Source organism: Adiantum capillus-veneris, chromosome 1, assembly GCF_014529385.1.
Source record: "Adiantum capillus-veneris isolate H3 chromosome 1, ASM1452938v2, whole genome shotgun sequence".
Taxonomy (NCBI): Eukaryota; Viridiplantae; Streptophyta; class Polypodiopsida; order Polypodiales; family Pteridaceae; genus Adiantum; species Adiantum capillus-veneris.
The window spans coordinates 104,546,989-104,835,346 of record NC_140931.1 but is presented as its reverse complement, the minus strand read 5'-3'; the positions used below and the strand labels follow the sequence as shown (position 1 = coordinate 104,835,346).

At 43.5% G+C, this 288,358-nt stretch overlaps 2 protein-coding genes across 10 annotated transcripts; both read left to right on the top strand.

The window, feature by feature from the left end:
• The first annotated feature begins 72,822 nt into the window (after positions 1–72,822).
• On the top strand, positions 72,823–207,536 carry LOC147465304 (Vacuolar protein sorting-associated protein 26). Of its 9 annotated transcripts, none has more exons than XM_086519329.1 (13): positions 72,827–73,441; positions 73,532–73,600; positions 73,676–73,768; positions 73,846–73,910; positions 122,225–122,279; positions 122,542–122,631; positions 123,200–123,284; positions 123,412–123,507; positions 125,402–125,586; positions 126,139–126,227; positions 126,311–126,410; positions 186,726–186,803; positions 206,950–207,536. In XM_086519329.1, the coding sequence occupies exons 2-12, from the start codon at positions 73,550–73,552 to the stop codon at positions 186,762–186,764; spliced, it is 948 nt and encodes a 315-aa protein (XP_086375455.1). In that variant the 5' UTR covers positions 72,827–73,441; positions 73,532–73,549; the 3' UTR covers positions 186,765–186,803; positions 206,950–207,536. The 9 variants fall into 9 exon arrangements, with proteins under 9 accessions (XP_086375440.1, XP_086375463.1, XP_086375462.1 ...); XM_086519322.1 differs by lacking the exon at positions 206,950–207,536 and adding an exon at positions 203,754–204,060; XM_086519333.1 differs by lacking the exon at positions 206,950–207,536 and adding an exon at positions 203,707–204,060.
• LOC147465305 (uncharacterized) lies at positions 200,739–201,674 on the top strand. The gene has a single exon (XM_086486628.1). It carries the CDS (start codon positions 200,739–200,741, stop codon positions 201,672–201,674), a length of 936 nt encoding a protein of 311 aa, XP_086342754.1.
• Positions 207,537–288,358: the final 80,822 nt, after the last annotated feature.

Sequence of the window (288,358 nt, the reverse complement as noted above, 5' to 3'; positions counted from 1 at the left end):
ATAAGTTAAAGATTCACAATATGCTGAAATGTTTTAGACTTTTAACATGTATTGTTTAATTTGGATGAAGTTCTTATAAAATACTTGTTTACTCTGCATTTTACACATGTAAACATTGCATTTTAAAGTGAAAATTGTTTCCAATGTTTATCAATATATTTGTGCACATTTCTTAAAGTTTTCAAGTCATGGTTATGGTTTGTCTGAACTAGTGTGAGAGTGTTAGTGTAGTGTGCAGCCATGAATGTGTATTTGATAAGCTGTTTTTATTGTCGAGTGCTAAAATGATGCCACATCAAAAGAAAATTATTATTCGTGCCATTCGAAAGAATGTATTTTGGCAATATCATCATGCAGATGGTCGCATACAACAGATTAGTGAAAGCTACGTTTTCATCAAAGACCTCACTAGCACTATATGGGGGAACACATAGCGTAGGCTGCAAGGTGAAGGCCAATATGAGTTTCTGATTCCAGTAGGGATTGAAGAATTTGACCCCCACCACAAGGTTAGGACAGTGTTGGGCAATATGAAAGTCTGTTGTAGAGACTTAAAGGAAGATATCCCTCTTGCCTGCAATATGAAAAAATTAGAGCATTGGGACAAATTATGGGAGGAACAAAAGGTCAAGATGAAGCGTGTGAAAGCTCAGGACCAAGCCTCCTTACCCAAGAGATTGAAGATGGCCCAAGATGCGCAAGCAGCTGTGGGTGGCCGATCAGATGCCAACAGCACTGGCACAATCATGTGCATGGTTTTGAATGCTAATTGGCATTCCCCACGAGGCCTTGGTAGAAGGTACAAGGGTTGGAATAGGCTCTTCTGGTGTGTGCACATTGTACACCATCAAAGGCATCTCTTTCTTTCCAGACCACATTACATATGTGGAAAAATGCTACAAGGGAGGGAGTGAGGCAAAACTTGACAGCTTCCAGATAGAGCAAGGAATGCAAACGCTTCACCCCTCCATTGTAAGATGCATTGGATTTACCACCGAAGCTCCCTGGATCACAATAGTTCCATACTATAATGGGAGCACCTTGGGGGACATGGCGTGTCGCTTGCCATTCGCCCATGGAGCGTTCAGACGCCACATGCACATGCTACAACATGGTTGGAGGTCATTGCCACCAACAAATTAGCACTTACAAGAGATAGAGACAGAGATGATCAAAGAAATGAATGAGCAGATGCCATAAATATGTCACGCCTTAATTGATGGCGTTATGGTTGCTCACTTGGCTGGTATAATGCACAACGACCTACACCTGTTCAACATAATGTTGGACTTTACTCGTGCAAATAAGCCCGTGTTGGCATCATTGATTGAGTATTGATGCTAAGAATGCCAGCTAAGCACGTGTTCATTAATTATCTGCATCCAAGCGAACAGTCGGACCTTGCAGTTTTGGTGGCACAGAAAGCAAGGGAAGCAGAGATTTGCAAAGCGACCGTGGATTGCTCCTAAACTATACAATCCACGGTGTGAAAATGCATACAACAAATCATGCGATATTTATGCATTAGGTTATCTATTCAACATGCTGATAGATTTTTGGAGTGCAGCCAAGAAAGTTTATTTTCCAGAAGAAGTATTTTATCACCCCGACCAAGATGTTATGAGGGCCATTCAGATTAAAGTAGATTGTTGGATGAAGTTAAGAGAGCGGGAAAATAGAAGAAATGCATTCGATGTTTTGATATTTTGTTAAAGAACTTTTAAAGACAAACCCTAATCCTATCCAACGATCGCTTGTTGAACTTGCGCCATATTTTTACCCGACCTAAATATTTTTGTGATATACATTTGTCTTGTCCGGGGTATTTCATTTGTATTGATGTGTATTATCTGATTTGGGGTAGTTCACCTCATTGAGTCATGTATCGTATTTCAATCGGATCAATTGTCTTATACTTTAATGGGACCAATTATCTTTAGTCATTTCAAATTTGTTGTGTTATCCGGGGTATTTCAAATTTGCCGTGTGTGTTGTGATTTTGTTTAGTTGCATCAGTAGTGGACAAGACAGATCTACTTATTATATCTGTGAGACTGCTGAATCATGAGAATATATTTTTGTCAATGATATTGAATATTTGGCAGCTCTAAGATAAAATGGTCAATGAAGGACAAGTTTGTGGCACCCAATCAGTGCCTGATGATCAACAACAAGCGGCTGTTAATGCACTTCAGTGCATGAAGTCTCTAGCGCACGGTATGCCAGCACAACAAGCAACGTGCACTATTCGACGACTTTCAAAATGGGCAAATCCAAACCATATGCAATGGAAAGAGATCAATAAATAAGTGACCAAGGACATGATCAAAACAATATGGCCATGTGAGGAGGCGGAGATAAATAAAGGAAGGTGGAAGGTATCAAAGTGCCTCCACGAAGCGATCAAAGAAACGCTAAGAGAATCTACTTGAAGTTTATGGTCATCCACTACATAATGCAAATTGTGCGTTATATTTTGCAAAAATATTATATGTTCATTTTGTGCCACATCGACCAATAGAATTTTCATCGAAGGAAACAACTGTTTCCACCCATGATATTAGGGAAAGTTGTGTCACTTTCATCCGAGATGAGCTGGCATTGATAGTTGAAGGTGTCGACCTACTGTTAAAGAGAGAGGAAGATATTTACACGACACAGCTGACAGAGAAAGGTGCAAAAATAACAAGGCTTTCTATAGCCACCCAAACACCCCAACCCTCACAGGTTCGAATAAAGAAAAATATTCACCGCTTAAGCCAAGACGTTCAGAATCTGACATAGCGAGTGAATCCTCCACCTGTACAAGAGACACATATTAATCAAAGAGCATTTAAAGACAGACCCTAATCCTGTCCAGCGATTGCTTGTTGAACTTGCATCGTCTTTTTACACGGCTTGAACAATTTTGTACCCTACATTTGTCTTTTTGTCTGGGTATTTTATTTGTATTGAAGTCTATTATCTGGGTTTGGGATGGTTCACCTCATTGAGTCATTTGAAGTATATTTGAATCTATATGTCTCTAGTCAATTATCTTGTAGTTCAATTTGATCAATTGACTTGTGGTTCAATTGGATCAATTATCTTTAGTCATTTTTCTTGTGGTTCAATTGGTTCAATCAGTTGTGATTTTGTTTTTTGCATCAATTGTGATTTGATTGAACCAATATAGGACATGTTGTGTAGTAGACAAGGCTGTTGAATCGTGGTATCATTGAGACTGTTGAATCGTGAAAATATATTTTTGTCAAAGATATTGAATATTTGTCTATTTGTCCATTGTAGCTCTAAGATAAAATGGCCAATGAAGAACAAGTTTGTGGCACCCAATCAGTGCGCCTGATGATCAACAACAAGCGGTTGTTAATGCATTTTAGCACATGAAGTCTCTAGCGCACAGTATGTCGGCACAACAAGCGATGCGCACTGCTCGACAACTTTCAAAATGGGCAAATCCAAACCACATGCAATGGAAAGAGATCAATAAAGAAGTGACCAAGGACATGATCAAAACAATATGGCCATGTGAGGACGTGGAGTTAAAGAAAGGAAGGTGGAAGGTATCAAAGTGCCTCCACGAAGCGATCAAAGAAAACAATGAGAGGATCTACTTGGAAGTTTATGGCCATCCACTGCACAATGTAGATTGTGCATTATATTTTGCAAAAATGTTGTATGTTCATTTTGTGCAAAAGCAACGAGTAGACTTTTCGTCGAAGGAGACGACTGTTGCCACCCATGATCAGGGAAAGTTGTGTCACTTTCACCCGAGATGAGTTGGCATTGATAGTTGAAGGCATTGAACTACAATTAAAGAGAGAGGAATATATTTACACGACATAGCTGGCAAAGAAAGATGAAAAAATAACAAAGCTTTTTATAGCCACCCAAACACCCCAACCCTCACAGATCCAGATGAAGAAAAGTATTCACCACTTAAGCCAAGATGTTCAGAATCTACTGATACAACGAGTGAATCCTCCGCCTGTAGAAGGGACACACATTAGTCACCTTGTCCTGCATCCAGATTTGGTCCCCTTGTCTACTTCAGATGCATCTTCATCTTCCCAATGCCCAATTTGCTACAAGAACTTTGATGGATGGAGTGGATACTATACATTGACATGTGGTCATTATTATCACTTTGTCTGTCTTATTCGTTTGATGCAAAATAGTAACCGATGCACCATCTGTTCACAAGATATTCCACAAGAAATATATGTTATGTTTGGCATGACAAATGAGTATAAATTCAAGCAAGCCTGCCAAGATATCCCTAGCACATTAAAAATCTATTTGGTGACCAAGATGTTGGTTCTAAGCATAACAATTAAGATCAACAAAGTATGTATAATTGCAAATATGAAGCATTGTATATGATCAAAACACATTGAATACAAGCTCTTTCATAATGGTTTTTGACACAATCTTCATTCTACTCTCAAGATATATTGAAGTTGTTATCTGGTTCTAAGTCTTAAGTGTGTCTCCTTGTAATTCAACTTCCACATCTATTACTAGATTCTCTTCTATTTCGTCTATAGTGCATTGAGATACACCGACATTGAACTCTTCTTCATCTTCGTTTTGACAATCATACAACCAGGTTGGCATTTCCTCCTCGTAGCCAACACTTTTGATGTGTTGCAATATCTTTTTGTTGCAAAACATATACACTAATTTTTCCCCTATGTCTGCTAATAGTCTATTGTGAATAGTGTTATGAACATACTTGTACATACTCCAGTTTCACTCTGAACTTGAGTTTGTTGCACATTGTGTGAGTACTTTCATTGCAAGGGGACGTAAGGTCGAGTAATGCTCTCCACCATTCATCATCCACCACTTCCATGCAGGTTGCTCTTTTGCCATTGACTGTACAAAATCATTTGCAAAAGGACCTTCTTTTAATCTAAATGCACTCATTTCTTTTATACAATCAATTTGGTCGTGAACGTTGGAGTAGAACGTGTTGACCACGTGATTCACTGACCACCTTTGTATTGGACATCAGATCTAAATTTTAATACTCCAGATTGAACATGTTAGCCACATTATGGAGTGGACTATGAGCACTCTTCCATCTTGCATGAAAATACTTGGCCAAAATTCTTCGTTGTTTGCCAGAGAATGGTAGTCGCCACTCCTTCTCTACTAGAGACTCTTTCAGCTCCTCGAGATTTTCAAGACTCTGTTGGACTGACCACCATGTCATCCACACTTTACCCATATTTGGCACCTTTTGATCAAGGTTGCGAATTGCGAACAATAACGGGCATCATTACATGGTATGCATCCATTACACTGTTCCACCAAGCAACCTTGTTTATGCTGCACGTAGACATGTAATTTTCTCTTTTACTTTTTCTTTCTGCTCAAGCTGCCATTCATCAAAGGCCGTGCAATTGAAAGTGTTAATCACAACGCACTTATTGCAGAGAAGTGATTCCAATGTATAAAAATGCGTGCAAAATCGAGTTTCAGCAGGAAGTTTCAACATCACTGACATGCGCATTCTGTACAAATCGAGCACTCTTTGTCGTTTCAAGATAAATTTCACAACTTGGGACGCTGTGTCAATTAGTTTGGTGAACCATATGGTTTCTTCACTAGTGTACCAATCCTTCATCACCAAGTTTAAGCTATGCATATTACAACCATTGGTAGAAATGTGTGGAAATCACTTCTTTATTAATTTGCTAGAGTTTTTATAGTTCTTTGCGTTGTGCATGACTATTTGAACGACATGTTAAGGTCCGATTTCTTTAATTACATTAATCAAGACCTCAAAAATATATTTGCCACTTTTAATTGCACCTGTACTGTCAATCACCTTTATGAACATTTCTCCCCTTGGACAAACTAGCATTTTATTGATCAGTGGTCTTCTTTGAACATTTGATCAATCATCACTCACAATTGGTCATCCTGAAAGCGAAATATTTCCAAGTATTATCTTACCGACACGCTCTTTGACTTTGATGTAATATTTGTCCAAGAGAACATTTTGTATTGTGTGATAAGAGGGAGCTGAAAATCATGGGTCAAACTCATCGATTTTGTTCCAAGCGTCCTTCCAATGATTACTACCTACCATGACCAGAGCCCCAACCAGAGCACTTCTAGTGACGAATATTGATTTGGCGAGTGTAGTTTGTGCTTCTTCTAGAGACTGCATCCGAAAGCTTTGATAAAATGATTTTTGACGCATTTGACCAAGTCCACTTTCACTGTGACGCTTAAAAGAAACACTGCTTGACATTTCCTCTCCCTGTGCAGGCTGTTCTCCAAGGCTAGTTGGTGTCACCACATGATCAACAAAGTTAATATTTGGCTCTTACTGCTCTTGACTTGCATCCATAATAGAGCTATATATATGCTGTCTCTTGCCACCTTTTTTGGTGAGCTCTTCGCTCAAATGCTTTGCAATTGCAGGTGCCTAAGGATGTTCATATTTCTTACAACTCTTTTTAATGCTACCTTGAAAATGGTCCCTAATAAGTGGTGCACCGCCTGATTTTGTTGTGAAGCAAAATTAACATTGCCACTCCATATATCGGCCGCATATGTTGTGAGCATAATCTCACTCTTTTCCAGGAGCTTTTTTATTCTTTGGATTCTTTGTACCACTTGTGCCAACATTTTGCTCCATTGCTTTAAAATTAAAACTAAAGACAAAAAAACTAGATGTTCAGTTTTTAAAACATTTTTCTTCTTTTCAATATATATTAAATTTTCCATTCACTAGGAAAGTAATCAAATCTGTACGATATGAGATTTGCAATAGCAAGAGGGGGCAAGTAGGGAGGCATGGGCATGACTTGGGCAACAAGGGACCTCCAAAACTCTCCAAAACTCTATATAAAGAGCAATTCCCACTCTTTTTGCACACAATAAAAGACACAATTGAAGACAGGGAGACTGTTGTTGTGGCTACTCATTGGTGAAGCTTCTATAAGGCCTTGAGAGATATAAAACTCCTAGGCACAATCCGGTAATGAAAATTTGTTGAATCAATTTAATTCTACATCTATATTCTCTCTCTTTTTAAGAATTCTCAACATACGACTACCCTTTCTTATTCTTATCTATCTAAAGCTTGCTAGAAGACAGTGAAATTTATACCTATTATAATTCTACTCTATGACTCCACAAGATGCTTGCAAGACGGTATAAAGTCAAAGCAAGTGTTGTGTTGTGCAATCATGGTTGTGTTGCTCGTTACACATTCAATCAGGGATTTCATTGGCGTGATCACGATCGTGTGATTACGTTAATAACTCTAGTAATTACACAAGAAAAACACGTGATCATGTTAATTGTTAACGTGACTTTGATGATGACCTGCAAAAACCCATAGAGCCGGTTAGCCCACCGAGTAAAAGAATATTCCTTGTAGGGCCTGTTGGGTTTTTTCTCCCCAACGGACTTGTCGAGAAAAAGTCAATGCCCGACGGGCCCGTCGAGAAAATAAAAAAACCCGACGGGCGTAATTATATAAAGTAATCAGCATGCTTACTGTGGTGCTTTGACTAGGACAATCCCTGGGGAGTGTATCCGAGTGCCGGGTATTGTCATCTCCTTGTGAATTCACCTAAGGTTACAGAGTCACCTGTCCTTTTTTTTTTGGGCTGAACGTGATTCTTAATTCGGTAACCACTTCTAAAAATATTTAATTCCTTTATCAAACATAAAGGTACAAAACCAAAACAATTGAAAATTTGGAGACTCATGCTCATTGCGGGCTATAATTGGTTTTAGAAGATGAGCATATGCAAATGACAAGTCGATAGTCAAGGGTTGGATGTCTTGTACTAGTGTACTGGACATATTTAGATCCTTGAAGTCTTGCATTTTTCACCACCATAGATTTGAGTTGATATACATTGTCACTGCACAATATAAGAGCTATAATCCTTAATTGGGTGAAAATAAATTTTATATATTGAATTGGTTGCATAAGGGGGCTACAACCCTTGATTGGGAACAAGTAGTCCTCAAGTGTGTGATTATATTGAAGATTTCTTTGCGTTATTTCATGCATTGGTTTACACAGAGAGTGCATTATGTATTATGAAAGATTATTAGTGTATGACTTGACCAATCATAAATTTTATTACTTTCGTGTGTTTTTTGCAAGCAACTGACATCGTTCAGTTTAGAAGTTGATTATCCTTTGTAGCATTTGAAATTAGATGTTTCTAATTGTTTGCAAAAGAGGACGTATAAATAATCATCATAATAATAATTGCATTGAGAAATTCATAGGATTGTTGTATTTATTATGCCATGCAAAGAGTGCATTGCAATGTGTATGTTTGCTCACAACATAGGTGACCGATATGTGGATTGACTAGCGTGCATTGCAAATGGTGGAGGTGTCACAAGCTCCCCACTTCCCTTTAGAGGTGTATATCCATACGACTTTTAGGTGATACACCTCATGTAGACTCCATGATTATAGTCAACCATTCCATAAGAGATGGGTCCATGGCTATGGGTCCTCTATGGGCATCCATGGACATACATATACATGCACATTCATGCCCATGCACATGCATACAAATACATACCTTATACTATGAATTAATTTATTAATATTAGGATAAGATTTAATTGGCTAAAGTAAGCTTAACCCATCATAATTCAATTTTGAAAGTTGCTATTAAAAGACGAGCTTGAGGATGACAAGCTAAGGTGTCAAATGCACACACTTGCTATATTCGGAGCAGACATCTATTTTTATGAAAATTCAAGACGTGGTAGATTTAGACAAGACGATCGCGTCTAAATGGGTGTAAACACCTCATTTTATTTTTGGATGAAAGTGACAAAAAAGTATTTTTGAAAAACTTACATCAAGATATTCATCATTAGCTCATCAGAGGTGGAAAACTACCAAAATTAGATACTTTCTATTCGTGACCAAAATGGTCTAATATTTTTTTTATTTACATGAAAATTCCCTTTCCAAGGGTTCCAGAGACCTTACATAAAGCTCTCAACAACTTCAAGTGTCTCATTGTTGTACACAATGCATGGATTCTCTTTATGATTGGTTTTCACAAGCACATCTTTTGTTTTGGATTCATTCACACTTAGCCCACTATGCAAGCAAAAGTTCTCAAGGACAACCATAAGCTTTTGTACGTCCTCTAAAGAGTGTGCTACAAGCACTACATCACGCATACAACAAAAGCATGCTTACCGCATTGCAAATAGTGACCTCTCCAATGCCTTCTTCTTGCATAAAGTCAAGTACCATTGGATCTAATTGATCGATACATAGATCAAAGAGAGTCGGTGACAACGGACATCCTTGTTTAACCCCAATAGTGCTTGCAAAATGTTTTGAAAATCCTCTTCCCATTCGCAATTGACACATCAAATCTCATACATTCGAGAATTTGCAAGCATTACTTGGAACTTGGAGTCCTTCCATCCTTCTCCATAAATTTTTACATGGAATCATATCAAAGGATTTCTTAAAGTTTACAAAGCAGCAATACAATTGCTTGCTTATCAACCGACTTTCCTCCACAAGAACACGAAGAGCGACGAGATGATCAAAGGCTTTTTAAGTACACAAAGAAAGAATACAATCGTTTGCCTTTTAACCTTCATGAGAACACGAAGAGTGATGAGATGATCAATGGTTCTATGGCATCGATGAAAACCCACTTGTCCTTTTGCGCATTCTCTTAAACCCAATCACTCAATTTTATCTCCATTATGCACCCAAACAACTTTGCCATAAGAGACCCAATCATTATAGTCCGGTAGTTATTTACATTCTTCACATCTCCTCCTTTATGAAAAGACTTGACCTCATGAGTACTCCAATTACAAGGCATACCACCACTCATTTGTAAAATTTCCCATCTATTTAATCAATTGCGACTTGATACCTTGAAGATCTCCCGCTTTGCAAGTGGCCAACTTTTTGAGCCCACCACACACATCCTCAATAGAAAAAAAAGAGGGCATACATGGGAGTGAACCATAAAGTGGAATTTTTCCAGCATTTGGTTGCTCATATAGTTGCCTACAATGTGTGCACATATCCACAAGACTATCCTGGGCAAGGGGCTATGAGCCCACATCACATGGCAAGGGGGCTTAAGGCATCTAGAAGCTATATAAGTAATGGTTTTGTCAATAACGGTGGATGTTATGTTCCCTATTCTTACAAGACATGCATTAGATAAACTTCTTTAGGTAGGTCTTTGAAAGAAGAATCAGTTGCCAAAACATTTTTTAGTTAGAAAAGAGCTCTTGTCACAAATGTTAGTGCTCATTTTAACAGATAAATTTTCAATTTAACAATTGGACATGGAGACAATCTCTTGAAGATAATATGCCAAATATTTTTTCATTGCTATTATAAATAATCCTACATGGGCTAAGTCTCTTCAATCATGCAATCTATACACTAGGTTGAGTGGTTGATACTTTGTTTGGCTAAGGTTGGTTGTGGCATGGGCTTAGAAGTGTTTAAAAGAGCATTTTAGACATTTATTTTTAAAAGAGAGCTTAGTTTTTGTACATGTCTCATCGACTCTCTCTCTCTCTCTCTCTCTCTCTCTCTCTCTCTCTTCCTGCTCATGGTCACCTCCATCTCCAGCTTCTCCTCATTGAGCTCCTCCCCATCTCCCTCTATATGTCTACCATGGTATCAGAGGAAGGTGTTGATTAGAAAAATACTATATAGATATTTGATTTCAAGGATGATTAAGTTCAATTTTGCACCATTATAGAGATATATAAATTTTTTCTTTCCTCTTCTCTTAGTGTCAAAAGTACTCGATTCAACTACGTCATGATTGCTAGTGTCTAGAAAGTTTCATGAAACTTTAGTTGGATCAAAGAAGATGGAGTTATATTATACATCAAAGTACTACTTTGTGATGTTGGAGTATTCTTTTTCGATGTGAAGATTGCTTCTTTATTTTCTACAAAATTGAAGATGATAATGAGGATGAGTTTTAGGACAATGCATCTTTTGGATAACTTCATACTCTATGGTGATGATTTTTTGGCTACAATATATAGAAACTATTTTGTCTAATTATTTGGGATGTGTTCTAGTCTTCCAAAAAATTGTAGATTATGAGATTTTTTAAAAATAAAACCATGGTAATCTTGAGCTATGAGTTGGTATCTAGCAATTTTTATGCTAAATAAAGTTGTAAGGGTTCTAGATATTGCACTCACATGCTTATTCAATGCTAATACCGCCCAATTTGTCTTGGGTTAGTGATGTTGTGTTCTTCATCTGTTACATTTTTGTGATTTATTTGCGACGGAATAATAACTCAAAAATTGGATGAATGTTGGGGTTCATGCCAACTAGCCGGGTGGCCCGTTACTAACCCATCATTACAAACTCACTTATTCTTTATTGGAATATAGAATAAGGAGTGAGAGAGGATAATTCACTCTCTGTGCTTCACCCACTCCATGCTTTCTATCCTCACAAAACATTGTACTCACACATTCACGCACACACACTCTTCAAGTGGTATCAAAGCCAAATTTTGTGGTGCTACTCCTCTCCTGACATTTCCCTCTCTCGATGAGCTTCACATCAGCAACAAATCAAAGCTCAAAGCTTCCATGGCTATGGAGGCATTGTGAGCTTGACACATAGAGCTCATGCATTAAAAGGGGATGAACTCCACAAGCCACAAGGGGAGAGAGATTGAGCTTTCTGTGAGCTCAAAGAGAGAGAAGTAGGGCACTCAGTTCAGGGTAGATTGATAGCAAGTCACCGCTTTGCTCATAACTCAAGCTAGAAACCTTGGATTTGAAACTTTCTTTTTATCAAAATAAAGCTCTCTTTGAGCTCCATAACTTTGTAGAAGAGCTTGTTAGCTAATTTGGAATGCAGGTATGTCCAAAATAATTAATACAGAGGCTATTTTCTTACAATAGAGTGTGTATTCACGTTACGTAAGAGAGAGAAAGAGATAAATTCATCTCGAATTCAACATTGAAGGACTTGAGGACACAAACAAAGGAACAGTGAGAGATATATAGATAGAAAAAGTGGATCGAACTCTCTTCGGAATGTGGTCTCAAACTCTTTCAGCATCAACAACTTCAACATAGTGAGAGTGTAGCTCTCTAGTGGCAACTACACATACAAAGAATGAACATAGCTCTCTAGCCTCATTACATGCCAGAGACAAAGACGGGGATACATATATACATGCATATAGGTTGTGTTTCAGTGGAGCATGGCTATCTCTTAGCTTGAGAGAGATTTGATTATGCCATATGCATTTTGGGCATGATTGTATACATTTGTGGTTTACTTTTGGGATTGGGATTTCCATGTCTCTAGATTTGTAGTTCTCTTACACTCATAGGGTCTACAATAGATTGATACAAGTTTTTGCATAATCTCAGTTCCAGTGCAAGTTCCATGCGTATGGTTTCCTTTGCATGTGATAGCACCGGTTGTTGATCTCTCTTGAGATTGTTATCCTTGCATGGATCTGTTTAGCTTGCATATTTGTTGGTACTTGTTTATGCGTATATCTATCATTTTGTAGAAATTTCATGACTCATGTATGTTGTGTTGTGGATACTATCTATGTACGCCATTGTGGAGCCTATTATGGCTTGATTTGGAGGTTACTCGACCATTTTTGAGACTCGATGCAAAAGAGCCCTTTCTAAGACTATGGCTAGTCATTGAGTCTGCTAAACCTTTGGAGGGCCTTGCATGAAGCTTTATTGATTTGGGGAGCTCTTAGATGTATGAGACATATTTGGTGGTACATATTGCTTGAGATCCTGGGATACTAGTTGGCCACCATAGGACATGTATAGAGGTGTGTAGGTGCTGAGATTTTTCTCCCCATACAAAGGAGAATCTGTTGAAATTTTTGCAAAATCCACTAGCCAAGGTTGTTCCTAACATGCCATAACAGTTAGATGGCTTGATATTCACTGCTGATTTCATTCCAAATTTTTATTGGGTCTTGATAACCGTTATGCACAAAATCGGATCATTTGCTCAAATGTCAGTTTCCATCTTACTCCCCATAGGAAGTGGTTCACTAGTTAGGCTTCTACGCATGGTTCGGTCAAGCTTGGCGGCTAGTATCAACTTGATATTTGTGGCATTGGAGATGTGAAGTTATGTATGCATAACGGCATTGAGTTTGTGCTTCAAGGTGCTATACATGTGCCAAAGTTGATTAAGAGCTTAGTGTCAGCCGATTAGCTAGATGATTTGGGCTATAATACAGTTTTGGCAATGGTTCCTGGATGATTAACAAGGAAAATTTGGTTATTTTGAAAGAACAAAAGTCACGCTCATTGTACTCTTTGTATGTATCTTTTGTAAAAGAGAATCCCATTTATGTTGCCAATCTTCCCTCTACTAAGTTGTGGCATAGGTGGCTTGGTCATATGAGTAAGAAAGGAATGAAATAACATCAATGCTTGGGCTACGTGCGTGTCTTAAACTATTCTAATTCTAGCTTGTGTGAGCATTGCATTTATGGAAAACAGAATAGGATCACCTCTTCAACATTGAATAGAGATTTAGGGAATCTTCTAAACTTAGTACATAATGATCTATGTGGATCTATGCGGCAGAAATCTCTAGGGAGCATTATATTCCCTAACATTTATAGATGACTCTTACTAGGAAAGTGAGGGTCTACCTCTTGAAGAAGAAAGACAAAGTCTTTGCTACATTTCAAAACTTCATGGCAATGGTAGAGAACTAGTCAAGCAAGAAGTTGAGAGCTTTGTGCATTGACGACGGGGAGAGTACATCTCCACTAAGCTCAAAAATATTTGTAGCAAAAGAGGCATTAAATGACAGTCACTATGTCGTATACACCTACTTAGAATGACATTGACGAGCATATGAATAAGACATGTTTTCTATGGTGAACTTACCTTTGGCATTTTGGGGAGAGATTGCTATGGCAACATACATCATCAATCCATTTCCTAGTGTACCATTAAACTATAAGATTTCGCAAGTGATGTGGACCGGAAAGAAACCAAACTATGAAAAATTACATGTATTTGGGTGTGAGGCATTCTCCCATTCCCTAAAGATCTATGAAAGAAGCAAACCACACAAACACATCTTCATTGGATATGGTGCAGATGGAGAGATGGGCTATCAACTCTGACACCCGAAATCTAGAAAAGTCATTCGTAGCTCACAAGTTATCTTCGATGAGTTGTAGATGCACAAACAGCCTGTCAAAGAGGTTGAGTATCGCAAGGTTGGATTCGAGGACGTAACCTCAAGTGAGATCAAACAAATAGCTTAGTCTACAATGTGTCTCCTATCACTAATAGTGTTCTAGAGAGAGCAGAGTCCACTTGTTAAAAAGTGAGTGAGTGAGTGAGAGAGAGAGAGATTGACGATCGCCTTTGTAGGTACATCGAGAGGAGAGAGGGAGTCGTATGTGGGAGCGTGCTCAGTGTTGCAGTGTGCACGGTAGTAGCAGAGTACCTGACCACATGACCTGTGTGTGTTGTGTGTGTATGTGTGTGCTGTGTGGTAGCATGCCTTTTTTCGTATTGCACAGTAGTCATAAGGTAACTTACCACACAATGCAAGTGTGCGTAAGATACTCTACGGAAGAATGCTTACCACGGGGGCATCACCTCAAGAGTGTCCTTGTGGTAAGAATTTGCTCACTGTCTGGGTACTATGTCGGTAACACAACGATTCTAGTATCCTTATGGCGAGTCAACTTTCTTCCCCTTTCCAAAAAAACATATGGGCATCAATTGGTAACGCAGCTATATGATGCTCGTATGCAAGCCATTATTGCTCTTTAGATTCGGGCGGCACTCGATTGATAACGCGGCTAATTGAGTGTCATTTGTTAGAAGCATCTATTTTTGCATAAATATGGCATTCAGGTTATTCACCCATACAAATGCCATATAATTTGTATGTGCATGTGCAGTTCATTTTTTAAAGTAATAAGTATATGAAATCCTTGGTCGGTGGGACTGGAGTTTTCATATACAAATGTTTGAATTGTTCGATATTGTTGTTTTTAAGTGTTCTTATGAAAATATATACTAGCTAATCATATTCAAAAGAATGATTCATTCATCAATCATCGTTGCTATTTTAAATGCTACATTTACAGAAGTAAAATTCACACTATGTTATATCTCTATGTAAAAAAGTATATGCACACAATTTGCATGTAAATATTCCTTTTTATCCTTTTAAAGAGCAAGAAGTTCTTTGCAATTTATGATTGGGTTGTATACTTTCAATGTTTTAAAATGAGCTAAAATAAAATTGGCAACATGTGCATCATGATGCATGTATCTTCTGGGAGGCATTTTCTTTGAAGTGAATCGTGATAACGCGCAAAACATAAACTCATGTCTTATGTTCTATCGGGATATTTTGAATTTTATTAGGAGTTACTTATTTTATTGCATTTTACACGAGTAAACATAGCATTTTAATGTCAAAATGATTATCAACCTGAATAAATATCATCTTGCACAAATTTTTGAAGTCTTTAAGTCTGGGTATGGTTTGTTTGAACTGGTGTGAGAGTGCAACGTGCAAAATATAAGTAATACTCACAACATGCTGAAATGTTTAGGTTTTTAACCTGTAAAGTTTGATCTGGATGAAGTTCTTAAAAGCTACTTGTTTGCTCTGCATTTTACACGAGTAAACATTGCATTTTAAAGTGAAAATTATTTCCAATGTGTATCAATATAATCGTGCACATTTTTTAAAGTCTTCAAGTCATGGTTTGTCTGAACTAGTGTGAGAGTGTTAGTGCAGTGTGCATCCATGAAATTGTATTTGATATGTTGTTTTTTTATTTTTCAGTGCAAAAATGATGCGCCAGATCAAAAGAAAATTATTATGCGTGCCATTCAAAAATAACGTGTTTTGGAAATATCATCATGTGCACATGGTCACATACAACATATTACTGAAAGTGATGTCTTCATTAAAGACCCCACTAGTGCTATATTGGAAAACACAAAGCGTAGGCTGCGAAGTAAAGGCCAATATGAGTTGTTGATTCCAACAGTGATTCGAGAAATTGACCCCCACCACAAGGTTAGGATAGTGTTGGGCAATATGAAAGTCTGTTACAAAGACTTAAAGGAAGATATCTCTCCCACATGCGATATGGAAAAATTAGAGCTCTCGGATAAATTATGGGAGGAACAGAAGGTCAAGATGAAGCGGGTAAAAGATCAAGACCAAGCTTCCTTACCCAAGAGACCGAAGATGGCCTAAGATGCACAAGCGGCTGTGGGTGGCTGATCAAATGCCAGCGGCACCGGCACAATCATGCGCATGACATTGAATGCCAGGTGCGCTCATCTGACAGCATTCCCCATGAGGTCCTCGTGGAAGGTACAAGGGTTGGAGCAGGCTCTTTTGATGTGTGCACATTTTACACCATTAAAGGCATCTCTTTCTTTCCAGAGCACATTACATATGTGGAAAAATGCTGCAAGGGAGGGAGTGAGGCAAAATTTAATAGCTTCCAGATAGAGCAAGGAATGCAAACACTTCACCCCTCCATTGTAAGATGCATTGGCTTTTACCACCGAGGCTCCTTGGATCACAATATTTCCATACTACAATGGGGGCACCTTGGGGGACATAACACTTACCAGAGATAGAGACTACACAGATCAAAGCAGTGATTGAGAAGATGCCAACAATTTTACACGCTTTAATTGATGGCATTGCGAATGTTCACTCAGCTGGTGTAATGCACAATGACCTGCATCCTTTCAATATAATGTTGGAGTTAACCCCGTGTCAGTATCATTAATTGGGGCATGATTCTTAGAATGCCATAAGCTTAGGTTCTTGTCACATTTTTTGGGATGCTATGTCAGTATGTGTATCCTCTCCAAAAATTGAGTCAAAGAGTTCAAGGGTTTGAGTGAAATGAAGACATTCAACAAACTTTTGATGGTATCAAGGAGGTAATGTGTGCTTTACCAACAGTGAGTCCTCCCGGCTTGCGGTTGATTTTCTATGTATATATTAGTGTGGGGTCAGTAGCTTTTGGGTCGGTTCTCTTACAAAAGCAAGGAAGGAACTTCAAGCCAACTTATTTTGAGAGCAAGATGAAGAATTTAAGCACGTTCTCTTACATGGCCGGTGGTCGGAAGTCAATGGCCGGTGGCCGGTGGCCGAATTCAAAAGCGGACTTGTCGGGAAACTTTAGCTCATTTGCCTACTAGAGCCCTACGGGAGGGGAGGGGCGGGGGGGGGGGGGGGGGGGGGGGGGGGGGGGAGAGAGAGAGAGAGAGACCTACAACGAGCAATCTTTTGAGCTTCTGTACGCATGACACGATGATCACCATGGCAAACGGATCTAGCGGTGAGTCTTTTACTCTATCAAGAACACGTCTATGTATGCAAAACACTAACGCACCCACCACGTGGAGAAATCGAGGCCTAGATATTGCAACTAGAAACATGGTCACTACCACCACACGGGGCCATACAAATAGGCATGCATAGTATCAAAATGATCAGTAGGAGGTAAGGAACCCACAGGTACCATCCAATCAAGCACAACTACTAGGTGTTAGTTACCGCAGTTGCTACCACCTAGGTCCAAATCAAGCACAAGTTGAACCTACAGGTGCATCTCAACAAGGACAGTCCATGGATTCCATCCCGAGCCAAAATGGACCACCAAATCCCTTCCAAACAGGTGAAAGTACAACAATCAGTAAAAATGATTTCTTCTATCAATCTACAGGTTCATATAATAGGTGCATGGTGCCAAAATAATCATCAAACCATAAGGAAGCCACCCATGAAATTTTCTTTAACAATAGGTTCAGGTGTCAGTGACCGTGGTTGCTACCACCACCCCAAACTGATAGAGGAAAAGTTCCCAATAGGATCCGCTAGCAAATACAAGTCCCCAAGTATAAACCAAATACATTTTGACTACCAGATCCTTAGACAAAGACAAATTTTGGACAGATCAATCAAAAAAGAAAAAAATAGGATATAAAGTGGTAAAGACAAGTGCAAACTCAATATTTTGACAGAAAAAGATCCAACACCCTTAGTGGCACCTGGTGTAACAAAAAATCAGGCAAAAAGATGGACAAAATTCAAGATAAGGAAAATTGTGCATTTTTTGTGTTTTTTTTTAACCAAATTGATCAACTAAATCCTAAGCGCATGGACATGAATTTCTCCATACAAAGCTCAAAAAAGACCCAAGGAATATGCGGGGAGGATTTCAAAAAACCCAATGATACCATATCCATGCCATATGCCTTTTAGACAAGAAAAATTAGGTAAGGAGACCAAGACCCAACTCACAAAGATGGTGCATAGCATAAAATGGATCTACACATCAAGAGGAACCAACAGGTACCAATTTCATGGAGTTTGGTCACAGGTGTCAACTACCACTGTTGCTGCCACATGAGGATTTAAAATAGTGTGATGGCCAACACCTAGGGAGTCCCAAAATGCTATGAACCCAAGAAATGAACACCTCAACCCCACAAAAACCAAGTGCGAAGCACCTACAAGACAAACATTTTGACAACTAGCAAGATACAACTTTATATGATAGGAGGAGGGCACCAACAGGTACACAAAGGCATGAGGAAGCTGCCCAAGAAAATTTGATCCAAAATGACACATCTGGAAGTGGCTTGATTGCTGCCACATTGGTCAAAACTAGGAAAATTTGATACCCATAGCTCCAACAAGATCAAGTCACCCTTGTGATGTATAAATAACTCAAGAGGGCATTGTTTCACTAAGAAACAAAAATTGGCAAATCCTAGGCCCAAAGGTCAAAAATTTCCATAACTTGGACGAGACCAGGGAGAATTAAAGAATTTGGATACCTAAAGCTTATCAACTCTTATATAGAACTATAACAGCAAGAAACATGGAAAATTCCTCAGGAATTCAACTCAAGATAAAATGTGCGTTTTGCGCATTTTTCACCAAAGGACTTCCTAGCAGATAGCCATGATGGTCAAATTCAGGGTGTAGCCTTTAGAAAGCTCATGAAAAATCCAAGGAAGCTACAAGAGGAAGTTGAGGATGATAAAAAGACCATAAGTTGAACAAATAGTGCAAAAGACTCACTAGCAAGAGAAATTCCTAAACATGGAGCAAAACACTTAGCCAACTAGGGAATGCAAGGCATTTTTGCAAAATTACATAGCCAGAGGAACCATATGGTACACCCTTGCCCGGTTTGGACACATATGCTAGCTACCATGGTTGGTTCTAGGAGACCTTTTTTGAAAAATATATCAAGTGGTTAGTCCAGATAACCAGACAAAAGGAAGCTATATATGGATTCACACAACAGGTCAGGTGAAATATGGCAGTGTCAGTGACCAAGGATGCTACCATACTGATAGAATTTGAGATTGAAAAAGATAATCAAAGTTTGCTCAGCTAAAGGACTCCATTGACACAATGGATGCACAAATAAGACCTTATAACACACATATACTGACATAACTAACTAGGGGAAAAACTAACCATAACTAGACTTGTCATAACTAAAAATCTTGCACTAAACCATGAGATTTTTCTTTTGATAGATAAGTTTCAAGAACTCCAAATATGATAATGCACCGACACATTTAGGGAAGATAAAGATAGCTACCAAGTTGAGCTAGATAGTATCATTGGATCAAGGGCATACTTTGGCAATGAGTCCATCCAACAGCAACACGGCCTGAGGGTGTTCAATTGTGTTTGGAAGGACGAGTAGAAAAGAAGATGGGAGGCACCTCAAATCCCCAAGGATTTCAACACAATTGCATACACACCCCAAAATGAAGACATGGCTATCTCTAGGATACGGGTCAAGGACTTGCTTGGAGAGCCCATAGTCCAAGCCAACTACAGGCGAGCCCATGATCACAACTTTACAAATTTAAGGTAGATGAATACAAAGCTATGACAACACTAACAAATGTAGCAGGAGAAAAAATATCAGAAGAGATAACCCGAGATACACTGGCAGAAATCACCAAGTTACCAAGGGGGGAGCCGGTAAAACCACAAGGTTATGTGGATGAAGATATCAACACAATGAATCTCCCTACCTTTAGCAATGTCAAGGAAAGAAGGACCCAACATCTCATGATGGTCCTACACTAGCACTTGCACTTTGATAAACAAATCAGGTATACAAGACCTGGAACAAATCTAGTTTCTACATTACACAAGCTAGCACCCTAGCACTAACCGTGCAAATTGGATTGGCTAAATAGGGACTTGATCGTCTAGTAGCAGTAGATAAAAGAAGCAGTGGGCCAAAACAGTCATGCATTCCACATCTAGGAGGTTCTGAAATCTTAACCAAGATAGTTGCATGCCTTGTTTGCGAGAGGGATTCATGAAAAGATACTCCAGAGTCAAATGAATGGGTGGAAAGGATGAGGCAACCAAAATCCAATAAAGGGGCCAAGTTTTCTACATCAACAAGGCCAACAAAAGCAAAAAGGACAACGCAACCATAGTATGTTAGAGATGAAGGGGCCACTAGCACCGAGTCCTTTGGATTAGAGATTGATGAGAGAAGAAATTGAACTCCAACAAATAAACCCAACCACTCAAGAAAGTAAGCCAGCATATGTCTATACTCAGAGAATAGAACAAAGGGAAAGAAAATCACTAAGGAAGAGCTGGAGAGACTACAACGGACTGAGGAAGAACAAAAGCAAAGACAAAGGGAGGCTACCCAAGAGAAAAGGAAAATGGAATGAATTAGGAAATAAGAACAAGCCTAGAGCTTTTCAAAAATTTTGAGAGAAAAGATCAGAGAGCAAATGGTTCAAACATCAAAGAGGCCAAGTGAAGGCAAAGCGAAGCAAGAGGAAGCCAAAAGATCCAAAATCCAAGAGAAACAAGAATAGGGTGCTATTGTTAAGGAATTCAGAACCAAAATAAGATTGGACCACCATCAAGCAACCACTGTGAGTGCGCGGATGCGGTGCGTGTGCGGAGAGTGAGAAGGAGAGGGAGGGAGACAGAGAGCAGGGCACAGGTTGTGGGGTGGAGCTCCCAAATCTCACTGTGTGAGCACCATGTGAGAGTGTGAGTGAGAGCTCCTTATACTTTGTATGTATAAAGAATAAGGAGATAAATGTGGGCAGCCGGACACTGGCTGACGGACACGAGTAAAGCACGATACGCGGATGCGGTGCGTGTGCAGAGAGTGAGAAGGAGAGAGAGGGAGACAGAGAGCAGGACACAGGATGTGGGGTGGAGCTCCCAAATCTCACTGTGTGAGAACCATGTGAGAGTGTGAGTGAGAGCTCCTTATACTTTGTATGTATAAAGAATAAGGAGATAAATGTGGGCAGTCGGACACTAGCTGACGGACATGAGTAAAGCACGGTGAGGCACACCGCCTTTACCTAACATTCTCCCACTAAAGGCTGTGTGCTGATAAGTGGCGAGAAGACTAGCCTACAACTAGTATATACAAGAGGTGAGAGAAGACGGCTCTCAACCTATGCCCACTGGCTCACTCTGTAACCGCTCTAGTGTAGATGCAACATGCATACCACTATGGCTAGAGCTACGATGACACTCCTGATGCAGCTATCGAGTGACGACCTGCATGGCTCCACAATGCACAATGCCAGTGTCAGTCATCACACGACTGACAACTCCCACTGCAAATGCACCAACCGCATAGGCAAGATCAGGTCTCGAGACCAAAAGGTCAGACATGAGAGACCCGAAAGCCGACGAAACATGCACTATGTGTGCCAACCTATGCCTGTCAACAACCTCAGTGCCATACGCATCCTCATCAGGAACCACCTGACTATGCATCACCATGTCAGCATCCTCTGGCAAAGGCATATCTGCTGAGAATGACTGCAAAACCAAAAAATTAGCACCACTGCAATCACACACAGCTCTCTGAAGGACATGTTTCCCTCAAACGTATCAGATGCATCATAGAACAATGCATCGGTCTCTGGCTCAATCGATGTCATCTCAACTGATGACTGGCAAAGCTGTGCATTCCCAGAGATACCACTCTCTGTGTGAACGTCACCACAAGACAAATGCACAACCTGCTGTGTCTCACAAGAGCGTGCCTGCTCTGATTGCCTAACCTCAGTAGGCACACACACAACTGTCTCACTGCTCTGCTGACACAAAGGCAAGGCAGCATGCAACCCACTAGCAAAGGAAACCCGTCTCTGCTGTCTACATGGCTGCAACAATGTCACAGAGATAGTGCCATCTCTCACGTGACTAACATGCATCGGATATGTGCTATCAACACTAGCACCTTTAGCTAAAACAAGTTGTCCACAATGCAAACTAAAACCGTGCTCATCTAGCACAACATGGCACCCACTGTCTCTCAACTGACTCACGGAGACCAAACTCCGAGTCAAACTCGGCACATGGCGAACATGCCTCAGCACTAGCATTGCTCCACTCGGCAATGACATCCGAACATCTCCTGCTCCAACAATGCCATGGACTGAACCATCAGTCAAGCGCACATGTCCAAGCAAACCGCTAGCATACGAGCAAAAGTACTCGCGTCTCGGCGAGACGTGAAATGAAGCATCAGTATCTAGCATCCACTGCGAAGGTTATGTGCCATCGCATGACATGAGAACCTCAGGAGTAAACATGGAAGCAAGAACGACCTCACCATCATGTGTAGCCTCATACACAACATCTGCCTCCGATGTAGTCAAAGTTGAAGCATCCAGTCTGTACTGACGTTTGCGCTGTCGCATCCTGCGAAAACAACGCCTCTGAATGTGTCCTGTGTGTCCACAATGACAACAAGTGTGCAATCTCCGTCTCTGAGACCTGCATGTCGCTCTAGGCGCATCTCTGGACTGTGAGGTGCCATATCTCTAACACAACAACTGCCATAAATCTCTAGTTGTATGTGCATGCATAACTATGCAATAGACTGACTCTACTAGGCTCAACATAATCGTTGACCGCGCTAGTGCATCCAAGTCCTCCCACGCACTGTCAGACATAGACTCTGGCCTCGCATCCTTGCCCTGCAGTGGCAATGCCTGGCCCAAACAAGTCAATGCATCAAGCATATGCGAGCTCCACCAAGCAAAATTTGACCCATCAAATCTCGTAACAAAGAGCTCAAACTCTGACGTGCGTACTGCCATGTCTGGCAACCTGTACAACCAAAGAGCAGTAAAACCAATCCAAAAAACTATCGGCAACCACACAATTGAGACAGAACCAAAAAAGCAAGTGCGGAATAGCTCGATGCACAAAATACACACAAGGTCTCCCACTAGAACCACAATCTGTCGGCAAAAGAGATGGATGCGGAATACACGTCGCAATCCAAACTGCCAAACACTATGGCAAACAATGCTCGAGATAACAAAACTCTCCCACCCGAGAGAAAACCACTGTCTCAAGCAAAGAAGGTGACCAAGAGGTCAAGCGCACTAGCCTCTACAATAGGCATACATATCTGGCAAAATTTTGGCAAAGTCTCCTCTGTAACTGGACTAAAAAACTCAACAGTAAATCTCAATGGAGACAACAACAAATGCGCAAATGGCCAATTCGGGAATGTACTCGTCCAGAATCACCTCACAAAGTCATACACAGAGCCAAACCGCTCTAGCCGGAGTATCACTCAACGGCGCTACAAATGACATACATATGTGAGTGAAAAACTACTGCCAGAATGTGTCAATGAATGACCAATGTGCCAGATAACCATAGCATACACAAATCCTCACTTCTACGAGAGTGGGTACAAGAACACCAAACTGTGTCCAAACTGACGAAACCTGTCAATGTGAGAGCAAAGCTCGATCACAAACTATGGCGAGAATCTAGGAAAAATTCGACAGAGTTTCCCCTGAAAACTGAGCAAAAACTCAAGTAAAATCTCTACCATAAACATAACACTACTCAATGTCAATGAGTAGAAATGACAAAATGGCTCCACATTTTCACATACAATGGCAATCCGCACTCAACGTACATCAACAGAGTGACCGCGCATAAGCAAGCGCCAAAAGAGTTGCAATCCGGAAACTTGATCAATGCGAAAACAATGCTCTCAAGAGAGCTCACCGGCACTTGAAAGTGCTCGCCAAAATGTATATATAATGGGCATCAACTATGCACCATAACCATATGCGAACCCATTCACAAAGACCATGAATCCAAGCACAAAATCACTGCCAAAGTATACTGTGAAAACCAGTGAAAGAAGCTCAACTTGTGTGCTCCAAAAAACTGCGTCTCTCAAGAGACCGCTTCGGTGGTGTGTAAACGCCTCCATACTTCGTTGCCCAAATCTACCAAAAACCCCTCAAACCACAAGCACTGCACAAGCTGAAATTGCATCTTCAGTTCAGAATTTATGCACCTAACTTCGAGCATCTCCCGTGCTTCCAAAAGTGCATCAAACTCGCACACAATGCGACAACAGAAAATCTGGAATTTCTGTATACAGTCAGTCTGAGCTGAATATCAACTAAACGGTGAGGAATTTGCAAAAAGTTTCTTCTGCAAAGTTGTAAACCACGTCGCAACGGATGGGCTCCACAAATAGAAATCTCAGATCTGCATTCTACAAGGAGAAAAACGAATCTGAAAACAGTGTTGTTGTGCACACTGTTTTAGGGCAGCACCTTCACTTACACACAGTCTTCCACACTCCTTTCGGAGCTTCCACAAGAGCATACATCACTCTCAACTGAGCTCACAAGCTCCCATTTCATTCTCACAAAGCTTCCAAGCTTTCTTAATCTCTCCACCACCGAGAGCGAGCGACCTATCGCCTCGAAGCTCTCAAAGTCGTCGTGCTCTCCGCGGTCACCATAGCTCAGATACTAATTGTGAGTGCACGGATGTGGTGCGTGTGCGGAGAGTGAGAAGGAGAGAGAGGGAGACAGAGAGCAGGACACAGGATGTGGGGTGGAGCTCCCACATCTCACTATGTGAGCACCATGTGAGAGTGTGAGTGAGAGCTCCTTATACTTTGTATGTTTAAAGAATAAGGAGATAAATGTGGGCGGTCGGACACTGGCTGACGGACACGAGTAAAGCACAGTGAGGCACACCGCCTTTACCTAACAACCACCACTATAGAGGTGGGTCCTTTTGATGACTCTTGAGCATAAAATGCAATTTTTCAATGAAAATATAGAGTTTTACTACAAGAAAAGCACAATGTTGCAAAGAAATTTAACTTGTGAGTTCAATGAAGCAAACAACTCTTCAAACAAACACTTCACAAGAAAATTATGAGCTTTAGAAAGAAGAAGCACAGTACACAGTTCTTTGCAAGTCAATTGTAAGCTTATTATTCAAAAAATCTCCTTTAGGTTTTACAAAAAGAGGCTTTCATACCTTAGCCAAATGTTTAGGGTTCAAAAATGAGAAAAATAGTGTAGGATTTTCTTGATACAATTTGGAAGCATGTAGCCCCACTCTGTATAGCACATAATCGTTACAAAATAGTCCCAAAATTAAAAGAATTACAATGGATTAGGCTGTGGATGTCCAAAATTATCAAAAAAGTCAGAAATTACATCATAGACTAAGTGTATAGGCTCCCCATGTTAGCTACGTTGCTAAGATCCCCCCCCCTCTTAGACTAGGTCGTCCTCAACATAGCTTCAAGGGATTGGGTGGTGTTCCAGCTTGCAAGCTTGTCTTTTACTTCTTGAGGGCTTTGAGAGAATCATAGTACTTTATCCATAACTTCTTGTCATCTTTGGCGAGGAACTGTAAATCAGTAGAAGTGTTAAGATCCATTTTTGTGTAGCCAATAAACCTGGCACAAAGGTTTTTCACCACGAGACTGAAGATCTTGGATCTGAAAGTGAAGAAACCCATGAAGAATGCTTCATGGGTATGTAGTAAGATGGCAAGAACATAACTCTAGCATAACTAGAGGAAGGTTTGGATGCATGTAAGTAGCATCTTGAGAATCTTGGTGAACATGATTCATGCAAGATCAGGTATCCTCTTGAAGATCCCTGTAGATTTTGAGAGAGTTTTGATCATGTAGTTCTGGAGCTTTGCCTTTAGTTGAGTGGCTAAGATGTGGACGGTTGTGAAGTTCCCACCGCATCCGATTTCTCTTTCTCGTTTGTATCTTGTTATGTCTTCTTTCTTTATTACTCTCCTTGCTCTTCAGTAGCAGATGTATCTTCTATAGGCATGTCTTCCTTTTCATCTATATGAGCTCCCTCTTGAGATGCAGGCTCTGGTTGACTTCATCCCTCTTTGGATCCTCTAGCTCATCCATGTGTACATCTTCATCTAACTTTGTTTCACTTGTGCCTATAGTTGTTGGCATTTGATCTTCTTTAGATTCCTCTATGGTTTCCACCAAAACAATCTCTTCAAGCTAAGTTTCTTTAGCAGGAGATGCAGTAGATATTTGTGCCTTAGCTTGTGATGGCATTAAATCTTTTGGTTATGTTGTGGGCAAGTCAGAGGTTCCAACTTCCACTTGATCTTTTGCCATCTCCTCCTCCTTATATATCTTCTTGAGCTCTACAAGGGGATATTTTCCATAGAAAAGGTTCTTAGTTTGGATCTTGGTGCAAGGGTTCTATTTCTAGAACTCCTTGAAACCCCTTGTAGCCTTGTTCCCTCTCAAAAGCTTCTTTTTCTTGTTCTAGCTCAATCGCTCTTTGAGATGGTTCCTCTATAATCATTGGTGTCCGCCGGTAAGCTCACTTTGATGTTCTTTCTCCCACTTTCTCTTTAACCTTGTCTCTGTTTCTCTTATCTTCCTCTAGCTCTGGATCTTCTTCACTCTCTTCAGATTCTTTGTTTTATGGGTCCTCCGTACGCCTTTCATCACTCTCTTCCTCACTCTCTACTGGAGTGGTTTGGGGTTTTCTTCTCTTTGATCTTCTAAGTATCAAAGGTGGATCCTCTTCATCCTCTTCCTCCTCTCTCTCTCTTCATTCTTCAAGCCGACTTACAACCACAAATTTTTCTCTAGAGCTGGTGGAAAATTGTTTACCATTCCCACCACATGATAGGATATCCTAGTGAGAACTTCTGGGGCTCCAAGGTATTTGATGATTTTGGTCTTCTTTGTGCTCTTGAGTGTATTCATCACATATGATGCGTGGTCAATGGGAATTAATAGCCTGGTCTTCAATGCAACTGTAAATGTAGATGCCATGACATGGCTCGGGCATGTATAGTAGGGTGGCTACTTTGTAAAAAAACGGAAGTGTTGGTGGAATAGCGGTGCTCCTTTGCCGATTTTTGGATCACGTCTTGGAATGTGGTGACAACGGTATTCTTGGTGAATACTCCCGTCCTCTTCTTCTCTTTTGAACACATCGACTAGCTTTTTGTGGGTAGCTTAAGTGCTTCTACCACTACCTCTTTAGAGATATTCACTTTGGTAGGCTGTCTAGTAGCATCTGTAATTTGGGTTGTGCCATACTCCTTGATTGAGTTGAGAAGCTCATAAGCTCTTTTCAAATCAACTTTGCATGGCTCCATCTAGTAAAACTCTTTGAGTTCAAGATTTCTATGTGCCTCTTGGGCTTGAGCCACATTATGGATTTCTTTGGGGAGAATTTGGATCTCTGCTACTTGGTTGTCTACTGTACAAAATCTTGCTTGGAAGATTGCGACATGGTTCTTCTCTAATAGATCCCCAAAAAAATTCTTCTTATCTTTGTGGATGGACTCCTTCTCTAGTTAGAACTCTAGAAGATCTAGGAGTCTTTGCTTCTGAGTCTTCTTCTTGTGGGTGGAGGGCTGGTTCTGCATTGATTTTGGTGCAATCACACCATGTCTATGCATTAGGTGCATTTAAAGAAGAAAATTGCCTTTTAAGCTATAATTGAGACTTTGCAATCCACATTCACAATTAAAGCCAACTAATTACTACATTGACCCATAGACATAAAGTATGAACATTAGAAAGTGCTTTTGACAAAACATTGCATCTAAGATATTAAGCGCACTTATTATCTAGGAGTGCATTTATACCCTCTAATAAAGTCCAAAGCCAAAATTGGGCACCACCTATTGGCATCAAATCTAGCTTTTGGCTATGCTCATGGGTTATAGGAAATGGAAATAGATAGGATTTAAAGTTTGGGTGGATTTGGATGCATGGATGCCAGGTTGGGATCACTTTTTGGTTGGAAGGCTCTAAAAATCACTAAGTGTTGGTGCAAAAACTTTTTGTTGTCCAAATTGAGCCAAATTTGGTGTGTAGGCTTAATGTGATAACATGATAGATTGATGGTATGAAGAATTTTACATTTTGGGGTCATTTGGTCACATGAGATATTAAGAGCGCTTATTATTTACTCTAACAAATTTCAGCTTTTTTTGCATTTTTTGTGCTTTGCGCAGGTTGTAGAAGGTGTTTCCAAGCTCTGAATGTGATTTTTCATATTTTGAATTTGCAAGTGGTTTTCCCTTAGGCCATATTTTGGGATTTGGAAGCTTTAGTGTGTTTTTTGTGTTGTGAACAAGAAATGAGTGATTTTTTACTTGTAAGGGGGTTCAGGGGTTTGATGCATCATAAGGATGGTGTGCATGAAGAGAAAAAGTGAAAAGGGGACAGTTTGGGATCAGGAGGTAATAGTCACACTTATTATCTAAGAATGAAAATTTTTAGATTTTCCGACTTACAATGATATACACTTGTCCTTTAAGCCTAAGGTGTAACTTTTAGCCCTTATTGGAATTGATTTTGGTCTCTTGAAGTTTGTTCAGCCCTCGGTCCTTTGACTTTGGTGGTGTTGCTCTCGACACTTGAAATAGGTCATTTCCCCCCCAAATTTGAATGGAATGATGCTCCATATGTCTTGAGGAGTGGCCCTACCAAATTTGATCCTGTTTGGAGTAGTTTTGAGGCCTTAGCTAAAAAATGATGCTTTGTGGCAATCCAAACCGATTTCTTATTTTCGGGGCCTCAATCGAGCTTTCCTTTTGATTGCACCTAGGTACATTGGTTATAATACCTATGGAAAGCTCTCTGTGAAGTCATGATGCAATTTCAACTTCGGGCCAAATTTAAACTTATTATCTATAGACCCCCTTAGCCCTGAGTCAAATGATCATATGACTCATTGGGAATGCTCTACCAATGGTTAATATGCCCTCCTTCAGGTTTGGTATGATTTCGTCCACAAATCTAAGAGTTATGGTCAATTTTGCCTATGTTCTTTACCAGGGTGGTTCTACTAACCTAGGGTTTTTTTGAGCTACCTTGACCCAAAAAAAACATAGAGGCTGATAGAAGTGGGTGAAAGCGCGCAAAAAACTAGCTCTCAGAGCTCTCTCCAAGAAGGTCAAAATAGAAATGAGACTAGTTTTGGCCTACTTGGGCTATACGTACCTAGGCTTCCCGACTCATTCTCTCTCAAACTCCTTGGTTAGTCCTACTAAATTGTGTAGTACACTTTCCTTTCAAACAATTTATCGTTTGGATTTTGATTGCTCCTTTTTTGAGAAATTCACCAAATCAAGCATTGCCAACCCAATTTAGGCTTTTTGTCGTCGTCATCAAAATTGAACAAGATTTGACATGTTCGTCTGTCTTCTCTTCGTGATCATCAAGGTATGTTTATTATTTACTTTCTATTTTTGAACTTTTTTTATTAGATTAAAAAAAGTACTAAAGTAATCCAAAAAATGAAAAACCAATTTAAAAATTATCTAAACACATAGAAACACCTGACTTGGCCATATTTTTGTGGATTTTTCCATTTTGATCACTTTTTTGGTTGATAAACAAGAAAAAAGAGTTAAAAATATAATATTTTTGACTTTTTTAATTATATTTACACTATTCGTACACACACCAAGGGGTAATCATATTACATAGTCTCCATTCTCTTTACTTATAAGGGAATTTTACTTTTGAATTACAAAATTCCACATATTAACATACAAGCACTTCAAAACACTGTCCTTTTCTCAATCTATTTTGAATATATGGGTCCACATTGAGAATGCCTCTCCCCCTCCTTGCCTGAGTGCTACAGGACCACAGAGTCTATCCCAGGTTGTGCAATGCGCATGGGTACTCAAGTCATGTCTATGCATAGACGAGGTTGGATCTATCATGCTAGTGAGGTCAATGCAATTAAAACACAATGCGGTGCAAGAGGTTGGTTTGAGTTGTGAGCACAAGGGTTGTAGATGACAAAGCATCTTGTTCATTGATGCCTTTGATGCTTGTACTTGATAGTTCCTTGCATACAACAATCAATGGTCCTCGAGTCATGTAGCACTATAGTCGGTGGTTTGCAGGTAATGGATGAAGCTTTGGCACCCATTTGTACACCACTTTGCTTATTTTTTCCATGGGTTGCCATTTGGACATCGTCTTCGATGTGGGCTTGGCTTCAAGCTGCTACTTGGATTTCCATATCCATTTAGTTGGTGGTAACTTTGGTGTTCTTTGTTATGGTTGATGGTGAGGTGCTGGTTGTGAACTTTTTTAGCACTCATCAGTTTCTTAGGCACCCAAATCTGCTTAGAGTTTTTGGGAAGATGGGCTTTGGGTAGACAAAATTGCCTCGTTTCTTGCATGCTGGTATTATGAGGATGGAATCACTGTGGAGTAGTGGTCATTGGAGCTGAGTGGATCCTGTTTTCTAGTAGCTTTGGAGTTTTAAGAGCGTCCTTCCACTCTTCACGGCTATGAGAAAATGGTACTCATAATTGTCCACCTTTGAGTGTTAATTCAAGAACCTTATCCTCCCAATCTTGGACAACTTTATACGTTCTCATCCATGGAACTCCTAGCACAATATCCTTGTCCATATGATCATTAGGAATGCAGATAAATGTGTGTGGGCACATTAGGAAAAGTTTGGACTCAAATTTGGGCCTTGTAAGAAATGCCATGTCAGCATAGAGAGAGATAATAGAAAATTCATTTTAACCCTTTTTCATACCTGTTTTCTTAAATTTGGATATCTTATTCATGCAAGGTACATTTATTAAAAAACCCAAAAGTATTCAAATCATGATAACACTTCACTATGCGCGATGGCTACTGAATTCAATGTCGAATGTCTCAATCTTCTACATTTTTGAAAACTAAGCTCTATTTCCTCGCCTCCTTCTTTCCCCCATTCCCTCCTGCGTTCTCTCTCGCGTGTGCAATATTCAAAGTGCCATTCTCAATCGCCGCCACCTCCCTTCTGCACACAATTTTGATTAGTCATGTCTCAGTTAACACTTGTAGCTTCTCCACGAAGAACTTCTACGAGGAATAGGAGACATGTATATCACATGCACATAAACCCTTTGCAAGAAAAACAAACCGTAGACACTTTCTGAAGCTTCGAAGGAGAACTTAAGATCACACGGCATGAAAAATGTGGACCTTTGGATGGACGTCAAAATGTATCCAAAGCATCCCATCACAAAATCCACTCTACCTTTTGAAGATATTACATCCTTAATGAATTATGTCGGAGATGGCCACCATGGCTTGTATGGCTACACTAAGCAATCGGCTACAAGAAAGGACGTTCTGCAACAAGAGAGAGATATTGTAACATTTAATGGCCTAAAAACTTGTGTGTAGTGGAAATTAGCATGAACATAGTGGGCATTTCATTAGAATAGATTCCTAATGAGAATTACAAGAGTGCTTGGGTGGAGAGAGCAACAAAAAGCATAACACCTAGTTAGATAGCATCAACAATACTTTCAAAAGAGAGAGAAATTAAGCTATTGACAACAGTTGAGGACCGGATTTGCATGGAGCCGGTCCCCCCTCCAAAAGGCTTTGTATTATGGTTTCTCCCATCAAGAGAGACATTGTACAATACAATTCTTTGTGTTCCTTCAAGACTAGCTAGTGCAATGAAGATGAAAGCTTCATGCACTAAGAAAAACACTTAGTAAACACAACTTTAATTATCCCCGTTCTCAGACCCAAGACCTCACACACCTTCGAAGATGGTGAGAGCTAGCAGGGTATGAGAGTAGATTGAGAGGAAGAAGGAGTATCTTACGAGAAAGATGTACATCTCCTCACATAATCACTCATATTAGCATAGCTTTAGCTTAGTAATTAGCTTGAGAGAGGATATGAGCATGCATTGAAGCTTGGCTCTTGGTTGGATTTGCATCCACAAGCCAAGAGTGTGTCGATGTAGGCTTCTATCTCACAAGCTTGGAGTAGGTGATGAGCTCTCCATTAAAGCTTGGGAAGAGATAGTCTTCTCTTTCTTCACACATGAGATTGTGTGTGTGTGTGTGTGTGATAATGCCTTGCAAAAATCATCCCCCTCTCTCTCTTGGGCGAGCCCTCTTGCTATTTGCTCTTGCAGGCTCCCCATTGGACCTCCCCAAGTCAAGCCAATGGCTATTAAGCAGCATAAGTGATAGCCTTCTGACATGTGTCCCCCTTTCCCCTTTTGTGAGAGCTCAATCAATTAAACTTAATTGATTTAAATGAATTAAATCCCCATTGGACCTTTCCCCATTCTGACCAATAGGAATTAAGTAGCCCATTGGGCTGCTCAATTCCTATTGGACCCCTTCACGGGCTGTCCAATTATCATCCAGGAGACTTAATTTTCATTGGTTCTTTTTATTAAGTGTTTTAAAATTAATTAGGCTAAATTTACTCTAGCCTAATTCTCATTGTTCCACTTCAAGGGTCATCCAATAGGAATTGGGTACACCTTGTGGACATCTGGCCTAGGGAGCTGACATGTGTCCCTCATTCCCTTTGTGTAATGGGAGCTTGTGTGTGTGTGTGTGTGTGTGTGTGGCCTTCTCTCTCATCCCCTACTTGCTAGGCTCACCCCCTCCTATGTAGGGATATTCAAAGACTTTTTTGGTCACACACAAAGCATCCAATTCCCTTAAGGTTGACCTTTAGACACAACCTTTGAATTTTGGAACCTTAGCATTTTGGAAGTCTTAATGGGCTGAACCTTAGGGTCTTTTTAGCCCATTTTTGCACATGGTTCTTCTGCAGATGGCCCCCCCCCCCCTTTGGATCCCTATTTTCCCTCCTTTGGATCCCTACTGTGGCCGGTCTGCTAGCTTAACCAATATTCTAGCTTTTTTTCCCCTGGCACTTCCCCATATTAAATGATCAGTTTAACATGAGAAAATCATTTAGGAGAATTAGATATTGATTATTATCACATTACCTCTCTCTTGAAATCATAGTCGTCCTTGACTATGGTGTAGAGAAGATAAAGCATATTCATGAGTCCTTTTCTTAGCGGGTAGAGGATCCCTATGTTACCCTATGACATCATTCCACAATGGATGACTAGTCCATCTGGCGCTTGAGAGCATGAGGCTGCCGCAAGCATGTCTGCACATTAGTCCTATCAGTCTTCCATAGTAGAGTTACAAGCTCTACTTGGTGTTTGGGAGACGTCGTCTCCGCAAACTTGATCTAAGCATGCATACTACTTCATTTTTGTGAACAATAAAGAAAAACAGAGTCTTATAAGACAAAAAAAATTTGTTCATTTTTAACATTTTGTACATTTGCTTACTCTTGGGAAGCATTGTAAGCATTGACAAGGTTTAGGTTATCCTTTAATTGTATGCCTTGCATCCATCTAGCATCTTCAAAAGGATAATTCTTAAACTTAATAAGATATCGTCGGATAGTCTTACCGCCTATTAATACCTTGTCTTCATGTCGGAGAATGGACTCGGGCTGCAGCACCTTCTCTTGGTCCTCGATCTCCGGTGGGTCTTCAATAGTTTGTTCTTGAGGTGGATCTCTTTTGTAAGGCTTTAATAGGCTCACATGGAAAGCATTGTGTATGATCCAATGATTGGATAGGCCATCTCATTGATTGGCCTAAGAATCTGGAAGGGACCATAGTACCTTTTTGCTAGTTTAGCATAGTACTTTTGGTGGCCCGTAGGATTCTTGCCCGTCGTGTGCCTTAATCGAGCCTTAGGAAACTTTAACAAGACCCAATCGTTTTCTTTAAAGTCTTGGGCTCTTCTGTGCTTGTCAGCAGCAGCCTTTTGCCTTTGCTCTGAGATAGAGATAGCATCCTTAATCTTTTGAAAAGATTCTTGTAGGTCTCGGCTATACTCATCTGCAGCGAAGATCTTCCCATGTACCTTAAGTAGCAAGGGACTTTTTGATCTTCCCTCAATTACCTCGAAAGGTGCTTTTCCCGTGGAAGTATGTACAGTGTTATTGTAAGCATACTCCACTAAGGGTAAGTACTTCTCCCAATGGGATCTTTGATCTACTTCCATTACATAGGCTTTTAGTAGATCGAGAATTGTTAGGTTAGCTATTTCACTTTGGCCATCCGTTTGTGGATGATAGGCCGAAGATAAGTTTAGCCTTGTTCCTAAATTCTCAAAGAGACCCGTCCAGAAATTACTGGTCATTCTAGGATCTCTATCCGACATTATAAACATTGGCAAGCCATGGTACTTGAAAATTTGTGAAATGAAGAGGGTTGCCATTTGATGGGCTTTGATAGTCTTTTTGATAGGTATAAAATGAGCTTGTTTACTGAACCTGTCTACTATCGTCCATATTCTCGTATTCCCATGGATAGACTTAGGCAATCCAAAGATAAAATCCATGGATATGCTCTCCCATGGTGAATTAGGAATTGGCAAGGGTTGAAGCAATCCAAGTTGCTTCCCTCTATCAAATTTTGGCCTTTGGCAAACCACACATTTAGAAACATACTCTTGTATGTTCACTTTCATGGTAGGCCAATAGAAATATGTTTCAATTCCCTTTAAGGTAGACTGAATCCCTCTATGCCCCGCATACGGTGGAGCATGAGATTCATACATTACTTTCTCACGTAATGAGTTAGTAACGCATAGTCTATTTCCATAGAGAAGATAACCATCTTGTAAAGTAAATGGTTCTTCTTTCTTCCCTAATGCAAGGGCTGAAATCACATCTCGTACTCATCTATCATTGAAGATAGATCATTGTGAGTTGCTATGGAAACCGCATTCACTCTCGTCCGTCTTGAGAGTGCATCAGCTACTTGATTATGCTTGCCAGCAATGTGAGCAATATGAAAATGAAATTGCGAAAGGAAATTCGCCCACCTCATTTGTTTGTCAGAGAGCTTGGTCTGCGTCATGAAGTACTTAAGACTTTGGTGATCCGTTCGCAGAATGAAAGGAGTCCCCAATAAATAGTGCTCCCATGAGTCTAAGGCATGTAGAACTACAAGGAGTTCCTTTTCATATATGCCTAGAGCTTGCTCAACAGGGTCGAGCCTTCGACTCTCATAGCCTATGGCGTACCCTTCTTCGAGTAAAACAGCTCCAAGGCAATCACCACAAGCATCACATTGGACCTCAAATGGTTTTGAGAGATCCGGTAGTGTAAGTACAGGTTGAGAGATAAGCTTTTCAAAAGCATTGTTCTCCTTAGCAGACCATGTATACCTAACGCTTTTCTTTGTTAGGTCATGTGATGGTCCCGCCATTCGTGAGAACTTTTCTATGAAGCGTCTATAGTATGCACACATACCTATAAAGCTTCTTAGTTCATGAAGATTCCTTGGTTTAGGCCATCCTTTTATTACCTCTAACTTTGATGGATCCATTTGGATGCCATCTTGAGAGATAATATGACCTAAATACTGAATCTCTTGCAAGAAAAATTCACTTTTCTTTCGATTAACATAAAGTTTATTCTCTCTCAAAACTTTAAATATTACCTGGACGTGTTGCTTGTGTTCGTCTAATGAATTAGAGTAGATGATAATATCATCAAAGAACACTCGAGTGAAGGTTCAATGAGGCCTGAACAGCTTCTCCATCAAGCGATTGAATGTGGCTGGTGCATTGGTCAAGCCAAAAAGCATGACAATGTATTCGTAATGACCAAATGTGGTGCGAAATACGGTCTTTACAATGTCTTGATTAACTATCCTTATTTGATGATAGCCACTTTTTAGGTCAATCCTACTGAAGTAGGTCGATCCTTGTAGCTTATCAAAAAGGTCTTCTACCCGTGCAACGGGAAACCTATTCTTGATAGTGATCCTATTTAGTGCTCTATAGTCGACACACATACGATATGTGTCGTCTTTCTTTTGCACTAGTAGCACAGGTGAGCAAAATGGAGATGAGCTAGGCCTAACCATGCCCTTCTCAACTAACTCATGCACTTACCGCATAATCTCCTCTTTTTGAGCTTAAGAAACTCTATAAAGAGGTTTCTTAGGCGGTGAACTCCCTGGAAGAAGTTCAATTGCATGGTCATCATTACCTCGTTTAGGAGGTAGCTCACAAGGGATGTCGTCAATAAAAACATCTTGAAACCCCTTGAGAAAATTGGATAACTCTAATTCCTTTTGGTTGCTTTTATTTTCTTCTGTTAAAGCATTAGGTTCAGTTTGAGAATCTTTAACAAAAATCATGTACACGGAAATAGAGCTCTTTATTGACTTGTTGAAAGCTGCTGTATGTACAATGGGGATAGTGTTACCCATTTCCTTAGCATCTATATACCGGTTATCCTTGCGATAACGCTCAAGCTCTTCAGGAGAGATTTTGTTCTTACCTTTGTAAAATCCCTTCTCTTTAGCTTTGTTGGAGTTGCCCTTAGGAGATGGACATTGTCCTTCCCCTTAGGCTCATTGGAACCCTTGTTTTCCGGGGGCTTATTATTTCTTTTAGCCCCCGTTTGGAAATTTATTCGTGAGGCCACCATAGTATGGTGTATTACCGCCGATATGGTACGTGGCCTTTGGGAGTTGACATACTCCACCATTTCTTCGGTTAAGCCCGCACAAAATTGTTGCTTTTGCTCTCCAAAATCCAACTTTTTAAAGACAGTGGCTTTGAGTTGTAGGTCCCAAAACTTTTCTACATATTTGTGGATGGATTCATTGGGACAGAGCTTTACGCTTCGCCATTCGGTGAGTACTTTATCTTTGGCATCGGTGGCCAAAAACTACTTCATAATGGAAGCTCTTAAAGCTTTCCATGTTCGTGGAGCTTCACCGTTGGCTCGTAGGCTAGACCACTATTGCCTGGCGGACTTTTGAAAGTGCATAGCTACATGGCATAGCTTAGAGGACTGCGTGAAGCCCTCATCTCCAAACGCCGTATCAAATTGCTGGATAAAGGCCAAGACTTTGTCCGTAGCACCAAAGGTGCCGTCATAGGTAAGAAAAGAGATGCTCTTCCCTCCCTCTTTGCAATTCTTCAGCTTGGATGACCTCTTCCATGCGGCATAGGATTTCCTATGGCCTCTTCTTTTTTATGGTTCAAAGGTTGCACCATCACTTTCTTCAAAAGGTGAAGAATTTGAAGAAGGTGGAGAAGAGGGTGACCTCTTTCTCGCCTTTTTCTTGTCTTGATCTTCGTCGTCTTTACCATCACTTTCATAAGAGGAAAAGGATGAAGAATATGGAGAAGAGGGTGTCCTCTTTCTCGCCTTTTTCTTCTCGTTCTTTTTATGATCCCTCTTTGAATTATAGCGTGGAGAAGAGTGTGATGGTCTTCTCCGCTTTGGTGGTGATGGAAAGCGTTTAGCCCGCCGTCTTCGTGGAGCCATCTCCGCGGAGGTGGCGGGAGACTCACTTCTTTCTCGTTCCTTCCGTGGAGTCTCTTGAGTTCTCCTTTGGGAAGGAGATGCATCATCAAGAACTAAATTCTTGAGCCCTTCGTATGGATTCTCTTCTTCTTCCCGAATCGGAGAGAGACCTCTTTTGGGAGTCTCACAAGGAGGCTTCCTAGGTTTTCAGTTGACATGGTGATGAGCTTGGAGAATCCTGTGAACACGGAGCTGCCGTTGCACTTCACTTTGGAGAGATGGATTGCCCATGGCTTGTTGAATCCTAGAAACAAGATAGTTAACAAGCATTGAAGCATCATTAGTAGCTTGCTCATGAGGAAAATCAAAGTTATTGTCAGCCATTCTAACAACTTTTAGGTGTAAACTTTTTAGGTGTACTTTGGCACTTCAAGCCCTAGTTGCTACTCCTCTTTACCCCTTTAGAAAAAGCACTCAAGCTATTGTACCCGCGGCTCGAATACCATTAATTGCAAGGAATAGAAGAGAGGGTCTTTCGACACCAAAACACCACCGGATCATGTCAAGCTTCTAATAGCTCAATAGTGGTTAAGCCATAGGCAAGCCCCGTAGGACTCCACTATTAACACCATAGCTCTCGACGGTGATGCCCAGTTAATTGCACAAAGACAGGCGCACTACAAGGCTGAAAAATCCCTATTCTACTTACTCACAGTCAATTAATAATACCAACCATTTATAGCTAGGTTGAGGACCTCCCTTCTTGAGTAAGAAAAGAGAAACCTTGAGCTCTGATACCAATGTAACATTTAATGGCCTAAAAACTTGTGTGTAGCGGAAATTAGCATGAACATAGTGGGCATTTCATTAGAATAGATTCCTAATGAGAATTACAAGAGTGCTTGGGTGGAGAGAGCAACAAAAAGCATAACACCTAGTTAGATAGCATCAACAATACTTTCAAAAGAGAGAGAAATTAAGCTATTGACAACAGTTGAGGACCGGATTTGCATGGAGCCGGTCCCCCCTCCAAAAGGCTTTGTATTATGGTTTCTCCCATCAAGAGAGACATTGTACAATACAATTCTTTGTGTTCCTTCAAGACTAGCTAGTGCAATGAAGATGAAAGCTTCATGCACTAAGCAAAACACTTAGTAAACACAACTTTAATTATCCCCGTTCTCAGACCCAAGACCTCACACACCTTCGAAGATGGTGAGAGCTAGAAGGGTATGAGAGTAGATTGAGAGGAAGAAGGAGTATCTTACGAGAAAGATGTACATCTCTTCACATAATCACTCATATTAGCATAGCTTTAGCTTAGTAATTAGCTTGAGAGAGGATATGAGCATGCATTGAAGCTTGGCTCTTGGTTGGATTTGCATCCACAAGCCAAGAGTGTGTCGATGTAGGCTTCTATCTCACAAGCTTGGAGTAGGTGATGAGCTCTCCATTAAAGCTTGGGAAGAGATAGTCTTCTCTTTCTTCACACATGAGATTGTGTGTGTGTGTGTGTGTGATAATGCCTTGCAAAAATCATCCCCCTCTCTCTCTTGGGCGAGCCCTCTTGCTATTTGCTCTTGCAGGCTCCCCATTGGACCTCCCCAAGTCAAGCCAATGGCTATTAAGCAGCATAAGTGATAGCCTTCTGACATGTGTCCCCCTTTCCCCTTTTGTGAGAGCTCAATCAATTAAACTTAATTGATTTAAATGAATTAAATCCCCATTGGACCTTTCCCCATTCTGACCAATAGGAATTAAGTAGCCCATTGGGCTGCTCAATTCCTATTGGACCCCTTCACGGGCTGTCCAATTATCATCCAGGAGACTTAATTTTCATTGGTTCTTTTTATTAAGTGTTTTAAAATTAATTAGGCTAAATTTACTCTAGCCTAATTCTCATTGTTCCACTTCAAGGGTCATCCAATAGGAATTGGGTACACCTTGTGGACATCTGGCCTAGGGAGCTGACATGTGTCCCTCATTCCCTTTGTGTAATGGGAGCTTGTGTGTGTGTGTGTGTGTGTGTGTGGCCTTCTCTCTCATCCCCTACTTGCTAGGCTCACCCCCTCCTATGTAGGGATATTCAAAGACTTTTTTGGTCACACACAAAGCATCCTATTCCCTTAAGGTTGACCTTTGGACACAACCTTTGAATTTTGGAACCTTAGCATTTTGGAAGTCTTAATGGGCTGAACCTTAGGGTCTTTTTAGCCCATTGTTGCACATGGTTCTTCTGCAGATGGCCCCCCCCTTTGGATCCCTACTGTGGCCGGTCTGCTAGCTTAACCAATATTCTAGCTTTTTTTCCCCTGGCACTTCCCCATATTAAATGATCAGTTTAACATGAGAAAATCATTTAGGAGAATTAGATATTGACTATTATGACAGATATTGTATACAGCGAGAATTTTCGCTTACACTAGAAAGTCGTTCAATGTGCTCAACAGGTTGAAGGTAGCAAGGAGATCATTAAGGAACTTACACAACAACTCAAAGAAAAAAAAACAGCGCTAGGTCTTCCCCAAAGAGAAAGAAAACTAAGAGACATCCAGGACTTGAAAATTGGCTCGGGAGGAATTAAGAAAAGGGTGCAAGGCATCAATTGAGTGCATCTATCCTTCTTAGGTTTATATTCATAAACACTCACATCTCTTATTGCTAACTGTTAAGTATGGAGCCTGATTTACCCCTTGTAATTTTTTGTGTTAAAAAAGTACATTTGTAAGGCCCCCATTATGAGGAAAAGCCAAATGTAAGGCCCCCATTATGAAAAGAAGCCATCGTGTGTGAAGAAAAATCACTCGCCAAAAATAAAAATCACTCGCCGAAAACCAAAATTTTCATGCCCACCGGAATATCCCTTTTTGCCGGAATATTATGGCTAGATGGCGGTCGGAAAGTGGTCAAAAAACAATCGATAGGTTGGCCAGTAGTCAATGGCCAATTTGCCAGTGGTCGGAAGTCAATGGCCGGTGGCCAGTGGCCGAATTCAAAAGCAGACTTGTCTTTTCAAGGGCGGCCACACATGGGCAGATTGGAAGGTCCGATTTGGACTTATCTACACAAGGGCGGCTACACATGGCTACTTCTGATGAGAGAGGGCAGACCTTTTGGCCTATAAAAGGAGGCCATTTCTACACACATTTCACAGTGTGAAGTTGATGCAACAAGGTGTGTGTGAGGTGGTGAGAGTGAAGTAAGACGGGAGCTCCAAAAGGGTATATTCCCTTTGTAACCTACTTCTTGTTTTGAAGTACTAAATCCATTGAGTGGCTACTTACCCGCGGACGTAGCCCACATTGGGTGAACCATGTATATCGTGTGTACTCTCTCTCTCTCTCTCTCTCTCTTTCTCTCTCTCTCTCTCTCTCTCTCTACTCTATAATCTTGTGTGTGTAAATTATCTCTCTCCATTAAGTAATCTACTCAATTATCTACTTAGCTACGTCATATTTCCTAACAACTCGTATCAGAGCAAGGTTTACTCGTAGCTAAATTATCTCAAGGAAAGGATTCCTTGAACTGAGTGGGAGTAATGGTGGAGGAAGGGAAGCTCAAGATCAAGAAGTTCAATGGCAAAAGCTACCAACATTGGAAGATGCAGATTGAAGGCTATCTCTACCAGAAGAACCTCTATTTGCCACTAGGCGGTCTTGCAAAGAAGCTCACAATGATGGCAGACGAAGCATGGATTGTCCTTGAACGAAAAGCACTGGGAACAATCAGGCTAAGCTTGGCATCAACGGTGGCCTTCAACGTTTTGGAGATGAAGACCACGGAGGACTTGATGAAGTCACTTGACAACTTCTACAAGAAACCATCGGCATCCAATAATGTATTTCTCATAAAGCGCTTGTTCAATCTGAAGATGGCAAAGAATGGTTCAGTTGTAGAACACCTAAATGACTTAACACCAACATAAGTCAGCTTCGATCGATGAAAATACATTTTGATGATGAGATGCGAGCTCTCCTTATACTATCGTCTCTATCGGATAGTTGGGACAGCCTTGTGATGGTTGTAAGTGATTATATTTCTGGCACAAATACTCTTAAGTTTGATGATGTTGTGGGTGTTCTGCTAAGTGAGGAAATGCGAAGGAGAAGCACAGGAGAATCATCAAGTGCCGCACTGTCAATGGAAACAAGAGGAAGGCCTAAAGAGAGGTTCAAAAACCAAAAGGGTCGTGATCGCTCAAGAGGTAGCAAGTCACGCACAAAGTCAGTTCTTGAATGTTGGAACTGCGGCAAGAAGGGCCACGTCAAGAAGGATTGTTGGTCCAAGAAGAAGAAGGAGTCGAAGTCTCAAGACAAAAAGTCAACATCAGAGGCCAATGTGGCAAGTAAAGTAGATCAAGATGCTCTAATTCTCTCATTAGACAATGTGTCTAATTCCTGGATAGTAGTTTTCGGGGCTTCATTCCATGCGACACCACACAAGCAGCATTTCCAAGATTACACCAAAGGTAATTTTGGGTATGTATACTTGGGAGATGATGAAGCTTGTGAAATTGTTGGCAAAGGTACAATTTGTGTCAAACTGCTACTAACGGAAATGAATGGAAGCTTAAAGAAGTTAGGCATGTTCCTTCTCTTTGCAAAAATATGATCTCTACAGGACAATTGGACGATGAAGATCACAACATTGCATTCGGAAGCAAACGGTGGAAAATCTCAAAGGGATCTTTGGTGGTTGACAAGAAAGAAAAGGTTGGTACACTTTACTTGTGTACTGTTAGCACGCAACCTTCAACTTGTGCAACAACTACAGAAGTCGAGAGTGCGGTGTGGCACTACCGGCTTGGGCATATGAGTGCCAAAGGAATGCAAATCCTTCAAGCAAGGAAGCTTCTACCAGGTTTGAAAGAAGTGGAGTCCTGTGAAGATTGTGTTTATGGTAAACAAAAGAGGGTAAAATTTCAATAATCAGGAAAAAAAAAACCTTGAGTTGGTTCATTCTGATGTTTGGGGTCGTGCAAGTATACCATCACTTGGTGGCTCATTGTATTATGTAACACTCATAGACGATGTGACTAGGAAAACATGGGTTTATGTAATGAAGAATAAATCCGATGTGTTTTCCATATTTCAAAGGTGGAAAGCCTTTGTGGAGAATGAAACAGGTACTAAGGTTAAATGCCTCAGATCCGACAATGGAGGCAAATATTGCAGCCAAGCTTTTGAAAGCTTTTGTGCTAGCAATGGCATTCAAAGGCAAAGAACAACCCCAAGGACAGCTCAACAAAATGGCATTTCCAAAAGGATGAACAGAATAATCATGGAGCAAGCACGAAGCATGCGGCTACATGTAGGCCTACCGCTTGAGCTTTGGGCGGAAGATGTAAGTAGGTCTGTGTACTTAATCAACCGATCACCCTCAACGGCATTGGATGGGGGAGTTCTAGAAGAGGCATGGATAGGTAAACCGGTGAATTATGCATCTCTCAAAGTGTTTGGGTGTGAGGCTTTCATGCACATAGATAGAAGCCTAAGATCAAAGCTAGATGCAAAGTCCAAAAAGTGTTTCTTCATTGGCTATAGAGAAGGTGACTTTGGATATCGCCTATGGAATCCTAAAGATGGTAAAATCTTTAGGAATAGGGAAGTAATTTTTAATGAACAAAATATGTACAAAGATTACTTGGAAATAAAAAAAGAAATAGGTGATGAGTACATGGAGCTTGAGGACAGTGAAGACTCAAGGACAGAAAACGGTGACAATATGCAACAACGTCAACCAAATGAGGAGCCCCAACCTATTCCCCAAAGATTACAAGAGCAAGTAGACCACCAGAAAGGTTCGTTCCATCCTTCAACCATCTCTTGATCTCAGATTCTGGAGAGCCAGAATCATACGAAGAAGCTATGCATCACGAATCCAAAGAAAAATGGATGAAGAGCATGCAAGTGGAGATGGACTCACTACATCGCAACCAAACATGGGAGTTGGTTGAGTTGCCTAAAGGTAAGCGGGAACTTCAAAACAAATGGGTGTACAAGCTGAAGGAAGAAGAAGGTGGGAAGAAAAGGTACAAGTCTAAGCTTGTGGTAAAGGGGTTTTCTCAAAAGAAAGGTATTGACGTCAATAAAATATTTTCTCATGTTGTAAAAATGAACTCAATTAGGCTTGTCTTAAGCCTTGTGGCTGCTCATGATCTAAATCTTGAGAAAATGGATGTAAATACGGCATTCCCTCATGGTGACTTAAAGGAGGAAATTTGCATGCTTCAACCAAAGGGATATGAAGTAAAAGGTAAGGAGAAAATGGTTTGCAGATTAAAGAAGAGCTTGTATGGTTTAAAGCAAGCATCAAGACAATGGTACTTGAAGTTCGATCGATGGATATTGGATCATGGATTCACAAGATGCAACTCGGATCACTGTGTCTACACAAAAAAAACATTGGGAGATGGGAAGTTCATCATCCTAATGTTGTATGTTGATGACATGTTGATTGCAAGTGCTAACATGAAGGACATCAAAGACCTAAAAGAGGATCTATCTAGATCTTTTTCAATGAAAGATTTAGGTGTTGCAAAGGGGATACTTGGTATGAAGATATCAAGGGACAAGACGAAGAAGACAATAAAGCTATCTCAAGAGGATTACATCAAGAAGGTACTAGAAAGGTTTGAAATGCAAAATGTAAAAACGGTTTCTACACCTTTGGCTGGTCACTTTAAACTAACCAAGGATATGTGTCCAAAGACACAAGAGGAGATAGCCTATATGTCTAAAGTTCCATATGCTACAGCAGTAGGTTCTCTTATGTATGCTATGGTCTGGACAAAGCAGACATTGCATATGTAGTGGGAGTTGTAAGTAGATTCATAGACAACCCAGGTAAAGAGAATTGGCAAGCTATGAAGTGGATACTTAGGTATCTAAAAGTGACAACAACAAATGCTTTGTATTTTCAAGGAACTGATATTTTTCTTCAAGGATATGCTGATGCGGATATGGCAGGTGACAAAGATACTCAAAGGAGCACTACTGGCTATGTCTTCACATTTGGAGGTACAGCAGTAAGTTGGGCTTCAAAGATGCAGAAAGTGGTTTCACTTTCTACCACTAAAGCAGAGTATGTAGCAATGACGGAGGCAAGCAAAGAAATTCTGTGGCTTTACAGATTTTTAGAAGAGCTTGGATTCAAACTAGACAATTGTGTCTTGTACAGTGATAGCCAAAGCGCTATCCATCTTGCAAAGAACTCTGCCTTTCATTCAAGGACAAAGCACATTGAGGTGAGATATCACTTCGTATGCATTCTTTTGGAAGAGGGACAGCTAAAGCTAGGAAAGGTGCATACAAGTGAAAATCCTACAGACATGTTTACAAAGGTCTTCAACAAGGAGAAGTTGAGCTTTTGATCATCTTCAATCGGCATTCAAGGATAAGAAGCTAGGATGGAAAGTAGTCACAGGTTTGGTTTGGAGATCAGTCTCCAAGTGGAAGAGTGTTAAGTATAAAGCATGATTTTCCCCATGTAATATTTTGAGTTAAAAAGGCACATTTGTAAGGCCCCCATTATGAGGAGAAGCCATCGTGCGTGAAGAAAAATCACTCACCAAAAATAAAAATCACTCGTTGGAAACCAAAATTTTCACGCCCAGTCTTGAGTTCGTCGAAATATTTCTTTTTGTCGAAATATTATGGCTGGAAGGCGGGCGAAAAGTGGTTGAAAAATGATTGGTCGGTTGGTCGGTTGGCCGGTGTGGCCGATAGTCAATGGCTGGTGGCCGGTGGTCGAAAGTCAATGGCCGGTGGTCGGTGGTCGAATTCAAAAGCAGACTTGTCTTTCAAGGGCGGCCACACATGGACTGTTAACCCTCATGTCACACATTCCTATCACCTAAGACGGACATCGTATTATTTATTTGGTAGAGTCAGGTAGTGGGCTTGTCGATCCAATAGGAAAAGGGTAAGAGTGATTGCCGATGAGAGGTGCACTCTAACTGGAACATTCAAAGGATTAGTTGGCTAAGCATAAGCGCCCAACTGTGAATGGGGCGAGCTCATATAAACGTCAACTAAACCTAAAATTCACTCATTCTCTCATTTGTGCAATTGAAGAGTGCTCTTGCTCCATCTTCATCTCCTTGTGTGTGTGTGTGTGTGTATGCGTGAGAGAGAGAGAGTGTGCGATCGAGCATTACGACGACGGCACGGTTCGCCTTGTCTAACAAAGACGGAAATCTATATCAGGAAGGGGGGCATGTTAACCCTCACGCACATTCCTATCACCTACAACGGGTGTTGTATTACTTATTTGGTAGAGTCAGGTACCGGGCTTGTCGGTCCAATAGGAAAAGGGTAAGAGTGATCGCCGATGAGAGGCACACTCTAACTAGAACATTCAAGGGATTAGTTGGCTAAGCATGGGTGCTCAAGTGTGAATGGGGCGAGCTCATATAGAAGTCGCAATGCTCTCTCTCTCTCTCTCTCTCTCTCTCTCTCTCTCTCTCTCTCTCTCTCTCTCTCTCTCTCTCTCTCGCTCGCTCGCTCACATACACACACACATACACACACACAAGGAGAAGAAGAAGAAGAAGATGGAGATGGAGCAAGAGCACTCTTCAATTGCACAAATGAGAGAATGAGTGAATTTTAGGTTTAGTTGACTTTTATATGAGCTCGTCCCATTCACTTGGGCGCCCATCCTTAGCCTCCTTAGCCAACTAATCCCTTGAATGTTCCAGTTAGAGTGCACCTCTCATCGACGATCACTCTTACCCTTTTCCTATTGGACCGACAAGCCCGGTACCTAACTCTACCAAATAAATAATACAACGTCCGTGGTAGGTGATAGAAATGTGTGTGAGGGTTATCATGCCCCCCTTCCTGATGTAGATTCCGTCCTCAAAAGGTATTGAGTTGAAGCTCGTTCGTTGAGGTGAAAGAGCATTTGAGATGAATGTCCTTAGCCTTCTTCAGTTTCACTGCAAAATCAAACAACTTTGGCACAGTAATTGCATTCTCATATATACAATTAAAATCATATGCAGTTTTAGGTAGAAAAATTGATTGGTAGCTGAATTCTAAACCATTTGTGAGCAATAAACATTAAACTGCAATATAATCAAACGCATAAACAATTGGAAAGGTAAAAAACTAAACAAGTTCGGGGTCGCTAATTCAACGGTTGAAAGGCACTAAAGATCGACTATTAATACCATAGGTAAGCTTCTTAATTTTCTCTGATCAATTAAGTTATTTAATCGTGAGAGACAAGTATTTCATGTTCGAGGGTTGACTAGAGGCTATACCTAGAAGACCTTGTAGTTAAGCTACAATAAAAGGAATTTCTCATGAAATCATCGCCTGACTGGTTACCTTTTCTTTGACCCCCCAAAGTCTTTTCACAGTGATTCAATTTTGATGTGTGTGTTTATTTTGTATGCCTTGGGTTTTTTGCTTTTCAAGGAAAAGCGCCCACACTGGGAACCTCTAGGGCTCTAGTACCATAGGCGATACATGTGAGTGGAGTACCAAATCAAGCTGAGGTTTCTCTTCCAGCTTAAGATTTTACATTGTGGCACTTTGAATTTTTGTTTGTTCATTTTCGGCCTTTTAATTTTGTAACTTTGGGGGGTCATATAACAGTGTTATCCTCCCTAAGATCATCACACTAGTAAACTCCCTTTATAATACTTAAGCTAAAGGTCAATAGGGACTAAGCCCACTAGAAATCCCTAGTACATTTCACACAATGCTGCCTAAATCGGATTAAGAACCTAAGTAACCATTGTTTATTAGGACGGCATTCCCCATGGTATTAAGAGAAGATCTCTAACACCTAGCTTGGTCAAACTAGCTTAGTCCGGAGTGCTTGATTTTTAAACCTAGACAAGTGATTATGACAAAAAATTACATTGAATTTAATGTTTAATACTAAGCAAATGCGTTGAATATTATGCTACCAATCACAATTAAAGCAGACAAACACGGATGCAAAAAGATAAGGGGCAATGCTAAATGGACAAGAAACACCTGTTTGTGTTGATGACCGCACTTGATCTGAAGTGTGAACGAGAGAAAGATCCCATGAAGGTCCAAATCCTAACAACAGCAACACATTCTTGTACACACTAAGAAACACAAAGAATACCTCTAGGAGGCACATCAGTGGAAAAAGGTACCAACACTTATTGAACACAATTAAAAAACATAAGGAACCATAACCTAATTATTTGCACTCCCCCTAGAGAGTCAAGGGAATAGGATATTGTAGAGATTGGGGAGAAACCCTAAGGCTAAACCCCTATCCTCATCATCGAGAAAAACAAAGTCATCATCCATGAGACCATATGTGCCATCCGTGTAGTCATGTAAATCTTCTTCTTCATCATAGGTACCCATGTTTACTAAGAAGGTCACTAGACGCCTATAGTCATCTTGGTCAAAAGGATAGGCTTGTGCAATGGGAGATACACTCTCTACTAAGTATGGATCAGTCGTGGTCAACAGACATATCAGCCATTCCAACTCCTTGAAATTTCTCTCACATGCTAGCGTACCTACCAAATCCCATTCACAGGCAAGCACCGAAAAGACCATGTGCAACATTTGTGAAAAGTAATGAGGGTACCTCTCACCCAAGGCAAGAGTGGATGACTCTACCATACTAGCGATATCTGTACACACAAATAGATGATGGTTAGAGTGCAAATATTACAAGGGTCGTGTTCTTGTACATAATGTGTTTTTATGATTTTGTGTTATGGCTCTTGCTCTTTTACTTTCTTATCTTGTTTTTGTGAGTCTAAGGCTATATATATACATTCCCTAAGATTGGGAGATTGAGAGGTCAAGGAGGAAGGTTGAGAGGGAAGCAAGTGAATGATGGATGTCAGTAAACACTCCCCCCTTCCTTGGGTAGATCATACCTTTTGGAATGATGTTGTCACCTTTTGAAACCAATTGTTCCAAGTTGTTATGGGTGAAGGCTTTAACCAATAGTTTTCGACCACCCTATGCATTTCATCTAGTTGCAAGGTTGGTAAGGTACTCTCCCATGATTTTATTTGCAACATTGTTGTAGGTGGTGAACTTACAATGGGAGGTGCAAACTCTTTCTTGCTTGTATGGATATGTACAATGGTAGGTGGAGGTTGTGTCAAAGCTTCTAAATCTGTATAGGAACTACATGAAGAGCAAGAAGCTTCATTTATTTCTCTATTCTTGAGCTAGGTGGAACAAATCGTTCTTTCTTTGGTACCCAAACTAGCTCTGGAGTGGATGTGTAGCATTCCGTGATTTTTTCCTTTCCGCGATCTTCAATTCGTTTTGGACCCACAGGATTGAGCTCACATGGGCCCGGTGACAAATAAGAGCACAATTTACGTTTTGGCACCCAGACTTGATCATTTCCTTCATAGTAGCCTTGGGCTTCCAATAGTTTTTTAGGAATCCAACGCAACGTTTCTTTACATTTCTTGGGGTGAATGGGACGTCTCTTACCAGGCTCCTGTCTTTTAGCACTAGCTATGGTTGCTAAAGAAGATTTAGGGATCCACTTGTATATTTTCTTTGCTACATTGGGATGGGTCTTGTGTGTCTCAAGCTTTATTTCAACTACATCAGTTGAAGCTCTAGAGAGTTGGGCTATGGGGACATATGGTTCAACCTCTTGGACATGCAATGTTTTGGGTTTTATTTCCTTAAGAGGCAATATCTCAGGGACTATGGCTTGAGTGGCAGGGCTAAGAGTTGGTTTCTGTGCTGTGACACCCCCTGTCCCCCGATCAATAGTGCATTTGGTGGCTATCATCCACGTGCGTCCTAGGTTTATATTATCCTCCATAGTTCCAACAGGCATGGCCAAAAAGTGTTGAGCTATAGCCCCATTGTCATAACTGACAGAAGTGTGCCAGATTCCAAAAATCGAAGTTTTTTCTTGTTGACACCCTTGACTTGGATAATACTCTCAGATAGAGGTGGCTTCGCTAACTGACACCACACCCCATATGATAGCAAATCATATTTAGCACCCGTGTCCAATAAGTCGTTATATAGCACTTTTCCATAGGTGTTGTTTAGCTCAATAGGGTATCGTAGAGGTGTGTCAGAGTCCAACCAATCCTCGTCAATTTCAACATGGAATGCATGTGTGACTGCAAGGTTAGCCTCTCGTTTTCGTCTTATGCGTTGTTGTCGCTCCTTAGCCTCAGCTTGAGCTTGTATCTTCTTCAATTCTGTTTGTGCCTTGGCTGCCTTTTTTGTATGGATGGCATGTAGCTCCTCTTGGCTTAAAGGATCATAGTATCTTTTAAATTTTCTCCCATTGAGGAATCCAATGGTTTCAACTGCATCAAGAGTCTCCACACGAATGGTTCCTTGTGGGGTGATCTCACATACTCTATATGGTCCTTTTCTCGCATATTTCAACTTTTTCTTTTCGTTACGCACTCCATACATAAGGACTTTATCACCAACATTGATATCTTTGTTCTTTAGATGACGGTCAAACCATTTCTTCCTCCTATCTTTCTCCACAAATTCATTTTGCATAGCTAATTGCCTCTCTTCATCTAGCCTTTCAAGGATATATAATTGCTGAACTAAGGGGTTACCATCCCAGCCTTCTTGAGAAGCTACTCGAAGACTAGGAATGACAAACTCCCATGACATAACCACTTCTTGGCCATACACCATCTTAAATGGTGTGCAGTTAATGGCAACTTTGTACGCAATATGATAAGCCCATAGAGCTGATGTAAGCTTTAAATCCCAATCTGTGCGATGAGCTTTGTTTTGGTTAAGATAGAGATTAAGGTCTTCTCGGTGCTCCCAGCTTGGCCATTTGCTTGTGGATAATAAGGTGTGGACTTATGGTGAGCTATCATAAAGTTGGTAGTGAGTTCTTTTATTATTCCATTTATAAAATGAGTACCATTATCACTCACAATCTCAAAGGAACGACCAAATCTTGTAATAATGTTCTCAAAGAGAAACTTGGCAGTTGATTTCGCATCAGCCTTACATGTCGCCCTAGCTTCTGCCCACTTTGTCACATAGTCAATGGCAACGATAATATATCAAGATTGAGTGCTACGAGCTGCCTGACTAATTGGGCCTACAAAGTCCAAACTCCATTTTTCAAATGGTTGAGTCACTTTAACAGGATTTAAGGGCATCCTATCCTTTCGTTGTGTGATCTTGTAACGTTGGCATTCATCACATCCTTTTGCAAAAAGTGATGTATCCTTGAATAAGGTAGGCCACCAATAGCCTGATTGCAACACCTTTCTAGATGTTAGTTCCCCTGAGAAATGTCCTCTGGCTATACCCATGTGGGCTTCTTGCAGTATGTATAAATACTCATCCTCACGGGCACAACGTCTAAGAATATCATCCTTCCCTAGCCTGTAGAGAGTTCCTGCAATGAGAGTGTAAGGTTCACATTCTTCTAACAGTTTTTGAGCTATGTCTTTACGAAGCTCTTTGGGTGGAAAACCATTAACCAAAAGTTCACAATCTTCTCACTCCATTCAGGTATGGTTTTTACTAGGAATAGAGAAGTATTGGGCAACTCATCATCGACTCCAGTCGGGGCTTCACCATTGGGTATGCGAGACAAATGATCCGCTATGACATGTCTTTTACCAGGTCTCACCACAACGGTAAAATTAAACTCAATGAGAATTAACAACCATCGTGTAATTCTTCCCGTGGAACAAGGTTTATTTACTAGATACAACAAGGCTTGATGATCAACATAGAACACAAACTTGTTGGCCAGAAGGTAGTAGCAAAATTTCTTCACTGCATAAATCATACATAAACCTTCTTGCTCTGTAGTGGTGTATTTTCTCTCGACATCATTCAACTGACGACTTGCAAAGCTAATGGGGTAGTCCAATTTATGTTCTCCTGGTTGATCTAGAACACACCCAATAGCAAAGTTCGATGTATCAATATGCACATGAAAAATTACATTCCAATCGGGCACTCGTAGAATAGGAGTGCTAGTCGAGGTCTTTTTCAATGACTCATAAGCAATGTCACACTCCGCAATCCATTGGAACTCAATAAGAAGCTTGTACAAAGGACGAGCTATCTTGGCAAAGTTTAAAATAAACCGTCGATAATAACCAACATGGCCCATGAACCTTTGAACTCCTTTATAGTTTGTAGGTGGTGGAAATTCAGCAATGGCTTTAATTTTGCTCTCATTTGTGGAAATCCCATTTTTGGACACTTTATGCCCTAAAATGACTCCATGTTTAACCCAGAATTGGCATTTGAAAGGGTTTAAGGAGATGCGATACAATCTACATTTCTCAAACACTTTTCGTAAGCATGATAGATGTTCTTTCCAAGAGGAATAAACACAAAGGTCATCTAAAAAAGCTTCACAAAAGTCCCTCAAATATTCTATAAAAGCAGTGTTTATTAATCTTTGAAAGGTAGCAGGGGCATTGGTTAAGCCAAAAGCCATAACACGAAATTCGAACACTCCAAATTCGGTTATAAAGGTTGTTTTAACTTGGTCCTCTAGCGCAATTGTGATTTGATTGTAGCCAGAGTACCCATCTAAAAAGCTATAAGTATCCTTCCCTGCAACTCTTTCAAGAACATGTTCTGAATATGGCAAGGGGTAATGGTCCCTCCTAATGGCGGCATTGACCTTCTTGAGATCCACGCACACTCTGAGTTTCCCATTCTTTTTTGGCACAATCACTATTGGAGAAACCCATTCTGAGTGCTCAATAGGGTATATGAATCTGCATTCCACAAGCTTTTCAATCTCTTCTTGAACGATTTTTGCATATTTAGGATTCATTGGGTAGGGTCGTTGCTGAACTGGTTTAGCCATGCTATTCATGGGGATTGTGTGTTGCAACACGGAAGGTGGAACACCTTTCATATCATGATATGTCCATCCAAATATATCCTTGAATTCCTTGAGAAGTTCTTTAAGTACACACTCTTCAGTCCCTGTCAGATCTTGGGCAATGAAAACAGGTTTGGACTCTTCTCCTGGGTCTGCTAACTCTATTTCCTTAACTATCGTTGGACCGTCATAGACTCCATTGCTCCCATCGATAGGTTTTCTTTGAGCCTTTGTATACACAACCTTACGTTCCTCTGTGGTATAGGATTTGAAATGTTCAGGTGCAGGGTGTAAGTTTGTGGGGTCCTGTTGTTCTGTGTATTGTGATTTCACTTCCAATCCCTTTTGTTGTTGAGCTAACTCTTGATTTTGTCGTCTCCTTATGGTACGGCTCAACTTTGGCTTCTCTGTAGCCTCTAGTTGTGCAATGTCAATGGGTTGTGGACTACACCACATAACGCTTTGAAGGTATTCACCCCAGTTATCTACCAACTTCCGATGAGCATCACATGCCCCTATATAATTAAGCCATTATGCGGTAAATTTCTTTTCATTTATTATAGCACGCACATTTGCTCAATATCTTCGCCTCTTATATCTCTTACTCTTCTTGTCTAATTTTCGATTACAACAGATCTCTAGTGAAGAGTCACTAGATGAATCGCTTCTTGTGTCTTCTACTCCCTTGGGTAGATTGCCATCTAGGTTACCACTGGGCCCTGAATGGTTTTGTCCCCACATTCGTACTAAGATTTAACTCAGATTCTTCGTCCTCATAGTCAATTTCAATTGATGATTCTGACCCCAAATCGTGTAGGCTATAGTCTTGTGAGGCGCTACTGGTTCCAATGCCAGTCAAACCTTCATCTTGTAGGTTATCAAAAGCTATATGCATTGCTTCTAGCATATTTAAGGGTACGAGTAGTGGCATTTCATCCCCCTCACGTGTCACCCAGGTCATCCCCCTATTTCCCCAAGTGTCTATGGTTGCTGCTAGGTGGACCCAATCCACATTGTCCGACTCGGTCATCCCAGGTAGTACATCCATATAAGGAGAATCTTCCCCAGCATCAGTGTCCGCTTTACACGTGTAACAATACTGCAATGGGGCCGAGTGAACTGTGGTGTCAGATCTATGATCAATTATAAACATGTTTCCTAGAGGATGTGCTCGACCAGTCACAAGATCCACTCGAATGACAGAATCTTGAAACTGCAAGTAGACATGGTTTTTAGACCAGTCATGCACCATTTTTGCTTCCCTCATGAAAGGACGTCCTAAGATCGTCTCCGATGCCATAGTGTGTTTGGAGAAATCCATAACAATGAAGGTAATCCTTATTTTATGTCCAAAGACCTTGATCTTGAGATCTTCTAGCATCCCAATAGGTTTAACGATAGACCCATGGCCATCTTCACTACAATGGTTGTGGTCGCAAGGTGAGGTCTTCCCATAGTTTCCCATCAATTTTTAGTCACAATGCTAACCTTAGCGCCACCATCAAGGATTTCCTTCACAGTTAATCCCTTAGTAGTGATTGGTATGGTCGCACTGGATTCATCACCTTCAAAGTATTGTCCCAACTTGTTAACAGGTATTTCTATAACAAGGTTCTCATCTTAGTTGGGTTCTGGATCTAAGTGTTCCTCCTCTATTGGCATCTCCCCAGCTTCATCCATCTGAGAAAATTGTGGTAGCCCACACTTCAGTTCTCCATTGAGGAAGGATAGAAGAGCTGAAAGTAGCTCAAGGTCTTTATATAGTTTGGACATGATGGTGGTTCCAAATTATGAAGACATGAAATCCATCAATTTGGCAATGTTTAGTGGCACCTTTTGGACTTCAGTCCCTTGACGTGGGGAAGATGGGATCTTCATTTCTTCGATAGGATCAGGTAGTCCCTCTGTAAACATTCTTTCCATCAAGAAGTGAGTACGCCCACTTTCCCATGACTTAAGTCACTTTCTTCTTGGATGACACTAGGTATGGCTAAGGGTCTATGGACTTGGTGAGGTTGTTGTTGCGTAGGGAACACTGTGTCTGGAATCTGGATCCGCCTAGGTGCTGGTTCTAGATCCCTTTGGGTATCTTCTACCAAACTCCTTAATTGCTTAACTCGCTCGATCTCCTGTGTAGGGTTTGGATAAGTCCCTATCTTCTTCTTGGATCCCTGCCATTGTGGCTCATGAAGATCTTCCTCGTTGGTTTCCATCTTAGTGGTTGTTTTGGTCTCACCTGAATTATAATCTTCTTCAGCGTCGTTCATATATACGGGTCGTCACCAGTCCCTATGTTGGTCTTTGAACTGGGGTCTAACTTCGATGCTTTTTGCGATCTCTTCCTTCGTGTTTTCTTCTTTTTCTGAGAGATTGGGCAATTGATGTCGTGTCTCTTTCCTCAAGAATATAATTTTGTCTTTGGAGCATCGATCGTGTGAGTACGTTTACTGGTACCACAGGTGTACTTTGTGATGGCTCCTCAGTAACTTCAATCAAGTTTAATGGCGTGATCTTCGGTGCATTTGGATTATTTGGACATTGGGCAATCAAATGATCTATGCCACATCGATTACACATGAGTATTGGCATTGTATACGTGCTCACTTGATTGGTTTGCATTAATGTGGCATTCTTTTGTAGCCTAATAGGACACTCGGCTACACGATGTGGACCTCCACACTCATAGCATTGAAGAGGTGGTCTCTTAGCAGTGTAATTGATATTTTGGCCACTTGCCGCAAGAGCAGCTACTTGATAGACAGGTTTGACTTGTCCCCAATAGTCCTCCATGTAGTATTGTGGACTTTCTTCAAGCACATCCATCCCATAGGCAATATTAGGATCTATATCTTCCTCACAGCCTTCCAAACAAGCAATAGATGACTCACAACCCACTTGATTCACAGAAGTGATTCTCGGATATAGTGGTTGCGGTCCTAGCACTGGAGGTGGTAAGGGTGTTGTTTGAACAACATTTTGGGGCCTAGGGACCATGTGTTGTGTTGTTTGTTCAAGAGGTGGGGCCGGCATCAATGCAGGCACTCGAGGTGTGTCTGTCGCTAAGGTTGGTCTATTGGCCATCGCGCACTTAAATACTATGCAATCCTTAGCTTGATGACCATACCTTCCACAGGCATTGCAATTCCCATTGAATTTTACTCTAAAAGTAGGGCATTCACTAGTACTATGCAGTCCATAGCATACTAAGCACCATTGTTGCTCCCTTCTTGGATACATATGATTGTTTTGCAAAGCATGATTGTCTCTAAGACTCTCTTGAATAGCCTTGGTGAGATCTAATAAAGTCATCTTAGATATCTTTGGCTCCTTAGCAATAGGCTTTAGGGTCATTGGTTGATGCCCTGATGCTTGCAAGTTAATAGATTTAGGCTCAACAGACATTCTTTCTCCTTGAATCATTAAATTATCCTCCAATTGGATCGCATTGGTGGTGGCTGCTTTCCAAGTGGTGATACCTCTAATGACTAGGCCGTTGTAGATATCCTCATGTCATAATCCCCTAATGAATCTATCAAGCAATTGATTATTATTGAAGCGCTCATTTGGATTACAACGAGAATTCAATGCTTCAAGCGACTAATAAAGTCTCTCACCGACTCTCCTTCCTCTCGTTGGGCTTTCTGGAGCTGAGAGGCTACACCCCAAAGCACTCCCTCTCGTATGTTTTCTTTCAAGAACAGTCTCCTAAGAGTAGGGTAAATAGTTTTTTCTTCTGCCCTTAGGGTTCTATACCAATCTCCAGCCTTCCCACTTAAGGTTAGGCTTAAAGCATTACTCTTATGCAGGTCATTGTGTTCTCCTAGAGAATCGCATATTTGTTCAAACACTTCGATATGCTTTCTCACATCCCCGTCTCCACTAAATTTTTGTGTGAGCTTGGCTATTTGTATTGCCTTACTTCTAGGCTCTCTATCAGGCGTGTTATGCATATTCTCAGCAATAGATCGACCATTAGCTTGAGCAAATGTTGCCAAGTCACCTAAGTGAGCAGGAGCTGTGAGTGGAGGTGCTCCACAGACTACATGTGGAGTAGGTATTGGCATTGGGCTTGGCACATAGGAACCCCTTGGGTTCCACATTTGGTACGGTGTTGTGCCATGTGGCGGTCCAAAGTTCATATGGGTGGCCCTAGGCATAGCAGACGTCGGATGTGACATGCTAATGCTAGCCAGTATGGTCCCATGGAAATAAGAACTTGGGTGTTGTGGTTGTGGAGCATAGGTAGTTGAAACAATGGGAGGGGTAGGGACTACATGAGTGCGATGACCCATAGGTGCATACGATTAGTACACACTTGTAGGTATTGTTGCAGGCATTGAGCAACCATGTAGCGGTGCTTTACTAACAAATGAGGTCCATGGCATGTTTCTTGGCATGCCCATCATTGGAGTAGGCATGGTAGCCGTGGTGTCATCAAGAGAAAGATGAGCTAGACTTAGCTATCACTTGTGGGCTTAGATTGCACTAAGACCCCTGGCGAAACAACATATGGAGGATCCATCGGACTTACCGAGGGAGTCTCCATTTGCGATAAGGTCGGTTGTTTAGCCTTCCATGTATCCAACAATCTCATGAGACTCATTGAAGGCATGTGGATCCCCTTGTTCTGTCTCTCTAACTCAATCACCCTATGGATGACCTCACAAACTCTTTGTTGTTGATCCTCCACACTAGTAGCACCCATTGTGGATTGTAGGACATCTAACCAACCCACATGATAGGTGTGACCTGTGTATAGGTCGGTCAGTATTTCCGTTTGTAGTTTGTATTCCTAGTTCTCATTTAAGAACGCTCCATCTAGAATTGAGGTGCTAGGGGTGTCCTTTGAGCTAGCTACAATGTTGCTTTCTAGGGGTTGGCCCTTAGCAGTTACTAAGTCAGGAGCACTCAATTGCTCTCCTAGCAAAGATATTGACATAGGAGCTTTCGATTTTAACTCTTTTCGTTGCTCCACCTTCCGTAAGCTCTCGATTTCCTTTTCCCTTGCTGCAAGAATATACCGCTCAACCTCTTGCACTTCGGCAAGGCTTCTACCATCAGGTAATATAACCTCGGAGGGGAACAGCTCTAAAGAGTCAGGAGGTGCAGTGAATGAAGTATTCACGTGCACATTCTCTAAGGGCATAGGGTCTACGTTGGTCATGAATGGAGAATTTACTTCCCCACCCCCCTCATTTACATCATTAGCTCCATGTTCGGAGCGAGTGGCTCTACTAAAGGTTTCCTTCAAGCGGCTAAGCACGCTCGGCCCGGACCGCGGGCCCATGGCATGCATGTCTTGGCTTGAGCTATCGGGATTAGGCATTGGGAAACCCTCCATGACGTCGTAGTCAGAGGAAGAGTCACTAGCCGCTATGTTCGGGTCTTGGTTTGTACCACCTTGGGTCCCCACCGAGGGCCCGGAACCTAAGGTAGGTGGATAATGAGAACTCACGTAAGTCGAAATTCTCTCTAGTTGCTCCGTCTCTAGCACACGACCAAAGTGCAGATGCATGCGCCTTTGGCACCCTACAAGCATCGATGAATAACCTCGAAGGTTAACCGCTTGCTTTGAGGCGTGCGTTTTCACTTGTTTTTATTTTTTTAATGTTTTTTAATAATCGGTTTTTTTAATTAAAGTGTGTGATAGCTTGAAACGAGCATATCACTGAGAGGGTCGCGGTGTGCGTTACAGCACAACGTTCGGTCACTTGAAGCTCCGTTGGTCCTCAAAAAACCGATTTTTAGCTACGTGTGAGGCTAAAATACAAAATTTTAAAGGGCGACTGAGGCCTGAGCCTGAGCGTGAGCTTGGGCTTGGGTCTGGGAGATATTCCCGATCCTGATCCCGATCCCGATCCTACCTTTATTTTTTTTTTTTTTTGGGATAAGGTCGCCGCGGCCTACGTGCGAGCACACACACACTCTACCTACCTACTTACAACTAATACACCTACTGTTATACACTAACACACTTCATTAGCTCTCACAAAATCTACTTCCTACTTAACACTAGAATGGTAACCTAACAGGACATAAAAGTGTCCTTTCAGGGTTTTGGGAAAAAATTCCAAAACCATAGTAGATCCACTCATTTTGAAAAATCCTTTCATGAGCTTATAGTTCAATAACTACTACATATGGAAAAAATTGAGAAACTTGTAATTTTTCTCATCCCTTGGTCACTACAAGCCTCCAAAGTTTATGGACCAGTGTATTTTGCCCAAAACAGCAATTTCTTACGGTTGATTGCATATAAATAAGAGTGGGGATTTCTGTAGGACATGAGATAAAATGCCCCGTTAACTTCAATGGGTTGGTGACCAAAACATATGGTTGCTTTTACCTCACTAATTTTTTTTTGGGCAAAAAAAATAGGTACAAAAAAGTTGCATTTTTGCCATTCTACGGACCTATCATCAAAGTTTCTATAGTCACGCTCAATACAGATACTATATGCATGTTTTCTTAGTGCCCTTTGGGACTTTGGATTCAAAAGGAGCCATGGAGCATGTCAAAAGGATAATAGGTCTCTTACAATTGGAACCTTGGGGGCAATGATAAAGTGCTAAATACAGCAAACATGAAAAAACTGGGTTTAGCATTATGACCTCTAGAAACCCATAGAAACTACTCAACATCTAGCCATGTTTGTAGTATATGATTAGATATGGTTACTACCTACAAAATACACACAATTGGCCTAAGAAACTAGCAATATTGAGAAAGTTATACTTGCTACTCTAAAATGTATCGTATTCTTCAGCAATCAAAAAACTCAACCATCATCATATACTATGCTATATAGCATATTAGGTCCCCCAAAACTCAAGGAAGATTAGCTTTATGTTATACATTACACTTACACAATCAAAATTGAATTTGGATATCAAGAAAGCCACCAAAAAAATAAAAGTGCTAATTTTGGCCAAAAAAACAGGACTATGCAATTCTTGTAAATTGGTCATAACTTTCAATTTTAACACTTAGCTCTCCCTACAAGAATCAAAACATGTTGAGAACTATGAAGGCCTAACCTCTAGCCATCTAAACCTCACAAACATGATGTTTAGAGTGGTATAGTTGCCAAAAATTGAAAAAAAGCCAAAAACAGGACCCGTTTTTTCACACAGTTTAGGTTCAAAAATGTTGTGCAAGAGTAAGGTTAATGGTGAGATCGATACTCCAAAAAAAATGCTAAGTTTTTTTCAGCTCATAAGGCAACTTTGTGGATATATAGCACCTAGAAATTCATTTTCATACTCTTCAAATAATTCAAGCAAAATGGTCACTTAATAGGACACAAAAGTGTCCAAGGACATAAAAGTGTCCTGTTACCATTCTAGTGTTAATGTACATTACATTACACACAACTAACAACCTTAATACTAACACCTTACACAGAGAAAACACAGTAACCTTTCAAAACTTCATTAACAAAAAAAAAACACATTAGTAACACAAAATCCTTCTTCTCAACACACACACCTTCCTTCCCTACCCTTCCTACAGTTGAAATTGCACCACAAAAGAAGCACAGAGTGCCATTCAAGCTTAGTGTATGGCATTCCCTGGCAACGGCACCAAAAATGTGTGTGCATGTCGCACGTGTCAATGCAAGGAACTTGCCGATACACTGTGTGCGAGCCACAAATGGCTCCAAGCACACAACAAGCCTAAACTAGTAAGCTCAAATATGGCGATGGTATGTCACTCACCGCTCTACGCTTGCTGTCGCGGAGGATTCCTCGCCGTGAAGGAGAGGGAGACGCCGCTACATCGCGCTCAACCACCTCGCCGTCGTCGTGCCACTACAATGCTCTCTCTCTCTCTCTCTCTCTCTCTCTCTCTCTCTCTCTCTCTCATGCATACACACACACAAGGAGATGAAGAAGAAGAAGATGGAGATGGAGATGGAGCAAGCACTCTTCAATTGTACAAATGAGAGAATGAGTGAATTTTAGGTTTAGTTGACTTTTATATGATCTTGCCCCATTCACACTTGGGCGCCCATGCTTAACCAACTAATCCCTTGAATGTTCCAGTTAGAGTGCGCCTCTCATCGGCGATCACTCTTACCCTTTTCCTATTGGACCAACAAGCCCGGTACGTGACTCTACCAAATAAATAATACAACATCCATCGTAGGTGATAGGAATGTGTGTGAGGGTTAACATAGCTACACATGTGATGTAGGCTCAATCTTCATCAATGGGCACCTCTATGTCTTTATCTTATCCGCTACTAGATTTACATGCTCTTTTTCTTGTTGCTTTGCTAGATTTTGAGTGCAATAATTTTTTATATGGCTAGGCTTTTTGGAAAATGCACATTTCATTACAATAGACTTCTTTTTTAACTCGTTCTTGGAGAAGAAAGCCTTGTCCAAATCCAAAGATGTGCTTGTGTTTTCTGCCAATCATCAGTCCTCATCAATGAGATGATATATCATGTCCTCATAGGCCATATCTTGACTAACTCATAGAACAACAAGAATCTTTGAGTACTTTGGGATGTCGTCAATGCTAGAGGACAGACAACAATGTTAGCATCTTCATCTACCGTGGCTTTAAAAGCAGCTAGTTGTTCAAGTACGGACTCCATGGTGCTAAGATACTCACTTAAAGTTTCATTCTCTTTCATCTTTAAGTTGCAAAACTTTTGTTTGAGGAATGCTTTAGAATTATTGATTTTGTTCCCAAACATGTTCTCCTACTTATCATACACTTCACTGAAAGTTTCATTCTCCTTCTTCTTTAAGTTGAAGAAATTTTCTTTGAGGAATGCTTTAGAGTTATTGATTTTGTTCCCAAACAAGTTCTCCAACTTATCATACACTTCACTTGTCAAAGTCAATGTGAAGGATAAGATTGTTACCAAGAGGTAGGCCAATGATGATCATGGCTTTGTCATTTTTGTTCTCCCACAAGAGAATCTCCTTACTATCTAATGTGGGCATTTTCTCCTTCCCATTTGTGACATTCGAAATCCTTTCGTGCATGAGTAGTAGCCGAAGTTTTGTTTTCCATGTGGAAAATTTTGCGCAAGATAGTTTTTCAGCAAGTGTGTTAACCCTCACAGACACCCTATCACCTTCGACGGACGCCATATCATTTATTTGAGTCATGGACCGGACTTGTTGGTCCAATAGGTGTGTAGGAGATTGCCAATGAGAGGCGCACCACTTATTCCATTTTTACATGATTTTTACATGACCAGCCACTGTGGACGCCCATGTGTGAATGAGTCAGACTCTTATAAAAGTTCCATTTTGACCTAAAATACTCATTCTTTGAGGTGCATGCTAAGAAGTTTTCTTGCTCTACCTCTATCTTCTTCTCCTTTGTGTGCTCACAAGTGTGTGTGTGTGTGTGTGTGTGTGCTTGAGAGAGATACAATAAGGCACTATTGAGGTGCATGCTAAGAAGTGCTCTTGCTCTACCTCTATCTTCTTCTCCTTTGTGTGCTCACAAGTGTGTGTGTGTGTGTGTGTGTGTGTGCGCGCGCGCGCTTGAGAGAGATGCAATAAGGCACTATTTCATCCTCATTCACATCCAAATGGAGGATAATATCTAGATGTTCTTACTATGCAAAGACTAGATCTAAGATAAGAGTGACACGCAGTAGGCTCCATGATCTAACAGGTACAAAGCTCCAAGCGAGCAACAACGAGGGTGATGATGGAGAGGCTATGGCAACAATGCCTTGAGTGGGAGGTGAGGCTTTGTAGCATTGTGATGTATGGGCTATCCTTGAATGATGAGGGGTATGCAAGTGGCAAGAGGGTGGCCAATCCAGCTGATGGGTATGGTGCTTTGTGGCCAAAAAAGGGGGTGATCACGCTTTCATGCAAAAATTAACAAGGCTAAATAGATTATCCATCAAATAATGCATATTTTTCCACCTCTATATGTTCTACCTCTATCCGTCTTTTCATTTCCTAACCTCACCCTTCACTTACGCACTTAATATATTTTGAAAGACTTTTTATTTTTTTGGGGAGACCTAGTTGCTTCTTCTAAATAATTCTCTCCCATGTATTCAGCGGGTTTAAAGTTTGGTGATATTTCTTCCATCTTCTCCAATCTAGATGCTTCCTCTTGTAGTGGCTCAAGTTCCATGGTGGTGGAAATGGTCAATACTTTTGTCAAGGCTATGCTGGAAGTTATCTTGGGAAAGGTCTTGCCAAAATATGGCAGTGTCTAATTCCCTTTGTGCAAATGTTTTTTTATGTTATAGCTATCGAAGCATGCAGTATGGTGGTAGAGCTCAATGATAACTTGATGAAATAGAGTCACTAGAGACCTTGAATTGCGAGCAGAGGCTCGAATGGTTGGAAAGAAGAAAAACAACCACCACCCTACAAATGAAAGTTGTCGCAGCCGAAGTGTAGAGCTTGGTGCTATAGAAGAAAAGGTTAGGGTAGAATAGACAGCTCTATAAAGTGTGTGTGTGTGTGTGTGTGTGTGTGTGTGTGAGAGAGAGAGAGAGAGAGAGAGAGAGAGAGTACTCCAAGCTTTGCATAGGGAAAATAATGTGAACAAAAATACAAAAGTGCTTCAATATTAAGAAGTCTCAAATTACAAGACTTTTTAAGTTTAGAATATGAACCTTTGATGTAAGAATATCTAGCTTTTCTTATTATGCCAAGACTAGATCTAAGAGAAGAGTCACACACACACACTAGACTCCATAATCTAACACCTTCCTTTGGAGTTATGGTACGTGACAAGTAAAATTGTAGACTTTGTACCCTAGTAGCTCAGAGGCTAATGTTTGAGCATGGTTGAGAGGCTAACATCTATCCATGGTTTATAGGTTGATTCAGTCACACCCACGGGTTAGATCTCAACATAACTCAGAGGGCTACTTGGCCATCTCATAGGCCTGAAGATTACACCAACATCCTAGAGCTTGACTAGGCTTGGTATAGAAATAATAAATGATCACTCCTTTTGGCTCCAAACTAGGTAAATGAGCCTTTTATGGAACAAGAACAAGCAACACACATTCACACTAGTTTACTTACTATAATCATCTTAGGGTACAACCTAGGCAAGAGTACCCAAACCCACTAGAAATCCTAGATTTCATATATCTCTTCATGAAGAGATAGTCTAGATACACATGTGATGTAGGCTCGATCTTCATCAATAGGCACCTCTACGTCTTTGTCTTCATCCGCTACCAGATTTACAAGCTCTTTTTCTTATTGCTTTGCTACATTTTGAGTGCAACAATTTTTTATATGGCTAGGCTTTTTGAAAAATGTACATTTCATTACAATAGACTTCTTTTTGAACTTGTTCTTGGAGAAGAAAGCCTTGTCCAAACCCAAGGATGTGCTTGTATTTTTTGCCAATTGTTAGTCCTCATCAATGAGATAATGTATCATGTCCTCATAGGCCATATCTTTACTAACTCATAGAACAACAATAATCTTTGAGTACTTTGGGATGCCCTCAATGCTAGAGAGCAAAACAATAATCTGAGCAACTTCATCTACCTTGGCTTTAAGACCAGCTAGTTGTTGAAGTAGACTCCATGGTGCTAAGATACTCATTTAAAGTTTCATTCTCCTTTCATCTTTAAGTTGAAGAACTTTTGTTTGAGGAATGCTTCAGAGTTATTGATTTTGTTCCCAAACAAGTTCTCTAACTTATCATACACTTCACTTAAAGTTTCATTCTCCTTCATCTTTAAGTACACTAGCTTACTTATTATAATCATCTTAGGGTACAACCTAGGCAAGAGTACCCAAACCCACTAGAAAGCCTAGATTTCATATGAAGAGATAGTCTAGCTACACATGCAATGTAGGCTTGATCTTCATCAATAGGCACCTCATGTCTTTGTCTTCATCCGCTACTAGATTTACATGCTCTTTTTCTTGTTGCTTTGCTACATTTTGAGCGCAACAATTTTTTATATGGCTAGGCTTTTTGCAAAATGCACATTTCATTACAATAGACTTCTTTTTTAACTTGTTCTTGGAGAAGAAAGCCTTGTCCTAATCCAAGTATGTGCTTATATTTTTTGCCAATCGTCAGTCCTCATCAATGAAATAATCTATCATGTCCTCATAGACCATCTCTTGACTAACTCATACAACAACAAGAATCTTTGAGTACTTTGGGATGTCCTCAATGTTAGAGAGCAGAACAACAATCTGAGCATCTTCATCTACCTTGGCTTTAAGAGTAGCTAGTTGTTGAAGTACAGACTCCATGGTGCTAAGATACTCACTTAAAGTGTCATTCTCCTTCATCTTTAAGTTGAAGAACTCTTGTTTGAGGAATGCTTCACAGTTATTGATTTTGTTCCCAAACAAGTTCTCCAACTTATCATACACTTCAATTGTCAAAGTCAATGTGAAGGATAAGATTGTTACCAAGAGCTAGGCCAAGGATGACCATGGCTTTGTCATTTTTGTTCTCCCACAAGATAATCTCCTTGCTATCTGCATGAGCAGTAGCCGAAGTTTTGTTTTCCATGTGGAAAATTTTGTGCCAGATAGTTTTTCAGCAAGTGGCAAAAATTTAGAGGCTTCCATGGGAAGGTCTTAATGACTATTAGCCATCAGTGTAGAATCCCCTACATAGAAAAAGATAAAGAACTACAAGGCTATTTTTACACCATGAATGTTAGTTGAAAAATCATGCCATGACTTCCACAAGGTCTGATGAGAAGTAGCAACCATCCATGAGCATCATGGAGTGTATTTTGACATTGGATAAACCCAAGAGGAGCCCCCCTTTAGGAGAGAATTCCATCCATGCTTCTTTGATTTGCATGAAGATGCGTGGATGATGAACAATGTCCAAGATATGGTTCTCATTGAGAGTAAAAAAAACCTTAGCTTGCAAATGTTGTATTTCCTAAACCGTAATTCAAATGAAGAAAGTATAAAAACCAAACTTGTAGTCCTTAACCTGATCTACGGCTTTTCTATCAAAGGTCAATCCAAATCCATCACCAACTTGAGATAGAGATGTTGCAATGAACCAGTGTCAAAAAAGTTTGCAACTACATGATTAGGGTTCTGCTAGTATGGCCTTGATACCATATGTAGAAATAAGGGCTAGGGTAGGAGTAGAAGTTAAATCTCTATAGCTCTAGAAAGTGATAGAGAGAGAGAGAGAGAGAGAGAGTTAAAAATATTAAAAAGACTCAAATTACAAGAATTTATAAGTTTAAAGAGATGAAAATTTTGCAATACGACATTATTTCATCCTCATTCACATCCAAATGGTGGAAGGCACACAGGACGCATGTTGCAGGCCAAAATTTTTAGTTGTAAAAAAATTGTCCACCAATAGGAAGACGACAAAAGTTCAATATGAGCCAATGCGCCAATGCACATCGAACTCAAAATTGGACGGCGAGTACACTGTCGCACCCTGCTTTAACCGTTCCACCACCTGGTTGATTGTATCCCAGTATTGGAGTAGATTTGCTTTATTTAAGGGGCGCACCAGTTCCATCACCCGGCCCTGGTTTTCTATCGGCCCCTTTACCCCATGTCTCTCAATTAAAAGGCACGTAACCATCTGATGTTGCTTCCTCCATCCTATTTTGAAACTCGTGAGGATCAAGACCATGCCGTCATTATTGGACACGACTATCAGGCCCGTAATTGTGTCATTTGCAGGATGCCTTTGGAATCCCATGTCGTGTCTCTCTTTCTTGCTCTTGCACAATGCACATCCATGAGCTTGATGCCCCGACATCCTCCACCTCTCTTTCGTGGGTTTCTTTCTCACTAGATGTTTTTGATGAAGACGTTTTTGCTCTATCTTCTTCTGAGACTAATTCTTGGTCAATCCTACATCAAAGAACTGCAAATCTACAATGTAAATGCAATATGCCGGCTAGTATAGATCACAACATGGTGAGCTCTCTTATTATTTATTATACGTCCCTGGATGATCTCCGTCTCTCTCTCTCTCTCTCTCTCTCTCTCTCTCTCTCTCTCTCTCTCTCTCTCTCTCTCTCTCTCTCTCTCTCTCTCTCTCTCTCTCTCTAGCAACCCTTTTGCTACCCTTCCGTCCTCACCAACAATGTCAGACTCCTCATTCGACAGATCTCTATCGTCCCCGACAACTACAACATCACCCCCCCCTTCTCTCTCTCACACAGAGAGAGAGAGAGAGAGAGAGAGAGAGAGAGAGAGAGAGAGAGAGAGAGAGAGAGAGAGAGAGAGAGAGAGAGAGAGAGAGAGAGAGAGAGAGAGAGAGAGAGAGAGAGAGAGAGAAGGGGGGGGTGATGTTGTAGTTGTCGGGGACGATAGAGATCTGTCGAATGAGGAGTCTGACATTGTTGGTGAGGACGGAGGGGTAGCAAAAGGGTTGCCCTCCTCTTAGGTCGTAGACAGTGTTCGGGAAAAATCATTTCTCCAAACATACAAAATTCCCTTTCTTGAATTTTCCAACAGGAAATCTAGAAAATTAGGTTTACTTTTTGGGTTTTTACACTAATTTTCTCTATTTTGAGGCGGAATTTCTCCTTTTTCCCTTGCCTTCAACCGGCATTTTTTAAATTGAAAACGGCACGATATTAAGCTAGACACATTTTCCCCGAACACTGGTCATAGAGAAAGAGATAGAGGTGGAGGAGGCACATAGGAAGAGGGGCTTTGTCACTAAGATGGTCACAGTAGATGATGGGGATAGATAAACGACGTGCATGCTAACATCACTAGTCTGCAGCTTCTTGGAGATGTTGCAGTGCCTACTTTATTTGCAGGTCATATAGCTCTTCCTTAGTCTCTTCGGCAAAGGGGAAGAGGAGAGAGTGGGGCAAGGGCAAGCAGGTGTCGTCGTCAGGCAGGGAAAAGAGAAAGCTTATCACTATATTGATCCCAATTATTGGAGTTTTTGATATTTTTAAAATACACATTTAAAAATGTTATAGTTATAGACACTCGAGTTTAATCACATTGTTAAGTTTTATTACAAGAGAGTGAGAGAGAGAAGAAGAAGAGAATTTCTACATCATGGGAAACTAGACCTTAAAGATCTATCCAACGAGAGAGAGAGAGAGAGAGAGAGAGAGAGAGAGAGAGAGAGAGAGAGAGAGAGAGAGAGGGGTGGGGTGGGGTGGGAGACAATGGAAAAAAAAAAAGCTCGCTCTGTATCAATCCCGGAAGCTTATGAAGGGAGCTATGAAATGTAAGCAAAAAGCTCACTTCAAAGCTCGCTCCATATCAATCCCCATATCAGTACTTTGAGTGCACGTTTGGAGATCTAGATGTGCAATCCTATTCTCACTTGTTTTTGTGTATATAACATTTGGGTGTGGGATTGCCTATGAGGGAGTTATAAGTGTCGTAAGATGTGCATTTGCAGAGTTTCATGAGAGAAGGTGAGGGCTCTCTAAAAAGCAAAGTGGACCGCTCTCTGGTAAAATCTAGCTATAAAAAAAGAATGGGAAGGCCATGCATGAGCTTTGGGTTGTGCTTGGAGTTTTATGAGAGTTTGTTTTTTCTTGGTTGAGAAAATGGTGCTTGGTTATTGTGTGCTTGTAATAATAAAGTCTTGGGATCTAGAATTTGCTTCATAGGGTGTTTTGGGCCCATAAGGTGCTTGTAATTCCCAAAATAAAGCTTTGATTGAGGAAAATTGGCCAAAATTATTAGGAAGAGGTTGAGGTCAAGGAGAGCCTCTTTATTTTCCATGAGATTATGGATGCAAATAAATTTTATTCACAAGTTGATAATTCAATGAAAGACGTGCAAACATTGTTTTTTGTATACAACAATTTTTTTTCAAGCAATGGTCTAAAAAGTAGGACACAAAGAAGCAAGGACATCCTCAAAGATTCCAAAAATGTTCCATTTAAAATAAGTTTTACCTTTTCTTCTTCTTTTTATTATTCATAGGTCATTATTCGTCTTGGTTTCCATCAAAAGGTCATCAACCCTCTTGATGGGCATGGCAAACAATTTTTGGAAGATTTCATTAGGCTTTCTTGGTCAGATAAGGTAAGCACTGGTTAGAGTCAGAGACTAAAAACCACATGTACAAGTATGTGCATGTGTGCAGTTGCATGTGGCCACCATTTTCGGGCGCCATACTTACTGAGCTAGGCCCATTGAGTATGGGCCCACCACCTCATCAATATGATGAGTATGTAAGTAAAGCTTAATGTGTTATCTCTAATAACAACCTTAATGAGTGTTGCTTAGTTTCTCCCGAAACTTATACAAGAACAAACAATGGTTCTGTGAACATTGTACTCCAATAGGAGTTTTAAGGCCACATTGTACTCTAATAAAAGTTTTGAAGCTTTGTGGACTAGTATTTGAAAATCTTTCCATGATCATTGTACTCCAGTAGGCTATCCGTTCAAATTACCTAAAGAAAACATTAAGTTAAGACAAAATCTTCGGCGAGAGCCCATGCTTACTGGAAGGGCATCTCTGATATTGATACAATGTGTGATAGGTAAATTGATAGGAGAGCGTGTTTGATCTTTAAAAAGTTTGGAAAAATAGTGTAGCATTGTGCAGATGTCATGAAGACGTGTACATTGATCCACAACAACATATTGTACGTGCACAAAATTTGGACCTCGATGTGAGCAAAACATTGACATGGGAATTGTGTTTAGCAAAATCAACTATTAGGCGAGGCCAAGGGAAAAAAAGTTTCATTTCCTCCGACATGGTAGGGTCAGCCCGAAGTAGCAGCTGATTAATCTTTACAAAAAATTGGGCCACGGGTTCTAATTGTTGTTGTTTTAAAGCATTCAGCTGTTGTAAAGCCACCTCAGTAATGTTATGGTGAGCAAAATTCTAAATCGATAAAAAGTTAAGCATACCCCAGTCACCTTTTATGTCCTCCGATTGTTGCATGAACCAAGTCGCAGCGATGCCTTCCAAGAGTGTGCACGCCTCCATAGCTTTGTGATAATCGAAAAAGCGGTGCTAACCGACCACATTGTCAAAGTGGTCTAGCCATGTGAGGACATTCTCAGTGGGTAAACCTGCAAAAGGCTTGGGCCTAATCTTGGAATCATGCCTCCGAGTATGTTGTGCATCAACGAATAGGTAATTTCAACACGAATTGATTAGTATGGCTGACATGGATCATCATGTTGGATATGGCTTGCAACATTTATTCCATTTGTATGTTGTTGGTAGCGAACTCAGGATGCATAGATGCATCCTCATAGTGAGGAGAGCTAGGTGCTTGGCATATAGAGAGTGGATGACTCATCGTCTAGCAAGAATCAAATGCCCTCAGAAGAGCTATATCAGAGAGAAAGAGATAATTGCGCCAACAACAACCACGAGAGTGTTAAACGTAGAGAACTAGAGAATAACATTGCCTAGGTGCCCATCATCTCAACCAATGTGAAATACACAGAGATGGTGAAACCAAGATCTCTACTATGGACTGAATGTCCTACTTCCGATGAGGGTGCTTTCTTATATAACCTCTTTCTCCTGCCCCAAGGGCTAAATCAAGATACCCAAGCCACGACCACTACACCTTCTACCTGCCCTCAGTTATCGCACTCTACAATACCTATGCAGGACCCTCATGTAGAAGAAGAAAGTTGAAAATTATAAGGAAGCTAGAAAAAGAAAGTTTCCTTTCATTGATTGTATTGGCGCATAATCATTGCATTGGCGAGGTTTACCTTGTAATTTATGTAAACATTGTGTGTTCCAACTAGTTTGCCTTGATTGCTTTACTATACATATGGTAAGGAGTCAAGAAGTGATAGTGGTGTGGATTTTACCTCACTATGCTTGTGATGATGGCTTCATAGAATTGCATCTTTCCTCGAAGCTTTCGGCAAAAGCTCGCATCACAAATGGGATTTTGCATTAAAAGATGTATAGAGGTGAAAATTTGCACATTACAATTTTTTTAAAATGGATAGAGATGCATTTTGTGCATTGCGATGCTTGTGCCTATCAAAAAAATAAAAAACCATACGTATGGTGTGGAGTTGGCACCGTTCTCCAGATTTATAATATCGTAGGCAACGTGCCCTTCCTCCGTCACATTTATCCCCTTCAGTGTTGAAGGGGAGGCTTATGCTTTTCCTCTAGTGTCGGAGGGACTTTCTTATTGTAAAAATAATATAGTTGTACTTGAGGAAGAACACATTACCGATGTTTTATAAAGACATGTATCATTCCATGTTGCCATGCCGCAATGTATCGTCCATGTGTCCCTTTGTTGAGCATCACAAAAATTCTTCAATCCTTGTCACCTTCATCTACAATCTTTTCAATAGAAATGATGTAAATTCATTGCTTTGATGTGTGCATGATGGAATCTAAGTACTTTTGAGATCACATAGAGAAAACCAAAATACGGAATATAAGTGTACCTTTGGTATTGGTCGTCCAACATCAAAGAACAATCTTGGATGGATTAGCTCCTAGACCTTCCTTATATTGTTCCATCACCTTGCCACTAGTATGTGTTTTTCCATCATTACCCTTCTGCAAATTCTGCCAATATGTCGACTGTTGCATTCACTTTTGCTATCATGCCTACCATTACCTGCACTACTTTTGATGTTCTTGGTCTTAGGGTAAGTTGAATCTACCGTATTGTCGATCCGTAGTCTCTCTCTCTCTCTCACACACACACACACACACACACACACACACACACACACACACACACACACACACACACTTGCACTCTTTGGGGAAATCCTTGAAGTTTACAAAGAGGTGCACTCCAGTTAGAGCGCAGGGAGTACCCAAACTCTCTCTCTCTCTCTCTCTCTCTCTCTCTCTCTCTCTCTCTCAACTTCCTATCAGTGATGCCTCCTACTTTGGTCCTTGCGTTCATCATATATCATCATCAATGCCTATTACAACTGCACTCCAATTAGAGCGCAAGGAGTAGCCAAACGCTCTCTCTCTCTCTCTCTCTCTCTCTCTCTCTCTCAACTTTCCATCAACGATGCCTCCTACTCCGATCCTTGCGTTCATCATATATCATCATCAATGCCAGCAACTATTTATCTACCATCACCACTTCTTCTCCTTGCTTTAATTATAATGCCCATGAGTTACAATGCGATCAAACAGCTCGCCACCTTCACAAAGCTCCTCACCATGGTGAACTGCATTCTCATCTTTAAACACATTCTTAAGGCCAATGAGATGGGGATGAGGAGGCAAGGGATACATGATAATAACTTCTCTCCTCACATCTTCACCATCCACACGAGTCTTCATTTTTCCCTTAGAGATAGACTTAAAGGCGAGCATTTCTTGTGTCTCTCTATCAAGACAAAGATACATAATGCCAAAATCACCATGATAGTACATACTTTTTTGCAATCCTTTCTCCCTCTTTGACAAAAATGCCCCCGATAGATTTTTCATCACACTTTCTTGAGAAGGTGCAAGAACATTGAACCCATTTTTGCATAAGGATTCAGTCTTTCATCCTTCTTTGAAGTAGTGCTGATGAACCACAGTAGTTGCCCATGCCGATGTATTTCCATTAAAGGATCCCTAGAAGATCCCAGCCTTCAATATTGAGGTTGAAAGGTCAACTTGTGTGTTGAACGATATTTGAAGCAACATGCTGAGAGGGTTTTATTTCTTTTTAGCACCAATAATGCTTGGACTCTCTAATACCCCAAATCTCTGCTACAACCAATAGAAGAAAGGAATCATACGTCTTAGTCTATTGACAATACCACTTCAATCCTCTCTCGAAGCTGTGAATTACACCAACAACAAGGTTCCATTACTATAATATCCCAAAAACTGAGAGCTCGGTTGTGATATGATATCAAATGAACAACTCTTCCTCAAATTAAGTGACAACTCCTGCAAAGTGAAATTTGCGAACATCTTAACTTTGCCAGCTTATAAGGATACATCTACTCTTGCCACACGAATGTCAGGCTCCCCCGATTCTGCGAGATATAAGGGGTATGAGCCTCCCGAGAACGGCCACGGGAGGGGACCCCCCACCTAAACACTGTAGCCTCACTCCACGCACTCGCGCACCGTGGGGGCTCCACGCAAGGTTCCCCGGGGCACGCTACGACCCTCCGTCGGTGCGGCGGAGCCTGAGGCTACGTGGGGCTAGGGACCCGGAACGCAAGACCCGCGAAGACCCGCGAAACGCAAACGGCCGTCGACCCATGGAACGCAACCACGCCCGAGCCGGTCCCGTCCGAGCCGGGCCCCCGTGAAGGCAACTTGACCCGAGCCGGTCCCGTCCGAGCCGGGCCTTCCTGAGCCGGTGCCGTCCGCGCCAGGACCCCTTGAAGCAACACCTCGACCCGAGCCGGGCCGTCCTGAGCCGGTGCCGTCCGCGCCAGGACCCTTTGAAAAAACACCCCGACCCGAGCCGGTCCCGTCCGAGCCGGGCCCCAAAGGTCCCCTCCCCGACGCGCCCAGATTCTGGGGCGTCACAGAGAAATGAGGAGCATATGGGGATGTTTGTGTACGCTCTCAAAAATCTATGCGAACACACAACTGTTCGATGATCGATTGAGAATTTATAGAACCCAACAGGCGCTTAAGCCCCATCCTAGCTAGTGTGTTCATAAGCAGCACCAACAATTTGCTCCACCTCCCTTGATCGTCAGATGCACAATGCTACTCTCCATTGCAGCCATCTAGCCCATGGTGCACTTCTCAGCTTGCTGCTCATGGGGAAAAACGAGGCCATTGCACCTGGAGCAGAGAGAAACACAGAGATAGAGGGGAGATCATATGTGCGATCCCAAACGTTGACAGAGAGGGAGACTATGTGTGATCGTCTGCACCCGCTGATGCGAGGCCTTGCAATTGTATCCTGCCTTGCAATTGGACGTATGGTGTGCTTCCTTGCCCCGTAGACAGAGAGCGATCCCATGTGAAGGAAACAGAAGGGTGCATGGAAAGTGAGAAGAATTCAGCGAGAGCGAAGATCGAAGAGGTGGCCCTGCGTAGACGCTAACAATTAGTGATGGATCTAATTTTAGCGTAGCTTTTTTTAGCTCAGTGCTCCATCTTTTTAGCTCAGCCAATGACATGCTACCAAGTGGTGTAGCCCTCCTTGCGGTGTTCCCAAAATCTCTATTACACAATCAAGGTAACAACGTTCCAAAAGCATACATCTTCAATTTAAATACATCCCAAAAGCATACATCTTAGTTCCTTTCATGGTTCAATTTAAATTTAGGAGAGAGAGCGATGCACCATGGCGTTGGAGCTCAAGCTTCGCAGGGCTGATCGTGTATACAAACCTGCTGTGGGTGTTCTCTCCCTCTCGAGCGAGCGCGCACACACAGAGTGAGTATTAACAGGATGCATTCATCTGGTGCAGGATGTTATTGATGGATGCATTATCATAACCACAACGTCACCCATTTCTTATCAAGGAATCAAGATTGTGCTCACAGGCACAGCCACATTGCAGGTATGACAGTGCTTTGTGTTTCTTTGCTGCAAACTGTTGGGCTTAATATCTAAATGTTCTGTCTTTTCTTGGAGTAGCCCAGCCTAAGATCAGTCGGTGTTTTGGAATCTCTCTACACTTCCATCAAGCCAATTCAGCTACTGTAAGTCGTTGTATGCTTCTATATTTTTGTGTTTACATCACTTGCAAAATGCTCATGCCTCCGTTGCATATTCAATGAAATTGCATGCTACTTGCCCTGAGGGGTTTGTTATTGTTTCTGCGGTCAAGTTGTATGTGAAAGGTGTTAACAAAACAGCAGCTCCATGAAAAAGGTCCACAGCAAGCATCTAACCATTTCTCATTTGAGAGATCTCTTTCTCTGGCTACACATAATTCTCTCTCTACTATGTTCGGAGAAGAAACCATCACTCACTAATGCAAAGGAACGATCATTGATGCAAGAAACCACATAAATGCAAAGAAACATTCTGTTTGAGATTGTGTAAGCGCTTTCACTTGTCTATTCTTTTCCCCTGTGCTTGACATTGGTATCAGCTATTGGGCCTATGCACTAATCACTAATCCATTTTTTCCTCCTTGTGTGTGGTGTTAGCGTATCACCTATGGACACTAATCTCACTATTGGAGTTGTTAGACCTGCCAATTGTGGTAGGACCGTGCACCTTATATTGTATACCAAAGGTTGCAGCTGGCAGAGGTTAGTGCAGTGGAGTGAAGGTTGGAACATCGCGACACAGCGGGGAGCTCTTGCATGGTTATATGCGAGGGAGCAATCATCACATTATTTCTTTGACATGACTGAGTGAGTCTCTCCCACATCCTCAAGAGATCAATCTGTATGGAGGAGGCATTACACCATCACGGATCTCTAGACATTGTTGGCGGCACATTGGGCACCTATCATATCTTCTTAGTAGTTGGAAGTCACCAATCCAAGCCAATGGTTCTGATATGGGGCAACACAGCGAGAGTTCAGACAAGCATCGTGAGCCTATAGTCATAGCCACATCCAGAGAGAAGGATTCATCCGGAGCTTTCATCATTGAAAGATTCAGTAGAAGTCCCAAGAGAAGCCTCGATCTTTGAGGACTAATTTGGCGAATTGTAGAGGCATATCCTGAGAAGGCCATTTGTGGAAGATCGTCTTGAGGCATGCATTAGAGTACGGCATGAATGCCTCACCTTAAGCAGGAAGGGATGTCATGCACACATGAAAAATATGCCACATGGATATCTACAACTACGTCTTCCCAAGTATTGTCTATACAACCAAGGGGTTTCTGTACGATTATTTTGTGAGCATATTTGCAAGGTTTGCATGTTGGACGAGTCCATTATGATAGGTTTTGTCGGTTGGGAACCCTTTGTGCATAAATGGTTTGTATAGGGTGTTAATGCACTTTGGTGTGGATAAGACAAAGTCATGTCCTAAGTCTTGTGCTAGTCAAGCAAGCCATGTGTAACTTTTGTATCAATTTTGCATTTACAACATGCAGCGAGCTTCTATGGAGAATAGTTACGTCGTGACCATTCATCGTCCAAGCAAAACCGAAGAAGGTCATGCTTATCAAACACTTTAGTGCTAAACTTGCAAATATGAAAAGAATGGTTAATTCAAATATGAATAAAATTAGACATGAATTGAAGGATGACCTTGTGGTTTCATTGCACTTTTGTTCGAGTGATCTTTAAATTGGTTGTCGCATCTAGAAATATTTTGAAACAAATGTCTTTCTTCATCGTATCAACAATGGCTCCATTTCACTTATGGCTTTCCTCTTCTTCTGTGCACCACGTGGGTGGTGTTGAGAGAAGGTCTTGATTGGAATGTGGCCTTCTTTTACTAAAATCAGGCCTCTCTTTTGAAAAGTCCTCTTCAAATTGGTGGTTGGAAACTAATTATCATAATTATTTCCATTTCTCAAATGTAACATTCGGGCCTTTGCCATTGCATCGTTAACATTGATTAAGGCTTTATCTTTGAGAGAGAAAGTTTAGTCTACATGGAAAAATTGTCATTGTCAAAAATTTTAGAGAGAGAAACAATATTTTCTAGAGAGAGAAAATTATACCAAGAGAAAGCAATTTATAGGGAGAAAACTTCATTCCTCTAGAGAGAGAAAATTAGCACCCTCTCAGAAAGAAGGGAGAACGTTTAGCGAGAAGAGTGCGGCTAGGAAGATTCTTGCTATGACTCAGAGATTGACATGGATTATCTGTCACAAGGCGGGCACCACGTGCCAATAGAAAAGAACAGATTGAACAGACTTTTAGCACTTCAATAACAACTGAACTGAGAGAGAGAGACGACATGCGACACAGAGTGGCGGAATTCCACCCAGAGAGTATTGGCCCCAAACCTTGGCGCCCCTTTCGGTATTTCTTTATATTGCATCAACACAGTACAAGCCCGAACTCCAGACTCTGCACCTTCTCCAGGAAGCATGCTAGAGAATGAGCCCTAGCCTCATATTTAAAGGCCCTTGGCTTGAAAAGTAGTTACAGTAAAAAGCTTTTAAAACTCAAAAGCTTCTGGTCCAAAAAGCAATGCCAAAAGCTGCCAGCGTAAATCATGGAAATTCGTACAGCTTGCCACGTCATCAGCCAACGTAAAATGCGAAAATCTTCCTTGCTGCCCTTAGGGTTAGGGTTTAGGGTTTCTGCAGTTTTAGGGTTTTTAGCAGCAAAATTAGGGTTTTAGCAGTTAGGGTTTCTGGCAGAAATTAGGGTTAGGGTTTCTGCTACTTATACTTTGTGACACTTCTTCTGTTACTTGTTCTTCTTAGGGTTTAGGCCCCTCGGCCGGTAGCTCCGTTCTTCAGTAGTAGGTCGACATGTAGCAGTTTGTTACATCCTCCCTTCTTGAAAGAGAGTAATTGTCCTCGATTACAGCATATTTGCAAAACAACTCAAGTTAGCTCAAAAATTTCCGAGGGACATTCCGAGGGACAATTAGTTTGCTCTTTTTATTAAGGAGTTAGCTTCTCCTTTCTGCTCTTTTGATCAAGGAGTTAGCTTCTCCTCTCGGCTGTTTTGATCAAGGAGTTAGCTTCTCCTTTTTGCTCTTTTGATTGGAACTCTTGATATTCCGACGTAGTAAAATTAGCCATCACACCTAGACCGTACTGATCAACTCAAGTTAGCTCAAAAATTTCCGAGGGACATTCCGAGGGACAATTAGTTTGCTCTTTTTATTAAGGAGTTAGCTTCTCCTTTCTGCTCTTTTGATCAAGGAGTTAGCTTCTCCTCTCGGCTGTTTTGATCAAGGAGTTAGCTTCTCCTTTCTGCTCTTTTGATTGGAACTCTTGATATTCCGACGTAGTAAAATTAGCCATCACACCTAGACCGTACTGATCTTCCACGGGTGTCTTGATGCACTAAAATTACATACCTAGGCAATCTCATCCAATTAGGAATATTCAGTAATTGGCACATCACAATGCAACACAAATGCTTACATATGCATGTTACAAGACACAACAAACAGTGCCGCTGAGCACTCCCTCGAGACAAACGGTTTGCGGTATGAAGCTACTCAACGACTACCTCGTCACTCCCCCTGCAAATAACCTAAAAAGGTCCGGGCCATGAACTCAGAGGACTGTACAACCAAACGCTCCCCAGACCGCAGTCTGCGTTGCTGGGAGGTTCATGCATAGAACCAAACGCTCCCCAGGCATCGGCCTGCATCGTTCGGAGGTTTTCTAGCATACAACGGAACGCTCCCCAGGCATTGGCCTGCGTCGTTCCGAGGTTTTCAAACATACAACGAAATGCTCCCCAGGCATCGGCCTGCGTCGTTCCAAGGTTTTCAAACATACAACGAAACGCTCCCCAGGCATCGGCATGCGTCGTTCCGAGGTTCAAACAATACCAAAACAGTATTTCTCACTTCTCCACCCGGGAGTAAAATCACCAATCATTGAAACCAGTATCAAACCAGAGTCAAACAATTCAAATCGGCACCAAAACAGGTTCAAAACAGATACCATCCATTTCAAACAAATTCCAAATAGGATCACCAAACAAGATCAAACAGAACTCAAACTTAAAAAGCAATCTCGACATCAATCGAGCTCGAAAAGTCGACTGACTTTCCATCTTGAAACCTGCACCAAAAATTAGGGTTAGTTTCCCCCCCCCCCCTAATGTCATAGTCGAGCACAGCATGGTCCATTAGCTCTTGGACAAACAGTGTTCTTTGGCGGCGATGGTAGTCCCAAGATAGCAATCGCACCGGACCTCCAAGGTCATTTGCTCATGAAGAGACATCTACTGAGAGATGTCGAAAAATTTCAAGTTATAATCTGCTAGGGTTTCCATGGCAAGCATTTCAGGATACCCCACTTTGCCAGAAGTTGCACTCCGAAGGAAGATGTCAGAAACCATATAACTTCGGGCAAAAAATAAAATAAAATCTTGAAAGCTTGCCAAGTACTTGGAGTATGCCGCTTGGTAGCTGTAGACATCAACATCTGCATGGCACTGCTTGTGAGAAAAACAGTGACTTGAAACAAATCTGGATCCTTCTCTTGCAAGTGATCTTAATTGGCTTATGCCCTGTAAGACATGAGCAGTGAAGACGGCGGGAGCGCGCCCGATGCGCGATGAAGTATGGGTGGGAGTGGCTAATAAGTCTAGGTTGGCTAATAAGTGCGGGTTAGAGGGCGAATGGGTTGGAGGGCGAAGATACCTCACATAATAATTCCAATAGCTCTGTCTGCTCTTTTGTAGGACCGGTATGCTTTCAGAAAAGCACACGCCTGATGCTCTGATACCACTGTCACAAGGCGGGCACCACATGCCAATAGAAAAGAACAGACTGAACAGACTTTTAGCTCTTCAATAACAACCGGAACTGAGAGAGAGAGAGAGAGAGAGAGAGAGAGAGAGAGAGAGAGAGAGAGAGAGAGAGAGAGAGAGAGAGAGAGAGAGAGAGAGAGAGAGAGAGTGGCGGAATTCCACCCTAGAGAGTATTGGCCCCAAACCTTGGCGCCCCTTTCAATATTTCTTTATATTGGATCAACGCAGTACAAGCCGGAACTCTAGACTCTGCACCTTCTCCAGGAAGCATGCCAGAGAATGAGCCCTAGCCTCATATTTAAAGGCCCTTGGCCTGAAAAGCAGTTACAGTAAAAAGCTTTTAAAACTCAAAAGCTTCTGGTCCAAAAAGCAATGCCAAAAGGTGCCAACGTAAATCACGGAAATCCGTACAGCTTGCCACGTCATCAGCCAGCGCAAAACGTGGAAATCTTCCTTGCTGCCCTTAGGGTTAGGGTTTGGGTTTCTGGCAGCAGAATTAGGGTTTGCAGGTTTCAAGGTTAGGGTTTCCAAAATTAGGGGTTTCAGCAGTTAGGTTTTTTGGCAAAAATTAGGGTTAGGGTTTTTCCTCTTGGGCAACCACGTCATCACTTTGTGACACTTCTTCTGTTACTTGTTCTTCTTAGGGTTTAGGCCCCTCAACCGGTAGCTCCGTTCTTCAGTAGGTCGACACGTCAGCAATTTGTTACATTATCTTTCTAGGGATAGTTATTATATGGGCCACCTCATGCAGTAATATGGCACAATGGCTAAAAAGCAAATAAGTGAGCAAAATGGGCTAAAATCATAGAAATAGGGGGACGGCACCTTAGGACCGCGGACGGCCAGGAATAGTGTTAAAGACTTGGGCACCCCAAGTCGGGAATCTGACACGACACACGAGAGAATCACTTAGAATACTTCACAACTTTAAAATTTGAGTCGACATGGCACGGCGTAGTTCTGTGCTCAGAGGTATTGGCCCCCAAATCTGACGCCCCTTTCGGTATTTATTTTTATATTAATGCTTGAGCAAGGTACAACACCCGCAGGTCTTCTGCTCTCAAACTCTGCGTCCAGATGCTCTGCAGAGTGAGGCCCCAAGTGCTCTATTTATTCTTACAAGTGATGACCCAAAAGCAGAGCCCCAAAAGCACTTAGTTCAAAAGCAATTTATCCCAAAAAGCATCTGCTTTCAAAAGCCAGCGCTTGGTCCTCAAGAAAAGCAGCCAGCGTAATTTTCGCAAATCCACTCTGCTGTCCACCTGGCATGTCGATGCAAAATGTGGCGGTCTGTGTAGTTGCCACGTCAGCATGGCAGTGCCATTCACAGTACAATTTTTGCCACGTCATTTGTCCTAGGCAGCCCTGCCACGTCATCAATTTGTGACAAATAGCACGGGACGGACGGAGCCGAGCCTTTTCTGGCGCATCACAAGGTTGGTTGTTCGCAACGGCAGCCGCTGAGGAATAGTAGGGGGATGGCCAAAGGACACATTGTATAAAGCTTTTCTAAAAGTTCAAACGGGCAAAAAACGGCTAGTTTTTTGGGAGCTTTGGGGCCCTTTTACACAAGGTTTAGGGGCTCTTTTGGAGGCCTTCAAAAGAAGGCCTCCTTAGTGCAGTATGCACATCACAATACTCAAGCCTTAAGCTCAAGCTTTATTCTTTAGGCTTTTAGCTCAAGCCTCAAGCCTCGATTGCTCCCTCCCCTCTCGCAACTTGCAAGCTCTCAAGAGTCAAGCTCCCTCTAATATCTCAAGCGTTAAGCTCCCAAGGCTTGATCTCTCTAATATCTATCTACTCTCTATCTAGTATCTAGATTCTACTTTCTCAAACATCAAGATTCAAGGGTTCAAAGTTCAAGCTCTCAAGGCTTGAGCCTTGATCTCTCTATCTACTCTCTCGAGTCTCTATCTACTCTCTATCCATCTACTCACATCAATGGCGTCCTCTCAACCTGGCATCTCACGAAGATGCCCCGCCGTGCAAACATGGACATGGTGGGATGAGGTGAATTCGAGGCCGGCGTGTTGCCGTTGATCCCTTCACCACGATGAGACCGAGAGAGCAATTGGTGCCAACGGAGGTGGAGGGTGGCTCCAATTTTGAGGAACATTTGAGCTCTCAAGCTAATCATCATGTTCCTTTCGTATCGGGTGTTTCCGTTGTCAATTGCCCCCATCGCCAATCCACTCTCAAAGAATTTGAATCCAAGATTGAAGGAAGAGGTGGATAGGACGTTGGCTCGCTTCTTCTATCACGACTACTTTGCCTTTCATGCGGCTCGGTGAACAAAATTTATAGTTCTATGCACCATTGCAAGGCCTTGGATTCTCTATTTGTAAGTTATAATAGGTCTTTATATTTCAAGGCTATGGTTACAAACATTGGGTAGTATGGGCCCTCTTATGTGCCCCCATCATCGGAGACACTCTGCACGACTTTGCTTAATAGGGAGAAACGGACTGTAGAGCAAACCCCGTAGACAATGAAAGAAAATTGGGAGATTCTCCCTCATGTCGACGGATGAAGCGACACCTACAAGAGGTTCTTCATGAAGTGGTGGCCTATTCTCGAGGGGATATGTACATCATAGACTCTCACGATGCATCTGGCAGTGGAAAGGCCACCGACGTGCTTGTAGCCGAATGGGCAACGGCCATTGAGATCATTGGGCCCGAGAATCTGGTGGGAATCTTATGGATGGAGAGGCATCAAATAGGGCGTTTGAGGCTATCATCGAGCGCATGTACCAGCAACTCACCTTCTCATTTTGCATGGCGCGTTGCCTCAACAACCTTCTCAAGGATATAGGGGCATTGTCATGGGTTGCATTGAGGAGGCCAACCATTTGGTCACCTTTGTCCTCAACCACCAAAAGGTGAGGCATGAGTTCTCAAAGCAGAGAGCTCTCTCTCAACTAGCTGACATGAGAGAGGTGTGCTAGAGATTACAGCAGCAAGGGAGAAGGGAAGACTGCCTTCTATAGAGATGGTCGGGTGGTGATTGTAGGGCGACGCTCTACATGACGGTGTGAGACCTTTGGGACCATACTGAAGATGGCAGCCTGGAATTGTAATGGATCTTATAGGTTGGATGTGGGCGCCTTTGAGAATAGCTTTTGGGACAGGGACATTATATTCTTCTTAGAGACTCATCTGGCCCCTGGACAGATGATGCCACATGCGACAGAATATAGATGGGAGACGGCTTGCCGGATTGATACACAGTTTGAGCATGGGAGCAGAGGATCGGGGGGAGTAGCAATATTATTCAAAGAGGAGCTACAGCCACTCCTACACATTGTACGAAGAGATGATCATGCTAGATACTTGTGGGTGAGGTTGAGGGCTGACACATACCGATTTTTATACATTGCCATATGCTACTTTCCCCCTAGTACATCAGTCTATGCTGGGCCTAGAGGTCAGTCACCTTTCTCAATCCTAGACAATGGCATATGGGAGTTTTCCAAGGATGGTGACATCATCCTCCTAGGGGACTTCAATGCCCGGACGAGCAATGCTCCAAGGATGGTGACATCATCCTCCTAGGGGACTTCAATGCCCGGACAGTCTTCTATGACACTTCAGAGGAGATGCTTAAAGAATTGGATGTAAGAGATTTGGGGCTTGATAGACATTCACAAGATAGAGAGCAGAAAATATGGGAGACATCTCACGAAGATGGCGACTACACATGGTATGGTGATACTTAATGGCCTACAACGTTTTCCTAGAACGGCTGGTTTCACATGCTTTCCACACAGGCATGGGGCTAGCATAGTGGACTATGTCATGGCACATCCGAGCTTCATTCCCTACATTCATGATTTCACAATAGGACCAAGACCAATGGGTGTAGCAATGGATCATGCTCTCTTGACACTTTCCGTCTCCTTTCAGTACAATACAACCCAGGTGTTAGGAGGGAGGACACATACCCGCTATACATTTACACCAGAGATTGATTGTGTTTATACAAAGGAGATCTATAGTCGTCTATGTACAACAGCCAGGCCATGACTCTCAGTGGAGGAGATCACCACTTTACTGACTGAGACATTGCATGATGCAGCAGCAGAGGCATACCCACACACTCAGCCTAATCAGAGACGCCGTTCTGGGACCATGCCTCACAACAGTTGATATGACAAGGAGTGTAGAGAGACGAGAGCACAGCTTCATAGAGATCTTCTCCTAGGGGTCATCGATCACAGACAATCTCGGATAGCCTTCAAGCGCCTTGTGCAACGGAAGAAGCGCGCATTCCTAGCTCAAATGGAACGAGACTTATACCAGTTGTTCTTGAGTAGAGACTCAGGAGAGGCATGTCGTTTCTTTCATGAGCACTCCCCTCCCCTAGTGATTACTTCTCCCGATGTGTGGGGTCAGTATGCAACATCCTTATATACGGTCCTTGGACAAACACCCCTTCTAGATCCTCCTGAGCCATGCCCATCTACGAGTACCTTCTTTACCACTGAGATGGTAAAGATGACCATTGACAGGATGAGGACCAAGAGGGCATATGATCATGATGGTCTAGTAACAGAGCACTTTATACATGCTAGAGATATGTTGGTAGAGGTTCTTGCAGCTCTATTCAATCGTGTCATGTGTGAGGGTCTACTTGAGACTGTCTACTATTGTGCCTATCTTCAAGGTAGGTGATCCTACGGAGCCTGGAAACTACCGTACTATTATGATTGGACACACATTGGCACGGTTATATGCATCTATCCTTGAGTAGCAGTTGATCAGATGGGCAGAGAGTGAAGGCATATGAGCAGCTGGATAGGTTGGTTTTAGGAGAGGCTTCTCCACTCTTGACCATATTCTGACACTCAGAGCCATCATTGAGGAGGGTAGGGCACATGGGAGACGGATTTATTGTAGCTTTGTGGATTTCCGCAAAGCATTTGACATGGTGCCCAGGGCCAGATTGATGCGTAGACTACAGGAGATGGGAGTGCCTATTGAGTTGATTTGGGGGATCATGGCTCTATACCGATCAATGGTGGGACATGTACTGACTCCAGAGGGGATATCTAATTTAGTTCACTCCACTATTGGATTGAAACTTCAAACAAGGGTGTCTCCTACTCTATTTGGTATGTATATAGATGAGGTTTCTGATTACATTGACAAAGAGGGTGACAGAGGTGCCCAATTGGCAGGGACATGATTCCATTGTTGTTATATGCTGATGATATTGTGTTGATCTTTGACTCACCGGAGGGTATGCAACGACACTTGTATGCATTACTAGCTATGTGGAGGATACTGGATTGTGTGTAAACCTTGGTAAAACCAAGGTGATGGTGTTCAACACCACCCCGCAGTGGATCAAGAGATCAACACCTACATTCACTTATGGTCAGGAGACTGTGGAGTACACAGATGCATACAAAGTTTTCTTTGAAGAGAGCAACAGAGACTAGACTGACCAGAGCGTATGTGGGCTTGGGAGGATTGGAGAGGATGTGTTCGCAGTTTCAATTCCAAGAACCCCGAACGAAGCTGTGGCTCTTTGATACCTTGGTAGCTTCAGCTATGCTCTATGGGGTTCAGGTTTGGGGACCTTACTGGTGGAGAGGTATGGAGAGGCCTTGGTATCTATGATCTCTCTGCTGATTAGGGCCAAGGCCTCCATGCCACACGAGATCATTAGCACGGAGTTAGCGGCCCCCCTAGAGGCGCTTACTAGATCAGTCTCCTTTATGCACAACTTATGGGATACTACCAGAGAAAGATATGCCAGATTGGCTCTTGAGTGCTCCAGACAATTAGCTTTACAGGGAAAACACATCATGCTGGTATGCACATATGTCATCATGGTTCCAGATACATGGCTTTATCATGGACAACTTGCCTCCCTTCCAGTACTCCCTTGATGCACCATCGTTGTCTCTTACACAGGTGGAGATTACTGCAAGGACCTAACCCAGTTGGACACCAAGAGGACATGGATAGAGCCGATACAGGATTTGGGCACAAAGATGGCTTTCTATAGAGAGCATCTTCTTCAACTCACAGGGGATGGGTTTGTGATTCGTCCTAGCTATATGGATACACATCTATCTCATTGGTTACGGTGTGCCATTGGTCAGATATGGACATCTTCACACCAGCTTGAGATTGAGATTGGTAGATTTAGAGGGATACCAGCAGCTAGCAGGATCTGCCGGCTATGCCATACAGAGCCAGAGATGGAGACACATTATATATGTCAGTGCACAATGTATTACGAGATACGGGTGCACTTCCACTGTCTGTTTAGAGAAGGTTTTGGACCCTTCTCAAGAGTCATGAGCTATCAGGACCAGAGATGTATTGGCCTGTATCTACTTGAATTACACAGACACAGAGATAGTTTATTGAGGAGATCTGGGGAGAGACAATCCCAGAGACAGATTATTGATTTCTTCACACCAAACACTGGACAGATAGAGGAGTAGCCACCACTGCAAAGCTCAGCTCATACTCACACCCGCGGTACTCTCATTGACCGCGCATTGGAACTAGGGAGATAGAGACGCCCACGATTGAGGAGAGGAGCTTCTCAACATTGACGGAGACTACAACAAAGGATTCGAGCCATCCTATCTCGACATCCAGAGTACAGATGAGTATGGATCCATCACCCATTGTATCTTCTCTTGTATTTGGTACCCATTGTATCAGGGATCACACATACCCCACACAGTTCGAGCTAATAGCACTTCTATAGTTTCATTTTAATATTTCTTTTTTTGTACTCAGACATGGTACCAGATTCACAAGTTTGTAACGGATTGGTCTCATAGGTCATTTTGGCCTTTTGAAGACGTCAATATATCATTTCATTTCTCCCTCTTGAATTTCAGAAACCCGCTTTGCCTACAATTTTCTCATGCTTGGCCGCTTGTCCACTTGTGGTGGAGCACTGAGAGGGTTATTTCTCAGTGATGAGTATAGCCACATGCCAGAGTCTTCATCAGCGGTTGGCAAAGAGTATAGAGCCCGAACCGGCGGTACGGAGTGGTGGGAGAAGGTAAAGACGCTTGATGCTGTGGTGAGTCCATTGTCCACCTACTTTGGGTCATTGATGGCATGCAACCATGCATAGGCAAAGTCTATGAAGCCATGGATTGGATGATCGAGAAGCTCGACGATCTTGTGGCACGTGAAGAAATCAAGTTCTTGTGTGTTTCTAGGTGGAATGCGTACTACTCTCCCCTACATGCTACGGCTTTCCTAGTCGACCTTGAATTTCAAGGCAAAAAGAAAGAGAGTGATAAAGAGGTCAAGACTGGGCTCAACCTTGTCTTGAACCTCCTTTGTCCTGACAAAGATCATCAGTGTGCGGTTAGGGATCAACTCTCTCTCTATCAGCAAAAGAAGGGCACCTAAGGTTCTACTGATGCACAATTGGATCGCACGAAGATTGGGGCGCCACTATGGTGCGAGGATTATGGATCAGATGGGCTTGAGTTGCAACGGTTTGCCTGTCACAAGACGGGAACCACGTGCCAATAGAAAAGAACAGGCTGAACAGACTTTTAGCACTTCAATAACAACTGAATTGAAAGAGAGAGAGAAAGCACGACACGGGACACGGAGTGGCGGAATTCCACCCCAAAGAGTATTGGCCCCAAACCTTGGCGCCCTTTCGGTATTTCTTTATATTGCATCAACACAGTACAAGCTGGTACTCCAGACTCTGCACCTTCTCTAGGAAGCATGCCAGAGAATGAGCCCATGGCCTCGTATTTAAAGGCCCTAGTCCCCAAAAGCAGTTTTACATGAAAGCCTTCAAACTCAAAAGCATCTGGTCCAAAAGCAATGCCCAAAAGCTGCCAGCATAATTTACAGAAATCCGTACAGCCTGCCATGTCAGCATGTCAGCGCAAAACGCGGAAATCCGTACGGCCTGCCACGTCAGCACTGTCAGCGTAATTTTCGGAGCGTCCGTACTAGCTGCGCGTGTGTATGCGGGTGGGTTCTGCTTTATTTTAATTCCTTTATGTCACTTGGGCCCCATCGGACGGGGTCCCCATAAGTTGGTAGGACTTCTTCTTCTGTTACTTGTTCTTCTTTGGGTTTAGGCCCCTCGGCCAGGATCTGCAAGTTGGCTCCATTCTTGAGGGCTTTGATACGTGAGCAATTTGTGACATTGCCGTTCGTGTTCTTTGCTAGGCAATGAGCTCCAATTGCTTGGAGCGGAGTTACCTAGAACGTGGAATGGGAACGGCAATGGATCCCGCGGAATGGGGGAACGGTTGAGGGGGCCAGAACGAGAGGCGTAAAAAACACCTAAATAATGTGTTCTTGTGCGCGCGCGAGTTAGAGAGAGAGAGAGAGAGAGAGAGAGAGAGAGAGAGAGAGAGAGAGAGAGAGAGAGAGAGAGAGAGAGAGAGAGAGAGAGAGAGAGAGTCAGTCTTTTGTCAATGGCAAATGTGTAGACTTGAGAGCTTGAAAGAGCTTGAGAGCTTGATAGCCTATGTGAAGATAAGGGGTGGGGGACAGAGGTATTTTAATAATTGGAGGGTCACTCAAAAAATGATTGTTGTCCATCTATGGATAGCTGTTCTGCCGTTCCGGCCGTTCTAGTTGTGTTCCGTTTTGGTACCAACTGCATCTTCGGAACGGCAAAACATTTCGAAATATTCCCTTCACTCACCAATGCATGAAACTTTGTTTGGTGTTTCAGGGGCCATTATGGGACGTTCTCGGTAACACTTGCTTGGAACAACTTTGGAGTGTGTATATCCACATTGCCTCTAGGAAGAGGAACCGTCTTGGGGTCCAACATTGATTTAGTGTTTGTGAGCGCTAACTTATGCATGCTTTGCAAGGAACAAACAAAGAAGGCAGGTCCCTTCATTGAGTGGGAGATGATGCAGGATGAGGCCACTTTGACCAATGAGCATTCAGAGGTAGAGGCAGCGGTAGAGGCAGAGGCAGAGGTGGCTCTCGATCTCAGCCTTGATGACTTTGAATTTCAAGATTTGGAGATTCATGTTCTGCCTTCTCATGAGGAAAGCACTTTCGGGGTTCGATGTGCCATTGTGGGCTCACCAGCCTCCTTAGTTAGGCTTTAGCCTTTTTTTGCCTCTTTATCACTTGCCATTTTGAGCCCTTGAGGCATGTACTTATCTACTTGCATTTACCATAACGCCATCGATGTTTTATTGGCGTATTTTGCTATCACGAGTCATGTTTTCAGTAGGAACAAACAAAGAAGGCAGGTCCCTTCATTGAGTGGGAGATGATGCAGGATGAGGCCACTTTGACCAATGAGCATTCAGAGGCAAAGGCAGAGGCGGCTCTCGATCTTAGCCTTGATGAGTTCGACTTTCAAGATGTGGAGATTCACATTGTGCCTTCTCATGAGGCAAGCACTTCCGTGGTTCAATGTGCCATTGTGGGCTCACCCCCCTCCTTAGTTAGGATTTAGCCTTTTTTTACCTCTTTATCACTTTCTTTGGGCCGCGCCGAAAACGAAAAAATCATATGTAGCTCCTTCAATGCTTCAACTTTGTTTATGGACGTAGGTCCACCTTCCTCAAGAATCTCCACGGCTGAAAATTCCTGAAACCACTTCCAACACAAAAACATGAACATACCTATTTCATGTAAAGTGACTCTTGTCTTTCTCAAAGACTGTGCATGCAATGTAGATGAACAAATAGACGGAGTGCCAAACGGTTCACCACACACACGCAAACAATGAGATCGAATCTTTCTCTTCTGATCTAAATCAATCAATTGTGGCAATTCACAATGGAAATGCCCATGATTGGTGCTCAATTTTCTTGTGCTCTTTCTACAACTGTGTTGTGCCAAGGAAGAGGCATGGATGTGACTTCCTGCATACTTTTTAGCTTTTCATGAGAAATCCACATACGTCTGTGCTCATACATGAGTGAAACGTGCTCAACGTACAATATGCCATGCCTAGGAAAAGGGATCACATAAAGACGCTGACTAAAATACAGGAAACGATCACGAATGAAACACTCGTACAATGCGTGCTGAGTAATCATTCGAACACATAGTACTTCCTGTGAGGGTTAATTGGACCTAGGCTCGAGAGCCAAGATCGGTGCTCCGTGATTGATTGTCTCTGCAATGAGGTTAGCTGCACTAGAGAAAGTATCAACTAACACATCATCCTTGTGAACACTCACATCATCTTCATGCAAATCATCATGCTTGTAAGAAATCACATCTTGATCATCCTGCAAATCATCATGCTTGTCATTTGTCATCCAAATCATCATGCTTATCCTTGTCATTCAAATCATCATCATGCTCATTATTATCAGGCAATTCATCATGCAAATCGTGTGTGTCATGCTTGGGAGAAGAAGAGACTGAGAGAGTCTCCTTTTCCCGATTTTGTGCAAATTGCGCCTGCACAATAGAAAAGAGTCGCAAGAACTCTTTCATGTGTTGGTCGCTCTGTTCTTGTCTTGCTTTGTTCTCACGATCAAATTCTGCTTCTCTTTTGTTGTTCTCGCGATTCAATTTGGCTTAACTTTCTTTGGCACGCTTTCTTCGTAGTTGTAGCGCGGATAATGTGTCGTGCTCTCTACAGTGTGGGTGTCCCCCAGTGCAATGTGCGTGACAATCTCACTCAACAAACAGAAACTCTCTCAAAAGAATGAAATACAAGAAACAATGGATAATAACAGAGACACAGCAGTAGACCAGAACATGTGGACTCGACTAACTCAAAGGACCATGTACAGACGCTGGAGTGGCAGCACACTCAGCTCGAGCCCAAGACTCACAGGTACAAAATAGGGTGTCGAGGCTCAGATGTGCATGGATGGTGTAGCAGTGCTCTGTGTAAGACTCTCTAGACGACTACGTGCAAGATAAGATGGAACTGTCCCAAAACGACTACTGATATGTACAACCATAGGAGCCACCAACGGCCCATAAATGTCCAGCCAGCTAAGTCTATCTCCAAACTGAGTGGTGGTGGTGACCTGGCCACGACGTCCACTAGACCACCGTAGGTACCCTGCCACGTGTCACTCCCAGCCAAAGGGTCCGTCCAGTGTGAACCAGACCAACTGTAGCTAACTGTCCAACTGCCTGTCCTGTGAAGTGACACTGTAGCAGGCTACAGGTTGCCCGCCACAAGACTGGTCACCGTCTCGGTGAGCCAAAACTGAATGAAACTGCAAAAGTAACTATATGTACCATGAAAGATGAGGTAAGAGCACATTCCTGTCACCCAAGGGAAAGGGTCGTCCCCACTGCTGCTCCAGAAGCTTCCGGATCGGGAGGAGCCATCAGATCAATAGTGTAACCATGCGGTTGCTGTCCTGTGCTTTGCATACCTTGATTTCCTGTGGTTGTAGCAGCCATCTGCTGCACAGCGGATGGGAGTACCTGCCCTGAAGTGAACTCTGGACGCCTAGTAACGCAACCATGGCGGTGTGCACCAGTAACACCGTCACAGCAAGGAACACTCTGGCTCTGCATGTGTGGCATCTGGATCTGAGACTCTTGCTGAGTGAAGTACTGGACCTGGGGCTGTGGGTAGTGTCCCATGAACTGCTGAGAGGGCTGAGAGGGACCTGCTGGGTAGTGTCCCATGAACTGCTGAGAGGGCTGAGAGGGACCTGCTGGGTAGTGTCCCATGAACTGCTGAGAGGGCTGAGAGGGACCTGCTGGCGCTGCAAAGGTGGCTGGACTCTGGACCTGTATCCCTGGCCTTGTCCATCCATATCCCACAGTAGCCTGGGTAGGCCTGTTATCATACATAAGCATTTCTTGAAATCCTTGCACCTGTGCTTTGAGGTCATCAATAATTCTCGACTTTATCTTCAATGCCTGCTGTAGTGCAAAAATCGTTGCATCTCGATCTGCGATGGCACTCTCGGCAACTCGCAGGGATCCCTCCATAGCTGCGTATGTGGCGGAGTGATGCTGGTGGGTTGCAGCTAGCTGCTCCACGCCTAGCTCGATGGTGGCAATAGCAGTTCTGGAGTCCTGAAGCAACTTCTCTGAAAGATGAAACAGAGAAGTGGAGTCGGTCCTACCTGAAGATCCCTCAGATGGATGTGATGCTGGAGGGCGCACATGTGGCATTGCCGGCGAGCTAAAAGTAGGTGCAGATGGTGGCACAACCGGCGAGCTAGAAGTAGGGACACTCGGTGTAGAAGGTGCTTCAGAGATTGTTGTTGTAGGTGCAGCGAGTGATATGTTGACCGGTGTATGAGTGAAGATGGGAGAAGAAGGAAGAGGATCCTGTATGGGTGAAGTGACCATCTTGTCCTGAGGAGCGGCAGTAGACACTGGTGTTGGCACAACAGAACCAGGTGTAGCAGTAGACGTATGACGTTGAAGATGTATCCTAGTCTGCTGTCTCTCAGAAACTGGCAAGGAGAGTAGAGACTTCACTGTATCCTTCATCACTTTCGCCTTGATCTTCTTTTTCTTGGTGACTGTGGGGTCTACTTGCATGCTCACGGGTTTCCTTTTCCCTTTCGAGGTTCCCTGTTCCTCATCCACTTCATTTATGTTGATAGGTATGTTTATGATCCATGCCAAGAGAGGCGCTGCAAAACATCTAAAAGTTAATTGCACAGACTGCACTTGGGCCCGAAATCTTTTAGCCCTAGACTGCAGAGAGCTGAAGAGAATTTGGTGGAATCCACATGGGATAGTGTGGATTAAACAGTATAGCCCGTCGCAGTGGGAGAATGTAGTGAGAATATCTGTTTGTACCTTGTCTTCTTTGGCATCCCGAGCCAGAAAGTAATACCTGAAGATTGCGAGAAGCTGTCTGTTTCGCTCATAATTTGGGTGATCCGAGCTCAATAGCTCTTTACATGCTTGAATTGTCGTGTCCTTGGACAACAAAGAGAAAGTGCGAGTAGTAGACTTCACAGCTGGAAAGTTGGTCATACCCATGGCATGGCCAAGCCTTGTAGCTGTTAGCTTGTGGCCCCGGACCTTTGGAAAGTTTTTCAGCAGTTGATGTATCAGTTCTGCTGGAATAGTATCAGGTAAATTTGCATCAGCCAATTCTGTGAGACCCAGAGTCCGTAGCTGAGCAGTCGAAAGCACCTCACTGAGAGATGGTCGAGGTTGCTGCATATGAAAATGTAATGAAAATGCTGTGCGATTTTTTGAAGAAGCAGGCCTCTTGATTTCATGAGTGATAATTTACGGCTTTTCTTTTTTCTGAGCCACCTTTGATTGTTCCTCTGGATCACTGGAAGCACCTGACTCTGAATTTACATCTGAATCCTCAGATGCTGCTGAGTCTGCTTTGTAGCTTTCATCACTTGGGTCACTGGAGGTAAAGTCATCTATGTCATGGCTGCTGCTGCTTGCAGATACTTCATCTGCTTCGCTCTCTGATTGTTCAACCCGAGCTTTTCTCCTCTTCATCTCTACCTTTTTCTTGCTACTTCCTTCTTGCTACCCCTGCCATGGTGAGGTCTGATGACAAACAGAGCCGCTGAGTAGCCAATGGAAAAGTAGTAGGATGCAGACAAGTTAGATTTCTTCTGCAAATCGTTAGGCTGGGCGAGTAATTTAAGGTAGGGTAAATTCGAACCAGGCGAAAGTGGGCGCTTAGGGCGAGAGGGTGCTGGGAGAGGGTAGGGGTGAGGGGAGGATAGGGGCGAGAGGGGGTGTGGGAGAGGGTAGGGGCGAGAGGGGAGGATAGGGGCGAGAGGGGAGGAGAGGAGAGGGTAGGGGGCGAGAGGTGAGGATAAGGACGAGAGGGGGGGATAGGGGCGAGAGGGGGTGTGGGAGAGGGTAGGGGGCGAGAGGTTTGGATAGGGGTGAGAGGGGAGGATAGGAGAGGGTAGGGGGCGAGAGGTGAGGATAGGCGAGAGGGGGGATAAGGGGGATAGGGGCGAGAGGGGGTGTAGGAGAGGGTAGGGGGCGAGTTTTAGGATAGGGGCGAGAGGGGGTGGGTAGGGGCGAGAGGGGGTGTGGGAGAGGATAGGGGCGAGAGGGGAGGGTAGGGGGCGAGGGTATAGGGTAGGGGCGAGAGGGGAAGCTGGGAGAGGGTAGGGGCTAGAGGGGTTTAAGTAAGGGTAGGAGGCAGTAGGGTAGGTAGGGGCGAGGGGTTGGGAGACTAGGGTTTATTAAGGCCTAATGAGAGTGAGCACAACAGTAGCAAAGTGCTAGCAGATACAAAGATAGGATAATTTTGAGCAGGTACGAAGAGAGGACTCAGATAAAGAAGGGTATTAAGGCTTGCAATGATTATTAGTAGCCAGCTTTGGAGCACCAAAGAGTACTTTCCCCCTTTCTTTCTTTCTGCAGCAAAGCTGAAAGTTTATTTGCACCAAAGGTTTTTTGCTGGTATTGGAATCAAAAAGTTCTTTGACATAAACTCTGCCATATTCTTTATATAGACAGCCTCAATTGTCGTCTAAGCAGAATCCCCAAGCAGATACCACTTTTCAAACTGAACAAAAAACACTCTGACTAGAAGCTTGACTGATAGCAGTTTGGAAGGACCTTAATACTTAACTGCAAATAACACTTAGGATAGAAACAATTAGAGGAGTGACTGAACTGTTGAAGTTCCGATAATACCCAATTACCAGGAGGACTTAGTGGAGAAAAGATATCTTAGAGGAAAGGTGGAAACTTACAAACATAGCAAAAACTGAGACAGTAACAGAACATCTATTCTGGTGGAAAGCTCGAGGGGAGGAGAGAGATGGGCCATAGAACCTATAGATGGCGGAAAGTTGCATACCCTTTACTCAGAGGAGTAATAGCACTTGATTCTGGAGCCATTTACTAGTGGCAAAGGGACGCCTTCCAAAGTGACTAACTGGACAGCCCCCTGTGGCAAAACCTTCTGTACTCTAAAGGGCCCTTGCTAAGCTGGAACCAGCTTCTTTGCTTTTTTCAAATATTTTGCCTGATAGAGTAGCACCAATGTGCCTTGCGTTATTTTTGGTTTTCTGAGGTGGCGATCATGCCACGCTTTGCGACGAAGTTGTTCCGCTTGCAGAGCACGAGAAGCTAAAAGGTGGCTTTCATCCAATAAGGTGAGACGGGAGATAGAGGCAGATTCCATGCCCCAACTTGCACGCAGACTGCCCACCCTAGGGGAACCGGAGTTGAACTCAAATGGAGCTATGGCTTCCAAACCGATAGTGAGTTGAAAAGGCGTTTGATTTGTTGTTGCTTTGAAAGATGTGCGGTATGCCCAAAGAGTGCCGTGCACAGCCTGAGCCCACGATGCTGGATGGAGATGACATGCTTTTCTTAGTAGAGCGATCAGAACCTTGTTGGTGCTCTCGGCCTGTCCATTGGCTCTAGGGTAATAAGAGCACGACTTGCGATGAAAAATCTTGTAATTGGCCAGCAAATTTGAGATGGAGCTATGGCTTCCAAACCGAAAGCGAGTTGAAAAGGCGTTTGATTTGTTGTTGCTTTGAAAGATGTGCGGTATGCCCAAAGAGTGCCGTGCACAGCCTGAGCCCACGATGCTGGATGGAGATGACATGCTTTCCTTAGTAGAGCGATCAAAACCTTGTTGGTGCTCTCGGCCTGTCCATTGGCTCTAGGGTAATAAGAGCACGACTTGCGATGAAAAATCTTGTAATTGGCCAGCAAATTTGAGATCATGTCATTGACAAAATGACTGCCTCTATCACTGGTGATCTCTAAGGGACATCCAAATCTGCATAAAATATTTTCATATAAAAATTTGGCCACTGTATTGCCGGTGCAATCTACTGTCGCTAGTACCTCTGCCCACTTTGTTGCATAGTCTGTAGCCACTAGCAGATATTTGCGATTACCTGGTTGAGCCGGGGGATATATTGGTCCCACAAAGTCCAAACCCCATCTCTCAAAAGGTAGCCACGCCATCGAGACCTGCAAAGGACGGTTGGATTGCTTACTCGGCTTCGGCCCACATCTCTGGCACACATCACAAACCTTAGAATATGCTATTGCATCCTTAAAAATGTAGGGCCACCACAGACCACTCTGTAGTATCTTCTGAGCAGTGATGTGACCAGGGTAATGGCCACCAGTGGGACCATTGTGGGCATCCTCCAGAATATGCTCCACCTCATGAGGCGAGACACAACGCTTCAGAACACCATCTGGTCCCGCTTTGTAGAGCTGGCCCCCGATCAGAGTGAAAGGCCTGGACTTCAACAACAATCTCCTCTTTTGCAGTGGGGATGCCCTCTCTGGGTACAGCCCAATAGATAGAAAATGTAGGACCTCGCCGTACCATTCCGGTGTTGTATCTATTTTAAAAAGACTGCTATTTGGAAAGTCATCCGCAATCCCGGTAGCTTCTTCGCCTGTGTAAATGCGAGAGAGGTGGTCAGCCATTACATGATGCTTACCAGGACGGAGTACCACTTCAAAATCAAACTCCTGGAATAGGAGGAGCCATCGCCATACTCGACCTGCAACCTGTGGCTTATTAAGCAGATAGCGCAAGGCATGGTGATCAGTGATAACTGTGAAGTGGACCCCTAGCAAATAGTGACGAAATTTGTGTAGAGCATACACTATAGCCAATCCTTCCCTCTCTGTGGTGCTATAGTTTCGCTCTGCTTTGGTGAGCAGGCGACTTGCATAATGTACAGGGCGATCCAAGTTGAACTCTTTGCTAGGTTGAGTCAGCACAGCACCCACAGCCAGCAGACTGGCATTTGTATGCACATGAAAAGGTAGGGCCCAATCCGGGGCAACTAGAATAGGCGCTTCAGTGAGACGTTTTTTAAGGTATGCAAATGCTTCGGCCTCAGGTGTTGACCACCGGAAGGGAATAGCAGCACTGGTGAGCCGGGTCAATGGTTGAGCCACCTGTGCATACATACGTATAAACCTGCGATGATAGCCGGTGTGGCCCACAAAGCTCTGAACACCTTTGGGATTTATGGGAGGAGGTAACTTCAAGATGGCCACTATCTTCTCTGGGTCCGGTGCCAAACCTTGAGCAGACACCACATGGCCCAACAGTGTGCCCTCTGTGACCAAAAAATGACATTTGTTCGGATTGAGCTTCAAACGTGCCTCTCTGCACCTGAGGAAGACTGCAGAGAGCTGAGCAAGATGCTCCTTTAGATTTTCTACTAGGGTCGAACATTGAGCACCCGAGAAGGTGGAAAAGTCATCCATGAATATGCGAAGGTGATCAGTAAGCAGAGGACAAAAGATGAGATATACTATGCGATTGAAAGAAGGCGGTGCATTTTTAAGCCCAAAAGACATTCTAGTGTAGATGAAAATACCCCAGGGAGTCACAAAAGCTGTTTTGATTTGGTCGTCAGGATGTATTCCTAATTGATTGTAGCCGCTGAACCCGTCCATAAAACTATACCGTACATGGCCAGCGACATCTTCGAGGACTCTCTTAGTAAAAGGTGTCGGAAATCCATCCGGGATTGTGACCTTATTCAGAGCCCGATAGTCGACACAAACTCGAATTTTGTTGGACTGCTTCTTTGGGGCAATAACCATAGGAGACAACCATTCTGAGTGCTCTACTGGTACAATAATACCTGCTTCTTGCATTTTTTCCAACTTGATTTTGACTGCTTCTGCATACTTGGGATTCAGTTTGTAAGCACGTCCTCTGACCGGCTTAGCCCCCTCAACCAGAGGAATTGTGTGGACTCCTAGCTCTGCTGGGATTCCTTCTAAATCGTGGTAAGACCAGGCAAACACATCTTTGAAAGAGCGCACGAAGGAGATTACCAGGTCGAGTAGAGCGGGGTGATCCCATAACCAAGTGGCTAATAAGATGGGCCGATGGCTGTCAGGGCCTCCTAGGTTGACCTCTCTGACTGGGTCAGGCGGTGCAGTGGTCGAGGCTGCGTCAGGTGGAGAAGATTGTGCCGCCTCTGTTAGCCTTTGGACATTATGAGCTGGCGTCTGATCAATGTTGAAATCAGCATACTCTTCCTGCAACCAACCTGATGGAAGCTCTGCAAATGGTAAATCCTCATATACCTCAAAGTGCTCCGGCATGGGTGGAGAGTCAGATGGAGTAGAGGCTAAGGAGGGAGCTGGGGTGTTGGCCAACTCTTGCAAGGGAGACTTTTTTCCCCTTCTATGGTGGGTTATAGGCTCACCCAGGCCGACGGTTTCCATCAAGGGACCCTCTGAAGGATGGGCACCAGAGACCGGTCCACTTGGTTCTGACTCACTTGAGACTGGTCCACTTGGTTCTGGCTCACTTGGCTGACTGGGATTCTTGGTCTCAGGTGTAGCTTCAGATGTAGGATCAGGGGGATAGGGTGAATCTGTTGGCAAAGGTTGAAGAGAGACTACATAGCATTGCATCGAAGAGGTGGCTTCTAACCACTGCAGTAAGTCTTCATCGGACCCATCGGGAGGGACCGGCTGGTCCAAGTCAGGGTTGGACTCTACTGACAAAGAGCTATGCTGAACGACCGGATCCATACCTCCTTCGAGACGAATTTGTTGCATTGGAGAGCCAGGAGTATGTATCCACATGGCGTCGGTTCCCCAGTCGTGAAGTGCTTTCGTATGTCGCAGCCATGGCCTACCAATCAGCAAGGGATAACCTCCCTCTACCAGGGGAAGATTAACTACCACAAAATCCAAGTTAAAAGTGAAATCTTGTACCTTCAGAGGCACCTTGTCGACTATGCCCACTGGGTAGACTGTTCTCTGATCAGCCAATGTAACAGTGAAAGGAGCAGGTCGGGTAGGCTTTAGACCTAAGGCCATCATAGTGAATTCGGGCATCAAATTGATTCCAGATCCTCCATCAACGATGACGCCGGATAGCTGGTGCCCAAGAATAGATACAGTGAGGCGAGGACTTTTATAATCGGTGAGGGGAGCAGATGGATAGGAAATCAAATAGGACTCTGAGGGCTGTACAGGGAGGTGCCCGCCACTAGGCCCAGCCCCCGGGTACAGAGACTGAATGACTAACAGGGTGTCACTTCTAAGTGTTCCATCAAGCTTTAGCATGTCGTATAGTGACACCTGCTGAAAAGTATTTTTCAAGATGGCTTCTGCTGTGGGCTTGGCGCCTTCGAACTGGGCTCCTTTTGTGACCTTAATCTGTTCCAAGTCAGCCACTGCTTCTAAGAAGGCTCCATCAATGTCAGATAACAAGGAAGTTGGTTTGCTCTGAGCAATTGGGAAGGACTTGTCCTTTGGGTCAGGTAGACCAGAGTGAGGAAGTGGAGACTGGCGAGGTGGACCTGTGGGTAGACTGAGACCACATGCTGCTCTTTGTGCCCGAGTAAGGACACCAGCAGGCTCCTCCACTTGCAGAGGCTTAACCACATGAGTAGCAGGTGAAGGTTGAGGCACGGTGTTCACAGTAATCAAATTTATCTTCGGAAAGGTGAATTCGGGCTGGTTCTGAGTCGAGCCTGAAGACGTGGATGCCCTTTGCTTGGGACAATCTTTACTGTAGTGATCCTTCGAATCAGGGCAATGACGACAAGGAGGGGACCCCTCGGGTAAAGGACACTTGCTCTGATAATGCCCATATTCTCCGCATCTGTAGTAGAGTATGGGCCGATTGGAAGGACGAAACGGGGGACGAGGTGGTTGCTGCATGGAATTTGAGGCTGAGGTGTAGAAACTTTGGGGAACTGAGGGAGTACTGGCATGATAAAAACTGTGGGGTGCAAAGTTGTTGTGCATACCTTGCTGCATAGGGGGTGTTGTCAGCAGAGGAGGCAACTGGTTTTGATGGCCGTAGGGTGAGACCATGTTGGATGCAGGTGCTAGCCCTTGTTGGAGAGAAGGACTAAGATTTTGTTGTATTTGACGCAATCCCTTGAGGTAGTAACAATCCTTATCCTCATGTCCAGCTTTTTCACAGAAGTGGCAGTAAAACCGAAGGGGGCATTCCTGTGGTGGGTGCCCTGGAGAGCGGCATGAGCTACACCAAACCATAGCCTTAGTCTCTTGCTGACACTTGAGCTCTTCTAACTCGCGCTTAATCTGTTCCAATGCCTCATTATGTGTAGGCTTCTCTTGTCTAAGAGAGAAGGACCTCTCCTCTTGAAGAGCTCGTTGTAGCTTTAGGGCTTCTAGTTCCCTACGTAAAGAAGTTAAACGATCAGTAGGACTACCTTCCGAGAACACAGAGGGAGTATCTATTTGAGGAGAGTTGTTGAAGAGCTTCCTAGCTCCCTCTATTCTAGTAGCAGCTGCGATGAACTCGTCGAGAGTGGTGTCGGGTCGGAGACTCTCTCGGAGTTTTTGCTGAGAAGTTTTGGGAAGCGCCTTCTCCACCCACTTTTTATTCACCGGGTTGTTGGGGAAGCTTGGCCACCAGCGACTTAGTTTTCGTCATAAGCTCCGCAAAAGTCTCCTCAGGTTTGAGCACCATGTTGGCCAACTCATCCAACACCTTCTCCTGGTAGTCACCTGGCCTGAAAGCTGCACAGAACTGCTGTCTTAAGGCTGCCCAAGTTGCAAAATGGTTCTCTGCAAATTGGCTGTACCATTTATCTGCTAGGCCATCCAGGGTGGATGGAAATAGTACCAAGTAAGCATCTTCTCTGTTCAGCCCACGTCCCCTACAGAGAGATACAAATCTCCTTGCATGGTCGTCAGCATCTTCTGAAGACAGCCCTTTGAATGTAGGGAACTTGATGTTCACCTTGGCCAAAGTAGCTAGTGGCTCCATGATTCCTTGCTGAGTCTGTTGCACAATAGCTTGTTGTAGAAGAATAGGAGAGAGCTTTTCTGGAGAAGGTGATCGCGAAGATGGGGAACCTGATGAAGGAATGGGTGATGTGATATGTGGAGGTATAGGTGATGAGGTTGAAGGATTTCTACAAGGTGTCAAAGGTCGTCTTCTGTGATAGTACTTCAGAGGGCTCAGTAGTGGGCTTTGACGCTCAACTGACCTCCTTGTATGTGTCATGCAGTGACCTCCAATCCAACCAAGCTTTGGGCAAGAGAACCTTGAACTGGCTGAAGACTGGTCTAGACTCTACTAGACCAGACGAGTGACTAGACTAGCTGGACCAGGGACGAGGGTCGAGGGGTCTAGACTAGAGACGAAGCAAGTTGGACCAGGGCGAGAGGGAACCAGGCCAACAAGGCGAGAGACTAGACCAGCTAGATTAAGCTATCAAGGGTGAAACTGGACCAGACCAACAGGCTGCACAGGCGAAGCGACCAACAGGCTGCACAGGCGAAGCGAAGAAACCAGCTACTCAACAGAGTGAGACTTCAGTTGAGGTCCCACCGTGATCGCCAAAATGAGAGCACCTGTAGCGCGGATAATGTGTCGTGCTCTCTACAGTGTGGGTGTCCCCCAGTGCAATGTGCGTGACAATCTCACTCAACAAACAGAAACTCTCTCAACAGAATGAAATACAAGAAACAATGGATAATAACAGAGACACAGCAGTAGACCAGAACATGTGGACTCGACTAACTCAAAGGACCATGTACAGACTCTGGAGTGGTAGCACACTCAGCTCCAGCCCAAGACTCACAGGTACAAAATAGGGTGTCGAGGCTCAGATGTGCATGGATGGTGTAGCAGTGCTCTGTGTAAGACTCTCTAGACGACTACGTGCAAGATAAGATGGAACTGTCCCAAAACGACTACTGATATGTACAACCATAGGAGCCACCAACGGCCCATAAATGTCCAGCCAGCTAAGTCTTATCTCCAAACTGAGTGGTGGTGGTGACCTGGCCACGACGCCCACTAGACCACCGTAGGTACCCTGCCACGTGTCACTCCCAGCCAAAGGGTCCGTCCAGTGTGAACGAGACCAACTATAGCTAACTGTCCAACTGCCTGTCCTGTGAAGTGACACCGTAGCAGGCTACAGTAGTCACGATCTATGGCTGCCATTGTTTCTTCGTAGGCCTTTCTTTCTGCTTCTCTTTCTTCGCGTTCTAACTTTCTTTCCATAAACAACTGCGTCAACTCCTCCATACGAGTTAGTGCAATCCTTGGCATAGATGGGGAAGGGGGAGGGTCGGAAAAACCTCTTGGTGGGGAAAATTCTTCTTCGCCTCTCTCATGCTCATCACCTTCATGCGAAGTATCCATTCCACTACGAGTGATGACCATCCACTAAAGTCGTGGGTTCTTGTGGTCTTGGGTTCTTAAGTTCACGAGGAACTTGGGTTCTTGGGAGTCTTGGTTCTTGGGGTTCTTGAGTTCTTGAGTTCTTGAGGTTCTTGCGGGTCTTCTTTTGCTTGCAATTTGTGTTTGAGAAGGATCTTCTCTTCACCCGAGTTTTGATCTTTTCCGCGAGCGCACCCCTTGGCGGCCTTGCCCTCACACCAAGGTTTCTTTTTCCTACCTCATGTCGATTGGCCGGCCGCTAAGTGCACGGTCCGCTCTCAATGAGTGAAAAGAGGCACAAGGGGAGGCTGGACAAGCCCTTCTTTCTTGGGATTCCTGTCACTCTTCAAAAACACGATTAGGAATCGACACGCCCAAGCGAACTTGGGTTCGTGCGACCGCAACAAGCAAAAAAAATTCTGTGGTTCTTTCCTTGAGTGATACAGAACACTACCAAAGCTCTGAAACCAATGTTATGTGCAGCGGAATGAATGTTTGAACTTTGCTCAAGATGAGTGCTCCGAATTGTGCTCAAGGTTCCTTTTACTTACGGAAGGGAGAGCCTTCCGTTCCTTTAGTGAGAGAGTGCAATGGACACAAACAAAGTGAATGGACACTATGAATGAAGTGCATGAGACTGAGAGATAGAGAAGAGAATACGACACCAGAGACGTAAAACCCTCCTCCGAAGGCCCCACTCTATGGCGAGAGCGGTCTACTTATGATTGCTCAAATCTCTACAATGCTTGGACTTGCCGACAATGAGGGCGACGACGAGACGGGCTGAAATCTGAAAATGCTAATGGCTGAAATCTGCAAATCTTTATTTGCTGAATTCTGACTCTGTGTTGATGACTATGTCGATGACGACGATGCGACGACGACGCGCTGAAAACGCAGATGCTGAAATCTGCGTTTTCCGGGCTGAAACTGCAAACTTCCCGGGATCTGATCATGCAAGGAGGATCTGCTGCGGGAAGGTGAGATCTATGAGGTTCTGTACTTGTTCTGCAATGTCTAAGGGCTGAAAACTGAAAACACTGGGGTTTCTTGATGTTCCATCGCAGTGAATCTTCAAAACGCTGGGATATGATGTAGATGCAAAAACGCTAGGGCTGAAATGGTCTTTTGTTGTTGCCGGTTGTTCTGCAGTGCAAAACGCTAGGCTAATCTGCTGTGTCGTGATGACGTTGGGGCTGATCTGTTGTGCACAAAACGCCAAGGCTGATCTGATGCAAAAACGCTAGGTTCTTAGATGGCTGAAAACGCTAGGGCTATTGCGGGTGTTTGTCTTGCCGAGAAATTGCCTGTTGAGCAAGGTGCTCCTGCTGCCTCTTCTCCCAGAAAGTGCTAGCTCTGCTTTGCTTATATACAAACTTAGCAAAATTGCCCTACCTACTTTCCAACAAAAGTCACATAAAAATAATAAGTGAAAAATGTCAAAAATAGGGAAAATAGGCTAAATGCACTGGAAAATTCCCCTGAAGGATTCTGATGGGAATGCTTATGATCATGCTGTGTGCAACCAAAGGATATGCATCTACACTAAGTTTCTGGACATGCACGGTCTGCGAACAGACTCACAAAAGTGCTAGATCACTTCCTATTCTAGAGTGACTTGACTGAACTGAACCTTGATCATGCTGTAGCTTGTCCATGGACACATAGGGTTGGATGTGTCACCTGACCCTGACCCTGACCCTGACCCTGACCCTGACCCTGACCCTGACCCTGACCCTGACCCTGACCCTGACCCTGACCCTGACCCTGACCCTGACCCTGACCCTGACCCTGACCCTGACCCCGACCCCGACCCCGACCCCGACCCCGACCCCGACCCCGACCCCGACCCCGACCCGGACCCTGACCCTGACCCTGACCCTGACCCCGACCCCGACCCCGACCCCGACCCCGAACCCGAACCTGACCTCGGCCCCGTTCCATGTACCATGTGTCTATGCATATGGAGGATCATTGTGACCATACAAACATGATATGCAACCTAGAACACTATCATGAGGTGATGTCATATCTCCAATGTGTCCTCTTCAACGCCAGATGAGTGGTCCAACATCGCATCACTAAAGAAGATGATTTAGTCTAGGTTGAGGGAGAAGCTTGGTGAAAGAAGTTTGCAAATTGTCAATGGTGAGACAATACTCCATGCTGATATGACCATCTTCTATGTAGCCCGAACAAAGTGGTAATGAGCATCAATGTGCCTAGTCTGCCCACGAGCAATAGCTATCAGAGTGATAACACTCAAAGAATCTGAATAAAGAGCGGTGGGAGATAAAGGTGCAATGGCAAGATGATCCATAATCTACCGAAATCATAAAGCTTTACTGGTAGTGTCAAGATGAGTCCAATAGTCAGTTTCAATGGAAGAAGAGGTAGTGGTGCTTTGATTTGGACATATCCATTACATGAGAGAATCACCAAAGACAAACCAATAATCAGTAGTGGATTTCCGTGTGTCAACATAACGAGCCTAATGGAGAATCATTGTAACCTGTACCTCAGTGGACTTTGGCTTCTTACCTTCGACTTCTGTGTGTTGTCTCAACATCCGGTGCTGAGAGGGGGTGTTAGAGTTACACCACCGTTGCTTCGCCATTTTGTACGGCTAGTGACCCATCGCACGTCATGTAGATTGCATGGGCGGACACTTTTAGCGCGTGTCCGGCCGGTCATTTTCTGAGCCTGGCTGGGTGGGTGCACACATTTTTAGCCATTTTTGGGCTTTTATGTTTTTTGCACCAGTTACACATTTTTTGTCCTACCTCAACCTAAGATTCTATAAATAAAATGCTTAGGGTCTTGTAGTCATTCAAATTGTGTATTGAGAGCATCATTTGTAGAGCACTTGTGTTCTCTCTCTCTCTCTCTCTCTCTCTCTCTCCAGCGTTTTTGGCGTGCGTGGCTCACTCTTTCCGTTGCTCACTCTCACAAGTATTGGCCCCAAACTTGGGTGCCCCTTTCGGTAGTTCTTTATATTGCATCAACACAGTACATGCCGGTACTCCAGACTCTGCACCTTCTCTAGGAAGCATGCCAAAGAATGAGCCCATGGCCTCATATTTAAAGGCCCTAGGCCCCAAAAGCAGTTTTACATGAAAAGCCATCAAACTCAAAAGCATCTGGTCTAAAAGCAATGCCCAAAATCTGCCAGTGTAAATCACGAAAATCAGTACAATTGCCACGTCAGTAGTCAGCGCAAAACGTGGAAATCCATACAGTCTGCCACATCATCATGTCAGCATAAAATCAAGGTTTTTCGCACAACTGCCACGTCATCAGATTCTACGCTGTGTGTGTGAGGGTCCACCTTTATTTTAATTCCTTTATGTCACTGTCACAAAACGGGAGCGTACACGAGCACTTAGAAATCTGAAAAATAAAATACTTGCAAATGTGAGAGAAGGGAGAAGATCGACATAGTATTGGGGACCAGAGGATGGGCTGGTCCCCCCCCCCCCCCCCCCGTCAAGAGTATTCTTTATTCAGGGAGAATTCGTATACAAGCACGAGAACCCAAGGAAACCCCTCCGTTCTGTAATCTTAGACCCGAAGGTCGTTCTTTCCCGTAAAGGGCTTGGGCACAAGGTCGTTCTTTCCCGTAAGGGACTTAGGCGCGAAGCTGTACTTTCTCCTAAGGGACTTAGGTGTGAAGCCGTACTTCCCGTGAGGGACTTTCCCGTAAGAAGGGAGATTCTTGCAAAACAAACCACACAAAGCAACAACTCGCAATGCGTATCAACAAATTATACCGTCGCTCCTTGCTCAGAAAGGCGACCTCCGTACTCAATCGTCACACGTGCACTTGCGGATTCCCTTCGCCAGCACTTGCTCTAGAATCACCAGCGCTTCAGTCTTCTGCTGCTCCTTGCCTTCTTCCCAAAAACTAAACGCTAGCTGCCTTTTTATAGGCCTGTGCACCCGGTGGAAATAGGGCAGAAAAGCAGAAGCTCTGGCGCTTCTAGAGAGAGGAGAGAGAGAGAGCTCGCTGTTTCTGGCGCTTCCAGAGAGAGGAGAGAGAGAGCTCGCTGTTTTTCAGCCCATCCGTACAGCTTGCGTGGGTTTTTTACGTAAGCTTTTGGGGATGCTTTATTTTATTAATAAAAGGGACTGGTCACTTAAAAGTGGCCGGCCACTTTATAAAATAAAGTGTGAACTTGTTTAAACTTTAAAAACTCACTCAGTTAGTTAAAACAATGCTACATGAACACATTCCAGGCGTCCCCGGGTGCAGAACATGGCACAGATGCAATGCAGACATAGCTTCCTCGCGGGAAAGCATCTGCCCTCCCGCGAAAGTTCCTGCTTTTCGTAAAAAGCTTCTATGAACCCATCTTTATTCTCGATCTTGCGTTCTTACGCGTATTTTCTTACTCAGTTCGGATTTCCTCCTCAGCCTACAGAATGCCCCCTTTCTGATGCACCTGTCACCCATCATGTGACGCATTAGGGGCATTCGTAACCCGGCCCTTTCCACCGAACTTACGGAAACTCCTTCGCGATGTTTACCGTCACCCATCAAATGACACATCAGAGTTGTCCGTTCTTGATGGCATTTCCTGTAGCTACAATCTTTTAACAGTTCTTAGTGTACACAATAAAATATCCTAGAAAAAGAAATTAATCATTAAAAATAAGAAAATAGTCCAATTAGCAACATCCCTCTGGCTTCTAAATAGTTGACCTCAACTGTAGTGCTTGAACATATACCTCCAGTATCTCGGGATAAGCTGCTAATTCCTCCTGCGTCATCCACTGAGCATGGAGATTCGAATAGTTCTTCAACTTAACCAAATACTTCTGTGTTATTTTTCCGGACTTGAGGGGCCGCTCCTGATGACTTACTATCTGCTCCACTTGGAGTATTTCTTCTGTTTCCTCAACCTCAGGAGGTTCCTCAGCACTAGGTTGACTCGGAGGCGGTCCCACATACGGCCGGAGTAAAGTGACATGGAAAGCATTATGGATTCTCCAATTAGGCGGTAGCTCTAATCGGAAGGTGACATGATTCACTTGCTCAGTGATCTTAAACGGCCCATAATAACGGGTAGAAAGTTTTACCACCTTCCCCTTATGAGACGCTTGTTTCTTAAGTCTTGCCTTCTCAAACTTAAGTAAGACTAACTGTTCGACTCTTAAGTCTAGATTCCTCCTGTGCTTGTCTGCAGCTTTCTTATGCTTTTCCTGAGAGCGTAGAATAGCTCTCCTAACTTGCCCGTAGGCTGTGTCCAAGTCCCGGACAAATTCATCTGCTGCAAAGATCTTATCCTTAGTTAAAAGGATCGGTGGAAGCAAAGGCTTACCATAGAGAATCTCAAAAGGTGCTTTCCTCGTCGATGAGTGTATGGTATTGTTATACGCATTGTCACCAACGTGTGACTACTATCTATCCTTTTTGTTGATTTCTTTCTTATTATCTATTTACTTTCACTTTTTGGAAACACCCCTCGGGAAATCTAACTGCCCTGCATTGCATAGCTAGTGTGGAACTGTCCAGAGGGAGTCGAGGCCTGAGGGCAAGAGAGCACTAAGGTTGGACAAGGACTATGGTTAGCCAAGTGGGGTCATTGACTAGCCAAAGTGGAATCCTTTGCTACAGAGGCTACATTTCAGTTCTGGATGTGGCCGCAGTGTACAAAGAGGGTCGGATGACCTAGAAAGATACAATGGCAGCATCTCCTAAAATTTAGGGAACTGCTATTTTGGGACCTGAAAATGTCTTCGCGTCATTACGTGCAGTTTGACATGGGGATCATTTTGTTACTCTGTGGCCAAGTCAACAGAGGCTGCAGGTGAGATATTTTTAGACCCGAGGGTCTAAAGCGGGAAAATGCACAAATGAGTGACACTTGGCACTATGAGGCCAGTTTACTACTTATAGAGAAGGCAAAAACGTGATTTATAGCTGGGAGGCTCATTTTTGCAAGTGTCTGTCACAGGTTAAGAGCTATGGAGTGCTTGCTTTCCCTCTTATGCACAGTGCGGTGCCAGGAGTGATGCCCTGCACGCTACGCACTGCCCTCTCTCTCCCCTTTGGCAGTATGTTATGCCCCTCTAGTGGGCTCTTCATTTGACCAATGTACAGTTGTCTGGGTTAATGCGCGATTGCCGAGGCAAGAGCCTCTTGTACAGGTACTGGATTAGCTAGCGGCTAATCCCCCCGCAGGTACAGGTGAATTCGGAGAGGTTTCAAGCCAAAAATCTCGTCCGATTCAAAGGGCAAGTAGCCCTACAGGTGCGGGAGCTCGAGGACTTGCTACGGATGCGATTGGCATGCGAAACGGAGCCCGAAACAGTGAATTACAGCCTGCTGTGTATTTTTGCAGGTTTAGGGTTTTGGCCCTAAACGGACCCTATACCCCCAGGAGGTTCGGGGACGCAAGGGGACCGTTGTACAGGTGATCTGGCGCATTTTCAGGGCTGAAAACAGAGAATTCAGCGTGCTGCAGATTCTTGCCAGGTTTTGCAAAGTGCCCGTATGCGTCGGGAAAGTCAGCCAATGCGTGGGAATACTGACTGTGAAGGGTTCTAGTACAGTTATGCTGCCGAAATCGGGCTGGAACAGTGGAAATTCAGCCGAGTTTGTGTGGGGCAGCTTGTAGGGATCCACAACGTTTATTCCCTCTTTTGAACAATAAAGAAATACCGAAAGGGGCGCCTAAGTTAGGGGCCAATCTGGTTTCGGTCTACTCATACAGGTGCAATCTAGCAGCCTGTATCCCTCTCCCCTTTATTGTGTCTTGAAAGTACAGGTAAAATAGACGACTAATAATGGGTGAAAGCTAAATCAAGGTTTAAAGTAAAGTCTACCGCCCTTTTCGGATTGAAGAGGCCGGTTACACGCATACTCGACAAGAGGCAAATATTTCTCCCAGTTAGATTGCCGGTCTGACACATAAGATTTTAACATATCCAATACTGTGGAATTGGCTATCTCACTTTGCCCGTCCGTTTGAGAATGGTAGGCAGATGAAAAATTCAACTTCGTACCAAGATTATCCACCAAGGCACGCCAAAAATTTCCTGTCATGCGAGGATCTCGATCACTCACAATAGACTTAGGCATTCCATGATGCTTAAAGATCTGTGCTAGAAAAACCCTAGCCATATGATCTGCTTTGATCGTTTTCTTGACTGGTATAAAGTGTGCTTGCTTGCTAAACCTGTCCACAATGGTCTAGATCGCGTCATTTCCAGTCTGAGTTCTAGGGAGGTCCATGATGAAGTCCATGGCAATACTTTCCCAAGGTTCATTAGGCACAGGCAATGGTTGTAGGAACCCAGGCGTCTTATGCTGATCATACTTCACTTTTTGGCAAACCAAGCATTCCCTGACATACTTATCAATGTATGCTTTAAGGCTACGCCAAAAGAAATATCTTTCCATTGCTAAGGTCGTAGGGAGAATACCCCGATGACCCGCACAAGGCGAAGCATGTGCTTCATCCATGATCTTCTTTCTTAATGGTTCCGCCACACATATGGCCTAATGGTGGTAGAGATAACCATCCCCAATGGAATAGGAAAACTCATTCTCTCCACGATGTAGCTTTCCCCAAACGGTGGAGAAGTCTGGATCATTCGGATACAAATCCGGTAGTGCTTCTAATTCTTGGTGATACACCGAAGTGATAGCGTTCACCCTTGGCCGCCTAGACAATGCGTCCGCGACCACATTCTTACTCCCAGCCGTGTGAAGGATCTGGAAGTGAAACATAGACAAAAAGTTTGCCCATCTCATCGGCTTCTCAGATAGTTTCCTTTACATAAGAAAATACCGCAAACTCTGGTGATCAGTCTTGATCACAAAATCCGCTCCTAGAAGATAGTGCTTCCAGTTGGACAAGGCGTGAATCACACCGGTGAGTTCCTTTTCGTAGATTGATGCATGCAACTCTGCATCCTTGAGCCGTTTGCTTTCGTAGGCCATTGCATGGCCTTCTTGGTTTAACACTACTCCGATGCAATCGCCTGAAGCATCGCAGTGAACCTTGAATGGTTTCCTTAAGTCAGGCACTATCAAAATAGGTCCATGGCTTAGCAAGTACTTGAGCCGATCAAAAGCTCCTTGTTGTCTCGATCCCCATCTGAAAGGAATCTTCTTTTTTGTCAAGTCATGAAGTGGTCCTGCTACATGGGCAAATCCTCGGACACACCTTCGATAATACGAACATAATCCTAGGAAGCTACGTGCATCATGTACGGTAGTGGGAATAGGACAATCTTCTACCACTCGGATCTTGGCAGGATCCATACTCACTTGATTGTGAGAGACTATATGGCCGAGATAGTGTATCTCTGAGAGAAAGAACTCGCTCTTCTTTGCATTCACATGCAACTCATGCTTTCGCAATTCTTGAAACACTAGGTCCAAGTGCTTCCGATGTTCCTCTTCTGACTTAGAGAAGATGAGTATGTCGTCAAAGAATAGTCCCATAAAAGCTCGATACGGGCTGAAAATGCGGTCCATCATGCGATTGAACGTCGCAGGAGCATTGGTCAAGCCGAATGGCATTACCAGAAATTCATATAGTCCAAAGGTTGTGCGGAAAGCAGTCTTATGGACATGCTTAGGGGTGATCCATATCTGATGATACCCACTATTTAAGTCTATGCGACTAAAGACACTTGCACCCTGCAACTTATCAAGTATATCATCAATCCGAGGGATCGGAAAGCGATTCTTGACCGTGATCTTGTTTAAAGACCTATAGTCTATGCACATTCGAAACGTGCCATCTTTCTTCTGCACGAGTAGAACTGGAGAGCAGTAGGGTGAAGCACTTGGCCGTACTAACCCTTTCTCTAGAAGCTCGTTGACTTGCTTCAAAATTTCCTCTTGCTGAGCAAGACTCACCCGATAAGGGGGTTGATTGGGAGGCGAGCTACCCGGTATGAGATCTATGCGGTGATCTTCCGTGCGTACCGGAGGTAGTTCATCAGGGAGTGTTTCCGTGAAACAATCTTTGTACTTTTCAATAAATTGAAAACGCTTAATTTCCAGACTAGAGAGTGAATCCCCACTAGTTTTATCCTTCTGACGTGCAAAAATCAAGTAAGCAGAAACACACTTCTTCATTTCTTTCTTAATGGAGATATGGCTTACAATTGGGAACTGCCAATCTCCTACATCAGCATGAATTTTTATTTTCTTACTCCCATGATCAAAAGTGAGGGTCTTTTGCACATAATCGGGGATAGGTGTCATGTGGAAGTGCCATGACATACCCAAGATGATATCACATCCCTCGATGGGTACCATCAAAAATGATTCGCGATCATTGTACTCGCCAATCCGAAGATTGAGCTGTCCTTGCACGGGAGTTGCATTGGTTGTCAACCCCTCGACTGCCGATCCGGATGTAACCGATGTGCCAAGCTGAGCCGTGGTGAGGCACAAACGTTCCGCAATATTCAGGGAGATGAAGTTATCCGTGGATCCTGGATCATAAAGAATCAGTACTCGCTGGTTGTTCAGAGACCCCCAGCCCTTCAGAAGCTGACGCTTCCCTTTCTCTGTTTCTGTGTTTCCTTGAACATCTGGAATAGAGTTCGAGCTTGGTGGAACGGGTTCCTTCCTTGCTTTATCTTGCCTCGTAGAGGCTTGTTCTTGCCGTTGCTGCTTTAGAGGGCAGTCCGGCTTCATATGTCTTTTCTCTCCACAGTAGAAGCATCTGCCTTCCTCTCTGAAGGTTTGAAGTTGAGTAGGAGAGAGATACTTAGTTCGCTTGCCATTGCCCTCTGACTTCTTAGAATGATCATGGTCCCTAGATGGAGGACGTTTTCTTCCTTGGCCCCCTTGGTCATGGTAGACCCATCTTTGTGTCGCACGGTAAGTGCTATGCTCCATTTTTCTGGGCGTCCCAGTTGAGTGGAAATCCTGAGCACTGATTGCTGACTCCATCATCCTCTGAAGAGTGTCATGCGGATACACTTTCATACTCTTTCGTAGCTGCGGTTGGAGACCTGCTTGAACTTTAGTTTCTTTTCCTCGTCGGCAATCTTCATGAAGGGAGTGACCTTCAGAAGAACCGACCAATACTTGTCCACATAGGTCGTTACTCTCTCATGTTCCTTCTGGGCGAGCCAGTCCCATTCCTTCCGTATATCCTGCTCGAAGTCAAGCGGAAGAAACTGTTCATAAAATTCAGATTTGAATCTCTCTTAAGTTCTGGCCTGAGAACCTTCTAGAATCTTGGCTAACCACCAATTACTGGCCGTTTCCTTGAGGTGCATCCCCACATGGCGCATTTTGGATCTTTCTGTGAAGTGCCCATTGGTAAAGGCGACTTCAAACTGTCTGATGAAGGACAGTGCTTTGGATATATCTCTCCGTCCGTTGTAGGTTTCGAACTTGATGTCCTTGTTGCCCGATTTGAAGACTCTCATGCGATGTTGAGACTTGCGACCATGCTTCTTGAATTGAGGCTTATCTTTAGGTTGATGTAGGGTAGTAGTAGTAGCGGCTTCCTTCTTCTGGCGAGAAGATTGAGAAGTAGAAGTATAATCGGGGGAGTAAGATGGAGATGAAATAGAGATGTCCTTGCTCTCGTCTAGCAAAGAGAGCGCTTTTTCCTGGCCTTTCCTTGGAGTAGGCTGTTCATTCCGATCCGAAGATCCTTTGTGCACCTCGGCACGTTCTTCTTCTATTTCTTTCTGTGGTCTCACGCCAACATTGTGGTTTGGATGCCCGGCTGCATCGGTTCCATTCGTTCTCTTCATTCCGCCCAAAAGCTTTTGGACATCTGGCAATAGTAATATTTGTTGCAAATCCGCAAGCTAAGCTGGCACTTGTTGAAGCTCCTCTTCAACGCTTCTCCCTTGGCTCGACATGGTTCTTCCCGTGCTTCCCGGAATCGTCCTTCTTTGCAGAGAAAGAGAGGAGTCCGAGCTCTGATACCACTGTCACAAGACGGGAGCGTACACGAGCACTTAGAAATCTGAAAAATAAAATACTTTGCAAATGTGAGAGCAGGGAGAAGATCGACACAGTATTGGGGACCAGAGGATGGCCTGGTCCCCCCCCCCCCCCCGTCAATAGTATTCTTTATTCAGGGAGAATTCGTATACAAGCACGAGAACCCGAGGAAACACCTTTTTGTTCTGTAATCTTAGACCCGAAGGTCGTTCTTTCCCGTAAAGGACTTGGGCACAAGGCCGTTCTTTCCCGTAAGGGACTTAGGCGCGAAGCCGTACTTTCCCGTAAGGGACTTAGGTGTGAAGCCGTACTTCCCGTGAGGGACTTTCCCGTAAGAAGGGAGATTCCCGCAAAACAAACCACACAAAGCAACAACTCGCAATGCGTATCAACAAATTATACCTGTCGCTCCTTGCTCAGAAAGGCGACCTCCGTACTGAGTCGTCACACGTGCACTTGCAGATTCCCGTCGCCAGCACTTGCTCCAGAATCCCCAGCGCTTCAGTCTTCTGCTGCTCCTTGCCTTCTTCCCAAAAACTGAACGCTGGTTGCCTTTTTATAGGCCCGTGCACCCGGCGGAAATAGGGCACAAAAGCAGAAGCTCTCGCGCTTCTAGAGAGAGGAGAGAGAGAGAGCTCGCTGTTTCTGGCACTTCCAGAGAGAGGAGAGAGAGAGCTCGCTGTTTTTCAGCCCATCCGTACAGCTTGCGTGGGTTTTTAACGTAAGCTTTTGGGGATGCTTTATTTTATTAATAAAAGGGACTGGTCACTTAAAAGTGGCCGGCCACTTTATAAAATAAAGTGTGAACTTGTTTAAACTTTAAAAACTCACTCAGTTAGTTAAAACAATGCTACATGAACACATTCCAGGCGTCCCCGGGTGCAGAACATGGCACAGATGCAATGCAGACATAGCTTCCTCGCGGGAAAGCATCTGCCCTCCCGCGAAAGTTCCTGCTTTTTGTAAAAAGCTTCTTTGAACCCATCTTTATTCTCGTGCTTGCGTTCTTACGCGTATTTTCTTACTCAGTTCGGATTTCCTCCTCAGCCTACGGAATGCCCCCTTTCTGATGCACCCGTCACCCATCATGTGACGCATCAGGGGCATTCGTAACCCGGCCCTTTCCACCGAACTTATGGAAACTCCTTCGCGATGTTTACCGTCACCCATCAAATGACACATCAGAGTTGTCCGTTCTTGATGGCATTTCCTGTAGCTACAATCTATTAACAGTTCTTAGTGTACACAATAAAATATCCTAGAGAAAGAAATTAATCATTAAAAATAAGACAATAGTCCAATTAGCAACAGTCACTTGGGCCCCATCGGACGCAGTCCGATAAGTTGGCAGGACTTCTTCTTTTGCTGTTGCTTGTTCTTCTTAGGGTTTAGGCCCCTTAGCCGGTAGCTCCGTTCTTCAGTGACTTGACACATCAGCAGTTTGTGACAGCCGTAGCAAAACCGCTCCATCTGCTTTAGAAAAGGGATCCTCCGAAAAGAAGCAACCGGAGAAAAGGTATTCCAAACTTGTTGGCAATATGTCACCCAAGTATCGTTTCTCATCGTCCTGAAATGGTTCCAAGCCGTGGTGACGTCCTCTTCCTACTACTCTATCGTCTTTTGAACCTTAACCACTTCTTTGGTGCTTTCTTGTGCAAAAGCAGGGTTGACCACCATGTCTGTGCATTACCTTTAAGAAAAGACGCCACCTTTCATGCCTTGGAGGCTTCGGAGGAATGACCCCCAAAGAAACTGATGTCAAACTGTTTTATGCAAGCAAGAGCTCCATGGGAATCCCTAAAGCTTGAAAAAGTGTCAAATTTTATTGCGTGTTCCCCATTCTTGTATTCTTCAGTCTTGTTTTTCTTCTTCTCAAAGTTTTCGTCTGGGTTGCTCTCCACAGGTGATTCTGCTTCTTACCATAAATGGTACCAAAAGGGTGGATATCATTGTTTGAACTGTCGGAAGAGGACTAGATCTCCCCCTTTGAACTACTAGATTGCTTTCTATTCTTTCTAGACTTTTTCTTAGATGTACTTTTCTTGGTCTTTCTCTACTTATTTAGCTTTTCCTCATCCTCATTGGAACTAGAGGAAGAGGAACTATCGGATTCCTTAGAAGACGAAGAAGAATTGTGATCCTGCTTGAAACAAACACGTTTCTTGGGTCTTCTAGCCACCTCGAAAGTCGATATCCAGCCTAGATAACCCTCTGATTTTGTCAGGTGCAATCGAATTGAAATGGTGAAGATCTAAGTTTTACACTTCCACAAATCCTTTTCTTTCTTTCCTTGTGTTAGTCATTTCTTTTAGCTTGAATGATGGTTCCGGTAGAGATGTGTAGAGGGAGAGAGAAAGAGAGAGAAGAGGAGAACGTCACCTGATGGGGTCCCAACCAACCCTCTCGAGGGCCTGTTGTTGTGGTATTTGTCACAAAGTGATGACGTGGCGGACAGCAGAAACCCTAATTTCTGCCAGAAACCCTAAAATTCCTGCAAACCCTAATTTTTGCCAAAAACCCTAAATTCCGGAAATCGCGGAGGCGGATTATTAATTTTTTTTTTTTTTTTTTTTTTTTTGGAAAATGATGAGCGACGCGAATTTTGCTTTTGCTTTTTTTTTTTTATAAAAAAAAAAGAGAAAAGACTCTCTAAGAGAGAGAGAGAACTGATGCTTTTGATTTTAAAAGCTTTTGGGGCTCTGCTTTTGGGCATCCCTTGTAACCTTTAAATTAGTGGTGAGGGCCTCACTTCTCAGGGCATCTGGACGCAGAGTCTGAGAGTGAAACCCTAACCGCTCTCTTGTACTTTGATGATTGATTAATACAAAAAGAAATACCGAAAGGGGCGCCAGTCTTTGGGGCCAATATCTCTAGGCACGGAACTCCGCCGGGCCAGTGCAAATCTATTGTGATCTGTGAATTGTTTTGAAGTGGTTATTTGGTGCTGTCGCGGTTGATTCTTGACTTGGAGTGTCCAAGTTTGTTACAGTGGTATCAGAGCACGGCCGATTTCTCTTCTACGGGAAATCCGATCCCCGAATTTTTTTTTTCCGCGGCACCTATGGCTTCAGGCAATGATCAGTCGACTCCCTCTGCATCTGGAGATGCGGGCTGGGATCACAACGAAGATTCAGACAGAGAGTATGGCCCGCCTCGGCCTACTCAGGCGGAGCAAAGAGAGATGGAGCGTCGTCAATTGATTGGTGATGCAACAAAGATGATGCTCAATTTTGCCAAGGACCCGAAGATGGCAAAATATATGAATCAGACCTCTTTGGAAGAGGTACAGACAGAGTGGCAGAGAACCACAACACCACTCCCGAAACCCGCTCTCAAGAAACCTTCTGCCTCCAAGAAATATACGGAGAAGGAACTGGAGAACGTGGTTGATGCACGGATTGCTCAGCTTTTTGACGCGCAAACGAAAGCCAAAAAGCACGGCAAAAAGCAGAAGAAAGGCACTGACTTCCCGGGATATTTGGGTCGTCAGTCGACATTCGATAAAGCAAAGAAACTGAAGAAGCGCGTCAAGTTTGCAGGCCTACCCAGTTCTTCTTCTTCTTCTGACAGTTCTTCTAGCTCCTCGGATTCAAGCGAAGAAGACAGACAAGGTAAAAAGCGAAGCAAGAAGCAACGCTTTGGAAAGGGCAAGCAAAAGGCAAAGAAGGCTAAATCTCGCCCAGTGAGTGACACTTCTACAGAGGACTCGTCTACGGACAGTTCAGACTCTGACAACGGAAACTTTTATGCGAACAAGAGGAATTTTTACAAAGCCAACCAGTATGACTTTCTCGAAGATAAAAGCAAGAAAGTTCGAGAGTTTAAGGAAGGTGGCCAAGCACTTAAGTTTGATACTTTTTCGGGATACTCCGATGCTTCGAAGGCTTTGTCTTTTATACAGCAGTTTGACATCGCTTTCGCGGGAGGACGCTATTCAGAGCACTCCAAGATTCGAAGAGCTGCCTCTTATTTTAAGGGGAATGCTCGCACTTGGTAATCTACGCTTCTATTAAGCAAGACTGTGCCGGTTACATGGCTGAAATTCAAGAGGCTTTTTATTTCTTCTTGGTTGACTCAAGAGTTTGAGCGAGATATACGAGCTGCTTGGAACCATCTCCGGATGACCAAGAGCGATACAGTGAATTCTTACTGTGAAAGATTCTGGAACTCTTTTCTACCTGCCTCTTCATTCAAGAAGATCTCGTTCAGAGAACAAATTGAGCGGTTTACATTGGGTCTACCTACAGAGATCCGAGACCACTGCTTGGAACAGAAGTCACCTTCTATTCAGGAGTTGATGAGTCATGCGAAGCGGGGCTTTGCAATTCACTCTGGCAGTCTGACCTACCCCACAGATGAGGTCATGACACAACGAACCGGACAGACTTCTGGGAATGAAAGTAGAAAACGAAAGAGCAACCCAGAGAAAAAGGATGCACGACCCAGACTTACTCATCAGGAGCGGACTCGCTACATCAGGGAGGGGAAGTGCTTTGGATGCGGGGAAACTGGACATATCTCCGCGAAGTGCCCTAAAAAGGCACAGAAAGAACAGAATGACAAGGACGACGAAAGGCCTGAGAGTTCGAGAGCAGCTGAGGACCGTGTACGAAAAGGCAAGATGAAAACAGGACTGGTTCCAGATTGTGTGGGTACTGATCCCGACACCATGGATGAGAGTACAGAACTTTGCCGAGCTTGGGGCAAAGTGAAAGATCAAGAGGCCCTGATTTTCTTTGATGGAGGAGCCAAGGCCAACTTCATTTCACCGGAATTGGCGGCGCGGCTCGAGATTACTCCCGATCGGATGGGACCATTTGCAGAGGCAGTTCTAGCGGCACCCGGCAGGGACATAGCCATTACACCTGTCATTGGCAAACTTCGGTTGCATTGTCAGGGGTATTTGGGGCATGAGGACTTCTTCATAATGCCTTTGGAGGGTTGTGATGTTCTCTTAGGGATTCCCTGGTACCACAAGAACAATGCCGTGGTCGATTATCGGGCGAGAAAAGCGACTTTGACTACAGAAAAGGGCAGAACAATTGTACTTGATATTAAACTAAAGGGCGAGTCTGTCCCTATTGTATCGGCTTCGGCTATTTCAAAATTAATGAAATCCAGTCTGTTTGTTTACTCGATCTTTATGAAAGAGTTGAGTGGTGATGATAGGACAAATATGTCTAAACTTGATAAAGAACGCCAAGATTTTCTACACTCTCACGCCGATTGCTTCTCAGAAGGCCTGCCAGGAGAGTTACCACCTGCTCGTCCTGAAGATCATACCATTGATCTGATACCTGGTAGTACACCACCGAACCGGCCACCCTACCGTGTGAGCCGAGCACAGAATGAAGAGATTATGAACCAAGTGAAAGACCTCTTGGAAAAGGGTCTTGTCCAGCCTAGTACTTCACCGTATTGCTCTCCAGTATTGTTGGTTTTGAAGAAAGACGGATCTTGGAGAATGTGCATCGATTATAGAGCTCTCAACAAAATCACCATCAAGAACAGATTTCCAATTCCTAGGATCGATGATATACTCGACAGGTTACAGGGATCCTCATGCTTTAGCAGGATTGACTTGAAGAGTGGATATCATCAGATCAGAATAGCACCGGGAGACGTCTACAAGACAGCTTTTCGGACGACTTTTGGGTTATTTGAGTTTTTGGTGATGCCTTTTGGCTTAACCAATGCTCCTGCGACATTTAACCGGATGATGGATAGGATTTTTCGAGAGTACAGGCTATTTGTTGGCACTTTCTTTGACGACATCATTGTTTTCTCCAAGAATGAGGCAGAACACAGAGATCATTTGCTTCAAGTCTTTCAGGCATTACGAGATCACAAGTTAGTGATCAATGCAAAGAAAAGTGAATTTTTCCTACCAGAGATACACTTTTTGGGGCACATTGTGTCAGCAGCAGGAGTGCAAATGGATCCGGCCAAGATAGAGACTATCCGTGATTGGCCCGACTTGAAGAATGTCCATGAAGTTAGAAGCTTCTTGGGACTATGTTCGTACTACAGGCGGTTCATACGAAAGTTTGCAGAGGTTGCTTCCCCTTTGCATATCTTGACACAGAAAGGAGTACCTTTTTCGTGGGGACCCACAGAGGTGACTGCCTTTCAGACATTGAAAGAGAAATTGACTACGGGACCTATTTTGACTTTGCCGGACTTGCAGAAGTCATTCGAAGTATATTGTGATGCTTGTGGTCGTAGTCTGGGTGCGGTCTTGATGCAAGAAGGCCATGTCATAGCTTACGAGAGCCGTTTGTTCTCTAGGCCGGAGATGACAGCACAGATCTATGAGAAAGAGCTTTTGGCGGTTATCCATGCTCTTACTCAGTGGCGGCATTACCTACTCGGAGCGGATTTTACTGTCTTTACAGACCATCAGAGTTTGCGCTACTTCTTGTCACAGAAGCAGCTTTCGGAAAAACAGATGCGGTGGGCGAACATCTTGTCACAGTTCCACTTCCAGATTGTCCATGTGCAGGGACAGAAGAATGTGGTGGCAGATGCTTTGTCTCGGAAACCGTTGGTTCTGGCTATTTCCGCGATACATCATAGGAGCTTCGAGGATATGGTCGATCAGTATGCCACAGATACAGATTTTGCAGATATTTTCACACGGATACGGGATGGGGAGACAGTAGCTGGATACTCCCTTCGGGAAGGCTACTTGATGAAAAAGACTATGTTGTGCGTTACACAGCCGTTGAGGGAAAAGGTTATGACTGATTGCCACTGTCCACCTTTTACGGGTCACCGCGGCATTGCTACCACCATGAAAGGGGTAGAGAGATATTTCTTTTGGCGGAGACTGAAGAAGGATGTGGAAGAGTTTGTGCGCAGTTGCTTGGTATGCCAGAAGGTCAAGTTTGACAGGCATAAGGCACAGGGATTGTTACAGCCTTTACCCATACCCACCCGCCCCTGGGAAAATATTGAAATGGATTTCATTTTTTTTTGATCTCCAGAGAATACAGAATGATCACGATGATTTTCCGATTACATGGCACGCCTGAGACGATTGTCTCCGACAGAGACCCCAGATTTATGAGTTTGTTTTGGAAGGCAATTTGGGAGAACATTGGCACGCGGTTGCAGTTCTCATCATCGTTCCACTTGCAGACTGACGGGCAATCTGAGATTGCCAATTCAGTGATTCTAGATTTATTGAAGTCTTATATCTCAGATCAGAAGACTCAATGGGAAAGATATTTACCTCTGGTGGAATTTGCCTACAATAACACGATACACTCGTCGACGGGTAAGGCGCCATTTGAGATTGTTGAAGGTGCTGCGAAGGTTCCACCCTTCCTGAGCACGAAAGATAAGATCTTTGAAGCGGATAAATATACGCGAGATCTGGATACGGCTTTTGCCAAGGTTCGCGAGACTTTGCAGAAGTCTCAAGAACGACAGAAAAAGGCAGCGGATCGCCGTCGTCGCGACATGAAATTGAAGGAGGATGATTGGGTGCTCTTACGTTTTGAGAAGGCACGCCTACGAAAGAACAAGGGAAAGGAGAGGCTTTTTCCAAAGCTTAGTATGCGATACTACGGACCTTTCCAGATTACTGACAAGATAAATGATGTCTCCTTCCGATTGGACCAGCCAGATACTTGGAGGATTCATAATGCATTGCATGTGAGTCTCTTGAACCCTGTTAAGGGTGATGTGCCTGATGATGGGGAGCCTGATGAGCAACCCGAAGTGGAAGAAAACGAGGAGATCCTTGTTCCTGAACAGATTTTGGCACATAATGATACGAAGAAAGGTAAAGTCCGAAGGCGGTTCTTGGTTAAGTTCAAGAACTTTCCTGCATTTGATGCGAAGTGGATGGAGGAGGAGGACCTAGCAGATACTCCTCGGATTGTGAAACTTTACCTCGATGTTTTGGTTTAGCATAGTCTAGTCCAAACGGAACCCAGAAACTCAGCTTGGCCGAAGATCTGGTGCAGTGGGATGCACAAGAGGGGAGTCGCTCCACTCCTTTGTCAACAGATGCCTCGATTTTGATACTAAAGTCACTGAGCTCTTTGAGCTTCAGGGATACTGAGAGCTGACAGTATTCTGCTGGATGACTTTATGAAATGGAATTCCTGATTATGATACTGATTTGTTCTTGACTTCTTGTGAGTGCAGGAACTGATAGCCGAAATGACTGCAGCATTTTGGTCTGATTGATCTCGAATAGACATGGTTGCAATAGGGGTTAGTCAATCGGACATCGATGAGGTCCCGATTGGACCTAGATGTGATTGCTAGCTACATTGCCGATAAATCATGGTCTAAGATCCGAATGAATGTTGAATGTCATGTGATGTCCTGTGATGTCTGGTGATGTCCTTTGATGTCGTGTGATGTGACTGTCGATTTTGTACATGTGCTAGATGTGTGTTCCTAGTACGTAGGTACTAACAGTCAGTGTCTGCTAAGACGGTTTATGGCTTTTGTCGGTTTTGCAGGCGTAATCGCGGTCGATTACAATGCTTTCAAGAGGGGGGTATGTCACAAAGTGATGACGTGGCGGACAGCAGAAACCCTAATTTCTGCCAGAAACCCTAAAATTCCTGCAAACCCTAATTTTTGCCAAAAACCCTAAATTCCGGAAATCGCGGAGGCGGATTATTAAAAAAAAAAAATAATTTTTTTTTTTTTTTTTTTTGGAAAATGATGAGCGACGCGAATTTTGCTTTTGCTTTTTTAAAAAAAAAAAAGAAAAGAGAAAAGACTCTCTAAGAGAGAGAGAGAACTGATGCTTTTGATTTTAAAAGCTTTTGGGGCTCTGCTTTTGGGCATCCCTTGTAACCTTTAAATTAGTGGTGAGGGCCTCACTTCTCAGGGCATCTGGACGCAGAGTCTGAGAGTGAAACCCTAACCGCTCTCTTGTACTTTGATGATTGATTAATACAAAAAGAAATACCGAAAGGGGCGCCAGTCTTTGGGGCCAATATCTCTAGGCACGGAACTCCGCCGGGCCAGTGCAAATCTATTGTGATCTGTGAATTGTTTTGAAGTGGTTATTTGGTGCTGTCGCGGTTGATTCTTGACTTGGAGTGTCCAAGTTTGTTACATATTTGCTTTAGATTGCATAAATGGAAAGTACACACAATGCAATACCTCAAGTGTAGACTCTACTGACTCAAATGATGAGTGTCGCCGTGGTAACTCCTCAAGAAGATGCACCTCTAGGGCTGATTTGATGCATCCTTAAATCCTTCTCGATGTGGGATTGCGGGTGGCCACCAAGGGGCTTATTTGCACTCCCGATGTGAGAGGAATGAAGGGCTGAAAACGCAGATCACGACGATGCCGATGATGGACAAAATGGAGCACTCGATGTCGGTGGAGGAATGGTGGAGGGGAGGCTCCATGGGCTGCCAGAGTACCAGATTGCAGTGGGAAACACGCGTAGACTGATCCGAGGTGCTTTCTGGTAAGGGTGAGGGTGGGTCGCACATCTCCCACCTGGGGATCCGATTGACGCGGGGAATGGCTCGTTGGATTCCTCACAATTTTGTGGATGCAAAATTGGGGGAGAAACTACGCTTGCAGATGCGGGACAGTAACCATGAGTATCGCTTGAAGATGGCTTGTGGCGAGGATACATATGTATGGAATTAAATGCTTCTTGACGTGATGCTCGAGCTAGCTAATTACAAAGAGAACCCGGATTTCCACATCATATGCTTGAACAAAGTGGATGCTATTTTAGGAATTCCATGGTTTATGATAAACAAGACACGTTGTATATAGACTATGTACATCACTCTCTTGTTTTTGTTAAACAAGACATGCCTCATGTATCTGTTTCACTTTGTAATCAGATTTCTGTAAATAATGGTTTTGCAATACCAATTGTTACTACTTTGGAAATGTTTAAGAACACAAAGTCTTCTGATGTGGACTTTTATCTGTGTATACCATTTGCTTGGTTTGATTCATTTGTGCTTGGTACTTCTATCACTAAATTTTGTAAAAATGTTTTGTTGAACTTCGGAAATCCGATGAATTCACCCTTATCCAAGAAATCATGACCGATTTCAAGGATGTTTCTCTTGATGATCTACTTGCTGGCTTGCTGCCTTCGAGAGGAGTAGATCAGGCCATTGAGTCGGTGGTTGGTAGTCAACCTTTTTCGAAGCATGCTTTGGTTCATGTGAGATTCCTTGCCCATAAATCTACGGTTTCATGATGCCGAGTGTCAAAATTAGTTTGTCAAGGAAGCTCGATTTTTTTCTCAGAAAAAGATGCAGATATTCCAAACTTTGCACATGGGAATGATATTTTTGGGACTTTGAAAAAGATTTCAAAATTCATAGGCTTTCAAAGCGTTTTAAAGAGCTTCTCTGTTCCACTTAATATTTGTGTTTTAATTAACCTTGCCGAATGAAAGATGTGTGGTTTCCAGCAGTGAATGCACAATGCACATCACACTCTTTTATTAAATCAGCACAAAAGGAAAGGTGAACAAAATATATGTGTTTCCTCTACGTAAGTACAACTTTTGTTTTGGTCAACATGTTAGCGAACATGACTTGTATGAAATTGTAGTCTCATGCCTTTAAGAGAAGGAAAGGAAATTTTTTTGTCAAATCGTTTTCTTGATTCTCTTTTAATTCTGCTGACTCATGATTTTATGGACAATGATGCAGAAATAAGTCTGTTCAAGTTGACTCAACTGGAAAATTCAACCCTGGTAGCAATGAGGTTGGAAGCTCTTCGACCCTTTAATTCGTTTTTTGTATTTGAATTGCAAAACTTATCGGAGTTGATGGAATGGTTGAGATTATATCTAAAAGGCAAAAGTCTTAAATGCTATGTACTAATGCCTAACTTTTGTTTGAACGGAGAGAACATTTTATCATGCTCCTTTATGTAATTTACGAGGAAAAAGCATTTGATGAAGCTTTTCATTTGATTTATTAAGGAAAAAATTCTTTTTTTAACTCTTCTTTCTTATGCTTGCCAGATTCCTTTCCATCTAACATTAGATGGATCAAAGGGAGGTTTTGGTGGAAGCCTGCCTGATACTTACCATGGTGCTTATGTAAATATTCAGGTACGTTTTAGAAGCAATTATCTGGATAAAGCAGCAGATATAGGTATGCTAAGGCTTTTTGTCTGTGGTATTGTTGCTTATATAGTTAGCTCAGCTGTTTTGATACAATTTGTGACTTGGTGACAGTCCAAGATGTCACTTCTGGTATTTGTATTTTTACCTGGGTACAGTCCCATACACATCTATGGAAATTAACCACAGGGCATGGCTTTTGGAATTGAGCCAATTAGTTGTCATTCTCAGTCCGTTAGGTAGGAGTGTTCCTTTTTAATCATGCAATAGTCACAATCTGAACTCCAGGTAACATCATGTCAAGGTTGAATTTCGGGTCTCTAAAATAATTTCAAGATCAGAGGGATAGCAGCAGGAATGAATTCTGGCTGTTGCTGAAATTTTGATTGTTTAAGTAAAGTGTGCTATCCTGCAAGTCGGTCATTTCTCAAAACATCTAAGGTACCGGATTGTTTAAAGATAAATATCCAGTGCAGTGCAGCATACATGCATTCATGTCCATGTGCTTGAATAAACATGAGTGATCTTTTTCTCCTTCTTGTGTTTTATTTTGCAGTACGTGTTGAGTGCAGAAGTTTCTAGAGGCTATATGCTGAAAAATTTATCTGGATCGGTTGAAATCATTCTAGAGAGCAGCAGAGGTATGCATCTTACTCTTTAATTGCATTGAGACCAGAGGGGAGTGCAAAGCTAGATGAAGTTTTATATTTTCCGCTTTTCAACAAGCATGCAATCTGAGAACGCTTGAATTAACCTGCTGCGCTGCAGGGAAGATTCCACGCCTTCCTGGTCCATCTCTATTTGTTTACTTCTATATCACACAAGACACCCAAAAGCATTCACTGTTACCCTCTATTCGTTCAGGTATGCCTTATTTTTGTTCTGTGAGGCAGTCTTGATTAAGGTAGCAGACACTGGTGTCTTTAACATACAAAATCTGATCTGACACCAAAGCATTTTTGGCCAAAAACATTCTCTCTTACTGTGTATTTGTTCAAGACTGCCTTGTTTTTAACATGTAAGGAAGTCTTGATTGAGGTGGCAGACACGGGAGCTCTATACAAGTTATACCACCCTGGTTCTCTCTACTATACTACGGGATTTGCATCAGTGGTGCAAATCTTGCTCACGTTGTCAAAATACGGGCAAGAGGGTATTGCTTTGAATTGAATCATGTATTTGAGAGATGGGGAGTATATGAAATTAGGCTTCTAAGTATGACTGGTAAAATAAAGAACTGTATTTCATCGCTGTTGATTCGTCAAAATGGTGGATTCACAAGTAGCTCCACAAATTACTAGTAGAGATGTGGTAGATTGTTTATAAGGAGATACACTGCAAATCTGGTGTGCAATTAAGATTGTTGTCAGATAGAGGGCCATGGTCCCATGTTGATTATCTTTGTGAAATGTTGAACATACAAGCCCCATACTATGGTTTGAATAAGAGACCAAGAGAGCTTGTGAAGATACAACGATGACTCAAAGTCATGGAGAAATGTGGGATTTAGACCTTCCATGGTTCGAATGTGAGATTCAGAGAGCCAAAGATGACCCAAAGTTATGGGAAAGCATAAGATTTGGAGGTTCCTTGTGCCGTCGAAGTGACATCAGTTAAAACAAGCCATGAAACAAGCCTTGGGAACTGCTCTTTCGACTTGGTGGATAGTAAGGAAGGCTTGTTGCCCATTTCTGCAAAAATCCTACCATAGAAATTGATGAATTGGGTGAAGGTAGTCAGGATGCATTCAAGAGAGGTTCTTGTGTATGTAATGCCTTCAATTGGATAGCTGATTGCTCTTACTCATTATGATGAGGAAAAACGGGAGGGCATTATAGAACACCTTTCGAAAGAAAGTTGAAGGGAAATGAGAGGGCTCTTTTTGGGTAATGGACATGTTTAAGAAAGCGACTCACCACCTTATTGATTTGGATCACCACATAAATGTCAAGTGAAAGGCTTTGGGCCAAAGGAATGTTTTACCCATTGGACGACGGTTGTAAAAGATGACATGCTTTTGATGGAAGATCCACGTGTATGTAGATAGTCAACTTCCTTGTGGCAAAGTTCTCATCTTACTTGGTAAGTTCGACACATGCGGTTAGAAGATGTGTTGTAAGGGTGTGCTATTCTGTAAAACCCACTTTCAGAAGTCATAGCAAGGGATAATCACATGCCTTTTGAGCTGGAATCACAGTTCTTCCTCGCTTTTGGATTTCTCCATAGCTATGCAGCGTTTATTCCCTTCCTCAAAAAGACACTTTAAGGTGAAAACTTTACAGAAAATAGCACATTAAGTATCTAGGTCAAAATGAGTCTTAAATGCTACACCACTTGTGGTGGGATGATCATTAAGTTGGCGGGTGCTTGCTCGTTGCACATATCACATATGAGTACTTTTAAAGAACAAAGGGTCTTCTTGAGGTGAAGCTGTGCAGTGCCACCTTGTTCCTTGTTTTTTTGGGTGTATTAAGCTCGCATTAGGGAGGGAATTAAGGGTTTCAAGTGAATTTTGTGTGGGCTTGTTTATGAGAGTGCTAAGGTCAGCATGTGCTTCAATTGCAAACCTTTCAACTCTACAGTCACTTTGCTCGCTTGTGGTTCCCAAAAGGTGAGGCTTCAATTGAGAACGAGAAGACTATTTTTGGAGTTGGTTGTGTAAAAAGGAATGAAATCTAAGTAGTAGTGAACTTTTCAAATGGCAAGGAGTCTTGATGGGTTTTCTTGTTCAATGATCCATTGTTCTTGTAAATGGTAGGTGGGTTTCGTGTGACGGGGAGGGTTATGACACACTGTTGCTTGACAGAGCCAGTTGTAGGGGAGCTTACCGTGGAACATGCAGCTGTCTCAATCCGCTCCATTGATTTGACATTACTTCGCACTGAGTCAATCACTTTGAATGATCGGATGGTCTCTGAAACGACAGAGGTTCAAGCAACTCAAGTTGGTTGCTTCTTTAGCTACTTTTGACTTTCATAGAATGCATTTTTTGTTATAAAAGTGTAACTTTTTTTGCATCACCAATAACTGTCAATGTTTTTCAGTTCTCTTACAAAGCTTTGCATCAAATTTTCATGATTTTTCTGGGTAGATACAGAGAGTTTGACTGGTTAGTTTTCCTATATATAGCTGCATACTTTCCAGACTGTAATGCACAGAACTTTAGAAATGTGCAATGCTGGAATGTCAAAAAATGTGATTGTGACTTGTCAGGGTTGAGTCATTATTTTCATGTTTTAAGAGAATTGGATAATCATTGCTTGCAAGCCATAAACTGAAACATCGTGTAGTTTAGGCTTCCAACCATCCATTTAGAGAGAATTTAGAATTAACCTTAATACCACTAGTTGAAAAATTTCAATGCCCAAACGTGCTGGAGAGTGTTTATCTGGCACTTAGCAAAGATGGTTCAAGTAGAGAATTTGCATCCACATTGTATGTGAAAGAGTAGTATTTCTTCAGCACATGGAATTAGTGTTTTGGGGTTGCAAACAGGTGGCAGATGGAGATGTTTGTCGGGGACTTTCTCTTCCCATTTATTTGATTCTCCCTCGACTCCTCACTTGCCCAACACTTTCTTTTGGGTATGATTCTTTTGTTATTGAATAAGGAAGCACTTCAAAAATCGGGGGCACTATGCTCAAATAAAGTATGTTATTGTTTGCAGATCCTTTTCTCTGGAGTTTGGGTTAGCGATTACCATAACTTTTGAAGCAGAAATTTCCAAGTTTCATGCTCAATCTGACTCAACTACGCCCAAAGAATGGGTAATAAATAATCTTTCCATTCTTCTTGTAATGTGGCTTATTTTATTGTGTTTGAACTTTGTTGGAGACACATTGAGATAGACATATACATGAATGGGAAAGTTAAATTTATGTGCTCATTGATTGATTCTGATATCTAGTCTTATTTGCACCTTGATGAGACATCGGTAAAAAAAAAGGGGTAAAGAAGATGAATAGCCAAAGATATTACCACTATAGAAAAGAAGAATGGAATCTATGGCAGGTTGAAGACTAGCAGAGCCATGGATATATTCACACATAAACAAACCAACAAGCAAGTGAGTGAGCGAATGAGTGAACAAATAAATCATTAGTGAATACATGTCGATTAAATAATTTATTAACGTCTTGTAGATGCCAAAGAGAACTGGACAAAACCATGCACGAAGTATCAACGTCATCCTGATGTCATAATGTCTAACTAACAAAAGATGGTATACAAGGCATGAAAGTTGTGTGGTTGAGGTACATGAGGGCTACATGGAGCTCTACTCCCTGTCGGGCTCAATGCATATCTATATGTTTGGGATAGTACATTGGCATGAAAAATGAAAGCCTAGTCAGCTCCATCTTGTGGTGGTGGGAGGGTGTCGTATGGTGTACATGGGGAGTCCTTGTAAGAATGGGCATGACCTCCGTTGGATCAGTGGTCCTCTTGTGCCATCTCTCCTAGATGTCTCTCATGTCTGGCTCTAATAACATGGATAGCCCAACTGTGTCAGTGTGGTGGTTTGTAACCAGGTCCTCTCCAACGTCGACGTGCTTTGATCTCCATTGCTCTAGCAAGTGTGACTCTTTGCTTTGCTATAGCAGCCAGATGGATGTCATCTGTGTAGAGCGGAAAAACTCCGTAACCCTAGTTTGTCTTATATGATCTCTCCCACTTCTTGTCTGGAATAATGCTCTTAGTGCTGGTACATCTCATGCAGAAAGCGACCCAAGCATTGTTGGTTTGGAGTCATTCGCATCGGCTAAAGAGAGAACTGTGTTTCGCCAAACAACGAAGGATAACGGCCTTAGATGTTAGTGTAACGGGAACAACTGCTGACAATGTGTGCCTCAGACTTGATCTTTAATATGCATAGCTTGCACTTCCTAGCCTCCCACGAAATGTCCGCTGCTCTACCTGCCTCAATCTCAAGAGAATGGGATGAGACTCTGAGCTGACCAGCAACTACTTTCAAGCTGTGTGGTAGGAATGAATCCATGTATGGAAGGTGCTAAATAAAGTTATCATGCTAGCATGAGAAAATGCTCTCTGTAACAGGCCATCTTGGTAGACTTTGCCAATGCCACCCAAGTCTGCTTGTTGTCTCTCTGACTGAGCTCCTGTCTCAGTACCTTGTTTTTCTCATTGCGTGAGATGGAGATACGTGGTGTACTCAATTCATACTAGGTAGGTGATACTCTGTCCACGGTGTAGCCATAGTGAAGCATCCATCTTGTCACTGAAGCATACCATACCCTCTTGGTCACCCGACTCTGCTAGCTGTTTTGAGGCCTCATAAGCAAGCCTTGGGAGTTTTGCTGATCCCATCTCCTTGACCTGATGAAGAAAGGATATGGTCTGGGATAGAGCCTCCATTGCCATGGTGATTCTCTCAATACGTCGTGTGGCACTGATTGTTTTCTGTGAATCATACGTGATAGCGGCACAATCTTGAGTCTCTCTAATTTGGTCCATGATAGGGTGGATAAACCTTGTGTCCAAATTGATGTTGCATACATTAGTGCGGGCTCACCAATGTGAGGAAACAAAGTGTCTCAAAAGGACACAAGAATCAGAATGACTGGCACATTGACAGAACAACAGAACGAGGTGATACTCGTTCCAGAATAGCTTTTTGAATTAGCATTATTTGGCTTTATGGATTTATGAAACAAGATGTTTTGGAAGATGATTTTGAATTTTGAATAAAACTGATGTTTTCTGAAAGAATCTGGAAAAAAGAGCAGGATTAAGAATGAGATGGAGCAGTGACAGCTCTTAAATGAGCCTGATAACGAATCATGAATCATGACCGATTTGATGGAATGAATGACTAGACCACTCAACTCAGAATGAACTTAGTGATAATTTCGGATCCTCGGAAATGATTCTTGCACACGACAGTGCTTGAGGCGACAGATTCTCGCACATGACAGTGCTTGAGGTGAAAGATTTCTTGCACACGACAGTGCTTGAGGCGAATGACTATTTGCACACGACAATGCTTGAGTCGGATTAAAAAAAAAATAAAAAATTTCTCTTTAGACATGATCGCAATATGGGATTAGTTAACCCGACATCAACGAAGTCTGGAATGGATCTAGATGTGGATACTAGATACGTTGCTGGCAATCATGGTCTGCGGTTTGGAATGATTTTTGAATGTGATTTGTCATGTGATGTCCTATGATGTCATGTGCAGTAATGTGATTGTCATTTTTGTACATGTGCTAGATGTGTCGTGTCTAGTGCCTCGGTACTAACAGTCAGTGTCTACTAAGACAGTTTATAGCCTCTGTCTGTTTTGTAGGCATAATCGAGGGTGATTACAGTTCTTTCAAGAGGGGGGTATGTCACAAATTGGTGACGTGGTAGGTCCATGGACAAACACACACACACACACACACACACACACACACACACACACACACACATGTTGACGTGGCAGTCCAGTACATGTAGTTGCTGACGTGGCAGTACGGATCCCCGAAAATCGCGCTGACATGCTGACGTGGCAGTCCGTACGGTGCTGACGTGGCAAGGCCGGAAATTGCGCTGGCAGCTGTACGGATTTCCGCAAATCACGCTGATGCTTTTTGGGAAGATTTTAGGATTAGTTTGCTTTTGGGCTCATTGCTTCATTTTAAAAGCTTTGAAAGTTTGAATGCTTTTGAGTTTTAAGTGCTTTTGGGGCTCTGCTTTTGGCATCCCTTGTAAGAATAAAAGAGCCCTCAGGGCCTCACTCTTTAGAGCATCTGGACGCAGAGTCTGAGAGCAGAGGACTTTGCGGGAGTTGTACTTTGCTCAAAGATTAATATAAAAGAAATACCGAAACGGGCGCCAGTCTTTGGGGCCAATCTCTCTGGGCATGGAACCACGCCGGGCCGTGTCCACCAATTTGAACCGTGAATTTAAAGTTGTGAAATATTTTAAGTGATTCTCTCTCGTGTCGCGACAGAATTTAGACTTGGAGTACCCAAGTTTGTTACACCACGTGTCATGGACTACAAGTATCATCGCCTAGGCGAGAGTCCACTGAGTGTGAACCCAAGGCCAATGGTAACTGCTCTCTGTCCCGTTGACTTCTACAGGTTGCCTGCCACAAGAGCACTGACTGTCCCAAAGAGTGGTGTTATAGCTAACTGCTAAGTTCTATAAGTAAAGGTAGTGATATGTATGTTGGGAAGGAGCGAAAAACAGTCGAACTACTGATGCTCCGAAGATGGTGGATGTATTATTGTGCCAGGTAGGGCTCAATGGATTACTATGCAGGTTCAGGGTTGCCTCATGGGCTTCCTGAACATATATGCACCCAATGTAGCAAGTGCACGAGCAAAGTTTTGGTCTCATATTGTAGAGTCTCTACCGCATGTAGAGCTGTAGTGCGTTGGGAGAGACTTCAACATGCTGGAGGACCCCTCAGACAGGATTGGAGGCAGCCATGCTACTCTACACGGGGCTGAGTTTGCAGCTTGGGAGCGTCTATGTATGACGACTTTGTGGGTTTTTGATGTTTGGCAGCATTCAGGCTTTGTGAGGCCCCTATACGGTTTTTTTTTTCTCTCTCTCTCTCTCTCTCTCTCTCTCTCTCTCTCTCTCTCTCTCGCTTTGACCGCAGAGTAGGAGAAGTGAATCTTACTCGGATAGATTGCTTCTGTCACAAACTGGTGACGTGGCTGGTGGCTGCCCAGTACACACATCCTCTGGCAAGGACTCCCGGCTGGCATAACCGCGGATGCTGAGTGTTGACGTGGCAGGCACTGTACGGACAGGCCAGAAAACGCGAAAATGCTGATACATGGCATCCCGTGAATTGCGGCGCTTTTTGCGGCAGATTTTACGGCAGTCCTGGCGCAGCTTTTGACTTTGCTTTTGTTTACGCAATTGCTTGGGAGAGAGAGCTGTACCTTTTTTTTGAAAAGACTCTGCTTTATTCTCTCTAGAGAGAGCTAGTGAGAGAGGAACAGCTTTTGATTTTGAAGCTTTTGGGCTTTGCTTTTTTTTTTTCCGAGAAAAAGATCCTTCTATTAGTTAATGAAAACTGCCCGTAGGGCTACAACCACCTCTGGAAGAGAGGGCTACAACAAACATGATGGGGAGACTCTCCCAATGAAAGAACAACATATCTACAATGAGGCTAAATCAAGAGATGGGAGGAGGGAAGAGCCACATAGGTGGTCGGTAGTGCCATCTGAGCACACCCTGGACAATGGTGTAGAAAGGCCCAGGGCGCCAGAGTCGAAGGAAAGCCTCGCGGCGCTCCCGCATGCGGTCGGAGCTGCCCTGTAGTCCCTCAAGCTGTCCTCTGAGAGTATGGATCAGCTCTAGCCAAAAGTCACAAACAGTCTCTGCTGGTGGCACAAAGCGAGCCTCAAAAATGCGGAAACAGCGGGCCCGCCAGATGAACCAAAGTGTCAGGCCATTGATGAGCTCCCAACACTCCTCTCTCTCATTGCACCACTCCTATGGAGTAAGCTCTGTAGCAGGCTGGAGTGTAGGTCGCCCCCCCTTTATCACTATCATCCTGCTGGTGGAAGATAGCTCAAACTGAAGTGCCGGGCCCGTGAGAGTGGACCAAGCCGCTGCCCCCCAAGTGTACTGTCTAGCCGTGGAGAGAGGCATCAGCCGAAGAACTCGTAGCCACACCTGCTGGGCCGAGGGACAGTCCCAAAGACAATGACGCTGACTCTCCACCAACTGGTCACAGGCTGCACATGCGGCCGAGAGACCACTATGCACAAGCCAGCTCCCTACTGCTGTAGCTCTGTGTGCAACCAGCCGCTGAAACAAAGTGACGCGCCTCGGCTATCTGGAGTCCCACAGCCTCTGCCAAAAGGCTGCCAAGAACTCGACTGTGAGGCCCTCCTCCTGCCAATGACGTGCTGCAGCGGGGCGGGCCTCTCTGTGTGCTGCAAGTATATGACGTCCAAGCCGAACAGTGTACTGAAAGAAGGGGACTCCTGGGTGGTCTGCAGAAGAGAAGGGGTCCCTCCATAGCCACTCACCAGGATCGCACTGTACTCGTGCCAGTGGACAACACTCCCAAGCCCATAGCCTCCAGTGACTAGTCTCAAGAGCTGTTGGGTCAGGGTCTATGATGCAAGTCCTCCCACAGATGCCCACAACTCGCATCCTCTGGAAACGACACTCTGCTACCTGCGGGGCCTCTACTGCAACTCGTCGTAATCGTCCCCCACCCTGAAGCTCAAAGAACAAGGCTGGGACAGTCTCTGAGCAGGCCCTGACTGAAACGGGAACCTCCAGTCGTGTGAAGACTCCCATCCACCGGGGTGCTACTAGCTCGAGAGGCGTGAGCCACTCAGCTGGAACTGACTCTGAGATGTCCTGACACATGCTTTGCACCCCTCTCATGCCCTGTAGGCTGGAAACCTTGCACCTCCTTTGACAAACCTGTGAACTCTAGCTAGTCACCTAGAGAGCGCGCTGGACCTGCTGCCATGGGACCCCAGGAAACATGAGGCCGACTACCAACCAAGTGGCCTCTCGGAGTGCTAACCATGGGGTTCCATACGAGGGGCTGCCGTAGGCGCTCCTCCGTGCACGTCGGCTGTCTCTGCTCCAGGCCACGCCGTAAAAGCTCCCAAGATCGAAGCAAACTCACAGCGAAGCGGTCCTCCAGTCTCCTGCTCAAACCAACTCGGCGCATCTCTGTAAAGATCCATCTGGTCGAAGGTTGCCAAGGTCCTCCTGACTGAGGCACCCTGGCACGAAGCCTCTGCAGGAAGAACTCCTTCCAGGGCTCCTCACCTGGAAGAAGTCCTCTGACTATGAACTTCCCAAGAAGGGCTTTGCTCTGCTGTGCTGGATCAATGATCCTAAGCCCTCCTTGAGAACAAGGAAGCGTGATGACCGACCAAGCCACCTTGGCTCGGGCTATCTGAGTGTCTTGTCCTAACCAAAGGAAGTTCCTGATCAGCCTCTCTAGCTGGCTGATACAAGAACTCGAGAAGATCCAGCAGGAAGGGATGTACAACATAGTCGCCAACAGCACCTGGTTGGCAACTACTATACCAGCCAGCGAAAGTCGTGCTGAGCTCCAATGTAACAGCTTTCTCCTGATGGACAGGAGAAGAGGAGCAATCTGGTACTCGGGAGACAAGTCCAAACCAACGTGACAACCCAAGTACCGAACTGCAGTCCCTGGGGGAATCCACCTGAAACCCTCTCCTGGCATCCAATCTGGCACAGGAGCACTACCAACCGAGAAAGCCACTGTCTTTCTCCAGTTGATCAGTGCGCCTGATGCACAACAGAAGGTCTCCAAAGCCAGCTCACATCTGTGAAGATTGGCCTCCTGGCGATCTAAGTACAAGGCTCAGTCATCGGCAAACTCAGCCCGAATAGGGAGTGCGAAGCCCCGAAGACCAACCTGCTGTGACACCAAAAATCTGCTCATCGCCTCCGCATAGAACAAAAAGAGAAAGGGGGCAAAGGACAACCCTGTCTGAGTGAGCGTGTGAGCATGAAGCGCTCACCTCTCCCTCCTGCCAAAAGCACCAGACTGTGCGCCTGTTTGTACAAAGCTGACACCCCTCTGATCCAAGCATCTGAGAAGCCCATCCTGCGTAGAGTGCCCTCTAGAAAGTCCCAGTCAACTTTGTCGTATGCCTTCTCAAAATCGAGAAGAAGAATCACAAGGTCCTCACCAGAGAGCCGTGCCAGGGCAGAAGCCTCCCAGAAAGTAAAGATGTTGTCAAGGATACTGCGTTCCTTGACAAAACCTGTTTGAGTCCCATGTATAAGGCTCTCTAAAAGTGTCTCAATCCTCAAACTCAGAGCCTTGGCAAGAATTTTGTAGGCTGAGTTGAGGATGGTGATGGGACGCCACTGTCGAATCTCATCCAAGGAGCCAACCTCCTTGGGAATGAGGTAGATCAGGCCCTCACTCATGCTATCCGCGATCACTCCTGTGTGCAGAATGTACTGAAAAGCACTACAAAGATCTGGGCCAAGCAGGTCCCAGTACTCCAAGAAAAAGCTGGGAGTCAACCCATCCTCACCTGGACAGCTACCACGAGGGAGGGCCCTAAGAGCCGTGTGCAGCTCCTCAAGCTGAAGTGGCATCTCTAGCCTATGGCGCATCTCCTCTGTCACAAGACATGGCATCTGTGCCCAAACCTGCTCCCTGCATGCATCCTGCCGCTCTGATTGAGGCTCAGTCGACAACAACTCACGGTAAAATTCAGTAGCAACTGCATGCATGTCCTCCTGCTCACAAGCAACTGATCCATCGAGCATCCTCAACTGAATGACCTTGGCATGCAAGTGCCGAGGTCCCACTGTCTCAAAAAAAGCACCAGTCACTCTGTCACCCACCTTAGTCCAGTGAGATGCCTGTCGGTGAAAGGCAAACTCATGACGCCTCTCTTTCGTGCTAGCAAGCTCCTGTCGAGCCTGCTGTAACTGCTCCTCCAACCATGGACTGTCTGGATGCTGCTCCTGCATCCTTTGTAGTGAAGCAATGCCTCGTCTGAGACGTTGCTCTGCCTCTCTCGTTGCAGCCCGACGAGCCAGAGACTCCTGAAGAAAAAAGTGGCTAAGCTGAGCTAGGCCTGAGGCCACTATGTCTGCAGGTGAAACCTGGCTGTCCATGCCCTCTGTCCAGAGAGCCTCTACCCTCTCTCTGAGTGCTTAATCCAACAAGACCCTCTTTGGGATGCGAAGCATCGTGCTCCCACTCCTCTGCCTGTCTGCCACACTGTGAGGATCACTGCATGGTCCGAGAAGGATGTCCCTGCCAGGATGCCCACTGTTCTCCTCAAGTCACTGAAGTGGTCACTAGTGGAGAAGCGATCTATCCGCGATAGATTCACTCCTCCCACTCTGTGGTCCGATCTAGAGAAAGCAAGATTGTCTGGGGGCCTTACAAAACCAGAGTGCTTCCATGTATCCGAGACCCTCAAAGTCATACACAGCCTCTCCCAAGTTGCCAACTCGACTCCATGTACAGTAGCATGGCTGCCACCAATCCTGTCAGAAGGGTCCTCCAACATGTTGAAGTCCCCTTCTATACACCAATGATCGGACTGCGGCAAAGACTCAACAATCTGTGACCAAAACTCTACACGAGCACTCGCCACATTGGGCGCATAGATGTTTAGGAAGCCCATAAGGCCACCCTGAACCTGCATAGTGATCCACTGAGCCCTGCCTGGCACAATAATCCCTCTGCCCACAATGGCTTGCTGCTGCAATGAGTCCGCAATAGTCATACATATCCCACCCTGGATGCCTCCAGGTCCAAAAGCGGCTGACCAAAAAGTATCATATCGTCCACACAAAATCTGACCACATCGCCGAATGCGGCTCTCACACAGATGGTGCTCTTGAAGCATAAGGAGATAAATCTCTCCTCCCACAAGGCAACGCTGAAGCTCCTGACGCAATCGGCCCCGCTGTCGCTGAAACTGGGGCCCACCTAGTCCCTGCACGTTCCATGAGACGATGCTCATGGGGAGCGAGAGAGAACAGATGGTGCCGCAGCAGCAAGACGGGCTATCTTCGAGGCTGGCTTGGATGGGGAGTAATCCGCATCTGAGCGTCCTCTAGATAGGCGTGACTGCAGTGAGTGCCTAGCCCAAGCCCAAGCAGAGCGAGCCGTGCGTAAAGCAACCTCCTCTGTCCAGGAGTCCTCATGAATGTATACATAGCAAGGCAAACATCGCGTATTAGCAAAGAAGTACACCACAATGTGCCTACATCCTGCTGAGTCTGGGGGTGTCACCGCAAACTTGGCCAATGGCCAGAAAGTCTGCAGCAAATCTGTAACTCCAAGTTCTCCTATGTGGTGAGAGAACTCTAGGACCTGTGTATGCAACCATCCCATCGCAAAGTCGAGGGACCACTCTGTCTCGGCCCTAGCACAGAGGGGGAAGGAGAAACCAACTGCTGAGTCCAAGGCCTCTGTCCCCCTAGCGGCAAGGAACAAAACATGGACCCTGAAGCAGGCTGCCTCTGTTGCTAATTGGACTATTTTCTAATTTTTAATGATTAATTTCTTTCTCTAGAATATTTTATTGTGTACACTAAGAAATGTTAAAAGATTGTAGGTACAGAAAGCGCCATCAAGAACGGACAACTCTGATATGTCATTTGATGGGTGACGGTAAACATCGCGAAGGAGTTTCCGTAAGTTCGGTGGAAAGGGCCGGGTTACGAGTGCCCCTGATGCGTCACATGATGGGTGATGGGTGCATCAGAAAGGGGGCATTCCGTAGGCTGAGGAGGAAATTCGAACTGAGTAAGAAAATATGCGTAAGAACGCAAGCACAAGAATAAAGATGGGTTCAAAGAAGCTTTTTACGAAAAGCAGGAACTTTCGCGGGAGGGTAGATGCTTTCCCGCGAGGAGTCTGTGTTTGCATTGCATCTGTGCCCGTGTTTTGCACCCGGGGACGCCTGGAATGTGTTCGTGTAGCATTGTTTTCACTAACTGAGTGAGTTTTTAAAGTTTAAACAAGTTCACACTTTATTTTATCAAGTGGCCGGTCACTTTTAAGTGACCAGCCCTCTTATAATAAAAAAAGCAATGCTCTAAAAATCCTACGTTAAAACTCTACAAAAAATAGCCTACGCAAGGTTGGCTGAATTCAGCGATCTCTCTCTCTCCTCTCGCTAGGGGCGCCAGGCTTTTGCTTTTCGGCTCCTATTCCCGCTGGGTGCAAGGGCCTATAAAAGCGCAATTAGCGTTCCATTTTTACACACGCCAGGAGCAGCAGGAGGAGTTAGCGCTGAGAATTTGGAGCAGTCATTGCGAAGGAAATTCAGCAAGTGTTCGTGTGACGACTGAGTACGGAGGTCGTTTTTCCGAGCAAGGAGCTTCAGGTATAATTTGTTGATACGCATTGCGAGCTATTGCTTTGTGTGGTTGTTTTTGTAGCAATCCTCCCTCTTGGGAAGTCCCTCACGGGAAATACGACCTTTGCGTCTAAGTCCCTCTCGGGAAGTACGGCTTCGCGCCTAAGTCCCTTACGGGAAGGTACGGCCTCGTGCCTAAGTCCTTCACGGGAAAAGAACGACCTTCGGGTCTCAGATTACCGAACGGAGGGGTTTCCTCGGATTCTTGTGCTTGTATATGAACTGTCCCTAAATAAAGAATACTCTTGACGGGGGGGGGGACCAGGCCATCTTCTGGTCCCTAATACTGTGTCGATCTTCTCCCTTCTCTCACATTTGCAAAGTATTTTATTTTTCAGATTTCTAAGTGCTCATGTACGCTCCCGTTTTGTGACAATTGTATCAAAGCTCGGACTCCTCTCTTTCTCTGCAAAGAAGGACGATTCCGGGAAGAACGGGAAGAACCATGTCGAGCCAAGGGAGAAGCGTTGAAGGGGAGCTTGAATAAGTGCGAGCTCAGCTTGGGGATTTGCAACAAATTGTACTATTGCCAGATGTCCAAAAGCTTTTGGGCGGAATGAAGAGAACGAATGGAACCGATGCAGCCGGGCATCCAGACCACACTGTTGGCGTGAGACCACGGGAAGAAAGAGAAGAAGAACGTGCCGAGGTGCACTAAGGATCTTCGGATCGGAATGAACGGCCTACTCCAAGGAAAGGCCAGGAAAAAGTGCTCTCTTTGCTAGACGAGAGCAAGGACATCTCTATTTCATCTCCATCTTACTCCCCGGATTATACTTCTACTTCTCAATCTTCTCGCCAGAAGAAGGAAGCCGCTACTACTACTACCCTACATGAACCTAAAGATAAGCCTCGATTCAAGAAGCATGGTGGCAAGTCTCAACATCGCATGAGAGTCTTCAAATCGGGTGACAAGGACATCAAGTTCGAAACCTACAACGGACGGAGAGATATATCCAAAGCACTGTCCTTCATCAGACAGTTTGAAGTTGCCTTTACCAATGGGCACTTCACAAAAAGATCCAAATTGCGCCATGTGATTGGTGGTTAGCCAAGATTCTAGAAGGTTCTCAGGCCATAACTTGGGAGAGATTCAAATCTGAATTTTAGGAACAGTTTCTTCCACCCGACTTCGAGCAGGACATACGGAAGGAATGGGACTGGCTCGCCCAGAAGGAACATGAGAGAGTCGCGACCTATGTGGACAAGTATTGGTCGGTTCTTTTGAAGGTCACTTCCTTCATGAAGATTGCCGACGAGGAAAAGAAACGAAAGTTCCAAGCGGGTCTCCAACCGCAGCTTCGAAAGAGTATGAAAGTGTATCCGCATGACACTCTTCAGAGGATGATAGAGTCAGCAATCATTGTTGAGGATTTGCACTCAACTCGGACGCCCAGAAAAATGGAGCATAGCACTTACCGTGCGAGACAAAGAGGGGTCTACGATGACCAAGGGGGCCAAGGAAGAAAACGTCCTCCGTCTAGGGACCATGATCATTCTAAGAAGCCATAGGGCAATGGCAAGCGAACTAAGTATCTCTCTCCTACTCAACTCCAAACCTTCAGAGAGGAAGGAAGATGCTTCTACTGTGGAGAGAAAGGACATATGAAGCCGGACTGCCTCTAAAGCAGCAACGGCAAGAACAAGCCTCTACGAGGCAAGATAAAGCAAGGAAGGAACCCGTTCCACCAAGCTCGAACTCTATTCCAGATGTTCAAGGAAACACAGAAACGGAGAAAGGGAAGCGTCAGCTTCTGAAGGGCTGGGGGTCTCTGAACAACCAGCAAGTACTGATTCTTTATGATCCGGGATCCACGGATAACTTCATCTCCCTGGATATTGCGGAACGTTTGTGCCTCACCACGGCACAGCTTGGCACATCGGTTACATCCGGATCGGCAGTCGAGGGGTTGACAACCAATGCAACTCCCGTGCAAGGACAGCTCAATCTTCGGATTGGCGAGTACAATGACCGCGAATCATTTTTGATGACACCCTTCGAGGGATGTGATATCATCTTGGGTATGTCATGGCACTTCCACATGACACCTATCCCCGATTATGTGCAAAAGACCCTCACTTTTGATCATGGGGGTAAAAAAATAAAAATTCATGCTGATGTAGGAGATTGGCAGTTCGCAATTGTAAGCCATATCTCTATTAAGAAAGAAATGAAGAAGTGTGTTTCTGCTTACTTGATTTTTGCACGTCAGAAGGATAAAACTAGTGGGGATTCACTCTCTAGTCTGGAAATTAAGCGTTTTCAATTTATTGAAAAGTACAAAGATTGTTTCACGGAAACACTCCCTGATGAACTACCTCCGGTACGCACGGAAGATCACCGCATAGATCTCATACCGGGTAGCTCGCCTCCCAATCAACCCCCTTATCGGGTGAGTCTTGCTCAGCAAGAGGAAATTTTGAAGCAAGTCAACGAGCTTCTAGAGAAAGGGTTAGTACGGCCAAGTGCTTCACCCTACTGCTCTCCAGTTCTACTCGTGCAGAAGAAAGATGGCAGGTTTCGAATGCGCATAGACTATAGGTCTTTAAACAAGATCACGGTCAAGAATCGCTTTCCGATCCCTCGGATTGATGATATACTTGATAAGTTGCAGGGTGCAAGTGTCTTTAGTCGCATAGACTTAAAGAGTGAGTATAATCAGATACGGATCGCCCATGAGGATGTCCATAAGACTGCTTTCCGCACAACCTTTGGACTATATGAATTTTTGGTAATGCCTTTCGGCTTGACCAATGCTCCTGCGACAATCAATCGCATGATGGACGCATTTTCAGCCCGTATCGTGCTTTTACGGGAGTATTCTTTGACGACATACTCATCTTCTCTGAGTCAGAAGATGAAGATCGGAAGCACTTGGACCTAGTGTTTCAAGAATTGCGAAAGCATGAGTTGCATGTGAATGCAAAGAAGAGCGAGTTCTTTCTCTCAGAGATACACTATCTCGGACATATAGTCTCTCACAATCAAGTGAGTATGGATCCTGCCAAGATCCGAGTGGTAGAAGATTGTCCTATTCCCACTACGGTACATGATGTACGTAGCTTCCTGGGATTATGTTCGTATTATCGAAGGTGTGTCCGAGGATTTGCCCATGTAGCAGGACCACTTCATGACTTGACAAAGAAGAAGATTCCTTTCAGATGGGGATCGAGACAACAAGGAGCTTTTGATCGGCTCAAGTACTTGCTAAGCCATGGACCTATTTTGATAGTGCCTTACTTAAGGACACCATTTGAGGTTCACTGCGATGCGTCAGGCGATTGCATCGGAGCAGTGTTAAACCAAGAAGGCCATGCAGTGGCCTACGAAAGCAGACGGCTCAAGGATGCAGAGTTGCATGCATCAATCTACGAAAAGGAACTCACCGGTGTGATTCACGCCTTGTCCAACTGGAAGCACTATCTTCTAGGAGCGGATTTTGTGATCAAGACTGATCACCAGAGTTTGCGGTATTTTCTTACGTAAAGGAAACTATCTGAGAAGCCGATGAGATGGGCAAACTTTTTGTCTATGTTTCACTTCCAGATCCTTCACACGGCTGGGAGTAAGAATGTGGTCACGGACGCATTGTCTAGGCGGCCAAGGGTGAACGCTATCACTTCGGTGTATCACCAAGAATTAGAAGCACTACCGGATTTGTATCCGAATGATCCAGACTTCTCCACCGTTTGGGGAAAGCTACATCGTGGAGAGAATGAGTTTCCCTATTCCATTCGGGATGGTTATCTCTACCACCATTAGGCCATATGTGTGGCGGAACCACTAAGAAAGAAGATCATGGATGAAGCACATGCTTCGCCTTATGCGGGTCATCGGGGTATTCTCCCTACGACCTTAGCAATGGAAAGATATTTCTTTTGGCGTAGCCTTAAAGCATACATTGATAAGTATGTCAGGGAATGCTTGGTTTGCCAAAAAGTGAAGTATGATCGGCATAAGACGCCTGGGTTCCCACAACCATTGCCTGTGCCTAATGAACCTTGGGAAAGTATTGCCATGGACTTCATCATGGACCTCCCTAGAACTCAGACTGGAAATGACGCGATCTGGACCATTGTGGACAGGTTTAGCAAGCAAGCACACTTTATACCAGTCAAGAAAACAATCAAAGCAGATCATATGGCTAGGGTTTTTCTGGCACAGATCTTTAAGCATCATGGAATGCCTAAGTCTATTGTGAGTGATCGAGATCCTCGCATGACAGGAAATTTTTGGCGTGCCTTGATGGATAATCTCGGTACGAAGTTGAATTTTTCATTTGCCTACCATCCTCAAACGGACGGACAAAGTGAGATAGCCAATTCCACAGTATTGGATATGTTAAAAGCTTATGTGTCAGACCGGCAATCTGACTGGGAGAAATATTTGCCTCTTGTCGAGTATGCGTATAACAATACCATACACTCATCGACGAGGAAAGCACCTTTTGAGATTCTCTATGGTAAGCCTTTGCTTCCACCGATCCTTTTAACTAAGGATAAGATCTTTGCAGCAGATGAATTTGTCCGGGACTTGGACATAGCCTACGGGCAAGTTAGGAGAGCTATTCTACGCTCTCAGGAAAAGCATAAGAAAGCTGCAGACAAGCACAGGAGGAATCTAGACTTAACAATTGGACAGTTAGTCTTACTCAAGTTTGAGAAGGCAAGACTTAAGAAACAAGCGTCTCATAAGGGGAAGGTGGTAAAACTTTCTACCCGTTATTATGGGCCGTTTAAGATCACTGAGGAAGTGAATGATGTCACCTTCCGATTAGAGCTACCGCCTAATTGGAGGATCCATAATGCTTTCCATGTCAGCTTACTCTGGCCGTATGTGGGACCGCCTTTGAGTCAGCCTAGTGCTGAGGAACCTCCTGAGGTTGAGGAAACAGAAGAAATACTCCAACCGGAACAAATAGTAAGTCATCAAGAGCGGCCCCTCAAGTCCGAAAAAATAACACGGAAGTATTTGGTTAAGTTAAAGAACTATTCGAATCTAGATGCTCAGTGGATGACGCAGGAGGAATTAGCAGCTTATCCCGAGATACTCGAGGTATATGTTCAAGCACTACAGTTGAGGTCAACTGTTTAGAAGCCAGAGGGATGTTGCTAATTGGACTATTTTCTAATTTTTAATGATTAATTTCTTTTTCTAGGATATTTTATTGTGTACACTAAGAACTGTTAAAAGATTGTAGCTACAGGAAGCACCATCAAGAACGGACAACTCTGATGTGTCATTTGATGGGTGATGGTAAACATCGCGAAGGAGTTTTCGTAAGTTCGGTGGAAAGGGCCGGGTTACGAGTGCCCGTGATGCGTTACATGATGGGTGACGGGTGCATCAGAAAGGGGGCATTCCATAGGCTGAGGAGGAAATCCGAACTGAGTAAGAAAATACGTGTAAGAACGGAAGCACAAGAATAAATATGGGTTCAAAGAAGCTTTTTACGAAAAGCAGGAACTTTCGCGGGAGGGCAGATGCTTTCCCGCGAGGAGTCTGTGTCTGCATTGCATCTGTGCCCGTGTTTTGCACCCGTGGACGTCTGGAATGTGTTCGTGTAGCATTGTTTTCACTAACTGAGTGAGTTTTTAAAGTTTAAACAAGTTCACAGTTTATTTTATAAAGTGGCCCGTCACTTTTAAGTCACCAGCCCTCTTATAATAAAAAAAGCAATGCTCTAAAAATCCTACGTTAAAACTCTACAAAAAAAAGCCTACGCAAGGCCGGCTGAATTCAGCGATCTCTCTCTCTCCTCTTGCTAGGGGCGCCAGTCTTTTACTTTTCGGCTCCTATTCCCGCCGGGTGCAAGGGCCTATAAAAGGGCAGTTAGCGTTCCAGTTTTACACACGCCAGGAGCAGCAGGAGGGGTTAGCGCTAAGAATTTGGAGCAGTCATTGCGAAGGAAATTCAGCAAGTGTTCGTGTGACAACTGAGTACGGAGGTCGCTTTTCCGAGCAAGGAGCTACATGTATAAGTTGTTGATACGCATTGCGAGCTATTGCTTTGTGTGGTTGTTTTTGCAGGAATCCTCCCTCACGGGAAGTCCCTCACGGGAAGTACGACCTTTGCGTCTTAGTCCCTCTCGGGAAGTACGGCTTCACGCCTAAGTCCCTTACGGGAAGGTACGGCCTCGTGCCTAAGTCCCTCAGGAAAAAAGAACGACCTTCGGGTCGAAGATTATCGAACGGAGGGGTTTCCTCGGATTCTTGTGCTTGTATATGAACTCTCCCTGAATAAAGAATATTCTTGCTGGGGGGGGACCAGCCTATCTTCTGGTCCCCAATATTGTGTCGATCTTCTCCCTTCTCTCACATTTGCAAAGTATTTTATTTTTCAGATTTCTAAGTGCTCGTGTACGCTCCCGTTTTGTGACAGCCTCATGGTCTGCTGCGGAATCGCCGAGAAAACGAGTGAACCCGTAGTCGAAGAAGTCCCAGCGGCGTCGGATGTCAATGCTCGTCAGACCACGAGGGATAGCTGCAAGGGAAGATGTCTGAATCTGCAAAGGGGGCCGCAAGAAGGGCCGACCCTCTCTCGCTAGGCGACTCGTGGCAAAGGCGCTGCCAAGATATCTCCTAGCCGCCGGAGAGGGACCTGTCTCCTGAATCGACTGTGAAACTGGAGCAGGAGGGGGGGGGGGGGGGGGAGAAGGAGCTGGGGGGAGCAAAGGAGAAGAGGGGCGGGATGGGGCGACAAAGGTAGAGGGGCGAGGTGGAGAGGCGACGGGACTAGAAGGCGGGAGGGAGAATGAGGAAGAGGGGGGGAACTCTACGGGGGGAGCGGCTGTTGAGGGTGAAGTGGAGGTGGAGGCTGGCGTAGGGATCTCCTCCTGCTCAAGAGGACCATAGCGGTTCCTCGTGGGGACCCAGTGCTGCTGAGTAGGCACCTGAGGGCCACTCTGAGTGCTAGGCTGACGTTGTGGCCCCTGGCGTCGTCGGCCACGGGCCTGCTGCCACCCCTCCTCCGTTGGAGCCCCAGTGTCGGAGGGTGGCTCTTCATGTGTGCGCTATGCCGTTGGCTGTGGCTGCGGGCCACCCTGGCAGGCTGGGGCTGAGACTGTGGTGCAGGTTGCGGCCTCCTCCGTGGAGAGGCCTTTGCTAGATGGCCCATCTATCTGCAAATGAAGCACTGGTTCGGGAGGCCTGAGTACTTACTCCACACTCTGTCTAAACCAACCCCCACTCACCCGAGGCAGAAGGATAACCTTCGGGAGTTAGTGGGTATCTCTGACCAAAACTCGAACTGAGGGGATGCCTGCCGCCTTGGCAGCTACTGATGCTGCCGTACGAGGTGTCTCTATGACAGTCCCAATGGCGGAGCTGATCTTAGAAAGAAGTGGTAAGTACTCCCTCCGTAAACCTGGAAAGCAGACTGAGATGGGGATGTCTGCCTCCTCTACTAGAACATCCGAAGCCGGGTCAAAACCATGTCGCCACTGTCGAAAGTGTGCGCGTGATGCTCGGATGGCTAGTGGACTCATAGCTATGACCTTGGATGCCATCTCGGAGGTCTCAAACTCGATCTGATAGTAACCCCGTCTGAGAATCTGGACATCCAAGATCTTCCCCACCTCTGCAAGAAGGCGGGCCTGGAGAAGGTCTCGCAGCTCTCCTCTGCTAGGTCGGGTGCTGACAATCTTGCAGATAACCGAAGTCGCGTGCAATTGCTCTACCTCTGCGGCAAGGCTCGCTTGCTCTGTGGGCGAGAGAGCAAGTCGAATGGTGGGCTCAGTGGGGTCGGGCGAGGGGGCTCTGGCGAGTCCCTCTATGGCGAAGCTGGAGCCTCCATCTGTCTATTGCTGTGTCGTAAGAAGATGTCGACGGGAGGATGCTGCAATCCGGCGCAGAAAGCACCGCCCCAAGAGTTGAAACAAAGCTGAAACGGCCGAATTGCAGGGCTGTCGGGGTGGAACCCAGGCGAGTGAGCAGACGGGCCTAGGGGGGCAGCGGGCTGGGGCAAGTGGGAGCGCTGGCGGCAGCAGGAGGGGGTGACTGGGGTGGCAGCGGTAGGCAGGCAGCGGGCGGGCGGGCAGGCGGGCAGGGGGCGGCAGAGGCGGGCAGGCAGCGCGGGGGCAAGCAGCACTATCAAGCAGGTAGCGCGGCAGTAAGGGCAGCGGGCAGCGCTTGGGGGGGGGGGGGGGGGGGGGGGGGGGGGGGGGGGGGGGGGGGGGGGGGGGGGGAGCGATGGCGTTCGAAGTAGCAGCAGCGAGCCGTTATCTTTCAACCCCCTGAATCCTCCCGCCTTCAGGGCTCTGCTTTTGGCATCCCTTGTAACTTTAAATAAGTGGGCAGGCCTCCCACTTCTCAAAGCATTTGGACGCAGAGTCTGAGAGTGAGCCTCCCACTCGCTTGTACTTTTGCAACAGATTAATACAAAAAGAAATATCGAAAGGGGCGCCAGTCTATGGGGCCAATATCTCTAGGCACGGAACTCCGCCGGGGGCCAGTGTCAAATCAATTGTGAACTGTGAACTGTTTTGAAGTGTATTCTTGTGGTGTCGCGGTAGATTCTTGACTTGGAGTGTCCAAGTTTGTTACAATGGTATCAGAGCACAACCGATTTCTGTTTATGGGGAAATCCGATCCTTTTTACGTGGCACTTATGGCTACAGATAGAGATTAGTCGACTTCCTCTGCATCCGGAGATGCGGGAAGAGACCACAACGAAGATTCACGCAAGGAGTACGGCCCGCCTCGGCCTACTCGGGAAGAGCTCGAAGATGTGGAGCGTCGACGATTGATCGGAGATGCAACAAAGATGATGCTAAATTTTGTGAAGGACCCGAAATTTGCAAATTAAATGAGCCAGACCTCCTTCGACGAGGTGCACTCACAGTGGCGGCAGACCACAGAACCACCCCTCAAACTGGCCCTGAAGAAACCTCCTACTCCAAGTATGTATACAGAGCAAGAAGTAGAAAAGGTGGTTGATGCACGAATTGCTCAGCTTTTTGACGCGCATAACAAAGCTAAAAAGCACGACAAAAAGCAGAAGAAAGGCGTTGACTTCCCGGGTTATTTGGGTCGTCAGTCTACATTTGCATCGGTAAGAAAGCAGAAGAAGCGTGTTTGATTTGAAGGAGTACCCAGTTCTTCTTCTTCTTCTTCCGAGAGTTCTTCTAGCTCCTCTGACTTGAGCGAAGAAGACAGAAAGGGCAAAAAGCGAAGCAAAAAGCAACGCTTCGGAAAGGGCAAGAAAAAGGCAAAGAAGCCTAAATCTCGCCTAGTTGTTGACAGTTCTACAGAGGACTCGTCTTCGGATAGTTCGGACTTTGACGACAACAGCTTTTATGCAAAGAAAAAGAATTTTTATAAAGCCAACCGGTATGACTTTCTGGAAGATAAAAGCAAGAAAGTCCGAGAGTTTAAGGAAGGTGGATAGTCAATTAAATTTAACACATTTTTTGGTTATAGAGATGCTTCGAAGGCTTTGTCTTTTATACAGCAGTTTGACATAGTTTTCTCAGGAGGGCGTTACTTAGAGCAGTCCAAGATTTGGAGGGCTGCCTCTCACTTTAAGGGAAATGCTCAAACTTGGTGGTCCACGCTTCTATTAAACAAGACAGCGCCAGTTAAATGGCTGAAATTCAAAAGGCTTTTTATTTCTTCTTGGCTGACTCAAGAGTATGAACGCGACATACGAACTGCTTGCAACCATCTTCGGATGACCAAGAAGGATACAGTGAACGCTTATTGCGAGGGATTCTAGAGCTCTTTTCTACCCGCCTCTTCATTTAAGAAGATCTCGTTCAAAGAACAGATTGAGCGGTTTACCTTGGGTCTTCCTACAGAGATCTGAGATCATTGCTTAGAACAAAAGTCAGCTTCCATTCAGGAGCTGATGAGTCATGCGAAACGGGGGTTTTGCCATTCACTCAGGCAGTTTGACCTACCCCACAAATGAAATTATGACGCAAAGGGCCGAACAAACTTCGAAAAATGAAAGTAGAAAGAGGAAGAGCAACCCAGACATGAAAGAAAAGGGTGCACGACCTAAACTCACTCCTCAAGAGAGAGCTCTCTACATCAAGGAGGGGAAGTGCTTTGGATGCGGGGAAACTGGGCATATCTCCACGAAGTGCCCTAAAAAGGCACCGAGAGAACATGACGACAAGGACGATGAAAGGCCTGAGACTCGAGAGCAGCTCAGGAACGTGGCCGAAAAGGCAAGATGAAAACAGGACTGGTTCCAGATTGTGTGGGTACTGACCCGAGCCCAATGGACGAGAGTACAGAACTTTGCCGAGCTTGGGGCAAAGTAAAAGACCAAGAAGCCCTGGTCTTCTTTGATGGAGGAGCCAACGCCAACTTCATTTCACCTGAATTGGAGGCGCGGCTCGAGATCACACCCGATCGGATGGGACCACTAGCAGAGGCAGTTCTAGCGGCACCCGGAGTTGCTTTAGAGCTTGAGGATATGCGTGTAATTGCTATTGACTTTTACCGAGTTTTGCTGTCAGTTGAGTCATAGTCAGAGCATCAAGATGCATGCAGAGAGCAGGTTTGGGCACAGATGCCCTGCCTTGTTACTAAGGAGATGCGTCAGAGACAAGAGCTTTCCCTCCAGCTAGAGGAGCTCCATGAGGCCCTCAGAGAACTTCCCCGAGGTAGCTGTCCAGGGGACGATGGTTTGACTCCCAGTTTCTTTTTGGAGTACTGGGACTCGCTTGGTTCAGAGCTTTGCAACACATTTTAGTACATCTTGCACAATGGAGAGATGCCTGACAGCATGAGTGAGGGCTTGATTTACCTTATTCCCAAGGAGGGAGGCTCCTTGGATGAGATTCGACAGTGGGAACCCATCACCAACCTCAACTCATCCTACAAATTCTTAGCAAAGGCTCTGAGGTTGAGGATTCAGCCACTACTAGAGAGCATTATACATGGGACCCAAAGAGGTTTTGTCAATGAGCGTAGTATCCTTGACAACATCTTCATGTTTTGGGAGGCGTCTGCCCGTGCGTCTCCGATGAGAGGATTTCCTTCTCGATTTTGAGAAGGCTTACGATAGAGTTGACTGGGACTTCTTGGAGGGCACTCTACGCAGGATGGGTTTCTTAGATGTTTGGATCAGAGGTTTATAGGCGTGCACATAGTCACGTGCTCTTGGCAGGGGGAAGAGGGGAGCGCTTCATGCTCCCACGCTCGGTCAGACAAGGTTGCCCTCTAGCCCCCTTCCTTTTTCTGTTCTATGCTGAGGCAATGAGAAGATTTTTGACTTCATAGTAGGTTGGCTTGAGTGGTTTAGAGCTCCCTGTTAGGGGAGACGAGCTACTGGACGTTGAGTTTGCTGACGACTCAGCCTTGTACTTGGAGGGCCAGAAGGCCAATCTGCACAAATGTGAGCAGGCACTCTAGGTGTTTTACTGTGCATCAGGCGCACTGATCAAATGGAGGAAGACAATTGCTGGGGTTTTCAGGAGGGCACTATGCAGAGGATGGTTTTCCCCTTAGAGTGGATTAGAGAATTGTTGTGTTATATTGTATTGATTTCAGTGCTATCACGATTAGAGGCCACATTGAGTAGAGTTTTCTCTCTTGCTGTCCGACAAGGATGTCCCTTGGCAGCTTACTTGTTTCTGTTTTTTGTTGAGGCCATGTCATTTTCCTTGCGTCAGGAGGGTACTATGCAGAGGATGGTTTTCCCCTTACAGTGGATTAGAGAAGTTGTTGCGTTATATCGTATTGATTTCAGTGCTATCACTATTAGAGGCCACATTGAGTAGAGTTCTCTCTCTTGCTGTCCGACAAGGATGTCCCTTGGCAGCTTACTTGTTTCTGTTTTTTGTTGAGGCCATGTCATTTTCCTTGTGTCGCAACATCTCAAGTTAGTGACGTTGCAAGACCCTATAGGGTTACAGAGTAAAAGACCCCAACTTGGGACAACCAACTGCATCTCTTAAAAACACGAAACCCTAAACACTGTTGACATGCCAACTGTACAGACTTTGCCGTAAATCACGAAGATTTGTTGACATTGCATGAAACTTTTAGGATCCCAGCTCTTGGGGGCACTGTTTTTGGGCCTTTTTGCCCTCTTGTACCTATAAAAGGATGACCACGGTCTCTCCCGAAAGATTAGCTAGGTTCAGTACGGTCGCATGGCATTAATTTAAGCAAAAATCAAGCGTTCCATTCCAGTGGCGGACAATTAGCGCAAGCCTTTTGTGTGGTCTAGAGAGTAAATTGGAGTGTGTGCTAAGGGTTAGTTCAACTCACGATTTTGAGAGCAAGTTTCTGCAAAGAACTTCACAGAGAGTCACACAAAGACTTCCACCTGAGACTTTCCCGCGTAAAAAGCTAAGCTCCACTCTCTTGTATGCTCCTTCCACTCTTTCTTCCTACGTTGCGCCTGCTCTTCGCGACCCCGCCCCGCCCCCCTCCCTCATGTGTTTGCACTCTTCGCAGGAATTGAAATGCCGCGCAAGACCAACCCCAACTAGTCGTCCAATATGTTCATTTTCAGCATTGTAATGTAAATTTGTTTATGAGTCTATGGGTTTTTCAATAAAATATGGATTTTTTACAAATGGTATTACCTATTACGTACCTGAAAGGTGGTTCAGTATGGTAGTACGTTTCGTAAGTACCTAAAACATGCCGTACACTACGTACCTTTCCACCTTGGTCCGCTACTTGTACTTTGTGAAACGTCAATAAAGGAAGAAATACGGGAAGGGAGGCCAATCATTAGGGCCAGTGCGTCTGGAAGCGGAACTCCGTCTCTTCGTGTCAACTCTCCTCTTCTCTCTCTCTCTTTTCAAGTTCAATTGTTGCAGTATCTGTCATGTGTTGCTATTGATTTCTCGCTTCAGTATCCAAGCTTGTTACAATGGCATTAAAGCATAGACAATTCTTCTTCTACGAACGATCCGATCGATCTTTTGCAGCACACATGGGTTCTAGCAGTGAATCTGACAGAGGGGACAGTGTTCCACCGACTACCCGACTTTGGAAAGATAAAGAGCACTCCAATCCTAGCGAGGGACGGAGAGAACCAACGGAGATTCCAATGGGAGCAAGCCTCCTTCCGAGGAATCGGGAGAATACCAAGGCAAGTTTTTGGTGGGAGATCTCGACAAGACAAAGTACCAATGTCAACTCCACGCTGTGTGCAAAATGAATGATCAAATACTCCAAGGACCCGAACTATGTGAAGTATTTGAAGAATCATCCGCTTGATGAGGTTCACTCTCGATGGAGGGATTCCGTCCACTCACCTCTCAAGTTGGCCATGAAGACCAAGGCAAAGGTGGGTGTAGAAAAGCAGAAACTATAATCGCAAAAAGAGTTTGATGACGCTCTTGAACATAAAGTCAGTCAATTCATAAAAAGAAAAAAGCACTCTGAAACGAAAGGCAAGTCAGCGAACTACCCCGGCTACCTAGGCCGAAAATCGACTTTAGGGGAGGCTAGTTGATCCAAGAAGCATGTTTGCTTGGAGGATGACCCCAGTTCTTCTTCGTCTTTGTCTTTAAAGAGTTCAGATAGTTCCTCTTTCTCTGATTCCAACGAGGATGAGAAGAGGTCGAAGAAGCTTGGAAAGACCAAGAAACGCAGATGCAAGAAGTTTAGAGAGCACAGAGAGCATTCTAGCAGTTCTGAGGAGGACACCTTGTTCTCTTCAGAAGTTCGGATAGTGATCCCCACACCTTCAGCACAATCTATGGTAAGAAGTAGAACCACATTATGAGACTGACTCAGTATGACTATTTGGAAAAGAGGAAAAAGAAGACTAAAGAGTTCAAGGATGGGGGTCAAACCATACGGTTCAACACTTGTAAGGATGCCGTCAATCTCTTGCCTACATACAGGAGTTTGAAACCACTTTCTCTAGGGGTCACTTCTCGGAAGCCCTCCAAGGTACGAAAGGCGGCATCTTTTCATAGACATAATGCTCAAACATGGTGGTCGACCCTGCTCTTGCATAAGAAAGATCCGAAAACATGGGTAAAATTTAAAAGACCGTTCACTTCGGCATGGTGGACTAAGGAATATGAATAGGCAGTCATTACAACTTGGAACCATTTGAGGATAAAGAAAGACGACACCTTCGCTACTTATTGTCAACGGTTTTGGGGTACCGTTTTGCTAGTGGCTTCTTTTTGGAGGATCCCTTTTCTAGAGCAAGAGCGGTTTTGTTGCGGTTTACTGAAAGAGATCTTGCGGCATTGTTTGAAGCAAAAGTCGTAGAGCATCCAGATTCTCATGAAACATGCTAAGGTCAGTTTTTCTATGCATTGCAGCTTCTTGACTTATCCCTTGGACAAGCAAGTGTCCACGTCAATGGGGAAAGAGTCTTCGACGAGAAAAAGAGGAAGAGCAAGAAGGAGAAGAAGAAACCCAGCGGCCCCGAAATTGATAGTAGAGCAGCGTGCATAGTACTCGGTCGTTCTCATTCTTCAAAGTTGGATGTCTAGCCCTGTAATTGACCTCGACACAGTTCTTGTGGAACGAGGGTACCCCCAAGAAAACATGACATCCCTCAAGTGGCATGAGATAGACGTCCACGTGCCCTAGATACCCTTGACAATGCAACTGTAGTTTGCCAATGATTGGTGTAGTGGCAACATATCATGCCCTGGTGCCGCTAAAACCGCATCCATTTGTGGTCCCTTTTGTTCAGGTGTAATTCCAGGTCGAGCCGCCAAATGTGTTGAGGTGAAGTTGGCCTTGGCTCCTCCATAAAAAAACATCAGGACTTTTTGGTCGCATACTTTGCCTCACGCTCTGCAGAGATCAATACTCTCATCCTTCTACTCCAAGGTCGCCCCCACAAAATCAAGAACGTGTCCTGTTTTTGTTTTTCTTTTCTTTGCCCACTCCTTGGCTGATTTGGAACTCTCTCACTTGTCCTCAACCTGCTCCTTTGGTTGTTTCTTGCGACACTTTGCAAGAATGTGCCCTTGTTCCCCACAACCATAACACTCCTCGATGTAAAATTAAAGGGTGAATCCATCCCGCTTGTATGGGCCTTACCATTTCTAAATTAATGAAATCAAGTCTTTTTGTCTACTCCACCTCTTTGAGAGATTTGGAACAATATAGAACTTCAAATTTGTCGGAGTTAAACAAGAATGCCTTCTTTATAGGCTGATGAGACGAGGCTGCGATCACTGGTCATGATTCAACTTGCCAGAGATGTACTTTCCAGCCTGAGTCTTTGGGACACTATTTATGGGTTTGCACATATTCTCAGCCAGTGTGGAGGGTAGTTTGTTGTTTGTTGTTTGGAGTGGGTGGGCATTCATGATGGGGTTGTGATGTGGGGGGAAGCTGCATGGCTTTTGCAATTTCCAGTCACGCACCATTTTCGAGGGCTCGCCGACAAATCATGCTTACTTCATTGGGATATAGACCGGGCACTCTACAGATGATTGCAGAAACACGTCATCAGTTGGACCTCTACATAGAGTTTTACTACGATCTGCAACATCACATTTTGGACCATGTGGAAGGCTCGTTGTGCTCACAATCTTCTCCTACGTCCACCACTCTGACATCTATTTAGACTTAGCTGCTACATCTCTTCACAGCCAATGGGATACTTCTACAGGCTCCTCCAAGGCATCGAAGAGGAAGCGTAGATGCTCCTTTCTTCAGACATGGGCGAGATCTTTAGTTCTTTTCAGTCTGGACTATGGTCACATCACATGGCATTATGCACCTTCCCAGTGGTTCATCTTGCACTCCTCATACAAGCCATCTTGATGTCTACATAGACGTCACATTGTTATCCTTGTTTTGAATATGCTCTGGGTGATAGGCCATTGAGCATCTCTGGAGGTCTCTTTTGTACACGCTATACGCGCGCACACACACACACACACACACACACACACACACACACACACACACACACACACACACACACACACACACACACACACACACAGAGAGAGAGAGAGAGAGAGAGAGAGAGAGAGAGAGAGAGAGAGAGAGAGAGAGAGAGAGAGAGAGAGAGAGAGAGATATGAAATGAAATGAAATGTTATATTAACGTCTTCAAAAGGCCAAAGTGACCTATGAGACCAGAAAGTTACAATGCGGTGTATCTGATACAAAGTCAGATTAACAAAATAAATTAAACTAGGATAACAAAATATAAATACTGCGGGATCCTAAACTAAGCAGTACAATGTGAAGACAATATGGGAGGAGAGTAGAGATCCATCTTCATCTGCACTCTGGAGGACGAAAGAGTATGGCTTGAATCCTTTGCTGTAGCCTCCTTCGAAACCGTGTAGCTCCTCTTCTCCATCGGGGTCGTCTAGATCTCCCTAGCTCCAATGCTCGGTCTATGAGAATGCGAGTAGTGCGGGTAGACCCCTCCACCGTTGGCTGCTCCTCTGTCTGTTCTTCTGGGTGTACAATATCTAGTGTGAAGAAATCTGTGATCTGTCTCTGGGGATGTCTCTCTTCCGCTCTCCTCAGTAAAGTTTCTCTATGCCTCTGTAACTCAAGTAGATATAGCCCAAGACATCTTTGATCCTCATAACTCATGACCCTAGATAGAGGCCCAAAACCTTCTTTGAATAGACAATGAAAACGGCCTCGTATCTCATAGTACACTGTGCAATGACATATGTAATGTACTTCTGTCTCTGGTTCTAGATGGCATAAGCGGCATATCCTGCTATCTGCTGGTGTCCCTCTGAATCTGCCAGTCTCAATCTCGAGCTGATGTGAGGACGTGCGTATTTGGCCAATGGCACAACGCAAACCATGCGAAAGATGCGTGTCCATATAGCTAGGTCGAATCACAAACCCATCCCCCGTGAGGTGGAGAAGATGCTCTCTATAGAAAGCCATCTTCGTGCCCAACTCTTGTAACGGCTTTATCCATGTCCTCCTCGTGTCCAGCTGGATCAGATCCCGACGAATGAGTCTATTAATCTCTACCCGTGTCAGAGACCTCAAGGGTGCCTGTAGAGAGTATTGAAAAGGAGGCAACCTGTCCATGGTGAAACCATGTGTCTGAAACCATGATGCCATCTGCGCATACCAGCATGATGTATCCCCATTAAGAGCTAATTGTTTGGAGGACTCTAGAGCCACCCTGGCATATCTCTCTGGTAGTATCCCACAAACTGTGTACAAAGGAGACTGATCTGGTAAGCGCCTCAATCTCCATAGGGGAGGCAGCTACTTCCGCTCGAATGATATCATGCGGTACGGAAACCTTGGCTCTAATCAGCCGAGAGATCATAGATACCAGGGGCTTCTCCATACGCCTCCAACCATCTTGGCCTATAGAAGGTCCCCAAACCTGCACCCTATGCATATAATATAGTAGAGGCAACCAAAGTATGAGAGAGAGAGAGAGAGAGAGAGAGAGAGAGAGAGAGAGAGAGAGAGAGAGAGAGAGAGAGAGAGAGAGAGAGAGAGAGAGAGATGGAGATGGAGATGGAGATGGAGATGGAAATGAAATGAAATGTAATATTAATGTCTTCGTCTAGTTGCCCAGTCATAAACCCTTCCTTGTGGAGACAACATATTGCAAGGTCGATGGACTGTTGGGGCAGGAGCTGCTCGCTGCTGTTGTAATCCCCTCCCTACGCCTTCGCCCTCCCCCCTCCCCCCCCAGCGCTGCCCGCCTGCCCCCCCGCTAGCCCTCGCTACCCCCCTCACTGCTCTGCTCGCCCACGCGTTGCCTTAACCTTGCTGTAGCAGCTCGCGCTACTGTTGCTCTTGCAGCCGCGCCCGCCTTTTCCGCCCCTGCCGCCTCTACCGCCGGCTGCCCTCCCCTTGGTGCAGTCGCTCCCGCCATTGCCGCCCCCGCCTTTTGCTGCCAACGCTCTTGCATTACCCCCCCCCCCCCCCCCCGCCCCGCCTGCTTTTTATTTCCTCCCAGTTGCATCCTGCAAATCGGTACCTACATTATTGAGTCCATTTTGGGGCAGTGCTTTGCGTGCCAAGTTGCAGATTCCGCCCGCCGTCCTCTTCTTACGCCATAGCAGTAGACACAGATGGAGGCTCCAGCTTCGCCATAGAGGGACTCGCCTGAAGCCCCCTTGCCCGACCCCGTTGAGCCCACCATTCGACTTGCTCTTTCGCGGACAGAGCAAGCGAGCCTTGCCGTAGAGGTAGAGCGTTTGCAGGCGACTTCGGTCATCTGCAAGGTTCTCGGCACCCGACCTAGCAGAGGAGAGCTGCGAGACCTTCTCCAGGCCCGCCTTCTCGCAGAGGTGGGCAAGATCTTGGATGTCCAGATTCTCGGACGGGGGTACTACCAGATCGAGTTCGAGACCTCCGAGATGGCCTCCAAGGTCATAGCTATGAGTCCACTGGCCATCCGAGCATCGCGCGCCCACTTTCGACAGTGGCGACATGGTTTTGACCCGACTTCGGATGTGCTAGTAGAGGAGGCAGACATACCCATCTCAGTCTGCTTTCCGGGTTTACGGAGGGAGTACCTACCACTTCTCTCCAGGATTGGCTCCGCCATCGGGACTGTCTTGGAGACACCTCGTACGGCAGCATCAGTAGCTGCCAAGGCGGTTGTCATCCCCTCAGTTAGAGTTTCGGTCAGAGATACCCACACGCTCCCGAAGGTCATCCTTCTGCCTCGGGTGAGTGGGGGTTGGTTCAGACAGAGTGTGGAGTACTCGAGTCTCCCGAACCAGTGCTTCATTTGCAGACAGATGGGCCACCTAGCGAAGGCCTGTCCACGGAGGAGGCCACGACCTGCACCTCAGCCTCAGTCTCAGCCTGCCAAGGCTGGGCCGCAGCCTCAGCCAGCGGCACAGCGCACAGATTCAGAGCCACCCTCCGAGCCTGGGGCTCCAGCGGAGGAGGGGTGGCAGCAGGCCCGTGGCCGTTGACGCGAGGGGCCACAGCGATAGCCTGGCACTCAGAGTTGCCCTCAGGTGCCTACTCAGCAGCAGTGGGTTCCCACTAGGAACCTCTTTGGTCCTGTTGAGCAAGAGGAGCCCCCTACGCCTGCCTCCACCTCCGCTTCACCCTCGCCAGCCGCCCCACCTTCAGAGTTCCCCTCCTCCTCATCATCCTCCCCTTGGCCCTCTGCTCCCGTCCACTCCCCACCTCGCCCCTCTACCTCTATCGCCCCACCCTACTTTTCTTCCCCCCGACCCCCCCCCCCCCCCCCCCCCCCCCCCCCCCCCACCAGCTCCTTCTCCCCTCCCTCCTGCTCCAGTACCACAGTCGACTCAGGAGACTGGTCCCTCGCCGATGGCTAGGAGATCTCTTGGCAGCGCCTTTGCCACGAGTCGTCGCCTAGCGAGAGAGGGTCAGCCCTTCTTGTGGCCCCCTCTGCAGATTCAGACATCTTCCCTTGCAGCTATCCCTCGTGGTCTGACGAGCATTGACCTCCGACACCGTTGGGATTTCTTCGACTACGGGTTCACTCGCTTTCTCGGCGATTCCGCAGCAGACCATGAGACAGCCTGCTTCAGAGTCCATGCTTTGTTTCTCGCCGCTAGGGGGACAGAGGCCTTGGACTCAGCAGTAGGTTTCTCCTTCCCCCTCTGTGGTAGGACCGAGACACAGTGGTCCCTCGACTCAGTGGTGGGATGGTTGCATACACATGTTCTCGAGTTCTCTCACCACATGGGAGAACTTGGAGTTACAGATTTGCTACAGACTTTGTGGCCACTGGTCAAGTTTGCGGTGACACCCCCAGACTCAGCAGGTTGTAGGCACATTGTGGTGTACTTTTTTGCTGATACGCAGTGTTTGCCTTGCTATGTATACATTCATGAGGACTCCTGGACAGAGGAGGTTGCTTTACGCACGGCTCGCTCTGCTTGGGCTTGGGCTAGGCACTCACTGTAGTCTCGCCTATCTAGAGGACGCTCGGATGCGGATTACTACCCATCCAAGCCAGCCTCGAAGATAGCCCGTCTTGCTGCTGCGGCTGTCACAAAGTGATGACGTGGCGGACAACAGAAACCCTAAAATTCTTGCAAACCCTAATTTCTGCCAAAAACCCTAATTTCCGAAAATCGCGGAGGTTTTTTTTTTTTTTGAAATGATGAGCGACGCGAATTTTGCTTTTTTTTATATAAAAAAAGAAAAGACTCTCTAAAGAGAGAGAGGACTACTGCTTTTGATTTTAAAAGCTTTTGGGGCTCTGCTTTTGGGCATCCCTTGTAACCTTTAAATTGATGGTGAGGGCGTCACTTCTCAGAGCATCTATACGCAGAGTCTGAGAGTGAAACCCTAACCGCTCTCTTGTACTTTGATGATTGATTAATACAAAAAGAAATACCGAAAGGGTGCCAGTCTTTGGGGCCAATATCTCTAGGCACGGAACTCCGCCGGGCCAGTGCAAATCTATTGTGATCTGTGAATTGTTTTGAAGTGGTTATTTGGTGCTGTCGCGGTTGATTCTTGACTTGGAGTGTCCAAGTCTGTTACAGTGGTATCAGAGCACGGCCGATTTCTCTTCTACGGGAAATCCGAACCCCGATATTTTTTTTTTCCGCGGCACCTATGGCTTTAGGCAATGATCAGTCGACTCCCTCTGCATTTGGAGATGCAGGCTGGGATCACAACGAAGATTCAGGCAGAGAGTATGGCTTGCCTTGGCCTACTTAGGCGGAGCGGCGAGAGATAGAGCGTCGCCAGTTGATCGGCGATGCAACAAAGATGATGCTCAATTTTGCCAAGGACCCGAAGATGGCAAAATATATGCCTCTTTGGAAGGTACAGATGGAGTGGCAAAGAACCACAACACCACTCCCGGACCCCGCTCTCAAGAAACCTTCTGCCTCTAAGAAATATACGGAGAAGGAACTAGAGACCGTGGTTGATGCATGGATTGCTCAGCTTTTCGACGTGCAAAAGAAAGGCAAAAAGCACGGCAAAAAGCAAAAGAAAGGCACTGACTTCCTGGGATATTTGGGTCGTCGGTTGACATTTGACAAGGCAAAGAAATGGAAGAAGCGTGTTCGATTGAAGGAGTACCCAGTTCTTCTTCTTCTTCTTCTGACAGTTCTTCTAGCTCCTCGGATTAGAGCGAAGAAGACAGAAAAAGCAAAAAGCGAAGCAAGACACAAAGCTTCGGAAAGGGCAAGAAAAAGGCAAAGAAGGCTACATCTCGCCCAGAGACTGAGGACTCGTCTACAGACAGCTCAGATTCCAATGACGGAAAGTTTTATGCGAACAAGAAGAATTTTTACAAAGCCAACCAGTATGACTTTCTCGAAGAGAAAAGCAAGAAAGTCCGAGAGTTTAAGGAAGGTGGCCACTCGATCAAGTTTGATACTTTTTTAGGATACTCAGATGCTTCGAAGGCTTTGTCTTTTATACAGCAGTTTGACATTGCTTTCGCGGGAGGACGCTATTCAGAGCACTCCAAGATTCGGAGAGCTACCTCTTATTTTAAGGGGAATGCTTGCACTTGGTGGTCCACGCTTCTATTAAGCAAGACTGTGCCAGTTACATGGCTGAAATTCAAGAGGCTTTTTATTTCTTCTTGGTTGACTCAAGAGTTTGAGCGAGATATACGAGCTGCTTGGAACCATCTTCGGATGACCCCAAGAAGATACAATCAATGCTTATTGTGAAAGATTCTGGAGCTCTTTTCTACCCGCCTCTTCATTCAAGAAGATCTCGTTCAGAGAACAGATTGAGCGGTTTACTTTGGGTCTACCTACAGAGATCCGAGATCACTGCTTGGAACAGAAGTCAGCTTCTATTCAGGAGTTGATGAGTCATGTGACGCGGGGCTTTGCCATTCACTCTGGCAGTCTGACCTACCCCACAAATGAGGCTATGACACAACGAGCCGAACACACTTCTGGGAATGAAAGTAGAAAGAAAAAAAGAGCAACCAAGAGAAAAATGATGCACGACCCAAGCTTACTCCTGAGGAGAGAGCTCGCTTCATCAGAGAGGGGAAGTGCTTTGGATGCGGGGAACAGGGACATATCTCCGCGAAGTGCCCTAATAAGGCACAGAAAGAACAGAATGATAAACACGACGACAGGCCTGAGAGTTCGAGAGCAGCTGAGGAATGTGGCAGAAAAGGCAGATAGAAAAGCAGAACTGGTACCACATGGCGTGGGACCTGCACCGAATCTAATGAATGAAAGTACAAACTTAGCCGCTTTTGGGGCAAAGTGAAGGATGAGGAAGCTCTTTTGAAGGAGCCAAGGCCAACTTCTTTTCACTTGGAATTGGCAGCTCGATTTGGAATTACGCCCGACAGACTGACGCCACAGGCGGAGGTAGTTCGACTGGCACCCGGATGGGATGTTGCCATTACACCGAGCATTGGCAAACTTCGTTTGCAATGACAGGGGCGTTCAGGGCACGCGAGTGACGTTCTACTCAGGATCCCTTGGTACCACAAGAACTACGCCGTGGTTGACTACCGAGCCGAGAAAGCGACTTTGATAAATGAAGGGCTTAGAGATTGTACTTTATGAACTTCAGTTTCTTACTCATTCTTTGGGAGAGAACTGAACGCTGGATAAAGGTTGAATATGTTTTGACCTGATCAAAAGAACGCCAAGATTTTTCTCCACACTCATGCCGATTTCTTTTCAGAGGGCCTGAAGATCAAACCATTGATATGATACCTGGAAGCACGCCACCGAATCGGCCACCTTACCGTGTGAGTCGAGTACAGAATGAAAAGATTATGAACCTAGTGAAAGACCTCTTGGAAAAGGGTCTTGTCCAGCCTAGTACTTCATCGTATTGCTCTCCAGTGTTGTTGGTTTTGAAGAAAGACGGATCTTGGAGAATGTGCATCGATTATACCACTTTCAACGAAATCACCATCAAGAACAGATTTCCGATTGATATACTCGACAGGTTACAGGGATCCTCGTGCTTTAGCAGGATTGACTTGAAGAGTGGATATCATCAGATCAGGATAGCGCCAAGAGATGTCTACAAGACAGCTTTTCGGACGACTTTTGGGTTATTTGAGTTTTTGGTAAGCCTTTTGGCTTAACCAATGCTCCTGCGACATTTAACCGGATGATGGACAGGATTTTTCGAGAGTACAGGCTATTTGTTGGCACTTTCTTTGATGACATCATTGTTTTCTCGAAGAATGAGGCAGAACACAGAGATCATCTGCTTCAAATCTTTCAGGCATTACGAGATCACACGTTAGTGATTAATGCAAAGAAAAGTGAATTTTTCCTACCAGAGATACACTTTTTGGGACACATTGTGTCAGCATAGTAGGAGTGCAAATGGACCCGGCCAAGATAGAGACTATCCGTGATTGGCCCGATTTGAGGAATGTCCATGAAGTTAGAAGCTTCTTGGGACTGTGTTCGTACTACAGGCAGTTCATACGAAAGTTTGTATAGGTTGCTTCCCCTTTGCATACCTTGACACCGAAAGGAGTATCTTTTTTCGTGGGGACCCACAGAGGTGACTGCCTTTCGGACATTGAAAGAGAAATTGACTACGGGACCTATTTTGACTTTGCCGGACTTGCAGTCATTTGTAGTATATTGTGATGCTTGTGGTTGTAGTCTGGGTGCGGTCTTGATGCAAGAAGGCCATGTCATAGCTTACGAGAGCCGTTTGTTCTCTAGGCCGGAGATGACAACACAGATTTATGAGAAGGAGCTTTTGGCGGTTATCCATGCTCTTACTCAGTGGCGGCATTACCTACTCGGAGCAGATTTTACTGTCTTTACAGACCATCAGAGTTTGCGCTACTTCTTGTCACAGAAGCAGCTTTCGGAAAAGCAGATGCGGTGGACGAACATCTTGTCATAGTTCCACTTCCAGATTGTCCATGTGCAGGGACAGAAGAATGTGGTGGCAGATGCGTTGTCTCGGAAACCGTTGGTTCTTGCTATTTCCGCGATCCATCATAGGAGCTCCGAGGATATGGTCGATTAGTATGCTACAGATACAGATTTTGCAGATATTTTCACACGGATATGGGATGGGGAGACAGTAGCGGGATACTCCCTTCGGGAAGGCTACTTGATGAAAAAGACTATGTTGTGCGTTACACAGCCGTTGAGGGATAAGGTTAGGACTGAATGCCACTGTCCACCTTTTACGGGTCACCGCGGCATTGCAACCACCATGAAGGGGGTAGAGAGATACTTCTTTGGGCCGAGACTCAAAAAGGATGTGGAAGAGTTTGTGCGCAGTTACTTGGTATGCCAGAAGGTCAAGTTTGACAGGCATAAGGCACAGGGATGATTACAGCCTTTACCCGTACCCACCCACCCCTGGGAAAGTATTGCAATGGATTTCATTTTTGATCTCCCGAGAACACAGAAAGATCACGATGATTTCTCGATTACATGGCACGTCTAAGACGATTGTCTCCGATAAAGACCCCAGATTTATGAGTTTGTTTTGGAAGGCAATTTGGGAGAACATTGGCACGCAGCTGCAGTTCTCGTCATCGTTCCACTTGCAGACTGACAGGCAATTTGAGATTGCCAATTCAGTGATTTTAGATTTATTGAAGTCTTGTATCTCGGATCAGAAGACTCAATGGGAAAAGAACTTACCTTTGGTGGAATTTGCCTACAATAACACGATACACTCTTCGACGGGGAAGACGCTATGTGAGATTGTTGAAAGTGCTGTGAAGGTTCCATCCTTTTGGAAGCGGATGAATATTCGCGAGATTTAGATACGGCTTTTGCCAAGGTTCGCGAGACTTTACAGGAGTCTCAAGAACGACAGAAAAAGGTAGCGGCTTGCCATCGTCGCGACTTGAAATTGAAGGAGGATGATTGGGCGCTCTTACTTTTGAGAAGGCACGCCTGTGAAAGAGAGGCTTTTTCCAAAGCTTAGTATGTGATACTACAGACCTTTCCAGATCACTGACAAGTTAAATGATGTCTCCTTCCGATTGGAACTGCCAGATACTTGGAGGATTCATAATGCATTGCATGTGAGTCTCTTGAACCCTGTTAAGGGTGATGTGCCTGATCATGGGGAGCCTGATGAGCAACCCGCAGTGGAAGAAAACGAGGAGATCCTTGTTCCTGAACAGATTTTGGCACATAACGATACGAAGAAAGGTAAAGTCCGAAGGCGGTTCTTGGTTTAGTTCAAGAACTTTCCTGCATTTGATGCGAAGTGGATGGAGGAGGAGGACCTAGCAGATACACCTCGGATTGTGAAACTTTACCTCGATGTTTTGGTTTAGCATAGTCTACTCCAAACGGAACCCAGAAACTCATCTTGGCCGAAGATCTGGTGCAGTGGGATGCACAAGAGAGGAGTTACTCCACTCATTTGTCAACAGATGCCTCGATTTTGATACTAAAGTCACTGATGTCTCTTTGAGCTTTAGAGATACTTAGAACTGACAGTATTCTACTGGATGACTTTATGAAATGGAATTCCTGATTATGATACTGATTTGTTCTTGACTTCTTGTGAGTGCAGGAACTGATAGACGAAATGACTGCAGCATTTTGGTCTACTTGATCTCGAATAGACATGGTTGCAATAGGGGTTAGTCAATCGGACATCGATGAGGTCCTGATTGGACCTAGATGTGATTGCTAGTTACATTGCCGATAAATCATGATCTAAGATCCGAATGAGTGTTGAATGTCATGTGATGTCCTATGATGTCGTGTGATGTGACTGTCGATTTTGTACAAGTGCTAGATGTGTGTTCCTAGTACGTAGGTACTAACAGTCAGTGTCTGCTAAGACGGTTTATGGCTTTTGTCGGTTTTGTAGGCGTAATCGCGGTCGATTACAATGCTTTCAAGAGGGGGGTATGTCACAAAGTGATGACGTGGCGGACATCAGAAATCCTAAAATTCCTGCAAACCCTAATTTCTACCAAAAACCCTAATTTCTGAAAATCGCGAAGGCTTTTTTTTTTTTTTTTTGAAATGATGAGCGACACGAATTTTACTTTTTTTGATATAAAAAAAGAAAAGACTCTCTAAAGAGAGATAGGACTACTGCTTTTGATTTTAAAAGCTTTTGGGGCTCTGCTTTTAGGCATCCCTTGTAACCTTTAAATTAGTGGTGAGGGCCTCACGTCTCAGAGCATCTGGACGCAGAGTCTGAGAGTGAAACCCTAACCGCTCTCTTGTACTTTGATGATTGATTAATACAAAAAGAAATACCGAAAGGGGTGCCAGTCTTTGGGGCCAATATCTCTAGGGACGGAACTCCGCCGGGCCAGTGCAAATCTATTGTGATCTGTGAATTGTTTTGAAGTGGTTATTTGGTGCTGTCGCGGTTGATTCTTGACTTGGAGTGTCCAAGTCTGTTATAGCGGCAGTATCTGTTCTCTCTCGCTCCCCATGAGGATCGTCTCGTGGAACGTGCAAGGATTAGGTGGGCCTCAGTTTCAGCGACAGCGGGGCCGGTTGCGTCAGGAGCTTCAGCGTTGCCGTGTGGGACGAGAGATTGATCTCCTTATGCTTCAGGAGCACCATCTGTCTGAGAGCCGCATTCGGCGATGTGGTCAGATTTTGCGTGGACGATATCATACCTTTTGGTCAGCTGCTTTTGTGTGGGACGAGAGATTGATCTCCTTATGCTTCAGGAGCACCATCTGTCTGAGAGCCGCATTCGGCGATGTGGTCAGATTTTGCGTGGACGATATCATACCTTTTGGTCAGCTGCTTTTGGACCTGGAGGCATCTAGGGTGGGGTATGTATGACTATTGCGGACTCATTGCAGCAGGCCATTGTGGGCAGAGGGATTATTGTGCCAGGCAGGGCTCAGTGGATTACGATGCAGGTTCAGGGTGGCCTTGTGGGCTTCCTGAACATCTATGCTCCCAATGTGGCGAGTACTCGTATAGAGTTTTGGTCACAAATTATTGAGTCTTTGCCACAGGCTGACCATTGGTGTGTAGGAGGGGACTTCAACATGTTGGAGGACCCTTCTGACAGGATCGGAGGCAGCCATTGGTGTGTAGGAGGGGACTTCAACATGTTGGAGGACCCTTCTGACAGGATCGGAGGCAGCCATGCTACTGTGCATGGAGTCGAGTTAGCAGCTTGGGAGAGGTTGTGTATGACTTTGAGGGTCTCGGATAAATGGCAGCATTTTGGCTTTGTGAGGCCTCCAGAGAGTCTTGCCTTCTCTAGATCGGACCGTAGAATGGGAGGAGTGAATCTATCGCAGATAGATCGCTTCTACGCTAGTGACCACTTCAGTGACTTGGGGGGAACAGTGGGCATCCTGGCAGGGACATCCTTCTCGGACCATGCACCAGTGATCCTCACAGTGTCAGACAGACAAAGGAGGGGGAGCACGATGCTTCGCATCCGAGAGCAGGTCTTGTTGGACTCAGCACTCAGAGAGAGGGTAGAGGCTCTCTGGATAGAGGGCATGGAAAACCAGGCTCAACCTGCAGACAGAGTGGCCTTAGGCCTAGCTCAGCTTAGCCACTTTTTTCTCCAGGAGTCTCTGGCTCGACGGGCTGCAGCGAGAGAGGAGGAGCAGCCTCTCAGACGAGGCATTGCTTCACTACAGAGGATGCAGGAGCAGCATCCAGACAGTCCATGGTTGGAGGAGCAGTTACAGCAGGCTCGACAGGAGCTTGCTTGCACAGAGGAGAGGCGTCATGAGTTTGCCTTTCACCGACAGGCATCTCAGTGGACTCAGGTGGGTGACAGAGTGACAGATGCTTTCTTTGAGACAGTTGGACCTCGGCACTCGCATGCCAAGGTGAATTAGTTGAGGAGTCCCGATGGGTCAGTTGTTCGTGAGCCCGAGGATATGTGTGGAGTTGGTACCAACTTTTACCGTGAGTTACTGTCGGCCGAGCCCCAGTCAGAGCGGCATGATGCATGCAGGGAGCAGGTTTGGGCACAGATGCCTTGTCTTGTGACTGAGGAGATGCACCATAGGCTAGAGATGCCTCTTCAACTTGAGGAGCTGCACACGGCTCTTAGGGCCCTCCCTCGTGGTAGCTGTCCAGGTGAGGATGGGCTGACTCCTAGCTTCTTCTTGGAGTACTGGGACCTGCTTGGCCCAGATCTTTGTAGTGCCTTTCAGTACATTCTGCACACAGGAGTGATGGCGGATAGCATGAGTGAGGGCCTGATTTACCTCATTCCAAAGAAGGGTGGCTCCTTGGATGAGATTCGACAGTGGCGCCCCATCACCATCCTCCACTTAGCCTACAAAATTCTTGTCAAGGCTCTGAGTTTGAGGATTCAACCACTGTTGGAGAGCCTTATACATGGGACTCAAACAGGTTTTGTCAAGGAACGCAGTATCCTTGACAACATCTTCACTTTCTGGGAGGCTTCTGCCCTGGCACGGCTCCGTGGGGAGGACCTTGTTATTCTTCTTCTCGATTTTGAGAAGGCATACGACAGAGTTGATTGGGACTTGCTAGAGGGCACTGTACGCAGGATGGGCTTCTGAGATGCTTGGATCAGAGGGGTGTCAGCTTTGTACAGATAGGCTCATAGTCAGGTGCTTTTGGCAGGAGGTAGAGGTGAGCGCTTCACGCTCACACGATCGGTTAGACAGGGTTGTCCTCTTGCCCCCTTTCTGTGTCTGTTCTATGCGGAGGCGATGAGCAGATTTTTGGTGTCACAGCAGGTTGGTCTGAGGGGCTTAGCACTCCCTATACGGGGGGATGAGCTTCTGGACGTTGAGTCTGCCGACGACTCAGCCTTGTACTTAGAGGGCCAGGAGGCCAATCTATACGGATGTGAGCAGGCTTTGGAGACCTTCTGTTGTGCATCAGGCGCACTGATCAACTGGAGAAAGACAGTGGCTTTCTGGGTTGGCAGTGCTCCTGTGCCAGATTGGATGCCAGGAGAGGGTTTCAAGTGGATTCCCCCAGGGACTGCAGTTCGGTACTTGGGTTGTCAGGTTGGTTTGGACTTGTCCCCCGAGCAGCAGATTGCTCCTCTTATCCTGTCCATCGGAAGAAAGCTGTTACATTGGAGCTCAGCACGACTTTCGCTGGCTGGTAGAGTAGTAGTTGCCAACCAGGTGTTGTCGGCGACTATGTGGTACATCACTTCTTGCTGGATCTTCTCGAGTTCTTGTATCAGTCAGGTTGAGAGGTTGATCAGGAGCTTCCTTTGGTCAGGGCGTGACACTCAGATGCCCGAGCCAAGGTGTGTGGGGGAGCAGGAGAGAGAGCCCACTTGCTATCCTATGCAATGAGGGTGAAGGAGGAGAGGAGATTGGCGCAGAAAGAGGCTTGCGCAGAGAAAACGTGAGAGAGAGAGAGAGAGCTCATTGGATTTGGGAAAAAACCACGCTATTGTTCTTTTGGGCTTCATATTTGAGTATATGAGTAAGTGACTAGGGGGCCATTCACACTTGGGCCCCCTCACTTATAAGTCTTTTTAACTTATAAGTTATAAGTACAAGGCACTTAGGCCTTTATTCCCTAACAACCTCCCACCTAAAGGCAATGTACCTTGGGAGATCAAAGAATCAGCTAACTATGATACAATAGCTGATCATGCACTTACTCATCCAACACCCATCATTTGACGGCAATATGCAAACCGCTCTGCTGGAAGACTCTTGGTCAAAAGATCTGCAGGATTGTCATCTGTGTGCACCTTGACAAGTGTAATGCTCTTGTCATCAAGCACACTCCTGATAAAATGATACTTCACCTCTATGTGCTTTGTCTTGGCATGAAAAACAGGATTCCTTGCAAGCATAATAGCACTCTGACTATCACAGTGTAGCACAGGAACCGGTGACTTAATGCCAAGCTCTTCTACCAAACGCATGAGCCACAAAGCTTCTTTGCATGCCTCAGTGGCAGCCACATACTAGGCCTCAGTGGTAGACAAAGCAACACATTTTTGCAGTCTAGAAATCCAAGAAACTGCACCTCCTGTGAATGTAAACACATATCCAGAGGTAGACTTCCTGCAATCTGGATGTCCAGCAAAATCTGCATCTGTAAAGCCATGCACAGATGTCTCACTCTTCCCAAAACAAATGCACAAGTCTTTAGTGCCTTTCAAGTATCTCAAGATACACTTCACTGCTTCCCAATGCTTTTTGCCAGGATTGCTCATGTACCTGCTTACCACTCCCACCGCAAATGCAATGTCCGGACGTGTAGCAACCATAGCATACATCAAACTGCCAACGGCTGATGCATAAGGAACCTTGGCCATTTCAGCCCGCATATCATCTGTGTTTGGGCAGTCATGTGCAGTCAGTTTTACATATGGAGGCAGCGGAGTACCAAGTGCCTTTCCCCCATCCATATGAAAACGATGTGGCACCTTATTAACATAATCTCGTTGAGATAGATACAGACACTTGTTGAGTCTATCTCGAGAGATACGCATGCCCAAAATATGATTAGCATCACCAAGATCCTTCATGTCAAAGCGATTCTTTAAGCTTTGCTGTAATGCATCCAACTCCGTGACATTGTTACCAGCAATAAGCATGTCATCAACATACAAAATCAGCAATAGAAGAGATCCATCACTTGCCGTTTTGATGTACAAACAGTGATCAGAATTACTTCTTTTGTATCCTTGAGACCTCATGAATGTATCAAACTTGTGATACCATGCACGGGGAGACTGTTTCAAACCATACAAGCTCTTCAAGAGTCTACATACTTTCTTCTCTTGCCCCTTTGACACAAAACCTTCTGGTTCCATCATATAGATCATCTCAAGCAAATCGCCATGCAAAAACGCTGTTTTGACATCCATTTGCTTTAACTCCATATCTTCAGAAGCAACCAAACGTACTTTGTACTTAGGAGAAGCATCAGATGTGACCTTGGTCTTGTAAACCCATTTACATGGCAGAGCCTTATTCCCTTTAGGCAAATCAACCAAGTCCCATGTATGGTTTTTCTCCAAAGACTGCATTTCCGAAACCATTGCTTTGAACCATTTCTTACTGTCTTCCCGTTGCATAGCCTCTTTATAGCAAGACGGCTCACCACAATCAGTAAGCATGACATAGTCCAAAGACGGTTCATATCTATCGGGGGGCCTTGTCACTCGAGTAGACCTACGCACCCAATGATCCATAACAGGTGGATTTTCAGCCTGTAAACCATCAAAAACAGCAGGCTGTTCAGCCGGTTGCATCGCAACAACGGGCGGTCTAGGAGCATCAACCTGTTCCCCTACCTGTGGTGCATCAATGGCAACTTGTTGGGGCTGATTTTCAGCAGCTAATGGCTGATTTTCAGCACCATTTTCAGCATGTAAAGGCTGCTGAACATTGGGCCTTCTTGGCTGTCCATATGTAACATCCTCACGAAAAACAACCCGGCGCACTTCCTCGACCTTTGTGGGCTATTTGTGCATGCAATTCTCATTGAAGATGACATCATTGCTGCGTATGATTTTCCGTAATGCGGGATCCCATAATCTATACCCCATTTCACCATCCATACCATATCCTAGGAAAATGCATTTATGAGACTTTGGTTCTAGTTTGGTGCGCAGTTCACTCCGGATGTGAACATAGGCCTCACAACCAAACACTCTTAAATGTGCATATGAGGGTGGCTTGCCAGACCACACCTCCTCAGGCACCTTTCCACCCAAAGCCTTGCTAGGTGAGCGATTAATCAAGTGAATAGCTGTTTGTACAGCTTCTGCCCAAAAACCATGAGGTAATGCAGCATGTGACAGCATACTCCGAACTTTCTCTTGGATAGTCCGGTTCAACCTCTCTGCAACTCCATTCTGAGAGGGATTAAAAGGAGCCGTGAGCTCTCTTTTAATACCTTTAGTAGCACAAAAGTCAATAAATGCTTTTGATACACTCCCCCCCATTGTCTGAGCGCAAAGACCTAAGCTTCTTGTCAGTTTGATTCTCAACAAACGCAAGAAACTTCTTGAAAGTATCCAAAACATCGCTTTTAGCACGTATTGGATACACCCACACCTTACGTGTAGCATCATCGATAAAGGAGACAAAATATTTCTTTCCCCCTAAGGACAACTGTGGCATTTCACATACATCGGAATGCACTTAGTCTAACCTGTCAAACTTCAAAGAAAGAGACCTTTTGTGCGGTGTTTGACTGTGCTTACCATAAATACAGTGCTCACAATGAGAAAAATCAGCATACCTCAAACACGGCAAATAACCACCACGAGACAGAGTTTCCATTCCTCTTTTACTCATGTGTCCCAACCGGCCATGCCACAAAGAAACACTTGGCTGCTCGGTTACGGCGACAACATGGTCACGCACACTAGATACATGCAAAGGATACAAAGTGTCCGATTTACAACCCTTGGCTACAATCCGGGTCCCTTTACAAATTTTCCACTTGCTATCACCAAAAGTGGTGTGATAGCCTGCATCATCTAGCTGCCCTGTACTAATCAAACTCTTCTTGAGTTGTGGCACATGGCGCACTTTGTGCAAAACAAAAGTCATATTATCAGCAAAGGAAAACTGGACACTGCCAATACCTGCAATGTCACATGCATAGTTGTCTCCCAAATAAACAGTGCCCTGCACCTCACCTGAGTACTGTGTAAACCAATCCCTATGAGGTGTTACATGAAAGGAGGCACCTGAATCAAGAATCCAAGTATGCATGTCCACATCAGAACCCATAGCAAGGGTATGTGCATCCACAGAAGAGGCATTGAGTACATCAGTGCTGCTGTCACTGTCACAACTACTAGCAACATTGATTTCCTCAATCAACACAGTGCTCTTCTTGGCATTTCCCTTGTCCTTTGCATCAGTTTCAGCACCCTTGTTCTTCTCTTTCTTCCACTCATAGCATTCCCGTTTATAATGCCCTTTCTTTCCACAATGATGACACACAACATCTTTCCTACGAGATTTGCTGCGTACCCTGTCCTTACTGTCAGATTTCTCCCTCTGTTGAGACCTGCCTCTCAAGTGCAATGCATTAGAAGACCCACCTGTGGTGTTCTTCCTGTTCATCTCTTCCATCAAGAGAGAACTCTCTACATCTGCATACTTAAGTGACGCACTTGAGTTACTAAGAGCTGTCCGGAATACATCCCAACTCTCGGGCAATGTGCATAGCAGAAAAGTAGCTTTGAACTCCTCATCAATCGTGAATTTCAGCTCTGTCAGTTGGCTGAAAATAGAATTGAATTCATTGAGGTGCACTGACATGTGCGTGTCCTCCTTCATGCGGAGATCCATAAGCTTCTTAAGCCAATACACTTTACTGGCAGCACTCTGCTGTGCATACAACTCGTCTAAACGCTTCCACATGCCCCATGCTGTCTGCTCATTCTCTACATTGAAGAGTAAATTGTCAGACACCGAAAGCATGATCGTGGAGCGAGCCAACTCGGCCACTTCTTCCCATTCTTCAACCTCCATATCAACCGGTTTCACACCCTGTAACTTAATAGGTTTCACCTGTTTCTTCTGCAACATCACATTATAACATTGCTTCTTCCATATAGCAAAGTTATGGGCACCTTCAAGCTTGCGAATGTGCAACAAATTGCCACTTTCACTGCTAGAAGCCATTCTGAGTGATTGCAAACACTGAAACCCTGTTTTGCCGACCTAAACACGTCCAAATGTGCGCAATCGGGCAAAAAACAGCTTGCTGTTACAGAAAAACAGCGAGCAAATTTCACGCGAAATCACCCCAAAACGGCGTACATTCACTGCCAAACCCTTACCAAAGGTTTCCACAAGGTGTATACATCATTTGCTTGCTGAAATTCCCTGTTTTAGGGCAAAAATCAGACCTGTAAACACCTGTTTTGCTGAATTTTCAGAACCTCGTTGGTGGAAACACCTGTAAGATTGACCTGTGAGACTTGCCCTAATGAAATTGCATCAAATTGACCCCGAAATTGGTCAATTTCAGCAGAAATAGGCTGCTGTTCTCCAGTTTTTGAAACCCTAATTTTGGGGAAACTGTCACCGGAGGTCGATTCTACACGGTGAGAGGATCCCTTCGCGACAGAGTTGATCGAAAACGGTTGAATATCCTTCCCGCAGCGAGCAAAAACAGAACTCTGATCTGTGTTGCGAAGATGGCTCTCTTGGAAACCCTAAAGCTCTGATACCATGTGTGGGGGAGCAGGAGAGAGAGCCCACTTGCTGTCCTATGCAATGAGGGTGAAGGAGGAGAGGAGATTGGCGCAGAAAGAGGCTTGCGCAGAGAAAACGTGAGAGAGATAGAGAGAGCTCGTTGGATTTGGGAAAAAACCACGCTATTGTTCTTTTGGGCTTCATATTTGAGTATATGAGTAAGTGACGAGGGGGCCATTCACACTTGGGCCCCCTCACTTATAAGTCTTTTTAACTTATAAGTTATAAGTACAAGGCACTTAGGCCTTTATTCCCTAACAAGGTGGCTTGGTCGGTCGTCACACTTCCTTGTTCTCAGGGAGGGCTTGGGATCATTGATCCAACACAGCAGAGCAGAGCCCTTCTTGGGAAGTTCATCGTCAGAGGACTTCTTCCAGGCGAGGAGCCCTGGAAGGAGTTCTTGCTGCAGAGGCTTCGTGCCAGGGTGCCTCAGTCAGGAGGCCCTTGGAAACCTTCGACCAGATGGATCTTTACAAAGTTGCGCCGAGTTGGTTTGAGTAGGAGACTGGAGGATCGCTTCGCTGTGAGTTTGCTTCGATCTTGGGAGCTCTTACGGCGTGGCCTAGAGCAGAGACAACCGACGTGCACGGAGGAGTGCCTACGGCAGCCCCTCGTCTGGAAGGCCATGGTTAGCACTCAGAGAGGCCACTTGGTTGGGAGTCTGCCTCATGTTTCTTGGGGTCCCATGGCAGCAGGTCCAGCGTGCTCTCTAGGTGACTGGCTAGAGTTCACAGGTTTGTCAGAGGAGGTGCAGTGTTTACAGCTCCAGGGCATGAGAGGGGTGCAGAGTATATGTCAGGACATCTCAGAGTCAGTTCCAGCTGAGTGGCTCACGCCTCTCGAGCCAGTAGCACCCCGGTGGATGGGAGCCTTGACACGACTGGAGGTTCTCATTTCAGTCAGGGCCTGCTCAGAGACTGTCCCAGCTCTGTTGTTCGAGCTTCAGGGTGGGGGACGATTACAGCGAGTTGCAGTAGAGGCTCCGCAGGTAGCAGAGTGCTGTTTCGAGAGGATCCGAGTTGTGGGCATCTGTGGGAGGACTTGCGTCATAGACCCTGACCCAGCAGCTCTTGAGACTGGACACTGGAGGCTATGGGCTTGGGAGTGTTGTCCACTGGCACGAGTACAGTGGGATCCTGGTGAGTGGCTATGAAGGGACCCCCTCTCTTCTGCAGACTGCTCAGGAGTCCCCTTCTTTCAGTACACTGTTCGGCTTGGACGTCATATACTTGCAGCACAGAGAGAGGCCCGCCCCGCTGCAGCACGTCATTGGCAGGAGGAGGGCCTCACAGTTGAGTTCTTGGCAGACTTTTGGCAGAGGCTGTGGGACTCCAGACAGCCGAGGCGCGTCACTTTGTTTCAGTGGTTGGTTGCACACAGAGCCACGGCAGTAGGGAGTTGGCTTGTGCATTGTGGTCTCTCGGCTGCATGTGCAGCTTGTGGCCAGTTGGTGGAGAGTAAGCGTCATTGTCTTTGGGACTGTCCCTCAGCCGCATGCGGGTGCGTCGCGAGGCTTATCTTCGGCTCTGGCGGCCTGGGCCTTTCTACACCATAGTCCAGGGGGTGCTCAGATGGCACTACTGTCCACCTGTGTGGCTCTTCCCTCATCCCATCTCTTGATTTAGCCTCATTGTATTTATGCTGTTTTTTCATTGGGAGAGTCTCCCCATCATGCTTGTTGTAGGCCTCTCTTGCAGAGGTGGATGTAGCCCTATGGGCAGTTTTCATTAACTAATAGAAGGATCTCCTTCTCGGAAAAAAAAAAAAAATTAATGTCTTCAAAAAGGCCAAAATGACCTATGAGACCAAAAGGTTACAGGTGGTGAATTGAATACCAGGTCTAAGAGAGAGAAGAGGAGGAGGAGGAGAAGAGAAGAGAATTTTAACGTCGTAGGAAACTATCCACAGAGAGAGAGAGAGAGAGAGAGAGAGAGAGAGAGAGAGAGAGAGAGAGAGAGAGAGAGAGGGTTTCGCCCTGCTGTTTCTAGGGTCTCGCCTGATGTTTTAGGGTTTCGAATCTCTGTTTTTTGTATTTTCAGGGTTTCGTCTGCTGTTTTTAGGGTTTCGAATCTCTGTTTTTTGCATTTTTAGGGTTTCGCCCTGCTGTTTCTAGGGTTTCGTTCTCTGTTTTTAGGGTTTCGCCTACTGTTTTAGGGTTTCTTCTGCACATCAATCAAAACTTAGCAGCCCGAAAACCGTAATTGTTCGAAAACCCTAGCTGTCCCAAACCCTAACTGTGTGCATCTTCCTACCGCCTGCAAGAGAAAGAGAGAAAGAGAGAGAGAGAGAGAAAGAGTCCAAGCTTCATTTCGGGTTTTGCTTTTCCCGTTTGCTAGTCTCGCCCATTCTTCATGGCGGCTTTGCCGGTCTCGAGTGCTACACACGGCACTCCATCACCACTTGCCTGTCGCGTGGACTAACTGGCGACCTGTTGACACGCATTGACTCCAAAATACAACACTTGGCACAACATGCCTTGGTTGGCCAGATGATTTGACAGTCTCCACCTCGCTCTTCTATACGTGATTGGTGTGAGACTGCATTGGGCACTACTCAGGGACGGGTCTCGGAGCTTACATTCCTTGGCAGGGGCATATTCATGGTACGTCTTTCAGATCCCGCCATTGCCTCAACTCTCCTGGCTCGCTCTCCGATACTCTTTGATCGCAGGATGATATACTTGACGAGGTGGTATCCCGAGTTTACTACTGAGGAGTTTGACAGTCGACACCTTATTCCCAGATTCCCTCTGACGCTCTCCTTCCCGGATATGCCTCTCCATTTTATTGATGAGCATCTCCTTCAGATGATTGCTGCTCATTTTGGCACAGTAGTTCCAGGATCCTGCATCTTCTCATCTGGTCCACCTCGCATTCAGGTCCTGGTGTTTGGGGATACTTCATTGCCAGATACAGTTACTATGGCTGTGCACGATCGAGGCTACTCTTGCCGAATGGTAGTCACTGGCCGCCAAGGACAGTGCTTACGCTGTCACGAGATGGGACACTTGGCACGCGATTGCCCCACCCTGCCACGCCATCGGCGGCAACAACAGCTGGCTCGTGGCACTCATGCTCAGCCACGTGGTCAGCGTCAACAACCGGTTCCTCCTACTACTACTTGAGCACCTCAGCAGCCTGCAGGTGCTCCTCGAGCTTCGACCCTCCATGTTCCTCCCTCCGCTTCAGCTCCTACTGAGGCTGCATGGTAGACAGTGGGTCGTAACCATCCCTTCCGTCCTCGTCAGCAACCTACAACGCATGCAGCCCCCAGTGTTACCTCTCCTGCTCCCTCTCAAGTTTCCACCACCCCCTTACCCCCTGCTTCTCCTCGCCATTCTTCTTCTTCAGCACAGGATCACTTACCTCTGCTACCAGCTCCTCCTTCACTTGCCGTTCCCCCGCCCGCTCCTTCCCCTCTTCCCGAGGTCCCTATTCCCATGCAGATGGATCATTCACCGCTATTACCTCTCCCTTTTTCTCCTCTCCCTTTTGCCCTTACTCCCCCCCCCCCCCCCCCTCCACCTTCTGGTCCTCCCCCTCCCTCAGCCGCTCATACTTACGTCCCACGCAGTTTTCTCAGCTCTTGCCCTCTTTCCTGGGGCACTCATCGGGCTGAAATGTGCGGTGACTCAGAAGGGCCATTGCGGGTGCAACTCTACCTTATGCATCACAAGCAGGTTGTGTTCCCTCTTTAATAGGCAGCCGCCCTCAGCCTACCCATTCTTTTTTCCTTCCATTCCACGCAACTCAAGAATGGTCCGAGGATCAGGTTCTACATTTTGTGCATGCACAAACTATTGCTCAGCTTCATTTATGGTTGTCTACTTCCGCTCCGGATGTATTGTCTCCACACTTCCCTTCATGTATTGGTGCTATGGAATGGAGTGATGTTTATGCTTGCTATTCATTGCCTATGGTCATTCATGTATCCTCAGATGTGGTGCTTCCTATATCTATGCGCATTTGGGGTGTGAAAGCTGCAGCATCGGTAATGCAATGTAAACAAGTTGAGGTCCGCAGTTGGTGCAATGAGACACCATATTTTAGAGAGGGATTGCGGGTTGCTTTCCTACCGCCCGAAGCTCACCCCTTGGATGGCCCAGCTGCCTCCAAGAAGATGCGCAGTTAGTCAGATGCTCTACCAATTCTTTCATGCAGACTATGGATTTACATGTAGTTTCTTGGAATGCTAATGGTTTACAGACTTCTCGGGTAAGAGGTTCCCATAAGCTTTTACTTCGCAGAGATTTACACGCTCATGTAGTAGGCACTGTGGATATATTACTAGTACAGGAGCATAAGATTGCCACTCCCTTTGGTAATCTCATGCCCTCGGGCGCTCACACTTTTTGGGAGCCTGCTCTGGGCCTTCATGGACAGAGTTGCGGTGTATGCACCTCATCAATGGGGCCACGTTACTTGGCCTCAGTTCAACAACATGGCACCCTTGTCGCTGGCAGAGCAGTCTATGTTTCTATTCGGATTTGGGACTCTATCATTGGTTTTATGTCAGTCTATGCACCCACTACTCCTCGGGAGAGGGCTACTTTTTGGTCCTCCTTGGCCGCTGTTCTACCTGCTGTAGACTCTTGGGTTGTTGGAGGCGACTTCAACAACGTCGAGAGCGACTCTGATCGGCGATCCATCACACCTCCAGTTCTATCATCCATTTCTTCCGATGAGGAGGCAACTTGGGATCGATTTCTTCTAGCTATTCAAGGTGTTGACGCCTGGCACATACCCTTTTTTGGTCACCACCCTGCTACACTTCATTACTCGTGGGGGTTTCAGAGGCAGCAGGGGAGATTATTAGAGCGACTTGATCGTTTTTACATTGGTCCTTGGGCAGTAGCTCTAGGTGGATTTACTACTATTTGGAGAGGGACCAGCCTCTCAGATTATTTACCCATCTCATTGTTTATCAATTCACTAGATCCTCTGCACAGAGACGAGGTTGCCGCATCCCTGACAGCGTTCTCACCACTGAAGTTTTGCAGCAGCAGATTCGTGAATTATGGTCCACGGGTGCTTCTTATTGTGGTCCCCCTGGAGAGTTCCTTGCTCATTGCATTACTCAGTCTAGTATTTACTGCCGTGATCAGACTGCTATTATTCATCGTCAGTTGAGAGTACGCGAGTCTGATCTTCACATTCCTCTTGGTTCCACACAGCGCTTGCTTGAGGAGTGGCCTCAGGATGCTTATCTCGCTGCTAGACATACAGAGCTCACAGAGGAGATTCGTCGCGTACAGGAGGCTAGGTCTGAGTTCACTCATCATGCTTCAGTATCTCATTGGATAGCTAAAGCTAATCGAATGAATAAAGCCTTCTTCGCTGCGCATAAAGAGCACCCACCTTGCACCACCCTTCGGACTACATATGCTCAGGTGACACTACATATGCATCCTGATGTTATTCTTGATATGTTTGCAGATTATTTTGAGGCATTGTTCACTGCTGATGTATGCAACACTGAGGTTTTACTTGCCCGTGAGCAGATCTGGCATCACACCCGACACCGTTGTACAGACACTATGGCAGAGATCTTGTTGGCACCCTTCACACTTGCAGAGCTTCATGCTGCTATCGAGAGTCTAGATCCATCCTCCTGTCCAGGAGAGGATGGCCTCACTAGAGCTTTCTTTTTGACTTATTGGGATGTATTGCATATACCACTGCTTCGCGGTTGTCAGGACATCTTTGCATCAGGATATATGCATCCGGATCTTTGTTCAGGTCTCATATCTCTTATTCCGAAAGGGGGTGACACCACTCAGCTCCGCCAGTGGAGACCTATTACCCTACTCCCTTCGGTCTATAAGATATTAGCGTTACTGATCAGTCATCGCTTGCGACCGTTCTTACCAGATATTATTCATACTTCTCAGTCAGGCTTTGTCATGGATCGATGCATACTGGATAATATCTTCACTTTTTATGTGGCAGTAGAGTGGGCCAGATCATCTTCTGAACCTCTCGCTTTTTTCATCCTTGACTTCGAGAAAGCATACGATCGTGTTGAGTGGGACTTTCTCGAAGGATCATTAGCCAGGATGGGTTTCCTTGCGAGATGGATCTCCGGCATTTCCGCTCTCTTCAGGACTGCCAGCAGTGCTATTACTATTAGTGGTCGTGTCAGTCGCAGTTTTGAGCTTTCTCGATCTGTCCGTCAGGGATGTCCTTTAGCAGCATATCTGTATCTGTTTGTAGGAGAGACTATGTCCGACTTTCTTCGTGCTCAGAGTCATGCATTTCGTGGCTTGACCATGCCAGTACCTTCAGCTTCTGACCTTATCGATCAGGAGTTTGCTGATGGCACTATGCTGATGTTGCGCTATTTGCTAGCAGCTCTTGATGCCATGCGGGAGGTCCTGGAGGTTTTTTGCATTGCCAATGGTGCACGCATTGACTAGCATAAATCCTATGGGTTACTGGTTGGCAGTGATGACATACCTACTTGGGGGGTAGCTGATGGTTTCACATGGCTGCAGCCGGGTCAGACATACAGATATCTGGGCTTTTAGGTTGGATTTGCCGTTTCCTCACAATAGCAGTTTGCACCCTTACTACAGTCTATTTGCAGGAAGCTACGTCATTGGTCTTCACGTCATTTGTCGTTGGTTGGCCGTGCATTGGTCGCCAACCAGGTCATTCTGGCTACAGTATGGTATACGGCCTCTTGTTGGATGTTAGTGCGGAACTTTTTATGGAGTGGCACAGATGGGACTACTGATACTCGTGCTCGAGTTCGCTGGTCCACGATTATTTGTCCTAGGTCAGAGGGAGGCCTTGGCATTATTGATGCAGAATTACAGAGCCGCGCCCTTCTTACCAAGCTTATTGTTCGGGGTCTTTTTCCCGGCCAAGAACCTTGGAAGATGCTTCTTCAAGCCGCTCTTTGCAGAGCGACTGCACGCCTCGGTACTAGAGATGGTCATACTTGGCATACAGGGTATCGTTTTCTCTTTACGGATGCCCCCTTGTTCACCAGCACTCTCTCACCCTTCATCCGATCGCTCCTTCAGATTTGGGTTTCCATGCGACGGGCTATCATACGCTCACCTCCCTCATGTCGTGAGGAGATTGAGCGCCAGCCTCTCATTTGGAATGATGCAGTGCTTGATTCTTCGGTTAATCCACCCCGTCAGCTTGGAGAGAGGACTCACATTGATTGGGCTGCTTGGGACACTCGCCCTGCTGCCTCTATGCGGTTGTTTCATGAGACACGTATGCTGAATGCAGATTTTGTGGCAGAACATTATGACATTGGTCGCGGGGTGACAGACAGACTGCTTGAGATTGACTCCGCCGTTCCTTCACAGTGGGACGCAGTCATGCGCGACACGGTTCAGATGCCAGCACATAGTGGCTGGGAAGATCTCTTTGCTCAAAGCACTCTCTTATTAGTTCGTTTAAACACCATGCTGTTCACAGTTGATACTGGCTACTCTCAGGGGATTCATGCTAGATTGACATATGATACCACCTCTCTGCACCTTGTCTACCCCGGCGCTCGATGGGAGGCCATACGAGTAGTTGGCTCCCACGGGAAGCGTCGTTGTGTTGACCCCCGTTTCGCTTCCGTTGATGCCGCACTTTGGAGGCTTTGGGTGTGGGAGGGTCGTGCCCTATCTCAGCTTTATTGGGACCCAGGAGAGTGGCATTGGTCTCACTCTAACCCCACCGGTACACTTGTATCATTCTTTGAGTACACTGTCAGAATTGGAAGATTAGCATTGATGAGAGAGCACCCAGAGCAGCCGACTTGTATGCGTTTTTGGTTACATTCAGGTCTCTCCCATGCCTATCTACAACAGTTTTGGTCAGCCATCTGGGATTTACATGTGGCTCGTCGTATTTCTTTTTTCATGTGGATGATTGCACATGCAAGACTTCCAGTTGGGACTTGGCTAGCTACTATGGGTCATGATCCGTTATGTACTCGCTGTCCTTTGCGACTACATGAGTCACCTGCACAGTCTTTGGTCATGCTCATCTTCTCATGTAGTGTGGCTAGCAGTTTGCTTTTTACTTAGCAGAGCCGGTGTTCAGCATGGATTTCTCACTTGGGGATTTGTCTCATGGTTGATGCCGATGCCCGGACCGCATCTTTTCTACGAGGGCTCAGACACAGATCCAGCTCTTATGCTTACCTCGACTGGTTATCGGCGAGGGACTTTGGCTATGTTACCACAGATTGCTTGGCAGGGGGATCCTGAGACACGTGATTCAGTTTTTTCAGTCATCACTAGCATTACACTATGGAATGTTTGGAGAGCTCGTTGTCTTCACATTCTCAGTGCGGCTCCACAGCTCCTTCAGGATACCCTCACTGCCATTTGGCTAGACATCATTCACACCTTGATTTGGCAGTGGGATTCTTCCTCAGGTACATCTCGAGCAGCCGAGGCTCGTCGATTTGCCTTCCTTCGGCGTTGGGCCCGATCTCCACTCTTCTTCACACTTACAGGTGGCCAGATTACATGGCATTATGCCCCCCCTCGGTGGTTTCTCCTCCACTCATCACACAGACCACCATGAGATTGTTCTAGTCGAGTTGTCACTATAGTGGCTCTCACCCTTACATTCAGCTTGTACACCCCACGTGATAGGCTATTTTGGTCCGCTGAGGATTATATTGTACTCAGTAATATACAGCCCTGATTTTTCCAAAAGAGAGAGAGAGAGAGAGAGAGAGAGAGAGAGAGAGAGAGAGAGAGAGAGAGAGAGAGAGAGAGAGAGAGAGAGAGAGAGAGAGAGAGAGAGAGAGAGAGAGAGATAAAATGAAATGTTATATTAAACATTGGTGCAACCAAAGTTGGTCGAGCCTAGAAGGGGTGCTAAGCAGTGCCAGAGGTGTGCACAGGTGCATGGCAAAGTGTTTCAGCAGGTAGAAAGGTCCTAGGTAGGCAAAGGATAGTGGAAATGTATGTTTAAAGAGGTTCTGTAGGCCAAGAAGGATCCAAAAGGGGCCAATTGGGATGGCAGGTCAAGGTGTCCAAAATGCTGAGTGGGTGTTGTAGAATGTGGTCTTTGAGATGCTCTAGAAGTCGGTCTAGATGGCTCCTCAAATGGAGCTACAGTGTGGAAGTTATGCTAGTTCAAAGCTAGAATGGTTTGCAGATCCCCGACGGACAGGGCAAGTGGAGACAGGTGGCCAAAGCTGGGGTGATTGGATAGACATGAAGTGCTCGAGTTGTAGAGCATGCCGGTCCTTTCGGATCATTAATCGGAGCTAGAACAAGCAAGTTATGGCCAATTGAAAGTTTGCTGGGGACGAGTTATGGGCCAACTTGACAGCCTCAGTAGGCGTGCCATCTGGTGTTTTTTTTGGGCTTGATCAGGTTTCAACAAGTAGTATGCACCATGTGGAGTTGATAGCAAGCGACGGTTCATTTATCGGATTTCCGGTGGCCGAGGTATGGTAGGTCTTCTTTGGATCGTGTATGTATTGAAAGTGAAGCTGATTGGGGATTTGATGATGCAGTGGTTGATGTGGATGAAGAAGCACAGGTGCTTGTTGATAGAGCTCTGACTAGGATACAGGTGATGCGAGGGTTAGCCCCTCCAAAAGAGGTGTTTTCAGTGGATGGGCAATGTTCTACTATGGTTGTGTCGACAGAGGTAGATGTGGAGAAGTGTTCATGTGAAAAGCAATGATCTTTGGAGGAGATCTCTTGCTCGGAGGTTGTTGCTTTATATGGTTGGGAGGGAGGGTCAGGTATATGCCATGGCAGGTCAGGTATGCTTGGTGAGATTGATGATATGCTTGATGATGCTTGATCTAAGTGGGCAGTGTGCCAAGGAATGCTTGGAGTGATAGTGGTAGGCCATGGGCGGCCTATCAGCATGATGGGCTATGTGCTGGGGTGAGCACTATGGGATGCCGTTACAGGCGGATGGACGAAATCAGTGCCAAGTGTTTGATCCACGTGGTGACTATGCTACGATGAAGGGGGTGGGGCAACCCACTTGAAGTTTGGCAGTAAGAACATGAATAAGATTGTATACATGGTTTTGGTTCTCTCATGGTGTTTGCCAAGTTTTGCAGTTTGTAGATGAATAAAGTTGTTTTGTGGTTGAATTTGAATGTTCAACAAGGTGGTGCAACCAAAGTTGGTCGAGCCTAGAAGGGGGGTGCTCACAGGTGCATGCCAAAGTGTTTCAGGAGGTACAAAGGTCTTGGGTAGGCAAAGGATAGTGGAAATGTATGTTTAAAGAGATTCTATAGGCCACGAAGGCTCCAAAAGGGGCCAATTGGGATGGCAGTTCAAGGTGTCCAAAATTCTGAGTGGGTGTTGTAGAATGTGGTCTTCGAGATGCTCTAGAAGCCGGTCCAGGCGGCTCCTCAAATAGAGCTACGACGTGGAAGTTATGCTAGTTCAAAGTTAGAATAGTTTGTAGATCCCCGACGGGCAAGGCAAGTGAAGACAGGTGGCCAGAGTTGGGGTGATTGGATAGACATAAAGTGCTCGAGTTGTGGATTATGCCGGTCCTTCCGGATCATTAATCGGAGCTCGAACGAGCACGTTTTGGCCATCTGAAAGTTTGTTGGGGGCCAATTATGGTCCAACTTGACCGCGTAGGTAGGTGTGCCGTTTGGTTTTTTTTTTTGGGCTCGACCATGTTCCAACAAGTAGTATGCACCATGTGGAGTTGATAGCAAGTGACGGTTTATCAATCGAATTCCCGGTGGCCAAGGTACGGCAGGTCGAAGTTGGCGACATATGCTAGAGAGAGGGTGCCAGGCGTTTTTTTGTGCTTTTTGGCGCCTCCATAGAGGCCTTAGGAGAGTTGGAATGCGGCAGGGCCAGATGGTTCGAAGTCGACGTGGGGAAGCTCCAACTGAGTTTTGCGGCACGGGCATCGGATTCTTAAGCAGCTAACAAGTCCAGCTTGAAATTGGCCCCATAGGAGGTTGCCTTGAGTTGATTTTTTGATTTTTTGAGGGGTGTCTCAAGGGGCAATCCATGAAATGCCGCCACATGACGGGCTTTTAATCCGTAGGAAATATTTGGGGAAGCTAGCTTATAGTATAACACCTGGCCGGGTTCCCACGAGCCGCTGACCCCCAAAGTTTTTGAAGGTTAATACGAGGCACCTCCCCACTAGCAGCCTTGCTGATTTTCGAGAGGGGACACAAGAGAGATGAGGCAAGAGAGAGAGAGAGAGAGAGAGAGAGAGAGAGAGAGAGAGAGAGAGAGAGAGAGAGAGAGAGAGCAAATCCGAGCAAGTAGTCAAAGGGCCACTCCGAGCAACTCCAAGGGGTAGTCAAGGGCGGACAAAGCCGAAGTGGACAAAAACACGCCAAAAGGAGAATCCAAAGGTGAGAGGGAGAAAATGAAATAAAATAAAATATGAAAAATTGAAAAATGCATGGGGCACAAGCGGCATAGCTAGTGCCTCCCTACTCAAAGCAAAGAGGAGCAACTATAGAGCAAGAACAAGCAACTGTCTCCCCAACAAATGGGGATGCCAAGTGGGCCAATGAAAAAGCAATTTCCAAAGTTGAAGCCCTCTTCCCCCCTTCCTAAAAGTCAAATTTTTAATAATTTCTAAGGGATTTTTTGAGCCTTTTGAACCCTACAGAGTGGAGTCTTTTGACAAAGGAGTGTGTCTGTCAAACCCCTTTGTATTTTCATAGGAAAATGGCCATTTGTGATGGTGTTGCAAGCTTTGTAAGTGTCTTTGGAAGTGTAATGAAGCCACTATTGCCTAGTTTTGGTGTCGTTTCCCTTTCCCCCTCCATATTTCTCTTGCTCTTGTCTTATCCGGCAATGTTGGCAAGGTGGATGTGTGTGCCCCCCGGACCGGCGGTAATTTGAGTTATAGAGTGAGATTGAGCGGTTGTGTGCGTGTGTGAGGGTTGACACGGATTGTGGCAATGGGTGTGAGTTATGTGGTAGTTTTGAGGAGTGTGTGAGTATTGGGAAGTGTGCAGGAGGAGGTCTGCTAGTGTGAATTGTATCTTTTGAAGGTGTTTTCGAGAGGATAGGGGTGCTGTGAATGCCTTAAGCTATAGAGAGGCCTTCTTGTGTGTGCTTGGTGTGTTCCTCCATTCCCCCTCTTCAATATCTTCAAAAGGCCAATGAGTGTTTTGGGGGTCAAAGAAGTATCTCTTGAAATGATCAACGACTTCCTTATAGTTTGCCTTAACCTCTTGAGATAGAGAGTCAAACCAAGTGCTAGCATCCTTCGTCAGAACTACCTTAAACATTTCTTAGTGTTCCTCATCTCCTATCACTCTTTTTATGCGGCAAGACATTTTGAAATTTGCTAGAAATAGCTCGGCATCCTTGCCAGTCTCTCCAAAAGAGAGAGGATATCCTGACATTTGGCGTTTGGCCTCCATTGAATCAATTTCAAAGTGACAACACATTTTTGTTTTTTATTCATCAAAAGATTTACACAATAATGTTTTCTAAATTGCAATCTATTCTACAAGAAAATAGCTTATGCCACATCTTGTGGGAACAGATGGGAGACAGCCCACAGGACAGTCGCGAGATCTCAAGCATGGGAGTAGAGGTTCAGGAGGAGTAGCAGTGCTATTAAGGGAGGAGTTACAACCACTACTACATATTGTATGGAGAGATGATCATGCTAGATACATGTGGGTGAGGTTGAGAGCTGACACAAGCTGATTTCTATACATTGCCATATGTTACTTCCCTCCCAGTATGTCAGTATATGCTGCATCCAGAGGACAGGCGCCTTTCTCTATACTAGATAATGATATATTGGAGTTTTCTAGGGATGGTGATATCATCCTCCTAGGGGACTTCAATGCCTGAACGGGCAACTCTCAGACAGTCTTCTACGACACTTCAGATGAGATGCTTAGAGAGCTGGATGTGGGTGACTGGGGCTTGCCAGATGCTCACATGATAGAGAGCAGACGGGTATGGGACATACTTCACGGAGATGACGACTACACATGGGTTAGCCATACGGCGTACAACGATTTCCTCAAGCAGGTGGTTTCACATGCTTTCCACACAGACACGGGGCCAGTACAATGGACTAGGTTATGGCACAACCGAGCTTTGTTCCTTGTATTCAGGATTTCATAGTGGGAGGCAGACTAGTGGGCGTAGCAGTGGATTATGCACTTTTGACATTGTCTGTTTCATTTCGGTATAGTACAGCCCATACATCAGGAGGCAGGTCACATACCCGTTATACATTTACACCAGAGACGGTTTATATAGAGGAGATCTATAGCCGTCTATGCACAACTGGTCTTGGCCTCTCAGTGGAGAGTGCACTACTTTACTTACTGAGACACTGCATGGTGCAGCATCAGAGGCATACCCACAGACTCAGCCGTTGAGTAATTGAGTAAATGGGCAGAGGGTGAGGGTGTACGAGCAAGGGCCAGGCCGGTTTCAAGAGGGGTTTCTCCACTCTTGATCATATTCAGACACTCAAAGCCATCAATGAGGAGGGCAGGTCACATGGAAGACGGATTTATTGTAGCTTTGTGGATTTCCGCAAAGCAATTGACATGGTACTGAGAGCTCAATTGATGCGCAAACTGCAGGAGATGGGGGTGCCCATAGTGTTGATTTGGGGGATTATGGCTCTATACAGATCAATGATGGGAGGAGGGGATATCTGATTTAGTTCACTCCACCATTGGGGTGAAACAGGGTTGCCCATTGTCTCCTACTCTATTCGGTATGTATGTTGATGAGGTGTCTAATTACATTGACAGAGAGGGTGATAGAGGTGCCCAACTGGCAGGGACGTGGATTCCATTGTTGTTATATGCTGATGATATTGTGTTGATCTTCGACTCACCAGAGGGTATGCCATGACAGCTGGATGCATTACACAATTTTGCAGAGGATAGTGGATTGTCTGTAAACCTTGGTAAAACCAAGGTTATTGTGCTTAACACCACACCACCTTGGATTAGGAGATCAGCACTGACTTTCACATATGGTTAGGAGATTGTATACAGATGCATACACTTACCTTGGGGTTGTCTTCACGGGGCTGAGGTTTTCTTTGGGGAGAGCAGCAGAGACTTGACTGACTAGAGCTTTTGCGGCTGTGGGAGGCTTGGAGAGGATGTCTTCGCAGGTTCACAGTTCCAGGAACCTCAGACAAAGTTATGGCTCTTTGATACTTTAGTAGCCTCAGCAATGTGGTATGGGGTGCAGATATGGGGACCTTTTGTAGGCCAGGACCTAGGATGGTTGGAGATGTATGGAGAGGCCCTTGGTATCTATGATCTCTCGACTGATCATACCAAGGCCTCGGTACCCCTCGCTATCATTCGAGCAGAGCTAGCTGCCCCTCCTATGGAGATTGAGGCACTTATCAGATCAATCTCCTTTGTGCACAGCTTGTGGGATACTACTAGAGGCAGAAATGCTAGACTTGCCCTTGAGTCTTCCAGACAGTTAGCTCTTCAGGGGGACACTTCATGCTGGTATGCACAAATGACATCATGATTTCATACGCATGGCTTCACCATGGACAAGCTGCCCCCTTTCTAGTACTCTCTTCAGGCACCCTCGATGTCTCTTACACGGGTGGAGATTATTAGACTCATTCGTCAGGACCTGATCCAGCTGGATACCAGGAGGACGTGGATAGAGCCGCCATAGGAGTTGGGCACGAAGATGGCTTTCTATAGAGAGCATCTTCTCCACCTCACAGGAGATGGATTTGTTATTTGACCCAGCTACATGGACACACATGTCTCATGGTTTGCGGTGTGCCATTGGTCAGATACGCACATCCTCACATCAGCTGGAGATTGAGATTGGTAGATTGAGAGGGATATCAGCTGACAACAGGATATGCCGCTTATGCCAGCTAGAGCCAGAGACAGAGCTACATTACATATGTCATTGCACAGTGTACTATGAGATACGGGGCTGTTTCCATTGCTTATTCAAAGAGGGTCCTTTCTCTAGGGTCATGAGTTATGAGGATCAGAGATGTCTTGGGCTATATCTACTTGAGTTACACAGATATAGAGACACTTTACTGGGGAGAGATAGAGAGAGACAGTCCCAGAGACCGATTACAGATTTCGTTTCACTAGATATGGGACAGCCAAAGGAGCAGCCATCACTTCAGAGCTCGGCCCACACTCATTCGACCACTACCGGCACTCTCATCGATTGAGCACTGGAGCTATGGAGATCCAGACGGCCACGATTGAGGAGAGGGGCTACAGAGCATCGACGGAGACTACAAGAGAGGATTCAAGCCATACTCTCTTGACATCCAGAGTGCAGATGAGGATGGATTCTAGTAGTAGTATCTTTGTTCTAGTTCTTTTGTACCCAGACATGGTATTAGATTCACCATTTTGTAACAGATTGGTCTCATAGGTCATTTTGGCCTTTTGAAGACGTTAATATAACACATTTCATTTCATCTCTCTCTCTCTCTCTCTCTCCCCCCCCCCCCCCCCCCCCCCCCCCCCCCCCCCCCCGTTATTTCAGTTCTCTTTATTCAGTTATCAAGTGTGAAAGTGACAGTGTTGCAGTTCAGATCAGTTTCAATATGGTAGATCTTTTGTGTGATTGTGTATAAACTCATGAGCAAGTTGTGATTCTCATAGCAATTAGTTGGATGGTCTTTTGTGTGAATAAGTATGAAAGCAAGGTATCAAAATGCCAAGAAATACAGTTTTCTCTTAGGATAACTTGGTTTTCATGATTAGGTGGATTAAGTATGTGCACTAATTTGTTCCATATGTATTTCTTAAGGTAGAGTTGTTTGCTTGAGTGATTCTTGCGGTCCTTTTCCTTCAATATGCTTCTGATTTTTTGTGTTTCCCTGGATTTGGAAGCCTTTGTATGAATGCACGCTTCCTTGTGTGCATGTCTGCCAGATGGGTGTAACTTGTGGGAGCATATATTTTACCTAATTATAAGCCCACTATAGGGCATTTATGATGTTTTTTTTGGGGTTGTTTTAGTAGTCATAACTTGCACGCATTTGTGTGACCTTGAACTTTGAAAAGATTCATCTCCACATGGGTTTACGAACACTTCCACTAGGCATGTGCTAAAGAAGTAAATGGTTATGGAGCTCTTGTTCATCCGTACACTAAGTTGGCTTTCTTGCTTGCCAAAATTTTACTTCTTACTGCAGTAACTCTGACAGATTAAGAGTATCATCAGCAGCCTGCGTCAATGTTATCTTCTTATCATTGGCTGCAGCATACATGAATGCCCTCACGTACTAGTTTTGAAGATTTCAGGTAGCCATGGAGATGTTTCCATTACGACTGACACGCTGACACGGCACCTCTCAACTTAATACGAACATAGATACTTATGTAAGTGTTTTGATTTTCAGTTTTCAGTATGTTCTTGGGACATTTGTATATGGCTGTCGGCCTGTGATGAAGGATGGAATGCTCTTAATAGCTCTACTGAATCCGAAAGGTTGTCACTTTGATCATCTCACATGCTTTCACTATCCTTTTCCAAACTTCTCGTTTGAGTATTGTATACACAAGAAGCTTCATTTGACTGTCACAAATTGTCCCAAAGGGTTGCATCAGAGTTCATCATGACCGTTTCTCTCTTTGAAAGAGTGCATGTTGCTTCATCGTTTGTTCGGCATTGGCTTTGCATTCATAACTCTCTCTCTCTCTCTCTCTCTCTCTCTCCCTCTCTCCCCCCAAGTATGGTAGATTGGTTATGCCATCTCCCTCTTGAATAATAGGTGTTGAGTCAATTCTCCTCGTCGGATAGATCTCTAAGGTCTCATGATAGCTTCCTACGACGTTAAAACTCTCTTCTTCTTCTCCCTCTCTCTTAGGCATTTTTTTCCAGTAATGTCAAATTGAATTACCAATGGGAAACCTCAAGACGAGGAAAACCCATAGAAAATATTACAAACAGTAAATCAGAAACAATCAAAGTAGAGCTTGTAATGACTACCGTGGAGCTTGTCCAATTCATAGGCAACTTGAAGAGACTGTTGAAGAGATGTCTTGAAGAAGGAAGTCTATTGAAACATGAGGAAATTACGTGCTCTCCACTTTGTCCATAGCACCCAAAATCTAACCCAGCCGAAAAAGTATGCCTACGGCCGAAGTAATGGCGGCAGCACTCCAAAGAGCCAGAAAAATCTACCAAAATGTATGCCAGGGAAACGCGTGCAAAGAGCTGTAGAGATGCAATCCACAAACTGTTGCGTATGAGAACAAGACCACAGTAAATGTGAAAATGCTTCCACCACAGCGAACACATCATGAAGAAGCCAATCTGGAGCGCAAAAATTTGCCAATCGAGAGAATCCCAACAATGCATCTCCACATAAATAATCACTCCTTCAGAGGTATCTTAGCATGTCACACTTTCATAACTTTACTCTGCCACCATGTAACACTCTTATTCATATTCCATACCTTATTACAGTGTTCTTGGCTTGAGGAAGATGATTATGACAGTACACTTTCTTTGCAGATATTGAATAGATCGAAGAACCAACGTAGAGCCAATTACAAATTCGATTCTCGGAAACCAGCATTGGAATGGGGAAATTGAGTCTATTAGATCCTTAATGGTGTCCCACATGCGCCTGTCGTGCATCCCAAGGCCAAATGTAAACGAGAGCAGCCTGTCTAAATGAGAGCGTTGAATCATAAGCCTGTCTAGGAGAGTGCTAAACAAGAGTTTGATAAAGAACTCGACTCTAATGCAAACTCTCCAATCAAAGTGAATTCCTAGAGGCGTCATCTCTACCATGCCACAACAATTCCCGCGTCACCAACTTCCAATTTTCTACAAGATCGGAAGCAACGGGTCATCCAGGTATTCTAGCTTCAAACTTACCAAAAACCACATCCCAACACGACAGTTGCCAATGGCCAAAAGCTGGTGTAGAAACTGCATGAGAGCACAAAAATGCAAACATCTGTATCCATGGCTGTTTTTGCTCAACCAACACCAATAACAAAGTAGCCTTCATGTAACATCAGAACACAAATGTAGAATATTCAGACCAACACAATGCTTTGTGGAGTACACAACTTATCCATCGCGAGCAATCGCATGCCCTTTTTCTGGGAGGAAGTAGACCAGAAGTTCTCTAGAATCTGAGACATGAATGCTCGAAGACGACGGGGTGGCCAATGCAACAATGGCAGGAAAAATTGCATGTATGCCACCAAGATGGACTGCACTATTCTGAGTCTTACATGCAACGGCCAGGTAGACAATTTCCAATAGTGCAATTTAGACCTCAATTTATTCTCAACCCAATCCAATAATTTTGCATTGTTAACTGACCAAGCGAGCGGATATCCAAGATGCCTTACAGTTTGATCAGGCTTGACTATCTCACCTGGCTAGAATACAGAGTGCCAATCCATTTGATGCAGAGGCAACAATTTAGATTTTTGAAACTTCACTTGCAGACCTGTAGCCAACCCATAAACATGTAGTGCTTCCATGATACATCGAACATCCTCATGGTGATTCCTAGGCCAAAACATGGAGTCATCCGCATACGCTTGCGTCACAAAATGATCACGAGATGGCAATTCCAATCCATCTAAATGGCTAGATGTCGTTAAGGGGTCCAAATGCAACAACAAAGGATGTGTAGCAATAGCATACAACATGGCACTCAAAAGGCTTCCTTGCCTGACCCATCGACCAAGATCCCATAACTGAGTCAGCTCACCATAAAGATTTCCAGCAGATTGACTATGCTCATAAAGAAAATAGACCACCCGAGGCATTCTGAGCCCAAAGCCCAAATCCCAAAACCCAAAGTTGTCATTATCTGAGCAATGAAGTCCCAATGAATAGTGTCAAATGCTTTCTCTATGTCAACCTGCATGATAAGTTCGTCTTGTCCAGTATATTTTGCATAATCAATTTCAATGAAAGCATTAGCAATGTTATCCATAATTTGCCGGCGAGGGATGGATCCATATTTAGTTGGATGTATGATCTTTAATACGTGCAACTATCATTTTCGACAACAATTTGTAAATGACTAGCATAACCGTGATTGGACGCCAATGTGAGAAGTACTCACATACTGCTTGCTTGGGCAACAATTTCATTAGTCCTTTCCACGATTGCGGCAAAGATTGCATAGTCCATGCATGATTTATCATGAAAAGTAGAGGTTGCTTAAGGGGCTCCCAAAAGCGAAAGGAAAATTCAACCATAAGACCTTCTTATCCAGGTGATTTCCAACGACCAAGATGCAACGAACTGTCGTGCAACTTAGCCTCAGTAAAACTCAAGGGCAGTTACATCATTCACTGTCAATATAGGATGTACATAGGACAACAACAACTGTTTGGCTTGCAAAACCTCCCTTGAGGGAGCCTCAGGCCTGGCAAAAACCCGCTAAAAATGATCCACCATGGAATCTGCCAATTGAATTTTATTGGCCTTTCATTGCCCAATATCTTCCTTAACCCTTTTGATAGAGACAAATTGCCTTGAGTGGTGCAAATGCTTAAAGAACTGTTTCGATGAACAACCTTTATCGATAAAAACATATTGTCTCGACTAACCTTCCATTTTTCAAGTTTCCTCCTGTTACTATGCATCAAAGAGGCTTCAGTTGCACACAATTTCTCTTGTTCCGAATCAGTAAGCCATCTAGTATTTGCAAGACTTTCTAAAGCTTGACAAGTCTCCTTACCTTCCTGCACTCTATCTCTCAGTTGATACATGTACCACGAACCATAATCTTTTATGCCAGCCTGGATCTGCATGACAAAACGATATTAGGCCACATCCACATCGCTAAACATATGAGAGACGAGTGGAGGAATCACAACTTCAATCAAGGTTTGGAATGATGTGTGTGAAAGATATGCATTATTAATATGCAGTATCCCCTTTTTGGGGAAGTGTGGAATTTACGTCCAATGTCTCAAAATGGACCAAGAGCCAAAGAGAAAAATAATTAATACAGTAAAGGAACGATCAATCCTCATATCACATGCAAACATATCATACTGCGGAGTGCTGAGTACCTACCATTGATCCAATCGTGCTCTATATCGAGAGTGAGAATCATGAGCAAAAGTATAACCTTGCTCTAAAGAGTGCGATTGGCCCACAGATCCAAAGCACCTGTATTAGTGACCATAGCATCCCAAGAAGAACGTTCAAAGCTCAACATATGCGAATGGCTAATTGTATTGTGTGGATTTGTAGGTGCATTATTAAAATCCCCGCACCAAAAAGCATGTGAACGTCAGGGGTATTTCACCAAATCCTCCCAAAGATGACTTCTATGTGCCGAGGCATTAGAAGCATAAATACCACCAAATTCGAGAATATTCCCTTGCACGAGACATCGACGCCTCGCCGGGTCAGCATGGGCCAAAACAAACTGCAATTCATGTCGCACCATCATTAAAACACCCGAAAACGAACCCCTACCAACATAAGCTGTCAGGAGATTGTGACAACCACTATATATATTTGCTGGTTTCTTATTTTTGGGACCCTCTTGTTAAATTCACAAATGCTCGAACGTTGCATAGGCAGTGTGAAACGGCTCTTGGCCGAGAGTTTCACCTGCAGTCAGGAAGGGAAGGTTGCTACGAAATGGCCGGGCCAGTCGGCACTGAAATCCGTGTAGTAAAAGGGTGGCTAGGCTCAGTTTAAGGCGTTTTGGCCCCTCGGCAGGACTTTTAAGTTGGTGGGTACTAATAAATTGAAGCAAAAGGAGTCAAGTGGACACTTGGCAATAGGGAAGTTGCATGCAGGCCAACACACACTTTCCGGAAGCCCCTTCTAAGAGGGGGAGCGCATTTTTGAGTTGGGGCTGATTTTTGGACTTCATAAGTGCGCTACATAGCGTGTGTGAGTAGTGGGTGCAAAGTCATCACAGCTTTAATGGAAAGCTTTCCTTCTCCCTTGCTCTATGTAGCGCGATGATTGGCTCTCGCACATCGCTCTCTCCCCTATGCACATATGGTAATGCCCCTCTAATTGGGGTGGATATCAAGAGCTCCAATTTGGAATGAGACTCCTTATTGGATGAGAATTTTTTGGAAAGCCAATGACTCAGGATATCAAGAGCTTCAATTTGGAATGAGAAAACTGATTGTCCCTCAAAATGACTCTCATAAATTTTTGAGCTAACTTGAGTTGTTTTGCAAATATGTAGTAATCACGGACAATTACTTTCTTTCAAGAAGGGGGGGTGTCACAAACTGCTGACGTCTCAAGCCACTAAAGAACGGAGCCAACTTGCAGATCCCTGGTCGAGGGGCCTAAACCCTAAGAAGTAGCAGCAGGAGAAGAAGCTCGCACCAACTTATGGGACCCCGTCCGATGGATCCTAAGTGACCTCACGACATTTTAACAAAGCAAGACGAACGCACACCTTGAAGAAAAGCGTGGAGAACTAAGCCGTGGCAGCAGTTGTACGGACAGCCCGCAAAATGCATTGACATGCTGACATAGCACTTGTATGGATTTCCACATTTTACGTTGATGACGTGGCATCTGTGCAAATTTCCACAAAACGCGTTGGCTGCTTTTAGACCAATTGCTTTTGAGTTTGAAGCTTTTCATGTAACTGATTTTCTTAGGCCAAGGGCCTTTAAATATGTGCCATGGGCTCATTCTCATGCCATCTTTTACGTGAAGGTGCAGGAATTGGAGTATTGGCATTGTACCTTGTTCAAGCAATATGAAGAAATACGGAAAGGGGTACCATCGTTTGGGGCTAGTGCTCTCTAGAAGTGGAACTCCACCACTCCCCGTCCGTGTGTCATGCACTCTCTCTCTTTCAGTTCAGTTGCTATTTGTAGTGCTTTAAGTTGTTCAATCTCTTCTTTTCCGTTGACACGTGGTGCCGGTCCTTGTGACAGAGCAAATGCATGATATGTTTGGATACAAAGTGTGTAGCTTGGGCTTATTCTATAAGAGTAGGGAGAGAGCATCTCATGATATAATTGATGATGTGTCAAATCAGAGGGGATTTCCACTAGTTGATGGTGCGAATGTGTCACACACCCCAACAATACCCATGTTAGTGGAGGAGAGCACAAGAAGATAAGTGCCACAACAAAATTATCAGAGATGGAGCAGTGGCTAAGAACTTAGTCAAATTGAGAGAAAGTGTGATATTGAAACCGGCCCGTAGGGCGGTAGACTTTGGCTTTCACCCGAAACTTTACGTTAGACTTTAGGACACAAAGGAACTTCACGAATAAGCCTCTGACTGGAATTCAACACTTTAAAACAAAACACGGCTTGACAGCTAGAGCGCTACCAAGCAGACAACGACGCCCTGTTGGCCCCAAAGACTGGCACCCCTTTCGGTATTTCTTTATTCTTATTATACTTGAGAAAAACATGTAAAATTCTACAAGGTGTCCCACTTGCAATGGGCTGAAATCCCAAGTAAACGTTGACTTTCGACGCACTTTAGAGCACTTTGCACAACCTTGCGAGAAATTACAGCACGCTGAAAACTTTGTTTTTGGCTTCCAATTTGCACCAAAACTTCTGTTTGGTGTTTCCCTAGCTTCCCTGAAGCTCCTGGGACATGTAGGCATCAAAACTAGCCAAAACAAAAAACCTGCAAAGAAATACTGTAACAAACGTGGACACTCTAAGTCAAGATTCTACGGCGACACAGTAGAGATTCACTTCAAAACAGTTCACAATTCACACTTGATTCGCCGCGGCCAACGTAGTTCCATGCCTAGAGATATTGGCCTCAAAGACTGGCGCCCCTTTCGGTATTTCTTTTTGTATTAATCTGTGTTCAAAGTATAAGAGATAGGTGCTCACTCTCAGACTCTGCGTCCAGATGCTCTGAGAAGTGAGGCCCTGCCCACTTATTTATTGATTACAAGGGATGCCCAAAAGTAGAGGCCCAAAATCAAAAGCTCCAAGCAGATGTAGTTGAAGTATATCCGGATGAATTGTCTTCAGTCAATCAAGTTGTCTATTATACAACTTAAGTGTTTGGGTTGAAGTCAATGTAGAACAATTGCCCATAGTCAATTTGAGTTGTCAATTTGATAGCTTTGGTTTGACGTGGTGTTGTCATGGTTTGACATGGTCTTTTCATGATCTATAAACACTTTGAACTTGTTGGGGTGTGTGACACATCCGCACGAGTACAAGTGAGGACACCGTCTACTTTGGACGCCTATACACTTGACATCATCGATCAGGTCACTAGATGCCCTCTCCCAACTCTATAAAAGAAGCCCAAAGCTACTTAATTTTTATCCACTTTTGCACTCTATACACTAGCCATCACTTTGTACTCATTTGCATCTTAATCTACTTATGATTTGCTACTTGTATTAGTGTAAGTCTCTCTCTAATCTCTCATTGTAATTAACTTACTAATTACGCCATGAACGGCTCACTCACGTTTCCACCATAACCACCATTCCTAACATGTGGTATTAGAGCCGACGGTTTTACACCTAGGCCAATTAATTTGTAGTGCATAAGTATCTTTAATAATCTCACTCCCTAATCACTAGTTGGGCATGAGCATGCTCCACTACCCTTTGGCGATTAGGAACTTGAAAAGTTTACGATTTTTAGGTGTATGTGACATTTGATGGGTATTAAATGCTCTGGCATGTACCCTTTGATGAAGAAGAAGCTTATTTTGAAGATACCCATGTGAAGGATACCCTATTTATAGGGATTTGACTTTTTTAAAGGAAGGCACACCCAAAATCGAAGGTTGTCCACTAGTGAAATCCAAAGCAGTGCTCAATTAAAGTTAATAGCTATTTCGGGTCTGAGCAGAACTCGGCCACACTCAAAAGGTGTGCTCATTTGTCATAGCTCAGTCCTTGCTAGTATCGATACTTCTGCTGCTTGGAATAAGCGCTATTATGTATGCTACTGCCTCGCAACACAATACATTTCAAGGCTTGGGGAGTTTTCACAGCGATTCTCTCTAGTTGAATGCCATACTGCAGGCCCCAAAATCTCGCTAGTCTATTAGACTCAGCTATATCTACTTTTGCATTGCTTTCTCTTCAATTTGCTAATAACATTGCATTATCCAATAACTGTTGTGGACTCTTGCAATGCAACATTCATCATAATTACATCTCCTCTGGTCGGTGTGCTAGCGCCAATGCACGACTCTTTCCCTCCCGCACCTCACATGCTGCTCTACCTTGACCTCGCGCACTTATTTCATTGGAAGTAACCTTAATATTGAGATAATGGTCAAAACCTTGTTCTCATGGGCCCTCGAACTCACACACTTAAGCACGCATTATCACAAATATGAAGAACTCAAAGCACTTTTTTGGTTTTTTTGTAGCTGCTTCCACACATCACAAAGCACATCTTGCCTCCCCTTCTTGGCTTGGTATTATTCCCACTCGCAGCAACCGACCACCTTGTCACCAATCTTGGCCATCGAGCATGAGAAAGAATAGCCACACAAGCTCAAGTGCACAGATTGATGTGTATGCAAATATCCAATTTCAAGATTGTAAAAACCCCACAAAGCACCAACACCATGCACAAATTTATCATTGAATTTTCACTAGCTCTCTGCATTCATACTTTTTGCAGTGGAACAAAGCATATCACATTTGGCTTCATGAAAAGTAACTTTTTACAGGGATTAGACACTACCCGACATCGTGTAGGACCATCCTCATACGCATCTGCATGAAAATCTGTTTTGTATACCATTTTGCCATCGACATTCACGATCACTTTGACGACACACGTGGACGGGAGGATCAGCATCAACGACATTGACAATTTGCAACTGACACCGCAAATGCTTTGACAATTTATAGTAGGACTTCATTTGCATTTTGATTTGATCTACCACCTAGTAGACTTACAATTCTCTACTAGGGCGGGTGCACATCTTTTGATCTTACACCCAATTGACAATTCTCTAGGGAGGAAAACTTTGTACTTTTGGGTGCTACTATATCACACACGGGGAGGCTTGTTGGGGTGTGTGACATATGGACACCATCATGTAATGGAAATGGCCTATGAACTTTGAGAATAGCGAAATTAAGAGAATTAGAGAGAATATTTTTGTGTGACTACTTTGAGAGCATAGAGGGTGAACTTAATTGATGGTAGAAACATAAATATAGTACTTAATTAACTTGGGCATGAACAATACTTTTGCAAGAGAGATTTAGAGAACATGACAATAGTTGAGGACCATATTTATGTGGAGCCGGTCCCCCCTCCTATAGGCATTTGTATTATAGATTCTCCCATCAAGAGAGGCCTAATACAATACAATCTTTGTGTTCCTTGTGACCTAGGTGATGCAATGAATATGGAAAGCTTCATGCATCACGAGCATAACATGAACTTTGCAAAAAAAATTAACTATCCCAAGCCTCAATCCCAAGGCCTTAAATTCCTTCGAAGGTGGAGAGAGCTAGCGAGGAATGAGGGTAGGGACAAGAAAGAAGAAACTTTCCATAGGAGAAAGAATAGGCCAATAGAAATACGTCTCTACTCCTTGGAGAGTAGGTTGAATGCCTCTATGCCCCGCATAAGGACGAGCATGGGATTCATATATGACTTTCTCACGAAGGGAGTGGGTGACACATAGCTTATTGCCGTGGAGAAGATAACCATCCTGTAAAGTCAATGGTTCTTATTTCTTCCCCAAAGCAAGGGCTGACATTATGTCTCTAAAGTCAGGGTTAATAGCATACTCATCTATCATAGAAGATATATCATTGTGAGTTGCTATAGACACAACATTAACTTTTGGTGGTCATCGTGAAAGTATATCGGCCACTTGATTGTGCTTACCAGCAATGTGAGAGATATAAAATTAAATTGCGAAAGAAAAATTTCCTACTTCATTTGCTTGTCGGAAAGCCTGGTTTGCGTCATGAAGTACTTGAGACTTTGGTGGTTGGTTCATAGAATAAATGGAGTTCCCAATAAATAGTGCTGCCATGTGTCTAGGACATGTAGAACATCTAAAAGCTCTTTTTCATAAATGCATAAGACCCGTTCATCCGTATTGAGCCTTCCGCTCTCATATGCTATGGCGTGCCCTTCTTGAAGCAAGATTGCTCCAAGGAAATCACCACGAGCATCACATTGGACCTCAAATGGCTTTGAGAGATTTGGAAGCATGAGGACTGGTTGGGAGGTAAGCTTCTCTTTGAGCTGGTCAAAAGCATTTTTCTCCTTAGCAGTCCATGAATACTTAACGTTCTTCTTTGTTAAGTCATGTAGTGGTCCTGTTATTTGAGAGAATTTTGCTATAAAGCGTCTATAGGATGCGCACATACCAATAAAACTTCTTAGCTCATGTAGATTCCTTGGATTAGGCCATGCTTTTATTACCTCTAACTTTGATCGATCCATACGGATACCATCTTGAGAGATAATATGACCTAAGTATTGAATCTCTTGAAGGAAAAATTTTCTTTTCTTTGGTTGAGAAAAAGATTTTCTCCATAAGACGATTAAACATGGTTGGTGTATTAGTCAAGCCGAAAGACATGACTATATATTCATAAAGACCAAACGTTATACGAAAGGTGATCTTTATGATATCTTTATCCACTATCCTTATTTAATGATAGCCACTCTTAAGGTCAATTCTACTGAAGTAGGTAGAGCCTTGTAGCTTATCACACATACCTTCTACCCGAGGCATGGGAAATCTGTTTTTGATAGTGATATTGTTTAGTGCTCGATAGTCCACACACATATGGTATGTACCATATTCTTTTGCACTAAAAGGATTGGAGAACAAAAGGGAGAGACGCTAGTCCTCACCATCCCTTTGTCAACCAATTCTTGTACTTGCCTCATGATCTCCTCTTGCTGAGCTTGGGAAACTCGATAAGGAGGCTTGTTAGGCGGTGAGCTTCCTGGTAGGAGCTCAATTTGATGGTCATCATCTTCTCGTTTTGGAGGTAATTCCATAGGGATATCAATGATGAACACATCTTGGAATCCTTTTAGACAATTGGACAAGTCTAACTCTTCTTGATTCCTACCATTTACATTTGATGAAACATTAGAATCTTTTAAGGGTTCTTTGACAAAAATCATGTATGTAGAAACTCAACTCTTCATTGAATTATCAAAAGCAGGCTGATTTACAAGTGGTATAGTACGACTAGACTCATTAGAATCTATATACATGTTTTTTTCGCTGTAGGTGAGGTAGATTCTCCTTTCAGGGAACTTCATGTTGGCAGCCATGCGGTTGAACCATGGCGATCCTAGGATAGCATTCTCATGTTGGAGAGGAGAGATGAAAAAGTCTTCTTTGTCAACATAGCTTTGGACATGAAGCCTCAACTGCCCAATTAAGGGAATAATGGAGGCTTGCTGTTCCTTGAAAGTGGTGCCGGCTGTGACTCCAACTTGGTGGCCAACTCCGTTGACATGAAGTTGTGAGTAGAGCCAGGGTCAAACAAGATGAAGGTATCATGATCTTTCCCCAAGCATAGGAGAGAGGTGATCCTTTGCAATGGGCATCCTCTTTTGGACCTTCGATGGTGGAAGCTCTAGGAGTCTCATTGCAAGCATTTCTCTTGGGGCAGGAACGATAGCCATGTCCTTGCTCCCCACACTTAAAACATTTATGGTCCTTGCGAAAAGCTTCAAGCTCTCTAGGAGAGAGTTTGTTTTTACCTTTGTAAAATTCGTTCTCCTTGGACTAATTGTTGTTGTTGTTGTTGGAATTGCCTTGGGAAGAATTTTGGGCATTGGTTTTTCCCTTTGCATCACTCTTGTCTTTGTTTTCCATGGGCTTGACATTTCGTCTAGCCCCTTGTTGAAAATTGATGCGCGAAGCAACCATGGTGTGGTGGATTACTTCGGCGATAGAACCAGGCCTTTGAGAGTTGATGTACTCGGCCATCTCTTTAGGTAATCTCGCACAAAATTACTGCTTTTGCTCGACAAAATCGATCTTTTGAAAGACAGTAGCCTTGAGGTCAATTCCTTGAGGTCAACTCCAAAGGCTGCATCAAATTGCTGGATGAAGGGCAATACTTTGTCGATAGCACCAAAGGTGATGCCATCATAGGTGAGAAAAGAGATACTCTTTCCTCCCTCTTTGAACTTCTTGAGCTTTTGTGACCTTCACCATGCAGGGTATCGGATTTGCGATGTCCTCCCCTCTTATATTCTTTAGGAGGATAGCCATAGCTTTTTTCAGAAGAGGAGGAAGGTGAAGAAGAAGGAGAAGAGGGTGACCTCTTTCTTGCCCTTTTCTTCCTTTGTTTCGTCTCTTCCCTTTTGGAGCGACGAGGAGGACTGTGGGTTGAACGTTTCCTCTTGGAAGGAGTTGGTGGTCATCTAGACCGCCGTCTTCGTGGAACCATATCTTCAGAGGAACTTAAAGATTCATTACTTTTTTGCTCTTTGGATTCCTCCTCTCGTGTGGGAGATAGTCTTCTTTTGGGGGGTCTCTTCAAGAGGCCTCCTAAGCTCTCTCTCCTCTTGGAGAGGAAGGGAAATCTCAAAAGCACGAAGTTGTTGAGCAACTTTGGCTTGCAAGGCAGGGTTGCCCATAGCTTGCTGCAACCTAGTAACATGATAATTGACAAACATGGAGGCATCATCATTAGCACCTTCATGTGCAAAATCAAAGTTATCAATGTTTATTCTACTCTCTTGGTTATTGTCAGCCATGTTAATTAAACTTATGTGTTTACTTTGGCAATTCAAAACCTTAGTTGCTACTCCTCTTAGCCTTTGAAAATCAGCACTTAAGTATCTACACCCTCGGCTCAAATTGGTTAATTATAGAGAGTAGTGGAGTGGGTCTACTATTGCAGAGTTACCGAGGGATAGCTCCTTTCAGACTTCCTATGGCTCAATAATGGTAAAGCCGTGGGAAAGTCTAAAAAGACCCCATTATTAAGACCAAAGCTCTCGAGATGTGCACCATATTCCACATAGTGGGCTCAACAAAACCGATAATAGGTGCCAGTCCCACTTACCCTAATATAATTAACAAAATCAACTATTAATCTTAAGGACCTCTCTTCGTAAGCAAGAAGAGAGAAACCAAATGCTTTGATACCAATGTAATGGAAATGGCCTATGAACCTTGAGAATATCGGAATTCATAGAATTAGAGAGAACATTTTTGTGTCACTACTTTGAGAGCATAGAGGGTGAACTTAATTGATGGTAGCAACATAAACATAATACTTAATTAATTTTGCATGAAAAATACTTTTGTAAGAGAGATTTTAGAGAACATGACAAGAATTGAGGAGTGGATTTATGTGGAGCCGGTCCCCTGTCCAATAGGAATTTGTATTATAGATTCTCCCATCAAGAGAGCTTGTTTCAATACAATCTTTGTGTTCCTTGTTACCTAGGTGATGCACTGAAGATATAAAGCTTCATGCATCGCGAGCATAACATAAACTTTGCAAAAAGCATTAACTATCCCAAGCCTCAGTGCTAAGGTCTCAATCACCTTCGAAGGTGGAGAGAGCCAGCGGGGAATGAAAGTAGGGAAGAGGAAAAATAAAAATTCATAGGAGAAAGAAATAGTTCCTCACTTATCATCACTCTTCTTGCTAGCATATATAATAGCATAGTAATGAAGATGGCAAGCTTAAGCATTGAAGCATGGCTCTTGGTTGGATTTGCATTCCATAGCCAAGAGTGTTGGTGTAGGCTCTCAACTTCTCTACTAGCTTGGAGAAGGAGATGGAGCTCTTGCACTTTGCACTTCACACCATGAGAGCGTGTGTGAGTGTGTGTGGGAGAGTACACCCCACAAGCTAGCCCCCTTCTTGCTTTGGTCGCCCCCCTCTTGCTTTGGTCGCCCCCCTCTTCTAGCTCATGAAAGAAGCTTATTGGACCCCTGCAAGCCTAGCCAATCACATGCAGAATGCATAACAAGCAATACGGGTAGCCTTGGGATATGTTTACCCCTTTCCCCTTTGACAGAGAGGACTTGATAAATGCAAAAACAATTAATCAAATTAACTAATTTATGATTGGACGCCTTGGGAGGCCAACCAATAGGCTTTACACTATGAGGGCAACATGGGTAGGGGCTTGACATGTGTCCTTGTTGCCTCTTGAGGTTTGGGCTTTCCTTGTGTGTGTGTGTGTGTGTGTGTGTGTGTGTGTGTGTGTATTCTCTCTCACCGCCCTAGCTTTACGGCTTGTCCCCTCTTGAGTAGGGATTGAATTCGACTTTTTGAACACCTTGCCCTCAAGCACCTTAGTCAGCAAGCATGACAAAGCACCTCAAGCTTGGGTAGTGTTCTGACAATAAGAAAATTCCGATGTGGTCAAGGTTGGCCTTTCTCAAGGCGTGCGTCTTCCCAGTGGCGACTTATGGAGCGGAGATTATGGGCTCACATGACATGAGGAAGTTGAACCCATTAGAGACGCTTATAGCAACTGGAATGAGGTGGGTAGTCGGTAAGGCCGCGAAGTCGAGTTCTGTGGCAGCAGCAACTCTTCACCGGGAGTTAGGGCTCCCCCCCGTACCAGCTTACTGTGCAGGACAGAGGGTACGAGCTTTTACCAAGTACGCAGGTCTAAAGACTTGGATTGCAGATTTGGTTAATAATATACCAGAATGGAACCAATTCAAGAAGTGGACCTGGTGTAAAAGGACAAAGTTTTGGGGGCAGAGGTATATCAACGGCGCTTCTGTCGAAACCGCAAGACAGGAAAGCTGGAAGCTCTGGGAACACTCACATCAATGTGTCTCCCTTGATCCTTATATCGAGAGGAAGTATGAGGACACGCGTGGTTACCTTTACAGGCAGAGCATTGGGAAGAACCCCGGTGGGATGGAGGAGAAAGTCTTGTTACTAGCAAGAGTGGATGGCTTAAGGCTTAAGGATAAGATTGAACGGGCACAGTCGAGGACTTGCCCGTTATGCGGAATGGAAGAAGGCTCAAGGTCACTTACGCACTTGTTGGTACAGTGCCCTGAGCTGGACAATCTCAGAAACTCAATACGACCCTGTTTGGAACATGCTAGACGGCTGTTAAACAATCCGAGCGGTGAAGATACCGAAGTGTTACTCCTGGGAGGGGAGATTAGCGGAAAGCGATTGCCAGGATGGGTTGTCCCCCGTGGGGCCCATAATGGTCGTCGTGGACCGCAGCTGAGGAGTGCCTATGCGGATAACGTTGCAGCATTCCTCTGCGGGGCCGTACCGCGATACTACAATGCTCTGGCCCGTGAGGGTGTTGAAAGCTCGTAGGGCTTGTAGTTATTGCGTACGGTGCGGTCCCGCCTAACATGGTCCTGGGGCTTTCCGAGCGGGCCTTGGTGACCATGGTTGGCCGGATCGGGATGCCTCCTTTGAGCCGACGCCCACCTTGGGTATGGCAGTCCTACCGGACATCCGCTGGACGGGGGCCTTTTTCTACCAGGTGAAAATCCTGGAGTACCTGGGCAAGATTCAATACGGTCTGTGAGTTACAAGGGTTTGTCCCTCTCTCTCAGCCTTGGTCCTTAAATGCATCATTGAATTCGTTTGGTGATTTCCCGACGTTACCCTCGGGTGGCGTGACTAACAAGGGAACATGGACTGACTAACATGGCATGAAAAGACTTTTTACTCCCCCGAGGGGGAAACTTGCTTCCATTCCCCGTTGACATGCCACGATACGGCATGGAAGCGCTTTTCCCTTTGTCGGTAAGTCCGCAAGGTAATTTGTCTTTGACTCGTTTGCGCGCACGCGAAGCAAAGGCAGCTCCTTGCTGGCTTACCGGCTCTAGCCCAAAAAAGTAAAAAGTAAAAACTCAAGTTCCCTAGTCGGCAAGCATGACAAGCACTTCAAGCATCTTAGTCAGCAAGCACGACAAACACCTCAATCACCTTAGTCATTAGCAAGCACGACAAGCACCTCAAGCTTGGGCTAGGTTCCCACCTCAAGCTCAACCCTAGCTCACCTAAGGTCAAAGGACTTTTGACACTAACCTTTGGAGGTCTTTAATGAAGATAACCCTAAGGTCTTTTAAGCTCCATTAGTTAGCCTTGCTCTTTGACATAGTATCTCTCATTTGGACCCCTTCACCATTGGCCTCGTGTCAAGATAGACCCGTAAGCACATGTCTATATTTTAACCCTTGTTCTCGTGTATTCTTCCACATTATATGATCAGTTTAATATGAGAGAATCATTTGGGTTGGTTAGATATTAGATTATATGACAATCACAAGTGATAGCACCCTGTACTTTGATAGCCTACAAACTTAACATCATTGATTGGGTCACTAGATTGCCTCTCCCAACTCTATAAAAGAAGCCCAAAGCTACACTCTTTGTGTCCACTTTTACACTCTATACACTAGCCATCACTTTGTACTCATTTGCATCTTAATCTACTTGTGATTTGCTACTTGTATCAATATCACTTTTATCTCTCCTTGTAATTAACTTACTAATCATGCCATGAATGACTTACTCACGTTTTTGCCATAACCACCATTCCCAACATAATTAAAGGGTTATAAAGTAGTGGATTGAGCAAAAAATATTTGCCTAAGATATTTAATATTTCTCTATTTGGCAATTGCAACTCTGGGTTGAGGAAGAACAGGCATGTGGACTGTAAATACAATCAGCAGATTAATATCAATTGGATGTTAATGCTTTCCAACGTATGAAGTCTCTAGCACATAGAATGTCCGCTCAAAAGTGACATGCACAGCTTGTCGATTATCTAAATGGGCAAATCTGGACCACGCACAATGGAAAGACATCAACAAAGAAGTGACAAGGACATGATTAAAACAATATGGCCATGTGAAGACGGGGAGATAAAGAAAGGTCAGTGGAACGTTTTGAAGTACCGACATGAAGAAATTAGGAAAAAATTTGAGAGAATCTACTTGGAGGTTTTTGGCTATCCCCATTGTATACATTCAAAACATGTTGAAGAATATAGGCTCCAATTATTTTCTATTTGCACTCTCAGTTGATCTTATGGTAATATGTGTAGTCAATGTTTTGTTCTAAGTTCAAGCATTGTCTGTTTTTCTCTACTGAGTCACCTACATCGATAATGAGATTCTCTTCTATTTTTGCTATCGTGCACTCTGATACACCGACACTAAACTCACCTTCATCTTCGATTTGACAATCATAGACCCAACTAGGCATTTCTTCCTCATAGCCAACACTTTCAATATGATGCAATATGTTTTCATTGCAGAATATCTAAACTAACATTTTAGCTCTGTCTACAAATAATTTGTTGTGGATTGTGCTATGAACATACATGTAGAGTCGAGTAATGCTCCGCACTGTTCGTCCTCCACCACTTTTATGCAGGTTGCTCTTTTGCCATTGATTGGACAAATTCATTTGCAAAAGGTCCTTCCTTTAGTCTGGATGAACTTATCTCTTTGATGCAATTAATCCGATCTTGAACATTGGAGTAGAACATATTGACTACCCAATAGAAATCATTGACCACCTCTGTAATTGACATCAAGTTTAATTTCCAATAATCAAGGTCCAACATGTAAGCCACACTATTGGAGTGGACTATGAGCACTCTTTCATCTTTCATGAAAGTACTTAGACAAATTTTTTTGATGTTTTGCAAAGAATGGTATTCACCACTCCTTCTCTACTACAGACACTTTTAACTCCTTAGGATTTTCTAAACTTTGTTGGACTGTCCAGCAAGTCATCCACACTTTACCTAGATTTGGCACCTTTTTATCAAGGTTGCAAATCGTAAACATTATGGGGATCATTACGTGGTTTGCATCCATTACAATCCTCCACCAAGCAGGCTTATTTATGGATCCATGTAAACTTGTAATTTTCTCTTTCACACGTTTAGATTGGTGAAGCTGTCATTCTTCAAATGCTATGCAAATGAATGTATCAATCACATTGTACTTATTACGTAGGAGTGATTCCAATGTGTAATAGTGCATACAAAACCGTTTATCAGAAGGCAATTTCAACATAACTAACATGCACATCCTATACAAATCAAGCACTCTTTGTGTTACATGAATCATTTTGGCAAACCATGTGGTTTCGTTACTACTATACCAATCTTTAACACCAAGTTCAAACTGTCCATATTGCAATTAGTGACATAAATGTGTGGAAAGCACTTTATTTATTATGTTGTCATCATTTTACAAGTTCTTTGCATTGTCCACAACTACTTGAATGACATATTCAATCCCAATTTATTTAATTACATTAATCAAGGCCTCAAAAATATATTTTGCCTCTTTTAATACCACCAAAATTTTCAATAGCTTTTATGAACGTCTCTCCTCTTGGACAAACTATCATAACATTGATCAATGGTCTCCTCTTAACATTTGACCAAACGTCATTGATAATTATGCATCTTGAACGTGATATATTTTCAAGAATTATTCTGAAAACACACTCTTTTACTTCGACATATGATTTGTCCAAGAGATCATTCCGTATCATGTGATACAAAGGGGGCTAAAAATCCTGGATTTTAATTACCAATTTTCTTTTATGCATGTTTCCAGAGATGGTTATCAACTATGACTAGTGAACTTGTAGTGAAAAAAATTGCTTTTGCAAGTGCGTTTTGTGCCTCTTCTAGCGTATGCATTTCAAAGCTTTGGTGCAATGATCTTTCTCGCATTTGCCCAAGCCGAACCTGATTGTGCTTAGAAGTAACACTCTTTGGTACTATATCTCCTTGCACATGCTATTGTGTACTGTTCATTGGTATCACCATCGGACTTTATGATTGATACTTGGCTCTGGCTACTCTTGAAATGCAGCCATAATAGATGCCTCTACCCTCTGTTTCTTTCCATCCTTCTTTGCGACCTCTTCTCTCAAATGCTTTGCAATTGTAGGTGCCTAAGGATGACCGCATTTGTGATAAATCTTTTTTAAGATACCCAAGAAATAGTCTCTAATGCGTGGAACCCTACCTATTTTTGTGGTGAAGCAAAATTTACGTTGCCACTCTTGATATCAACCACATATGTTGTGAGCAAATTCCCACTCTTTGTCGGGGGCCCGTTTTTTCTTTCCTAACTTCGTATCACTCTTGCCAGTGTTTTGGTCCATTGCACGTATTAATAGTTGAAGGCATAAGAACTTCATATTCAACTATAAAAACAAATCTCTATTTTTTAATATATATTTAAACTAAAAACTTCATTAGGAAAGCATTCAAATTTGCACATTGTGCAATTTGAAGTGAACTCTCTATCCGATACTATGCATAAAACAAAACTATGATTTTTTCAATGCAATTATACACTTGTACTCTATGATTTGCAGGCATTAAGAAACATTTAAACTCATCACATTGTCTATATGTAGTGGTTTAGGGTTTTTTTACTTATTTTCACATACAACATAGAGTAATTAACTTAGACATGGAACAATGATAATCATTTGCAAAACACAAATACAGGTAGGAGTATGTACAATTTCAACTTCATGATTAAATCCATGTTTGCTATAGTAACCTTCTAACACCATAGATGCTATCTCTCTCTCTCTCTCTCACTCACACACACACACACACACACACATACTTGGTCACGACATCTGACCATGATAGCTACAACTAGCTACACTCACATCTACACTTAACCTAGTAGTGTTGCTACTTTAACTATTGATGAAGCTAATGCTTCATCCAACTTAACACACACATACTCACACACTTCTGGCAATTGACTAAGTCTTTGAGACTATTTTGAGCATGAGGGTGTCCACCTTAAGATTAGACCTTGTAATTACCTCATGGGTAATTTTGATTGGATCCTTGATACTGATCATTACTTACACTGCTATCTTAATAAGCATGGTTTAGTGTGAACCAAGTTTTTTTAAGATAGGCTCAGTGGGAGAAATTCCTTAAGGACTTAACCCATAAAGGAAAATAAATGAAAGGCTTCCTTCCCATTATGGTTCCTTTTGGCATGAATCGGTTGCACTCTCCAATACGGGGTTCATGCACTCAACATCTGTCACCACGGGTCCCTTTCCCCTTTCACTCATGGTGCTTCACAATGAATGCATCTCTTTCGGATGACTTGGATTGATGGTGGACGGCTTGGTGCGTCATTTGGCCCATCCATTTCTTGACATGATTCTACGCACTAATGCCTCCTCTTACCCTCCTGTGCTAGGCGGTTGTTGCACCTCCATAACTGGTGGCTTCTGGTTTTTTCCTGCCTCTGTCTCTTCCGCTATATAAGGTGAGGGATTTTACTCCTCCCTCACTTAGACTTGGTGTAGGGGCTTGTGTGTTATTTCCAAAAGAATGAGTGAGAGAGGTCGGAAAGATGCTTGGCTCTGCAATGGTCTACTTCTCTGCTACTTTGAAAATTATTGGGACTGCTTTTGCTTGAAAGTTTTTATTTATACCATCAACTCTGTGTGCTGTGCAATCTACCACATTGACATTTACGTGTTGGCTTTCGTTCTAATTGGTTTTTATTGATATTAATTACTGGTAACTTGAAATACTTGTTAAACTCCATTGTTACAGGGATATGATACTTTTTGAGAAAAGTTGACTGTTGATATACTGATCTAAGCTATGCAAGACCTTGTGCTTATGATATATGGAATAGAAGATGGGGGATTCTAGCACTAGCTTCTGGCCGGCATATGGTTGCTGAAATAGTTTGGATGCTTTACTACCTGAGATTTGGCATAACCTGAGATTCTGGCTAGCATGTGGTTACTGATTTGGTTTTGATGCTTTACTACCTGGGTAGGTTATGGTGTTGGGATATGGGGGAACCTGTTTGCTTTGACTTGCAAAAAATCTGCTGACCTTCGACCTATTGCTAAATACTAGATTAATATTTGGTTTCTGGTTCTTGGATGACTGGCTTAAAATTTGGTCCTTTTTAACGGTAGGTAACCATATTCATACATATACATGCTACTATATCAAGCTCTTGGGTGTGATACTGCCATAAGTTGGTGGTAACCTTTTACATAGATACATATTATGGTGAACCTACTTGAGACATGAAGATTACTCTCCCTAGTTGGGGCTTGATATTTAAAGGGTCTCAAGATATGATAGTGTCTCATTGTCATTTGAGTTGTACCTTAGTTTCAATAGCTGGTAGTTCCTGTTGGATGATGCCTTGATTGGAGATCTGGCTTATGGCTTATTTGCTGGACTTTTGATCTCGGTCTCTAGTTGCTGGTTCTGGTTTTTTTTTGCTCAGACTAGATTCTATCTTGATGACCTAGTTCTGTTTGGTTAGGGTCTATTGGTTAGGAAGTTTATTTAAAACTCCACTTAATCTTGTATTTGTTGGTAATACTGGGTATTTCAATAAAAGGTTTGGCAAGATCTATTATATATAGTAGTGATTAATCTGGTAGTTTGGAGTTGAACGTGGCTAATCCTAGGTGATTTTGGATTTGTTGGCTTAGAAAAACTTTTAGTGTGCTGACTTTGCCGATAAATTGCTAGCTTTGATCACTTGCCTGGCTTTTTGACCAATACACGCTTTTTTGACTTGTTTTTTGGATGTATTATCCTTGTAAGTTTGGATCTAGCAATGATCTTTTGCCTCACATGGCAGTAGGTATTCTACTAATATGCTTAAACAGATGGAATTCAAATATGGATTTTTAGATATTTGGTTTTAGGTCGACCCTGATTTTTTATCTCTCTTTTTCTTGCTACTAGGATGTAACACTGCTGGTTACTGACCTTGAATACTCTCGCTTTTAGAGTAAGTTTTGCATCATCTAGTTGAAAAGTTTGACTTTGACCCATGCAACATAATTGTAGTTACAATCATACAAAGCATCGCTAATCACTTTGAAGCATAGTCACATATTCAAGTTTTATTTAGGGAAGGATTGACAGGTTGGTACTGTTTGATACTATAAAAGATTGCAATAAAAGTTAGAGGATATGGTACTACTATGAGAATGCGGTTTTAAACGGGGATAAATGAAATTATCGGGGTTTTTAAAGTACTGTAAAGGAATACTTTCAAAAGCATGTATACACTACTTTGACTTTGCTAATCTTTGCTTGGACATTACAATTTGGAAAGAAGTTGAAGTACTTAAGTGTTTTTATATTTATACCTTTAAGCAATATTTTCGACATTAGCTAATTTAATAATTTCTAAGTTGGACATGGATAACAACTAATAGGTTCTTTGAAGCCTTCCATACGTAGCCAAGGTTAACAAATCTGTTGTCTTAACTATATGGATGCAAGTGAGAATTCTATCTTTACTTAAAAAGGTTTAGCATGCTGCTGCAGTCTGACTCTGAAGACTGGGATAAGCTCAACTATTTTGCTACTTTTGTATAAAATCATTAGAATGATACCTCATTCTTATTATGTTTTACATTAATGAATCAAAGCCTGAGTCATTTCTATACAAATCCTTGCCTAATTTTCTAAAGCTAGTTGTCTTTTGAATGTCATGTTCTTTTGTGTATATGTATTTAATTTAATACTGCAACACACACAGGCAACCTCTCAAAGAGTTACACCATGATGGAAATCATTCCAATTGAGGATGTTATAAATTCAATTGCTATTTAGCACGTCTTTATTTTGGCATAGTCAAGTGCAGCTCATGCAAAGAAAAGTGTAATCAAGGAGTATGCGTAGTAAAGTGTAATCAAGGAGTATGAAGCAAACAAAACGCAAGCATATCACAAGAGAGTCAAAGAAAGGGAAGCTAGAATTAAACATGTGATCAAGTTCTTAGAGCATTTCACAGAGGGTCTTGACAATGAGGCAAGGAGGGAAATTATCAGCAACATTTTGAAGCATCGAGCATTGAGAGGCCTGAAGATTCAATCGACAAGAGTTGATGTTTCCAATGATGAGAAAAAGGCTTTGATAAGTAGAATGCACAACACTCTCAAGGCAATGAGAAGACCAAAAATATTGAAAGAGTTGTTTATTAAATGGGTGAGTATTTGATGGTTATGCGTTTCACAAGCATGAAACAAAATAAAGCAGCTATATCGAGGCTTCTTGGCCGAAGGAACTTCTATGCAGCTAGATTTTGATTGAAACATAATCATACACAACTGCCATTGCATTTATGCAAGGAGCAACCATACAGAAACAATGTAATTACAAAGGAAGTGAAGGCCATAGTGGTGGTGACACTTTGGACTAATACACATGTACCACCCAAGAAAAAGAATGTGTATCGGAAGTGTATTTGACAAAAAGTGTTCTAGAAACACCTAGCACATCTTCTTGAGAAACTTTAGGTTTGTTTTGACTTGTTAAGCAACAAAACATTTATTTTTATTGTTATGGAATTGATTCGATTGTCCTTCAATTGACTCTAGTAGCTAAATAACAGTTTGTTGGTTGCTGCACATTGCTTCATGCTTGGTAACTACCATTGGCAGATAGGTAGCTAACTTTGTATGTATCCTCTCTCAAGGATTGGTACCAAGACTAGTATCTACCACTATGATCCTTATAGTCACCACTATCAGACAATGGTAGCTTCCATGCTATCCTTGGTAAAGGTAACCACTAGTCTGATAGTGCTTGCTACCAATTTTTCATGGTAATCCTGGTAGATTGGTAGCTACCACTATCAACCTGCTTGTTACAAGTCTCATAGTGCTATCTACCATTGTAGTCCTAGGAGAGGTAGCTACCACTATGATAGTGATAGCTAGCAATGTAATATTTCTATAATACACAATCGCCAATTTTTTACCATTAGGCTTGTTAAGGACCCAATGCCAAAAAATGGTGATTGTGCCACTAATGACTATCAAGACGGCTAGAAATAGCCATGAAACTTTTCAAAAGCAAGAAGTAGATTTCCCCACCACTGCAAATTTTCATGGCCTTCCGTTGTTGTCTCATCATTCTGGCACTGCACAATGGCCGATTTTTTGCACTCAATAATCAACAAGTAACGATTGTGCTGCTAATGACTATTGAGACAGCTTTCCCTGGCCATGAAACTTTGCAAGGTGATAGGTAGAATGCTCTCCCTACCCTTGCAAAGTTTCATGGACATCTATTGCTATCTTGTTGGTCAGGTATTGCCTAATCGCCAATTTTTCATCATTGGGCTCACCAAAGACCTAACATAAAAAAATGGCGATTGTGCCACTAATGACCGCTGAGACGGCTTGTGGTGGCCATGAAACTTTGTAGGGGTGGGAAATAGGATGTTTCTCCCACCCCTAAAAAGTTTCATTGCCATCCATTTTTGTCTCGTTGATCAAGCACTGCACAATTGCCAAGTTTTTGCCATTGGGCTCCCCAAGGATCCCAACAACAAAAAAAGGCAATTGTGCCACTAATGACCATGGAGACTATCTGTGATGGCCATGAAGCTTTGTAAGGGCAAGGATTAGGATGATTTTCGTACCTCTATAGAGTTTCATGGCCATCCATTGCCATCTCGTCGGTTAGGCCCTGCATAATTACCAATTTTTTGCCATTGGGCTTTCCAAGGGCCCAACGGAAAAAAAGTGGTGATTGTGCCACTAATGACCATCGAGACGGTTCTTATGGCCATAAAAAATTGTAGGGGAAGAGAATAAGATGCATTCTTCACCCTTGCAAAGTTTCATGGACATCCGCTGCCGTCTCATTGGTCAAGCGCTACCTAATCGTCAATTTTTGCCATTGTGCTCGCGAAGGGGCCCAGCCACAAGAAAATGGCGATTGTTTCACTAATGACCTTTGAGACGGCTCGTGATGGCCATGAAACTTTGTAAGGGCAAGGAATAGGGTGCTTCCCCTACCTTTACAATGTTTCATGGCCATTGACGACGGTGAGGCTCTCTAGAATTGTGATTTTTTTGTCATTGAGTTAGCGATTTGGACATTCTATCACTAATGCATTGAGATGGCTTGCGCTGGCCATGAAAATTTGCAGTGGTGGGGAGAAGGATGCTTTCCCTACCTATGTAAAGTTTCATAGCTATGATTGTCGTCTCATAGGTCAGGTGCTATCTAATTGTTAATTTTTTGCAATTGGGCTCACCAAGAAGGCTTGCGATGCCCGTGAAACTTTGTAGGCATGGGGAGTGTGGTGCATTCCTCACCTCTGCAAATCCTCATGGCCATCCGTTTCCATCTCGATGGTGAGGCCTTGCACAATCGCCAATTTTTTTGCCATTGGGCTCGCCAAGGACCCAACGACAAAAATATGGTGATTGTGCCACTAGTGATCGTCGAGACGGCTTGTGATAGCCATGAAACTTTGCACGGACAAAGAGTAGGGTGCTTTCCCCACCCTTGCAAAGGTTCATGGTCATCTATTGTCATCTCATTGGTCAGGTGCTGCACAATTGTCAAGTTTTTACCATTGGGCTGGCCAACGATCCAACGGTAAAAAATGGTGATTATGTCATCCTTGAGCATCAAAATGGCCTGCGATGGCCATGAAACTTTTGAGGATGGTAATTAAGTGCTTCCCTCACCCACAAAAAGTTTCATGGTCATCGGTTGTGGTCTCTTTCCTCAGGCACTGCACAATTGCCCTTTTTTAACCAATTGGGCTCGCCAAGGGCCCAACGGCAAAAATTGGTAACTGTGCCACTAATGAATGTCATGTCGGCTTGTGATGGCCATAAAAATCTTGCAAGGGTGCTGTCCCTACCCCTGAAAAGTTTCATGGTCATCCATTGCCGTCTCGTCCATTAGGCCTTGCACAATGACCAATTTTTGGTCATTGGGCTCGTCAAGGGCCAAACGGCGAAAAAGTGGATATTCTGCAACCATTGACCATCGAGATTTCTTTTGTTGGCCATGAAACTCTTCAAGGGTAGAGAAAAAGATGCTTTTTTTCCTTTTCAAAGTTTGATGGCTGTCCAGTGCTGTCTCGTCGATCAAACGGTGCATAATTGCCAATTTTCTACATTGGGCCAACGACAAAAAATGATGATTGTGCCACTAATGACCATTGAGATGCCTTGCAATGGCTATAAAACTTTGTAGGAGTAGGTAGTAAGGGGCCTCTCCTACTTGTGCAAAGTTTCATAGCCATCCGTTGCCGTCTCATTGGTCATGTCCTGCAAAATTACCAATTTTTTGTCATTGGGCTCCCCAAGGACCCAACGATAGAAAAATGGCAATTGTGCCACTAATGATCCTTGGAATGGCCATGAAACTTTGTAGGGAGAAGGAGTATAATGTTTCCCTACCCGTGAAAAGTTTCATGGCCATCCGTTGTCGTCTCATCGGTCAAGCCCTGCACAATCACCAATTTTTTTCCATTGGGCTCACCAAAGGCCCAATGGCAAAAATGTGGCAATTGTGCCACTAAAATGACCTTTGAGACTTCTTGCAATGGCCATGAAACTTTGCAATGGAATGGAGTAGGATTCTTTTCTTGCTCTTGAAAAGTTTCATGGCCATCCATTGTCATCTTGTTGGTCAGACGCTGCCTCATCGCCAATTTTTTGCCATTGGACTTGCCAAGGGACCCAATGGAAAAAAAATGGTGATTGTGCCACTAATAACCTTCGTGACAAATTGTTATGGCCATGAAACTTTGCGAGGGCAAAGAGTATGATACTTTCCTTCACTCTACAAAGTTTCATGGCCATCCATTGCCGTCTCAATGGTAATTTGCCATTGGGCTTGCAAGCCAAGGGCCCAGCGACAAAAAAATGGTGATAATGACAATTGATATAACTTGTGATGGTCATGAATCTTTGCAAGGGTAGAGAATAGAATTTTTCCCCCACCCATGTAAAGTTTCATGGTTATCAATTGTTGTCTCGTATGTCAGGCACTGCCTAATCACCGTTTTTTTTACCGTTGAGCTTGCCAAGGGACCAATGACAAAAACCTGGCTATCGTGCCGCTAATGACCGTTGGGACGGCTTGCGATGGCCATGAAACTTTGTAGGAGTGAGAATTTGGGTGCTTCCCCTACCCTTACAAAGTTTCATGGCCATCTGTTGCTGTCTTGTCAATGAAGCCTTGCACAATTGTGAATATTTTTCCATTGGGCTTGCCAAGGGCCAAACGACAACGAAACGGTGGTTTAGGGTACTAATGACCATCGAAGCGGTTTGGAATGGCCATGAAAAATTGTTGAGGTAGGGAGTAGGGTGCTTCTCTTGCTCCTACAAAGTTTCATGGCCATCCGTTGTCATCTCGTTGGTGAGGCCATGCACAATCACCATTTTTTTGCCATTGTACTCGCCAAGGGCCCGATTGCAAAAAATGGCGATTGTGCCACTACTGACCGTGAAGACGACTTGCAATGGACATGAAATTTTTCTAGGGCTAGGAGTAGGATTCTTTTTCTACCCTTTTAAAGTTCAATGACCATCCGTTGCATTCTTGTTGGTCAAGCTTCACAATCATCAATTTTTTTACCATTGGGCTCACCAACGGCCTAACGGCAGAAGAGTGGAGATTGTGTCACTAATGACTATCAAGACGGCTTTCACTCGCCATAAAACTTGGTAGGGATAGGGACTAGGATGCTTTTCCTAGCCTTACAAAAAGTTATGGCCATCCATTGGTGTATCATCGTTCATGCATCGCATAATTGGCAATGTTTTACAATTGGGCTTGCCAAGGGCCCAACAACAAAAAAATGGTGATTGTGCCACTAATGACTAGTGAGATGACTTGCTATGGCCATTAAATTTGTAGAGGTTGGGATTAGGGTGCTTCCCCTATCCCTACAAAGTTTCATGGCCATCTATTGCCGTCTCGTTTGTTACGCACTGCACAATTGTCAATTTTTTGCGATTGAGCCCGACAAGGGCCCAACTGCAAAAAAAATGGCGATTGCGTCAATAATGACCATCCCCACTGCAAAGCTTTATGGCCATTCATTGCCATCTCATTGTTCAGATCTTACACAATCGCCAACTTTTTGCCATTGGATGCCAAGGGATGAACGGAAAAAAAGTGGCAATTGTGCTATTAATGACCATTCATACGGCTTCTGATCGCCATGCAAATCTACAAGTATGGGGAGTAGGATGCTTTTCCCACCCTTGCAAAGTTCCATAGCTAGCCATTTTTATCTCGTTGGTCGTTAGGTACTCCCAGTTGTTGCCAAAGTTTTGCCATTCGGTTCGCTAAGGGGCCCAATGGTAAGAAAATGGAGATTGTGCCACCAATGATCGTCGAGACGGCTTGCGATGGCCATGAAACTTTGCAAAGGAAAAGAGTAGGGTATGTGCCATGATTTTGCAAAGTTTCATGGCCATCCATTGCCATCTCAATGGTAAGGCTTTGCACAATCGCCAATGTTTTTCCATTGGGCTCGCCAAGGGTCAAACGTAAAAAATTGATGATTATGTCACTAATGACCGTCAAAACGGTTTACGATGACCTAAAAACTTTTCAAGGGTGGGGAATAGGATGATTTTCCCATTCCTATAAAGTGTCATGGGTATCACACGCACTCTCATAGGTTATGTATTGTCTAATCACCAATTTTTTGCCATTGAGCCCGCCGCCAACGGCCCAACGACAAAAAAATGGCAATTGCCACGAATGACTATTGAGACGGCTTACGATGGCCATGAAACTTTTCAAGCGTAGGGACTTGGGTGCTTCCCTCACCCCTACAAAGTTTCATGGCATTTGTTTTCATCTTGTTGATCATGTGCTACACAACGAGCATAATCGCCAATCATTTTCCATTGGGCTCGCGAAGGATCCAACGGCAAAAGAATGGCGATCCAGGGTACTAATGACCGTTGAGGCAATTTGCGATGGCCATGAAACTTTCCCAAGATAGGAAGGATGATGTTTTCTTGCAAGCTGCAAATCTAAAGCACAATGATCACGACAAGACCTACATGAATGGGGGACACTACTAACTAGAAGTACATACTAAGCATTGGGAATGATTGATGAACTACCACTCGTGGAGATGCAATTGGAGTTAATTCAAAAATACAAAAGAGCAGCGAAGCTGGTGGTAGGATCCTCTACAGTACAACCCACAAGAAAGAAAGAAACTAGACAAACCTCAAGGAAACAAAAATCTGATAGTGAAGAGACAGAATTTGATGTGCCACCCAGTGATGAAATTAATCAAAGAACAGGGATACTCCCTCAGAGTATCAATCTTCAGAAGGAGAGGAGGATATAAAATCCGCAAAACACGTCTCAAAAAAAGGTCTGCTAGGCTGACAAATACTATACCCATTACGCAAACCCAAAGGTATATGGAAGAAGCTCAAGCCCTAAGAGAAAAGCTCCATAATCATAGGGATAAGGAAAAAAGAAACCTTGGAGCTAAGGCAGGTGATGAGGGAGAGGAAGATGAGAACAATCCATTGGAACACCACAAAGCCGATGCCCTAGAAAAGATCAAATAGTACAAAGTAAGGGTAGCCACGGAGAATCCGAATATTGCCAGTGACATGCGACATCGGATTCAGACTGAGCTCAAACGTAAAGCTGAGAAAAGGGAATGAGAAGAGTCCAAATGGCAATGCGTCGATGATCTAGAATCATCTGATGAATATATTAAAGCAGAGGCCTACAAAACTCATAGAAAGGAGAAAATACTGAAGAGGAAGGTGGTGTAGATCATTTAGAAATTCACACAAAAAATCAAATCAACCAACCACCCCTCCTCCTACTCAAAAATCAGCTAACCGAAGAGTTGAGAGAGAAGACGTGCGAGCAGACAACAACATTGCCAAAGCAAACAACCAACAAAGTGTTGCCAATAACACCTACCACCCAAAATACGGAGGATGTTGAAGGTCAAGAGATTAAACAAACTCCAATTGCACCTAAAGGAAAACATGATAAGGGTAAAATAGTGGAATCAAAAAACACGACATAAGCGGTTACCTCTTACAAACCTTAAAATACACAATAAAAGCCCATGTTCCCCTGCTCACAGGCAATAATAGATGAAGGGAGTCAATTGATAAAGTCTTTTGACATTGAAGCACATTCGGAACAAATCAAGCTACAATTTCAATGTCAAAGAGAACTCTACAACCTACGTGACTTGGAGCCGGAGCATACCAAATGAGAGTTGCTAAAGTAAATAAAGACAATTAGGAATTGCGACAAAAGATTGAGGAATTACAAACAGTGCAATCACAAATCCAGTTGAAACTACAATGCAAACAAGAAATGCTACATATTACTACAAGGAATATCAAGCTTTTAATGAGGTAAATACAAATTTACAAGTAGAGCAACAAAACCTAGAGGAAGAGCTGGCCAAAGAAAAGCAAAGAATGTCAAACTCGGAGAATCATATGCAAATGTGAGAAAAACACTTACATAGCTCCTAGCCATGGAAGAGACACTAGCACCTACAAGTACTTCAGCAACACCACCCTCGTTGATACAAGAGCTACAAGATTTAAAGGCCACCCTAGCTCAAGAGCAATATGTTAGACAAATCATGACAACAGGCCATAAGGCCATTTAAAAAGCAAGAGATGATGAAATTGACAGCTGTAGGAATAGCTGGCAAAGGCCAAGGAAGAGTTGGATGCTCAAAGCGCTGCACATATGGCGACACTACAACAACGGGATATGGCCATTAAAGGCCCAACCAACTACTATGAAAGTTTCTCAGGTGACAGGTCAAGAACAAATTTCAGAACGGATCTTCGACCTCTTACATGCCTAGCACTAGTGTAGAGGTGGCCTTACAGGACTTTGAACATACAGAGGGAAAGGAAGCTCACGAAACTGCCAAAGAAGAAATTCAAACGTGGATCTCAAAAGTGCGTCATCCCTCAGACAAGGAATATCTGTAGTAAAAACTCAAGGTACTCAAATTAGCCGCACTTTTGATGATTACACTTGATGAAGTGGTAAAGAACCGTGTGCATGATATGATTGCACTACCACTAATGAGATAAGAGACTCTCTTATGGAAAAGGAAAATGCTGCCCAGCATTGGGCCCAACCACAAAGGTAACTACAACTCAAATCCAAGCAATAATCGACAACCAATCTTGTGGAGAAAGAAGCGGTTTGAGAAGCGACCAATCAGTGAAACCTAACACAAAAACATGCCACAACATCTCAAGGTCGATCCCACTTTGCCCCATCAATAGAAGGCGATCCTAGGATAATCTCTACAATTAACAAAGTAAAAGACCGGCAGTGCTTAAGTACATTGTCCTAATGAAGCCCGTCGGAAACTTTCCACCAACAAAGAAATATATGGTCAACAATCTCAAAGGAGTCATCACTCAGATGAAGCATGTTCCGGACCTGGCTTGCCAAATGTTGGTAATGATTTCAAAGATGATAATCACCTGCATCATAATATTTGACAACATAGAGGCTGCAGAACATCCTTGTTAGGTATTTCTGGCAGGAGTCAGAGGCTTACTTTGGAACTTAGAGATGGAGATTCCCAGCACAAACATCATCATGGATGCCTGGGTCATGTTTTTGCCTTCACACTACATGCAAACTTTCAAAGAGGTGTCCATGATTGGGTTCTTCGAACTCGACTCATCTATATTCAACCTCATGACTATAAATATCCCAGCTGGACACATTGCCTACCAGAGCACTCTAAGCAATAACGCATTCAGGGAACTCGCCGCCACAAAGGTAGAGATCAAAGCAAGAGCGGAAAGGTTCAAGCAACTCACACGAACACTAGAAAAACAAACACTGGACTACTAAAGAAGCTACATGAAGAACTCCAGTGGTTGACCTAGCAAAGCCAAGCGCACCAAAGTAGACAAATGCAGTTTGCACGAGGACGTGCGAAGACTAGGAAGGGGGAAATGTTTGCAGTCAAGCTAGATGAGTGTCCTTCAAGTCAACCCGTCCTTCCTTAAGTCTATAATTTGGATGTACTCTTGTTGTTTTTCCTAAACCCTTGTAATTATTTTGATAATCTTTGACTCAAAGATGGACAAGCTCTGCGAAGCTGAGGATAAAATATGTAATGAGTCTGAGTCTAGTACAGTCAGCCATTGGCCAACAGAGCCCTAGATATAAAGTCTGAGTAGTAAAGTTGGAAAAGGAGGAATCATTGTTAAGTTTTTGAAGAGTTTGAAGCGTACGGCTAAGGGTGATTTTTCCCTACAACTTGTAATCCACATATCTTGAGTTCTGATAATGACATTTCAATCCTGAAACTTGTAGTGTGTTCGTTGTTTGATGCTCTTTCATTCAAGTATGCTCATTGTCGATTCTATTGTGATTTTTGACTATGAGTTAGAAGGCTAAATCAGATGATTTGAGTGCGATAATGAGTATTTTTTCACATTTCGACTATAGGAGAGTATCCCTAGACCCTAGGGCGACCTATTTGATGTGTTTTGTTGCAGTTTTTGAGACCTAAATTATGATGGATCATGATTTTGGTACCTCCTCAAAATGCGACCAAACTTGGTAGAATAGTATCCCTAAGTGTCTTTGACCCTCTCCTAAAGTTTTGTAGCATTTGGACTCCGTTTGAGTGCCAAAATAGATTGATGGCTGAGGGCAGTGACGTAGGACTTAGGCACATTGTCAGATCCAAGAGCAAGAGATTTGCACGTGTTAGGTATTGAGTTATTCTATCGGCTCACTTTTTTGAGTTTGAAAACCTCAAAGAGTCTTCGTTCCCCATCCGAGTCGCTTCTTTGAGTATTGACATTATGTAAGTGCCAAAAAGCTATGCTATAAATGTCCGTCGCGAGGACTCGCTAACAGAGATCAATGGGCATTCCTTTCACCAAGACAAGTCTCAACGCTAAGTTAGTAAGAAGGGACTTTATATACTTTTAACCAACAAGCTTTCAAGAATTTTATCTTCTCAACTTGATCTTTGTGTCACTCATCTTTAGTTTATTGGTCGTGCAAAAGTTTTTTTCCAACTAATGAGGAAATGGACAAACTCAAATGCACAAATTTTTGGTGGTTGTCCAAGAAAGGCTTGAACCTAGTTGCAAAGATGTAAGAGTTGCTAAAAATCACTTGAAGGGGCATTGAACACCTATAGGATACAACTACCAGGGAATGCTTGCATAGCTAAGAAGAAGATGAAACAAAGGACCATGATCACATTTGAGTAGTTGATGTAAAGCGGCTACTAGGGGATGCTTGGATAGCTAAGAAGTAGATGAAACAAAAGACCATGATCGCATTTGAGTAGTTGGTGTAAAGCAATCTTTAAGGCTTGTGGTTGTATGATGCATTTGGTGATGAATCTATTGCATACGCCACTAAATGTTACTTGCAAGCCCAAGAGAATGCACTAGTTGAACTTGTGTTTTTGTTTATTCTAGATATGTGGCTATTGGTACACCTAATGGATTCAAAATAAATATATTCACTACTTACATTGTGCAAGGACACTCTAAAGAGAAGAAAATGCTGAAGGAAAATTAAACAAAGAAAAACACAAATGTAGTAATGTGCACTTGACCATCTCTTTTTATATAAACACAAAAAGTCTTTTGACTTTCCACTTCCATTGGTCTTTCCATTTCCTAAACTCGCCCTTCACTTATTCCTTGTTGATGTTTTGAAAGGCTATTTATTTTTTCGAGATTGGGGAGATGTAATTGGTTTTTGAATTAAAAAATAGGGTTCTTGTTTTGATTTGAAAGTTGCCCCTTTTGCTCTGCCCATTTGCTAATGCATGCAAGGCTTCAAAATATGCAAATTTTCATTCCCTTAAGTTTTTGGTGATAATGGGAAGGATGGGTAATTATCATGCTAGAAATTAGATTGGACCAAAAGTAGGAAGGATAGCTAAATATTGGCATTGCAATTGCAAAGGCTAGCTAATAGGATTATAGCATTTCCTCAAGGACGGGCAGCCATGGAAGTTTCTCTTCCTTAGGGAAGTGCTTAGGAAGTGTAGGTAAGAGCATCTTGCAACTTTCACCAACAGTTGAATGCTTTATGTGGGCCAAAAACGCAAATGCATGGCCATTGGCCACGTGAAAGTAAACAGGAGACGGGATGAAGGCCACGTGAATAGCAGAAGGTGGTGTGATGGATGCTACTGTGAAGTGAACACCTTCTCAAGGTCATGACAATATGCTTGTTGAAGACGTCCCTTCAGGGCCACACAGTAAAGTGGGCGTCATTTTCCAGCGGACAAGACCATGCGCCCGGCCCCCGGGGCTCGAGCCCTGCTCTCTCTCTCTCTCTCTCTCTCTCTCTCTCTCTCTCTTATACCCACAAATCAGGGGCCACAAAGCGCGCCCATAGACTGCACATTGCAGAAATCATATGCAATTGATGCCCTCTCTGCAAGGTCCACGTGCGGGAAATCTCTCTCTCTCTCTCTCTCTCTCTCTCTCTCTCTCTCTCTCATCGTCTCCTTAGTTTGGACACACGACAGATAGCTATGGGCGGGCGCGTGCAGTGGCTTCCACCACCCTTTTCTTCTCATCTCCGCACAACGTAATCTTGTGACGGTCCACCGTCCCAGCCATATCACAAGTACAGCAAACCTTTCTCTATATCAGAACCGAGATCTTCACTGCAGGTATAGTTTTGACTTTAGACTTGGTCTTCATTTACGTGAAACAGAAACAAGGTTACCGTTTTGGAGCGTTTTTTACGGGTAAAAATGTGGCCTACCTTTCAACAAATACATAATTTATGTAAACACTTGAAATTTGAAGGGCAAGAGTGCCTGCCAAAATCAACTACGCTTAGGGTAAAACCCCCAATACCGGGACACCCCCATTTTATGGACAGGCGGGGCCCCATTATAAAGTTAACCTCCATGCTGGCAGAAGTACATGCAAGCATGGGTAGTTTTTTTTTTGAAAGAACAATTGAATTAAATTGAAGAAAAAAGGAAAGAAAATACAAAGCTTCCTGAGAGAGGATAGGAGTACTCCTAGTCTACAAAAGAAAGACCAAAAGACAAGGGGCGATTACATATTGGAGGATAAGAAATTTTCAATGACATACATTCTCTGCGAAGTGTAATGGGATAAAGTGAGCTCTCAGCAAGTGTGCAGTTTTTCCATAGGGGCATCGTAAGATGCATAGCACAAACACATGAAGAGCCATAGTCACTCATGTTTTCTCGATTCAATGGAATGGATCTAGGCAACAAGTTAAAATGTGTTCCACCACTTGAAGGGAAATTTTCCAACATATTGGCAGTTCAAAAGGAAGATCCTAGACACCCCCCAACAGAGCAAGAGTTAGTAGAGATGTGCAAGCATATGCTTGATTAGGTGCCTTCTTTTATGGATGCCCTGGTGAAGACCATAGCACATATAGCAAAGGAATTATTCACTGTGACTTGCACCCATGGAACATCATGACTGATTTCACCAAGGACGGTGTGTGCCACGTGTGGGTGTCATTGATTGGGGATTAGCACTGCAAGTGGGCATTAAGAAGCAAGAAACCCACATTGCAAGTTCCACAAAGCATGCCTTATGCCCATGGAAGGCCCCCGAGCTTTGCAACCCAAAATCTACCTATCCCTACTCTAAAGCCATTGACACCTATATTGCACTTTCTTTTTGCATCAAGGAACTATGTGATTGGTGTAAAGATTTTTAAAAGAATTACAATGTGCCTTGGCAAAAGAAAAAGTAAAAGCAAAAGAAAATTGAATGTGGCATGATTGTCAATATAACGTCAAAAACTATTTAAAGCTCCCACCTAGGCAAAGAAACACTTTGGAAAATATGAGTGAGCATTTGGATATGTACGAGGCTAGAGTCCAACTTAATTAGACGTTTGTTTGCATCCGCTCTAGATTCCAGTTTATATTGTTCACTTTTGTAGACAGTGGTCTTGTTTGATTTGCTAATAGTAACTATCTAATCGAATTTGTAAACATTGGACATGTAAATGCAATTTTTTGTCTAGTCATGGACTATGTAGTTAGATCTTATGTCTCTCAATTCTACACTCTCTCTCAATACTTATGGACCATGGTGCAAAGTGTTTCAATCTAGTGTGTGGTGTGTTGTGAAAATTTAAATCAATTTCCAGCCTTTAAATTTGAAAATGGACGTTTTTATATAGCGATGGACCAAGAACTCAAAGTGATTCGATACAGTACGTGGTTTGTTTTCCAAAATTTATGTCAATTTCTAGACATCGAAGTAGCAAATAAATTTTTTTCTATAGTGATGGACCATGGTGCCTAGTGATTGTCCCTTGTGGTTTGCAAAGATGCTATACGTGCAATATGTTTGAAAATGAGCCAATGGAGCTCAACAGCAAGGCCCCCAATAAGAGCATAGTGGATACCCGTAGAGAAACGATTACAATATCATGAGAGGATCTCAGATATGTAGTGGTTGGTGCCACTACACAAACGCATGAAGCTATGGAGGAATTGAAAACACAGATTCTTACGTCCACATAGACAACGGGGACAAGTGACACTAGGAACCCCAAAGAGTTACAGAGAGACATCAAGATCCTTAGGCGTGACCTCCATGAAATGGAGGAGCGATGTCAAAAACAATCGATCATGACTATGATTAAGCATCCCAGCACATTGCGGCCACCTCCAGCTTACACAGAAGATGCAGTGGGTCCTTGCCCGATTTGTGGGCACTTTTTTCATAGTTGGAGTGGTGACTACATAATAGCTTGTGGTCACATGTACCATTTTCCATGTCTCATGTAGGACATGGTAAATCAAAAGGAGTCCCATATTTTCAAGGCTCTGATTGACAAACTTATGTATTCTATGTTCAAAATGGAGAAAGACTATCAATGCTTAGTGATGGCCGCTGGAAGGGAGAGAGACTTTAATTTATCTTTATAAACATCATAACCTGGAGTGAATTGCAGTGCCCCCCCCTTGCAATGAAAGTTGATGCTTTGTAAAACTTGTAGTGACTTTTTGAATCATTGTATATGATACCCTTGCAATGAAATCTAAAGTGTTGTAAAGCATTGACTATTTCAACTCATCATATAATGTGTTTTGCAAACTGCCTTGTAATGCTCTAAGTGGATAAAGTGATTTGTGAATGTTTTGATAGACTTACTTGGTGTATATCAAACATGATGGTTGTATACATTAAAGTAGCATTTGACAGTGTTGATAGGCAATGGTAACTTGTGAACTAACCTTATAAATGCAAAGTGTATAAAGCCACCCATTTTTAAATTCATAAATGACAATATGTAGACTCCTATGTTTAAAGATAATAAAACCAACAGGTGAGGCATTTCCCTTGTCCCACAGGCCACATGTCACAAAAAATGAGTTTATATGGCTTCCAATTGTTCGGCACACCACCAAAATGCTAACCTACAATGCTATCCATCACTACTTAGCAATACCCTTCTTTGTCAAGTAGGAGGACAATCATCCACCTCAAGGTTCACGTACCAATCTTGCAACACAAGATTCAAGCTATGCGCATTGCAACCATGCTAGTAAATTGCTCCTCCAAGAGATGCTAGCTACTCTGCAATTTTTTGCATTGTCCATGATGACTTGTACTACATTGGGAAAACCTATTTGATGAACTATCTTTGTTATTATAACAGCTATATAGCTCCTTGACTGAATCTCACGTGAGTTGTCCAAAGCTTTAATAACGCACTCCCCTTGAAAACTAAATAACATCACATTAATAGTAGCCTACATTGCACATTTTACCATCCATCACTAAATATAGTGTATCATGTTTTATCGATTGATTTCAAGATTAGTCTTTCAATTTCCTTTTGGGTGTCTACAAAGAATTTATCCAAGAACATTGTGCGCATCTGGTGATATAATGGAGGTGAAAAATCAGCACCATACTCATCAATCTTCTTCCATGCATGCTTACATGGCTCTCGTGTGACCTTCAATATAGAATCACCTATAAAATAGATAGCTTATGCAAGAGCAGACCGTGTCTCTTCAACAGCAGTTAATCAAAACCTCTACTGACTTACTTGACTCACTCTAGATACATTCCAAACTGGTACTCAGGCGATCCATCTTGAGTACTAGCTCTTTGTGTGTGTGTAGTGGCGAGCATGGAGGGAGCACCACTATTTTGTCCACCTTGTGTTGAGGCAACATTGCATTGGTTCTCTGAAGCCAACCGGCTTGGAGTCGGTATTCTAGGTCGTATTGCATTGGCTACACCTCCTAATAACTCTCTCAAGCATTTTGTAGCACTCTCATGACCTATGCCATTACATCTACCTCCATTTTATCTATTACTTGTCCCATTCCCTGATCCAAAGAAGTATTCCCTAATACAAGGTGCATCTCTTAATATTTCTTTGCCTCATAATTTGCAGCACCAATTATCAATGATCTTACATTCTCTACTAATTGCCACTCAGGCCCGGACACCTTCCCACACCAGCCTTGCACTTTCCATTATTGGAAGCTCCATTGTTTGATCCTTCATCACGAGTCAATGAGAAACTAGAAGTAGATACATTGATGTTCTAGGAGCAAGCATTAGCGTCTATGATAAATTCACAAGCCAACTATGCAATCATACAATCACAAAAATTTTAGGCTTTGTAAAAATTGGATTGAATTGAACATTTGGATAATAATATACATACAAAATGAAACAAAAAAGGACATGAGATTGATGGTAATGAGGAGCGATACATTCCAACAATAGAAATAAACTCCAAGCACCTGGACCGCCTAAATCCTCCACCAAGGATGCTCCCTATCCAACCTTTCTAGGAAAATAGACACCTACGGGAGGTGGTGAAACATAGTAGATAAGTACGCTAATATAGTGATGAGGAGAGTTGTCGTGCCTTGGCACATGCATAATATGAAATAGAAATATCTACCTCACTCTTAATGTTTTTGATGTGTGGGACCAAATGCTACAATGTACATAGTGTGATATATGCGAAAACCGATGCCATGGTTGCAGGTGTGTACATATCTTGTCAGGCAGGCAAGGCCACGGACGTGGAACCATTGCATGTGTTACCACATTAAATCATGCCTAATTTTCTTTAGGAATGTACAGATTTCAAGTGTTTCAAAGTGGCACGCTTGTTTTGCCTAGAAAGTTCAATGCGGAGCCAAAAATAGCAGGTTCCATACGTAGGCATAAAAGGCGTGTCAAAAGTGCTTACCGAGTGGAAAATGATTTTCAACATGAATTTGAGACCAATGGGATTTTCCACAAATTTAGGGATTTTTCCCAACTTATTTGGATATTTTACGAACAAAAAGGGGTATTTTTGTCCATAAAACGGTAAAAAATAGCCAAAAAATAGCAAAAAATGGCTCAAAATTCCACACCAACGACAATGCCGTTGTTACTCAATATGAGAGGAAAACTTTAGAGCCAAGAATGAGCTCATTTGGGCATGTAAGCAAGGAGATACAACCATTCCAATAGAGGGTGCTAGTGCAGTCCGTGTTGCTTTCACTAAATGGTTGAGGCTGTAAGGCCTCCAATTAGGGTTTTCCCTCCTTAAATAACTACATTGGCTTCTGTAATGAAGTTTTGAAGCTTCCATGAAATGGTCACGACGAAGAATCAACGTCAATTTAGGGTTTTTAATAGGTCGAATGAGCACTGCATTTGTGCAATTGGGAGCGAGGCTACACCTAATCTTCCACAGAAAAGAGTTTTCAATTAGTATTGGTTTTTTTTCAAAGTGGAGCTTTCATGGATGGATTTTTGTTCTATGTGAGTGTGTTTTTGGCTTCAAATCATCTACGCCTTGCTTGATTTTGCTAGGAATCCTCACAATCAGAGGCCCGGTGCATTCCTAGTCGCACTGCGCACTTCTTCACACATTTACGCGAAGTAGGCTAGGGTGAGGGTTCAAAAGCTTCATTGAAGGTTTAAAATTAAAGCTGTAAAGCTATGGAGAAACAAGAGCAACAAGGGGTTCGATTTGATCTAGTCACAATGAAAATGTTTCAAGCTTTTGTGGTGTTTATGCAGCAGCAACATCATGCTGCGGAAAGGAGGGAGCTTTCATCAACCAAAGCACTTCAATCCTTGGTGAAGAAAATGGACCAATTTAAAGATAAATATGTAACAAAGTATCTTTGTGGGTATGTAAATGAGATGGAGCTTCATCAAGTGTCCGAAGTAGAGATGGTACAAAGTTTTGAGCTAGCTGTGGTTCCTGAGATCAGAGAGCATGTAAGGGGAATTAGAAATAAGCATGGGGAAACATGGGAAGCATTCAAGTTAGCCTTAAAATAAGAGTATTTCATGGAGGACTCCGAAAGGTTAGCATTGAGGACTTTTTTAGAGTGGATAGTTCGGCCAAAAGAGGGACTTTCGCCTACCGAACTGCTAAGGGAATTTGAACGCCGCTATGTTCAACTTTCAAGGACTAAAAAGGCTACCCTAAACTTGGAGAAGACAAAGCTATTTTTGTAGGCAGCATGTAAAGAGATTCAAGAGAAGCTAGAGTTACTACTTGAGGACAAAGATGCTGAACAAGGCTTAAAGACCGATTGGAATGAGGTCGAAGATACCATTTTGCTGCTAAGTAAGCGACAACGACGAAGAGACAAAATGATAGTCAACCCTACTCAAGTCTTAAGTGTGTCAAGAGTCCTGTAAAGCCTGTGATTGTGTTTCCAAAGAGTGGTAAATCTATCCTTGATGATATTGTTAAAGGAATGCAAGAGCTAAAGTTAAAGCTTACAAGGCTAGAAGAGAAGGGGCAACCGTCAGGTCAACCTACAGGGCAATGACCTCAAAGTAGGAAAGGTTTTGTAAATAGATGCATATGGTGTGACAATACTGACCATGCAAGGAGGGATTGTGAAAGTTTTAAAGACGCTTTGACAAAGGAGCTTGTTTTCTTTAAAGATGAAAAAATTCACTTAAGCGAAATAGGTAAGCTCTTGGGGACAAACTTTGGCAAAGGTGGGATGAAGAAGCTGGCTGAGGACATGGCTACTAGCCATGCCATCTCAATGGTTGAGGCAGCCGCCTATGGGTTGAAGGTGGAGCCTATAAAGAAAAAAGGAGTCAAGGTTGAAGAAGAAGCATCTAATGGGATTGGAGAACTGTGGCCATGGGCAATAGAGTCTGTTGTGAAGGGTAAAATGACTAAAGAGGTCATACATGAAGCTGGAGACTGCATTCGGCTAGAAACAGGTTGGAACGACTTTGTAGATTCTTTGTTAGTGCATGCATACATTGCCAAATGTCAAGCCAATGAGGCCATTTTCGAATAGAAATGTAGGCGTGAGGAGAATGAAGGGCCAAAATGGGCGACAAGGAGGGGAGGCAGAAATGACACAGTGCCTCCTAGTTCACCTTCCATGCAACAGATGCCTGTCCTTGAAGTGCCTATGCAGGAAGCCTCTAAACAAAAGAAGAAGGATGCAACAAAATCTAAAGCAAAGGGTCCGGCCTACAAACTCCATATGGACATAGAGGTGGAAACCAATCTCAAAAAGGTTTTGGAAGAGAGGATTTTAAATAGTAAGGTGGAATTTACCTTGGGTGAGGTCCTTGGAATAGCAAAGAGGGAGTTTCATGAAGAAATAATTGATATCATAAAGAGGAAGCAGCAGTCTCTTACTGAATCTATGCATGTACAAGGTGAAGAAGAGACTTTAAATGCATAGGGTGTATAGGTCTACGACGAGCAAGGTGAAGAAACTATTGTTGGATGCTACAAGTCTAGGGGAGGAGTAAAACACGTTTACTTCTTGAATGATAAGGATGAAGTCGAGACCACTCACAAGAGTTACTACTTGAAGTGTCACTGAGCAAGAGCAACTACTGAGACCCTGGTAAAAGTGGGAGACTTAGAAGAGCCATACATTGCGTTGATAGATCATGGGTCAAAGATTAACCTTATGTCAAAGAGTCTTTATCAAAAGGGAAAATGGACAATTGATATAAATCATGAATGGATGATTCGCGTAGCAAACAACTCATCAAGGGAGTTGTACGGAGCTTGTCCAAATGTAAAGATGACTATGGGGGATGTGAAAGATGACCAAAATGTCTTTGTGCAAGAGATGTCTACATACCCTCTTATCCTTGGACAACCATACATCACTACTACTCGCATGGAAACCAAGGTGATGGATCAACATATGCAAGGATTGTTGTAGGTCATGAGGGCAACAACTTCCCGGGAGGTCACCCATCCCAGTACTGTTCCCGCGCATATGCGCTTAACTGTGACGTTCCACAAATTGGTCTAGCCATCCAGACCCCAAAACCTTAAGGTGTTAGGGACCTCCGGTCTAACCAATTTATGCAAGCCTCATACATAGACACCACTTTGTCACCACAAGTTGGGCTTACCCCAACAAGGATAAGGAACAGGGATGGGAAGCATGCAGTACAGTTCCTTACTGTTTGTGTGGACCATGAAAGGAACCGTGAAACACTTAGAGAGAAACCCTTGCCAAAGACAAAAAAATAATTTAAGTACTACAGAGATATAAGGGGTTTTGGCCATGTACCATTGTGGAGTGGGATTGCAGTGGTACAAGAAGAGAATAGTTCTCGCATGATGTATATGCAAAGGAATGTTTTCTACAAGTTTTGTAGAATTAACAGACTATGGATCTATTGCTTTTACAAAGTGTGAGGACTTGAACGACAACATGTAAATAGTGTACAAAGAGGTTTGAAGATTGTTGACCGCTGGGTCAACAACACAACATAACTCAAGTTTCGTACCAAAGTTTTATCTTTTGCGAGTTATGAAATGCTACGGATTATGGCTATAAACGTCATTTTTAATGAGTAGTTATTCTAGTTTCAGAAGTCGGGGTGCAATGGCACTTCCAGATTGTAAATACAAAGCCATTTGACCCTTTCAATCCCATTTTTGGTTAAACCTAAGGTAGCCTTAGTATATAAGGTACCTAGGTCATTTTGTAAAAGGACTTTTATCATAATCAAACTTAGCGCTGCCGTCTACTGTGTGTGAGAGAGAAAGAGAGTGACTGTGAGCTTCATCCTCTCGCTACTCCCCGCTCGCTCAACACATTGGAGATCCGACTGCACCATTGGTGTAGGCTCGAGGAGAGCTACGCGACAACGCCAAGCATTCCACGCGAGACGAAGCGCATACGCCGACGCATCTACGAGCTATTTGTGGCTGTAAGTGTATCAAACGATGTCCGTTTTCTGCGTGCTAGTAGTCTATAGAATCGTGGCGACATAAGCTACGCATAGGTACTCATAAATTTTAGTTTCGGGCACTTTCAAAATTATGTTTTGTCATTCTACGCGTTTTCCGTAGATGGGTTTAGAGTGAGGGTTTTGAGTGTAGAAGCTTAGGGACAGGTGTATCCTAGTGAGGGGATGGTGTTCCTTAAGTTTCGTACGAATCTGGCATGATTAGGTGAGTTACCTTCTGTATGTGTGTATGTGGCTAGGTGGTGTACTTGAGAGCAGTGAGGTTCTTGATTGTGGTTTAGTTGGCCTTCCAGAGTGTTGTATGTGTAGGATGGTCTCAGCCTGACAAGCTAAAGAGATTTCCTCCATGTGCCTATCGTGTCATCTGTGTCCTCGATTGACATTATGTTGATCTAGGTAGTGTTTGCATGCACTTCATGGGTGTGTGAGTCGCTTCCCGTCCAACAAAGATGAATGGTGTGCTAGAAGATGATGAAAGCATTGCAGGTGTATTTGATGATTGTTCATTTTTGGATACTATGCAAGACTTGGAGTCTTTAGTGGATTGCAATTTGCGTATGGGAAGTGAGGTTGTGAAATTTTGCTCAATAGAAATGTACAAAGTCATTGAGGATTTCAAAAATGCTCAAGGTGTTCATGTACGAGTGGAGACTAAGTATAAGTCTATGGCGAAGAAAGTGAAACCAGTGGCATTATGTCTACCAAACGATTGCACAAATAAGATGGAACAAGCTGCTTTTTGCAACCTAGCCTTCACGACCCAAGCAAGATTGGACACAAGTTCATACAGGATTCTTTGAAGGAGTAAAAGGTTGGTTGCGAGGACAATTTGACAAAAGTTGAAAAGATCTGCTTTGAAGACATGCTTGCTCCTACGGAAAATATTTTACATTTGAGCCTCATGAGATAGTGTGTGTTGATCCATCCATTGTTGCTCCTATGTTGATCATCACTATCCCTCATGTACCTTGGAACTTGTGGCCTATTCCAATTCGCCTATTCCAATTCGAAAGGCTCATTTGCCAAAACTTATTGAGTTGCTTAATGAAAAGATCAAGATGGGTATTTTGGAGCCTTCTTGTGCTCCATATTCAAAGAGGTGGTTCACAGTTCCGAAGAAAAATGGTTCTTTACGCTTAATATAGGATATCCAACCTATCAACAAGGTTATAATTAGAAATGTGGGTACAAGACCAATTGTAGATGAATTTGCAGGAAGGGAAATATATTCTATGGAAGATTTTTACTCAGGGTATGATTAGTTCCAACTAGAAACGGAAAGTAGGGATCTGTCTACCATGATGACACCCTTGGGTTTGGTAAAGATATGCACTGACCTCAGGGAGCAACTAATTCAGATGCCATATGATGAATGGTATGAAGAAAGTCCTACGTGACTTCATACCTCAAACTATAATGCCTTTCCTTGATGATGTGCCAATCAAAGGATGTGATGTAAGCGATATAGATGTGGCTCTAGACTCGAGGGGGTGCCGCAAGTATGTGGAAAATCATATCAATGATGGTGATGAGATCTTGTCAATGCTGGAAGAGTGAACCTTACCAATCTATGTTATCTGGATTCCACATTATGTGCATGTGGCAGAACCTTTTTATCAAGGTTTGAGCTCGGGGGTTCACCATTTAGTACCCCCCTATATAACATGTGTTCATGGGGTATTTAAAAAAAACCCTCTTTTAACATGTTTGGATTTTTTTCAAAATTGAATATAAAAACCCCTTAATTTAATGTATCTCTATTGAATTGCCTAAATGGTTGGCATTTTAAAATCCCTCCTTTGGAACTCATGTTATATATTAACATGATTACATAGTGCACCCCCCCCCCCCCCCCCCCCCCCCCCCCCCCCCGAGCTTTTGAGAAAGAACCAAAAGTTTCAATGGGAAGAAATGCATACCCATGCCATGAGAAATTAAAGAAGTTGTTGCTTATGTCTCCAACTTTGAGGAAAGCAAACTATAAATATGGAAGATATGTAATTGTGACAGTGGATACTAACCCCATAGGAATTGGATGGGTGATTGGGCAAGATGATGATGATGGCAAGGGATATGTGGTGAGATTTGGAGAAAAAGTCCTAAGTGCTCATCAACGCAACTATCCACAAGTAAAAAGAGAGTTATGGGGAGTAGTCACAGATTGAAATGTGACAAAGAGTATTTGATAGGAGCAATTGTAATTGTGGAGAATGATTATCTACCCCTTCTTGGAATGATCACAAGCTGTTCAACTCCCGACATTGCTATGTTGAGATGCATTGCCTACATAAAGTCCTTGAATTCAAAATTTAAGCATATTTCAGGGAAAGATAATCCAATTGCGGATATGCTTTCAAGAGCAAGGTATGAAAATGAAGAATACATGGTTGTCGAGGGCGATGATGTAGACACACAATTGTATAGTATCTCTCATGTCAAGGGTGATCATGTTTGCCTGTCAAATGTACTTGAGTCATTTACAGAGGATTTATATCAAGGTGACTGGTTGCTCATTGGATGCTATTTGAGAGCACTTTGACAAGGCAAGAAGGGTGGACCGACCAAGAGTTCAAAAGAATACAAAGAAAGACCTATGGCATTAGGAAGAGAATGGGGTCTAGGAGGGCCTCTTTATTTGGTAGTTTAAGTAGGTCAAACCTTTAGTATTAAGAAAGTAATCAAAGGACAACTTTTAAATTCAAAAAGACAAAACGGCTAGTTTATTTGAATGCAAAGTTTCCCCCCAAAATTGATTTTAAAATCTAGCTGGTAAAACCATATCATGTAGCACATCTATGGAAAGAGATCAACGTGTAGATTGTAGATCTATGATCTCCGCTTAAATCGGAGATCATATATGGGAGTTTTGGAAGGCCTAAATTTATTAAATTTCCCACCTCCTTTTTGGGGGAAAAAGTGCATCCTTTGACCACTCTTACACATCTCTTACACACACCCACCATTCTTGCACACATGGCGTACACCTATTCGTCAAAAAAATGTTAATCACCTCCATAAGCTCATGGAAAATAAAGAGGCCCTTCTGCACCCCATCCTCTTCTTAATGGATACATTTTGAAAAATGGGTACTTATAGAAGCGTCCAAAACAAAGAAATGGAATATCGCTGAGAGTCGTGAATGATAAGGATGGTCAAAATGAGCTTATGAAAAAGTTTCATGAGAGTCTTAATGCTAGACATAGAGGTGTATGGGCCACCTTTACTAAAATTAAAGAGAGGTATTGGTGGAAAGGTATGTATAAATATGTATCTCACTTTGTGGAATCTTGTGAAACCTGTCAAATGTATTCAAATGTACATCATTGTGATGGGTTGCACCCTACTTGCCCAGTGGCCATGCACTATAAGTGAGTAGTAGATCTAGTTAAAATGCCATTGGGCTTATGGAAAATGAGATACATAGTGCTTGCACAGGAAGATCTAACCAACCAAGTTGAAGGCCGTGCTCTAAGAACAAAAATCACAGAAGGGGTATGTAAGTTCCTCTTGGATGATGTAATTAGCTGTTATGGCTGTGTTGGGAAAATAACAGCGGACAGGGGTGAGTTGGATGCTGACAAAGCAAGGGATTTTTTCTCTAGGTTGGACATTGAACTTGCTCTCACTACTGCATATAATCCTCAAGGGGTATGTAAGTTCCTCTTGGATGATGTAATTAGTCGTTATGGCTGTGTTGGGAAAATAATAGTGGACAGGGGTGAGTTGGATGCTGACAAAGCAAGGGAGTTTTTCTCTAGGTTGGGCATTGAACTTGCTCTCACTACTACATATAATCCTCAAGGAAATGGTAAATCAGAGCGTGGGTATCCTCCTGTCATTAAAGCTTTGGCTAAGGCTTACAAAGGTAAAATGGGAGAGTGGCCTAGGTTATTGCCTTATGATTTATGGACTGATCGTACAAATCATAGCCTAGTTACTGTTATAAGCCTTTTGAGTTATATGGTCAGAAACCTATAATGCCAACCGAGGATATAATTCCCGCATGGAATGTATTGCCTTGGGAAGATAGAATGAGTAGGGAAACCTTCTTGCTTTGTGCATATAATAGTTAGAAAGAAGGACCCAAGATATTGAGATTGCAGTAGCACGATTGAAAGATGCAAGGTTAAAGAATAAAGACAGATTTGATAAGAGGCATAGGCTCAGACCTAAAGCTATTGAGGAAGGTGATTGGGTGTTGGTGTATGATAGCAGTCTTGACAACCAACATTCAACAATAGGAAAGCTTTTAAAGAGATGGTTTGGTCCTTATGTGGTTCAACATGTACATAGGAATGCAACTTGTACCTTGCATAAGTTGGACAGGACAGAAATGAAGATTTCCATCGTAGGGAAAAGAATCAAATTATTCAAAAGAAGAGGTGATACAGATCCCTTTATTCACAGGAAAGTCAGAATGAAGGGTCTAATGAAAATGGTATGGATGTGGATGAAGAATGAGAGGATGATACATTAGATTTTGTTGCAAGCGATGATGAAATCGACATGTATGTGGACTTAAATGAAGACTGAACTTGCTGCAAAAAGATGTGGCACATGCCGGAGGATGTGCACGTTTAGAGGGGGTGGATTTCATGCCGCGACATGTGCATAATGTGAAAATAAAAATATCTAACTCACTCTTAATTTTTTTGATGTGTGGGACCAAATGCTACAATGCACATAGTGTGATATATGCGAAAACTGATGCCATGGTTACATGCCTGTACATACCTTGTCAGGCATGCGAGGCAAGGGACGTGGCATCGTTGCAGGTTTTACCACATTAAATCATTCCTAATTTGCTTTAGGAATGTGCAAATGTCAAGTGTTTTGAAGTGGCACACTTGTTTTGCCTAGAAAATTTAATGCGGACGATCTTGGCAAAAAATAGCAGGTTTCATGTGCGGGCATAACAGACGTATCCAAAGTGATTATCAAGTGGGAAAATGAGGTTCAACATGAAATTTGATCCCAATGGCATTTTTCCCAGCTCATTTGGGCATTTTACAAACAAGAAGGGGTATTTTTGGGCAAAAAAGACGATAAAATGGTCAAAAATAGCAAAAAATGTGTCAAAAATGCCACATCAACGATAGTGCCGTCATTGCCCAAGATGAGTGGAAAATGTTGGACCGAATAATGATCTCATTTGGCCATACAAGCAAGGAGATACAGCCATTCCAATCGAGGGTGCTAGTGTAGTCCTGTGCTGGTTCCACTACATGGTTGAGGCTGTGAGGCCTCCAATTAGGGTTCCCCTCCTCAAATAAGTACTTGGGCTTCTGTAATGAAGTTCTGAAGCTTCCATGAAATGGTCATGATGAAGAATCAAAGCCTCAATTTAGGGTTTTTAACAGGTTGAATGAGCACTGCATCTGTGCAATTGGGAGCGAGGCTACACCTAATCTTCACACACACAAGAGTTTTGAGTTAGTCTTGGTTCTTTTTCAAAGTGGAGCTTTCATGGATGGATTTTTGTTCTATTTGAGTGTGTTTTTGGCTTCAAATCATCTACGCCTTTCTTGATTTTGCTACGAATCCTCACAATCAGAGGCCCGGTGCGTTCCTAGTCGCACTGCGCACTTCTTGACAATGTTCCATTGCAACAATAGAAATGATCCCCATGCACTTGCACCATCTAAACCCTTCACAAGGATGCTCCCTATCCAAACTTTTTTCTTATAGATAGACACCTACGGGAGGTAATTAAATGTAATAGACAAGTATTCCGGTGTAGTGATAAGAAGAACTCCATTCCATCTATAGAAACGAGCCCGAGGCACTTGCACCACCTAAACCCTTCATGAGGATGCTCCCTATACAAACCTATTTCTAGACAGATAGACAATCGAGGGAGGTAACTATAGAGGAGGCATCGTAAGAGAATAGCGTCTCTTATTGACATGGCTATGGTGAGTGAAGTGTCTGCAGAGAAGAAGAGAGAGAAGAGGATAAGATAAGGCCCATGTGTGTTGAGCCACAAAATGAAAGAGAGTTTTTTATTACTTTCAAGGCTTTTATAAACCTTACAATATGTTCACACCCTTGGCCGCCCAAGTTCAGGTTAACCCTAGCAATCGCTTCCTGTTAGCAGCAGCTAGCACATGCTACACCGATTATGCACCAAGCTAGGGATGTGCTATTGTGCACAATATTCCTATTCATTGTATAAGACCTTGGGGTCAATTAGGAGTTCCAAATTGTATAAGCTTAGGCTAAAGAGCTCAATTTTATCCCATAGTTGAAGGGCTCGAAGCCCAAAACTATAAAAGAGCCCTATGCTAAATGAGAAGTCATTCTTGGGTGAGCTCTCTTTTTTGTAGAGTGGATGGTCATGAGGCTCATGGGCTTTCCATGTCCATGTATCTTTTGATTTCTAATAATCAATTGCACTTTCTTTCTTATTATTTTTCTTTGTTTTGATTATGTGGAGTGAGATTGTATTAGTGTGATGTTAGGTCTCTAATCCTTTTTTTAGTTAATCTCTTCTATCGACACCATTGGCCATGGTGTGTGAAGGCTATGCCTTCCCTCTCTTTCTCTTTCTCTACAAGGTGTGTGGTTAGAATGTGGCATACGTAGTTGCATTGCAACTAGGATGTTGCTACAACGCCTTCCAACACCCCCTTCAGCCAAACTTGGTGTTATCATTATCATCATATGCCCCCTTGGGCTAAGTTCTTCACTCTAATGACATAGAGAATTTTTGGTATACTCATTAACCATGGGTTTTAGGTTTTCTCACAACCTGGTGCTACTACCAAACTACCAACATGCAACATTTATGGTTTAGAAAAATAATATAAACTTGACGTCGTCACAGATGACGTGAAACTGTTGGGTTTGTGGCCTTTAGCCTAATGCAAACAACTTGTGTGAGAACCGTCTCTTGTAAGAAGTCCAAGAAGCAAGTAATCATCTGAGGGCACATGGCTTATCACATATGCCAGTAGATGAGTTGCACAAGAGTCCAAATTGCCATTCCAATCAACATGGCTTTTCCACACTTTATGGAGGCATTCTTGACCTTTGGAGAGTTTCCCCTTGACCCTTGGGAAAAGGCACTTGTGACCCTTGAGAGGTGCATCAAGGAAACATCCAACAAAGAGTTCAAAGGAGTCTTCTTGGGCAAGTCTACAAGGCATCAATTTTCTAAGGCTTCAAATTTTCTCTGGCTATTGTAATATTAAAGCTAAAACTTTTGCATCCAAGCACAATGAATAAAGCAATATATGTCTACACATTCATCATTCAAGACAATTTTTGTGCTTGTACGGAGTACAAACATTGGCTTTGGGTTAATCATCAAAATTCTAAGACTGCTCCAAGGCACATTGGGAGAGAAAAATAGAAAAATAAATTTGCAAGGGGAGGAACACTGCAAATTTGCATTGCATTTAGTTTTCCATAATTTTCCAATTTTGCATTTAAATTTTCATTCAAGAAAAGTGACAAGAACTTCTACGAGCCCGAACATTTCAAGGATTGCCGGAGTTTCAAAGCATGTAGCAGCAGCAACAACATCTGAACTGTAGCACTATAGAAGAGATGGAAATATAGCTATTGTTGGAATTAGGGTTTCAGAGAAACACACACAGCTTGGAGAAGACGAAGGAAGCTCACAACACACAATAGAGAGTGTGTTACTTAGTGTGCAATGGAAAGATAGATAGCCCTAGAGTGATGGGCGTATATACAATGCTCGGGGGAAAAAACATCCTAAAGAGGGAAAAAATGCCCCGACGGTCCTAGTGTGTTCACACACATCACTACCACATGTATATGGTAACAAATCCCCCCTGGAGTGATGTGGTGAACGAGAGTTGGCACATGAGTAAAGGGAAGTGCCATGCCCTAAGGACATGATCAGTCCACAAAGGGGAGTAAGCCTAAAGCTTTGCGGAAAGCTTCCATCTTCTCATGAGACAATGCCTTTGTGAAAAGATCTGCAAGGGTGTTCTGTGTTGGCACATAAGCCAAGTTCATCTCTCCTGCTGAGAGCCTCTCCTTGACATAGTGGTAATGCACCTCAATGTGCTTTGTGCGAGCATGAAAAACTAGGTTCCTCACAACTGCCAATGTGCTCTGACTGACAATGTAGATAGTGTTGGTAGTGTCCTGTCCAACACCCAAATCAGCCATAAGGCGTCTGAGCCATACACACTCAACCGTAGCTATGACGACTGCCCTGTACTCAGCCTCACAACTCGAAGTGGCCATAGTAGGTTTCTTCTTGCTCAACCATGATATACATGAACTGCCAAGCATGAAACAAAATCCTCTTGTGGAGACTTGCATGTCAAAATAACCAACCCCAATGTGAGTCCGAAAAAGAATGTAAGTCTGGCGGCAATGATCCCCCCTTGGGATAAAACAAGCCAAGATGTATAGTGCCACTAAGGTAGCTAGTGGAAAATCCTCTTGACAGCCTGCCAATGCTTAGACCCTGGGCTATGCATAAATCTGCTGACCCGTGAGACTGCAAACTGAATATCTGGCCTCGTGTTGTATACATAAATGAGGCAGCCAACAACAGTTTGGTAAAGAGTGACATCAGCAGGATCACGAGCATCATGTAGACTCAACTTCAAACCTATTTCCATGGGAGTGGCAATAGGTTTGCAATGCTCAAGTCCAAACTTACATAGCAATGTCTCTATGTAACTTTTTTGACACAACGCAATACCACCATCACACTGCTTAAACTGTATGCCCAAATAATGATGCAACAACCCCAAATCTTTCATCTTGAAAGTAGCATTCAAATCAGCCTTAAATTCAGCAACATGTCTCTAATTCGGTCCAGTGATCAACAAATCATCTACATAAAGAACCACAATGAGAAGTACATCACCCTCACGCTTTACATACAATGTGCTTTCTGTTGGACTGTTACGAAAGACTTGTTTGACCAAATGAGTGTCAGCTTTCTCATACCAAGCACGAGGAGATTGCTTCAACCCATACAAAGCCTTGTTGCATTTGCACACTTTGCCCTCTTGTCCTTTCTTGACAAAACCGCGAGGCTGCGTTACATAAACTTCCGCAAATATGTCACCATTCAAGAAAGCAGTAACAATGTCTGATCGATGTATATCCCAGCCAAAATGAGCTGCCAATGCACATAGAAAATGCACAGTCATCATAAGACAAGTGGGAGAAAAGGTCTCTTCATAATCTATGCCTTTTTGCTGTGCATAACCCTTTGCAACAAGTCGAGCCTTATGGCGATCGATCTCACCATCCGGCTTGCATTTCAACTTGTAAACCCACTTCGTACCAATGGACTTTTTACCAGGAGGCAAATCACATAAAGTCCATGTGTCATTTTCTATAAGTGCATCATATTTTGATTGCATGGCAGCCATCCAATTTTTTGAATTATGTGCTTCATCAAAAGACAGAGGCTCCTCAACATCATGTAAGCTAGACACAGCCAAAGCATAATAATCTGATGCATAAGATGGATGGCGAGAGCCTGAACGAGTACGACTAGACAAAGGTGCATCCAATTTACTGTCACGCAAAGTGTGCACCAGCCATTTTGGCATACCTCTAGCTTGCTCATTTTCAGCCCTTTCTCATCAAGTACATCATGTACATCTGCATCAATAATATACTGATCTGTAACATTTTTAGAAACCCACATAGGCTATACATTTGCCTCATTGGAACTTACATTCGTATTTCCAACACCAAAAAGAGGCAGCAAAGTGTCATAAATGTCCTGTGAGCTTACATTACTGTCTCTAGTACATGACAGCAAGGGCCGAATAGAATCTTGCACAAACACTACATCCCATGAAACTAGAATACGTTTGTTTGCCGATGATACAACTTGTAACCTTTGCTTTCAACACTATAACCAACAACAATACATTTGACAACCTTATCATCCAATTTTTTGTGCTGTGTTTGTGGCACCAAAGCATATGCCAAACAACCAAAAACACGCATGTGCTCAATAGAAGGCTTTCTATCATGCCATGCTTCATATGGAGTAATAGACTGCAAAGCTTTCGTATGACACCTTTTTAGTACATAAGTGGTGCACATGATGACCTCAAGCCAAAAAGAATGCGGCAAAGCTTGACTTTTGACCATACATCGTGCCACTTCCGTAAGTGACCTGTTTTTCCTCCAGCAAAAACATTTTGCTGAGGTGTATAAGGCACTGTACATTGGTGTTTTATCCCACGACTACCCAGAAATGCATTGAAATCATGAGACATATACTCCCCCCCTCGATCGAAATGGAGGGTTCCTATAGTACATTTCGAGACATTTTCAGCCATAGCCAGAAATTGTTTCAAGCACATAATGGCAACGTATCTTCTTTTTGCCCTTGTCACCAGAATTTCCCGACGATGTGCTGCCAGCAGAAGCATTGGGAACAAAAGTTTTCCCACTCGCAGCAGAACCATAAGACGTGGCTGCATTGCTGTTACCACCCTTTCTTTGAGAAGCAATAAAAGCCTGTTCAACTGCACACTATCTAGTCATGTTTTTTCTAGAAAGTGACTCTTGCAACAGCAATGTGCATAATGCATCAAACTTGACAACTTCTGGATTTCCTTGGGTCATAAGTCTCCAAGTACTAGCAAAAGTCTAGTAAGAATCTGGTAAGGCATCAAGAATAGTCTGCACAAGGGAACTGTCTGAAATGACTTCACTTGCAGAAATAAGTTGCTCATTGATATCCTTGACACCAGCAAGAAAAGTGTCCATATCATCTTCCTCATGCATAATCTTCGACTCCAACTCTTTACGCAGAAAACCAATTTTAACCTCATTGTGGCTTGCATGAAGACCTCATAGAATATCCCAATCTTGTTTTGCAGATTTTGCTGAACGGATGTGAAGAGCAATGGTGCGCTTCACAGGAAACACAATCATGCATGAGCCTGCGCATCCTTTACATCCCAATGAGATTGTCATGTGGTAGGAAAAACAACTCTAATAGCAGCAAGACGTGCAACATCCTCAACATCACCTACATCCTCAGAACCCGGATGTACATCAATGCCCTGCACAATATTCCATACCCCCTTTGACACAAGAACGTGTTGCATCATATAAGCCCACATAGGGTAATTGTCCCCATCCAACCTGTCCTCAACAACAAACATCTTGAAGATATCTGTGTTATTGTCAGCCATGGTAAATGTTGCACCTGATGTGAAAACTGCCCAAAAATAGAAGAAATGGAGCGGAAACAACACGTGCTATATAGCACAAACCGTAGAAGACTGTAAGACACCTATTATGCAAAAATCGACACTGACAGAAATTCTGCACAAAATGAAGAAATTGCCTATGCAGACCTGCCTGTAGTGGAAACGAAGGCCGAAATGAGCCCGAATCAGAAATCTGACCAGACCTGCAACGCTCACCAAACCTCATTGTAATCGGAGAAAGTGAGAAGGCGTGTGCTTGAGCAGCTGGCTACTAAGCCTGGGAGGACGTAACCTGCTTTGATACCAATTGCTGGAATTAGGGTTGCAAAGAAACACACACAACTTGGAGAAGACGAAGGAATCTCACGAAACACAATAGAGAGTGCGTTACTTAGTGGGCAATTGAAAGATAGATATCCCTAGAGTGATGGGCGTATATACAATGCTCGGGGGGAAAAACCTCCTAAAGAGGGAAAAAATGCCATGGCAGTCCTAGTGTGTTCATACACATCACTACCACATGTATATGGTAACAGCTAGTGGCTCGTGACTTGGCAGTCATTGTGGAGACCTACTTCTAGTCTACGTGATTACCTAGTCTATGTGACTTCTACCTGTGTGGAATTGAGTCGCTCACTTGCAGAAACCAAAGTCCAAGGGGAGGATTGTAGGGTTTGTGTCCTTTGGACTAATGCCAAGAGCTGGTGTGAGAACCGTCTCTTGTATAGGAAACAGTTCAGTAAACAAGTAAGCATGTGAGGGCACATGTCTTAGCACATGTGGAAGATAAGTTGCACAAGAGTATAAATTGCCATCCCAATTAGCATGCCTTTTTCACACTTTATGGAGCCACTCTTGACCTTTGGAGAGTTGCCCCTTGACCCTTGGGAAAAGGAACCTGTGACCCTTGAGAGGTTCATCTAGCCACTAGACGCTACTATATATGTAGCTAGTTTCTTGTACACATTTCCAACCCATTATCATTGTATGCGTCTTGTCAGTTTTTATAACATAATCAAGTTATGTTTTGAGTCTTCTCTCTCTCTCTCTCTCTCTCTCTCTCTCTCTCTCTCTCTACTAGTGTAAGTAAGCAATGCTATCACCATGAATGCTAGTCTTGTTGATCCACCCTAGCCCAACAAAAATGGTGTGTGTGTGTGTGTGTTTGTGGCACCAATCTTTGTCAGTGACTGCATCGAACAAATTGGTAAGCATGATATTCGTGGTGTTCTTTGCTTTCACAAACCCAACGCAGAGAATACCAAAGCCATGGTGAGAATAAGGTAAGCAGAGAATGCCAAATCGGGAATCCATTCATCTTTTTTTGCCTCGACCTTGAAGGCGCAGGCAGGGGAAGGGGCAATGGTAGAGGTCACGACAGATCAAAGACGAAAGGCGCTCCAACATAGCATCTTGACCTCATCCGAGATCTTGGGAATCTTATCTGTTGTGTAGAACCCGAGAGGACTGCTCCACACTATACAAACATGAAGACCTCTACGATATATTCTTCTAATGCACAACAGAGTCTTGTTCCCCGAACTGAACTTTCCCACATCATACATGTAGAATCCCATTGTCTGAGAGAAACAACTCCTATACCTACTCGAAAATCTCAAGAGCGAGGAGCCTATGAGGGTAAGCATAGCTAATTCTATCTTCTCCATGGCGTGCAGAGAGCACTTCACGTCAAGATTTCACGTCAAGTGGGAAAACACCATAGTTGCTCTAGTGCAATGATGTGAAGAGTTGTGCCTAAAACTTCTCAGCCTTGTCTTCTGAAATGACTCTTAATCTCCAAGCTTAGACCTATAGACCAAATCTCTAATACCATCTGGTACAGTAGGCAACGAAAGCGGATGTGAAGAGTTGTGCCTAAAACTTCTCAGCCTTGTCTTCTGAAATGACTCTTAATCTCCAAGCTTAGACCTATAGACCAAATCTCTAATACCATCTGGTACAGTAGGCAACGAAAGCGGATAGTGTCTCTTATTGACATGGCTATGTCGAGTGAAGTGTCTACAGAGAAGAAGAGAGAGAAGAGGATAAAATAAGGCACGCTTGTTGAGGCACAAAATGAAAGAGAGTTTTATTACTTTTAAAGGCTTTTATAGACCTTACAATATGTTCACACCCTTGGCCGCCCAAGTCTGGTGCACTCATAAGGAGCTCTCCATTCTAGCTATAGAAATGATCCTTAGTAACTTGCACTACCTCAACCCTCCACGAGGATGGTCCCTACCCAAACCTGTTTCCAAGAGGGTAGACACCTAGGGGAGGTAACTAAACGTAAAAAACAAGCACGCCGATGTAGTGATAAGGAGCGCTCCATTCCAACTATAGAAATGAGCAACAGGCACTTGCCCCACCTAAACCCTCCACGAGAATGGTCCCTACCCAAACCTCTTTACAAGCCGATAGACAACCAGAGGAGGTAACTAAACGTAACAAAAAAGCACGCAGGTGTAATGATATGGAGCGCTCCGTTACAACTATAGAAATGAGCCTCAGGCATTTACACCACCTAAATCCTCCACGAGGATGCTCCCTACCAACCTTGTTTCCATGCGGATAGACACCCAAGGGAGGTAACTATTGTGGATTTTAGAAAATATAGGGATAAAAGTTATCTGGACTAAAGCCAAACAAGTAAATCTCAACAAAAATTGCTAGTGGAATCTTGATAGAGTGTGCCAAAATGGAGGGCCAAGAGTAGGGGACAATGTTTATATAGTCACCTCCAAATATGGGGTCCGGGAAGACGAAATAGGAGGGCCCGTCGGACATCGATTCTCACCTAGCGGGGACCGAAGGGCTAAAAGGGATTCCTGGCGGGCTAAGATGAAGGGCCGGCTCTAGCAAGTTATTGTGAATTCGATGTTATTAACACTCTGTAATTACCACTTCACACTTCATGTGAAGACGTGAATGAAATCCCTGCTCTTATAGAAAAACATTTAGGAGCACAAACACTATAACATATGCGCGGTATTATCGCTCACATTACCGCAAAAAAACAAACAAAACCGTACGCGGCAAATACTGCGGCAAAGCTGGCGGTAATGGTCTAGCGGTAACTGATGCGGTAATGGATGTGGCAATATTTCCGCAAATATTACCGCGTGCTTTGCTGCAACAGTACTCGCACATATTACCGCGTCAGGCTTATCGCGAGCATTACCGCGAAGGGATTTATTTTAAAAAAATAGATGATCGTTTGGATTGTCCTTTGGAGGACCATCCAAAAGGTCATCTATTTTTTTTTTTTTAAAGTTATTTTACAAAATTATTATTAATTACAACAAAATATCACAATTGGACAATACATTGAGCCAAAAAAAGATTGATAATTTCATTTACATAAGTGGAATTACAATTGGGGGAGGTATTGAGCCAAAAAATGATAGGTATTGCTTTTACATAAAGGGCAAAAAAAGCCCGCGTGTACAAAATAGAGTATGGTCATGTGGGATAGGGCAAACGGGGCCCGCGTATACAAAATAGAGGATGCTCATGGGGGAGTTGGCAGCATTTCACGTGGAACTCCTTGACTCTGCAAAACCATAAAAAAGAAACAATTAACACTTTGTTATTTAATATTTGATATAAAATCAACAATTTGATTATTTAGATAAGATTAAACTTACATGTTGTAGACTTTTGCACGCATTTTCGAACTCCTCTCGAGAGATCATTTGATTTTCAAACAACCAACACCAAGTTTGATACTTGGTATGGTTCTCTCTATATCTCTGCACTTCTCTGTTCGGGCGACTCATGGTAATGTTATACTGACAAAAAATAGCAACCAATTAATTAAATGAAAAACATTAGATTTTTTACAATAAAACTAATATTTTTACTTACATATTTGTCTTTCCAAGCCGTTTTTCCTCCCGAACCATAATGCGTAGGAGTCTGATGGGATCTGGCCTCAACTTGACGCGTATACATCCTCGCACCGGTTGCCCTTTCGTCCTCTTTCTCGCCCATAGCGGTCTCCCACTCCACATCATGGACATTTCCTGGCCGATAGCTATGCTCTGGATACTCCATTGTCTTCTTTGCCACTCTCCTCACACTAGATTTTTTGTTCTTCAGAAATTTTTTGACATGCTCTTGCAACCATTGCCTTGAGAATTGTTGCCCCTCAGGGTTGGGGAAACTCATGTGCATGGTTGTCTCTATATATGTGAGATTGTAGGGATCTTGCTGATCAAATTTGAGAAAACAATTGATACATGTGGAGTGGATTAATTGGTTGACGTGTGTGCGGAATCTCCTGCCCTGTGCTGTCCCGAGATCCACCATACCTCCTCTATGAACCTGGTAGTATAACCCGCGAGCATCTGGTGAAGGCATGTCATGGTCCTCATCTTCTGCTGGAGCAGGGAGCGGTGACCGTGGAGGAGAATCTGTAGTACTTTACCCCCCCCCCCCCCAAAAAACAACAACTAGCTCCGCTCCCTCGTCGAGATCGAATGGCGCTAGCGCGCGAGCTGCTCTGATGCTGACTGCCAGAAGAGCGCCGACGTGAATCTGGGACAGAAGGTGGGATAGGTGATGGATAGGTGGACGCCCGTGGCGTCGCACCCAACGGCGTCGGACCCTGGGGCGTTGGACCCTGTGAAGGAAAAGTTGAACCTAGAGCTGTAGCTGGAAAACTCTGCAGGTATGGAGTGCCACCAGTTGGAGTAGAGACCTCTGATAATCCAAAAGCTGCTAGCTGCGCGGGTAAATAGCGCTGTGTAAGGGTCTGCTGTCAACCTAACCACTCAGCCCGAAGACGCAATGCCCTCTCCACATCTGGATCGGTCACAGGTACGACAGTGGAGCCACCTAGAGCGTCCCGAAACCAGCCGAACCTTGATGATGACTGCTGAGGCGACGACTGTGAATGATAGGCAGAGAGAGCGTCGTGATATGACATCCCGTCTGCCATGAAATCCTCAATGCTGCGAAAGCGTGGTGTGGAAGAAGAAGACATGGTCTGCATTTATTACGACAAAGATTAAACTAGGATATAAAATTTGAATATATGATTAAAAATTTACACATTGATTTTTTTCAAACATTGGATTCTCTATAGTATCCAATGTTGAAAGAATCCAATGTGGAAAGAATCCAATGTGTGTCTACAACCTATAAAAGAATCTTGCAAAGCCTCGAGTGCTAATAAGATATTAGTGTGTGTATTGACTAATAAGAGATTATTGTGTTTATGATTAGTGTGATCGATTGCGTGATCACTTGGACAGTCATTGGGACCTAATACGTCACCTACGACTTACTCATGGAGGTATGTTTCTGTTTTTGTGTTGATTGTTGTTTAATTTAACATAATTAGTGTGTGTTTTAGTGTTGGCTTGTTTAATTGGCTTGTGCACACAATAATTAGTGTGTGTTAACATACGCTAATTAGTGTGTGTTAACACACACTAATTAGTGTGTGCATTGGCTTGTGTAATTGGCTTGTGCACACGTACACTAATTAGTGTGTGTTAACACACACTAATTAGTGTGTGCATTGGCTTGTGTAATTGGCTTGTGCACACACTAATTAGTGTGTTTTAACATACACTAATTAGTGTGTGCATTAGATTGTGCACACACTAATTAGTGTGTGCATTAGTTTGTGCACACACTAATTAGTGTATGCATTGGCGTGAATAATTGTCTTGTGCACACACTAATTATTAGTGTGTGTTAACATACACTAATTAGTGTGTGCATTGTCTTGTGTAATTGGCTTGTGCACACACTAATTAGTGTGTGCATTGGCTTGTGTAATTGGCTTGTGCACACACTAATTAGTGTGTGTTAACATACACTAATTAGTGTGTGCATTGGCTTGTGTAATTGGATTAATCACACACTAATTAGTGTGTGCATTGGTCAATTCCATTGGTCAATGCACACACTAATCACACACTAAATAGTGTGTGTATTGACCAATCACATTGGCCAATGCACACACTAATCACATACACTAAATAATGTGTGTATTGGCCAATCCAATTGACCAATGCACACACTAATCCAAAACTAATTAATGTGTGCATTGACCAATCACATTGGCCAATGCACACACTAATAGCACACTAATTAGTGTGTACATTGACCAATCACATTGGTCAATGCACACACTAATAGCACACTAATTAGTGTGTACATTGACCAATCACATTGGTCAATGCACACACTAATCACACACAAATTAGTGTGTGTTAATGAGCACTAATTAGTGTGTGCATTGACCAATCACATTGGCCAATGCACACACTAATAACACACTAATTAGTGTGTGCATTGACCAATCACATTGGTCAATGCACACACTAATTAGTGTGTGTTAACACACATTAATTAGTGTGTGCATGGCCAATCCCAAATTTAACATATTAGGTTATGCAAGTAATAAAATCTAACAAGTTTAGATTTTGCAAGTAACTAATAATTAACAAATTTAAGTTTTGGTGTGTCTTTACTTACACTAATTAGTGTGTGCATTAGAATAATGCACACACTAATTAGTGTGTGTAATTAGTGTGTAAAGAACGTACACATGCACTAATTAGTGTGTGTGTATGCATGTGTGTGCATGCGTGTGTATGAGTGTATGCATGTGTGTATGCGTGTGTGTGTGTGTATGCGTGTGAAAAAATCAAAAACCATAACAACAAAACTTACATGAAATTGAAGCGCTTGTTGGGAGAAGGTAGGAGAGTGGAAGAGTAGAGATGGTGGAGAGTAGAAGAGTAGAGATGGAGGTAGAGCTCAAGGTTGTGAGGTTCGCGCTCTCGGCTTTTGTGGAGAAAACGATGAAATTCGAATTTCAGGGCTTTGAACTTCGCGGGGCACGCAGGTGCCCCTATTTATAAAAAAATTTGAAATTTGATTTTCCGCTCCTATTACCGCGAGCATTACCGCGTCTCTTACCGCAAAAATTACCGCGAATATTATCGCGGTGCAAATTCGGGCCAAATAAACAGATGGCCACGTTCTGACATTATTACTATTGATCCTCACAATCTATTGGTACTATGTTTTTTATAAAATATTTATAAAATGAAAGTATTTCTAGTACTTTGAAATTGACATTTTTACCTAAATGGTTAATTTTTACTTTTTACTGATATTTTATTAACATTCTTTGGTAATTTGATTTTAATTAGTGTATGTAATTTATTAATGTAGGTTTCTTGGGATGATTTTGGCTTGTCCACTGAACCGGATAGATCACGGTGGTTGGCCGAGCGATTACCATGCCCATGCGTGCGGTGCAAATGCGCCATTGCTCAACTTCGACGGATATGCTTGAGCCATGTAGAAGATTATGGACTATGGGACGATCCTCGCAAGCGTGCACGGATGGAAACAAAAGATCCGCGAATTGTTGCGGCTATTGACGTCACCCCACATTGGCGTGTGGTTGGTGGAGGAGGGGAAAGGAGGGTGGAAGAGCGCATGCGCTAGGAATCCATTAGAGAGGGAGGAAGCACATCAAATCAGCCAAGTACTGCTGCTCCCTCTTATCCGAGTGACCACATCCCATCTCCTTATGTGGATGCAGAAGACGACCATTTGCATAGAATGGTTGAGGATCTCTTTGCACGAGAGGAGGAGCATGAACCAGAGTGTGCATGCGAAGAAGCTTCCGAGCGAACGAGGAGTGAGCTACTCGATTCGGCACACACCGCACTATATGATAGATGCTCTTACTCCATTTTAAGGGCTTCTCTCGAAGTCCTTAACCTTCAGGCGATGTTTGGATGGAGCAATGCTAGTGTCGACGCACTTTTGAGGTATGTTTACAGATTGTGAAGGATGCTTGTGGAGTGCATAAATTAGCTTCTAATGTACTTTCTTCTTGTGATAGGTTGCTAGGAAAGATGCTGCCACCTGGCAATCACATGCCAGAGAACAGACGAAAAGCCGGCAAAGTGGTGACTGCATTAGGGATGGATTATGATCGCATTCATGCTTGCGTGAACGATTGTGTGCTCTTTCGTAATGAGCATGCCGATTGTGACACATGTCCATCGTGCGGGGAGCCTAGGTTCAAAGAAGGAATGTAGAGCAACAGAATTCCACGTAAAGTTTTGAGGCATTTTCCACTCATCCCTCGCATCCAACACATGTTTAGATCGAAGGGTACAAGCGAGCTTTTGAGTTGGCATGCAAAAAACCACTCCACAGATGGTATTATGAGAGTGCCAGCTGACTCACCAGCGTGGAAGCACATAGCGGACACATGGCCAGAGTTCAGGGATGAGCCTCGTCACTTGAGGATTGGATTAGCTAGTGATGGAGTGAATCCATTTGGGCACCGCTCTACTTCATGGAGCACTTGGCCGGTGGTTGTTGTAAACTACAATATTCCGCCTTGGGAGGCAACAAAAAAGGGAAACATTTTACTATCACTTCTTATTCCAGGAAAGCACAAGGTAAAAAACATGGATGTATATCTGCAGCCTCTTATTGATGAGCTTCAAGAACTATGGAGAGGCATAGATATCATTGACATTTCACAGCCACCACGAGACCGCAATGCCGTCATCAAGTGCATCCTCATGTGGACCATGCATGATTACCAAGGACTTGGAGAGGTATCTGGCAAGTATGCACATGTTAATTGTACTCTTTGCTTTAGGTTTATCGTCTCATGTGTAACGTTTGTTTACCTCTTGACAGGATTGGCAACATCTGGACATAGTGCGTGTCTCACTTGTGGCCCTTCCCTTGTGACAGAGAGACCTCCTCTTCTTGGGAAGGTGATCTATCCCAACAACCATCGCTTCCTACCTCCTTCACATCGTAGATATGCTCCCCCTATCAATGGAGTGTAGCCGTTCCATTGGAACATGGCTGATTGGGCGAAGCATTGGGAGAAGCATCATCGTACCTCACCGCCTCCCAATGGGTTGCCAAAGGGTATGTCGAGGTACTCAATCTTCTTGTCGCTCCCCTATTGGGATTCGTTGAAAATTCAGCACTTATTGGACCCTATGCATGTATTCAAAAATGTTGGGCAAGCTATATGGGATCACATTTGGCAAGAAGGATTCATTGGGTGCTAGGGAAGATTTAAGAGCCATTAGACGTCTCCCCCCTTCAGCCACGCCCCGCATGGGGGAGTGGGGAAAGATGATTCTCCCAAAAGCACCGTGAATAATGTCAAAGGCAGACCAAGAGCGGACAAAGCAAGTTATTGCATCCATCAGAACTCCAACGGGATATATGCGGTCAATCAAAGGTGCTTTCACAAAAACCAAAAAGGGTGGCTCCACTCAATTGTATGGATTGAAATCCCACGATTGGCATAAAATCGTTCAGGTAAGAGTAGAACGATTTGTGGTGTCTATGTGTCCTTATATATAGGTTGACATTCACTAAGATGTTTTATTGCTTGTAGTTTGTACTTCCCATAACTATTAGTGGTTATGGGGACACTAAGGTGAAGGCTGCAATATTCAAAGTGGGTGAGATTGTGAGTAAATGGGTTTTTTTCAAGTACTATATCATGTTGTGCATGCATGAACTTTGGAAAATTTTTTCATCTACTATATAACGTTTACCCTGTAGATTTGTGAGCTCCAAGGAGATAGAAGTAGAAGCCATACCAGTAGCCCATCAGCTAGCAGTAGAGGCAGTGTGTGCTATTGAGGATGCATTCCCATGTACAATCCTTGTTAGCCAAATACACCTATTGCTTCACCTTGTTGAGGAGATTGCCATTTGTGGGGTGGTTCACTCTAGATGGATGTTCTTCTTGGAGATATTCTTGAAGACTTTAAAGGATTTTGTTAGATTGAGGTCACAACCGGAGGTATGCAAAATAAATACGATATAGATAGCATTTAAACGCTATGGAGTTACTAATAAAAATATATGGTTTTAATGTTTTCAGGCGAGCATGGCAGAAGGTTGGGTGGTGCAAGAGGCATTTGTGTATGTCTCACAGTATCTCATCACAGTGGATCCATCATTGCCTCGTCTGTGGAGTGAAGAAGAGGATCCTAGGAAGCACTCAACCATTCCCAGTGGAAAAGGCTCACTCTTGGTCATGGATAGAGAGTTTCATGCCATAGTCAACAACTACTCTTTACTCAATGCCACTATCATGACCAAATGGGTCAATATGTACTTGGAAGCCCGCGCAACTAGAGAAAGGGATAGAGATGCATGGAAGAGGTCCCATGGAGGTAGACGTGCACCTCCTTTTCCTAAAGAGCTTGCAAAATATCCTGACTTGATTCAAGTAGAGTGGATCCATAATGCCATGAACAATGCCAAAGCACAAGGAGAACAAATAAGCCCTAAAGAATGGGAGTATGCGCGAGGATGCTTGCGCAAGGTGAGTGTGTATATGTTATGTATGCATGTATGCAAATCACTTAATGAAATGCGATGTAACCTCTTATGCATTGTGATTGTAGGGTCTCATTTTCAACTCCATTTGGTCGGAAGGCCGACATTTTCGCACCCGCAAGATAGATGAGCGTCGGACCACTAATGATTGTGGCGTGATGGGAAACTTTGACACAACAACAGATGAGGTCAGATATTGTGGTACTATAGAGAGAATAATCAAAGTGGATTTCAGATATTTTCACAAAATCCTCTTTGAGTGTCGATGGTTTGCGGGTGAGGTCAAAAGACATGAAAATGGGCTCATTATGGTGGATTCCACCCAATTCCATTATGGTGTATCCTAGTAGTTGCGAACAGATAATTTAGGCTATGTACAATTAACTTAAATTAAAAATTTAAGTTATGTATATCAGCTTATTCTTAGTGTGTGACGTACAGGTCTTTTATGTGCCATGTATATTTCAAAGAAGACTTTGGTATGTCATTCCAGTCACGCCGCGGGGTAGATCTATCTTTGTAGAGACGAACATTGAGCCGGTAATTGATCCCATCATACCATCACCACAAGATGCAGAGGAAGATGTAGTAGAAGTTGAAGAAGGTCAGCCAAGCCTTGCAAATAGTCATCTTGAGGAGAAGGAAGAGGGAGAAAGCGATGATGATTCTACAGGAGGTGATGGAGAGGAGGAAGAATATCTAAATTTGTTTATTGATTTGAATACTATGGGTTTAAATATGGATCCTAGTGCTTGTAGAGATCTTATACAAGATGAGAATTAAAAAAACTCTCCATTCTTTCACTTGGTGTAGTATACGATTAATTTGCAAATGTTTCGTTACGTGCTTATGAATAGTATTTGTAATGGTTTTGTTGTGAGTTCAATGATTTATGTATAGAATTTTTAGAGTGAAAGAGAGATTAAGTGAAGTGAGCAAGCATTTTGGAGAGTGTAGGAGTTGTATTGGATTTAAATGGAAACCCGCGGGAGAGGGAGGGGGAAGGGGTTCCAGCCTGTCTTAGCGGTAATGTTTGCGGCAATAATCGCGGATATTTGTGCGGTAATATGTGCGGTAAAGTGCCGCTTCTGCATCAAAACGATTCTCTCTCCTCATTTTGAATTCCTCTCTCTTGTTTTGCGGTAATGGCCCGCGGTAAACACCACGATCTCTCATAGTGAAAGTCTTGAGTGAAAGCTAACAATGAAGACCATTGTTGTGTTGTTGTGTCTTGCCCAAATCATACACGTAGAATTCCGAGTATCTGAGAGAAAGAGCTACTATACCTGCTCGAAAATCTCGAGCCTTGTCAAGAGTGAGGAGCCTATGAGGGTAAGCATAGCTAATTCTACCTTCCCCCCGGCGTGCAAAGAGCACTTCATGTCAAGCTTTCACATCAATTGGGCAAACACCATAGCTGCACTAGTGCAGTGACGTGAAGAGTTGTGCCTAAAACTTCTTAGCCTTCTCTTCTAAAGTTGCTCTTGATCTCCAAGCTTAGGACCGATAGACCAAAGCTCTGGAACCAGTTGTAGAGTAGGCAACGAAAGCGAACAGCGTCTCTTATATTGTCTATGACAAGTGAAGTGTCTGCAGAGAAGAAGAGAGAGAAGAGGATAAGATAAGGCACGTATACTGAGGCACAAAATGAAAGAGAGTTTTTAATCACTTTCAAAGGCTTTTATAAACCCTAATACTAACTAAACGGAACAGACAAGCATGTCGGTGTAGTGATAAGGAGCGCTCCATTCCAGCTATAGAAATGAGCCCCAGGCACTTGCACCACCTAAACCCTCCATGAGTATGGTCCCTAACCAAACTTCTTTCCAAGCGGATAGACACCCAGGGGAGGTAACTAAACATTATAGACAAGTACGCTGGTGTAGTGATAAGGAGCCCTCTATTCCAACTATAGAAATGAGTCCCAGACACTTGCACCACCTAAACCCTCCACGAGGATGGTTGCTGTCCAAACCTATTTTCAAGCAGATAGACACTCAGAGGAGGTAACTAAACGTAACAGAAAGGTATGCAGGCGTAGTGATAAAGAACGCTCCATTCCAACTATAGAAATGAGTCCCTAGCACTTGCACCACTTAAATCCTCCATGAGGATGCTCCCTACCCAAGTCTGTTTCCAAGCGAATAAACACCAAGGGGAGGTAACTATTCGTGGATTTCAAAAAATATAGGGATAAAAGTTACCAAAACGAAAGCCAAATAAGTAGACGTCAACGAAAATTGCTAGTGGAAGCTTTACAAAGTGTGCCCAAATGGAGGGCTAGGAGTAGGGGACAATGTTTATATAGTCACCTCCAAATATGGGGGGCGGGAAGAGGACATAGGCGAGGTTGTCGAACATCGCTGCTCACCTAACAGGCCAGAGGGGATGCCCGAAGGGCTAAGAGGAAGGGCCGGTTCTAGCTAGTTATTGTGAATTTGATGTTATTAACACTCTGTAATTACCACTTCACACTTCACGTGAAGACGTTAATGAAATCCTTGCTTTTCTAGAAAAACATTTAGGAACACAAAGTTAGAGTGAAAGTTAACAATGAAGACCATTGTTCTCTTGTTGTGTCCTTGAGTTTGTGGTTGGTGTGTTTGGTCAGAAACAGAAGATCAATTGTTTGGGAAAAGTGTGTCTTAGCTTAGCCTTGAACCATTTAGATGGCAGATTGAGAGAAGAGTAAGAAAGAAAAGTTATGCTTGAATTTTGCAAGAAAATAGTGTAAATATGGGTAAAAACATAGAAAATTTGCAAAATCTCCTAATAAGAGTTGGGCTTATAGGGATATGTGTATGCTTGGGAACATTGCATAAGAGTATCTATACGTATGCGCATAAAAGAATGTGCTAGGTAGTGCCACTTGCATCCGTAGTAAGTAATAATACATAAACTAGTCAATAAATTTGAATTTTCTTTAGTCAGACTTCTAGGTTAAATTAATATATGTACATTGGCTATGCAGTACGTTATATTATAAAAAGAGACAAGCTTCGTCATGACATAAATTTCTTTAACCTAAGACTTGACTCTTACGATGACATAGAGTAGTTTGTGTTGTGGCGTTTTCCCTGTCAGCACGTGAGTGCAAAAGAAGGTTGTACAACGTAACATTTGAAGCGTGAGAGGGCAACAAGCTGCTCTTTTGTTTGCACGATGTGCATGCAGGTCTTGCGTGCGCACAGACACACAAACATTTTTCTAATTTGCCAAACAGTTTATAACACGCGTACATCGTAGGCCGGAGGAGAGAGGTTTTAACTGTCGAACAATATTATAGGAGCATGGGTCATTGCGTCCATGTGTGTGTGTGTGTGTGAGAGAGAGAGAGAGAGAGAGAGAGAGAGAGAGAGAGAGAAGAGCCTCACAGCATGGCGCAAGCTGTGGCAAAGAAGGTTCGAACTCTCAGCTGCCAACCACGGCGGGCGGCTGGCGGCTGGCGGCTAGTGGGCTTGACGACAAGAGAGGGAGAGAATGAGTCTGTGACACAGCTGTGTGTGTGTGTGTGTGTGTGTGTGAGAGAGAGAGAGAGAGAGAGAGAGAGAGAGAGAGAGAGAGCAGGGCCGGCCACCTCTCGTCTTCAACGCGTTCGGCATAGGGAATGGGATGAGCCCCGGCCCCGCCCAAGGGAACAAAGGGAGGTTGATGGGCGATGATGATGGGAGACGGGTGCACGTGATGAGAAGATGAATGCCCATGGGTAAGGGGCGATGGGGCCACGTGGGAATGCTCCAAGGCCTGCCTCCTATCAGTTCTTTTTTGCACATTTTCGGAAATATCACAAAATAAATTTATCCAATTTAAAGAGAGAAAAGGGGTCGGGCCCCGGCACCCTGCCACCCCCGACAACCTTGGCAGAACAACACTTGCCCTTTGCCAATTCGGGCCAAGAAAAATTTCTCATAAAAGACACCACACCCACTTGCCTTATGACAAAACAGTGAAAAGCCACCCAACAAGTGGGCAATGGTACAATGCACTCCCCAGCCCCTCGACATAAAATAATGCCCTCATTATGGTCCTTCATATCATTAGCTAAGATACCACTATTTTAATGCCTTTCCTTGATTTCCTAGTCACTTCCTAGAAACAGTTCCTCCTTTTCTTTAACGAGAACTTGGACCAAACTTGTCTCATTCATGCTATGGCCTCATCACCACCACCTTATCAGACGACGTCTCTTCTCAAGGAATCAAGGGGTACCGGTGTACCCATCGGTTGCACCCAATTCAGCTCAAAGTGCACTCTCTACAGGAAGGCCAAAACTCCTTACCTTCCAATGCTCCAAAAACCACCTGGGTTTAGTATAATCCCACCTTCAAATTTTGAAAGTTTTCTTTAGAAATTAATTTTGATGGTGAAAAAGCATACAAACATCGATCGATTTTGGCAAAAACTTCTTATCTTTTCCACTTAAAGGTTTTCCAAGTCATTGGGAAAAAAATTATTTCAAACCCTACCACCTTGTCATAATCAATTTTCAATTTGTGTATTTGAAATATGTTTGAGGAGAATAGTGCACCATAGATATGCCTTATGAAACAAATAATTGGGATCTATTAAGAGGACAATAGGTGCATCATAGACATGCCAAAAGATACAAACAATTATAGGGGGCAACACCATAATATGTCATCTCCCCACGACTAAACAAGGGCTTTGTTGACACTAGTGTGATCATTAAGTTTACCAACTCAAGGCTAGAATAAGGAGAATAATGAGGAATGAGAGTATATATATGTAATGTATTAATTTGAAGAGACCAACAACGGGTGAAGTTGGACACAATGTACGAGTATGCATGTAATCTCTAATCATTTCAAATCCAACAAGCTAATCAACATGTATCTAAGACATTTCTAACTAATCAAACTCCACCGAGCTAATAAACTTCTAGCTCATTAAATTAGCTAATAAAGACAACAAGCGACATCAAGGATACATATCCTATGTGGATGATCCTTAGACAGGGAACACCATATCTTGCATGTACTAGGCTAAGGATTTCAACATTTTGCAAAACCTCTATCACATACTATTCTAAGCAATGAAGAAAGAAGAGATATGGGTAAGGAAAACTAGTATAATGTGACTTTGAACACATACTTTGGAACCAAAACTAAAAACTACAGTGACTCCTAGCTTGCACAACTTGCATCCTCGCATTCACCATAATTTGGTGGCTACAAACCTTAAAGTCATGACTCTTACTACTATGTCTAATAAGTTTTCTAATTCTAATATCAATTTAACAATAACTAGTTGCTTGAATTAAATATGTAACCACATAAGCTAAACACTCAATTTGGGATGTAGCAAATTTTGTTTTCGATCCATCTCATATATAATTGTAGAGTCCATGTAGAAACTCAAGTGATACTTCAAAGAACAAGGAGAAGCAGAGCTAGGGGATACCCCTACATTGTAGATATCCTCAACTCATAAAATCCTAGACAATAATGGCCATCAACACATTCCCAATCTCCTTGTAAAAAGAGACAAGGCCATGAACACTATATTTTTGGTGTGTTCACACTATAGAATCTTTAAACACGTTCATGGATCACTATGCTTTTGCCTACAACAAACTACCTTTGATGTCGAATATCGTTGCATACTGATGTCCTAACTCACTCACATTCCTAGTTCTAGAACTTGTATGAGATTATGTCCCTAACTCAATCACAGTCCTAGTTCTAACAACTTGTATGAGATGTTTCAGCAAAACCTCATAGCTAGCTAGCTATTGAAATTCCTTTGCTTTTACACTTAGAATTTCAATACCTAGAGGAATGTTACAATCAAAATTATCACCCAACTATATTGACCCTTAACACTTAGCATTTAATGATGAAAGAGTTCCTATAGATATAAAGTTGTTGTATAAGAAAGCCGATATCAAGATTACATCATAAATATCTCTTTGTACTCTTGAAAATGATGCAAATTAGTTATTTGCCCATACAGGTGCTCTTCATCCCTCTAGCATCGACAAACCTTTGCTCCAAATCTTGAAAAAAATCATTCATCATTTGTTGCAGTAACTTTTGTCATGAGAACTAGTATGGGAAAGAAGATATCTGCCTAGGACTTTATATTTTTCATTTGTTGTCATTTTGTGTCATCATGAAACTTCGGATAAGCTTAAAATCATTGTATACTATTCTTTCGATCACATGAAGTTTGAATAGACCTTCATGAAGCTCAATGAGAATCCTAGACAATATGGATAATCCTTAGCTCTTATGCTTTATAGAATTAAAATAATCAACAGGGACAACAAGGAAGTGTTGCAAGTTATAGAGAGATAGAGAGAGAGAGAGAGAGAAAGAGACAGTGAGTGTTGGAGCAGCTATATATGACTCACTCTACCTAACTTGGTCTCACCTATGTATATGTGTAACTTGTCCTCAATATGAGTTAGTCCTTGGGAGCATACATGGTCATCAATGGGTTTCCTTCTCACCAACATTCTGTTTCTTCTTTTCAAGGCCAAGGGTTTCTTGGCTAGAAGGCAAAGATGATGTTAATTCTTGAAGGCGATGAACTCCCAGATGTTGTTCTTGGAAAGTATGTATGTCCATCTCAGTCTCTTGATCCGGATCATAGCAACGTTCTTATCACTGAAGATCCTATTTCTGAAGAGTGACATCTTGCCCATATGGATTGGTAGTGACATGATAAAGCAGCTCGTTGATACATTATTTCTACTCTTAGTGATTCTTTTTTGCTTGATGTATATGAACTTTCTAGTTTCCATGATGTATGGGATCGAGTCTCGTATAGAAAATTTTCAAGAGAAGTATGTTAGAGAAATACTTTATTTGAAAGGTTTTCTTACTAAGTTACAATAAGAAGTTGGTATTGATCTGATGAGATATATTGAGTCTTTCAAATCTATTATTAATCAACTTGTTACTACAAATGATCCACTTCCACAAAAGCATCTATTTGCTTATGACAATATTATTATAATTCTTTCTAACAAGGAAGATCTAGATTTTGGCCACATATCTTTGATTGAATACTGTCAACTTCAAGAACAACATAATACTGATTGTGATGCAGCTATGGTTTCACAAGAGACTCAAGTCTATGTCACAATGGTTGGAACATGTTTTTTATATTCAAAGGCATCCATTTCAATGAGTAAGCCACATAGGAGGTCGTCATGGTGGTAGTAATTTCGCTCATCTCAAATTTCTTAGCAAACACTGCTCTTATTACAACCAAAATGGTCATACTAATGATGATTGTTGGACATGTCAATAAGAAAAGAGCACAGCATTACCACAAAACAACCACATTTATCTAGAGATTCTTCTTCTTCTTGTTGTAACTATTGTGGACGATCTGATCATCCCTCTCACATGTGTTTTAAGCGTCATTTTGATGCGAATCAAAATAGAGCATATACTATTGAACATCATGATAAGATTGTATAAAAAAGAAGGTATGTTTTATGTTCGATTCCTTTAGAAAAAAATAATTTATGTATTTGATGGTTCACTTTTCATTATTGATTATAGTGCCACAAGGAATATGAAACAATTCCCACTTTCAAAATGAGCTTAAGATTTGATCACATGGACAAATCTTATCCAAACAGCATGGCCTGGAAGGTCTGTTTAAGTACTACCTTGTGAAAGTCTTTGGTCTTAAAAAAATAATTTGAGATTTGTCCATACGAACAAATCTTTAAAACATTGGTGATTCCCATATTGGATCTAAAGTCTCAAACTCTCTAATAATTAAAAATACCCAAAAAGACTTACATCACATCCATACTGAGATCAAGCCATGGATGCATAAGAAAAAATCATCCTATGTACTTGCTTTATAGGGAGCCACTCTTACAAAGGCTAATCATAATCAAATACAAGATGCTACCATGTTGGGTGAGAGCCATCAGGATCCCATCAAAAAGCGAAATTTCACAGCCAAGAGTTGGAGGCCGAAGCAAATGTGAGACTTACAAAGGGTAGCCATCAAGAGCCCATCAAAAAGTGGGAGCTCACATCCAACAGCTAGATGTCAAGGTAGATGGGAGACTTCATCGCCAGTCGCAAAAAACCAAATCAACGAAGATGATGAGGGTGTCGTCATGGCCCCCTATTGTCACTAGGAAGGCACATGCCTCCATCTTCCATAGACCACATAACTCAAACCAAGTAGCGAGGAAAATTCAAACACAACCACCCTCCCAAAACAACCCCCGATCCTCTATGAAGCACCCTCCCAAAACATCCCCCGATCCTCTACAAAGCAAAACCCATCACCATCCATAGTAGGATCTATGTAGGCTTTCTAGGGGGTGTGAGGGATGTGTATATAGAATCTTATTGGATAGGAAATGTTTATCAAATATTATGAAGAGATGGGTAAAAAGAGGGGTGATGGATTGAATGATAATATTAAAGGAAGAAGCTACATAAGGGCATGTTAGCAATGAGGTCCAATAATTCATGTAGAACTTCGTCCAAAAGAAAACTCAAGACAAAGTGGGAGGGCTCATTTATTATAAATAAGGTGTCCAATAATGGGAGATATTAGCTTAATCATTTGAAAGGAGATTTAGATAAAGCAAGTATACATGGTCTAGCTCCAAGCTACATAATTTTTAAGAAAGGTTAAAAAAGGAATCTCTAAGATATTACAAAGTTTAGGACAAGAACAACTTCTACTGGAAGGACATGGACCAATTGGTGTTGCAACATAATTTTAAAATAATGCAAGTATCTTGATTAGTAGATTCTTAGAAGTTTTTTGCAATTGGCCAATCCTTGTCACCGAAGACAGAGCTCATTGGAAGACTTGGCATTGGCCTGATGATACTAATGCTTGCAAATTCAAAAACACTAGTAACATATAGCAAGCTGAGTTATAAAGTGGATTGTATGAGGACAAGCTTTGAGATCCATGCCATGTAGAAGATCACGACAATGAAGACAAAAATCAGTGTGAACAAAGGGGTGATGCCATACCCTGCAATGATCACCTAGAGCAGTGACAACATTTACTGTGAGAGAGAGCTCAAAAAGATTACCATTGTGAGAAGCAATTGCTATTATAGTCTATCCATCTTTCTCAATGCAGTATTTGGTATAATCAAAGGCCACAAATAGACCAAGGTCAACGAGTCTTACAAGTGAGGAGAAGATTATGTTGAAGATTTGGACAATGTAAAATCTCTCACAATACTTGCATTAAAGAAGATAATATATCAAGATATACATCTCCAATACTCTTTACTTGACAAGTTGTATCATTAGCAAGATAAATAACATGCTTAATAGGTAGAGAATGATAATTGTGTAGCCACTTAGATTGATATTTAACAACATTATATCAACTCACAGCATATGAGTATTGCAAAAAAAAAAAAAAAAAAGAACACTATGTAGTGCTTCCCAGTCTTGGTGCCTAAAATAGAACCTATTATAGCTTACCTTATTTTTCAAAAGGCCCATAACTCATGAAATGACTCCAGTGCAATGGTTGATGTACTGCAAGTGCCCAATATTACTAAGAATTTGGTGTCACTTGGGAAAATGGTTGAATAGGGTTTGCAGGTCAAGTTTAATTTTGATGGCCTATATATGTATAAGAATACAAGAAGAATGGAAGGTCCATTGCACAAGGTAAAAGTGGAAAAAAGTGATCACTCTTGATCTAGATGCACCAAAGATTAAAGCTATCATATTTTCACAAGGGTCAAAAGTTGTTGTAGAAATTTTGACATATGGCATAAGTGTATCGGACGTGCAAATGTGCAAAGGCTAAAAAAAGGTGCAAAGTGAAGAGCCTGTGAAAGGTTTGACACTAATTAAGACGTTGAAATACATAATGTTTTTGATGCTTGTCACTTTGGAAAATTTCTTAAATAGAGATAATTTAAATTATTCAATCTAATATTAATCATGTTCTAGCTTTTAATCATCATCATATGCTCACTAGGCAAAGGCATAATTTCCTTATGTAAGCCAAAATGTGTTGGAGATGGCACATTATGATATCTGGGTTATGTAAAGATTGTGTTATGGGTGGATACACGCTTTCTATTATTGTTACCCGAGTGCAATATTGGAAACAAAATGCATAAACAACTACTCCATTGCACATAGGTAAGGTACAGAAGATCAAAGAACACAAGAATAATAATGTCATTCATCATCATCTACCTTACACACAATTGAGTATTATGTTCACATACATGTGCAAAACGCAAAGTGCGTTTGACTTATATACTTCCTTTCGACACACCGGTACAAGGAGTTGCATTGCTTTTGATCCGCACGCACATCGTTTCATACTTTTACTAAGGTTCCTTCGGCCCAACATTTGGCACGCATGGAGGACTCAATCCCACATAAGAAAAAAGTTTATCCCCTTGAGAGGAATCTGTAGGTGGAATAACAGGGGGAGGTGGGTTGGGATTTACATAAGCTTGCATTTGAATAATGTCTCCCCAACAATGTAGAAGCCTTTGTCCACCAAGGAGGAGTTGGAGGATTAAACGGGCTAAGGAAGTTTGCACATTGGTTTAGGAAGAAGTCCATGTGTGGAAAAAGAGCTTTGTACTTTTGGATACTATGTTTTTGTGTGGCCACTTCCCTCCCACAAATGCTTCTCCTCTTTCTTGCTAAGCAACAATTGATTTTTTATGTTGTCCAACTTTGTATCCATTGATTGAAGGTCCACCTCCACATTCCCAGTCCACCGAGCCGATTGTTGTCCCACCCAATTGACACTCTAGTCCGGGCTGCATCGGAATCCCAGAGAATGGTTTGAGTGTAGGCTGTCACTTTCTAATCTCCCTTTCCCAATGAACTTTAATATCCCCTTTTAACAATGACACCACTACATCCAGGTCATCTCTTATTAACCAAAACAGGGAGGTGATGGTCTCTCAATGGAGTTCTGATATGCCATCTTCAACAAGTAATCAACTTGATGCCATGCTAGGTTCTTTGAGACATTCCTAGCCAATTCTTTTCTGCTTTTTCTTACGCACAGTGGCTACCTTAGTTGCCTCCTGAGCTTGATGTCACACTTCTTTCTCGTGCTATTTTGATCCAAAAGCGTGTGACTCCGCCTGGTGCAGTCTCTTCTCCATTTCCACAAGTCCCTCAGTTAATAAATGGTTTTGAGCTGTGACGTCAGAAATTTGCTCGCTTAATATAATAAATCAATGACAATTTGTGCTTGCAATTGATAATTAGGCTGCAACCATGGGTATCCCGCATTCTAACAACTCCATCACCTGTGCTTGTTCCTGGTTCCCTATGACTCTTGCTAATGCAGAGTAAGTAGACACCATTATGGCCAAAATGTAATGACAATGGCACAACCACCAAAGAAGTGGGCACATGGGTAGATAGCCGTACAGACATAGTAAGATCTGCATTAGTGGTTTGGTCTATTCCGATGACTGTAGACTGGGTGGTCGATAATGCCTGTAGCCACCTCTCAAACATCTTCTGTTTTCATTTCTTAGTTGGTAATTGTTATACTTCACCTTCAAAATCTCCACTAAGTTGGACTCACCCTATCTAGACGTAATCAACATTGAAGTTACGGAGACATCCACAACATGCAAGGGCACATATGATGCAATAGGGGAAAAAAATCAAAGAATAGGGCCCTTGTTCCCCTTCTTTAGAAAGAAAAGCCTCAAAATCTTCCCAAACTTAGTATTTATTGCCTGGCCTCTATCCATCATACCAACCATTCTTTTGGCTTTAGTGAACAACTGCCAGGTAAGGACCATAGCCCAATTAACACCCCCAGACAATTTCATAGCATGACCCACACGAGAAACATTTTAAAGTTAGGTCATTAGCCATACTTCTTCTAGAACCGATCTGAGACACTCTCTCACTTCTAGATCCTGGCAGCCACACAATCTGAACTCAGTGCTGGGTAGATTTCCATAAGCCGTAATCATGTCTTTCATGGTCATCTTCTATACAGGCACATTCAAACCTATGGCATGTAGGCGACATTTCTCTTGCACCAATTGTGCTTATAAATACCCTAATTGTCTTTTGTAGCTAACTCTTGCAAGATCAAAAAGGAATGGGCATTAGGCTGTACCTACATCCAATTGATTAATATATACTCCAGAAATCCTTCACGCTCCAGCCAACCGTCATTGCCTTTGTCATATGACGATTAATGGGGGTCATAGCCTTCATGTTAGTAGACCCTGCAATTAGTTTCATCAAGTTGTTGTATGCAGAGAGCTGAAGAATTTGTAAAGAGAGAGCAGTGGAAAGTAAAGTGGGTCCAAAGAATCCATTGCACTTATATAGAGTCCTTTTTGCATGTCCAACACCACATAGCATGCATCGTTTCTTGAGCTCACACATGTAATAGTTAGTGAACCATCATCCCTTGTCACAATTATCAGGTGCTCATTAAAAAATCATGCTAATGCCTCAAATAGCTCCCACAAGAGTTAATGCCACATTAAAGGTCATACACTAGCACGATGACAACAATTTATGGGATCGGATCAATCCTTGTATTCTTTTTCTCATTATTCTTGGGCATCCTTCCAGGGTAGCGCTGCAATTTGAATCCATTCATCGGAATTGGAACCCTAGTTTCATGTAGATTTTGTAAGAAAAATGCATTCACACTGGCACTTTTGTGAATATGGTATGGTCCCATCCACCGCAATTTACGCTTTTCTTTATGTTTTCATTGACAAAAATTAAACATAGACACCAAATCCCCTGGCCTAAATATCTTAAACCTCATTCCTTGATCCGTCTATTTCTTATTTCTATTCCAAAACTCCCACATCAACATATATTTGGTATATAAAATCCAACCCCGACTTTTGGAACGAATCAAGTGATAAAATTGGATTGAGGGGTAATCTATACTTATTTATTGGCTATCCAATCCTTTGGAAAAAATGGCATTGAGATGCAAACTTCATTGCATTTGCATGAATTGTAGGCCATCAAAGCCTGGCTTGAAACACCTTCCTTGCAGTTAAAGGTCCAGTCAAATGACCACTAGCAATACCTTTGTGAGACTCCTCGAGTATTACTCATTGTTCTAGTCTTGGAACACTTCGCATAAGTACTCAACAAATATCTCTATAATAAAGATAACACAATAGAACTTCAAACCTATTACTTTTCAATGCCACCCAATTCCTCTGATCGACTGACAAATGGGCCAGCATAATGCCTTCCTACAAAAGGATTGGCACCATCTCCTCATACCATGTGCAAGAAAGAGGTTGCGGATTTGTAACATCTTCCTCTTCCACTTTTTTTCTGAACAAATGTGTATGCAACAACTCATCTTCAACACTAGTATTGGTGGGTGCCTCTCTAAATCTAATCGGGTCAAATAGTCCACAACCACATGTTGCGCTTTGGATCAATGTACCACTTCAAATTCAAATTCTTGTAGTAGGATCATCCATCTTGCCAATCTACCTACCAAATTCTATTGGCATACTAGAGACAACAATGCCGAGTGATCCACATGAAAATAAAATAGATTTTAAAGCAAATAATGCATGAATTTCATCACCAAATACACCATTCTTGGATGTTCTCTCTCCATCATTGAATAGTTTTTTTCCGCTGTGAAAAGCCATCTACTAGCATACTCACTGATTTGAACCATCCATAATTGTTTCCTAGATCGGTACTCTTCCAATTGCAATGTCAAAAGCATTTAAAATTACATGGAAATCCTTTCCCCAATTTGGAGATAAAAGGACTGGCGGTCAATGTCATTTTGAGGTGGCGATAGGCCAAATCACGTTTGGGAGTCCAATTAAAATCTTTCTTATCCATGTGTCCAATCACATTCAGTGGCACCACAATAAGAGCTAGAAACCACGTGTCAAATGTGCCACTGTAATTGACCAAGAAACCGCAGAGTCACCTTTGATGGATCAGGTGGCGATGCCTGCGTAATGGTCGCAATCTTTCTGGAATCTACTGCAATGTTTTTTGGAAACTATGTGTCCCACAACATTCTGCTTGCCATTGCAAACACACACTTCATTGGATTAAGGCTCAATTAGGTTTCTCGACATTTCTGTGAAAACACCTCAGCTGATAGAGATACTTTGAATTTTCTCCAAAAACAAAAAAATCATCCAAAAAGTTCACATGAAGTCTGTGAGATATGGACAAATAATTGATGCATTATCTCTTTGGAAGGTACTAGGTGCATTCTATAGGCCAAACCACATCACCATGTAAGCAAAGACTCCCCATACAATGATGAATGGAGTCTATGATTGATTTGCAACTAGCAACGAGCTTGGCTGTAATAACCATTGTATCCATCCACAAAAGAGTACATATGTTGACTTGTAACTCCAAAGTAGAATCCAAAAATTAAAGTGGAAAGGGATTTGGCACCATAGCCACATTCAACCTGCGATAATCAAAATAAATTTGTAACTTCTTGTTCGTTTTTGGTACCATCACAATCACTGAGATCCACTTTGAATTTTCAATATATTGGGACTATAAATCCAACTTTCAGCAATCTATCCAATTCCTCTTTGACTTGCTTGGCGTAATTTGGATTCATGTGATACGTGGCCTTCTTGGTAGGAAAACTTCTTCAAATTGATATGACATTGGTAAAATCTGGGATGAAGGCTTTTCATATCCAAATAGTCCCATGGGAACATGTCTATTAACTCCATCAACAACTTGATAAGATCAATCTAGAAATATTCTTCTAGGTCCGCACAAATCTTGACAGGTTTAGGTTTATCCCCAATGTCCCAAGATTTACTTCTTGAATTGTATCCTTCTTAACCCAAGAAACCTTATTCATCTACTTCTCAAATTCACGTTCCTACTCCAGTAGTTTCTTCAGGTCCATTAGCTTTGGGTTTGATTTTCCCTCTTTGTAAGGCCAAGGGCCAACCTAGAGCTCATGGACCTAGGCAAAGGGCTTGAATGCATAGTACGGACAAGAGGATCCTTAAACGGGCTAGGGCTAGGAGCCCAAGAGTCTATATAAAGGGCGGTAGGAAAGAGAATTACGCAGCACAGTTCCCCTAGGTCTCATATTGGTATCAGAGCTTAGGATTTTTAGAAAATAGGAAGGGCGTGGTCTAAACTTGGCTAGGGGCTTGCAGGCTCATGGAAGCCGTGGTCACAAGAATCGTGGGCAAGGCGGCTAAGTAGAGGAGGTCAGGGTCAAATGCACTGCATGTGCAGAGTCTCTTAGTAGGAAAAGAGAATCCATCAACAAGCACAGTCTGGAGCGAGGTAGATCATAGCGTGATTGCATTAAGGAGAGGGAGGAAATTCGCTACTAGACCTTGCGCTCTCTCGGACTGGAGCCGACGAGGTGAGCCTCTTCTTCACTAGCATGCTACCTTCCATTGTTTCTTCTTTGCACAGCTACCCATTTCCTACTAGCCACCTACTTTGAGTGAGTTTTCAAAGTCAATCAAGCAAGGGAGGGTGCCCACGATACCCCCCCCCCCCCCCCTCTGAAAGCAAAGCCTAAATTATTGGAGCATGAACAACAAAAGCAATCAGGGTGAAGGGCTTAAGAAAACAAAATTTTGGTAACTTCTCTGAAATTACCGAGATTTTCAGCAATTGCAACATATTCAAAGGGCTATAATTATTGATTTTGGGCATAATCAACAATTGGAAGTGTATACTATGACGTGGTTGATCAATCAGGCACAAGCATGGATTGCAACACTTAAGGCGGTGCAATCACATATAATTTTTCCTATTTTTTTGCCCTTGAATTAGACACGGTCTTTTCTGAAGTCCGTTTACAAAGTAAACAACGTCACATTTCAATGGTGTTTCTCTACGACTTGGTGGTATAGAAATTAGCAATGGGAGACCCTTTCTTTAAGGTACTTCTTTTCTCTTGCTAGCACAACATGACGCTACCATGGATTTGGACATTGATATGGGCCATATGTTTGATTTTGGATTGAATACTCTCATGGGGGTATTTGCACAAGAACGAGGTCAGATGACATCGATGAATTCCTTGACATCGAAGAGTTTAGAGCACTGCAAACACGCATGATTGTTTTATAGTCTAATTTTGCCAAATTGAATGAAGATTTCACTACCATGTCTGACATGCTTGTGCAATTCATGCATCAGTTTGCCAAGGGCCATGTCAATGAGGAGACTGGGAATTTTTCATCCCTTGCTCTTGGAGGGAGCACACCTGATCTGCAAGAGAAACACTCCAATCTAAAGGGTTGCACCTTCTCTCTTAAAAAGTGGTGGATGATTTGTTTAAAAATCAAAAGCCACTGATTTTTAGGGGAGAGGAGAGAGAAAACAACAAAGATACAATGAATATATTCCTTAGTAAATGGGATGTGATTCACGATCTTAGCCGCACTCCAGATGCAGTTAAGGCACTGCAAACAAGTCTGACACTAGAAGGCAAGGCCTAGAATTAAATGGTGGATGTCAAGGAGAAGGGCATTGTAACACAAACTTGGATATCCTTTGAGGATATATTTTAAAAATATTATTCTCCCACAAATGAAGCAGACATGAATTAGATAGCTTGGGATAAGTTCTCTATGCGCGAGTGTAGGGGCTTGACACCAAAGCTCAATAAGGAAGTCAAGACTCAGGACCCCAAGACGCTAGAGGAGGCTATAATGCAAGCACATATACACGATGATCCCGATGAGAAAACACTGCATAATACTCACGTGTCAGACATTACACATGCAAGTACATGAACACAACATGGGCAAGATAAAAGAAAGTTTATAGTAGCTACATCTAAGAAGTCCAAGAAACCCAAGGGGTCTAGGGGCCCTCTATCTAGTGAAGAGCTTGAGAAGTTTAACAAAGAAAAATTATGTTTCACATGTTTAGAGAGTGGGAATGGCAAAAAGGATTGTCCCAAGGGCAATTTTCTACTATCCAAGGAACAAAGAGAGTAGTACACATGGTGTAGCTATTACCCCTTGAGTCCTCCTCTCGTTAATGTGGAGGTAACACACACCAAGGATGTGCACAAATACTATATAACGGCCTCAATGTGGCATCCGACCTTTGGTCCACATGAGCTAGTGTGTATGCATGGGTCTATCCATAGGCACAAGGTGTGAATCTTGGTTGACGATGGTGCTTCACACAATTTCTTTAACTTTATAAGTTCTAGGCTAGGGTTTAGGCTTTAGGGTAGGCTTAGTTCTTGTTTTCTCTTCATAGATTTGTCGTGTGCTGTTCTCGAAAGTAGTCAATGCTAGTATTTGTTTGATCGGATGCTCATGGATTTTGGAGGCCTCATACTTGTGATCTGTGGGCTATGCATGGTGTTGAAACAGTTGTGGATACAATTCTAATGGTGTGTTTTTTTGTTTGATAAGCTCTATATCTTGTTTTTGCAAAATTCTGAACTTTTTTGTTTTGTTCATGGCCTCTTGAGGCATGGCATTGTCGAGAGTTTAAGGGTTCAAAGGCGAGCCAAGACAGAACCGGGCTGCTAGCTGTGGGAAAAGAGAGGAGAGGAAGAAGCACCACATCGTACAATAAACCAACAGTTGATTTGAAATAAGACTATGTACGAAAATAAATGCATTTGCTTACATGAACAAGAAAAGATGCACATTGACCAAGCGACACCATCATCAGCACCATGATGTAATTAAGATGTAGAATACGGAGTTTAAACTCCCTTACAATGGTTTAACCCAGTTCATTACATATAAAATAGAGAGATTAGCCAAGGGAAATTCGTCAAAGAAGTTTAAGCTGATGGAGCCAAAGCAATCTCGATCACTCTTAGGAATGCCACCGCCTCGGCCTCCCAAAGACTTCCTCTTCCTGATGTCTTCCCCTTCCAAAACTCTTTGATCTTCTTCTCTCTTGATCTTGCTCTCTCCAAGAAAAAAAACTCCCCGCTCTATAAATCTCTAACAACTTGAAAAATGCCTTTTTTTTTTTTTTAATAGCCCATTTGCTCGGTTTTTAGTAAGTTCCCTTATTGCATGTCAAAATACCCCTTTTATAGGGCACCGAACACTTGTCCCTTTTTTGCATGTAGAACTGCCCCTTATAGGGGGTGACTTCTCTCTCTCTCTCTCTCTCTCTCTCTCTCTCTCTCTCTCTCTCTCTCTCTCTCTCTCTCTCTCTCTCTCTCTCTCTCTCTCTGTGTGTGTGTGTGTGTGTGTGTGTGTGTGTGTGTGTGTGTGTGTGTGTGTGTGTGTGTGTGTGTGTGTGTGTGTGTGTGTGTGTGTGTGTGTGTGTGTGTGTGTGCGCGCTTTGTGCACCGCGCGGAGGGCCCCTTGCACTAGAGATATCGCTAGTGGGTCTCCCCCTTTCCCTTCAAAAAAAATTTTGGGCCCTTAGGACACGGGACCGAACCCCCTTTCACCCATTGCCATGTCTCTACACTATGCAACCAAAACCACCAGCAAGCGCCCTTTGGGCCACCCGCTTCCGCGTGCAAAGCCCCCACCACAGACCATGTAGAGAGAGAGCACTTTCCCATGCCATTACAAGAATATGGCTCAAGTTCTGATAAATATACCATTACTATCTCCAAGGTGAAGAGCCTACATATGGTTTATTACAGCAACACGTGGCGCTCCTAGGCTCACTTTGCCCTTCAAGCTCTCCAAACTTCACAAAAACATTTCAAAAAACATTACTTTTTCCCCCACTTCAGCCTCTTGCCATTTGTTGTCTGGTGCTCAAATAGCCAAGCCATAAGAACCGTCTGAAATTTCATGTCATTGACTTCCAGCTGCATAAAACTTTTCGGGTTTGGAAACTCCCAACCTCGCCATCCGAGGTTGCAAAAAATTGGAAAAATCATATGTGACCTCCCCTCCTGCAATTGATCCAAGATTCACTGGACCGTAGCTCGGCATACGGGCATCCGATTGACAAGCCGTCAATGCTTGGAAACTCCATATGAAGTGCGCTACCTTCAAGAACTCTGTCAAGGCCCAAAAACTCCCTGATGATGCATTTTCAAAGTGGGGAACCGGCTCAGAAACGACCCCTACTGAAACTTCAAAGTTTGATATCTCAATGTTCGTGACTCAGATTGCCAATCTGAAAAGACCAATGTGCTCCTTAAAGTGAGCACTTAAGGCCCTTGCATTCATTTCAACTTCAACCCTTCATGATCATCTGCCCAATGCAGTACGGATCTGCTAATCGACTCAAACATCCAACTAGCATAACTTCCTATCCTTAGCTCTGATTGACAAGTCATAAACAAGGGTTTAATTTTCACGTGATCACGTGAAATTTCTTGTGATCACAATGTTTATTATCACATTTACATAATCACAATTAAAGTGATCATAAAAGAACTGCTAAGTGGTGATGAGGAAATCCACCAAAACCTCGCCGAGGTATGTGTTTTTCTTCATGGGATTACTGGGGAACTATGTGATCCCTAAACCGGGCCTACCAAATAATGAATAAATCCAAGCAGGCTTACCAAATTGGATGATTTCTATAGGTTAAGGGGCATTCACGTGAATATTTAACGTGATCACATATTCTGAAATGTGGTCACTCAATGTTATTAACGTGTTCACGCATTCGTGATCACGTTAATAAAATCCCTGGCCCTAAAGACATGTGTGTAGAGTAGTTCAAGTACTGAAATTCTAATCAATAAAATCCCAGCTATGAACACTCTCTTTTAGTATTAACAAGGAATATTTTGGCCCTTTCGGGTCGCATCTGGCATACTTTTACCTTAAAATTGTCTTGTTATCAAGCTCTGACCTCTGATCACTAAATACATAGCCTTCAAAGAAGCTTATTTTGTCTCCTTCTGCTCACTTTCCCTTCATGGAAGCGGAGCTTCATGACACTAGTCCCTCTGAACCTACACAGCCTCCGGTCTATGCCAATTGCACTTAATGAGCTTCATCAAAAACATCATCAGACACATCGTCTGATGCATACATGACATTATCTTCTGGAGGTTGATCTATATTGAGATCTCCAAGAAGAATCTCACATTCTTGCTTCTTGAATAGATTGACTTGTTTTCCTGCAAAAGGCACCTTGAGCACAACGCCATCAAGTTTGCATAATTGATATTTTGCATTATCAAAAACATGAAGCATTATATATGCTCCAAATCACCGTTTAACCATTTTCCGCATAGCAGTATATTGATTCTCCAAGGTACTATCGTAAACAAGTGCCCAATCATCGTCTTTGATAGCATGAAGTCGTAGTTGGCAAATACATAGAGCAAGAAAATATTCTGTAGAGATACCCTCTTCCCATGGCATTATGGTCCAAGTCATAATCTCTTCCTCTGTAGGCATAATGGGGTTTTCCCCATACATCAACTCAAACGGCATAAAGCCTATAATAGAATTGTGTATAGTGCGATCAGCCCACAAAGCAAATGGTAAGAGTTTAAACCAATCACCAATATGCCCTCAACATGCCTTTCTAAAGCTTTAACAATAGGCGGATGTCCTGTTTCACTTTTCCCATTACCTTCTGGATTGTATGATGGTGAGATCCAGTTTAATGCCCATACGAGCACAAAACTCTTGAGCTTCATATGCATCCAACTCTCCTCTATCAGCATTCTGCATCCATACCTGGAAATAACATCTTCAAGCAAGAATCTGCATACTGAACTGGTAGCTTTGGTATGCAAAGATCTACCTTCAACCTGGTTAGTAAGATCTTCTTTGGCAAGAACAATAAACCTCATTTCCACACACCTACTGGCATCGTAATCAGGTCCACCACCCACTTCATAGCTAGTGAATAAGTGGGATGCAATCCTTCTCTATATCGCACATTAGAATATAGTTGTAATATTAAGCATATTAACACAAATGGAGCCACATCTTTATACATACCTTTCCACCAATATCGGTCCTTGATCTTAACAAAGGTTTCACACACTCCTCTGTGTCTAGCCCATAAGCTTTCATGGAACTCTTTCATCAATTGTTGTTGAGTTACCTTGTCGCACACAACCCGCTATGGAACTCCTCCTTTACGCTTAGGCTGTTTTCATTGATGTCCATCGTTTAGAAGTAGACGTAGGCCTTTTTCTTGATCCTCTTATAGTCTTGGTCATTCCATGCTTCTTGTCTAGTGAGAGTGCTAAGGTAGCGGCCAATCATTAGCCACTCTCCCTCATAGAATTCCTCATAAAATACTTCAAAAACATGAGCAATATTTCCACAATAATCCGTCTCTACCACGATTGAAGCTCCAATAAAACATTCTTGATCAGACCTTAGAGCAGTATCAATGCCCCAAAGTTCTCTCTTAACCTGTGGATAACTTCGCTGATGAGCATTGAACACCTTGGCTACAAAATTGAACTGCATATCTATATCCTTCTAAATCATCTTGACCTATAGCCCATCCTGGGCTAGTGTCAACTGTTAAAATAACTAGCCTTCCACATTTGTAGTCGACTTTCCTCAAGGTTGGAGCCTCGAGAAGAATCTTCTTTAATTTCTTGATAGCCTGTGTGTGAACTTCTTCCCATACAAACCTTTTACCTTTCCTTAGCAATTGATAAAGCACCTTTGAAAAATGAGAAAAGTGTGGCAACCAAATAAGGTAGAATACATACCCACCCAAAAATCGACGAACTTTAGTAACTGAAGAGCATGTTTCCTTCATCTTTTGGATAGATTCAATTTTAGTTGGACTTGGCCTTCTACCCTCAGGACTGCACATATGTCCCACAATTAAGACCTCCTTAGCAGCAAAAGTTGAATTTTGACCTGAAAGTGTTAACTTCTTCAAGCTTGGATAAAATAGCATCACAATTAGCAATATGTTGAGCAACAAACCGCCGGCACCCCCTCTAATCTTTTACCTCATCTTTGGATCCTTCTTCACACCCTTTAATTGGTAGATCATCAATGAAATTCATAGTAACATGAGGGATCAAGTCCCTTAATACCTTATTCATGTTGTTCATCATATGAGCCACATAATTAGTAGCACCTTGTGGTAGACTAGATATTCTTACCAAACCAAGAGGAGTACGCATTGTAGTAAGATCCCTGCTTTCCAAAGCTAATTGGAATTGATCGTATCCACAATAAAGATCACCGATGCAGTAAATAGATCTACCTGCAAAGGCCTCAACAAATTTATCCACAATTGGGCCAGTATCCTGTGGATTGTTACCTTATTAATCGAATGCACATCCTGAATGACCTTAACGTACCATTTTTCTTTAGGACAGTGAACTATCGATTAGAATATGGCGCACACGATGGCTCCTAAATTCCCATTTGCATGTTATCATTAAGAAAATCAATAAACTTTGGCAAGTGAGCTTTAGGAACTGGAATAGGACGTAAGCTCCATGGCATGTGAGGAACAATGAATATAACCATAGGCAAAACAACATAACTTCCTTCTGGTAGAGGTGTAGCCACTGGTCTCACTTTCTTTGCAACAGTCTTGTACTTTGTCTCTACCTGTGCTTCAATTGCTTTACTTAAATCATTCTCAACATGCATAAGTGCCTCATATATGCCCAACTCTTCATACATGTCCATTGAGTGGATCTTAACCACTTCAGTTCCGCTTTGTAACCTGTATTGCCTGATCTCCTCAAGCTTTGACATAGTATCTACATAAGATACCTCTTCAAAGATCCCTGAAATCACATCATCTGATTCAAGCACATCACATCCCTGCAATTCACTTTGGATACTTGAAACATACTGTTTTTCCATTTTGGAAAATCATCAAAGTTCATGTAAGATACTAAACCTTCAGATGTTAATCCCAAAAACCCTGAAGAGAAAGCTCTCTCTTTGGGAGAACTTCTCCTCACTTGTACCACCATAGTCCCGCCTTATAGTGGCACTCCGAGAAAATCCTATGCAAACTTGTGTTCTTTGAACTCCTTGCGTATCTTCCACAATGGATGATCACGTAAAATATCATTGTTCTTGGCATGGTCTACACATACATTTAAGAATTGAATCGCTTTCTTACCATCTCGGCTCCAAACCCTGGCATAGACTAAGCCATCATCTAGAACCTTGGTTTCCATCCGCACAGCGGTAATGTAGGGTTGTTCCAAAATCAATGAGTAGGAGGACTGCTCATGTATAAGGAGTTTTGCCCATCATAGACATCCCCTACAATTACCTTCACATTTGCACATGCACCATAGAGGTCGCCTAGAAGCATGTTGGCAGCTCAAATCCGCCAACCGTGGTCTACATCAATAGGCCATTGCCCCTTTTTGTGCAATCTTTTTGCCATCAAATTTATCTCCAATCATTGATCTATTAGTGCTAAGACCGGTTCTTTAATGTCGCCAAGCTTCACAACAGTTTTGGTTGTTGCCCTTGCCCAACGAGTCCTTGAAAAGTGACTCTTTGGTGTAATTTCATTGTCTTCCTCATCATTGAAAAGAGCATATCTTACCTCAGGTACGAGTGGGTTTGAAACCACCACAGACCTCGACAATTCTTCTTCTAGATCTTCCAAATATTCTTCTTAATCATCCAGAATTGCTTCAATGTGCCAAACCATCTAGCTCTTAACTGATTCTGGCTCCTGCCGCTTCCTCTTGATAATATCAATGATCTCCTTGTGGAACTCTTGGCAATTCCCAGAGTATCACCTAATGTGAGCTCCCTTTGCTATTTAGAATGCGCTCTTCAAAAACTTTCTTTAGATTTATAGCCAATTAAATATCAGATTTGAGCTTATACGAGGGTCCCTTGGGCTTACCTTGCTTTTTGTCCTTGGGTGACTCCTCCATAACCACTTCTGGAGAGGGCTTAGGAGTAGGACCTTCCTCTTTCTTGCTGCCGGATCTCGTTGCCCTTTTTGATATCCCTACAACTTCTTCATTCCTTTTTTGCTTTTCTTCCACCATAGTCGAGCATTATCTTGAGACTTATCAATGAATGCGTATACTCAGAGGGAATCCATTGGATCAGTCCACCCTGTGGTTTCTCGAATAGAATTCCCTAATTGTCGTAGCTTCCCATAGGTCACCTTGCCTGCTTCTGCTGTCTTCAAAGAATAAGGCCACAATTGGCCCTTTGTACCTGCACCATCATCATCTCCCTTTCCGCAAACCTGCATCCCATATGTAGTTGCTTCCACAAGAGAAACATTATGTTGTGTTTCTTCAACTAGCTTTTTCATGCCGCCCCTATCAAAGTTCAAATGGAGCATCTGACCTGCCCTGAGGTGAATCTTCTTGTCCTTCCAAAAAACCACATTCCTTTTGTAAGATTCATCACATTCCTTAACATATCTATGGTGTTCACTATCACACTGCATACATTGATCCCAACCTTTGCGTGGAGGTTGCTGTCTACGGTCAGAAGTAGACCCTTTTGTAGCTAACCCTTTAAATTTTACAGCTTTGAAATTCAAATTTAACTCTTGAATACCTTTCACCAGTTTTTCAAGAACTGGCTCCTCCACTTTGGGTATTGTCGAGGATGATTTCTCCTTAGTTTCCTCTTCCACAACATCCATGATATCAGCCACAATCAACTTATCAACTCTCATCTGTCGCTTCACAATCATATTCACCGCTTCAATGACTATCTTCTTCCAATCAGATGTTCAACCCAATTCACCTGTTGAATCCTCCAGTAATTGCACCAGACTATTCTGAAGCCGATCAACAGCCTGAATGAACAATTCAATCGTCTGATCCTTCATTGAACGTTGCTCTGTAGAGGACAATTTTTCGAATTTATTTTCAAACTCTCACAACAACTCTCATGCCGATAAATTTTTATTTTTCTTCTACACCCACTTCATGAAGCTCTGCCTGGTCACCCTTTGTGAATCCTCAAGAAAATATTCCTCGTGCAGCACCTTCTTGAATTTCTGCCAATTTGGGCCTTGAGTCGCCTGAATCTCTTTAATCTGGCCCCTAAGTTCTGACGCCGCAATTAAATGAAACCCTTCCACTGCATTTTGATCATCGATCCCATTATCTTCCATTGCGTGCTCGTAGATATTGCAAAATTTGCTAATATCCCGACCTTCAAATCGCTATAATTTATCTGTAACTGTCTGTTGAGCTTTACAAATCCACTTTTGCAGATTATATTACTGCCGGGCAGCCCGTTGTTGTTGCATATACGCTGCAAACTGCTGCATCATTTGTTGCATGGATGCCTCTTGTGGTGTCGACATCTTGCTCCACAAATTCTTCCCACCCCGGCTTAGTTTCACATCGGGTTCACCAAGATGTCGAGGGTAGTTTAAGGGTTTGAAGGCAAGCCAAGACAGCACCGGGCTGCTAGCTATGGATAAAGAGAGGAGAAGAAGAAGCACCACACCGTACAGTAGACCAGCAGTTTCTTTGAAATAAGATTGTGTATGAAAATAGATGGATTTGCTAACATGAACAAGAAAAGAGGCACATTGACCAAGCGGCACCGTTATCAGCACCATAATGTAATTAACCTGTGGAATACGAAGTTTGAACTCCCTTACAACGGTTTAACCCGGTTGATTACATATAAAATAGAGAGATTAGCCAAGGAAAATTCGTCGAAAAAGTTTAAGCCGATGGAGCCAAAGCGATCTTGATCACTCTTAGGAATGCCGCCACCTCGACCTCCCAAAGAGTTTCTCGTGTTGATCTCTTCCCCTTCCAAAACTCTTTGATCTTCTTCTCTTTTGATCTTGCTCTCTCCAGGGAAAAAAAAACTCTCGCTCAATAAATCTTCAACAACTCAAAAAATGGCTAAATATTTTTGTTTTATAGCACATCTGCTTGTTTTTTTAGTAAGTTTCGTTCTTGCATGTCAAACTACCCCTTTTATAGGGCACCGAACACTTGTCCTTTCATTGCATGTAGAACTGCCCCTTATAGGGGGGTGACCTCTCTCTCTCTCTCTCTCTCTCTCTCTCTCTCTCTGTGTGTGTGTGTGTGTGTGTGTGTCTCTCTCTCCCTCCTTATCCTTTGTGCACCGCGGGGAGGGCCCCTTGCACTAGCGATGTTGCTAGTGTGGCTCCCCCTTTGCCTTCAAAAAAAATTTTGGGCCCTTAGGGCGTGGGACCAAACCCCCTTTCACGCATTGCCACGTCAGCACATTGTGCACGCCGCCCGCCTAGCCAGAGCCGCCGTCAACGCTGCCGACGGCTGCACTCCACAACCAAAACCGCCAGGAAGCGCCCTTTGGGCCACCCGCGGCCGCGAGCAAAGCTCCCACCATAGACCACGCAGAGAGAGAGCACTTTCCCATGTCATTACAAGCATATGGCTCACGTTCTCTCATATATACCATTATCTCCAAGGTGAAGCGTCCGCATATGGGTTTAGTACAACAACACGTGGCGCTCCTAGGCTCACTTTGCCCTTCCGAAGCTTTCCAAACTTCACAAAAACATTTAAGAAAACATTACTTTTTGCCCCACTTCAACCTCTTGCCATTTGTTGACTGGTGCTGAAATAGCCAAGCCGTAAGAACCATCTCAAACTTCACGTCATTGAATTCAAGCCGCATAAAACTTGCTCGGGTTTGGTGACTCTCAATCCCGCCATCCGAGGCCGCAAAAAATGGAAAAGTCATTCCTCGGGCAATTGATCCAAGCTTCACCGGACCGTAAGTTGGCAACCGAGCATCCGATTGACAAGCCGTCAATTCATGAAACTCCATATGAAGTGTGCTACCTTTGAGAACCTTGTCGAGGCTCCCTGATGACGCATTTTTCAAATCGGGAAACCCAGCTCAAAACCGGCCCCTTCTGAAACTTCAAAGCTTGATATCTCGATGTCCGTAACTCAAATTGCCGATCTGAAAAGATCATGTGCTCCTCAAAGTGAGCACTTCTGGCCCTTGCATTCATTTCAACTTTGACCCTTCATCTGCAACTACGCAATCCAGTATAGATGTGCTATTGACTTAAACTTTGAACTAGCATAACTTCCTACCCGTAGCTATGATTGACGAGCCATAAAGACAGGCCTGTAGAGCACCTTAAGTACTGCAATTCTAATCAATAAAATCCTAGCTAAGACCATTTCAAGAGTACTCTCTTTTAGCATTAAAAAGTAATCTTTTGGCCCTTTTGGGTCACATATGGCATACTTTTAGCTTAAAACTGGCTTGTTATCAAGCCCTGACCTCTGATCACTAAATACATAGCCTTCAAAGAATCTTAGTTTGCCTCCTTCTACTCACTTTCCCTTCATGGAAGCGGAGTTGCATCGACAGCGTGCTCTTGTCGCAGAAGAGCCTCTGTGGTGACAACTCTCAAGCTCCTGTTGGGTGGTGAGGACTATGGGCCCTGGCCCCCTTTTAAGCATGTAAGTTTTATGTTTTTTCATCGAGGGTGGCACCCTCTTCAACCATGGTTGTTGTTGGTATGGTCAGTCGAGGTGGGTCCCTTTTCTCAGCCGATGTACTTGGGCGACTGTGGTTACCTTTATGTGGTGGTTTGGATGTATGGTTGTTGGTTCTAGGCAACGTGGTCTTTTTCTATAAACTATTTTCTTTATTTGAATACAATATCACTCACAATTTGTGAGTTGCAAAAAACAAGGTTCCATGGTTATTTTATTTTTTTTTGTGTTTTCTTTGTTTGGGGTGTGTGTAGCCCGTTTTGTTTTTTTGGTGTTTGGGGTTTTTTTGTTTGGTGTGTTTTTTTTTGGGGGGGGGGGGGGGGGGGGGGGGGAGAGAGAGAGAGAGAGGAGAGATGCAAGATTTAATGGCGTGGGGTCTTGAATGAAGACCCCGCCATGGGATCCACGGAGGAGAACTACACGTACAAAAGCAGAGGCACGTTCGGCCGTTCGATGTTTAAAAAGTAAACTCGGACATATTTTATAAACTCGAACATTCGAGGTGTAAACTAAGACATCCGAGGTGTAAACTCAAACAAACAAAAATATACATGAAGACGCATCTATTTCAGTGAAATGAACAGACACGCACGGTTAGCTCACTCGGCTACCACAATGCTCATCTGCATTTGAATCCCTTTGGGTGACCTGTCCCCATTTTTTTTTTCGTCGTTCGATCGCCTCAAGATCCCCCCGTCCATCCCATGGCGGGGTCTTCATTCAAGACCTTGTGCCATTTATTTTTGGGGGGGGGGGGGGGGGGGGGGGGGGGGCGCTGTATTTGATTATTATAGGGTCTTTTAGCTAGAACAAACACATATTTGCTGGCTTATATAATTATTGTTTGGTGAGAACGTTACATCCTAGATCTCAAGTCCTTTTCTAGGTAGATGATGTTTTGTAGCAATTGAGCAACAGAATTTGAGGTTTCTTGTCTCCAACAAATTCAGCAATGGTTTAGAGCTAAATGTCCCAGGTCTAGGCTCAATTTTGATGTACATTATTTCAAAGGTTGCCTCCTTACGTGGGGCATATGCAATCGAAGCTGTTGGATGTTCAAGTAAAATGCCAGAAATATCTTAGTTGTGGCACCAACACATTCAACAGTTCACCTAATGCTGGGCTCGACCAACGGCAGAAGTAGAAATTCTCATTTTCAAGCTTCCACCATCAATAGGTTCACTAAGGGCAGGTGCAGGTGCATCAAAAGGTCTCATCCAAAGTTTCCTATTGGTTGTTTTGTTTGGTGCATTTTCTTTCTCGCTTAAAGCTTTCTCTCTCTCTCTCTCCACTTTCGTCTCAAAAGTAGGGTGAAAGACCAAGGTTTTCCAGACAGGGGAGGGTCACCCAACCTGTCGCGGGTGCGATAACCAATACGAACTTTCTAAGTTGTGTTCAATTAACAATGTCGTCAAGAAATTGCAAAATCATTGTAAGCCTAGCATAATCATTATAAGCCTAGCATGGAAACTGTGTTTTGCGTTTTGTACGGACAAGTATGAAAATTCATGCTAGAGCGATTGGCCTAAATAGATGTAGTGGCTGCAAAATAGCCTATGAGGATCTTCCTCACCTGTACAGAGCTTGCCTAGCTATGAGTGGCCTAGCAGGAAAAAATTACAAGTGGATACAAAGGGCATAAAGGATAGGATTTTTTCAAGAATGACCTGTTCCTTAGAGGGACGAGGATGGAAAGCCAAGCGCTCCTTATTTGCATGCAAGTCGTTAGGTTTTCGTTCTTTAAAGAAATTTAGAAGATCAGGAACCGTAGAGTGTTTGAGAAGACTCTGGCAACTGCAAGCTTCTCGAAAATAGTACTAGAAATTAAGGAACTAATTATCTCCATTAGTACGAGGAAGACCTTGGACGAATGGTACTGGGCCACAAGTTAGAACTATTGTAGTGAGGGATGGTGGCCGGTTGCCTCTTTGAGGAACCCTTGTGTTATCGAATGTAATCAGTGATCCCTCAAGGTTCGATACAAGCTTGAGGTCCCCTTGTACATTTTCTTGATGATCAATACAAATTACACACTCACTATTGTGAATTTGGAAACAAAAATTGGATTTTTATGAGCACCCTTGTCCTTCAAATTTAAGGGATTTTATTTATTTTGAGCTAATTTATTGTATTGTTTGAATGTAGTTCATACTATATACCCGTAATGTAGTTCATCTATACTTTATATAATTGAGCATAAAATTTTCAAGGAAGGAGAGGGCATCCATGTGTCACTGTCTCCTTCATTTCAAGAACCTTAAGAAACATTTGGTTTGAAATGTAAAAGTGAAGGGTAAGTATTAAGTACTCTTATGGTAGAAAATGAAAAGACTAAGTTTTGACCTCTTTGTTCCGTTTTGCGTCAAAACGTCACAATACTTAGTAATATATATATATTTATATTATGTAAACTTTTTAGCAAGCCAACTTTCAATTTTGAAGGGTGATTACTTTTGTTTTTGTAAAGGGTGACTTTACTTTGGAGCTTGAAAAAATAACGAGCAACGAGCTATGTCACGCATCGATAAGTTGATCCGTCTCAAACATGCGTGTGTATGTATGTGTGTGTGAGAGAGAGAGAGAGAGAAAGAGAGAGAGAGAGAGTTTTATTTTCTACGGCATTGTCGTGTGGGTCGCAGGTCTTAGAGAGAGAGAGAGAGATGTCTTCGTTATTTGTTGCAGTTATGTGTGTGTGTGTGTGTGTGTGTGTGTGAGAGAGAGAGAGAGAGAGAGAGAGAGAGAGAGAGAGAGAGAGAGAGAGAGAGAATCCCATTTAGTCATGCGGAGGAGTGTGTGTGTGTGTCTATTTTTGCTCGAAAGAGAGAGAGGGTGCCATTAATTGGCCTTGGCGCTTGATAGAGAATGCCCTCCCCACCCCCTTCCCGAAACTCGATCATGAACACAATCCACCACTTACTTCATGTACAACTTCTCAAATGTTGCTGCAACAAGCCTCATGTAGTTTTCTTTATCAACACCTGTGACTGTCAACAGTTGATCCGCCACAAGCCCCACACCCTTATACAACCTCAATCCTCTGCTGGCCAGGACACCAAGAGTTTGGATCCAATACATGTCCCACTCACCACAAGCGCTTGCTGAGCCACCTACTCCTCTACCGCTACCTGTCTGCCACCCTTGATCCCGACGGATTCCATTTTTGCATAGTTGCGGCCCTCCACACCATGAGAGAGAGAGACAAAGAGAGAGAGAGAGAGAGAGAGAGAGAGAGAGAGAGAGAGAGAGTCCCACATCCGTCTCCACACTTTCTTCGTCTTTTTTGGTGTGTTAGCCAATGCTACAATGTTGAGAGCTCCAACGTGAACATCCAAGCTTTTTAGCTTTCCCAAGTTTTTACATCTCAAACTCCTGACATAGGCAAGAAAAAAGGGGTTCTGCAAGGGGACAGGTGGCATTGCCTGCTGCTACAGTGCTCACGACAATGGTGGTGCAAGGTGGGTCTTCAATTCAGTGTTTGGGAAAAATGTGTTTCAGCTTAATATCATGCCGTTTTTAATTTCAAAAATACCGGTTGAGGGCAAGGGGAAAAGGAGAAATTCTCTCCCAAAATAGAGAAAAATAGTGTTAAAACCTGCAAAATAAACCTAATTTTCAAAATTTCCTCTTGAAAAATTAAAGGAAAGCAATTTTGTATATTTGAAAAATTACTTTTCCAAAACACTGATGTGATTACATTGGAGGATAATCATTGCCAGTCGAGGATATTGGCCTTGGTCTTGGAGTTAGCAATCCTTTACTCATTTGAATCCTCCTTGGTGTTGCATACCTAATGTGAGCCCTTTGCCTCCCCCTAGAAATGATGACTCTGGTCTCTTATTGTACGGCTACCTCCATGCATGTGCCTCCATTGTAGGACTGTCTCCATGTTATTTTGCTTTCATTTAGAGCCTGGTCACTTTGGAACGGCTAAATAGCCTTCCAACTTTGTTTGCAAGTGAAGAAAATCGGTGGCTTCAAAGATAAATGCTTGATTTGACTGAGTGATGAGATAGATCTTGAGCAGGTTCCTGCTAGCCGAGAGGGCCTCAAAAGTCAACCAAGTCAACCATGTGAAAGGCTATGCCCCTTTCGAGGCTCTTAACTACCACAATTAGATAGGTAGAGAGAGAAGATCCAGCTCCTGCCCGGGCAGAAAGCAGGCTTGTTGGTACATGCGACCAAGCTCTTAGCCTCTCACATGCTTCATTTTAATACTACAAACTAGACATGCAACCTGAGAGATAGATAGATAGATAGTTCTATTATCGTCCTGGGAGGTCAAATATGACCTATGGGACCAAATGAACATGTCACGTGGTGTGAGTGGAGTTCATAAGTGACTCTCGATGCTCAAAAATGGCTGAAATGAGCGTCGCAATAGAGAGTCCACATCGTGGTTGGGAGAGGAAGGTATGTAGGGAGAGCTCATGGCTGAATATATGGGGAAAAGAGGACCTAATGTGGTCAAAAGCTGAGCACTCAAGTAGTGTGTGGTACTCACTCTCTCGCACTTGACGAGGGCATAAGGTGCAAAGTCAATGACACTCCTCGCCAGTGCCCCAACGTCCTGTCTCGCAGCGTAGAGAATGGGAGCTAAGACGAATGAGAGAGAGAGAGAGAGAGAGAGAGAGAGAGAGAGAGAGAGAGAGAGAGAGAGAGAGAGAGAGAGAGAGAGAGAGATTTTTCTTCATAGTGACATGGTTTGAGACCCGTTAATCTTGAGACTGACTAATCCGGAATCTCAGCTATTAAGTTTAGGAAAACCTTATCCAATCCAAACATTGTTGGCAACAAGTCGTCATGCTGCATAGCAAGTTAGAGAAGAGAGAGAGAGAGAGAGAGATTATCCTTAAAGGTCAGATTGACCTATGGGACCAAGTACAACATGTAAATTGCTTGAAGACTATGGATATAAGGGTGGCCACTAACAAGTTGAATCCATGAGGTGACTAGGAGAGAGAGGTATGTAGACCATGGTATGGGCTAAAATGTGGGTAAAGCAAGTTTGATGTGATCAAAAGCTGAGCACTCATGTAGAGTATGATGATTGTACGTTCAAATAGTTAAGGGATATAATTTGCGTTCAAAAAGAGACTCTCCTCCATGTAGTGCCTCAATGCTCTGTCTCACATTTAAGGGAGTGGAAGCTAAGCCAAATGGCTGCTATGGTATAAAAGATGGGTAAGGGCAAGCATGCGAATGGTTGAATACAGTCTTCTCTTTCAAAGAAGAACGTGCATGTGTGCTCCATGTGTGTGTGTGTGTGTGTATGCGTGTTTGTGTTTTGCAGCACGCCCTTTCTTTTAGCATGATGCCCAAAACTCTTGCAAAGAGAAACGATTGAGTGAACTTTTTTGCTTTCATTGCCCTCACATTTTAAGGTGCCAATGGTGCCCAAATGTACACAAACAAACAATATGCGCCTTACATGCTAGCTAGATTGAGTGCAATCCAACCTGTAAATTTTGAAATTTATCCACATATAGAGACAAAGTTTCTATAGCCATGCGATCACCCCCAGGTCACACACCCATCATGAATATTTTCTTTGAGAAGCAAACGACACACTGCTCACCAAATCAGTTGTGCATACCAATGGAAAAGTTTCTTCTACTACTATGTGGTGTAATGTTGGCATGTTGGTTCATGGCTGGTACATGCATCCTAAGTGCCAACAAATAGCAATTGATAATTTAGTTGAATGTGATGCCCCAAATGCAAGACCAAAACTACACGAGAGAAGCATGGGAGAGTTGCTATTATGACCAATGCCTTGATTGGTAAGGATGGTGAGAGGGGGTGCTAATACATCTAAAGAATTCGTCGTTCAATGCAAACACTATAATCATAGAAGGATACCAGCTCTCTATTAGTCTATTTAGAGGGCCAGTACCACTCAGCAGGGTCCCATATCAATTGTGTGAGGGGACGTCTCTAGCCTAATCACAAATTCGCTGCCTCCTTAGAGAGAAACATAGGATGTTAAAACAAGAGATCATGCAAAGGGAGCCCATTAATTAATTCATTCCCAAGAGACCTCAAATTGACTTGATGATTCTTGAACACACACACACACACACACACACACATAGATAGAGACAAAAGGGGGGGGAGGGACAAACTCCCCATGACTAGGAGGAGAATGTTGAAGCTTGGCATGATCAACTAGAAGGAGATTTTTCCTTGGTCATTTCACAAGAATGTGGAGAGTAACTACACTTCATTAGTTGTTCGATCTTACACTCGAAAAGGTAGACATATTGTTGATCTAAAAGATAGATTTGTGCTTGGTCGATGTGAATGTGGAGGGCACTTAGACCTTGTATCATGTTGTCATACATTGTCATCTAGAAAGTAGTTATAGTGGTGGTTGATGCACAAGTGTATTAAAGAGCTATAAAAACTCACATGAGAATCATAGGCATTTGCCCACATTTGCCCTCCCTGTGAAGGGAAGGAGAACAATGGTTGCTTCAATTGACGCACATGTAGCCGCGGAAACGCGCAGGTCACATACTAGTACTATATACCCGTAAAAAAAAAAGGGGCCAAATGTCCTTCAAAAATCAACCGTGGGTCTACGTAGAAGGATTGGAAAGAGAGACTAAAAATACATTGTATTGCATAGGATAGATCCGTTCTAAGCGAAAACGAAACCAGAGAGACTACCTAGACTTTGGACGACTAAATGGCCTGCAAAAGCAACCCTATGCACCACCATGGAAGCTTGAGGACAAGACTTCCACCGCACATAGAGGGGGAGGTGGGTGTGTGTGTGTGTGTGTGTGTGGGGGGGGGGGGGGGGGGGGGGGGGGGGGGGGGGGGGGGTCAGATCAAAGCACTAAAGGTCTCTGTGATCAAATTGAATACACAAAAGAGGACAAGTGCATGGCTGTCCAATCCCCGGTGTGTTCACTAAGGGTTATTGTATGGTATTATGTAAGTGTACTATAGGAGGGTGTTGTAAGTCAAATACAATAGATTTTATAAAGAGAATTTCCATATTTAGGGGTAAATAAGATAGTTTTGGTGCATGCAAGTGATTTCTTACTACTACTTTTAGTGAGTCCTCCCAGGTCTTATCCACTCCAAGTGTAACACTACAAGAGGTTATTCATATTAGCGACGCTCACACAGCGACGCTCAATTTTTTTTTCCCCGGCGTTGCTATGAGCGTCGCAAATTTCTTTGTAAATTTGCGACGGTCATAGCGACGCCGGCTGGGCTAAAAAAATAACCGAGCGCGCCCAAAAACTCAGATCTCAGATCTGAGTTTTTCGGCGCCCTCAAGCAAGGAGCAGGTAACTCTCTCCCTCTCTCTCTCTCTCTCTCTCTTTTTCTTCTCCACACACACACACACACACACACACACACACACACACACACACACACACACACACACACGAGGAGAGGAAGGAGAGCCAGGTATGCTCCTTCCCTCTCCTCATTCTCATGTTCCCTTCCCCTCTTTCTCTCTCCCTCTCTCACACACACATACACACACACACATAGTGTTTTTGAGAGAGAGAGAGAGAGAGAGAGAGAGAGAGAGAGAGAGAGAGAGAGAGAGTACAAACATAAAAAGAAACGCACACACACATACATAAACAAAGAATGCACACACACATTGAGAGAGGAAAAGAGAGAGAGAGCATGCATAAACAAAAAACGCACGCATTGAGAGAGGAAAAGAGAGAGAGAACATGCATAAACAAAAAACGCACACATTGAGAGAGGAAAAAAGAGAGAAAACATGCATACGATCCAAAAAAACGCACACACATTGAGAGAGAAAGAGAGAGAAACTAATTTAACGTCGTAGGAAACTAATTAAAATTAAAAGACCTAAAGATCTAGCCGACGAGGAGTTGAACTCAAGACCTATTATTCAAGAGGGAAATGGCATAATCAATCTATCATACTTGGCATGGGTGATAGAAAGGTTATACCATTTATCTCTTTTTATTGGCACACACATCCACACACGCGCACACACACAAGAAGAAGAGAGTTATAACGTCGTAGGAAACTATCTTAAAAGACGTTAAAGATTAGGTTAGATGTAGACTTACATTAAATTAGATTTAGGTTTATTTAAGTTAAATTAGATTAGATTTAGGTTTATTTTTAACTAGATTTACGTTTATTTACGCTAGATTTAGATTTATGTTATATTAGATTAGATTTAGGTCTCCATAGACTGCGATGCCTGCATGAAGCGGGTGAAGAAAGCCCTCAATCGAATATAGGGTATTGCTGCCTTCACTCATGGTGGGCTCTGTCGATCCAAAAGTACTGGTGAAATGCCTTCAGAAGATAGGGAAGAAGGTGGATCTTCAGGGCGGCAAGAGTCACTACATCCCCGACACAATGACCATCTAGACAACCTCTAGTCATTCAACAGCAACTTCAAAGTTAGTAACAAGAGCAAGAACGGTCTAAAGGGCCAATTGCTGTTGTCAGATGTGGATGGAGATGACGCAGCATCACCGCCGGAAGTTAACTCTCACATCTTTAGTGATGAGAATGCCAACTCTTGCCGAGTTATGTGAAAAATTATGTGTTAAATCAGTTTTAAGGTTCTTATAATCCCTGTTAGTTTAGTTCTTTGTTTTTAATATAACATAATTTACGTTAGATTTAGATTTATGTTATATTAGATTAGACTTAGGTTTATTTAGGTTTACCCACACACACACACACACACACACACACAAGAAGAAGAGAGTTTTAATGTCGTAGGAAACTATCCCAAAAGACGTTAAAGATTAGGTTAGATGTAGACTTACGTTAAATTAGATTTAGGTTTATTTTTAGTTAGATTTACGTTTATTTAGATTTACGCTTATTTACGTTAGATCGAGTCCACGCAAGAATTACTTACGGTTTAGGGTTTAGAGTTAGACGAACAGTGAAAAGATGTTAAGATGCTGTGAAGTGCTACAAGCTAGAGAAGAGGCAAAGGGGTTTTGTCCACTACATGCAGTATCATGTAGACGTGGGTGTGTAGATTTCTTGTACCCACAAATATAGGTATTGACCAATAAAGACGAGATTATAACCCGGTGGTTCTGATCTCCGTGCACCTCTCGACCGAGGTGTGCGGGGATTGGACATGACTAGAGAATGTGAGGTAAAGAGAGAGAGAGAGAGAGAGAGAGAGAGAGAGAGGAGAGAGAGAGAGAGAGAGAGAGAGAGATAAGACGAAGAATTCCAATAGAATATTAAATTTGTTGTCCAGGTTATAAGATTTTTATCCTCATTATGAGTAGTGACGAGGATGTGGGACCGTCCAACCGAAACACCTATCTCTCAACGAGGGTCTTATGTCCTTGTAATCAATGCAAGCATGCTGTGCGACGGACAAGACGTGTTTCTTTGCAACACGTTCGCGAATTTGGGGAGTTCGATCCATCTATTATAGATCGAGTTGTTGCCAATTATAACTCGTCGGACTCTGACGCTGGCCAACAAACAGCAATCTTGCAACCCATTAGACGTGTTCGTAGGCACTTTGGTCAAGCAGCATATGTGAGGCCACAAGATGTAGCCTCTGACAGCTCGGGGGATGATCATGCAGAGCACATTCCCAACGAGACAATGTTTGAGCCCGAGATTGATGAAATGATCGAGACGATCATGGATTCAGAAAGGCTTATCTATGATGATATGAAAAGTGAAGCCGATACGCCATTGTATAATGGAGCACGTATGTCTAGATTGAAAGCACTCCTGGTTCTTCTCAACATGCAGGCAAAGTTTGGATGGAGTGACACTAGCGTCATAGCGCTTTTCAGGTGATCTATTACAATTAGTTTACTCTAATAAAACTCTAAATGTATAATGATCTGATAGATTTTTACACGACTGTATCGTATTTTTATGTTGTGTAGATTGCTGAAAGAGCACATACTACCAGCTGACAATGTGATGCCAGATTCCTGAGATGAAGCAAGAAAGATTTTGCGAAACTTGGGGATGGATTACAATTCTATCCACGCTTGTCCTAATGACTGCATTCTTTTCAGAGGGGAATACATAGACATGGAG

Coding starts and splice junctions, on each gene's coding strand:
- LOC147465304 (XM_086519314.1), top strand. CDS start 73,550: ATGGCGTTGGAGCTCAAGCTTCGCAGGGCTGATCGTGTATACAAACCT. Junction 73,769..73,845: donor CAGGCACAGCCACATTGCAG/GTATGACAGTGC, acceptor TTCTTGGAGTAG/CCCAGCCTAAGATCAGTCGG. Junction 125,587..126,138: donor CAGAGGTTCAAGCAACTCAA/GTTGGTTGCTTC, acceptor GGTTGCAAACAG/GTGGCAGATGGAGATGTTTG.
- LOC147465305 (XM_086486628.1), top strand. CDS start 200,739: ATGTGGTCAAGGTTGGCCTTTCTCAAGGCGTGCGTCTTCCCAGTGGCG.